At 35.9% G+C, this 288,358-nt stretch overlaps 2 protein-coding genes and 1 pseudogene across 5 annotated transcripts; 1 reads left to right on the top strand and 2 right to left on the bottom strand.

Annotated features, from left to right (window-relative positions):
• Positions 1–67,655: 67,655 nt before the first annotated feature.
• Positions 67,656–199,506, bottom strand: LOC116742775 (annotated as a pseudogene).
• Positions 150,791–205,526, top strand: IL7 (interleukin 7). 3 transcript variants are annotated; one of them, XM_032609925.1, is made up of 6 exons: positions 150,791–151,420; positions 159,844–159,977; positions 198,661–198,741; positions 199,798–199,929; positions 202,408–202,461; positions 204,492–205,526. In XM_032609925.1, the coding sequence occupies exons 1-6, from the start codon at positions 151,411–151,413 to the stop codon at positions 204,609–204,611; spliced, it is 531 nt and encodes a 176-aa protein (XP_032465816.1). In that variant the 5' UTR covers positions 150,791–151,410; the 3' UTR covers positions 204,612–205,526. The 3 variants fall into 3 exon arrangements, with proteins under 3 accessions (XP_032465816.1, XP_032465818.1, XP_032465817.1); XM_032609927.1 differs by lacking the exon at positions 198,661–198,741 and having other exon boundaries at positions 204,492–205,496; XM_032609926.1 differs by lacking the exon at positions 202,408–202,461 and having other exon boundaries at positions 204,492–205,496.
• Positions 205,527–220,897: 15,371 nt separating this feature from the next.
• ZC2HC1A (zinc finger C2HC-type containing 1A) lies at positions 220,898–283,317 on the bottom strand. 2 transcript variants are annotated; one of them, XM_032610396.1, is made up of 10 exons: positions 283,204–283,317; positions 264,938–265,011; positions 262,498–262,614; positions 258,767–258,908; positions 256,294–256,442; positions 243,692–243,791; positions 242,957–243,056; positions 233,650–233,766; positions 229,943–230,050; positions 220,898–223,492 (listed from the first exon to the last, which is right to left on the bottom strand). In XM_032610396.1, the coding sequence occupies exons 1-10, from the start codon at positions 283,217–283,219 to the stop codon at positions 223,327–223,329; spliced, it is 1,089 nt and encodes a 362-aa protein (XP_032466287.1). In that variant the 5' UTR covers positions 283,220–283,317; the 3' UTR covers positions 220,898–223,326. The 2 variants fall into 2 exon arrangements, with proteins under 2 accessions (XP_032466287.1, XP_032466289.1); XM_032610398.1 differs by lacking the exon at positions 233,650–233,766.
• Between the last annotated feature and the right edge of the window lie 5,041 nt (positions 283,318–288,358).

Genomic DNA, 288,358 nt, shown 5'->3' with positions numbered 1-288,358 from the left:
AAAAATCTTGCGCAGATTAGGAGGCAAGGATAATCCTGGGTAGACTCCAGTATTGGAGAACAAATTTAGAAACCACAATCCCTGGGAATGGTACTTCAAGCAAAGTGGGTAAGCTCCCATTTGAGAACAGAGACTATAGCTGTATATAGGACTGCAGCATAATAGCATATAGAATGGAATTTTCCCCACTGCACCCAGTTGAAGAAAATGATATGTTAAGCATTCTATATTATAAAAATAACTAAGAGTTGCTCTTTCGTTAGGAATTCCGAACAGACAACACAAATAGCACTGACATCACCAACCAGAATCCCAATCTCTCTTTCCTACCCCTGCCCTGAAAACCACCATCACAATCCTATAAAAGACGGAGCAAAGGAGAGAAGGAGAAAGTAAGAGTCATATGATGAAAAACAACTCTCTTCTCTTCCTGAAGTCACATGTATGTTGGGAGGAAAGGTAATGAGGGTGATGGACCTGAGAGAAAGAACCTTGACAAATACAGGTGGGGGAAACTCAGTTTATATTTAGATTACATTCCATTAAATTAATTTCACCATTCAAGAAACATTTACTGAGCTCTTAATCAGGCACTGTGCTAATTTCTGAGAATGACAATGAAAAACATAAAAATTTAGACAATGGGAGAGATGGACCAGTGAATAAAACAATTACAACACAGTGTGATAAAAGCATGCACAAAAAGATGGAAAGCACAGAGGAAAAGGACTCACCATCTGTCCTACCGGGTCAGGGCAGAGGAGGCTTCCTGGGGAGGTGTTACTCAAATATACCTTGAAGAGCAAAAGTTGAATTATGAGACAGAAAAGATCGAAATAACGATTCTCAGGAGAGAAAATAGAAGTAGAAGGAAATTTATGTGTTGAGGAGCCTTTCTTTTAATTTACATAGTTTGAATTTTGTTCTGAAGGAAAACCTCTGAGATGATTTAAGCAGAGGAAGGACGTGGTGCTTTATGCATTTCACGTGGATCACTCTAGCAACACTTTTAAACATGAATAAAGGGGGTGGCCATTTTAAGGAGGGAAATCAATCAGAAAGATAAATCAATAATCAAGGCAGAAAGGGACCAAGAACTGGACTAATGAAGTGGCTGACCTTGAGGCTGAAGTGGAGGAAGGGGCAGGTGTGCTGAGAATTAAGGAAGCATCCTTGAAACGTTTTGGGTTGGAGAAAAGGGCAGTGGTTCTATGGTAGTCCTAATTTTCCTTTGATCAGAATTTTCTATACCATATTTAACTGCTGTTAAAAGGAATGGACTTCCTATCATTTCTTGTTCAGAAGCATAGACATTAATTTTATTGTGGAGTTATTGTAGTGCGTCTGGGAAGACACAGGTTCCAGAGTGACACTTATGTATTGTCATGGCTCCCAAACAGGCTGATGACACCGAGCACATTTCTCAACCTCCCCAGGCTCTAGCTGTCTCATGCACAAAATGGGAATAATAATATTTGCCTTATTATTATGAGGTCACTGAAAAGAAAAATATGATAAATATGATACTAGTCCATAAAATAACTAGTACACAGTCTGGTTGGCACATAATAGATCTTCACAAAATGTTGGGTTTCTCCCTCTCATTTTTTCTTGTTATTAATAATTATGTGTAGGACAATAATATGGTCATTATGCTAGCTAAATGTGTTATTTAAAATATTAGAAAGATATTTATATATTTATATAAATATAATATGTATATAATATATATTATATACATATTATATATTATATATTTTATATATAATATATTTATCTTCTATTTTTTCCAAAGCTCCATTAAAGAGACATTTGTAAACTATGTCATAGTTTTCAATTAGCACACAGAATCATAACTTTTTGTGTACGTCTGTCTCTCCCTAGCTAGAGTATAAACTCCTGAGGGATTTCAAATATATAACTTTCCCATTATAGGGTTTTTGTCATATATTTTGAGTCTTGTGCTCTACCAACTGAGCTAGCCAAGCCCTTCATATATTTTAAATTATATAAAGCTGATAAATGCACAGAATTAGAAAGATACTGATATGATCCTCTTTCTTGTTATGTAGCACAATCTCATATTTTTTTGCTTTGTAGTCATGTTGTTTGTGTCCCCAATCCCCAGTCCAATCCAGCCCCTGTTCCTGTAAGCAGCCATTTTCCTGCATCAAATTATTCCAAACTATATTCTATATAAGTATGTGTGTATGTGTGTGTGTGTGTCTCCTTAAACAACCCACAACATTGTTTGGCATATGCATTTTAAAATTGTATCCTGCTTTTAATTCTTCCTCCTAAGTCTTTCATATGATTTCATGTTTCTGCACATACCGTTGGATCCTAATTCATTTATGGAAATTGAATTGATTGCTTTTGACTTATGTATGATAACGCAACGCGTGTAGATACTGCATTTTACATATCTTTCTCTGATTGGTAGATATTTATGTTTCTCCTTTGCCTTTTCATGCAACACCACCATGAATATATTTGTATGCATTTAATAAATTTCATACTAAAGTAGTAAGAGAAGTAACTATTCCTTAAAGTATCTGTCAAAGACAGAATGGAAAGGGTTTTTCTGTTTTTCCTTATTTAATAATTTTCACGAAGCTCACCAAACTGAAAATGTTTCCATCAGCAGGCAAGAAAAACAAGAGAATTTATGAACTTTATCCATAAGAAACAGTACCTCGGTGGAGGAAGGTGGCACAAGGAATTATGTCTCCCTTCATATTCAGTACATTCCTGAAATTACAGAGAATCCAGTCGATTTTTTTTAAAAAACATTCCGGAAGAGCTTCACAGAGGTAAAAGGAGAGGTAGCAGAAATTTTAGAACTACACTGTCCAATAGAGTAGTTGGAAGCTCCATAAGGACACTGAGTAGTTGAAATGTGGCTAATGTAACTGAGGAAATGGGTTTTTAATTTAAGTTGTAATGGAATTGAATTGAATTGAAAATTTAAAACTGACAGTTGCTTTAGTTATTAGAAAAAATTAAGTATGTTTGGAACAACTTCAACATATGAATCTACTTTTTCAGCTATACTTCTGTTTTATCTAAATACAGATCAAGTTTTTCCAATGAAATTTAGCTTCCAAAATTAGTTGCACTGTAAGTGTAATATACACACCAGATTGCAGAGCAAAAAATGTGAAATATACTATCACTAATTTTGTGTGTTGATTATATGTTGAAATGATGTTATTTTGGATATATACGGTTAAATAAAATATATTATTAATTTAGTTCATCTTTTTACGTTTTTAAATGTAACTACTAGAAAATTTAAAATAACATATGTGTCTCACATATCTCCATTGGACATACTTCTTTAGAAGATATATTATCAAAATAGCTAATTTTGCTAGTGAGAAAACCAATCTTCAGAGAGGTTAAGAGACTTATCCAAGATCACACAACTGGTCAGAGTCAGGACTAAGTTCCAAAACCTCTGACTTCCAGTCTAGGTCTCCTAGAAAATATCTCAAAGATCAGCTCGCTAATGTTGATCTACTCACCTAGATCTGAGGGGATTTGAAAAAATTCAGCAAAAACCCTCCATTTATGTTGCCTTATCTTTAGTATGTTTATATATCAAAAGAGTAATTCTCAGGGGAAACATCCAAGTTATGTTGTAATTATGTTTAATTTTAATTTCAATTGGATAAGGTCCTATACTAATTTGTTGTTACACAAATTTGGGCTAGCTCAACAGATTTGTGAAAGTTTTCTTTGCCTTGATGATAGTCTTTTTTCATTTTTATTTTTTAATAAAAAGAGAACTTTAATTCTTTCTTCCTTTCATCTGGAAGGTGAATAACTGCAATTCCTTTGTGTTGACTGCCTGTTATTGCTATTGCATAACAGTCGTAAATGGAAGAATCATGCATTGGCAAATATATTGCAGTCTTCATAATGTCCAGAATGACTCATACCATCATTATAAAATGGCTAACCTTTACATTTCTAAGATGCAGTAAAAATATACTTTCCCTAAATGTTCATAGTTCCACTCCACATAACATCAAATGTGCCACAAGATTTTGTACAGAAATGCTCTATTAGTTTTCTAATTTGCAAGATTTCTGTATTCTTCCATTTTATAATTTCTCTTGCCTGCTCTCTACCCACCAAAGAAAATATAGTTGGAACTAGAATCCAAAGGCTGCTGAATGTTGCAATTAGTAAAGCTCAGGGCTGGAAACTGCTTTAATAATACTTAGACCTAAGGGGAAAAAAAAGAGAGAGAGAGAGAATAATGGCTTATGTTGACTATGTTCATTTAACTAAGCTGAAACTATGTTTTGAAGAATTCCCATCCCTGTATGATTCTGAGTTAGAGTTGGCCCAAAGAGAAATTCACACAAAGGTTTAGAAGCCAGAAGTGAATTGCCATTTAAGGGTCTTTGTGATTAAGTGGTAAAGAAGAAGGGCCAGTAGCTTCCAGCTTGCCCTTACTCTTCACCCATCATGTCCATCTCTTCTTCCTGACTGCTAAGAGCGATGGAAAACCCAGGTCCACCACCAGGTACAGAGGCAGCAGGATCCTGCATGCTTCTCCACCAGCAACTCTTTGCAGCCATACTCTGGAAACTAGATACCCCTGGCTTGCAACATTCAGTTGAAAGCTCCAACTTGTCCACACATGCCAATGCATAACGTGGACTATTTGGGGTTTTTTTTTCCCTCTGATTTTCCAAGTCAATTTTTCAGACACTTACTTCTCCAGCTCCTTCCATATCTTTCCATAAATATGTAAGGACTCATTCCTTTGAAAGTTCCCTATTCCACAAACCTCAAACAATGAATCCCTAATACAGTAATTCTTCAACTCTACTCCTCCCTTGCCTCAGTCATTGTGGAGGCTTTATGTTGAGATGATACAGTAACAAGATCACAGCAGTCTAGACTGCTGAATAACCACATGGAGGGTAGTGTATCTTGAGTGTTGATGATGCCAACCAACATTTTCCTGAACAACAAATAACCTTTTTGTTCAGAAAAGCCATTACAATTTTGGAGTTTGCTACCATAATATTGCCTAGACTGACTTAAGGAATACAGCCCACTGTATTACTGGATTAGAAAACAACTCACATATAATCCAGTGTCCTATCCAGTAGCTTAGTAGGTTTTCATTTCTCATTAACTTAAGTTGTCAACTTAAGTTGAGAAAAATGAAAAGATCTGGACATTAAAGCAAACTGACATATTTCAAAGGTACTGTGGTCTTTGTGAAATATCTACTCACAGATTTAACCCACAAACTAGTTTTTCTAGGATATTTGCTAGAGGACAAGCTACTTGAAGGAAAAGACCATGGCTCACTCATCTTCACATCTAAAGCAACCAGCACCTTGCACAGGGAGCACAGCAGGCACAGTGAACAATGAAATAAGTGAACATATGAGTAATACGCCCTGGGCCAAGAGACATATCTAATGTAATACCCTTGAGGCTGAGTTGTTTAAGATAATCACTCTGAGAAATGGGGGTATCTCAAGAATGAGAGAAGCATTTTACTAACCAGCTGCATGCTTGATGAAAGCTCATGTGAGTACTCCACTGAGCAGAGTAGAGCATGATGGGAGAGTTCTTGGAGGAGTTTTACATGTCTCCTGTAATTTTAGGACATACTTCTTGCCTGGAGATGCTTGAAGTCATAAGTTTTGCTACAACAGCCAATAAAAATAGATTGATAATGAAAACAGTAGAGTAAAAAATGGAAAGCTCCACTTCAGAAGAGGTCCTCAGTGACCCCTAAACTCCGTGAAAAGGCTCCCATAGGTAAAGGGAGTCCAAAGGTAAAAGGAGAAAGCAGAAATTATAACATCACCAAGGCAATCTCTGGACAAGCAGACCTCACTGGGAGAAGGCCTAGACTGCTGGACAGGACCAAAGGAGAATAGAGCGCCCCCTTCCTGAGTTGGAGGGGGATGAAATTAAGTTGGATATTAGATAGAGGTTTTAAACCATACTGGGCTAGACATTTAATAAATGCATCTAACTGAGTATATTCTATATAGAATTTGGATGTTGTTAAGGAGCAGGGAAAAAAGTATCAACAGAGCTTGATTAAAAATAATATTGGGGAAAAACCTTTCATGGTAATACCCTATGGCTCAAAAAACTGGTTATATTCATTAAGACTATCCAGTATTTTATCCAGCATCAATATGGAGCACTGTAGCCAAACACTTGTAAGCAACTTACAGCTAGATTTTCTTTAAGAGGCACTCTCTCTCTAGATATATAGAAGAGTATAATTTGTTTGACTTCATTGTGAATATATTTAGACTTACTTTTTAACATGTAGTGTTTTCAATTAAGCATTTTTTTACCTTTTATTTTGCATACCTTCCTTCCATTGGTTTAATTCAGTTTTCTTTCTTCCATTCTGGTTTTTTTTTTTTTTTTTTTGGATGCTAGTGGCTTTATTTCCATTCTTCTAGTGGTTAGTTTTAAAACTTTATAATACCTCCTTGACAAATCTAAACTTGATATCTTTCTACTGCTCAAATAATTAAAATAAATGTAGAACACTAACCCATATTATCTTATTATTTTTGTTCAACCGATAACTAAACCCTTCCAAGTAAATCATCATTGCTTTTATCTTTATTCAGTCAAGGATGACTGAATATGTTTAACATTTTCCCCCCCACCATTATTTCATGGAATTTAATTTCCTTCTTCCTGAAGTATATCTAGTAGTCATTCTTTTGGCAAAGGTCTGTGAATGGTAAACAGCTTCAGCATTTGTTTGCCTTAAACTATCTTTCTTCTTATTTCTCTATAGATGAAAGTTTAGCCCAGATAGAATTCAGATCAAGAAAGGTTTTCCTTCAACTCTTTGAGGACACCCTCCCTTTGTCTCCTGCCATTTATAGTTGCAGATAAGAAGTATCATTGTTATCTTATAAATAGCTGTCTTTTGACTCTGATTAATTTTAATATTTTCTCTTTTTCTTTGATATTCAGAAGTTTCAGTTACAATTATGACTAGGAGTAAATGTTTTATTTATCCTACTTAGGGCTTATTGTTAATCTTCAATCTGAGACTTATAGAGATTTTCATTTCTGGTAAACATCCTGGAAAAATAAATTGTGATATATTTATATGATAGAATTCTATTGCAATAAGAGTGAATAAATCATTGATATATGGAACACACAAATGAATCTCACAAACATGATGTTTGGTGAAAGAAATTTCAAAAGAAAGAGTACATGCTGTGTGTTTCCTTTTATAGAAATTTCAAAAACAAATAAAACTAAGCTATGTGATTTCTTTTACCTGACAAGGTAGAATAAACCCACTTCAGCTTATCTTTACCACTGCTTATGACTAAAATATATGGATAGAATACAAACAGCAACTACCTGAGGGCTCTAAAAATTAAATAATAACAGAATAAATAAAAACACATCTGGGGAGGGAAGTAAAAAAATGAAGAACAGTCAGTGCAAGGAAGAGTTTCCTGATATTTTTTCCCAGTTTTGGCCTGAGGATGACCCAATATTTTAAAATATAGGTTTTATAATTATTCAGCTCTAGTGAGGCCAACAGAACAGAAGGCAGCTGCCATTGAAAGGATAGTTTGTTACTCACAGTTCCAAAAAGGAGGAAGCATGTGGCACCATTCAGAGGCCACATGGTGAAGCACCAGGATTGGTCAGAAAGCAGCGATAGACAGGGAGAAACATGGGCAAGAGCATTTGTGGTGGTTTCTGTGAGAAGAAACAGGTAAGACAAACTAACCAGGCCTAGGATGGACTAGGTTGAATAATTCCAGCAGGTTCTGGGGTGGAAGAGCTGTCTTTAGTTGTCTAGTAACTGGTTCAGGAATGATTAAAGCAGGAGAATAGTGGCCCAGAGTATAAGAGCCTAATAGGAGAGGTGGGAGGAGAGAGGGTGTGGGCTCCAGCAGGAGAATTGTCTATTATCTCTAAAAGTTGACTAGAAGCCTCTCCATGGCCAGCAAGGCCCCAGATGTCAAAACATCAGAAATACATTATTATTTCTCTATCCAAGTAGAGAAACTGTGCAGCTAGCACAGTCAATATAAAACAGGAGAGAAAACCCTCTTTCTGTCCAGAGTACAGGACACATGGAACCAAGGCAAACCATATTCTGGGCCATAAAAAAATTTTAATACTTTAAATAATTGAAATCATACAAAATGTGTCTTAAGTGATAATGTCATTGAAGTGGAAATAAGTAGCAGAAAGGCCTCTGGAAAATCCACATATATTTGGAAACTAAACACCACACTTCTAAATAAATTATTCAGAGGAAGTCTTAAGGGAAATTAGAAAATATTTTAAACTGAAGAAAAGTAAGAGTACAACATATAAAAATTGGGAGATGCAACTAAAGCAATTTTTAAAGGAAATGTATAGGAATAAATGCTTACTTTACAAATTCTCAAGTAAATAAATCTCTTTCTATCTTAATGAACTAGAAAGAGGAGAGCAAAATAAATCTAAGCAAGCAAAAGGAGGAAATAATAAAGATAAGAAAAAATGTAAGTAAAATTAAAAACACAAAAGTGATAGAGGAAACCAATGCAATCAAAAGGTGTTTATTGAAAAGATCAACAGAATTGATAAATCTTTTACCAAACTGACCAAAAGAAATAGAATATGCAAATTATCGATATTAAGAATGAAAGAAGCGATATCACTACAGTCACTACAGATATTAGCAGGATAGTAAGCGAACACTAACGAACAATTTATGCTCATAAAGGCAACAACTTAGGAGAAATGGATCAATTTGTTGAAAGACACAAACTTCCAAAATAGATTTTGAAAACAAACTCATATCTAATAATTGCCCAACAATGTAACTCCCAGGCTCAGATGGTTTCACTGGTGACTTCTACCAAATATTTAGGGAAGAGTTAATGTCAATTATACCCAATATCTTCTAGAAAATAATAAAACGGAAGAGAAACTTCTCAGTTCCTTTAATGAGAGCAACATCTTCCTGATACCAAAACCAAAAAGACACTGAAATTAAATGACAATGAAGATATATATCCTTCATGAATACACATGAAAAAATCCAAATAAAATACTAAAAAATCATATCCAGAAAAAATACACAATGCAATATCACAAACAAGTAGAATTAATGCCAATATGTGAAATTATTTCAACATTCAAAAATCAAGCAATGATCAGAGAAGAAAAAGAAATTAAAGGAATCCAAATCAGAAAAGAAGAAGTAAAGCTGTCACTGTTTGCAGAGACATGAAACTATACATTGAGAATCCCAAAGATGCCACCAGAAAACTACTAGAGCTAATCAATGAATTTGGTAAAGTAGCAGGATACAAAATAATGCACAGAACTCTCTTACATTCCTATACACTAATGAAGAAAAATCTGAAAGTGAAATTAAGAAAACACTACCATTTACCAATGCAACAAAAAGAAAAAAATATCTAGGAATAAACCTTCCTAAGGAGACAAAATATCTGTATGCAGAAAATTATAAGACACTGATGAAAGAAATTAAAGATGATACAAATAGATGCAGAGATATATCATGTTCTTGGATTGGAAGAATCAACATTTTGAAAATTACTCTACTACCCAAAGCAACCTACAGATTCAATGCAATCCCTATCAAACTACCACTGATATTTTTCACAGAATGAGAGCAAAAAAATTCACAATTTGTGTGGAAACACAAGAGACCTCGAGTAGCCAAAGCGATCTTGAGAAAGATAAATGGAGCTGGAGGACTCAGGCTCCCTGACTTCAGACTATACTATAAATCTACAGTAATCAAGACAGTATGGTACTGGCACAAAAACAGAAATATAGATCAATGGAACGGGATAGAAAGCTGAGAGATAAACCCACACACATATAATCACCTTATATTTGATAAAGGAGGCAAGAATATACATTGGAGAAAAGACAGCCTCTTCAATAAGTGGTGCTGGGAAAACTGGACAGGTACATGTAAAAGTATGAGACTAGATCACTCCCTAACACCATACACAAAAATAAGCTCAAAATGGATTAAAGACCTAAATGTAAGGCAAGAAACTATCAAACTCTTAGAGGAAAACATAGGCAGAACACTCTATGACATAAATTACAGCAAGATCCTTTTGGACCCACCTCCTAGAGAAATGGAAATAAAACAAAAATAAACAAATGGGACCTAATGAAACTTAAAAGCTTTTGCACAGCAAAGGAAACCATAAACAAGATGAAAGGACAACCCTCAGAATGGGAGAAAATATTTGCAAATGAAGCAACTGACAAAGGATTAATCTCCAAAATTTATAAGCAGCTCATGTAGCTCAATATCAAATAAACAAACAACCCAATCCAAAAATGGGCAGAAGACCTAAATAGACATTTCTCCAAAGAAGATATACAGATTGCCAACAACCACATGAAAGAAGGCTCAACATCATTAATCATTAGAGAAATGCAAATCAAAACTACAATGAGATATCATCTCACACCAGTCAGAATGGCCATTATCAAAAAATCTAGAAACAATAAATGCTGGAGAGGGTGTGGAGAAAAGGGAACCCTCTTGCACTGTTGGTAGGGATGTAAGTTGATACAGCCACTATGGAGAATAGTATGGAAGTTCCTTAAACAACTAAAAATAGAACTACCATATGACCCAGCAATCCCACTACTGGGCATATACCCTGAGAAAACCATAATTCAAATAGAGTCATGTCCCACAATGTTCATTGCAGCTCTATTTACAATAGCCAGGACATGGAAGCAACCTCAGTGTCCATCAACAGATGAATGGATAAAGATGATGTGGCACACATATACAGTGGAATATTACTCAGCCATATAAAGAAATGAAACTGAGTTATTTGTAGTGAGGTGGATGGACCTAGAGTCTGTCATACAGAGTAAAGTAAGTCAGAAAGAGAAAAACAAATACTGTATGCTAACACAGGTATATGGAATTTTTAAAAAAAAAGGTCATGAAGAACCTAGGGGAAAAACGGGAATAAAGACACAGACCTACTATAGAATGGACTTCAGGATATGGGGAGGGGGAATGGTAAGCTGGGATAAAGTGAGAGAGTGGCATGGACATATATACACTACCAAATGTAAAATTGATACCTAGTGTGAAGCAGCTGCATAGCACAGGGAGATCAGCTCCGTGGTTTGTGACTACCTAAAGGGGTGGGAGAGGGAGGGTGGGAGGGAGGGAGACACAAGAGGGAAGAGATTTAGAGACATATGTATATGTATAACTGATTCACTTTGTTATAAAGCAGAAACCAACACACCACTGTAAAGCAATTATCCTCCAATAAGGATGTTTTTTAAAAAAATCAAGCAATGTAATTCACTATGTGAATGTACTAAAACCGAAAAAAAACACATAATCATCTCAACAGATTCAGAGAAAGCATGTGAAAAAATATAGCATACATTCATGAGAAGAAAAAATTATACTCATCAAACTTAGAGTAAAATAATACTTTATCAGCATATTAAGCACATGACAAGATGCTCAACATCATTGGCTATTAATTAAAAGCAAATTGAAAACAAAAGATACCATTGAACATCTATTAAAATATCTAAAATTGAAAACAAATAATAATGTGTTGGCAAGGATGCCGAGCAACTAAACTCTTATGCTTGGCTGTGGGAATGCAAAATGGTACAGTCTCTTTAGAAAACATTTCAGCAGTTTTTAAAATAACATTAAGTATATGTTTATCATTTAACCCAGTGATCCGTGCTCAAGAGTAATGAAAACTTATATTTGCACATATTTTATATGAATATTAATAGGAACTTTACTCATAATCTCCAAAATCTAGAAAAAACTTAAATGTCCTACAGTTGGTGAATGGGTAAACAAGCTGTTTTACATCTATACAGTGAAATGCTATTCATCAATAAAAATCAGCTACTAATACATGCTTCCACATGGATGTATTATGCAAATGGAAAAAGCCTGGTTTAAAAGGGTACATGCTGTGAAATTTTATTGATTTAACATTTTAGAAAAGGCAAATTCTAAGGAAGCAGGATAGATCAGTTGTTTTTAGGGGTTAGGCTTGAGAGAAAGTGTTGTGTACAAAAGGAGAGCAAACTGAGGAAATTTTGGGGGTGATGGAAATGTTCTGTATCTTCACTATGGATAAGGTTCTATGAATATATTGAAACTCATAGAACTAGATAGCAAAAAGTGAGTTACTATATAAAAATTGAAAAGATAAACTTTAAAATATTTTAAAGTATTTCAGTAAGGAAAAATATCGATATTTGACAAATCTGGGATAATAGTTAACTAGAACTTAATTATATTCCTCTCTGTATTCTCCAAATATAAAACTAAGTTTTGCTGTTAGAGTCAGAATAGTTGTCACTGACTGGGTAGCAAATGAATCTTTGGGGTTACTGACTTTGTGGGCATGCTTTATGAAAATTAATTGAGTAATACAGTTGTGATTTATACTGATGACAAATTAAAATTATGATAGAGTAATCACACTTCAGGCATACCAAATGGAGTTGGGTGGCCATTGAGGTTCTGGTCTTAGAAACAAATGTCTCTGCTCTACTGAGAGCCTGAACTTTATTTGAACTATACCAGACCCAAGTACACCATTAGCTGTATTCAGAACAAGTTCTGCCAGCTGCAACAATATGATCGCAAGGCCCTGCCTTGTAACTATGCAACCATTTGGACCCCAACCAATCCTTAGTTAACAAGCACTCTTACTTCTTGCCAGCTCCAATTATAATTCTTGATAAACAACTCATATAACTAACTGTAACCTTGTGGTATTTTGCCTTTATAAGCCTCCCACATTTTGTCGTCTGGTGAAATGCAATTCAAGTGATTCTTGAATCTGTGCCTCCTGGATTGCAGTCCTAAAAAAACCCAAAAAAACACCTTCTTATTTCAATCAGATCTCCATTTCTAAAATTTTGGTTAACAGTACATTTTTCTCTATATTTGCTATATTTCAATAAAAACTTTATGCAACATAAAAATGACAGTAACAGTATTTTGTGTTCTTTTCAACTAAATGATTTTTTATTTGTATGAAGTATGAATATCATATCATCAAATTTAACCACATTACGAACACCACATAATATATGTGACCTTTGACAAATAACTTAATTGTCCTAGTAAAAGCAGTAATTGGAGTAATTCATACTTATATTCCTTCCCATTCTAAATATCAATGATTACAAACTCATTTGTAAAAACACATTTACTAGATGCTTAGTAGCTAGTTCTTTAGTTTTCCAAATTTCACCAACAAGGATTGGGAAACAAAGACATGTTTTAATTTCCTATTAAAAAGTATTTTCAACTGATTAAAACATATTTTTTAATTTTTACGTTTTTTATTTAACTTGGAACATTTGCTTATTTTTAATCCTGCAGTTTTTCAGAGTAGGCATTGTGAAACGTCATTAACAAATACGTTAGGGACAATGTTTCTTGTTGTTTATTTTTATAAATGCACACATGATTCTGGAGGGTTTTAGAAATATCCTGTTGTTGGCTCTGGATGTCAATGGTGGCTGAGATGATAAAACTTTCTCTTAGGTATCTACTTTTTAAGGATAGACTGGAGCAGAAGGGAAAGGGGTATGGAGGAAGAAGCAAATGATAAAAAGATTTTGAGGAATGTTTTATGAACTAGTTCAAATCTAACAAGAGAGATTCTATAAATATTTGAACAGGTGACATCCTTCAATGCTTGTGGGTTCATGAGAACTGGCAGGATCATACTGAATAGCTGATGGCCTGGTTTAATTCTTCAGATTGTACTGAGGTCTATAGCATCATGGTTTCCTTACTCATAAACTGTAGAGACAATGTATAGAGGCAGTATGGTGTGAGAAGTAACTTGGGCTCCAGAGTCAAAACGACTTGAGGTTTGAATCAAGCTCAGCTACTTTGTAGCAAAGCAACCACTTTGCAGAGTCAGATGCCTTATGAGAGATAGAAATACCTACATAATGACTTAAATGCCATGAGAATTAAACAGAATTTACATACAAGGTGCCTAGAGCACATCTGACCCACAGTAGATGCTCAGTAAATACTAATTCATTACTTCTGCTTCTTTCTGGAAATAAGCAGATTGGGAATTCTACATAAAATATTGGTTAATATTGATACTTTTCTAATTTGCTTTGAAAAATAAATGAAGATAAATCGATTGAAATAGATATCACCCACTATTGATGTTTTAAATTTTCATGGAAAAACTGAGAATCTTTAGTCCAAAAGTGTTCCACCATGAACAAAATTCCACATGAAAAAAGGCTAAAGGAAGACCCTATGAGGTTACAAATTCATCAATCTTATATCTCACACCTACCAAACAGAATTAGACAAGCACTTTTAAAAAGTATTTGCTATAATCTCAAGTATGTAAAATAAATTGTTGACAAACACAAGTTCGTGTGCCTGATGTACAGTAAGGCCAAACAAACTGAAAAGTTGGAATTTGGAGCAGAGAAAGGTTTATTGCAAGGACCAAGCAAGGAGAATGGGCAGCTCATGTTCTAAAAAGCCTGAACCCCCAATGGTTTGGGGGAAAGAGTTTTTATAGGCAAAATTTGGGGGAAGTGTTGCAGGTTGTATAACCCTCCTCTGGTGGGGAAGTAACAGGCTGTTCCAGGAATCTCAATCATCAGCCTTCTAGTTCCAACCAGTCTGGGGTCCATGTGCTTGTGCTCTGCCTGAAGTTGCCATCCTCCACCTGAGTGGGGGCCTTAGTTCCTGTAGAAGAGATCTGTATTAGATTGTTATATAAGTATATCTCCTGAGGAGGAATCAGGAGTCTGCCCCATCCCAGCACTATTGTTTCTTGACTGCCTTTCCTTTTTTTCTGCATTCCCTCACTCCTCTAATAAGGAACTGAACCTGCCCTTTGGAACTCAGTGAAGGTCTAGAAGGCTGAAAGCCTTTTTCCTACAAACAAGAAATAGGGGACAAAGAAAGGCTTTTGTACCTGGGAGGGAACCACAAGAGTCCTGATCGGTTTCAAAATTTCATTCTCACATGTATATATACACATATTCATGTAAAAGATCTGAAAAGACATACATGAAATATCAATTATAGTTATCTCTAGGAAGTAGAATATTAAAGTGCTTTTTTCTTTTCTAATAATTAACCTTATTTAATAAATTTCATACACAGATAACTTTAATAATCAGAAAAGATAGTAAATATATTAGAAATAGGTTTCCAACTTTAGCTTATCTTTGCTGGTTTTAAATCTTGATAGACTGTTATGATGAAGCCTATAAAAATGGTCATGGAAGAGAACACAGAGAAAAGAGCTGTTGTTTACAAAGAGATATACACCTAATGTCACTTTTTCCTTAAAGTGAATCTTTCCTGCTTTAAATCATGTGACAAGATAAAGATTCCTTTTCAGTGCACTAGGATAGCAAATCTCCAGTTCCGTTATAATACAAAAAGCACATTAATATTAGAATAGAATGAGAACAGACCCTGGAGCCCATCAGGTAAAAATAGTATGAAGACACAAGAGGTCAATGTGGGAAATACAGCTGGCTTAGTGTTCAAAACACCACATCAGCAAAACTCATAAAGACAGGGAGGTTCTTAAGATAGAAAATGAGACCAACCAGTGACCATTCAGCTTACTGACCATAAGCCCTACGTTTCCTGAGACTATGAAGCACTCATACACTAAAAGAAAGTACAGCTGTGAATGCAAATGCAGAGTACAGCACAATGGAGAAAATAAAAGCTCGGAATCAGGCAAAGCGACAGAGAAATTTTTGGAAGCCAAGAAAATATTCAACAGCAGAATCCACAGAAGTCATGAAAACAATACTAGATTATAAAGCAAGTATTTATGAATTCTGTATTGACTTGGTATTTACATTATACAACTACAAAGGAAAAAAAATAATTCCATTCCACCCCTCTGAAGTACAGTAATTGATTTCTTCCTTTCACTCTTCGTGTGTGTGTGTGTGTGTGTGTGTGTGTGTGAAAGAGAAAGAGAGAGAGAGAGAGAGAGAAAGAGAGAGAAGAATTTTTTTTTTTGCGGTACGCGGGCCTCTCACTGTTGTAGCCTTTCTTGTTGCGGAGCACAGGCTATGGACGCGCAGGCTCAGCGGCCATGGCTCACGGGCCCAGCCGCTTCACGGCATGTGGGATCTTCCCGGACCGGGGCACGAACCCGTGTCCCCTGCATCGGCAGGTGGACTTTCAACCACTGCGCCACCAGTGAAGTCCCACAATTTTTTTTTAGTTTTACTTTTTCATTGCCTAGGATTTTAAAGGTCAGTGACTAAATGTGAGGGTTTCTAGTTTGTTTTCCATTTAAGATTGTTTGCTTATTCCTGGGGGCTGAGTTTCACAAGGAGTGGAGTCACTTTGTAATTTCCTGTGTGTTTGGTTTGTTGTTTGCTGAAACCAAGAGGTACTTGCCCTCCCAGAGACTGTGCTCCAGGCTGGATTTATTTATTTACTTAATTAATTTATTTATTTTTGGCTGCATCGGGTCTTAGTTGTGACATGTGGGATTTTCGTTGAGGCATGTGGGATCCAGGCTTTTCTCTAGCTGTGGTGTGAGGGTTTTTTCTCTTCTCTGGTGTGGCATGCGGGCTTCAGGGTGCATGGGCTCTGTAGTTTGCAGCACATGGGCTCTCTAGTTGAGGCGTGCAATCTCAATAGTTGTGCTGTGTGGGCTTAGTTGCTCTGCAGCATGTGGGATCTCAGTTCCCTGACCAGGGATCGAACCCACATCCCCTTCATTGTAAGGCAGATTCTTTACCACTGGACCACCAGGGAAGTCCCCAGGCTGGATTTTTTACAGGTGGCTTTGCAGAGCTTAGGTGGGATGCTAGGTGGGGATGGTCCTTTTATATTTATGTCTAAATACTAAACTCCTGATAACTCCCAGCAGCCCAGCAAATTGTCTGTGACTCTCAGAATGCATACGTACAAGCCTGACATGCTGTTGAAGAAGCTTGATCCTTCTAATGGCCAGACCAAGGACATCTGGCCAAACCACATAGTAGCTGAGTATAGAGTGGGGGGTCAATAAGCCTGCATTCTAATCTGACTTTTTGGGAGTTTCTTTTTCCCATGTTTGAGGTTGGACTAGAGGAAATGAAAGCTCATGCCAACCCAAGTGCTAGAATTTCCCTGGATCTCTAGATCTAGACATGAATAAGATCTATACACTTTGTTTGCATTTTACTGTTATACCAAGAACCACTTTTAATCTGCTGAGTTGAAATCAAATGAGCATGGGGAAACAGGGAATCAGGTGCCAATCTGTACTGACTCCAGGACAATGATGACAGTAAAAATATTATAGAGTGCCAACATCTTAGGTTTTTGTGGGGTTTTGTTGTTGCTGTTGTTTAGAACTAGGCGATATAAGACTGACATGCCACCATGACACACTTTGGCCACATATTGCTATAATAATGATAAACCACAAAAGGTAATCTAATAAAATTAAACCATCTATAAAAATAACAATCCAGTAAGAAAGATAGACGGTATATATTCCAACAGAAAATCCACAGTGTAATATGACTAATTTAGTCTTTAAAATGGAAACAGCTACAAGATACTTACTTGTACATAGGAAATTAACTTGGACTTTATAAACTGTGCTGAATTTAAGATAAATCAATAGCTATTTTTTATTGAGGTATAACTGACACCTAACATCACACTAGTTTCAGGTATACAACATAATGATTTGATATTTGCATATATTCTGAAATGATCGCCACAATAAGTCTAGTTAACATCCATCACCACACAGTTAACAAACACTTGTTTTTTTTCTTGTGATGAGAACTTTCAAGATTTACTCTCTTAGAAATTTTCAGATAGGCAACACAGTATTATTAATACAGTTACCATGCCGTACATTATATCCCTCTGACTTGCTCATTTTATAGCTAAAAATTTGTACCTTTTTACCCCCTTCCCTCATTTTGGCTATCCCCCTTCCTCAGGCAACTACCAGTCTGTTTTCAATATTCATGAGCTCATTTTTGTTTGATTTTTGTTTTGGGGATTTTTAATTTAAGATTCCATATATTATACAGTATTTTTCTTTTTCTTTCTGACTTGTTTCACTCAGCATAATACCCTCAAGTTCCATCCCTGTTGTTGCAAACAAGATTTCATTTTTTATAGCTGAATAATATACCACATTTTCTTTTTCCATTCATCTGTTGGTGGACACTTAGGTTGTTTCCATGCCCTGGCTTTTGCAAATAAAGCTGTACTGAATGTGGAGATGCATTTATCTTTTTAAATTAGTGTTTTCATTTTCTTTGGATAAATATCCAGAAGTAAAAAAAAAGCTGGATCACATGGTAGTTTTGTTTTTAATTTTTTGAGGAACCTCCCTACTATTTTCCATAGCGAATGCACCAGTTGACTTCCCCACCAACAATGCACAAGTGTTTCTTTTTCTCCACATCCTTGCCAAACTTGTTATTTCTTGCCTTTTTGATAATAGCCATTCTAACAGGTATGAGGTAATATCTCATTGTGGTTCTGAATTGTATTTCCCAGGTGATTAGTGATGTTGAGTATAATGTATAATTGTGTACTGATCCACAAGTCTTATCCATAAAGAAGAAATTAAATAATTAATGTTAGTTAAATTGTATCCCATAAGCAAGGCAAAGAAATTGCACTGATAGGGCTTCCCCGGTGGCGCAGTGGTTAAGAATCCGCCTGCCAGTGCAAGGGACGCGGGTTCGGGCCCTGGTCCGGGAGGATCCCGCATACCGCGGAGCAACTGGGCCCGTGCGCCACAACTACTGAGCCTGCATTCTGGAGCCTGCAGGCCACAGCTGCTGAAGCCCACGTGCCTAGAGCCCATGCTCCGCAACAAGAGAAGCTACCGCAATGAGAAGCCCGCATACCGAAACGAGGAATAGCCCCTGCTCGCCGCAACTAGAGGAAGCCCGCTCGCAGCAATGAAGACCCAATGCAGCCAAAAGTAAAACAATAAATTAATTAAAAAAAAAAAGAAGTTACACGGATAAATACTTTTACTTCCCAGAGTAGGTCTTAGAGGCAGTCCAGTGGTTGAGACTCTGCGCTTCCTTTGCAGTGGGCATGGTTTGATCCCTCGTCAGGGAGCTAAGATCCTGCATGCTGCACGGCGTGGTCACAAAATAAAATAAAGGTGCATTTTTTTTAAAATGAAAAATACACCTGTATTTCTGTGTTGAGGTATGTAGAAGTAAAAGCAGCCAACACCTGAAAGTGCTACAGGGGAAACTGTCCTCAGGGAAGAACTACATTTCAATTAATGTTATAAGGTGAAAGAAACATTAATAGAAGGAGTTAAGGACATAAGGAGTTTTGGTGGAACCTTGACTTCCAGGTAACATTGTGCAAGGACTCCAGACAATGTACAATTTACATACATATTTATGGAGCTTTTCTTTTAAGCAATTTGGGGATTGAAGTCTCGGGAATGAGAATTGACCTGGGAGTCCCAAGTGTCTTGTGGAAACAGACAAGAACAAGAATAAAGGGACTCATGAGATCAGCAAAAATGATCCCAAATCAGATAAGAAGTGTGAGGTTGTGAACGTTGCAGAGGGCAGTGGAGAGGTCTCCCAATGAACGCACACACATTTCTAGGGGTCCCACCTGACTGCTACTGATCATTATCATTCCACTTGAGACTGTGAACACAGTTTTTGGGTCTGCAGTTAAGTGGTCTTACTCCAAGTACAGGGACTCCCTTTGATTTAGAGAAATGTTTGAGTATATAATCTAATATTTCTGTATCATATATACAACTTCATAAGGCTGACTTTAACTGATATTGTCTGCTAATACAACCACAACTCTGCTCAACAATTCTGACCTTTGATACATTTTCCCACTTGGAAAAGCATGCCTCCCTAAGTCAAGTTTTCTGCTTGACTATACGGAACTTGGTCCATTTTCAACTGTAGCAATTATTATTTTTATGGTCTAATTAAGAATAATCTGACCTACATGAATTTATCTAAGATTCCTGAGCTGATATAAGGGAAGAGGTAGCTTAACTAACTCAGCAAAACTGATTTCAGATTACGGGGAACTACGTGTCACCAAATAATGACTGAGAACCAGCAACAGTGGTGATCAAGGGCTATTCCAGGAATACAAGACTGTAATTATTCCATTGTTACTGAAAAACGTGTTGTTTATCACTACTCCATACAACTGTCAATGATGAGTGAGTAACAGCATGCTATATAAATATTCATGGAGACTTTTTCTAAGCATCTCAACTAAGGGAAGCATTATTTTCATCACACATCAAAACAAATAATAAAAAAAGGCAACAACTGTAAGAACAAAAAAAATAAATAATCAAACAATGGTGTTCTAAAATTTCTTTGTTAGTGATAGGCCTAAAACATATTCAAGATTCTTGGTTTTGTTCATCTAACAAATATTTATTGAGTGCTTATTGTGTACTGCGCACTATGCCAGCCTTGGTTAGTGAACAATGAGTGCTCTCTTCTCAGAACTGACAACTTGGAGCCTATGAAAACATTCAGCCTGAAGGTATCTCAAAAGCCTCCTGCCAGCTTGCCAATCTTGGGCTTACCATTTAGGCTGTTTAGCTTAGTTCAGCCTCAGATTTTCTGGCCACATCTGTACAGATGTAGTAATTAGTTCAGATCTGTAGGCCACATGAGAAAGGGACATGAATATTAATAGACCCTTGATCAATAATTTCAGAAGGTTGCATTTTGGGATTTCTGAGCCTAGGGAAGCCATACGTGAAAAGAGAAAACACAAGGTCAGAGGCACAACACACTGGGCTAGAAAATCCATCGATAAAAGAATGAGGGGACTCATGTATTTTGGAGGCAATCTTCTAATGCTGCTCAGAAAAGCATCCTCAGGACACTACTCTGTTTAAAACACTGTATTGATTTCCTCCTTGCCTTTGGTTTAATTCCAGATTCCTTTATGTAACTCTGAAGCCTCTGCTTATCTCATAGGCAGCATTGATTTTGCCTCTGAGCCAGTTTTACAGCGTTCACTCTCCCTGAAATATTCTTCCTTATCTCCTCACTTGGATAATTGCTTCTCAGCTCCAGGTATTAATGGAGTCATTTCCTCTAGAAAACATGTCATGTTCCCCTCCCCACCAGAGAATGGGTTAGATACCTTTCCTTCTGTGTTGCTAAAGAATTCTATATTCCTCCCACCCTAGTATCACACGGCAATAATTGCCTTCTGATTTGTCTGTAATTTGGAGGTCAACATAATTTATTGTCCAAACCAGAACACTTTTGAAAGAAAAAGAGGGATAAAAATAACTAAAATTTTATGTATTTCAAAATTAAGTATTTACTAGCTGGCAAATGGATATAAATTATGTATGTATGTATATATATATATATACATATATATATATATAATTTTATTTTTTTCTTTTTTCTGGCTGTGCTGCATGGCATGCGATATCTTAGCTCCTCCACCAGGGATTGAACTCATGCCCCCTGCAGTGGAAGTGCAGAGTCCTAACCACTGGACTGTCAAGGAAGTCCCCTAAAAATATTTTTTAAATAAAATTATTTCTTTAAAAAAGCAACATATTTGTACTTATTAAAGCAAAAACAACCTTTGTGTTAATTATCTAAACATTAAAATAGTATAAGCAGAATGATTATTCTTGTTATATATTCACATATTTTAAACAGCTTCTTAGTTGTATGTATAATACTGTGGCATGTTCTTTCACTTGTGGAGAATGTAGCTTTGAAATATAGTTGTATTGTTTTCATTTTTTTCATAAAGTTGCCTGCAATCTTCAAAGTTGTGTTTTATGTTAATAAATTTGAAATTATTGAAGTCTTTAATTGGCCTGTCTCCATAAAACATGGTACTTTTAGTTGAGAAAATACTCTCCTTACAGGTACCAAAGTACCTCATAACCTCAAGAAATGTTCGCCAAATACAGCATATTCTCAATTTAAATGTTTCCTTTGATATTGAAATGTGTAAATATTTTAGTCCAAATGTTTTTAAAGGTTCTATCTTTTTGCTTCCATTCAGAGTACTTTTCTTCAATAGAAGTTTTTATTAGACAAAATCATCACAGAAGTTTTCTCAATTTATGATTATTCAGATTATGTAAAATCCATTCTCAATTTCATGTACATATTATAAGTTTATCCAATTCAAAATAGGAGTTTTATTAAGGTACTTCCTGCAAGTTGAAATATTCAGAAGTGCAATAATACAATTTCAAAATTAAATATTTTCCATTGAGCTGTCATTGTTTAATTGGTTCATTTCCTACTTCTATAGGGATCAATTTCAAAGCCATTTTTTTTGCAAGCTTTGATTTCAAGAATTGCAAACTGGAAAAACTTCACTAGCTAAAGATTTTGGCATCACAATCGTTAAATACTTTTAGGCTAAGTTACATAATCATTCTTCTAATGTTCAAACAGGTCTAAATCTGATTGATAGTGGCCAACAATGAGATCAACTATGTAGCCTCCATGCTTAAAAATGCAGTTGTTTTTCGTGAACTTCCCTGGTGGTCCAGTGGCAAAGAATCTGCCTTCCAATGAAGGGGAAGCAGGTTTGATCCCTGGTCGGGGAGCTAAGATCCCACATGTTGGGAGGCAGCTAAGCCCACGCCACAACTACTGAGCCTGCGTACCCCAACTAGAGAGCCTGCATGCCACAAACTAAAGATCCCATGTTCTCTGGAGCCCACACAGCACAACTAGACAGAAGCTCACGCACCGCAATGAAGAACCCGTGAGCTGCAATTAAAGATCTCACACATTGCAACTAACACCTGATGCAGCCAAAAATAAAATAAATAAATGTAATATATATATATATATTTGTTTTGGAAAACCAGCCTCATTTTAAAAAATGACATAGTTTACTTGCTCTGACAACTATAGTTTCTATTTTAATTGGTAGGATATTAATTATGAATAATATATGTGGTGCAACCAATTCCAAGTACATTTCTGCTTAAAAAGTTTCTTAACTTAGTAAGATCATTCTTTTTGTCATTGAGGCTTTGTTTCACCAAACTTTGTATGCATACTGCCACTGCAAAACTTTTTTTCAGTGTTGAGCTTTTAAACTAATTTACATTGTCATTCGCAATAATGACAGATGTTCAACAAAATAAATTTTGAAAAACTAAAAATAGAATTACCATATGCCTCAGCAGTTATACTCCTTGGTACATATCCAAAAAAACCCCAAAAACACTAATTTGAAAAGATACATGCACCCCAATGTTCGTAGCAGCATTAATTGCAATTGCCAAAATATGGAAGCAACCTTAAGTGTCCATCAACAGATGAATGGATAAAGAAGATGTGGCACATATATACAATGGAATATTACTCAACCATAAAAAGAAGCCATAAAAAAGAATGAAAATTTTGCCATTTGCAGCAATATGGATGGATGTGGAGGACATTATGCTAAGTGAAATAAGTCAGACAGTGAAAGACAGACATGTATGATAATATTTATATGTGGAATCCAAAAAATACAACAAACTAGTGAATACAACAAAAAAGAAGCAGACTCACAGATATAGAGAACAAACTAGTGGTTACGAATGGGAGCGGGGAGAGGAGCATTATATGGGTGGGGGAGTGAGAGATACAAGTTATTGGGTGTAAGATAGGTTCAAGGATGTATTGTACAATATGGGGAATATAGCCAATATGTTGTAATAACTGTAAATAGAAAGTAAACTTTAAAAATTGTATAAAATTTTTTAAATAAAAAAATAAAAATATTTCAATAAATTTTACCTGACAAATAATGTAATTAAACTGAGAAAGGGATGATCTATTTGATATGTATGTGGCAAGTATAATTTCTGTGTTTCATAGAAAGTAAAATATTACATCTGAATATAAATACATTCCAACATTAAAATATGATATGCTTTAAAATGTTATAAAAAAAGATTTACTCTGAGTCCATGACTTAGGTGAAAACTCAACCTATAAACATCCAATGATACTGGTATTATTTAACTGCTAGTTCATCTGCTAATGGAACTTACATATAAATAGCTACTGTTGGGCTTCCCTGGTGGCGCAGTGGTTGAGAGTCCGCCTGCCGATGCAGAGGACACGGGTTCGTGCCCCGGTCCAGGAAGATCCCACATGCCGCGGAGCGGCGGGGCCCGTGAGCCATGGCCGCTGAGCCTGCGCGTCCGAAACCTGTGCTCCGCAACGGCAGAGACCACAACAGTGAGAGGCCCGCGTACCGCAAAAAAAAAAAAAGCTACTGTTTCATGTCTTATACATGCACAAGATTCTTGAACTCAATAAAGACTGAAATTACTTTAGAAGAACAATCATTTGAGCTAAATGAAAAGTTAGGCTTCAAACAGAGATATGTAAACACACGTTTTGAAGTTGCATACATTAAATCATCATATTTGGATAGCCTTTAAAACATAACTGCCAATATTTGAAATAGATGGTAGTGATATTTCAGCTGATATACATCATCTAGTTTTCATGTGGTCAATTATATCACTATAGATACCATTGTAGTAGTAAATGTCAACAAATGTTTTGTGCAATTTATGCATTCATCACAACTTTCTTGAGAAATAGAAATATAGTTCTTACATTTTCATAAATGTGCACTTCCTTTAAAAAAAATTCTGCTGAAAGAGTAAATAGTTGTTGAATTAAATGATATAGTAAATATTTAAAACATTTTTAAGGCTGTTTTCTATATATTACACCGTAGGACTCAGTTACACACATCTTAGTTATAATTTTGCATTTTCCCCACTGACCTCATCAAGTTGTAGCCACACAGTCATGGCACACTAACTAGTTCACCAAATGACCCAGGAGCAACAGCCCCCAATATTTCTCCCACCCAGCACCAGGATCCACAAGAAGTTGGCTGCCTCTAAACCACTCATGTTAAAGAATCAGTTTTCGTAACAGTTTTATTGAAATGTAGTTTGTGTATCATAAAATTAATACATTTAATGTATATAATTCAATTATTTGTAGTATATTCATAGAGTCATGCAACCATCACCACAATCTAATTTTAAAACATTATCACCAACAAAGAAACCCATACCTCTTAGAAGTCAGTCTCCATTTCTTTCCCCAATCTGGCCCTAGAAAAACCACTAGTCTATTTCTGTTTCTATAGAGGTGCCTGTTCTGGACATCACATTTAAATTTAATCATATCACATTTGGTCTTTTCTGAATGGCTTCTTTTAGTTAGCATAGGTTTTTCATGTTTCAAGTTTTATCCATGTTGTAGGATGAATCAGTGCTTTGTTCCTTTTTATAATTGAATAATATTTTATTGTATGGATATACCACATTAAATTGTTTAAACAGAAAACATGATGAATACTATTCTTGAAAGGGAAAGATTAGTTACAGTGCATAAGAAAAGAATGGGGGAAGAGAGAGAGTCTATTGCTGATTATTTTTGTGATTTAACCACATGTTAATTTGAAAAGTGTTCACTTTATGTGTCTCGCATGCTACTGATACCACACTGAAAATAAAAAGTGGAACTCTAACAAGACTATCCCAGTTTACATTATGGAAACTTTTAGTAAAAATAGTTCCTTAAAATATGAAAAATCAATAAAAATGCTAAACCGTAAGGATGCCAAAATAACAAATATAAACCAGGCATGTAGCAGAATTATGGTTTCCCTATCTAAATCCCATGGTAGAATATATATTTTCATGAGGACAGTAGGCTAACATAATGCCTGGCTCTCAATACAGAACTTTTGAATGAGTGATTTTAATGTTTTCCCAGTAAGTATGATTAAAATAACCTTTACGTGAAAAGGTAATGGAGCATTATCTTGAGGCACTAACACAAACAAATAACTCTTTCTATTGTTTACCACCATAATTTATACATTATGCAAATGTCATTTAACTACATATTGATTGCCTTAAACTGTAATTTATAATAACATATTATATAACATACATAAATAAATATCTTATATTTTTCTTGAAAGTAAAGTGGTTTAAAATGCGTTATGTCATTTAATTCTCACATTTCTAATTTTACAGAGATGTGGTTATATCCACACCTTGTCACAGTTTAGGTTCCCTGAAAAGATGACTCTGAAATAGAGACTAGTGTGTGGAAAAGTTTATTAGGGAAGGTTCTTGGTATCAACACGTGGAAAGGATTTGGACAGAGAGAAAAGTTGGGTTTTCTGCAGTTTAATGAAGGATACAGCTCCTCCTGTGGGGAGATCTAAAGCTGATACGGCACTTCAGAATTGTCCTAAGTTGCTGAAGGAAGCCAGAATTCACATCCCTTCCTTGACCAGTCTTTGAATGTGAGCTGCCCCAGGAAGGGGGCATGACATTGAGCAAAGTGACTTTCTCCAGCTTAGGCATTTTCTAGAGCTGATAGCTAATCACTGTCTGCTGGAAGCACATCAGTAGCTGGAGAAATAAACACTTCATTCCTACAAAGCGTTCTAGGCAGCACGTCACATCCACTACAATCATTGTCTATGTTCTTATTAATTCCTTAATTTTTTATAAAGTTCACAAATCTTTTTAAAATATGTGTATTTCTTTTAGTTAAAAGAGAGCCAAACTTGTAACAAATACTCTGGCTTCAAGTCCTATCTAGGTCATAGATTAGATGCGTGATTTGGGACAAATTTGTTAATCATTTTGATCCCCTTTTTTCCTTATATAAAGTGAAGGATGCTGTATTTGTTAATCTCTAAGAAACTTTCAAATACTAAAAACTATAAATAAAAGCCATATATATAATTATATATATATATATATATATATATATATATATATATACGATAATCAGCCTTTTTAAGTTTAAGTGAAGAAGTCATATCAACTCACAACAGATTGCTGAATGGTGGTCCTATCACATTGTTCACAAAGTTAGGGCAGTTTGTCAGAGGCACTGCAATAGTTTTCTACTGCTACATAAAAAAACACCACAAATTTAGTGTTGCAAAACAACCTCCATTTATCATCTCTCAGTTCCATAATCAGAAGTCCAAGCATGGCTCACCTGGGTTCTCTGGACAAAGTCTTGCATGGCTGAAATCAAGGTGTCGTGGGGTAGAACCCGAGGTTTTCTTTTAAGCACATTCCAATTGTTGGCCGAATTCACTTCCTTGCAGTTATAGGACTAAGGCCCTGAGACCCTAAAAGTCACTGCTCTCTATAGCAATTCACAAAATGGCTGTTTGCTATCTTCCTCAAAGCTATCAAGAGAGCATATCCCTGACTGTTTACATTGGCAAACTCTAGACCCCTTCTTAAGAGCTTACATGAGTAGATCAGAATCCCCTTAGATTATCTCCCTTCTGATTAATTCAATTGGGTACTTCAATTACATTTACAAAAATCCCTTTTGCTTATTATAAAACATAATAATGAAAGTGATATCACGTCTTGTCCACATGCTTCACCCACACTCAAGATGAAGGGATTATACATAATGTATACAATATGCAGGGAGTCATAGACTGATTATTTGTACCCCTCCAAAATTCATATGTTGAGCCCAAACTCCCAATGTAATAGAATTTGGAAGTGAGTCTTTTGGGTTTATCAGTAGGGCCTGCATGATGGGATTAGTGCCTTTATAAGGAGAGGCCTCAGAGAGCTTTCTCTCTCTCTCTCCAAGTGCTCATGCTTGTAGAAAGATGCAAATGTGTGTTGTTTAAGCCCAGTCTATGGTATTTGTTATGCAACCCAAGCAGACAAATACAGGTGGGAATCTTGGGGGCCATCTTAGAATTCTGCCTACTGCAGGCATATAGAAGAACTTGTATGACTGTGCATCTTTGGGTTTTGGAGGTAAAGAGGTCAGTCTACTGTGTGCTCTCATGTACTGGCTCTTAGATACAGGAGTAATCTAGTAATTAAATGTGTTCCATAAGAGATTAACACAGAAATCACTGACCAACAGTTCAACTTGACAATAGCAAGCTGTGGTAATTCTCTGTGCTGAATATGGTTGTAGAGTTGTAAGATGGCAGACAAGGGAGATTTAAGGAAATTTAAAGATTAAAGTTCTCAGCCTTGTCATATCTGCCACAATATTTTCATCCTGTTTCTTGGAATCCAGTTCCTTCCCCAGCAGTGCCTTTCTCATCCCTTGAGACCTAATGAATTGAGCATCTCATTGGCACTACAACTGCAACTTTCAAAAGCCAGTTCCAGACTTCCCTGCTGGTCCTGTGGCTAAGACTCCATGCTCCCAATGCAGGCAGCAAGGATTTGATCCATGGTCAGGGAAGATCCTGTGTGTCTTGGCCAAAAAAAAAAGAATCCAGTCCCAATATTGGTCCTCAGCTTATCTGTTCTGGCCCTTTAGGAGATGAAAGATTTGTTCTAAGTTGCCATCAAAGCTTTATCATTTTCGACTATATTCTGAGTGAGACTTTTACAACCTTCATTTCCTCTTTTGTTGGTGTAAACTTTGCAGAGCATTTATAAGATGCCACATATATACACTATTAATAATCATTATTGTTTCTTTAACAACTAAATTATTCAGCTATTTGATCTCTCAATGGCTTATCTTCCATACTCATCATCACCTGTGGCCACCAGGAATGATTTGAATATCTATGATGGTAGCACATGACATATGTTACCATTCTCCCCTCTACTAGCAAGAAGGTGATCCACACACACCTCAAACATGTGAGCAACCAACCCAGAATCTTACTTTGAGGGTGTGCTTCCTAGAGCTATACCTGCTACCAATTACTTTATTAGTCAGAGATCTCAAAATATATGGTTCCTTCGGTTTTGAGCATCATTTCATAAATTATCTTTTGTACAGAATTATGGGCAGGATTTAGTGAATATACCAAAGAAGTGTGCAGAACTCCAGGGCGATTAAAATTTGACATCAGTTACTAACAATAAACTCGATGTCCAAGGGAAATGAACAGTTATTAGAACCCAAAGAGAGAGATGTATAAAACAAATTGCCTGATGTGAATATGAACAAAGCCAGAATAAAATATAACCCAATATCACTTTCCTTCCACTATTCTAACTCCTGCCAGAACCTCTCATTGGCCAAAACAATCTAAAAGCCATAAGATAAAGATGGTCTAAAAGTTCAAGTATACAGGCCAACTGGGGCAGCCTCCGAAAGCACACAACAGGATGAGCAAAGATACGAGTTGTATCTTGAGGGTAACATGGAAGAAATCCAACTCACTACCCAATGATTCAAAGCATTTGCTTGTAAAAGTATAGAGATGTGTAAAGTTAGGGATATTTCATACTAATACTTCCTAAGGAGGAAAAAACTGTGTCACTTTAACCAAATCTCCAGAAAATTCTTAACATTTAATTTTAGTATATGCTATAGGCAAAGTCTAAAGGAAAATTCGAAATAATCTAAGTACGTGTCAAAATGCAATAATTTACTACAAAAATTTAAGCATATCTAAACCATGCATATGACATAATAATTGAAAAGTAAAATATGTTTCAAATTTCTATCAGTTTCTTCATTATAAAACTAATATTAAATGTAATATTAAACTAATAAAGAAAATTTAATAAAAAGTTGAAACTAGGACAAAAGGAGAAAAATATGTACTCTAATACAAACATAATTAAATCTTGGTATATACTCCTTTTTCTTGAAAATTTGAATTTTATTTTATTTTTTTAAAGAGCAGGTTTTTTTAGTTATCCATTTTATACATATTATTGTATATATGTCAATCACAATCTCCCAATTCATCACACCACCACTCCCACCTGGCCACTTTCTCCCCTTGGTGTCCATATGTTTGTTCTCAACATCTGTGTCTCAATTTCTACCCTGCAAACAGGTTCATCTGTACCATTTTTCTAGGTTCCACATATCTGCGTTAATATACGATATTTGTTTTGCTCTTTCTGACTTCACTCTGTATGACAGTCTCTAGATCCATCTACGTCTCTACAAATGACCCAATTTTGTTCCTTTTTATGGCTGAGTAATATTCCATCATATATATGTACCACATCTTCTTTATCCATTCGCCTGTCTAGGGGCATTTAGGTTGCTTCCATGTTCTGTCTATTGTAAACAGTGCTGCAATGAACATTGGGGTGCATACGTCTTTTTGAATTATGGTTTTCTCTGGGAATATGCCCAGTAGTGGGATTGCTGGGTCATATGGTATTTCTATTTTTGGTTTTTTAAGGAACCTTCATACTGTTCTCCAGAGTGGCTGTATCAATTTACATTCCCACCAGCAGTGCAAGAGGGTTCCCTTTTCTCCACACCCTCTCCAGCATTTCTTGTTTGTAGATTTTCTGATGATGCCCATTCTAACTGGTATGAGGTGATACCTCATTGTAGTTTTGCTTTGCATTTCTCTAATAATTAGTGATGTTGAGCAGCTTTTCATATGCTTCTTGGCCATCTGTATGTCTTCCTTGGAGAAATGTCTATTTATGTCTTCTGCCCATTTTTGCACTAAGTTGTTTGTTTTTTTAATATTGAGCTGCATGAGCTGTTTATATATTTTGGAGATTAATCGTTTGTCTGTTGATTCATTTGCAAATATTTTCTCCCATTCTGACGGTTGTCTTTCATCTTGTTTGAAGTTTCCTTTGCTGTGCAAAAGCTTTTAAGTTTCATTAGGTCCCATTTGTTTATTTTTGTTTTTATTCCCATTACTGTAGGAGGTGGATCAAAAAGATCTTGCTGTGATTTATGTCAAAGAGTGTTCTTCCTATGTTTTCCTCTAAGAGTTTTATAGTGTACAGTCTTACATTTAGATCTCCAATCCATTTTGAGTTTATTTTTGTGTTAGGGAGTGTTCTAATTTCATTCTTTAACATGTAGCTGTCCAGTTTTCCCAGCACCACTTATTGAAGAGGCTGTCTTTTCTCCATTGTATATCCTTGCCTCCTTTGTCATGGATTAGTTGGCCATATGTGCATGGGTTTATCTCTGGGATTTTTATCCTGTTCCATTGATCTATATTTCTGTTTTTGTGCCAGTACCATATTGGCTTGATTACTGTAGCTTTGTAGTACAGTCTGAAGTCAGGGAGCCTGATTCCTCCAGCTCACTCTTTCGTTCTCAAGATTGCTTTGGCTATTCTGGATCTTTTCTGTCTCTATACAAATTTTAGGATTTTTTGGTCTCATTCTGTAAAAAAAATGTCATTGGTAATTTGATAGGTATTGCATTGAATCTTAGATTGCTTTGGGTAGTATAGTCATTGTCACATTATTGATTCTTCCAATCCAAGAACATGGTATATCTCTCCATCTGTTTGTATCATCTTTAATTTCTTTCATCAGTGTCTTATAGTTTTCTGCATACAGGTCTTTTGTCTCCCTAGGTAGGTTTATTCCTAAGTATTTTATTCTTTTTGTTGCAATGGCAAATGGGAGTGTTTCCTTAATTTCTCTTTCAGATTTTTCATCATTATTGTACAGGAATGAAAGAGATTTCTGTACATTAATTTTGTATCCTGCAACTTTACCAAATTCATTGATTAGCTCTAGTAATTTTCTGGTGGCATCTTTAGGATTCTCTAAGTATAGTATCATGTCATCTGCAAACAGTGACAGTTTTACTTCTTTTTTCCAATCTGTATTTTTTTTTATTTCTTTTTCTTCTCTGATTGCCGTGGCTAGGACTTCCAAAACTATGTTGAAAATAATGGTTAGAGTGGACATCGTTGTTTTGTCCCTGACCTTAGAGGATATGCTTTCAGTTTTTTGCCATTGAGAATGATGTTTGCTGTTGCTTTCTCATGTATGGCCTTTATTATGTTGAGGTAGGTTCCCTCTATACTCACTTTCTGAAGAATTTTTACCATAAATGTGTGTTGAATTTTGTCAAAAGTTTTTCTCCATCTATTGAGATGATCATATGTTTTTTCTTCTTAAATTTGTTAATATGGTGTATCACACTGATTGATATGTGTATATTGAAGAATCCTTGCATCCCTAGGGTAAATCCCACTTGATCATGGTGTATGGTCCTTTTAATGGGTTGTTGGATTCTGTTTGCTAGAATTTTTGAGGTTTTTTGCACCTCTATTCATCAGTGATATTGGTCTGTAATTTTCTTTGTTTTGTAGTATCTTTGTTTGGTTTTGGTATCAAGGTGATGGTGGCCTCGTAGAATGAGTTTGGGAGTGTTCCTTCCTCTGCAATATTTTGGAAGAGTTTGAGAAAGTTGGGTGTTAGCTCTTCTCTAAATGTTTGACAGAATTCACCTGTGGAGCCATCTGGTCCTGGACTTTTGTTTGTTGGAAGATTTTTAATCACAGTTTCAATTTCATTACTTGTGATTAGTCTGTTCATATTTTCTATTTCTTCCTGCTTTGGTCTTGGAAGGTTATACCTTTCTAAGAATTTGTCCATTTCTTCCAGGTTGTCCATTTTATTGGCACAGAGTTGCTTGTAGTAGTCTCTTAGGATGCTTTGTATTTTTGCAGTGTCTGTTGTAACTTCTCCTTTTCATTTCTAATTTTATTGATTTGAATCCTCTCCCTCTTTTTCTTGATGAGTCTGGCTAATGGTTTATCAATTTTGTTTATCATCTCAGAGAACCAGCTTTTAGTTTTATTGATCTTTGCTATTGTTTTCTTTGTTTCTATTTCATTTATTTCTGCTCTGATCTTTATGATTTCTTTCCTTCTGCTAACTTTGGGTTTTGTTTGTTCTTCCTTCTCTAGTTCCATTAGGTGTAATGTTAGATTGTCTATTTGAGATGATTCTTGTTTCTTGAGCTAGGATTGTATTGCTATAAACTTCCCTCTTAGAACTGCTTTTGCTGCATCCCATATGTTTTAGATCATCGTGTTTTCATTGTCATTTTCCTCTATGTATTTTTTTATTTCCTCTTTGATTTCTTCAGTGATCTGTTGGTTATTTAGTAACGTATTGTTTAGCCTTCATATGTTTGTGTTTTTTTACATTTCTTTCCCTGTAATTGATTTCTAATCTCATAGTGCTGTGGTCAGAAAAGATGCTTGACATGATTTCAATTTTCTTAAATTTACTGAGGCTTCATTTGTGACCCAAGATGTGATCTATCTTGGAGAATGTTCCGTGTGCACTTGAGAAGAAAGTGTAATCTGGTGTTTTTGGATGGAATGTCCTATAAATATCAATTAAATTTATCAGGTCTATTGTGTCATTTAAAGCTTGTATTTCCTTATTCATTTTCTGTTTGGATGATCTGTCCATTGGTGTAAGTGAGGTGTTAAAGTCCCCCGCTATTACTGTGTTACTGTCGATTTCCTCTTTTATAGCTGTTAGCAGTTGCCTCATGTATTGAGGTGCTCCTATGTTGGGTGCATATATATTTATAATTGTTATATCTTCTTCTGGGATTTATCCCTTGATCATTATGTAGTGTCCTTCCTTGTCTCTTGTAACATTCTTTATTTTAAAGTCTGTTTTATCTGATATGAGTGTTGGTACTCCAGCTTTCTTTCAATTTCCATTTGCATGGAATATCTTTTTCCATCCCCTCACTTTCAGCCTGTATGTGTCCCTAGGTCTGAAGTGGGTCTCCTGTAGAGAGCATATATATGGGTCTTGTTTTTTTGTTGTTGTTTATTTGTTTTCTTATATATATATATGATTATTGAAGTAGATTTGCTTGGCTCTGAGTGTTTTAGTAACTTATTTATTTATTTTTGCTGTATTGGGTCTTCATTTCTGTGCGAGGGCTTTCTCTAGTTGTGGCAAGTGTGGGCCACTATTCATCACGGTGCATGGGCCTCTCACTATTGCGGCCTCTCTTGTTGTGGAGCTCAGGCTCCAGATGCGCAAGCTCAGTAGTTGTGGCTCACGGGCCTAGTTGCTCTGTGGCATGTTGGATCCTCCCAGACCAGGGCTCGAACCCATGTCCCCTACATTAGCAGGCAGATTCTCAACCACTGTGCCACCAGGGAAGCCCCAGGTCTTGCTTCTGTATCCATTCAGTGAGCCTGTGTCTTTTGGTTGGAGCATTTAATCCATTCATGTTTAAGGTAATTATCAATATGGATTACCATTTTCTTAACTGTTATGGGTTTGTTTTTGTAGGTCCTTTTCTTCTCTTATATTTCCCACTTAGAGAAGTTCCTTTAGCATTTGTTGTAGAGCTGGTTGGGTGGTGCTGAATTCTCTTAGCTTTTGCTTGTCTGTAAAGCTTTTGATTTTTCCATCGAATCTGAATGAGATCCTTGCCAGGTAGAGTAATTGTGGTTGTAGGTTCTTCCTTTCATCACTTTAAATATGTCCTGCCTCTCCCTTGTGGCTTGTAGAGTTTCTGCCAAGAAATCTGCTCTTATCCTTATGGGAGTTCCCTTGTATGTTATTTGTCATTTTTCCCTTGTTGCTTTCAATAATTTTTCTTTGTCTTTAATTTTTGTCAGTTTGATTACTATATGTCTCAGAATGTTTCTCCTTGGGTTTAAACTGTATGGGACTCTCTGCACTTCCTCGACTTGGGTGCCTATTTCGTTTCCCATGTTAGGAAAGTTTTCGACTATAATCTCTTCAAATATTTTCTCAGGTCCTTTCTCTCTCTCTTCTCCTTCTGGGACCCCTAAAATGTGAATGTTGTTGCGTTTTATGTTGTCCCAGAGGTCTCATAAGCTGTCTTCATTTCTTTTCATTCTTTTTTCTTTATTCTGTTCTGCAGCAATGAATTCCACCATTCTGTCTTCCAGGTCACTTATCCGTTCTTCTGCCTCAGTTATTCTGCTACTGATTCCTTCTAGTGTATTTTTCATTTCAGTTATTGTATTGTTCATCTCTGTTTGTTTGTTCTTTAATTTTTCTAGGTCTTTGTTAAACATTTCTTGCATCTTCTCAATCTCTGTCTCCATTCTTTTTCCAAGCTCCTGGATCATCATCACTATCATTATTCTGAATTCTTTTTCTGGAAGGTTGCCTATCTCCACTTCATTTAGTTGTTTTTCTGGGGTCTTATCTTGTTCCTTCATCTGATACATAGCCCTCTGCCTTTTCATCTTGTCTATCTTTCTGTGAATGTGGTGTTTGTTCCACAGACTGCAGGATTGTAGTTCTTCTTGCTTCTGCTGTCCGTCCTCTGGTGGATGAGGCTATCAAGAGGCTTGTGCAAGTTTCCTGATAGGAGGGGCTTGTTGTGGGTAGAGCTGGTTGTTGCTCTAGTTAGCAGAGCTCAGTAAAACCTTAATCAGCTTGTCTGCTGATGGGTGGGGCTGCGTTTCCTCCCTGTTGGTTTTTGGCCCCAGGCGACCCAACACTGGATCCTACCCAATCTCTTTGGTGCAGTTAATAGTGGACTCAGGGAGGGCTCATGCCAAGGAGTTCTTCCCAGAACTTCTGCTGCCAGTGTCCTTGTCCTCACGGTGAGACACAGTCAACCCCCGCCTCTGCAGGAGACCCTCCAAAACAAGCAGGTAGGCCTGGTTCAGTCTCCTGTGGGGTCACTGCTCCTTCCCCTGGATCCTGATGCACACACTACTTTGTGTGTGCCCTCCAAGAGTGGAGTCTCTGTTACCCTTAATCCTGTCGAAGTCCTGCAATCAAATCCCGCTAGCCTTCAAAGTCTGATTCTGTAGGAATTCCTCCTCCCGTTACCTTACCCCCAGGTTGGGAAACTTGATGTGGGTCTCAGAACCTTCACTCCAGTGTGTGGACTTTTGTGGTCTAAGTGTTCTCCAGTTTGTGAGTCACCCATCCAGCAGTTATGGGATTAGATTTTATTGTGATCATGTCCTTCCTACTGTCTCATTGTGGGTTCTCCTTTGTCTTTGGATGTGGGGTATCTCTTTTGGTGAGTTCCAGTGTCTTCCTGTTGATGATTGTTCAGCAGTTAGTTGCGATTCTGGTGCTCTTGCAAGCGAGGGTGAGAGCACATCCTTCTATTCTGCTGTCTTGAACAAAATCCCCTGGTATATACTGTTATAGCCCTTTCCTTTTCTTCTATGCATAAATTTATTTTTTAGTGTAACCAGTATTATATGCTTCTGTAACTTTGGATGACTGTGAGGAAAACTTGAGTGGGCATGGAAAGTTAATTTCAAAGTTAATTTCAAATGCCTAGAGGGCTACTTGTACATGAAATTCACATGACTACTTATGTGTCTATGGTTATGTGCCTATGGTTATATGTGCTTCATGTTATGTTATACTTGTGAGAATTATCACAGTTAAAATGATAAGTATTACCTATAACAAGAAAGTGCTTTTAGCACAAGGGCATAGCCTCAGATTATTTTTTATAGGATACACTGTTGCCAAACCCTGAGGCTCTGAAACTACAGCTGCTCCAATAAATATTTCCCAGGTCTGCCAGGGAGGTCCAATGACCTTGCTTTCTAGTCCCTCTTTCATGTTGCGTCAGAACCAGGCACTGTCTAAAATTACATCAGTCCTTGTGTTAAGCTCCAGTCACTAGCCCAGATGAGCCCTTCTCTTTGCTGTAGGTGAATTTCTCTTTGGAGTCTTTGACTCCTTTCTTTCAAGGGACCTGATCCAGACCATCTTAATCTATCAGAAATATTTTTCTAGAAGAAAAGGTCAGGTTTGTATTTCTTTTCTCCCAAGCGGTACCTGTGTAAATTGGTTTGCTTCTTCCCACAAGGACTGCTCCTGGTACCAGGTGGTACTGCCATCTTTTGAGGCCACAGAATGTCCTGTTTCAACCTGCTCTGGAGCAATGGGTGCCAGGGTGGCTTACAATTTCATGAATAAAGAAAACTGTTCAAGTGATTAAATTAAAATCATCAAAAATCAGCCCTCAGATTATTCACAGCTCTCTCTCCACACACAGAAGATATGGACAGAATGTCTTAAATTCTGCCTATTAATTCACCTACCTCATACACAAATATAATTGTATTTAGTCTATTTTGTATCCTTCTTTGTTTCATTTAACATTATATTCTAACCTTTACAATGTTTTTTACAAATTAAAGTAATAAATTTAGATGAGTACATAATATGTAAAATACTTTTAACTTACATCTAACATAATATCTAACAGATGTAAAAATGTTGGTATAGTAATTCTACTATTGATATTCAAAGTGACCATGCTATGTTCTCTTGAATTAAATACATTAATATGTGGAGATATAGGTTAATTTCTTTAAGAAATAAAAGGAAATTATTTTAAATGTTTTATCCAAGTACAGTTGATGTACAACATCGTATAAGTTATAGGTGTACAATGTGGTGATTCACAATTTTTAAAGGTTATACTCCATTTATAGTTATTTTAAAATACTGGCTATATTCCCCGTGTTGTACAATATATCCTTGTAGCTTATTTTGTACATAAAAGTTTGTGCTATTAAGAAGTTAAAGGAACATTTTTATAACAGAAGAGACGGTGATGACTTACGGGACATTAGCCCATTTTTCAATAATGTTGATGTTTTCTGATGTGATAAGTGATGGAATTTTTAAGGTGTTGGTTAGGCTATAGTTCCTGCTTAGTCAACTAAATACTAATTTAGGTGTTACCATGAAGGTATTTTGTAGATATAAGTAAACCCCATAGTCAGTTGATTTTAATAAGGGAGATTATTAATAAGTAATTTCGCTGGGCCTGATTCAACCAATTGAAAGGCCTTAAGAGCAAGTCTGAGGCTTCTCTGAGGCAGAAGAAAATTTAACCTGTGGCCAGAAACTGTCACCCATACTCGAGAGTTCCAGCCTGCCCTTCCTGATGACCTGCTCTAATGGTTTTAGACTAAGCTAGCCAGTCTCCCTGATCATGTAAATCAATTCCTTGCAAAAAATATCATATGTATCTCCTACTGGTTCTGTTTCTTTGGATTAACCTGATAATCTAAATTGAAACATATTTTGGTATCAGAAGTTGTTCTAGAGGAACACAATCATTAAGATAATTTTTCTGAACAGTTTCTGGGGTTTCTGGAATTGGTTCTGTCATCTGATTCGATTTAAAGATTTTTTTTTATCAGTGATAAAAAAGACATGACAAATCCATTGCATGATATGGAAAAGAGATATGGAAAATATCACCATTAGATAGTTCTAATCAAATATATATAAAGTGAGAGGTTATGAGCCATTCATATGTATTTGTCACCTTAGAACATTTCAGTCAAACTGAGGAGTATTTGCTCCTAACTGTGTTGGAGAAAGTAGGGAAAAAAAGAGAATTAGCTCAGGCCTTCAAATTCCCAGCTCAGGTTCTGTATAAGTGACTCAAAATCCTCTTTATATGAAAATAGACCTCTATCTTCTATAGTTACAGAGCTGAGATGTCTGAAAATTAAACCCAGAGTCTCAACCCGTAAGTGGCTGAATTACAACACAGCTGGAATTTCCAACCTCACAGTGTGTCTACTGTTAAGGGCAAACACTGGAAAGAAATATGATTTTGAAAATTGGAATAAGGATAGACAGATGGATTCCAGTGAAGCTGGGGACACTGAACCCTTGAATTTTGTCATGTTTTCTTTGCTAGTAGAAACTGCCGTCCCACCCCTGCCTAAGGGAGTTAGCCCTGTTTTATCTGAAGAACTTTGTACTTGTCTTGCAAGGTACTGCTCATTCTCCTTAGTACCTAGCTCCATCACCCTTTTCTACTTCCAGATCTACCTCTCTGCTTCTAGACCTATTAACTAGAAGTCCCAGCAGACCCCAAAGAGTAAAGTACAAAAGTGTGACCCACAGCAGAACTGCATAATTTTTATAACTTGTATATTCAGAAATCTGGGGGTATATTTATAGAAATGAATCTTTAGAGTGTGGGTCATGGCAGAAAGAATATAAGGTTGGATCAGACTGAATTTGATATGTGATCACTAAGCTTGATGGGCTAGAATGGGATCTAATAGCTTGTTTGTTTGGTTCATTGTTTGAAACATGGGTCCAAAAGAGTCCTATACTACATTAAGTTGAAATGTCAGGACTGACTTAGTATACTGTAGATGAAAGTATCCAGAGTCTTAGGGAAGTTGGAATACTCAAATAACTTTATCATGTAAGACCTGATCACCCAATTAGAAGGGTCCAGAGGAAATCTTTTACAACCATTGTAAGAAATAAATTTGTGAGGGGAACTCCAACATCCTTGAGAGCTCTTTATTTGTTCCTCTTTGTAAGTAGGAATTACAAAGGAAACTGCTAACCATTGATACTGTAATAGACAGCAGATTCTAAGCAGTAAGCAGAATAAGCTAACTCACAGAGATGTATGGCATTAGTTAGTAAGTCATGGTGTCCACAGGGGGGAAAAAAAATAGAAGGGCTATTGACCTTTAGTGAACAGAAGTTTAACTTGAATCACCAAATCAGGTTATTGAGGTATGACACCTCAATCAATTCCCAGACTGAGTTAGTTTACTGTCCCAGAACCATTTTTTGTTTTTTGCTTTTTTTTACATCCTTACTGGATTATAATTGCCTAACAATGTTGTGTTAGCTTCTGCTGTACAACAAAGTGAATCAGCTATATGTATACATATATCTCCATATCCCTTCCCTTTTGCGCCTCCCTCCCACGCTCCCTATCCCACCCCTCTAGGTCATCATAAAGCATCAAGTTTATCTCCCTGTGCTACACAGCAGCTTCCCACTAGCCATCCATTTGCTAGTGTATATGCGTCAATGCTACTTTCTCACTTCATCCCAGCTTCCCCTTCTCCTGCTGCATCCTCAAGTCTGATCTCTACCTCTAAATCTTTATTCCTGCCCTGCCACTAGGTTCATCAGTACTGTTTTTTTTTTTTTTTTTTTGGATTCCATATACATGTGTCAGCATACAGTATATGTTTTTCTCTTTCTGACATACTTCACTCTGTATGACAGACTCTAGCTCCATCCACCTCACTACAAATAACTCAATTTCATTTCTTTTTATGGCTGAGTAATATTCCATTGTATATATGTGCCACATCTTCTTTATCCATTCATCTATCGATAGACACTTAGGTTGCTTCCATATCCTGGCTAATGTATATAGTGCTGCAATGAACATTGTGGTACATGCTTATTTTTGAATTATGGTTTTCTCAGAGTATATGACTAGTAGTGGGACTGCTGGGTCATATGGTAGTTCTATTCTTAGGCTTTTTTTTTTTTGTTTTCTTTGTTTGTTTTTAATTTTTTTAAACATCTTTATTGGAGTATAATTGCTTTACAATGATGTGTTAGTTTCTGCTTTATAACAAAATGAATCAGTTATACATATATATAAGTTCCCATATCTCTTCCCTCTTGTGTCTCCCTCCCTCCCACCCTCCCTATGCCACGTCTCTAGATGGTCACAAAGCACCAAGCTGATCTCCCTGTGCTATGCAGCTGCTTCCCACTAGCTATCTATTTTATGTTTGGTAGTGTATATATGTCCATGACACTCTCTCACTGAGTCACAGCTTACACTTACCCCTCCCCATATCCTCAAGTCCATTCTCTAATAGGTCTGTGTCTTTATTCCTGTCGTACCCCTAGGTTCTTCATGACTTTTTTTTTTTTAGATTCCATATATATATGTGTTAGCATACGGTATTTGTTTTTCTCTCTCTGACTTACTTCACTCTGTATGACAGACTCTAAGTCCATCCACTTCACTACAAATAACTCAAAAGTAATAAACCAAATATTACTTTTATGGCTGAGTAATATTCCATTGTATATATGTGCCACATCTTCTTTATCCATTCATCTGTCGATGGACACTTAGGTTGCTTCCATCTCCTGGCTATTGTAAATAGAGTTGCAATGGACATTTTGGTACATGACTCTTGTTGAATTATGGTTTACTCAGGGTATATGCCCAGTAGTGGGAGTGCTGGGTCATATCGTAGTTCTATTTGTAGTTTGTTAAGGAATCTCCAAACTGTTCTCTATAGTGGCTGTATCAATTTACATTCCCACCAACAGTGCAAGAGGGTTCCCTTTTCTCCACACCTTCTCCAGCATTTATTGTTTCTAGATTTTTTTTATGATTGCCATTCTGACCAGTGTGAAATGATATCTCATTGTAGTTTTGATTTACATTTCTCTAATGATTAATGATGTTGAGCATTCTTTCATGTGTTTGTTGGCAATCTGTATATCTTCTTTGGAGAAATGTCTATTTAGGTCTTCTGCCCATTTTTGGATTGGGTTGTTTATTTTTTGTTATTGAGCTGCATGAGCTGCTTGTAAATCTTGGAGTTAATCTTTTTTCAGTTGCTTCATTTGCAAATATTTTCTCCCATTCTGAGGGTTGTCTTTTGGTCTTGTTTATTTTTTCCTTTGCTGTGCAAAAGCTTTTAAGTTTCATTAGGTCCCATTTGTTTATTTTTGTTTTTCCATTTCTCTAGGAAGTGGGTCCAAAAGGATCTTGCTGTGATTTATGTCAGAGAATGTTCTGCCTTATGTTTTCCTCTCAGAGTTTGATAGTGTCTGACCTTACATTTAGGTCTTTAATCCATTTTGAGTTTATTTTTGTGTACGGTGTTAGGAAGTGTTCTAAGTTCATTCTCTTACATGTATCTGTCCAGTTTTCCCAGCACCACTTATTGAACAGGCTGTCTTTTCTCCATTGTATATCCTTGCCTCCTTTGTCAAAGATAAGGTGACGATATATGTGTGGATTTATCTCTGGGTTTTCTATCCTGTTTTATTGATCTATATTTCTGTTTTTGTGCCATACTGTCTTGATTACTGTAGCTTTATAGTATAGCCTGAAGTCTGGGAGCCTGATTCCTCCAGCTCCGTTTTTCTTTCTCAAGATTGCTTTGGCTATTTGTGGTCTTTTGTGTTTCCATGCAAATTATAATATTTCTTGTTCTAGTTCTCCCAGAACCCTTTAATGAAGGTGAGGATAGATTCCCTTGAAGAAGAACCCCACTATCTGCCAAAAATTAGTATTTTTCATCTTTCTCCTAGCCTTCTCCAAAGGGACCTAGGGCTATGTACCAAGGTGACTGTACTGGGGAAAGGGAAATCATCACACTTTGCGGGGTATTACTGAACTCTGGCTCTAAACTGACATTAATTTTTGGACATTCCAAAGAGGTCACTCTGTTCTACCAGTCACAATAGAGATTAATGGAGGTCAGATGTTCAATGGGATTGTAGCTCAAGTCCACCTCACAGTGGGCTCAGTGTGTGTCATTACCCATCTGTAATTATTTCTCTATTCCAGAATTAATAATTGGAATAGTCATGTTTAGAAATTGGCAGACCCTTCATTGTTTCTCTGACCTCTGAGTAAGGGATATTAGGGAAGGAAAGACCAAGTGGAAGTCACTACAACTTCCTCTACCTAGGAAAATGGTAAACCAAAGCAGTACCACAATCCTAGAAGACATGAAAGTTGTAAGCATGTTAACTTCACACCACATCCCCATTCAACTCAGCTATTTGGCCTGTGCACAAAACAGATGGATCTTGGAGAATGACAGTGGATTATTATAAATTTAATGAGATAAGGACTCCAATTGCAGCTGCAGTTCCAGATGTTGTTTAATTGCTTGAGTAAATTAACACATCACTGGTATTTGGTATGCAGCTATTCACCTAGAAAATCATTTTTTTCACTATATATGCCAGTAAACATTAGTAGTAGTAGTTTTCCTTCAGTTGGAAAGGTCAGCAATACACCTCACTGCTTTACCTAGGAGTATATCCGTTCTTCAACACTGTATCATAATTTACGTCACAGGGATTTTAATCACTTTTTCTTTCCATACAATATCACCTTGGTCTTTTATGTTAATGATATTATGCTGATTGGATCTAGTGAACAGAAAGTAGCAACTACTCTAGATGTTTGTGTCTCAGAAGGTAGGAAATATATCCCACAAAAATTCAGAAGTCTTGCATCTCAGCTGTTTCTAAGGATAAAATAATGAGAGGCAGGTCAAGACATCCCTTCTAAGGTGAAGAATAAGTTGTTCTGTCTGGCCCACCTAGAACCAGAAAAGAGACATAATGCCTAGTGGACCTCTTTGGATTTGGGGAACAACACATTTCTCTTTCGGGTATGCTATTCTGCCCCATTTACCAAATGACCTGAAGAGCTGCTAATTTTGAGGAGGTCTAAAGAGAAGGCTCTGCAACAGGCCTAGACTGCTGTGCAAGCTGATTTGCCATTTGAACCATATGATCCGGCGTTTCTGATGATGCTTAAAACTGTCAGTGACAAATAAGGATGCAGTTTAGAGTCTTGGCAGCCTCCTATAAGTGAATCACAACACAGAGTGTTAAGATGTTGGAGTAAAGCTCTATTCTCTTCTGCAAATAACTACTCTACTTTTGAGAAATAGCTTTTGGTTTGCTACTGGGCCTTAGAAAAGACTGAATATTTGACCATGGGGCACCAAGTTACCAGGCAGTTTGAGCTGCCCATCATGAGCTGGTTGTTATCTGACCTTCCAAGCCATAGAGTTGGGCATGCACAGTAGCACTCCAGCACCAAATAGAAGTGGTATGTATAATTTTGGGCGGGAGCAGGTCCTGACGGCACAAGTAAGTTACATGAGGTGGTGACCCACTTGCCTATGGCCCTACTCCTATTACATTATCTTCTATCTCTCTGCATACACCTGCCACCTCATGAGGAGTTTCCTAATATCAACTGAATGAGGAAGAGAAAACTTGGATCTGGATTACAGGTGGCTCTGCACAATATGAAGACACCACTGGAAAATGTTTAGTTTCAGCACTGTAGTTCTTTTCTGGTACATTCCTGAAAGACACTGGTGAAGGGAAATCCTCCCAGTAAGCAGAACTTAGAGCAGTTCATCTGGGTGTTCAATTTCCTTGGAATGGGAAATGGTTAGATGTATGAGTCAATATAGTTTAATGGTCTGAGGCCAGTGAGACATGGAAGGAACATATTGGAAAAAGTGGTAACAAGGAGGATGGGAAAGAGGGATGTGGGTGGACTTCTATGAATGAGCAAAGTAGGTGAGGATACTTGTGTCCCATGTGAATCCTTACAAAAGGATGACCTTGTCAGAAGAAGATTTTAATAACCAGTTATATAGGATGAACTGTGTGGATATCAATTATCCGTTTCTCAAGCCAATCCTATCACTGCCAAGTGGTCTCATGAGCAAAGTACCTATGGAGGCAGGAATGGAGATTATGCACAGGCTCATCAACATGTAATTCCACTCACCAGGGCCAGCCTGGCTACATCCATGGCTGAGTGCCTATCCTGCTGGCAGCAGAGGCCAATATTGCCTCCCCAATATGGAATCATTCCCTGAGATGATCAATCAGCTACCTAATGAGAGGTTGATTACAGTGGATGTTTCCATCAAGGAAGGTGCTTTGTTCTTAGTAGAATAGACACTTACTCTGGATGTGGATTTGCCTTCTCTGCATGAAATACTTCTGCAAAAGCTATTATCTGTGGACTTATAGGATATCTTATGCACCATATTGACGTTCAATGAAGCATTGCTTCTGGTGAAGAAATTTACAGATAAATGTGGCAATGAGCGCACGCTCATTGAATTCACTAGGCTTACCACATTCCCCATCATCTTGAAGCAGCTGGCTTGATAGAATGGTGGAATAGTCTTTTGAAGACTCAGTTACCATGCCAGCTAGATTGCAATATCTTACAGAGGTGGAGAAATGTTCTCCAGGTGGATGTATATGCCCTGAGTCAGTGCCCAATACATGGTGCTGTTTCTCCCATAACCAGAGTCATGGGTCCAGGAATTAAAGGATAGAAATGGGAGTAACACCCCTTATTTTGTCACTAGTGATCCACCAGCAAAATTTTTGCTCAAATGTAGGCTCTCATGGTCTAGAGATATTAGTTCCAAAGAGAGAAATATTTCAGTCAGGAGACACAATGTTGATGACATTGTACTGAATGGTGAGACTGCTACCCCATCCACTTAGGGCTCCTCATGCTTCTCAATCAACAGGCAAGTAAAGAGAATATTCTACTGGCTGGGGTTATTGACCCTGATTATCAAGGAGAAATTGAGTTGCTACTACACAGTGGAGGCAAGAAAGAGGATGTCTTGAATCCAGGAGATCCCTTAGGGTATCTCTTAGTACTCCCATAACCTGTGATTAAAATCAGTGAAAAACTACAATCTATTTCATGCAGGACTACTTATGGTCCAACACTTTAGGCATGAAGATTTGGTCCACATCACAAGGCAAAGAACCATGACCAGCTGTGATGGTTGCTAAGGGCAAAGGGAATATGGAATGGATAGTGGAAGAAAGTAGTTATAAATAATAGCTACTATATTAAAATATTTTTGTTCTCTTCTCTCCCTTATTACCTTATCATCCAACATAAGATGTATTAATGTATCAGTTTCATATCACAATAAGTTATCGCATATTGGAGAAGAGTGAACATCATCCAAGAACTTTGTACACTCTGGGGAAAAAAAGGAAAGTATCTTCATTTTTAAACAGAATAGTTATATCCTGTTAGGTAGAAATATGACTTTGTTACTGGATTTATTTGGATTTTAAGTATGGGTTAAGGAGATGTGTCTAGATGTCCAACTGTGATGGTGTTTTTGATGTGAAACTTGGCCAGCCTTCAGGCCCCAGTTATTGAAATGCTAATCTAGGTGTTGTTGTGAAGGTATTTTGTAGAAGTGATTAAAGTCTGTAATCAATTGGGAGGAAGGTATCCTCGATAATCTGGCTGGACCTGATCCAATCAGGGCTGAGGGTTTCCTGAGAGAAGAAATTCCACCTGTCTAACAATAGCTTCCACCTATGCCCAAGACTTCTAGCCTGCTCTCTTGATGGATTACCCAGTGGATTTCGGAGTTGCTTAAACATCCCCCATAAGATAATTTATTGAATAAATTTCTCTGTATGTATCTCCTAACGGCCCTGCTTTTCTGATTGAACCTTACCTGATGTAGACAGGAAGCACCTGTTTGCTGTTATTACAATTTAGTAGACTACATACCAAGAGGCCAGAGAAAACCGTAGGATTAGACTGAATCTGAAATGTTGACAATAGAGAAAACTCAAAATTGAAAATATTTATTAACAATATATTCTTCAGTAAATTTGACAAAATATCTCTTTTAGTCTAAGAACAAGTCTCTGAAAACTTCAACTGTAGTAAATTAAGCAAATCCCTGCCAAAGATGTGGCATATTGATTGCCTTATACATTTTCAAATACATCAATTATTGAATTTGTTTTCTATGAAATCATTTTTGAGATAACTAAGCTTGTCTAGCAAAAATCTGAGCTTAGATTCTTTTCCTATCTGGCAAATTTCAGAAAGCATTTTATCTGGTAAATGATGGAGAATAACCAAGACCACTGCTTGGCTTTATCAGGATCTCATTAAATCCCTCTGTTGCTCTTGAGATTATTACATTTATAAATGAAATTTTTAGGTGTTTCTGGAATAGCTTCCATTATTTCTTGAGGTTTTTCAAAATGATTTTATGTTTAAATAAATGTGGTTTAGCTGTTGATCTTATTTATGATGACCATAATACAATTTTCTGTATTTCCTTTAAAATAATAATAATTATGCCAACATGTGTTGAGGGCTTACAATATGCAAGGCATTCTGCTAAACCTATTACAATGATTATCACATTTAATCCTCACAATAGTCCTTAGAGGTAGGTACTGTCATTATTCCCAGTTTACAGATGAAAAAATGTGGGCACAGGGAAGGGAAATAACTGGCTATAGGTCACCAAGGTAATAGATTCAGCTCTGTAAAACTAGAACTCATATTCTTAACCACTGTGCATCACTGTGGTTAGTTTAAAAGCAAAAGGAAATTGTCTTTATTTTATTTATAATAATGGCTACTGTTTTGTTTGCCCAGGTGAAACTCTGTAGCCTACTGCTTAGCTTGTTGGGAACCAAGGCAGGCCCCAGAGGCCCCAGAGGGTCAGATCCTGGCTGGCTTGCCAAAATTTGTTACAGAACCCAGGTTCCACTACTTGCTGCACAACAGGCCAATAAGTTGGGTGACAAGGTGCTGAGGCAAGGAAAGCCACTTTATTTGAGAAAGCCAGCTAAATAAGAAGATGGTGGACTAGTTAAAACCATCTTAAAAACCATCTCCTTAAAAACCATCTTAACATCTTGCAGCCAAAGGGCTTTTAAAGAGAAAGGCAGAACAAAGAAGCAAAAATGGGGCAAGTGGTGTTGGTGGTTAATCTTCGGCTCCAGATGTCTTGTGAAAGTCTGGACACCACCTGTGTGACACCAGAGATTTAGTCAGCAACCTTGAGTTCTTGTATGCATCAGCCATTCTGGCATATTTTCTCCCCCCAAAATCTAAGATTAGGTGAGTTAATACCAAAGACAGCAACTATGGGCTAAGATGAGGGAGGAGGGGCTTCCAGAATTTGGACAAGGAGCCTGCCCCTCCTGCCCATAGACTTTAGTTACAGGTTTTTATCTTTGTCCCTTAAATGCTGAACAGTTTGGGGCAGCTCCTGCAAAATTTATTAGCTTAAATCTGGTCATACTGACCCTACAAAGGCTCAAGCAGAAAGGAAAAGAAAGATATATAGAAATCTAGAAAGGCTTTTGTACTTGGGAAGGCCCCACAAGGTCCTGCTTGGTTTTGATACCACCATGGAGATAGGAGGGGTAGGGTGCCTTGTTACTGCTCACTGTGTGGCCTCCACTGATGTTGTGTCATGTGGCTTTGTTATCATTGGACATTGGTGAAAACCCTGACTAGTCACTAAGAATCCTCTGATACTCTCTCAACAGGGAGAGTGAGGGATATCTCATTATTACCAAATAGGAATGGAATTCCAGGCTCCCCATGTCTTCTCCACTGAAACAGGGATGGGAGAGCTCACTACTGCATGGTGGGGATGAATGTACAGCTCCCCATTTAGTCTTTTCTGGCACCAACCTGGCAAGAAGAGTGCCTTGTTACACAGGGCAAGCCAGTCAGCCTTTGCTGGTGTGTGTTGGGTGTGAGACCATAAATTTTTCCATGGTGTTTGGCTGGAATAATGCAGTATGTTCTAAAATTTTCTTGTCTTTCCCCTTGCCTGGCCCTTTGGCCAGAGAGAGAAAGTTTTTATTCTTGCTGGGCTTTCTTGTTTGTTTGTGTTTTTTTTGTTTGTTTTGTTTTCTGTTTGTTCCTGTTAGTGTTTATGGGTTGCTAGCTTTTCTATCACCCAGTCCAGGATATATGTGGGAAAAAGAAAATCCAGGAAGCTCACCACCATGCTGTTCCCCAGGTACTGTCATTTCTAGTTGGTCTGCCTTTCTCTCCCCATCTTTAATAATTTTTTGTTTGTTTTACATATATCTTCCAGGACTTGTAGCTGAACTTAATGGGAGGTATAGGGGGAAATGTGTCTATTACATGCTTCTGCCATTGTAGTTCATATCATTATTATTTAAAGTCCTTTTTACCATCTGTCCCTATGGAAAGAAAGAAAAGTAGAGTTTAGAAAAGGAAGATGCAGAGAAAAATGTAAAACTCTGGCCTTGACAGCCCACAACAATACAGATGGACCAGCTTGGATCTCTCGTTTCAAAACCTCCTGTAAGGCCTGGAAATTTTCTTCTTATTCACTATCACAAACTTCCTCAGCTGTCCAAGGACTAAACACAGGATGGATGGGGTATGGAGAAGAAGAGAGAAAGGATATAGATTGGGATGACTCACCATTGAGAAGGAAAGTGAATCCACTATGTCACTTAGTATGGGTAAAATAATGATCTTTATTGGAAAAACTTGTAAGTCTAGAGTCTGTATATGAAGGCCCCAGCCTCCTATTTCTTCAATCAACCCACAGAGAGGGAATTTGTACCCAGGCACTGAGGGACACGTGGTGTGTTTTTGAGTAGAAAAATCTCATCCACTTTGGTATTTTTCCTTCTTACATGGTAAATGGCGGATAAACAGAAAATTGACCTCCAGTCAGTCTGGGATTCAAGCCAACTTGGCATCCATGGAAAGTAGAGCCTTTTCTCCAATCCTGTGGGAAATTCAGCCTCTCCAGCCAAGAGAATGAAGGACCATCCCCGACCCCCACCTGCCTGTATGTAGCATATTGTTCAGGCAAATCAGAGCAAGATATATAGGTGGCTTCCAGATGTGTCTACTCATTGTATCACATTCACTCCAATATATATTTCAAAACTAGTTCTTGGGCTTTCCTGGTGGCGCAGTGGTTGAGAGTCCGCCTGCTGATGCAGGGGACACGGGTTCGTGCCCCAGTCCGGGAAGATCCCACATGCCGCAGAATGGCTAGGACCGTGAGCCATGGCCACTGAGCCTGCGCGTCGGGAGCCTGTGCTCCACAACGGGAGAGGCCACAACAGTGAGAAGTCTGCGTACCGCAAAAAAAAAAAAAAACTAGTTCTTTTTCTTCTTAGACACAAAAACCTTTTAATTTTAAAGTGTTAGTAATAAGAGACAGACTCAGATTAATATGTATAAAAGGAACCTGTTGAAATGTATTTTCTTTTATTTAAAAAATAATTTCTTATATGTATTTTCAAAAAATTCATAATAGTTATTTCAGTCAAATAGACATTATGGTATTAACATAATTTTTTAACATCTTTATTGGAGCATAATTGCTTTACAATGGTGTGTTAGTTTCTGCTTTATAACAAAGTGAATCAGCTATACATATACATCTATCCCGATATCTCTTCCCTCTTGAGTCTCTCTCCCTCCCACCCTCTCTATCCCATCCCCCTAGGTGGTCACAGAGCACCGAGCTGATCTCCCTGTGCTATGTGGCTGCTTCCCACTAGATATCTATTTTACATTTGGTAGTGTATACATGTCCATGCCACTCTCTCACTTTTTCCCAGCTTACCCTTCCCCTCCCCGTGTCCTCAAGTCCGTTCTCTAGTAGATCAGCTTCTTATTCCCATCCTGCCCCTAGGTTCTTCATGACCATTTTTTTTTTAGATTCCATATATATATATATATATATATATATATATATATGTGTGTGTGTGTGTGTGTGTGTGTGTGTGTGTGTGTGTGTTAGCATATGGTATTTGTTTTTCTCTTTCTAACTTACTTCACTCTGTATGACAGACTCTAGGTCCATCCACCTCATTACAAGTAACTCAATTTCATTTCTTTTAATGGCTGAGTAATATTCCATTGTATATATGTGCCACATCTTCTTTATCCATTCATCTGTTGATGGACACTTAGGTTGCTTCTATGTCCTGGCTATTGCAAATAGAGTTGCAATGAACATTGTGGTACATGATTCTTTTTGAATTATGGTGTTCTCAGGGTATATGCCCAGTAGTGGGATTGATGGGTTGTATGGTAGTTCTATTTTTAATTTTTTAAGGAACCTCCTAACTGTTCCCCATAGTAGATGTATCAATTTACATTCCCACCAACAGTGCAAGAGGATTCCCTTTTCTCCACACCCTTTCCAGCACTTATTGTTTGTAGATTTTTTAATGATGGCCATTCTGACTGGTGTGAGATTATATCTCACTGTAGTTTTGATTTCCATTTCTCTAATGATTAACGATGTTGAACCTTCTTTCATGTGTTTGTTGGCAATCTGTATATCTTCTTTAGAGAAATGTCTATTTAGTTCTTCTGCCCATTTTTGGATTGGGCTGTTTGTTTTTTTGATATTGAGCTGCATGAGCTGCTTGTAAATTTTGGAGATTAAGCCTTTGTCAGTTGCTTCATTTGCAAATATTTTCTCCCATTCTGAGGGTTGTCTTTTCACCTTGTTTGTGTTTTCCTTTGCTGTGCAAAAGCTTTTAAGTTTCATTAGGTCCCATTTGTTTATTTTTGTTTTTATTTCCATTTCTCTAGGATGTGGGTCCAAAAGGATCTTGTTGTGATTTATGTCATAGAGTGTTCTTCCTATGTTTTCCTCTAACAGTTTTATAATATCTGGCCTTACATTTGGTCTTTAATCCATTTTGAGTTTATTTTTGTGTATGGTGTTAAGCAGTGTTCTAATTTCATTCTTTTACACAAGTGAAAAATAATACAGCTTATTTGAAAATCAGCAAAGTCACACAGCCTCATGACAGAACAGGGAGTGAATTACAGGTTTGAGCTGCAATGTCAGGCCTTCCACTGCAGTGCCAGACATCCTAAGCTGACTCTACTGAAAGAAACAGGATACATTTTTTGTGAGTTTCAAGAAATTGCCATTTTTTTTCCTTTCAGTCATTATAGCAAAACAGATCTATATATTTATTTTTTAAATGTTTTATTTTTAACCATAATAGTTAACTTCATTGTTTACTGCTACTGCTCCCACATTAAATTCTTGCTAAAATTTACATCACTTAACTGTGACAAAACAGTTAAACTAGTATTTTAGTCCTATGTAAACAAAGTAATTAACAGACGGAAAGAACTCACTTTTCAACTGATTGCTATAAGGCTGTGCTGACAGTCAAAGGAAGAGATAAATGAAATTATAAACCATGAGGCTGTCAGCATTGATTTCAATGTAAATCAGGCCTGATTAGAATTAACATACAACACTTACTCATTTACGAAGAAATATTTATCATATGTCATATTTTATTAGAAGGGCTTAAGAAGGCTCTTTACACATGATCGTTGATCAACTGGTAGTGTATATGGGCTGAACTGAATCCCAAGGTAAAGGAGTTAGTGATATAGTCACATAAAAGAAAATAACAGAGGAATATTCTATTAAACACCAAATCTCTCTTTGTTTCCAGCATAGCTGAGCAGCCAACCTATGGAAAAATTGGCAGTGAACACGCTCTATTTAGAAACATAAATGAAGCCCTGCTGAGAAATATCTTGATCCAATTACTTGGGCTTCTATCAGAATAAAGTTGTCAGGCAACAGATGAAGATCTAATTTCTCAGCAATACGAGTGTATGTGTGGTGGTGTGTGTGAGTGATGGTAGACAGAATACCCAAAGCACCTTGATTCTAAATGGTTGGTTGCAATAGGTTGACTCGTGCCGGTGAGTATAATAATGGGAAGGTGCTAATGGCAATAATTTTTTAAAAATCTTGATTCTCACAAAGCAAACAGTTTTTTTTTTCTTTTTTCAAAAGACAGCAATGCAATGCAGAGATGAGAAAACCAACCTGTGATAACTGCAGATGTCAGAGGCCAGATATGTGTGTGCCACCGCATACCATTAGAAGGACCAAGCCGAGAAAGGCATATTTCTTGACGGTATTGCTGAGCAGAAAATATATAACGTGGCTCGAACTACAAACAGTTGCAGGCTTTACAGGCTTTACCCACAGAATAGAAAAGCCAAGGGCCAGCAAATGAAGGTCTCAGACCCCCAGTGGAAAGGCAGCAAGGCAGAGATGAGCAAAGAGCAATGTATCGTTTTCATTTTTTGTGTATGAAAAATCAAAATATTTGCTTGTAATGGTCAGTAATGGCTAAAGTATACTGTTTTCTAAATCTCTAGCAAAATACTCAGCAAGGGTCCAATCTTTGTATCTCACTCATTCCTAAACACACACACACCCCTCCCCTTTAGGTGCATGGCTGTCACCTGCTGTAATCTCTGTCAATATCTTTGCCAGACTGAGGTGTTCTAATTGGATACAAAAGCAATCAATGTAATGGGACATAGTTAACCTCCCAGAAGCATCTTAGTCTACTCAGCTGTGACATCTTGTAGGAAATTTAAGTAGTTCCAATAAATCACTCAAAGGTAGGTAGTAACTGCTAATAGAGAATTTCAGGAAAAAAATATCGGGTAGGAAACATTCTAGCATTATATGCATCAATCTATGATTCTTTAAGCTTTGCCCTAATTTCTGTCCCTCTTTAGTATTCTCCGTACAGTAGTGTTTTTCTAAAGGACCAAGCTTGAATTGTATTTTCCTAAATTTGAGTTTTTATCCTGAAGTGTTTTTATAATGTTTTCTTGGCTCAATATTGACCTTCTGGTAATTTTTATTAATAAGGTCCAATGCTTAGCATCACATTCTCACATGGTCTATATTATGCATGTTTCTGCACACACATGCCACACACATGTTGACAATTCAAAATGAGACCAGCGTTATGACATGGACACATGGTATTCACAGATTTAGCATCCCAGGTTTTCGCTATTCACAAAACAAAACTTCAAAGGACCATGAGATCTTGTGATTTTTAATTTAGCCGAGGCAAAAAAAAAATTTCTGAGGCTGTTTTGCAAGAGTATGTTATGTAGGTCATGGGTCAGCTCAACTAATCCTTGAAATTCTGCTCATATTTTGTATATTTTAGATGAGAAATGCTAAGTTATGTTGAGGTTAAATGACTTATTCAGGGTCAACAAATGGTGAATAGATGTACTGCATCCAATCTAGATCTCTTGAACTGTGCCTAGCAAATCATTAAAATTATAAATTTCCTAAATAATCACTTCAAGATCAATTCTTAATCCTTCTTTTTAAGAATTTTCCTGACTTATTCTGCACATCAGGAAACAGATATTTTTACAAGTTGAGGGTTAAATTGTTTAAAGCATAGTAAATTGATACTTTTATGTGTTTCATAAATTTTGAAACCTATATAACTTGGAGCTATAGACAACTTTCATAGCTAACTATTCTTACTGAATTGCAAGTTATCTGTTTTCCAGACAGAATCCACATCTCAAAACATTTCTTTAACTGGCTTCTTTTTCTCTCTCTGTTTTCTCTCTAGAATTCTACAGTGACATCCTGACAGAATTCTACAGGACCTCAGGGACATTTCCAACCAATTGCTGCCTGTGTGTCTTTGAGTACCGCCAACCCTTAGAAAGCAGTGAACTGGTGGAACTACACGCTAGTGGGTGGAAGAGCCCCAGTCTGGCAATCGGGAAAGAAATGACTGTAGCAAGCACACCCTAAGAGGCTCATGCAGATGCCTTCTAGCTGTCAGCAGAGGGGTACCATTTATACCCCTTGCAGTCAGTCACAAGAAAAGAAGCAGCCCCATTTCCCCAACCTATATAAAAGCAACAGCCTGATTCACGACACAAAGGGGAAAGACATCTATGGATAAACAACAACAATAAGAAATAGAAGTTATTTAAGGCAGAAAAACAGAATGTTTACTTAAGAAGAAAAATCAATTTGGAAAAACAAAAACTGGTAGCTTCCACTGAAATAGAGCCAATAGAAAAGATGAACAAAATCTTTGGGCCAAAAGTAATTAGGGACCTCAAGGAGATAAAATTAGAGCCCCAAAAAGACTTTTTTGAATAAATGAATATGGTTTCTGCTTTTTAAAAAAGTTGAATTTAAAAAATGAAAAATAAGAGAATGATAAATGCCAGTTGGCTATTTAGGGTTCTCAAGGATTAAGAGAAAGTGATATGCCATAACAAAAACTTAACTCCCACAGGGCTGGAATTTATGAATGAGAGAACATGAGACATGCAGAACAGATTCAGGAGATCTAATGAGAGTATTATGAGAGTGCCCAGAAAGGCAGTGGAGGACAGATAGAAAATGGATCATTAGACAAAAAATTTGTTTTAACAGAAGCTACCAAAAAAGAAAAAAGAAGCTACCCTGAATTGTACAGTATTCAGATCAAAAGAATTCACCATTCCATAGGCAGTATTGATGAATACACACACACACACACTCACACACACACACATCTAGACATATCATAGCAACATTTCTGAAATGCAAGGAGAAAAAGAAAATTTTACAGCTCTCAGAGAAAGTTACAAAAGAAAGAGAGAAGACACACTTTTCAAATCATCGTTCACTAGAGTTAAGTCTATGTTGACAATGGCAGAATGATTGGAATTTTGTAAAACGTATTTTAAAAGAATTGTTGAAATAAAAAGACAATTTAAGAGACAGTCTCATAATAGCATGATACTAAAAATTCTAAATTGTTTTAACTAAGGATTTGGAGCAAGGGTGGAAGGAAGTGGGAAACTAAATATTTTCTAACGGTTTAATTTCTACATGAAGTGTGAAGACACAGCAAGTGAAACATCTTGGGAAGAGAATATTCAACACTCCTAAAATATTCTAAAACGCTAATTTTGATTGGTAAAGACTGGAAGGGAATCAAATCAGAATCTAATTCTAAATTAATAAGGGTAAAGGGGAACAGAGAAACTTCCCCAAGACAACAAAAGTGAAGTAAGATAAAGAGAAGAAAAAAGTAATGGAAAAGAAGATAAAGTAAAATTTAAGGAATGAAACCACTGTTATGTTACCAGAATAAATGTGCAGAAACACTGAAAATAAACAAACTGTTTAACTTAAGAAAATAAAAGGAAGAAATAAATCAAAATGTAATTAATCATAATAAATAGTATATGTAGTGAAAATAATTAAAATAGAATACAAGGGAAATATTGAAAGAATAATAACAACAAAATCTAGGTTTTTTAATGACTACTTAAACAGATAAGCAAACTGAATAAGGAAATAAGAAATCTTAGGAGAGTAATATTAAGGAATATACATGTGGATAAAGTATTACAATTGCTTAGATAAGCAATTAAAAGTATTAAAGATAATACAACACACAACTTCCTAGCAACGTATTTAGACAGCTAGAACAGTGCTGCCTAATAGAATTTCTGCAATAATGGAAACATTCTCTCTTTGCATGATCCCCATGGTAGCCTTTACCCTTATGTGGTTGTGGAGCACTTGAAATGTGGCTAATAAGACTGGAGAACTAAACTTTTAAAATGTATTCAATTTCTATTAATTTACATTTCAATAGTCACATACAATTAGTGGCTACCACATGGGGCAGCACAGAGGAAATGATGTTCACCTCCTGAATTTGACACAAGGAGAAAATCTGAGTAGATCAATATCATACAAAAGATCAAACAATTGAATATCTGCTAATTTAAAAGGCAACAAGCCTGGACTGAACAGCTGAGTTCTTTCTAACCTTTAAAGATCAGATAATTCCTATGTTATTTAAACCATTTCAGGTAGTTTAAAAATAAATGGAAATTTCTCTAATTCATTTTATAAAGTTGGAAAACCTTGATCCCAAATTCGACAAAAATAATGCAAAAAACAAAACCATAGGCCAATTTCACTAAAGAATAACAAAACAAAATTCTAAATATTAGCAAATCAAAGATAGTAGCATATTTAATGTTTCATAACTAAGTTTTCTACTAAAATTATTGGTGTAGTTCAACAAGTGAAAATCTGTCAACATAATTGCACCATTAAGTTAAAAAGAAAAAAACATTCTTATAACAACAGCTGCTGTAAAAGAATATGATAAAATGCAAACTCATTCCTAAAAATACCTTAATTTAAAAAACTTACTTAAACATGTTAAAGGTTACCCAAAATCAATAGCAAATTCTATAAATGGTGAAGTACTGTAACCGTTTCCAGTAAATCATAAAAAAGAAAAATATTATCTTTACTGTTAGTTCAAAATTATTTTAGACTTCCTAGACAAAGCTTCCAAACAATAAACTTAAATACTATAAATTTTCAAGAATACGCTGATTTATCTTTATTTGTAAACGAGTGAATGCCTTAAATAGTTTTCTGAATTTAAATATTACAATAAATTTCAGGAAAAAATTTATGTAAACTTAGCATGTGAGAGATCTCTCAAGAAGTCAGGGACTCTGGAATACTCAAAATAATGAAAGAATAAATCTGACCACCAAAATCAAAATATTTCACATGTCAGAAAATAACATAAAGTTAAATACTAATGACTTAGAAAAAAATTTGTGAGTATGAGAAAGAATATTTATTTAATTTCTTACCAGTGTTATAAAAGAAAAAGAGAAATAATTCAATAATTTAAATAATTTACCAAACTATTTATGAGAGAGGAATTAAAATGGAAAATGAGCAAATAAAAGATGGTTAATCGTATAAGTGGTCAGAAATATGTAAATTATGACTATAGTGAGATACCATTTTATTCACATTAAATTGACCTACAGTTTCAAGAAATGGTATCATCCAATGTTGGTAGAATGTTGATTGCTACAGTCTTTGGGAATTAATCTGGCAAAATTTATTAAAATTAAACGTACTATGACTTATGTTCCACGAAGGTCACTTTGGAATTTATTCCACAGAAGTAAATGTATATGTATAGGAGCTGCATTACAGCACTGGTTTTAGTAATATAGAGCTAGTATGACGCCCATGGATGGAAGAACTGTGAAATATGGTGTGACTATTTAAAAGGTGCAGATGTAAGCTATCATTATATATAGAATAGATAAACAAGGTCCCACCATATAGCACCCAGAACCATATTCAATATCCTATGATAAACCATAGTGGAAAAGAATATTTTTTGAAAGATGTATATATATGTATAACTGAATCACTTTGCTGTACAGCAGAAATTAACACAACATTGTAAATCAACTATACTTTGATAAAATAATAAATGAATAAATAAATAAATAAAGGGATGAGTTTGAGGTGTCTCTGTTGTCCTGATGGGATGTGTATGTTGTACTGTTCAATACAAAAATCAAATTATAAATTAAAGTGTGTAATATGATTCAGTTTTTATATAAAATAAATCCTACATATGTGTTTATATGTTTCTGGGAACATGAATAAAATTGTGGGAAGGCACACCTATTAGGCAGTGTGTTTGTTGCTGTTTGATATTTTCCCCTTTTTAAACTTTCTTTTACATTATATTTTTTAATTTTAAAGAGTAAAACAATCTTGCTGTAGCAAATGAAGCTGTGTAGTACAAAGATATACAAAGGAAAGCTAATTATTGCCTGCATCCCACCTCTCTGTTCCCCTTCTCCAATGCCACTCTTTGTGATAACAAATGCCAACAAGCCTAAGGTGCATCCTACCTCCCCTTTATCTTTGCTTAAACAAATATGGATATATACAAGCATATGCACATACATAATGGTTTGCTTCTGTGTAAGGAAATAGAATCATACTGCACACATTACTTGGTGACTTGCTATTTTTACTAGGCAATCTATCGGGAATATTCCTGATATACAAGTGAAATATAAGTGTGGGTGTGTGCATGTGTGGGGTGTATGTCTTTATTCCCTCTCTGAGCACTTTCACACGCACAATTTTAGTTGAGTGGATACGTCACAAATGTTGGGAGAATTTTTTTTTCTTTTTTGGTATCAGTTTAGATTGATTTTGTGTTTTGTTTTTGTTTTTTCACTGGCCTCTCTTCTTTCCCTGTCTTTCATAGGCCAGGCTGTTAATACGAGATAACTCAGATGAGTAGAAATTGAAGAAAAAAGAGAAAAAATGTTTACTTTTTAATATATCTTGCTTTAGCTTCCTCTTTAAAATGAGCAGTCATTATAGATAACTAATAAGAACCTGCTGTATAGCACAGGGAACTCTACTCAGTACTCTGTAATGGCCTATATGGGAAAAGAATCTAAAAAAAAAAAGAATGTGTATATGTATAACTGATTCACTTTGCTGTACACCTGAAACTAATACAGCATTGTAAATCAACTGTACGCCAATAAAAATTAAATAAATAAATAAGTAAGTAAATAAAATGAACAATTATTGGTTTTGTAGTTTAGATAATCTAGCAGGGAAAAACTAAAGGGACACTGAATTTATGCTGTCTACTAATATGTTCCGATTTGCATTCCTTTTATTTCTATCGTATTTTTATCATATGGTACTCCATATATATAAAGAGTAATTTAGTATTTATAATGTATGTGGAAATCCACCTAAAGAAATATAACATGTTAATCAGAAATTGGGGAGCAGAGGGTGCTCAATAAAATATTTATTAACCCTGAAAATTATGAGGAGTCATTTGGCGAGAATAACACATAGCACTAGCATGTAGATGTATAGTCTATTTACTGAGACAGATTAATTCATTGAATTAATATATCCACCTGTAAAGTCAGTTCTGTGAGAAAAACCCATAGTGTAAACTGTTTTCACCATAAGCGAAAGGATGGTTTAGAACACAAAATACCAGCCTTGACATAGTATCTTTAGCTTTAGCTGTCTACACTTTGCAAACTTTGAATACTTTGAGACTAATATAATCTTATTCCCTTTGGAAAAGCTCTTTACCAGCTGTCATCACTAAGAAGCTGTAGTGCATAGTGCGTAGTGTGTAGTGGGTAAGAGCATGGGCTTTGGACCCAGACTTTCTGAATTTGCATCCTGGATCCACCTCTCCTTATCTGTGTGATCTCTGTGCCCTATTCCTTATCTGTACAGCAGGCTTAAGGATAGCATTTACCTCTGAAGGTAATGGGGAGGATCCAATAAATTAATGATATGTAAAGCTTTAGAACAGTGCTTGGCACCTACTTAGTGATAAATGTTTGCATTATTTTTGTTGTGTTGTTGTTAAGATGTGGTTGGCCATTATGCAATGGGCCAGTACCTAAGAAACAGTCAACCCAGCACTCTTCCCAGGAGACCCCTTGCCAGCTCAAGTCAGGACATTCACAATGTGAACTCTCCTGGCTGAAGCATCAATCTAAGGCCAAGGTGAATGGTAAAAGATTCTGAGAAAGGCAAGAGGGTGACATTGAAACATGAAGTTAGGTGAAATTTTAAAAATCTGAAATCTAAAACATTTAGAAAGTTAAACTCTCAGCCATGACTCTTACAGCTCCCAGTATGTCTGCCTCCAGAAATGATTTCCCCGACCTTGTTCCTCATCCTAATTCCCCGCTTCTCATCTTCCATGCATTAAAATTTTAATTAAGTTAAAATTGTTTCTAAAATAAGAGTTAATATCATCTTAGCCAGAAACAAAAATAACCTACTATGGATAGAATGTAAGAGCTTAATTTAAGATACCTTTGTCATACCTATTTTGGAGCTACTCAACTGTTTGCTGTATGATTTTTATTTGTTTATTTATTATCATGGTTTGTTTTTTGGGAGGTGGTTATATTTCAGATAGTTGAGTAGTTTTATGGATCTCCTGGTAAGTGAAACACAGCTAAAAACCCATTTTTCCTGGCAGCCAACACCCCCTTCCAACTTGCTTCACTCTGAACATAAAATGGTCTTTCTCCCAAACCTTTTAGTCACCAAGTCTCAATCTTTAAATTATCTCTTTCATTGCATCTTCTCCATTTCTATCACCACTGTTGTTACTTCAAAACAGGATTGCCATCAATGTCTCCTATCTTGATTATCTGATTCCTCACCAATGCATCCTATATCAACATGAACAAGGGACTTCCTTCTCTCAATATAATCTGTCTTCTCTTTTAAATTCTGAAATGCTCAAAGTCTGGGACCATGTTACATCCATGTCTGTATTTCCAGTTTTTAACCATGTGCCCAAAACAAAGCAACTGAGGGGGTAGAAGGAGATCTTGAATTTAAATTTTACTTACAGGGCTAAGAGTGCTGCCATTAAATTAAACACTTTTACTTTACAAAGACTAGCTTACAAGCTCTTTTGGGTATGATGAGCTTGTTTAGGAATCAGGCTTTTTTGTTCTTTGTCTATTCAACCTTCTCAAATGTCTACTGTGTATGCCAAGAGGAAAATCTAAGTCTCTGCATGGTCATGACTGAGTACTTGAAAACCTGCTTCCCCAACTGTTAGAGATGAAAATATTTCCTGTAGAAAAAAGTATCAAGAAGAGAATCTCATCTTAATATTGGAAATAATGATTTTGATGAGTAATTTAGGTTATAAAAAAAGTATTACCAGTGAGTCATTTCCTTGGTAGAACAACAGGTGGCAGCAAAGGGGGCTAATCTTGGCATTTGAATTTTTTACAATAATTAAAACTGAAAAATGTTTTTTATAGACCATTCTGAATCCCCTCTAAAAATTAACAGAAATTCCAAAGGACAAATGAACAGAGATGTGGACCTTTAAGAGCTCTCTTGGAACTTCACTTGAAAAAGTTACTTTTTGGTAGATCTAAAAAGAAGAAAAATAAACCAACTGAACAGATGCTTTGCTTCCAAAAAGATGCTCATGGGACCTCTCTCTTGCGTTGGCAAAATCTTATCTTCCTGTTAAACAATCTGTCCATCACAGCAACATTTCAGTTTTTAAATCACCAAATTTAATTTATCATATGGTTTGGTGTATGACTTTTTTAATCCATAACTAAAATCTTTTGACAGGAAATGTTAAATTTGAAAAAAGAGCATTAGAGTTTTATAACAGGCACCACAATTTATCTATTCTTGGAAAATGAAAAGAACCATGGCCATTAACCTAATAATTTCGAAGACTAAAGTGCTCCTTCACATGAATTATCTGGATAATTGACTGAATTTTTAATTTAACTATTTATGTGATTTTAGCAGTGATGGCAACTCTTTCTTTTACAGAAATTCTTTTTTTTTTTTTTCACATGTAGTCTTATTTGCAGAGGAGACTAAGATCAAAGACAGGGAAAAAGCTAAGATCCTCTTTGTACCCAAAAGGGAACAGAGAGAAAATAATGAATAATCATAGCAAATCACTGAAGCAGCTCCAGATGTACCCAAACTGATAATAGTCAACAGTCCACATATTTGAAGTCTAGACCCAGGTTTAGTTACTGGTACAATTTTGAATACATTGAAGACTTTCAGGCCACTTACAAGTGTAATGGTCTTTTTTTTTTTTTTCCCCCTTTAAAGGCAATAATCTGTGCTTTCAGAAACAGATCTTGTTGGGATGGCTTACAGATACTTTTTTTTTTTTAGCTGAAAGTGGGAGAAAAATAAAGCTTGCCAGATAATAAAGGTAATTTCAGAAGTGTAGACTGACATCATGTTTTAAAATAAGCAGTCAGGTATTTACGTACCCAACTTTCCTTCCATCACCTCCTCCCTCACTCTTGGCAATGCCATCTCTACCAACTCAGGCCCCCATGTCTTCTTACTTCCTCTTTCCTCTACTTTTTAAAGCTTACTTTCAGATTCACATTCACTCTAAATAATACATAACTTATAACAGGTGTCAAAGCCCTAGGTTAAAGTTCTACTGAGTAAAATGTCAGGCTCCCAACTATCGAATAGAGGAGGGGCTTAAGAGGCATAGAGAAGGAGGAGTTATGGTCATTGGACTAAAAGCAATCCATGTAGTTGCTCCTTCCTCTGTTTCCATGTACAATTTACTAAAACCATTGTGGCTTCACATTGCAGACATGGACATGCGATTGGTCTTCCAGGTGAATAACTTCTCTATTACTGTAATACACATGTATAGCCAATACAATAAAAAATTGTATAATTCATTTAAAACTGTCTGAAGGGCACAGTTTATCAATTAGAAAATTAGACCTTCTGTAATTAACCAGTCTTTAAGAAATAAGGTCAACACCCACCCTTATTTTCCAGAGAACGTCTTCTCTCAAAAGAAAATATTGAAGGGGGCTCACTCCCGAATGGAGGGAGCCCTAAAGTCAAAATGTGACTTAATAACAAGGGAAAGATAGCAAACCAGAGAAAATAGTGAAAAGGCAATCAGCACAAAGGAAGAAAGAAAAGAGAGTCATAATAAAGGAATTTTGTTTTCAGAGCAGGAAGAATCATGCACACCAGGACTGCCACGTTCAGTCAAAAACATGTGGAAAATCTGTCCACTAGTCAGGCCACTCTTGGCAACTGGATGATAAGTGTGGGTCAATATCAAGTCCCCCTGACCACCAGGGCTTCCAAACAGGAAGCAAAGGAAGCATCTGAGTCAGGCTCCAAAAACCGACAACAATGTGTATGTCCTCACTGTGTTTGGTTATCTCTAAATGAAAATAAATCTGGTGCCACCTGGACCACCACCAAAACAAGGTGATGATCTCGAGATGGATTCATTCTGCTTTCTATTCACTTATAACTCTTGTGGGAAAGAAGAGCTGTTAGGACACAATTATATCACTAAAAACAAGAGCAGAGAGACCATGATGACATGTGTTTTACCTCACAGATTTAGGATTAGGACATGTGAAAGCACATTAAAATCTGTGAAGAAAGCATAATTTGTGAGCTGGAAATTAAGCCACAGTGTTGGGACATCTTTCAGCTCAGCACAGTGCAACTAATCGATCGCATTATTACACAGATCTGATCAATGGCAAGGAGGCTTAAATTTCATGGACACAAGCCAATATCTGTCTGATGTCCACATAATGAAGGTATATATAATTGTGGGAATGGGTCCTCATTGGCAAAGTATGTTTCTTGGTTTTAGGTACCAGATCTCCTCCAACGTTTCCAAAGAGCTGAGACCACCTAGGATTTCAGGCTACAGAGAAGAAATTTTGTTTAATTCACGGAATGTTAGAAAATGCAACTATGATAACAATTGTAAATTATTACTGGATGTATATTATGTGGCAGGTACTGGATTAAGTTTGTCATGTGAATTATCTTGTATGATTCTCACATAATGTAATGGAATAGACCCTGAAAATTCATAATTACTGACCAAAACCCTCGGGGAGAAATAAGTTCTGGAAGTCCAAGTATTTTGGATTATAGAAAGGCAATAGGATACATATGCCATATATTTTGTAACCCCTCTGGAAGGGCTTAGAGCAGGACACTGCAATCAGACAATAATATTTCCAAATTAAAATATATAAGTATTTACACTAAAGTGGGATAAATGAAGATGGTAAACAGGTAATGTTTTTCCACCAAATGAAATTAGTCTAAATCTTAAAAACATTTTTTTAAGAAATTTTGGATTTTAAAATTGTGTAGAAAGATTTTGGACTCAGTTTCTTCTATATTTATATCCAACATTAGTATGGTACATTTGTCGTAATTAATGAACTAATGTTGATGTATTATTATTAACTAACATTTACAATTTATTCAGATTTTCTTAGTTTTTACCTAATATCCTTTTTTCCTTTTTCTAGGATATAACAATCCATTTAGTTGTCATGTCTTCTTAGTCTCCTCTTGGATGTTACAGTTCCTCATACTTTTCTTGTCCTTGATGACCTTGAGTTTTGAGGAATACTGGTCAGGTAGCTTGTTGAATGTCCTTCAGTTGGGATTTGTCTGATGTATTTCTCAGAATTAGACTGGGGCAATGGGCTTAGGGAGAGAACACAGATGTAAAGTATTATTATTATCACATCATCTATTGGGTACATACTATCAACATGACCCATCACTGTGGATGTTAACCTTGATCATCTGGCTGAAGTGGTGTTTCTAACTCTATTTGGAGAGTAATCAGTATGCCAAGTCCACACTGAAGAAGTGGAGGATTGTATTCCCGTTCATCATCAGTGGTATATCTACATAAATTATTTGAAATATATCTGAACAGATTTGTCTATTCTCTCCCAAGTATTTATTTTTTCAATCACTTATAGACTCATAAAAATTTATTTTATACTTTGGATTATAATCTATTACTTTATTTATTTGTTCAAATAATTTCCACTTGAGTCATTGAGAGCTCTGTCAGTTAACTCACCTTGTATATTCCCTGCCCCAGCCCTAGAATCAGTCATTTCTCCAAAGAGCTCTGGTTCCTTTTACTGAAGAATAGTATTAGAAACCAAGATCTGGGTGTTAGATGTGCTTGTTGCTACTGAAGGGTTTTTTTAGGCCCTGAGAGATGAAAGAGTATGGAAATATATGTGTATATACTTGTCCAGGTATATATACACATCTATAATTATCTCTGTATGTAACTATCTTTATCTATGTTAATCTAAACATGAATTCATACTGATGTCTCCAACTCTAATCCATTACCAAATGGATCATTCTAGTCTTTTCCCTTGCACGTCTATAAACTCCCACTTCAAAGTGAGAAACACCATCCATTTACCTATTTGTTCAATTCCAGTATACATATATAGTGCTTTCAGAATTGTTAATCTGCACCCTCATGGAAAACAACTTTATTAACTAGAACACAGTGCTTCTGTGTAGTTCCTTTGTCTTTACTCACAGCTTCCCTTCATTTCCCAAGTTACTTAGGGCAACACCCTTCCCCTCACTCCATTCAGTGAGGGTATGTCATACATTTTTAATACAGTTAGAGTCTTGTGTCACATTTTTCATTCTATCTCAGGAAACCCTCAACCTCCTGAATGATTTTTTTTTTGCATACATTAAGGTCCACACTTTGTGCCAAACTGCTCTGTGGGTTTTGACAAATGTAGAGTGCCAGGCATCCACCATTACAGTGTTACAAAAATAGTTTCACTACTCTAAATAATCCTGTGGGCTTCAATTATTCAGCCCCTCTTCCCCAAACTCCTGCAGCAGCTGATCTATTTACTGCCTCTACAATTTTGCCTATTCTAAAATGTCATATAAATGAGTCATCAATGATGAAACCTTTTCTATATAAACTTCCTTCTTTAATTTTGTCAACAGTTCATAAATAACAGAAGTAAAACCAATGAATCACAGAAGTAGTAATTAGTAAGTTTATTTTGCACACACAAAAAAACAATTTATGAACCAAGAGCGTGCAAACCAATACATGGAGTGAGGCTCAGTATATATTGTTACAAAGCAGTTTACACAGTGGGAAGCAGTGACTGTTTATTCGTCACAGTGATTGATTATAATATTAGAATTTTCTTAAATGATAGGGAATTGGTTAGTGATTACCTCATATCCATTTTGGGAAGCAGCTTAAATTTTTCTTTCTTTTCTATTGAAGTATAGTTGATTTACAACATTGTGTTAGTTTCAGGTGCACAGCAAAGAGATTCAGTTACACATACATATATATCTATTTATTTCAGATATCTAAATTTTTCTTATGATTTCCAGAGGCATAATGAGAAATGACCCAAGTCAAGTTAGTCTTGCAAACGAAGCTAAATTAAGCTTGGTTTGTATGACTAAACTGTTTTTTTCTGAGCAGGGAATTTTCAAGACTGGTTTCCATTCATTTAACAACTTGTTATTTAAAAGTCATCTGTGTTTTCACATGGTTTGATAGCTCATTCATTTTTATCACTGAATATACATTCCATTGGATGAATGTACCATAGTTTATTTATCATTTTACCTACTGAAGTAATCCTTGGTTACTTTCAGGTTTTGGTAATTATAAATAAAACTGCTGAAAACATTGGTGTGCAGAATTCTGTGTAGATAAAAGTTTTCAAATCAGTTGAAGTGTGATTGCTGAAATGTATGGTAAGACTAGGTTCAGCGTTGAAAGAAACTGGTATACTGTCTTCCAGCATGGCTGTATTATTTTGCCTTTCCACCAGCAGTTCTTTTGGATTTTAGCTACTTTAATAGGGTATGTTGGTATATCATTATGGTTTCATTTGCAATTCCCTGATGACATATGATGTTGACCATCTTTTTATATGCTTCCTTGTTATATGCATATCTTCTTTGGTGAGGTGTCTATTCAGATATTTTAAACATCTTTTAATTGGGTTGTTTTCTTATTGAGTTCTAAATTTTTTTCCCTATATTTTGGACACAAGTACATTATCAGATATACTTTTTACAAATATTCTCTCCAAGGCTGTAGTTTGTCTTTTCATTCTCTTACCAAAGCATGTCACAATGCAGAAGTTTCTAAATTTTATAAAGCCCAACTTAATCAAAATTTTTCTTTCACGGACTATAATTTTGGTGTTATATCTAAAAACTTATTAAATTCAAGGCCACATATACTTTGTTTTGTTTTCTTCTAGAAAATTCATAGTTTGCATTTTATATTTAGATCAGCAGTCCATATTGAGTTAATTTTTTGTGTGACATAAGATCTAGGTTAATTTTCAGCATATAGTTGTCCAATTGCTCCAGCACCGTTTATTGAAAATACTTTCCTTCTCCAATGAGTTATCGTTGCATTCTTATCAAAAACTAATTTACTACAGTTGTGTGATCTATTTCTGGCCTCTCTATTCTGTTCCATTGATGTATATGGCCATTCTTTCACCAATTACTATGGCTTTATAGTAGTCTTAAAATTGGTAATCAGACTTCAAGGGTGGGGGAGTTCTGGTTAAAGTGACTTAGCAGGGTTCTTGCTAAAACTGGATTTTATAGAGAAGTGTACAAATAGGCTTAGGAGAAGGTTCAGGAGCCTGACTTAAGTTTGCTCAAGCAAAGAATCTTCATCAAAGGCAATGTCTTGCCTCATAGATTGAGCTAGGAAGTGTTCCTTCTGCTTTTGTTTTCAGGAAGAGATTGTGAAGTATGGTATTATTTGATATAATTTCTTTTTTTTTTCTGCATACTGTATACTTTATTGATGGTACATGACAAGACAAGGTAGGGCTCCCTAAGCCCCTCCCCTTCTTCAGGGGGTCTGGGATGGAAACTGTGCGGAGGTTGGGAAATTCTCAATGTGTTGGTGGATGGAGCTGGGGCAAGGACTGCCCAGCAGCTGAGAACCTCTCTTCTTCTCATGCTCTTGCTGGGACTGGTGGCCCAGGGACTCTTAATCCTTGGAGGCCATGTGGACCCTGAGGTCCACCACCCTGTTGCTGTAGCCAAATTCATTTTCCTACCAGGAAATGAGTTTGACAAATGATCGTTGAGGACAATGCCAGCCCCAGCATCGAAGGTAGAAGAGTGAGTGTCACTGTTGAAGTCACAGGAGAAAATCTGGTCCTCAGTGTAGCCCAGGATGTAGCCCATCCCTCTACGATGCTGAAGTGGTCATGGATGATATTGGCTGGGGGGCCAATCAGTTGGCGATGCAGGAGGCATTGCTGACAATCTTGAGGTGGTTGTCATACTTCTCATGGTTCATGCCCATCACAAACCCGGGGGCATCAGCAGAAGGGGCAGAAATGATGACCCTCTAGGCTCCACCCTTCAAGTGGGCCCCAGCCTCCTCCATGGTAGTGAAGACACCAGTGGACTCCACCACATACTCAGCACCAACATCACCCCATTTGATGTTGGCGGGATCTCGCTCCTGGAAGATGGTGATGGCCTTTCCATTGATGAAAGCTTCCCGTTCTCGGCCTTGACTGCCATGGAAATTGCCATGGAATCATACTGGAACATGAAGACCATGTAATGAAGGTCAACGAAGGGGTCGTTGATGGAGACAATGTTCACTTTGCCAGAGTTAAAAGCAGCCCTGGTGACCAGGCTCCTGATATGGCCAAATCCGTTCACTCCCACCTTCACCATCTTGTCTCAGGGACGCAGCTGGCACTGCAAGAAAGATACGTCTGTCGAACTGAGAGGAGCAGAGAGCTAATTTCTTTTTTAAATATTTAGTAGAATTCACCAGTGAAATCCTCTGAACCTGGTGTTTTGCATTTTGGAAGGTTTTAAATTATCAATTAAATTTTCTTAATAAATATAAGGCTATTAAAGTTATTTATATCTTCTTTTGTAAGTTTTTATAGATTTGGCTTTCAAGAAATTGGTCCATATATTTAAGTTTTCAAATGTATGAACATAACAGATCGTTCATATTATTCCATTATTCCTTGAATTTCCATGGACTCAGTAATGATAACCCCGCTTTCATTTCTGATATTAGCAATTTATGTCTTCTCTCTTTTTTTTTTCTTGATTAGGCTGGCTGGAGTCATAAGTTTTATTGATATTTTCAGATAACCAGCTTTTGGGTTCATTAATTTTCTCCATTATTTTCTCCTATATTTTTTATATTATTTCCTTTGCTTATTTTAGGCTAAATTTGCCCTTTTTTGTGTAGTTTCCTAAGGTGGGAACTTAAATTATTGATGTTTGATTTTCTTTTTTTTTTAATGCATGCATTTAATACTATAAATTTCCCTAATTGGTGGGATGCAGCATTGCTTTTGCTGCATCTCACCAATTTTAATAGTTGTATTTCTATTTTCATTTACTTCAATTTTGAAAATTTTCTTTTGAGACTTATTCTTTGATGAATGTGTTATTTAAAGTGTGTTGCTTAATTTCCAAATATTTGGGAATTTTCCAGTTATCTTTATGTTATTGATTTCTAATTTAATTCTATAGTGGTCTAAAATATATATTTTCTGTAATGTCTATTTTTTACAGTTGTTAAGGTCTATATTACCATAATATACATTCAGAATGCAATTTATCTTGGGGAATGCACCACACGAGCTTGAAAAGAATGTGTATTCTGCTGTTGTTGAATGGAATATTCTATTAATGCCAATTAGGTAAAGTTAAAAATAGTGATGTTTAGGTTGTTAATATCCTGATTCTCTGCCTCCTTTATCTGTCATTTACTTACAGAGAGATATTGAAATTTCCAGTTGCAATAGTGCATTTGTCTAGTTCTCCTTTTAGTTTCACCCAGTTCTGCCTCATGTAGTTTCACACACTCTTGTTAGTGTTGTTATGTCTTCAGGAGAATTGACCACATTATCATTATTTAATGCCTTTCTTTATCCCTTCTTTGTTGTGAAGTCTATTTTGTCTGAAATGAATAGAGCTACTTTAGCATTTCTCAAACATTAAGGTTAACATGGCATATATATTCCACCTATATATTTTTAACACAAGCCTTTATGGTTAAATAGTGCTTCTTTTAGGTGACACATAACTGGGTGTTGTTTTTTATCCACACTAACAGTCTCTGTCATTTAAGTCTTAAAGTAATTATGTGTATTTGAATTTATATCTACTATGTTTGCAACTTTTTTCTATCCATTGCTTCTTTTTCTTGTTTGTTTTTTTAACCTCTCTTTTCCTACCTTCTATGGTTTTAATTAAGAATTTTATATGACTTCATTATATTTTCTTAGTATCAGTTAAACTTTTTGTTTTTAACTTAGTGGTTGCTCTAGAGCTTACAGTATCCATTTTAAATTAATCTAAGTCAAACTTTAAATGACCTGTTCCACTTTATTATCTAGTGCAGGTATCATAATTAATTATTTCCAATTCCTTCCTCCTGTCTCTTCTAACATTGTTGTAATTTATTTCATTTATTCATATGTAATAGTCACCCAATATATTTTTATTATTACTGTAAAAACTATTTACTATTGCATTGTAAAAACAAGCAGGTTTTTTTTTGATCATTTAATAAAAGATTTTATTTTACCTTCATTTTTTTTTTCCTTCTCCAATGGTCTTTCTTTCTTTATGTAGATCATAGTTTTTGATCTATATTATTTTTCTTCTTCCTAAAGAATTTCTTTTAGGACTTCCCTGGTGGTGCAGTGGTTAAGACTCTGCCTGCCAATGCAGGGGACATTAGTTCGAGCCTGGTCTGGGAAGATTCCACATGTCACAGAGCAACTAAACCTGTGAGCCACAACTACTGAGTCCATGTGCCACAACTACTGAAGCCTATGCTCTACAACAAGGGAAGCCACCATGATGAGAAGCCCACACACTAGAATGTAGAGTAGCCCCTGCTTGCCACAACTAGAGAAAGCCCAAATGCAGCAACAAAGACCCAATGCAGCCAAAAATAAATAAATTAATTAATTAAATTTTTTTTAAAAATTAATTTTAATATTTCCTGCAGAGAGGTCTGCTGAAAATTCCCTCAGTTTTTGTTTCACTGAGAAATTTTTTTTCTCCTTCCCTGTTGAGTGAATTTTTTGGATATAGAATACTCAATTTTTTTCCTTCTTTCAATAATTAAATATCACTTCTTGCTTGCATAGTTTCAGATGAGAAGTCCATTGTAATTCTTAGCTTTGTTTCTCTATATGGAGATGTTCTTTTCCTCTGGTTTCTTTCAAGATTTTTCTTTGTCATAATTTTCTAAAAAAGTGTGAATAGAATATACCTAGATAATTTTGTTTTTGTTTGTTTGTATTTACCTCCTGTTGTCCTCTAAGCTTCCTGTTTTGGTGTCTGCCATCAATTTCAGAAAATTCACCATCATTACCTTAATATTACCATTATTATTATAACAGTTCTTCAGTTCCATTCTCTCTTTCTTCTCTTTCTGGTATTCTCTTTATACTTGTGTTATACCTTTTGAAGTTGTCTCAGTGTTATTGGATGTTCTGTTCTGGGTTTTTTCCCCATTCTTTTTTCTCTTTGCATTTCAAAATGAGGACTTTCTGTTGATCTACACTTGAGCTCTCTTATTTTTTCATCAGCCATGTTGAATCTACTGATGAGTCCATCTTAGGCATTCTTCATTTCTGTTATAATGCTTTTGCTTTCTAGCATTTCCTTTTGATTCTTAGAGTTCTCATGTCTCTGTTTACATTATACATCCATTCTTGCATGTTCTCTACTTTTTCCATTAGAGACCTTACCATATTACTCATGGTTATTTAAAATTCTATCTGATAATTCCATTATCTGTGCCATATCTGAGTCTGGTTTTGATTATCACTCTGTCTCTTCAAGTTGTATGTTTCTTATTTTTTGCCATGCCTTTAAGTCTTTTTGTTGTTGTTGTTGAAAGTTGGACATATTGTAATTGGGTAATAGGAACTGAGGTAAATAAAATTTAATGTGAGAATTTATGTTAACTGTGCTGGAAGTTCAGCTGTGCTTAATGTTTGCTGTAGTTATGTGTCAGAGACCTCAAATTCCCTTAATGTCTTTGATTTTTGTCTCCCCTCTTTATCTGAGATTCCCTAAATTCACCTCAGGGAGAATGGCTTGCAGCTCTTTCAGCTGTAATCCACCCTGTTATACCAGAGTGCTGTTGGAATGGTGGTAAGACATGGAGGAGAGGGAGCATTCTATAATCTTCTAATTAAGTCTCAGGCTATTAAGGTCCTATGTCTCAGAGCTGTGACTTTCAGTCATAGTTTTCCCACTAGTTTAAGTTTTCTCTCCCTTACTAGGTTCACAGGTGAAAAAAAAAAATGAAAGCAAAGCAGTTTGAATAACTTTGCCTAAAACCAAGAAGAGCCAGAATTTGAATAGAATCTGTTATATTCCAGTTCTGCTCTCATAACTTCAATGCTCTACTGGTTTCCTGAAGCTCAAACCAGTAGAGTATCCCCAGCTCATATTAAAAGCATGTGTTTTGGTAAAGGTGTATGTATACTCAAGGAACATCTGAAAGGAATGCTCTGATGCTTTTCCCTTTTCAGCCCTTATCTTCCCCACTGATGTTAAGTGAAGTATATTGTCCTTTAAAGATCATTTTACAGGTTATGTACTCTGATATCCAGTATTCAGATGTAAACACTAAACACTTGCCAGCTGTGTGAATTTAAGCAATTTACCCCACATTTGTAACCTTAGTTTACTCAACTGTAAGATGAATAAAATAATGGCATGAAATTTAAAGTTTTCTGAGAGAAATAAATGAAATAATGTAGGTGTTGGGCTTAGCACAATGGTGGCATAGAATAGGTGCTCAATAAGTATTAACTATCACCATATTGAGCAACCTTTAAACACCATAGATTTACACATTGTCTCTTAAGAGAGCTGGATATGTAGAATAAAGGAGAAATAAAAGTTTCTTCAAGGAGGCATTTGGGAATCTGTGAGGAGATATTTCGATTGTTACAATGACTAGGGATTTCTCCTCGTGTTTAGCATTTTGGGGCCACCTTTTTCCTCCTACACTATTTTTGTCAGAGTTTAAGGGCAACACCAAACTGCTTCATGAAAACTGCCTCCTGGAAGCCCATGTCACCACTACTTGATCACGCATGTCCAAACCTGTCTCAGTACCAGTATATGTTCAGACTGCCAGGCCCTTTGGTTACCTGTATGTTTCAATCAGTTTTAACTGTAATTATCTAGGACATTACAAGACAAAATATTTGTATGTATAAGGAACAGCACATGCTAACTAACCTGGTTTGCAAGATATGCCATGCACATTGTATTGTTTCCCTGATTTTCCCACTCTACACATGGCATGTTGACTATGTATATCAGTTGGTTCCACAAAATTCAAAGACCTCTTTTTAATAATATCTGTCAGTCTTCTAATATAAGACTTTAAAAATAAAATTTTAGATGATAGGTAGATATATAGATAGATAGGTAGATAGATAGATAGACAGATAAAGGCACTGAAACCAAAAACCATGGAATGAGAAACTTGGACAAATTTCTCCCCACCCCATCTATTTATGTTCTAATCTTCAGTGGGTGGGTTTACAAACAAGTCTGGTCAGCCCTTATTGATGTACCTTATTTCTTTTCTCTTCTCCCACTCAAACTCATCATTTTACTTGTCTCATCAACGGGAAGACACTATTTCAGCTGGAATTCCCCACCTCAGTCAAGAGTACCATTAATCTGAGCACTTCTCTCCTTTCTCTTGAACATTGCTGGACCCACAGGATATCTCTGCCTGTAGTAGTCACCCCTACTGTGTACCCAGCCTTCAAGGTGTCAAAGTTTTACAGTATTCTGTGGCGGAAAGATAAGGAGAATGCTTTCCTGCACATCTTTTCAAAGAGGAGCAAAGTGTTGTGTTTATTTCACAATGTCTTGTGTTTACTAAACAGGACTTTTAACTTTTACTTATAATCTTCTTTCTAGGACTCAAACAATCACCCAGACATAAGCAACAGGCATAACTGTTCTCAGCTTTGTTAGTTCTACCTATCTGAGATTTGGTTGCTGGATCAGGCTTGTGTTGGTATAGTTACTCTCCCAAGGATATATTTTTCCTCATGCATAAATTTCTAATGAAAATACCCTGCCATATCTAGTCATGAGCATGAGCATGAATGAGACACAAGTTGAGAACCCCCAGAAATACATGAGAAGAGATTCTGGGGAAGCTAGGAGTTGTTCTGAATTAAAGTAATGTGTCAATTGCCAATAAAACATGTACATTTTGGGAGACCAAAGTAAGATGATAGTAGGAAGATGTAGATATATTTCTAGATATAACTACATAACCACACTGAGTATTAATCCTGACTCAATCATCTCATTAGGGTACTAGTGAACTCTTCTGTCTCAGGTGCCTATCAATGTCTATTATAGTTTTGGTTCCAGTTCTTTAACTTTTTTAATCCTATGGTTCTTCAACTTTCTCTCTTCCTCTCTTTACTTGTTATTCCTCTCCTCCTTATCCCTTTCCCTCTTTCTTTCACATTTGTTAAATATTTAGAAGTGTGTTTAAGGCTCAGTGTTAAATTTTGTCCTCTCACTACAGTACTAATGGAATGGTGGTCTGCCAGTCCATGAACAGCCAGTTTCTGGTGGACAGTGAGAAAAGCACAGAAATTGAGAGTAACCAGTTAGAAATGAAGACAGGAATAAAGACACAGACCTACTAGAGAATGGACTCGAGGATATGGGGAGGGGGAAGGGTAAGCTGTGACAAAGCAAGAGAGAGGCATGGACATATACACACTACCAAACGTAAGGTAGATAGCTAGTGGGAAGCAGCCACATAGCACAGGGAGATCAGCTCGGTGCTTTGTGACCACCTAGAGGGGTGGGATAGGGAGGGCGGGAGGGAGGGAGATGCAAGAGAGAGGAGATATGGGAACATATGTATGTGTATAACTGATTCACTTTGTTATAAAGCAGAAACCAACACACCATTGTAAAGCAATTATACTCCAATAAAGATGTAAAAATAAAAAGCAATGTTTACAGCCATTGAACATTACTGCAACATTGAATTTTAGGTCTAATGAATCTAGTAATAAAAAATGGGGCTCAGGATTTTCTATGTATTTTTTTCTTAATTCCATTTTCCTGGTAATATAGTTCTCGCCCTTTTAATTCAGCATAGGATCAATCTGTGACAGATTTGGAATTAAAAAGTCCAGATTTAAAAAATCTGGTTCTTCACTGCAGATTGTTTGAGTAGACCTGCTCCGACGTGTTGCAATATTCCTTTAGCAGAAATGAATGTTACAAGTGTATTGGCTGGTTTCCAGAATCCATGAGATGGGTGAAGTTTTAAGCTAAGTCTAAGGAACTAAAGGAAAACTGAGTGGCCAGAAACACTACCAAATTCAGGCCTCAGAACAATCTGGTGAGAATGACACTAACATTGTCACTTCCACCACTGTCACAATGTAACCTGACACTGGACAGCAGGGGGTTGCTGCCACTGCTGCCACTGAACAAAGATGCTGCTGCCACCTCCACTGCCCCTGGAATGGTGTAGTCTCTGACCCTGACTCTTTGCATCACTCACTGTAGATTCAAACTATCGGGATAGAATATCTGCTTGCCAAGCCAAGATCCTTCATCAGATGGCTTCTTAAAATACCTATATTGTCTATGAATGCCATCTGCAACGGATGGCTGTCCCATTTGTGGTGGTTCACTTTTTCCTAGGAGCCAGACTTTGATTATAGGCGATGGGCTAGCAGACGGTCCCTCGGTAGTCACTGAAGATACTGAAGAGATTCAAACCAGGAATTGAGAAGCAATGTCATGGTAACATTCCTAAAACATATGCCACCTATTGCTTTGTAAATAAAACCACTTGTGCATAATTGCCTGTAAGTCAGGAGTATCTGTTCCCCTAATGGCAATGTTTAATTAAGGGCATAAAGCCTTAAAATTCTCAGAAATACAAACTCAGGATCAATATTGCTCCTTATTTAATCTTCATCCCCAGGAAGAAAGAGGAGGTACCTAATCTTTAAACCAGTGTTCTCTAGAAGTCATAAGAAGAAAAATATCAAAACTACATGGAAACTGATTACTTATACATAAGATTCTGGACATTATCCACATGTAAAGCTGGCATAGTCTCTCCTTAATACTTTGTTTTTCTTTGCAAAATAAATATTAATACAGAAATTTCATGCTTTTTCAGGAGAGAGACAGTTACGTTTCTAATAAGAAGCTGCTATTAAGGAACAAGGCAAAAGAAGCCTCTAAAAATGGGAATAAAATCACACAAAATAATGTATCATGGGAGACTTAAAATACTCAAAACATTTTTTGTGTGATATAAAATAGTGTATTTTGATTGTGGGACATGGGAAGGAAAATAGAAGAGGCTTGGGGAGAGCTTCCTGTTTTCTTTATTGCAGAATTGAGTAGAAAATAGTTCCAAAGACTTAGCACGTGACAAGCTCTTAGTTATTATGAAAATTAAAGTGAGTTTCTGAAGCATGGTGTGTCTGTAAGCCTGACATTTGTAGAAATGACAGTTTGAGAAAAAGCTTTTAGCATATTCTCAGCGGTAGCTAAATGTGAAATGCAAGACCTCTCCCTGTTCTGTAGAAAGAATTTTTATAGAGCCCTCATGTGTGATTATATCATTTTGTGGGTGAAGGAGAATTTTGGATGTCCTTAGTGTATTTTGCATCAACATTCCCTATGCCCTAACTCTACAAAGTAACCAAGTTTAAAATTCACAGAATGCACAAAAATTATGATACTATATAAAATTCCAACACCATAGAGGAAGTCCTGAAACAATACAATTCTGGTGATGCAGAGAGGAGAAAACAACATTTTGACAAAAGCAAATCTAACACACAATATCTTAAGTATAATGTGGACAAGCTATGATGAGCTGTGAAAAATACGTCCCTGGCCAGCGTTACATAAGTTCCTAGTTCCTGGTTCATGCAATAAAATGTCCTCAAGATCTGGCCTGTCATAGAAGAACACAGCACACCGTTGAAACCCTCTGACTTGGACTTGAGGCACCAAATTCTACTGAGGCACCAAATTCTACTTCTGTGTTTTCAGGTAAGAGAAAGCCACCCTTTTGACAGAGTCCAAGAGCTGCTACCCAAAAGCCCAACGTGACTCACACATCAAACTTTCCAAGTTTAAATTGCAAGATTGGTGGCATTACATAGAATATAGGTTCTGCTTCCCAACCTGCATTGCTGAAAGTTTGAAGAGACAACTAACTTTTGCTCTGAAATGACAAAATTCCTGATTTCAGTATAAGACAATTACATAGGTTCTTTGAGAGTCATTATTCAGAGACCTGGCTAAGTGCCCCCTCATTCTGGAGATATGAATGAAATAAGGAACAATGCTGATAGCAGGTAGGAAGTACATGTTCTTCCCATTTCACTGACTGCTATGAATAAGAGAGAAAAGAGATTAGAGTACTATCAAAATTAATGGAATGCTATTTTCATGTCAGCAGATAGAATTTCATGGAGGTTTTATAAACAGTTCCGAACCGTTCTGAGTGCCGATGTTACTACAGATTGTTGAGTCTGTATGGCTTGTCATTTGAGGACAAGGCCCACTTTGCATTCATTTCTGCATGCCCACTACCTTTCACGGTGCCTCACTTGTAAAATTATCTCACTTGTTAATGCATAAACAAATCTGAGTAGGTAAAAGCAGACACTGAGATTTGGATTGTTATGAGAATTACATTTTTTTTCTCTCTTGATTTTCCCCCCTTCAAAAACAATAATAACCAAATTTATTGACTGATTTCATATGACAGACACTACTCTAAGTGCTTTGCCTTCTAATTCATTGAATCCTCACAACAACCTTTAGAGGTTATACTATTACCTTTACACGAATGAGTAAACTGAGGCCCGGGGAGGTTAAGTGACTTGTTGGAAATACTACAGCCATTGAGTGACTGAGCTGTGATTTAAACTAATGCAGCTCTGGGTCTGGAGCTGTGATCATAATCATTCTACTATGCTATTGAAGGCACAAATGTGTTTAAAGAAGAATAACAAAACTGGCACCTCTCAAAAGCTTTTTGGCAGTTTCAGTATCTAAGGAGCTTATTTTTATCTCTTGATTAATATAGCTTTTCACTGGGATCCACTTTATTGATAAGCAACTAGGATTTCCATGCTTTTTAAAATAAATTTAAAGTAAATCTCTTTTTTATAGCACTCAACTCTGAAAACTTCAAATACCTCTAAATATGTGAAATAGGTTCTTCCTTTTAAAGATAATCTTTTTTATGCAATGTTTCTACTAGTTTGCTTGGAAATCCTAGTATTTGAGGAGTATAAAACAGTAAAATATTTGAAGGCATAATTAGATATATCTTTTATGTATTTATTGTATACGGCTAAAATGCAATTAAACATTTTTTACTGCAGTGGAAAGAACAATGCCTATTTTTATCATAAAGCCCAGCCTTTACTTGACACACAGATCCTTACTTGATACATAGAATGCTATGAATTACAAAGCACCTTCCCTTGGTGTAGCAGTGGTGTCTGAAATCCTACTCACTCATTGCTCTAATTTTGAATTTTGATGGGCATTAATTAAATTCACTTGAAAATCCCTGCAGCTATTACATCTCACTTCTTTGTTTTTCTAAACTGAGGTATAGTTGATTTACAAGGTTGAGTTAGTTTCAGGTGTACAGCAAAGTAATTCAGATATATATATGTATATATATAATATATGTATGTATATATATATATATATATTCTTTTTCAGATTATTTTCCAATATGGGTTATTATAAGATATTGAATATAGTTCCCTGTGCTCTATATAGTACATCCTTGCTGTTTAGTTTATATATAGTTGTGTGTATCTGTTAATACCAAATTCATAATTTATCCTTCCCCCCACCTTTCCCCTTTGGTAACCATAAGTTTTTTTCTGTCTGTGAGTCTATTTCTGTTTTGTAAATAAGTTCATTTGTATTGATATCATTTTTTAGATTCCACATACAAATGATATTATATGATATTTGTTCTCTGTCTGACTTACTTCACTTAGTATGATAATCTCTAGGTCCATCCATATTGCTGCAAAGGACATTATTTCATTCTTTTTATGGCTGAGTAATATTCCATCTTCTTCTTTCTACATCTTCCACATCTTCTTTATCCTGATTAGAGTGTTGGTGGCTGTGTTGTGGTATCTTTTATTGTTGTTTGTTTTGCTTTGTGTAGGTACTGGTATCTGTGCTGCCTCCTTTCCAAATGCTGCTCCTAAAATAATTGCTGTTTCCCAGCCCAGGTGGATAGAGCACTATTGTTTTAAAGTTTAAAAAGCTATTCTACTCTGGTTACTTATTCAAAGAATAAAAAACAGTATTTTTAAAGATACATTGAACCCTATGTTCATTGCAGCTTTATTTACAATAGCCAAGATATGGAAGCAACCTAACTGTCCATCAACAGATATTCAACTGTTGAATAAAGGAGATGTGAGATATATATAAATGTCCATATATATATATATATATATATATATATATATAGACATTTACACACAATGGAATACTATTCAGCCATAAAAATGGTGAAATCTTGGCATTTGCAACAACATAGATAGAGGGTATTATGCTAAGTGAAATAAGTCAGAAGGAGAAAAAAAATACTGTATAATTTTAATCATACATGAAATATAAAAAAATAAAAAATAAATGAACAAACCAAACCAAACAAAGCAAACATGTAGATACAAAGAACAGATTAGTGGTTACCAAGGAGAAGTGGGGTAGAGGGAGGGTGAAATGGGTAAAGAGGCTCAACTGTACAGTGATGGATAGAAACTGCACTTTTGTTGGTGAGCACACAGTAGTGTATACAGAAGTCAAAATATAATGTGTACACATGAAACTTATATAATGTTATAATCTAATGTTACCTCAATTTTTTAAAAATGTTTTGACTGTGGTATTAGCAGACATGCTTTCAACTACAATATATTTTATGTGTAACAATCAAATCACTTAACTTTACTTGCTTCATGTCCCTTATTTGCCCTATGGGAATTATGATAGTCCATTCCTTGCAGAGCTGTTTTGTTCATTCATTACTTCATTCCGTCAGTCAACAAAGAATTCTTGAGCATCTGCAGATGCCAGGCACTGTTCCAAATGCTGGGGTACCTATAATGAATAAACCAAGTCTCTTCCTTCTGGAAATTAACAGTGGAGTATTGCTGGGATTAAAAAAAGAAAAACTTAGGTAAAGCCCTCAGTGTTTGGTTCATAGTAAACCCTAAAAATACATCAGCTATTTTAATAACTAACTCAGAGCATTTCCTTTGCCATAAGGGTTTAAAAGGATGATAAACAAACTTATTTTCAGTCTGCAGGCTCTGATGATCTCTAGGGAAACACAGAGATCACCAACTAAAGAGAAATGGGGATTTGGAAGGTGTATTGAAACACAGCTGTAAGTGATTAATTTTGCTTAAAGCTATATGAAAAGCTTGGTAAAGGAAGGTATTGGATATTTTATATTTGATCAGAATATGAGGAAGGGGAATTTAACAACTGGATAAGAAAAGAATGGGCAACTGGGACCTGGGTGGAAGGAACAGCATGAGGAAAAACCAACAGATGTGAAGGTATGTAGCATATCATGGGAAAAGAAGCAAAACGATCTGACAAGAAGCTAGAGAATGACAAGAAACGAAGTTGGTAAGGCAAATAGTAGTCATATTGTAAACAGCCTCAAATGTCGACAATGCATGCTAAGAAGCTGGAAACCATCCTAAATATAATGTGGAAAAATACGAAGTTTTTAAACCAGGCTATGACAGGACTAGTAGTGCATTTTAGAAATATCACATCAGTACATATTGGAGTATGAAAACTGAGAGATAAGAAAGTCTATTATCATCTGTGGTAATAACTTAGGTAAGATACAAAAGTATCATAGTGAGGTGAGAAGATGGACAAATAGATTACAAAATCACTTTGAAGGAGAATCAGGACAATTTGGTGAAAAAAAGTAGGCAAGGAAGAGATTGAGGGGGGTGAATCTTTCCAAATGACATTCTCAATCCTTTAGGAGGTAACGTTGAATATTGAAGGAGTCAAGAGTGAGGAGGGACAGAGAGAAAGAGACAGAGAGAAGGGAGGAAGAGAGCAAAGTAGGAGAGGGTGGGGGTCGGAGGAGGGAAGAAATGGATGCCAGGTGTTTAGAGATTAATCAGAGGTTAATCAGTATATATATAAAATTGTTGCCCTTGGTAAATGGCTAAGTTGCTGTAGTTTTTAAAATTTAGGACAAAACTCAACAAAATCCAAGATGACACATGCAGAATGCAGAAACAAGACACAATGAAGGAATATGGTCCAATTTTCCACAAAAAAACAAATATAGTAGTTTCATGGATGAAGAGCACATATACAGGGACTAGAAGGTGAGAGTAATGGATGAGATATAATAACTACACTGAATACTTTTACAGTCTAAAATGGCATCATAGACAGGATTTTTTCCCAACAGATTTCAGTACATTAAAAATAAAACAATCTAAAACTAGAAATTAGAAAAGCTCAGTGAAACAGGGAAATGATGATTTTGTTTTATATATGAGGAAATTAAGGCTCAGAGAGGCATCATAGCTAATGATGAAATCTGATATTCAAACTCAAATCTCTTCTTTTATAAATTGAGAGATCTTTTCATTATACCACTCTTTTTGCCTTTCAGATGTAAAATAAGATACTTACTGATGTTATAAAAGAATACCGATTTATTGGATGAGGTAGACTTGGTAGGATATTAACAGAAAACAATTCTATTTTCTCTTACCTTTCCCTTTAACACTAGTTGTTGAATAATATGTAATTAATAACATGACCAACAAAATCCAATATTAATATTCTCAACTTTTTGCCAATTAAAGACATCTTTACCTCTCATCTTGGTTCTATCTTAGGTGAAATATGCTGGCTTATTTTTCTCTCCTACTGGCTCTAGTTTCAGGCCTCTTCAGAATGTGTAAATGGGGTTCAACAGAGACGTTAGGGGTCAGTAAAGGTCCCAAGAGACTGGTCCTAAGGATTTTAATCTGTTCTTCTGGGTTTTCTCTCATAGGATGCTTTTATGGATTTCTCAGAAATATCTGCCTTAATGGAAACTTTTGATGACAGTTTCCAACACGAGTTGGAAATGCCTTCTTCCAACTGACTGACAGCTTACAAAGTAAAGCCCTTCATCTTCAGCATTTGCACTTGGAAATCCATCCCCAAACTCTTTCTGAAGTGTTCCCCTCATTCCTGGCTGAAAGTCCTCTTGAATGGGGTCATCTCAAGATATCTTTCCCTTCCATCATTCATTCTGCCTTTGCTGAAGTTGAGACTGGCTCCCAACATGGCCTCTTAGTTATCAATAAACCAACCAACCCAGAAGTCAGGTACCTGTCATTGTGTCCCCCAAATCACAGTGGTGCATGTCATGCTCTGTGAGAGGGTCTCATGAAGCTAGGAGTACACCCTGAAGCACTTTTCTTCCCATCGTCAAATGGGAGTTGTAGTAAGCAGCTTCTAAGATGACCCCATTAAAGAACATGTCAGTTTCCCTTCTCCTCCACATTTCTCAGGGATCCTTCTCATGTCTAAACCATACAAATGCATACACATTTTGCATTAGATGCTGAAAATCCTGTATTAGTTTTCTGTCATTTTGTGCTGATTGTCCTAGAGCAAATGATGAATCCCCCTGTTGTCTGTCTTTAGGGGCAAGGGGTTTCACAGGAAAATGAAACAATACATGCTGTACAGTGTCTCAAGTTTTAATCTACAACAAATGAACACTTCACATACCACCTGCCACAATAGGAAAACCAGAAACAAAATAAGCGCTTCATGTTTTTTCAAATATGTAGTCATATTGAAGCCAACTATATGGAGCCAACATATGAAGCCAACTATAACAAAGAGGTTCTCATCCTGCACTTCCTCTTCCAGGACTTCCTATTGACCCCTCTCCCTTTTCCTCCTTCCCTAGCCTTTCTCTGACTTCCATTCATTCTACTTTTCCTTTTTATGACATTTTTTTCCTTTATTTTTTTCAACTCTTCTTCCTGAAAAATGATTGCTCTAGAGAGTTCATAGAGCTGCATTCACTGCAGTGTAGGCTGTTTCCCCAGTACATGGCAGTACATTTGTTTCACAGGCAGTTACATCACCTGAACTGGCTCAAGATCCAATGAGAAGTCTGCTATTCCTTGAACGATCTCAACCAGCAGCTTTGCATGGGAAACAGTGCTATCTTCATACACAGTGGACAACTGTTCCCAATAAGAAAGATTAAAAGATAAAATATTGAAATATTAACTTGAGGACACTAAAACTTGAAAATAAAATTACTTTTGTATGGAATATGCATCTCACATTCATAAATATGATGTTATGCAGATTTTCAGAGAGAGAAAGATAACGTGATAACGTGTTTGTATTGCTAGTACTTATCCTAAGACATAGTAATGTGGATATAGAGTTTTTAATTTTTAAAAAATAAAGTCTGATCCAAGCTAACCACCATCATCATGTCTTGATTTGGACTTTCCTTCTTCTGCCAATAATAATGCTGTGTCCCATGAATCATTATGTACTCTAGCCCCACTGGACTTGACACAGTTGAGTGAAAGAGCAATGTTCTTTTGCTCTCTCTGGCTTTATAATATTGTGATCAATGTTATATGCCAGGCAGGCTTCCCATGTCAACCTTCCCTCCTAACACTCATTTCCTCCTCCAACCCTTTGAACACATACCACACTTGCACATGCCTAGCACTCAGCAGGTGCTTAATAGCATTTTTGAATAAATGAGAATGAAGGAGTTAATGAATGAATGTGTATTGTGGATATGTTGCTAAGTGGCTTTCTGATGGAACTGAAGTATAAGAAACAGACACTGGGATTGACTACCCCCAATCCTCAGGCTAACTTGTTCCTTTGTAAGAATGGAAGCTGCAATAATCTCTTGCATTCCCTCCCTCTCAAAAACTATTCCCCAAGTTCTGTCTGATGATCTGGCATTAACAAACTATAACATTCTTCTATAAATTACCTTCTTCAAACAGAAATTATTAATCACTCTTTGCATGACCTTCTGTTCTCAACCTTTTATAGTATGGCTATCTTCACTGTCAGACAAAAATTTTTCTCACCCAAATCAATAATAACCTTCCAGTTGCTAAATTCAACCACCTATTTTCAGTCCTACATAACTTCCCTGTAGCACTTGGCATGGTTCACCCTCACTGCTTCTTTCTAGAAGTTCTATCCTGATATCTGCATTCAACTCTCTCTGTTGTCTAGTAATCCTGTGGCCATTCCTGCTCTTTCTTTTGTTGGCTTAACCTTTGTCCATTCACTCTGTGTTAGGCTCCCAGACTAGGGCCTTCTAAACATGGACCAAGTACTCTCCCCTGAAAATACGCTCACATTGCTTTAATTATATGCAAATTTCAATTATGTCTTTAGTTTTCATCTATTTTCAGCCTCTAAATCCAAATATCCAATTGTCTCCAGCGAAAAATAAACTTTGATATTTTACAGCTCCAACTTAACATCCAAAATAAAATTCTTAACACACCTTCCTTCACACACAGAATATCCTGCATATGCCTCCATCAGAGAGGAAGTGTGTTTAGTGTTCAATAGCATGGACTCAGGGGCCACACTTCTTGAGGTTAAATATTGACTCCAGCACTACCAGTTCTATGACTTTGGACAAGCGGCTTAATCTTCCTGTGCTTCACCTTGTTACATGTAAAGTGGGAATAATAATAGCACCTCCTTTTTAAGATTGTTATAAAGAGGTGGTTCATGTAAAATATTTAGAAGAGTGTGTGTCCCCCCAAAGTCATATGTTGAAATCCTAATCCCGCAATGTGAGTGTATTAGGAGATGGGCCTTTGGGAAGTAATTAGGTCAGGAGAATGGAGCTGTCACGAATGAGATTACTGTCCCTTAAAAAAAAAAAATCCAGTTTACTTTCTCTCTCTCTTCTCTCTACCATGTAAGGATACAATGAGAAGACAGCCATCGGCAAACCAGAAAGTCCGTACCCTCGTCAGATATGGGATCTGCCAAGACCTTGATCTTGGACTTCCCAGCCTCCAGAACTGTGTGAAATAAACTTCTGTTGTTTGATCTATCCAGTCTATATTATAGCAGCCTGAAGGCACTAAGTCAGGTGGCTAACATGGATGACCCTTAGAGAGTCCTATTTATCCTTTAAGATTAAAAGTTTGCATTATTAATCATTACTGCATTTACCACAATGTAATTAACTTTTTTTGTTTTTCTTTCTTTGCGGTACGCGGGCCTCTCACTGTTGTGGTCTCTCCCGTTGTGGAGCACAGGCTCCGGACGCGCAGGCTCAGCGGCCGTGGCTCACGGACCCAGCCGCTCTGCGGCATTTGGGATCCTCCCGGACCGGGGCACGAACCCGTGTTCCCTGCATCGGCAGGCGGACTCTCAACCACTGCGCCACCAGGGAAACCCGATGTAATTAACTTTTAATCCCATATCCGCCCTGCCCAACGCTGAGATTCTTGATGGTAGGAACTACTTCTCAGTCATCTTATGCCAGGTTCCTAAGCAACTCTTGGTGCACGGAAGAATCAGTGAAAGGTGTGTTGAATAAATGAAAACCTTACCTGCATCTGTGTTCTCAAATTAATTTAGTGACATGCCACTGTTGGGATTCAGGGCAGGCTGCCCCCAAAATGTGCCTCAATAGCATATGGATTATTTTGAATTAAAGTTTTGAAAGAAACAGCCAGTCTGGGGAAATGCTTAAAACAACAACAACACTCTGACACCGACCTTTCTCCTTGAAAGCAGGAAATATATCTCCCATGTGAACGTATCTTCCTTATGCCAGGGCGATAGAAAGCATCCTCAGCACCACGATCGGGGGATTCAAGGCTAAGAAAGCTGCATAAACCAGCTTTGTTAATTCTTCATTGGTCTGCTACCCCTAGCACAAGCTCCTTTGTTTTGTTAAATCTTCACAAATAAATGTTTCTTTGTCTAAAAATGATATATAAACAGCCTTCTTTGGTCACTTTGGGGGACCCGTTTCTATGAGACCTCAATGTGTACACATTAAAATGTTTTTTCTCCTGTTAATCTGTCTTGGGCCCCCTATCTCCACTCCCACTGAGAATCCTCTTCACGTCACTGGGGCTATTGACATAGCTCTCCAACTAGTTTCTCTGTCAAGACCATCATACATATCATCTCTAGATTTCCTTTCTTCAAAAGAAAAACAATTGATCCCACTACTTCTCAGGTTGAAAGCTTCTGCTGCCCACAGAATAAAATCCAAGCTCGCCAGTATGATGTACAAGACTTTTCAAACTCTGGCTCCACCCTATACCATCTCCTGCCACTTCCCTCAATACTCCTGCCACACTGAACTTCTAAATGTGCAGCAAATATGCCAAGTTCCTGTAATGTCCAAGTCTTTACACAGCCTGAAAGCTTTTTTTCATATATGATCCTGTGTCCTAGTTATCCTTTAAAATTCAGTTCTAGCATTAATACTTCTTCAAGCCTTTCCTGACTCCCCTGGGGAATTTGTCATTTTCCCTTTAATGATTCCACTGAGATTTGTTCCTGTCTCTTAATGACATTTATCAGGTGGCACTGTTTTTACCTGTATTTCTCTTCCATTAAGTACAGTAAGTTCTTTAATCACAAGGACTCTCTCCCCTTCCACAAAGCCTGACCAGTGGTAGGTACTCAAAAATGACTACTAAACTCATCACCAAATCCAATCAATCTACCTAACAAATATTTTCGGCATCTAATCTTTATTATATACTGTATTAGAGCTTTAGCTACAAAATTATAATTTTCCCCTATGTAAAGTAAATACAAACTGCTCGTCTATAAAACAAAGAGATTCCTTATCCTTTTCTTTCAATTACAGGAAATAGATTGGTGAAGGAAAACAAGATTCCTGGGAAGGTGGATAGGAGTGTAGAAAGGAGGTGATGATGGGGACAAATTTTTTGTTCCAGTGAGGAGGTGAGATTACCAAAAATTAACATGCAGGTGCTGTGAGTCAGACAATGAATTTATTTCTAGACCGAGATACCAACAGCATTTCTATACATTAAAGTCATTTGCTGGGGTCTCTTTTCCCTTCCTCCTGGGCACTTCCTGTATCTCCCCTCTTCCTTTTCCCCCAATTCTCAGTGCTGGACACTTTCTGTAGTAAGAATAAGAAAGACAAAAAGGAACCTGAAGGGTGGTGGTAGGGAAATGCCTAATGGATTGGAATGAAGGAATAATTGCACTTGCAGATTTTGCATCAATCATGAGTTTTTATCCCCAGGCATATGTATGGCTGTGTAATAGTCGCTGGCTTCAATGCAACACAAAGGCTTAGTTTTGCTATTCCAACACACAGGACAACAGCCAGGGCTACTGGGTGCCTTCTACCTTCCTTTTCCTTAGTGACAGAGAATTTCCTCTCTCCTTTTTGTATTGTCCTTTTAGAAAAAAGATTATGAGAAACTCAAGGTAAAATAAATTAAAAGGCTTGTCTATCCAAATTTATAGTCAATGAAATGGAAGAATGTTGCAGTGAGGGTGGCCCTAGATTAAATTCCAAGCACCCGCTAACTGTGGGAACTTGGTTGAAGCACTTGTTTTCTCTAGGTCTCAGTTTTCTTCTCTAAAAACAAGATTATGATCACATGAACACTTCTTTCTGCTTAGGGTCTAGTCAGGAACAAGACTGAACAAAGTGTAGAATTCTACTAATTAAAAAAAAATGTAGAGCATGTTGAAAAAAATCTGAACATAATAAAGCCCAAGCTTAGGCAAATGATAATTAAACATATAATGGCCACATTAAAACCTCAGGTCAAATTCTCTTCCTTCCATTCTTCAATGACAGTTCCAGCTGGTGATATTGAGGAAACTGCATTATTTCCCATTAGAAAGACGTTTAAAAATGGCAAAATTAAAATAAATCATGCCAGGGTTCTTGTTTGTACTTGAATATGTACATAACCTTATGTGCCTTTACAATACCCTTCTGTCCTTTATATCATTTTCTTTTTCACAATTAACACAATTAACCCTCCTTCATAAAAAAGGGGGGAAATGTCTGCCCTCTTGGAAAAGCAAATCATCTGAATTGAGCCCATTGTTATTTCCATAAAAAAGTAGAGAAATTATTGCTACATTTTTATCTTTAACTATTATAGACTGCCGAGACTGAATGTTTCAGACCTTTCACCTTAATTTATCTCTTTCTCACTCCTTGGAAGAACCAAGCATTAGAAAGAGCACCTAATGGGTGACAGTTCTCACATTTGCCCCTAAGACCATCTGTGACCTTGCTTATAGGTTTAGACCTCAGGATTCTGATCTTCAAAAAGTTACAGTTAAACTAAATAACTGGCTGAATCTAAAACTCAATAAATATTCTTGTTCTTATTTTTAGATTTTATTTCTCTAAATGAGAGTAATATTAGTTACCTCAATGGCACTACTAAAGCATTCATTGAGCTTCCATAATAAGAGTAACAATAACAATAAAATTTTATGACTTTTTCTCAAAGGAAACTGGAACACTTTATCAACATTATAGTCTCATTAATCTCATGTCTTTGAAAAATGGTGCAGGTTGTATGGATAGAAGGGTATGAGCCAGGGAGTCAGACAGACCTGTTTTCCATTTACCTGCAGATTGTTTGAGTAATGAGTAAATGAGATAATGGACATCTAGTATGTGCCTGTATGGTAAGCACTCAACACGTAATTCTCTCTCCCTCCTTCTCTGTCTCTCCAGACCCACCAGCCATTTCTCCCCAATCCTCTCTCCCTCCCCCTGCTCCAGCAACCTTTTTTCCGTCCCTTCTTTCCTTTTACTGTAGTGCAATCTGAGACAAGTTTGTTGGGGGGTTTGTTTTATGTTGTGTTGTTGACCCAAAAGCATTCTGATCGCCTCTGAGAGAAGTTGTAAAAGTATTCTCACTATTCCACTGTCCTGCCTGGGCAATAGATTCCAACTCCTACCTTCAGTCAAGTTTCCAGAGGGTAGGATAAGTAACCGCTCTCTCAGCATCACTCTTCTTAGGTTCAGAAGACTCTTAAGTTTGAAGCATCATAGTGTCTACATTTTGACACCTGGGTGAAACAGAAAATATCCAACTGGAGCTAAGCCAAAAATTAATGGGGAATGAGACCTATAATTCCAAGAACTCAAGTTATAATCTGCATGCAAGATTCTCTGTCTGTATGTCTCTATGTTGCCCAAAACCCTTCACCACAATATTGTTTAAATATTGTCTGCTTGCCCTTGTGCACTATGGGAAAGCCTGCATGTCCTCTCTTGGGTCAGGATGGTAAGCAGTAAGGAGTGCACAACTTGAAGCCAGCATGGTGGTGGTGGTGGAACCAGTGTGGAAGAAACAGAAATAACCACAAGAGTCTCTCCACCTTCCACAGAAATCTTGGAATGAAAGTTGTATCTTTAAGATTCAACTGAGGGTTTGCCTACCCTGACACCTTGAGTGGAGATTTTTATCTCTCCATTTCCAAGCTAGCAGAAGTGGGAGTTTTGTAACTGCAAAGTGTGGCGTTTTCTCTTATAGAAGATGGTGTAACACATGGCATTTTTAAAAACATTTAGATGGAATAACTTATTCAAGAAAGAGTCAGTCGTGCAGCTATCCTCAAGTTTTGCCCAGAGCAAGATGTATTAAATAACAGTATATTTATTCAGATGATATATTTGGACAGCCTGATACTCCAGGAAGAATTTAGAATTGTGGGATACTAAACTTAATGATATCTTGGAGAAAAATAAATCATGGCTTTAGGAGCTGACGGCAAATTTCTCTGAATCTTGGCAGAACTGTGAAGTCCAGTCACTGGCTTGAGCACCATATTCATTTTCTATAAGAACTGAGTAAACTCCTTGATTCTATAAATACACACACACACACACAAAATAAAATTATATGAAACATAGTTCCTGAATTAGAGCAAGTGGGAGTGTAGTGAATAACTCTTTAGAAAAGCAGTGGATTTAGATGAATTTAGCAATGAGGACTGATGTCCAAAGTAGTATTTTAAGAGGCAAAGCTGTATAGCTTGGCTCAAATAATTACAAAGGAAGACAATAACAATTTTGTCATATTACAAGGTTGTAGGTTTTAAAGGTGGGGGAACAAAGGAAAGTGTGGTTGCATTTTTAAAGGATATAGCAGAGCAGAACAATGTGAAATTAGGCAAAAGAAAAGCTGGACTGCTCTCAGCTATATTTTCTCAACAGGAAGACATATTATCAGAGAGTAGAGTCTCCCCACGGCTGCTACAGATGCTTCACTGTTCATGTCATTTCACATGAAATGCATAAACATGCTATAGGAGGTGGACAGGGTGACCTGACGGGTCTCCTGTCTCTAATTCCTGTGATTTAAAGGTTCTGTGCTATTACCAAGCAAGAAGCACTGCTTTTTAGTATCTCATCTGTAAAATGACCCTGCAGGTGTTTTCTCTTAGCTTCCACCTTTGCAGAACTCTTTTTTTTTTTCCCACCTATGTAGTGAGACTCAAGATTATAGTATTCAGCATCACAGAAGTGGAGAGGGTATGGAGCGAGGGATAAACAGGAGTAAATGGTTGCTTAATTAAGAGGGAGGGAAACTGGAGGAGCGGTGAAAAGATCATCACACACTAGCGAATTTCTTTGCATCTAAATGGAATTTTGACTTAGACACCACATTCCTGTAAGAAAAGCTGTATTGAGTGCAAAAAAAACCCCAAAACTGCACATTAATCTTCCTTTTGACAAGACTAAGGAAAAGCAAACAAAGGAACTAATTTAACACTGACTTATTGAAGTTCTTAGATTGTAATTTAATTCTCAAGGAAGCCACAGGGTAGTGACAACCTTTGGATGACACTGAATGTCTCTGACCTGTTAAAAGCCTTTTAATGACAATTCTAGAATGTAATCTGTATGTGCCATTTACATGATCTATATAAAGCTTTATCTTTTAGTCCAGATGGACTTGGAAGCACAAGATGAAAAAAAAACCTTCAGATGGCAACCCCTGCTGGGTTTTAATTTTAAGTACAAGGTTTAGCCTGAATTTTTTTTTTCAATTTTTATCGGGGTATAGTTGATTTACAATGTTCTGTTAGTTTCAGGTATACAGTAAAGTGAATCAGTTATATATATATATCCACTCTTCTTTAGATTCTTTTCCCATATAGGCCATTACAGAGTATTGAGTAGAGTTCCCTGTGCTACCCAGTAAGTCCTTATTCGTTATCTATTTTATATATAGTAGTGGGTATATGTCAATCCCAATCTTATCTCCCTTTTTGTGGTCAATTGTGAATGGGACACATTGTGAATCCTGTGTGTATTATAAGAGACTGGGTCACTGGTGGCTGCAATAGACTTCAGCAGAATTCAAAGCTGATTTTTGGTTGTCAGAATAAAAGAATTTTAAACTGGGCTTAATGTTTTAGGCTACAGTAGAATAGTAAAGGAACTTCTTACCAGTTACCTAGCAAGACACACTACCACTGAAGCATGATGAGTTAGTAAGGAAATTCATTAAGTTTTCTTGTAAAAAAACCATACAATTATTAGTATCAATATTAATCAGTAGTAAATGCTTAGAAAATCCAGCTGACCTACCCATTTACAAGAGCTACAAACTATTAACATAACTAGTATTTTGCCTACAAAGTAAGCATGAATTCCCACCTTCCTTGCTAAAAGAACTCTGATGGTGTTCAAATTCTTATCTCTCAAAGAAGGGGACACCATTCCCAGCTCAGAAGTAAATTCTTGAAGACTTTATCAATTACTGATTTTTACCGTTCTCTTTGCTTATGATTGGTTTTGGGATATCCTTTGAACCAATGAATAGTACATTGGAAATGTGATGGGTGTGCCTCAGAAAAGATGAGTGCTTGCTCTTAAAACTTTAAACCAGCAACTTTTCTAGTAATTTTTTCCATGTTTGGGTGTGACGCCTCAGTGACAAGACAGGAACAAGCCAAAGGGCAAAACAGAGACCTTAAGCATGATGGAGCTGAAAGATGGAAAGAATCTATATCCTTGATGACTGCTGAAGTCACCAAATTGACCAATCTTAAGACAACTACTCTGGAATTTGTGCTGCATAAGAACATTAAGTTTCCTTACTGTTTAAAACTCTCAACAAGTAAGACAGACAATCAACTCAGGGATATTATTAACAATACACCTGGGCTTCCCTGGTGGCGGAGTGGTTGAGAGTTCGCCTGCCGATGCAGGGGACACGGGTTCGTGCCCCGGTCTGGGAAGATCTCACATGCCGCGGAGCGGCTGGGCCCGTGCACCATGGCCGCTGAGCCTGCGCGTCCGGAGCCTGTGCTCCGCAACGGGAGAGGCCACAACAGTGAGAGGCCCGCGTACCGCAAAAACAAACAAACAATACACCTAACCAATCAAGAATTAACATCCAGAAAGAAAAGAGAAAGAAAGTGAGAGAGACAACAAGGGCTCTTGTAAATTAATAATAAAACTATAAATAATCAAATGGAAAAATCAGCAAAGGATGTGAACAGGGAATTTACAGAAAAAGAACAACAGAATATTCATGAACATATCAAAGAATGCCCAACTCATCAGTAGAAAGCAGAGAAATGCAGAGTAAAACACAATGAGTATAATTTCCAACTCATTAGACTGGAAAAGGAAAAAAATGTCTGACAAAATTAAAATCACGTTGATGATGGTATGGAAAATTATGAACACTCATGGAGGCTAATAGAAGAATGAATTGATAAAACACAGCAATTCAACTATATGTGCAGTTGTCTGTATCCTTTGATCCAGTAGATTACCTTCTAGATACAATTCCTGGAGAAACTCTAGCACATGTGCACAAGAATACATGTACAAGAATATCTAAAAGAATTTTTATGATAGATAAAGGAAACTACTTTAATATCTATTCAATGGCATAGAATAACATAGTTTAGATGAATGAAATAGATAGATATATAGCCTGGATAAATCTTATGCAATCCAATATGGAAAGAAAAAAGTGGCCATACTTTCTATCTAGTATGATATCCATTATATAGAATTTAAAAACATGGAAGATGTATATTATTTTTTATCATAATCACATAGTAGTAATAAAAGCAGACACACGAGGATAATAAACACTAAATTAAGGATAACAGTTTCCTCTGGATCATAAAAGGAAGCTTCAATTTTTTTAAAATCTTCCACTTTTGAACTCTTTTGAAATTCAACTTTTTGAAAGTTAACATTTTAAAAACTGACCACATGATTTTAAGAACCCCACATGCACCAAAAATTTTTGAACAAACAAAAGAATTCCTCCTTTCCAGCATTTCCCATGATTCTTTATTTAATGACAGATCCATTTATCCAGGCGCTCAGATGAAAATCCTTTGAGACACTCCTGACTCTTCTTTATCTCTTACACCTTACATCCAATCCATAAGCCAATTTTGGTGGTTCAAATATCAAAATATGTTCAGTGTATATGGAACTGAATCACTACTTACCAATTTCACCACCACGCTAGTTAAGTTTACCACTATCTCTTGCCTGGACCACTGTGGTAGTTTTCTTACTCATCTTCCTGCCTCCAAACTAACCCCTTGGAGTCTGTTCTCTAAACAGCAGCCAGACCTCTTTCCTTTAAAAGGTTAGTTCAATCATGTCAGGACTCTGCTCAAAGCACTCCATGAGCTTCCTATGATGTGCAGAATGAAATCCAGCGGCTCTGACTTCCTTAATGCTCCTTCAACACTGTAAACACGTTTCCACTTCTGCAGGCATGGGGCTGACCCTTCCATCTTCCAAGAACACCCTTCCTTCCACATGGGCTTGTGCTCTCACCTCACTTAAGATTCTGCTTCAATGCCACCAGATCAGAATGGATTTCCCTGACCACCCTTATCCAAAGTAGCACCCCCATCACTCTCATCCCCTTCTCTGCATAAATTTCTCCACAGCATTTCTCAACCCCTGACATCCTATGTATTTTGTATACAATATGTTTATTTTGTACTGATGTTTTGGTTTATTGCATGTTCTCCCCATTAGAATGTAAACTCCTGGGTGCAAGGATATTGCTTCATTGTTATATTGTACCTCTTGTAACTAGTACAGCACCTGTCATACAGTAGAAGCTCAAAAAAATATTGAATGGCTGAATTTACTGAATTGGTATTTTTTGTAATCTAAAACAAATATGACAACATATTAGATTTGATAAATCTAACTGTTGTCATCATGGAATTTTGCTATATTTTACAATTGTAAAAACTGAAGGCCCCTTATTCTAGAAAACACCTATTATAAGAAATAAGTTTGGGACATGGGAAGGGCCAGATAATAAGAGAAATGCAGGAGGAGACCAGATACAGACAGATATTTCCCTTACTTTCATCTGACAGGATAGATCATCAGTTCTTTTTTAGGATGTGATTAGAAATTAATGCTAAAAAATTATCACATATTATCTAATATCATTGTAAATAGTGTGTCTATGTATGCATTTGCATACCAAAATTAATTGTATAAAGTAAATAAAACTTTATTCCAAAATTATGGATTTAATCATCCTCGATTCCTTTCCAGTTTTTATGATGTCCTAAGTTAAAGACATAGATTGCATTGGTATCTACTGACAATTCTTTAAAGATAAATACTTTTTTTAGAAAAAAACTCTTTACAAGCTTCACTTATGTCTCTGTATGCGATGTTTTATACACTCATAAGGCCTCAGTTTGACAACATGCATTTTTCTTCTTTCCTTCTTCTTATTCAACACAATTTATTAAGCCCTTGCTATTTAGTAAGTGCTCTAGGAATAGAGCAGAAAAGAATAATGATGGCAATAATAATGTTATTTTGTTATTATATTATATTATATTGATAATATATATTTATTATAACAAGCGCTAACACTTCTACAGTACTCATTATGTAAAGACAGTGTTCTAAGAGTTTTACATACATTCATTCACTTAATTGTAGTAACATCCTAATAAGGAAATAGAATAGATATGAGTAAAAAGGTACAGAAGGTTAAGCATCTTGCCCAAGGTTACTCAGGGTCAGTTTCATGAGCATGAATTCTGTGTAGTTGCATTGAAGGACCCCCATATTTAGAAGGGGCCGTGCTTGATTTAATGCTCTACTGTCACTATCTCAAAATTCTAATAAATTTTTCATAAGTTGTTCTGCAGTTTAATTTTGTATTGGGCCCTGTAAATTATGTAACTAATCCTGCTTGGATTTGAAACTGGGTTGTTGGTTTCTGGTGAACTTGTCATTATCCACTACACTCCACTACTTCTCTCTTGAGACATACAGGAGGCTGTTCTCATTCATTTATTCAACAAATATCAACTGCCTATCTGCTATGTACCAGGAACTATTCGAAATATTGAGGATACAGTGATGAACAAGATAGGCAATGTCCCCATAATCACGAAGCTTATTTTGGTGGAGCTACAGATAATAAATAAATGAATAACCAAAAAACATGGAATTATGATAAATTCTATAAGGAGAATTAAACTAGAGCCATAAGATTAGAAGTAACTGGTGGCTGCTGCAGATTGGTCCAGGAATGATGGCTTTTAAAAAACAAAATCAAACTAACAAGAAGACACCCCCCGCCGTGAGAAACTCTAAAGGAAGAATTTTTCACTTAGTTCTACATTTGCTCTTTATTGTTCACCTTCAGAAAAAGACTTAACCAGAAAAAAAAAAATGGGAGCAAACATTTCCTAGTCTAGAAAATAGATTACTGTTATAAACATTCTCTCCCTAATTTCAAATGCTTTTCTTTATTTTAGTTTTGATTCCTGGCTAACTCTTTTTTTCAAAATGGAAGTGATGTCCAAAGATTCGTTGAGATATCTTAGTATCTCTTATATTGAAATGCCAAAGGAATTTGTCAGTGATTTATGTGTCTGTAAATTAAACTCGGTATGCTTAGTAAAATCTGGCCATGATACTAATTAATTGCAATGAGAACAAGATACAATTAATTAAAATATTGACTCAGCAGATCTGGGCTGTCGCGCGCTCTACATGAGGAGTACCACCTGGAACTGTGCAGTGTTACATCACTGATCAGAAATTGACTTACAGAGTATGATTTCCAAAATCAGTAGAAATATAAACTATTACAGTTTAGACCTTTATTTTACAGACTAGGAATCTAAAGCCCAGCAAGTACATCTAGATCGTCAAAGGTAGTTCAGGCAGCCTTCTTAATTCATTCCCAGTGATTTTTTTTTTAATTCAGAAAGGAATAACCCATTAAAGACAAAACATAATGACATATTCCTACTGAAAATAAGGACCCTGGAGCAAGCGAGGATCCTCTGCAGGATGATTACCTCTTCTGAAATGTTGATTACATCCCATCTGCTTTATCCTTCTCTATAGCACATCCAGACACTAATCTCACCTCTACAGACAGCCCCACATGCACATTTCATTCAGGAGGAGGAAGATCCTTATTGAATACAAACGTTCAAAATTTTAGAATTAAAACAAGACCCCATTACTGAGATCAGTTTGTTCTTTACATCCCCTGCCTGTCCTAAGTGTTTCAGTATAGGCTTCAGTAAATTGTTTCTCACAAAAATAAAGATATTAACAGTTATTAACATACCTTGCTCAATTAATAACAATTCCTTTCACATGTTTAAAAAACCTGTTCTCATAATAGTGATCAATTATTTGTAATTAGATTCTACTTTCCTTCATTTATCAAATTCCACAGCACTGAAAATGACAAATAGCCCCTAGAAATTTGAAAAAACAAGGAGTACAGTCAGAAATATGAAAACCCTTGTCTCTTAAGGACGTTAGGGGAAATCGTGCTCTTGGATTTCTAAGTACAGCTCACCTCAAAGCATGTTCTCATCTATTTGGAAACTCATAGGCTCTCCCTGACTTCTTTTTAGGGCTATATGTACATATATATATATATATATATATATATATATATTGTGGTACGCGAGCCTCTCACTGTTGTGGCCTCTCCCGTTGCGGAGCACAGGCTCCGGACACGCAGGCTCAGCGGCCATGGCTCACGGGCCCAGCCGCTCCGCGGCATGTGGGATCTTCCCGGACCGGGGCACGAACCTGTGTCCCCTGCATCGGCAGGTGGACTCTCAACCACTGCGTCACCAGGGAAGCCCAGGGCCATATTTTTGATAATGGTTATTCACAGATTAGAAAATAATTTTCTCAAACTAATTTACTTTCTAATGAAATCAATGAATTGTTCGCTACAGAGAGAAGAATACCAAAAAAAGTATTCCTAGGAATGAGGGAGGAATGAAGCTACTGTCATGGTTTTCAAGCCATCGTTTATAAAGACTCAGAGTTCCAGAGGGATCCTTCGATGGCAGGATGACTGTGGCGGTGGAAGAGAGGGAAGTAAGGAGTAAGACAAAAGTCAGAGGGGGTGTGCCAGGGGAGACACCCAGATCCTTCTTCTTCATAGTGGACTCTGATTATTTGTTCTGTGTATTAGGGTTCAGAGGAAAGCCTTTAATTAAAAACAATATTTGACAACACAAGTCTAGTAAGCTGCCTCTTTCTTAACCAAGTATTGTTGTTGCTGCTGCTATTGTTGAAAGAGAGAGAAATGAACTTTAAAAATGTTCAAGACACACACACAAATAACCAAAAAGGGAGGGAGGGAAGGAGGGCAGAAGGAAGGAAAAAGGAAGGAAAGAAGGAAGGAAGGAAGGAAGGAAGGGAAGGGAAGGAAAGAGGGAGGGGCAGGAGAGAACGAGAAGAATTTATTGAAAATGTAACAGAGTTTTCATAGAATCCTAAGGAGAACAATGAACTGGGCAGGGCAAAGACCAGAAACTGAAGAGCTGCCTCAGAATTCCTGAACTTATGTGCCTTCAATTCAGTAATCCAGCCCAGATAGACCTGACGTTCTTGGTCAATTCAATATTCCCAGGATAATCTGATTACCTCAGCTAAATCACATATCCATGGAGGAACATTCAACTCTGGTCAAGGGGGCAGGTTCACATGGCACCAAAGTGACTGCTGAGGCTTGACCTTTATAGAAGAGCAGGTCTCCTAGAAGAAAGGTGGGCTTTGCAGACATCCCCCCTTCAATTCCCAGCACATAAGTTTGCTAATAATTAGGAGACCAACCATATCACGTTAAAGGTCTAAAGGTCATTGCTATGGTTGTATTTTGTCCCAATAAAATTTGTCTCTTGAAGTTCTAACCCCCAGTACCTCAGAAGGTGATCCTATTTGGAAATAGGGTCTTTACAGAAGTAATAAAGTTAAAATGAGGTCATTAGGATAAGTCCTAATTCAATATGACTGGTGCTTTTATTAAAAGGAGAAACTTGGACACATATATGCACAGAGAGATGTGAAGTTATAGGGAGAGCACCATGTGAACATGAAGATAGCCATCTACAAACCAAGGAGGGAGTCCTAGAACAGATCCGTTCTTCACAGCTTTCAGAGGAATCAACCCTACCAACACCTTGATTTTAGACTTTTTGCCTTTGGAACAGTGAAACAATTCACTTCTATCATTTAAGCCACCTGGTTTGTAGTACTTTGTTATGGAAGCCCTAGCAAACTAACAAAGTCATTTTAAGAGATAGTCTTTCTTTCTGCAGGTTTCTGCATAAATTCATCCCAAAGAAAGGAACAGTTTGAAGAGTCAGGCCACTTAGATTACTATATGACTTCAGGAAAGCCACTTCAATTTTTGGAGCACCAATTTCTTCATCCTCAGAGGAGCCATGATGCCTCAACTACCTACAATTTGTTGTGAAGTTCTGAGGATGAATGAAGACATTGTATTCAAAAGTTCTCTAAAGAATGTGAAGCAATCTGACAAGAATACATTTTTCTGCTATAAAAAAAAATAGACAAAGTTGCATCTATTTTACTTCTAGCAGTTTAATACAAGCATATTAATCAGATAATGGGAAAATTTAGAATAGAGTCATTTTAAGCGTTATTACTTTCATGATTGTACATTTAAAAAGTGGAAGGGAATGTAGGAAGTCTTCAATTCACAATGGCAAGAAAACCTAAGCTTATAATACCACTTGCTTTAATGTTTAGTCGTTTTCTTCTGATCTGTTATGATTACTGTCCCCCCTATTTCTTAAAACTTTTCCATTTTACCTAGTAAGAGTTGAATAATCCAGTGATTAATAAGAATTAACATTTAAAGAACCTGAAAGTACCCTGTTACATTAACTTATATCAAAATACATTATAACACTTTCAAGATAGAAATATCCCTCCACATTACCTCTAGCTTGGAGCTTTTTATTGTAAATTTCAATAACTATGAACACCATAGACTGGATTTCAGCTTCATAAAACTGATGCATGTACACACGCTTTCTCTCTTTTGGGTCATGTTCTTGATCTAGTTTAACTGTTCTTACTGACCAGTGACATGGTTTTACTGCTATAATACTAGATCAGAAGGCATCTCATCTTCATGCTGGATAAAGATTCAATTCCTGAGTCTGTTACACTTGACTTTGTGGAACTTGCCTGAGAGATTTTTGTGGGATATTGCTTTGTGGAAACTCCCTAAAAATCCACAGTGAAACTTGAGCTTGGAAAGGAGCTTTCTGCTACATCTTTGCAAAGCCTCAGATAAATAAAATGCAGTTTCACTGTTCAATAAGTTAAACTTAACAGGATTCCAAGTATTGTTCAAATATGGCCTTTTTTGAGGAGGTTTTTATTATAACTATGTTCACTGTGCTTTTTAAGTTAAAGAAATAAGTTCAATTTCATTTTTTAATTAATTTAAAAACAAACCTAACATACATCCTTAGAATGATCAAACTATTTCCAGTTCTTTCTAAATAATAAATCCATTTGGTATTAAGTTCACTAGTAGCATTTAGAAAATAATCTATATCCAGCATTATAAAAATAGCTCTTCTTGTATTTTCTCCTTATTATTTCTCTGTTAGATAATTGAACCAAATATCTAATAGCATTGTTGACAGACTTGTCATAACAGTTGATTTGTTATAACTTTCCTCATACTCATAGAGCCTCCACACAGCTGCTATGCAATGTGCTGAAAAGTTAACCCTTCATGTTTCCTTATATAAACAGGTAATTTGACTTCCCTTATACATATTCTTAAGTTTACTAATATATTCCTCTAAATTGGGAATTTATAGGAATACATGTTAAAAACATGTTTGATGAATAAACAAAAGTTTGCTTCAGGTACACATTCCTAAACTCTAAATTCTAAATGTGACACCAAACATTAGAATCATCATCCCATTGACATTTTGTTCCTTCACATGGAAAAACTAATTGGCCAACATAATTTTATAGAGTCACTTTGCTGTATCATCTATTTTAGTGGTTTGTTGGTATTGATACAGTATGCATCATATGACCCTGCATATGCATACAACTGATGAAAATGACAACAACTTCATAATCAACAGAGAAAATACAATTCTGTATCCAGGGATCATTTTCCCAGAATGATTCAATATTCAGAGCTTCTAAACTCCGCTTCCTGTTGCTCCCAAACATTCTCTACTACTCAGGTCAAAGAGGTTGCTTCTGAATGTGAGTCTACGCACTGTGTCATCCATAGAGAAATGTTGGCTAACCGAAAAATGTCACCTGAACTTAACAACGTTTTGCAGGATGTGATCAAAATTATCAACCACGTTAAAGTACATGCTCTTAACTCACATCTGTTTGTATACAGAAAAACCCTTCCTGTAAAAAGAGAGATTAGCTGTTTTAGACAACCAACACCCAAATGCATTTTCTCTTTGCTAATGAAAAGAACTCAAATTGTACTGCAAAAAAAAGGACTCAATAGAAAGTAGCAACATATAGAAAGCATTTTCCTTAGGGTTAGATGCTAACACAATTTGTGTAGTCTAGAAACCTCGGGGGTCCTATTTCCTAGGAAGGACAAACATTACCCACATATTATATTTTTTTAATCATGTATCTCTGGTCTTTTTCTTTTAATAATCATTTTATATTGTTTGTGGATTCTGTATATCAGAAATTGGGAAAGGGCTCAGTGGGGATGCCTTAACTCTGTTCCATGATGTCTGGAGCATCAACTGGGGAGACTCAAAGCCTGGGGGTGACTATATGTGGCTGGAATCATTTGAAGGCTCATTCATTCTTATGTCTTGTGGTTAATGCTAGCTGTCAGCTGAGACCTCAGCTGGGGCTCTAGATTACCGGAGGTCCCTCTAAGTAACTGTGTGGGTTTATTTATAGCATAGTGACAGCATGAGTTACAAGAGCAGGTATCCTCAAAGCACAAGGCAGAAAGCATAGCACTTTTATAATCTAGCTTCAAAAGTCATAGAGTCACTTCTACTATACTCTGCTGGTTGAGATAGTCACACAGGTCCACCTGGGTTCGTGGTAAGTGAGCATAAACCTAATGCTAAATGAAAGAAATGACAAGGTTATATTATAAGAAGAACGTTTGGGATGGGAATATTTCTGTGGTCATTACTGGAAAATACAATCTGTCACAGTATCACTACTCTGACTTTGGTATTTACCATTTTCATATATTTTCAAAATTTTAGTATATATGCATGCAGAAATGAAAATATTATATTTCAAGCTATCTGTGGGTTTTTTTCCTCAATTTTGTCTTTAAAATTGATCCAGATTAGTATATGTAACTCTCGTTCTCTTAACTTCAGTACAATAACCTTTTGTATAAGAACATGACAATTTGTTTGCTCCTAATCCTGCTTCTCTGGTCTTTTAAAGGCCCAGCAAAAGTGAATTTTCAGCACTCTGCTGGCAATGATGTCATGGTTCTCAATACGTTCATTATAAGTTGGTATAACATATTAAAAGAAGGAAACAAAATAAAAATTGAAACAAGTTTATTTTCAAAATTCCAAGTGAATGTTTAATTTATGTGTTCAATCTAAAAGATTTTTTTTTTTTTAGGTTTTAAATGTAATGTTTGTAATGTCATTTTAAAATGACAATATGCTAACTGAATGAGTGAATGAATCAATAGGCCAATAAATGTCCTGATGATTAGCCAAGCAGTCAATGAATTCAAGACCCTCCATTATCTGGGGACAAACTTACTGACTTGACTTATCACGTTTCTTCCTCCCTCTGCTGACATGGGTGCCTCCTTTGGGATGCCTTCCATCCCAATTTCTGCCATTTGCAAACCTTTCCATTCTTCAAGCTGCCTCAGAAAGTCAGTCTAGCAAAGTGACAAAGGCTCAGGCTCCAGATTCAGACAAATCAAGTTTTAAATATATACCTGCTCAGCCACTTTTAGACACTATGAGCTTGATCAAGTTTTCTAAAGGTCATTTTTTTATCTATGAAATACAGATAATAATCGTATTAACCTGATAGGTTTATTTTAAAAATTAAAAGACCTAATATATGAAAAATGCCTATCATGTGGTAGTTTTTCGCTAGATATTAATTTAAGAAGTTCTTCTTTGGCATTTCCTCCACGATACTTTCCTTGAGCACCATGTCCCTATAGTATAGTGAAGTAGTTCCCATGATTTTTTGTTCCGTAGAATCATCTGGAGGATTTTTAAAAATCCAAATCGCTGGCTGTGCCTCAGAACAATTAGTCAAAGGACAGTCCCTTGGGGTGGGAAAGAAGAATTTTTAGTTTTTGAAGTTCACTAGGTGATTCCAATGTGCAGACAAACTTGGGAAATATGGCAATAGTGTCTACCCAATCTGCCTGATCATAAGAATCATCTGGAATATTAATTTAAAAAGTAAAAGAGCCTCCATTCCAGATCTAAGAATCTGAATCTCCAAGGCAGAGACACAGGACTCTTTCTTTTTAATGTGTCGTAGGTAAATCTCATTATCAGGCAGGTATGGAAACAAGCTATTGGTATGTTAGATGTACTTCTATATTAGAGTCTCTTAATAATTTATATTATTAATCTCTTTTTCAATGCAAGGACAGTGCCTCTTTTAACTTTGTTTCTTTTTTTTTTTTTTTTTTGCGGTACTCGGGCCTCTCACTGTCGTGGCCTCTCCCGTTGTGGAGCACAAGCTCCGGACGCGCAGGCTCAGCGGCCATGGCTCACGGACCCAGCCGCTCCGCGGCATGTGGGATCTTCCCGGACCAGGGCACGAACCCGTGTCCCCTGCATCGGCAGGTGGACTCTCAACCACTGCGCCACCAGGGAAGCCCTTAACTTTGTTTCTTAACGTAGAGCTTACATATATTGGGTGTGCGATAAATGTTCTGAGTTGAACTGAATTAAGAATCATCATAGTCGAGTAATTATTATAAGCCCATCTCTGAACTGAAACATTTCCAATTTGTATTAAAAATTGAAGGTGTACTTAGTGTCCAAAGTACAAACAGTTGTATATAATCTGACATCTGAAAAGTGTTAGCATTAGTCTCAGCTTTGCCACTATCCAGCTTCAGGAACTTGGAAAGTTACATAACTTCTCTGGGCCTCAGTTTCCTTCTATGCATAATGCTATATATATGCATATGGATGATAAGTTCTCAAAGTTCATTCCTACTGAATACCAAACTGAGTCCAAACTTTATTCAGGATGCATGAGGAGAAACTGAAGCTACTATTTCCCTATTTTAAGCTGCCTCTCTTAATTATCCTTCCTGGAAGAATAATTCTTCCAGCACTTTTCTATGACCAAACATTCTTTCACATTTTAGTTTGCTTTTTAGTATCTACAAATGAAATGTGCTTAGAGCCTCGATGCCACTGCCCTTCCCACAGGGACGACAGCCTCCATCGTTCCATTCTGCCATTGACACATATGTCTACACTTATTTTTATTCTGAGGCTTCTCTCTCACTGTCTGGTTTGTGAATTATGTGTCTGCTTTCTGTTTCCTGCCAGAGTGTTCACTCCACACCAGTCAGCCACTTTTCATCAGTAGAGACGCATAGTCATCACCCTCATTGGTAATCCTCTCACTATACCAAATGAAAAACGTATTTATTTTTGTTCCTGTATTTAACCCCATCTCTTTTCACTTTTCTGTGAATCTGGCTTTAAGATTAAGATGACCAGATTAAGAGAACAGTTATGGAATGTTTATTCTCTGGTTTTCCTATTCACAGATTATAACAGAATCACCTTCAGAAAGGAGAATAATTAGCTATTAACTGCCAATTTATTTTTCATGAATTATATGGAATAAAAATAGTTTGATATTGAAATACACTTGATCTCAATAAACTTAAACGACTGTAATACTTCTCATAAGTATAATAAGTATAATATTTATAGTTAACTGGTAGAACTAAAATTGTTAGTGTTTCTATTATTTTTAAAAAATTATGCGCTTAGGGCTTCCCTGGTGGCGCAGTGGTTGAAAGTCCGCCTGCCAATGCAGGGGACACGGGTTCGTGCCCCAGTCTGGGAAGATCCCACATGCCGCGGAACAACTAGGCCCGTGAGCCGTGGCCGCTGCCTGCACATCCGGAGCCTGTGCTCCGCCACGGGAGAGGCCACAACAGTGAGAGGCCCGCATACCGCAAAAAAATAAAAAATAAAAAAAAAAATGATGCGCTTAAAGATGATTAATTTTTAACATTTAGGACAAAATGGATATTAAAGGAAATAATAATAACCAAAATATAAATAATATCTGATATCAAAATATATTTTAAAGAAAAATAATATAGGACTACAATCATAGTGCATGTCTCTTGAATAAGAGCATGCTTATTTTCAGTACTGCCTTTTAGGAGATGTGATTGAAAAAGCTATCAAAAAAGGAGTTAAATTTTTATTACTAAATCTAATCTCACATTGGGACCAAGACCTGTTTCATTTTGTCAATTGATGATCTAAATGTTAGGTACAGGTCAAATGTCCCTGATCATTCTGTAGGTCATTCAACTACCCACAGTCACAATGTCATACAGCTTACAGAACAGATGGAGGTATTTTATGGTGATTCTGCTTCTGTATCTGGATGAGACTAGCAGTGAGATTTTTCAGGAAGATATCTGTAATCATTGCCCTAAGTTTGAACAAATCAATAAATCTCTGTTCAATGCTAGTAAATAGTACAGATAAAAAAGTAGAAGATGAAGAAGAGCAAAGAATAACTGTCGTTTCAATTTTTAAATGCATTTTGAGGACTGATCATACAGGAATGGCTGTTGAAGATACACAGATAACTGGTTCATGAGACAGATGGTTTTCGTAAACTTTAGGACTATAATCCAACTGAGTCCTGTTCCCATATCCATTGACTGCTTGTCCTCAGGATAATCACTTTGAACAGATCCACAATATTCTCCAGAATTGCCATTGTTCAAAACAGTTTTGAAATACCTCTTTTGGCAGAGATATGTATCTTCCATATGACAGAATGACTTGCTTGTGATGGGCCCTAATTTTTTCACTGTCTTTGGTATATAGATTGTTAGCATATATACATGCATAGCAAAATGGTTACAAACATGGAATCTGAATTAAAAACACCTGGGTTTAAATCCCAACCCTACCAATTCTTACCTGTAAGACTTTGAACAAGTTACTTAACCCATCTCTACACAGATTTCCTTTTCTCTAACTCTACACATAATTTATTGAGAGATTGTGAGGATTAAACGATTATACATATACATGTGAATATGTGTGTATATCATAGACATGCATATATGACAGGCTAAATAAGTATTTGCTACTACCACTATTATTATTATTATTAAATAATTAAAGAACATCCTTCTCTTGATATTGTATTTTTTTGGTAAGAAGTTTTCTCTGAAGTTATTTTACTTTCCACTTTGTAAATAACACCTATAACCATGTCAAGTATATTTTCAAAATACTGCAAGATTTACTAGAAATACATTTAATATAACCATTTCAATAAAAATTTTGACATGGTAATCTCAGTATGGTGAATAGTATTATGTATCAATTCTTCCATTTGTTTTAGAATAACTTTGTAATGGCTTTAATTTTTATATAAATTTAGGATAAAATATTTATATGATATTTAATCTTCCTACATAAGTCCATAACCTGTCTATTTTCAAGCTTTCTTTTAAATATTACTCACTAACATTTTTATAGTTTAATTCATATTGTTATTTATAAGCATTTTACATTTTTGCTGTGATTTATTATGAATGGACTTATAGTTTTCCATCATATTTTCCAGCAGGTAATCGCTGATGTCTTAGGTTGGCTCCCCCAAAAGCAGATGCTGAAACAAGGGTTAATAGGCAAGTAATTTATTAAGAAAGTGTTCCCATGGAAAACTAGCCAGGGAGTGGGGGTAAGGAGATAGGGAAGGGGTAAAAGTCCAGCAAGGATACAACCTCAGATTAAGTCCTGAATAAAGTACCTTCAAGTTGATCCCACAGGGAACTGTGATGTGTAAGCGAGGACCCATGGCAAGGAAGCTATGGTTTTCATATGCCCAGACATGTCAGTGTATGGTAATTGGACACACGCAGGAAATATACATTCCCTTCGTGTTCCCTGAGTGAACACTTCTTCGTGTTCACTCAGGCAATGTAAGGCACAAGTAGCCTTAAGGCAATTATAAAAATACTATATAATGTTCACCAGTGCTGGCTGTTGGAAACAAAATCACACTAAGGCCATGGCACCTAAAAACAGTAAAAAGAGGATCCAAGAAGATATTGGCAAAGTACCAAAATTGTCCACTTTGGTCCCAGCCTTGCCCTTCTCAGGTCTACTCCCATCACACAGTTAAGTTCACTCCATCCTGTAACAGATTCTTCAAAATGATGGCTGGTCAAAATATCTGAGGAAAAAAAAAAAACTTAGAAAAAAACCTCCATATCTGGAAGCGTAGCTGCAATTGCAGTTATACCTGATGAAGTTTAAATAATGCAATTATTTCCAAAGACCCATCACCTTCTGTACAAGCTAGCAGGAAGAGATAAACGGGAATGTGAACAGCATCACCACCCTGCATCTTTCAAGCCTTTCACCTTGGCACTCCCTTCTGCAATTCCCTGCAGGGATGCAGTGCTGCTTTCAGTTAAATATCCTGGCAGGGAGGGAAAGTTCAGAGGCTTCCACTTACCCTTTCTGCCATAATAACCTTCACTTCCTGGATCAGAGGACCACTGCAGAGATTCTGCCAGATGCCAAGTGTGTCTGACAGAGGTCAATTACGCATTTAGGAATGGGAGAAATAACCACCGGGTGAGTCTGTGGACTTTACTGGGCACTTGGTGATTCAAACTTGGAACATCATTTATCATCTGATTATTTATAAAGCTCACTTTGGTATTCTACGTCCCCAAGGATTAGTGTCAATCCCCAAGAGTTTAGATATTTCACTTTCTCTAATGTACAATTACTGTAGTAATTGGTCTCAAATCTCTTTTGACAAGGTTGAATGAAAGATAAGTGGTAGATTTCTACTGATAGTGTTTCAGGGGACCCAAAACTCTCCTTCAATCAAGAAGCGCTTGGTCTGTGAACTGCCTTCAGTCTGGAATTAAGGGAGAACACATGATTTTCCACTGTAGTGAGTCAAATCATAAATTTGGCACACTACTTGGAATTTTTCTTGTTCTACATCAAGTAATGTTTTGTTGGTCTGCATTTACATTGTTTTTAGGGACATGAAATTAATTATCCCCTGCAAAAGATTTCTGTGGATTAAAACTTCAGAGCATATGTATATCACACTAATATGCCCACTTAGTCTCTGTCAGTTAAATGTTGCATTATTCTCATGAGGAACCCAACTCAATGATGCCATCTTCCAACATTATACCTCATCTATCAAAGACATTCCCATATTTTAAGGATATGGATGTTCCACTCACCTATGTAATTTCTCAGTGACTTAGTGAAGGGAGTGCCTTTTGGGCCCTTTCAGAAAAAGCAATGTGGGAAGGACTGGTTGCACATGATAAATCCATTCCAACTTGCCTATTTCCCTAAGCCCTTGGATTTTTTCTCTATATTACACCAAGGTAGTGCATATATTTCAACCTCACTGAGTAACCTCTGAGTCAAAGTTTTACTCAACCAACCAGCGTAAAATGTTAGAGCCCCTTCCACCTGCCACAACCAACACATTACATTAAAACTCACTTGTAGGTGCACCATAATTTGACTTTATCCATTCATAAACATTTTGCAATTCATTTTGGAGTACAAAATATTTCCTCCCATGTCACTTTGAGCATAACCCCTTGGACCATAATGAGAATTGACCCTAGTTACAAGATGGTTGAGGTAAATCTTGAGAAAAAAAGAGGTGTTCCGCATAAGATAACTGTACCAGGAAAATTTATTAAAGAATCTTTAATAAGAGAAGGCTAATTTCCTCAAACACAGAAGGGAAGGCTGCTTCCACTAGCAAAGAAAGTTCAGAGTGTTCAGATGTTCAACATTCTTAACATTAACCAAGTCTTCCCAAATGTTCTATTCCAAGTTTTAGGGTCTATTCCTTCCCGATTGATGCCCTGACTTTCATATGAGAGACTTGATGAGGCTGTGAATTTACCTTCTGTAACCCATACAATTAAATTTTCTTTCTGATTTTGCAAAGGGATTATCATAGAATTTTAGGAAGGAAGATATAATGATTAGGTTCACTATAGAAATTCTTTGGCTCTCCAAATGTGACTTGGCTGAAAGTCACATGTCTTGAGATTTTAAAGATCTGAGAGACATCATTTTTTTTCTGAAAGCGCCTCATTGCACCGAGGAGCAGCCATCTCACTCCAAGCATTTTTGGTTATCACAGGAGCCATAACAGGTAGAAACAGCAGCCACTTCAGTTCTCCAAACATGTGCTTCCCTGGATACTTTATCACAAATCAACTGTAAATGATAAGTTTGTTAGTCATGATGTCTCTAGATGCCATGAATGATTTGGATCCCATTTCCTTTTGGCAAGGATCTCAGCACTAAATTCAAAGTTAGTTCAAAGAGAAAACTGAACCAAGCCCTAAAGCAGGGGTCCCTAACACCTGAGCCATGGACCGCTACCGTTCCTGTTAGGAACCAGCCTGCATAGCAGGAGGTGAGCAGAGGGCAAGTAAGTGAAGTTTCATCTGTATTTACAGCCTCTCCCCATCGCTTACATTACCGTCTGAGCTCTGCCTCCTGTCAGATCAGCAGTGGCATTAGATTCTCATAGGAGCACGAACCCTACTGTGAACTGCGCATGCAAGGGATCTAGGTTGCGTACTCCGCATGAGAATCTAATGCCTGATGATCTGAGTTGGAGCTGAGGCAGTGATGCTAGCACTGGGGAGTGGCTGCAAATATAGATTATCATTAGCAGAGAGGTTTGACTGCACAGAGACCATAATAAATCAATTGCTTGCAGACTCATATCAAGACCCTATCAGTGAGTGGCAAGTGACAATTACGTTGCATCTGGTGGCAGGCGTTATAGTGGCAAGTGAGTTGATGTACTTCAATTGTACAGCTGCATCTGGTGGCAGGCTTTAAGTCAGAATCCGACACTTATTTTAGTCCGTGCGTGGCCCACCCATTATTTTATTTACCATTTCCATCCACGCCTCTTTCCCACATACTTGTCTCAGTCCCAGTTTTGGTAAGCCCACAAGCTAACCCTAGCCAAAATGAGTAAAAAAGCAATCATCGCTGGAGAGCTTCTTTGAAAATGGGGAAAGACCAAGTGATGAGACAGCAGAAGACTCAGACTGCCAACAAAAAGAAAGCTGCATTTAAAAGAAAATACCAAGAGTCCTACTTAAATTATGGGTTCATTGCAACAGGTGATTCACATTCCCCAATCCTGCTTTGTATAATATGTGGCGATCTGCTATCCAGTGAAGCCATGAAACCTTCAAAACTGCTTCACCACATGGAGACCAAACACCCTACATTAAAAGACAGCCTTTGGAATTTTTCAAAAGAAAAAAATGTGAACATGAAGAACAGAAGCAATTATTGAAGGCCACCACATCATCAAATGTGTCTGCACTGAGAGCATCATTCTTAGTGGCTACCTGCATTGCTAAAGCTAAGAAGCTCTTTCCTATTGGGGAAGAGTTGATACTGCCTGCTTCTAAGGACATTTGTCATGAACTTTTAGGAGAGGCTGCAGTTCAAAAGGGGGCACATGTTTCTCTTTCAGCTAGCACCATAACTAGATGAATTGATGAAACAGCAGAGGATATTGAGGCACAATTCTTAGAGAGGATTAATGAGTCACCATGGTATGCAATCCAGGTTGACGAGTCTACCAATGTGGACAACAAAGCAACAATGCTTGTTTTTGTGTGATATATTTTTCAGGAGGATGTGCATGAGGATATGTTATGTGCACTTTTGTTGTCAACCAACACCACAGCTGCAGAACTATTCAAGTCTTTGAATGGTTACATATCAGGAAATCTGAATTGGTCATTTTGCATCGGCATATGCATGGATGGAGTGGCTGCCATGACTGGACAGCTTTCTGGTTTCACTACTCAGGTCAGAGAGGTCGCTTCTGAATATGATTCTACGCACTGTGTCATCCATAGAGAAATGCTGGCTAATCGAAAAATGTCACCTGAACTTAACAACGTTTTGCAGGATGTGATCAAAACTATCAACCGGGGCTTCCCTGGTGGCGCAGTGGTTGAGAGTCCGCCTGCCGATGCAGGGGACACGGGTTCGTGCCCCAGTCTGGGAAGATCCCACATGCCGCAGAGTGGCTGGGCCCGTGAGCCATGGCTGCTGAGCCTGTGCGTCCGGAGCCTGTGCTCTGCAACAGGAGAGGCCACAACAGTGAGAGGCCCGCGTACCGCAAAAAAAAAAAAAAAAAAAAAAAAGAAAAACTATCAACCGCATTAAAGTACGTGCTCTTAACTCACATCTGCTCACGCAGCTCTGTGAGGAGATGGACGCAGAGCACACACCTCTTCTCTGATACACAGAAATGAGATGGCTTTCTAAAGGTAGATCACTGGCCAGAGTTTTTGAGTTACGAGAGTGGCGCCAGAGATTTCTTTTAGAAAAACAGTCACCACTGGCAGCACATTGGTGCGTGATCACCTATCTCAGCTTTCAAAAGAGATTGAGCGTTACTTCCCGTCCACAAAAGACCCCTGAACTGGGAAGGAATGGATCCACGACCCATTTGTGAATAAGCCAGGTGAATCGACTTTGTCCATGCTAGAAGAGGATCAACTGCTTGAGATCGCAAATGACGGTGGCCTTAAAAGTATGTCTGAGACACCTTCAGATCTCCATACCTTCTGGATTAAAGCCAAGGTGGAATATCCTGAGATTGCCACAAAAGTACTGAAAAGCCTGTTTCCATTTCCAACATCCTATCTTTGTGAAGCAGGGTTTTCTGCAGTGACAGCAACCAAAACGAGATCAGGGAGGAGACTCGACATAAGCAACACACTTCGGGTGTCACTGTCTCCCATCACCCCTAGATGGAACCATCTAGTTGCAGGAAAACAAGCTCAGGGCTCTCACTGATTCTGCATGATGGTGAGTTGTATAATTATTTCATTATGTATTACAGTGTAATAATAATAGAAATAAAGTGCACAGCAAATGTAGTGTGCTTGAATCATCCCGAAACCATCCTCCCTGCCCCAGTCTGTGGAAGAATCATCTTCCACGAAACCAGTCCCTAGTTCCAAAAAGGTTGGGGACCACTGTCATACAGTATTTGTCTTTCTTTGTCTGACTTATTTGACTTAGCATAATAATACTCTCCAAATCCATCCATGTTGTTGCAAATGGCAAAATTTCATTCTTTTTTATGCTGAGTAGTATTCCATTATGTGTGTGTGTGTGTATAGCACATCCTTTTTATCCATTCATCTGTTGATGGACAGTTAGTTTGCTTCCATATCTTGGCAATTGTAAATTATGAACACTGGGATGCATGTATTTTTTTTCAAATTAGTGTTTTTGGTTTTTTTGGATCTATACCCAGAAATCGAATTACTGGGTCATATGGTAGTTGTATTTTTAGTTTTTTGAGAAACCTCCTTACTATTTTCCCCAGTGGCTGCACAAATTTACATTCCCACCAACAGTGTAAAATGGTTCCCTTTTCTCCACATCCTCTCCAGAATTTCTTATTTGTGTTCTTTTTGATGATAGCCATTCTGACAGGCGTGAGGTGCTAGCTTATTGCAGTTTTGATTTGCATTTGCCTGATGATTGGCAATGTTGAGCATCTTTTCACGTGCCTGTTGGCCACTGTATTTCCTCTTTGGAAAAATGTCTATTTGGTTCTTCTTTTTTTTAAAAAAAAACATCTTTATTGGAGTATAATTGTTTTACAATGGTGTGTTAGTTTCTGCTTTATAACAAAGTGAATCAGTTATACATATACATTTATCCCCATATCTCCTCCCTCTTGCGTCTCTCTCCCTCCCACCCTCTCTTTGTGACCACTCACCTCTAGGTGGTCACAAAGCAGTGAGATGATCTCCCTGTGCCACGTGGCTGCTTCTCACTAGCTAACTATTTTAAGTTTGGTAGCATATATATGTCCTTGCCACTCTCTCACTTTGTCCCAGCTTACCCTTCCCCCTCCCCGTGTCCTCAAGTTCGTTCTCTAGTCGGTCTGCTCTCTATTCCCGTCCTGCCCCTAGGTTCTTCATGACCATCTTTTTTTAAATCTTTTTTTTTTTGATGTTGAGTTCTATAACCTGTTTAAATATGCGACTATTAACCCCTTATCGGTCATATAATTTGCAACTATTTTCTTCCATTCAGTGGGTTGCCCTTTCATTTGTAAAGATCCCTTTACCTTTGGTGATCTCTGAGGAAACTCTGATGCATATAGGTATTGATACCATCTTCCTTTTACCTGCTTAAGGTTCATTTATGCTTCTTGAATACAAAGATTCATGTCTTTAATCAATTATAGAAAATCTTAAGCTTTATCTCTTTAAATAGATCCTTTCCTTCATTGGTTCAATTCTCTTCGAAAATTCCTATTGGTTTGAGTAAATGTTTCATGACAAATATGTTTGATTAGCTTTTTCATTACAAGTTTTATATTTTTTTGTTTCCTTCTAAAATATGTTTGTTCTTTTTATTATTTGTGCTTCTTTCTCACACTTTCTATGTTGCAGTTTTTCTCATTCACCATGGCTAATTTCCTTGTGTTTTAATTTTAATTGTAAATTTATATTCGGTGGACTTTTCCTGTGGAATTTTCACCTGGCCTGGGATAAACCATCCTTCTTCAGAGGACAAACGTTTTTTCTTACAACATATGTGCAACATCTTATTTCATGCTGTTTATTTTGTCCATTTTTCTGTTTTATTTTACTTGTCTTTTGCTATGTATGTTATGTTTTGTTTGCTTTTGAATCAACTTAAATTCAGTTCTCAGCTTGTGGTTCCCTAAAACACAGGAGTTGTGTAAATTTGAACTCCAAACCAATGTGGTCACGCATTCTCAGTGGAGACATTTTTGCTCATTTTTTGCCCACTGAAAGTAATCGCCAAAACAAATAATCTTGTCTTCTGCCTTTGTTCGCAAGAAACATTTCTTTTTTGTTGTTTTTAGTTTGTTTTGTTTTATTTTTTTCCATCTAATCTTTTACCAATAATACTTTAACCCTTTCTTTGCATTTTTATTTATTTAATTTTTTATTTTATATTGGAGTATAGTTGATTAACAATGTAGTGTTAGTTTCAGTTGTACATCAAAGTGATTCTGTTTTACATATACATGTATCTACTCTTTTTCAAATTCTTTTCCCATTTAGGTTATTACAGAATATTGAGCAGAGTTCCTTGTGCTATACATTAGGTCCTTGCTGGATATCTGCTTTAAATATAGCAGTGTGTACATGTCAATCCCAAACTCTTTTCTAAGTTTAGGTTCAAGGCTTTGTCTCCTGAGACAGCTTCTTGGTTTTCTGGAACTCTTCTGCAGGAAAGTTATGGATTTCAGTTTTATTTCCTAATCACTCTTTATTTTTTACCTCTAGGGATTTCCTTCCATTATAGTGAACACATTAAAAATGATTTGTTACATTTCATCCATATAAAATGTACACTGTAGTGAAGCTTTTCAGGGTATGTATTTTGCATTATTGACAAAAATACAAGTCCTGAAATTTTCTTTTTAACTTCCTCTTTAATAAAGAGCTCCTTAAAGGATAATTTTTAATTTCTACATAGTAGTGAATATTGTTGTTTAATTTTGAGATTTATTGAAGGATTATTCTTAAACAGTGGTCCCCAACCCCCAGGTTGTGGACTGGTACTGGTCTGCGGCCTGTTAGGAACCCGGCCGCAGAGCAGGAGGTGAGCAGAGGGCGAGCAGGCAAAGCTTCATCTGTCGCTCCCCATTGCTCCCCATCGCTCGCATTACCGCCTGGACCATCCCCCTCCCCCTGCCCCCGGTCCATGGAAAAATTGTCTTCCACGAAACTGATCCCTGGTGCCAAAAATGTTGGGGGCCACTGATCTAAAATATTACCCAACTGGGGAATTTATTGGGATTTTTTTGTGTGGTTTAGTGTATCATCATTTTGATAAATGCTGTAAGGAAAATGAAAAGGATGAAATATCTTTAAAGGAAGAAATGTCGGTTATCAGTCTAATAATTAAATCTACTAATTAGACAGTTCTATGTCTTTATTTTATGTCTTATCACTTGTCAAAAATTGAAAGTGGCCATAACGTGTCCCAAAGCCATTGCACTGTCTTATTTTCTTCCCATTTCCTCTAGCAGTTTTTGCTTTGTATATGTTAATACCATGTTATTTGCTGCTTAGATTTTGATTCTAACCTATCTTCACTGTGAATAGTAGCTTTTATCTTTCTTCCATTTACTGTTTTGGTTTTGGAATTATGTCTCAGTGGCTATTCATAGTCTCACTCATAATAAATAACAGATTTTGTTTGCTGAATATACCTTTGCCCATCCTTTTATTGTTTACTTTTTCTACTATTTTGTTTTGGGTTCTCTTTTCTGCATATTTATATATTTTGGAGTGGCCAAATTTTAATCTTTGTGTTTTAATAGTGAGTTTAACCTTTTTTTCATTTATGGTTGTATAGGAAATATTGTCATATGCGCATCACTGTGTTTCATGCTCTGTTTATTTTGTGCTTTCTTGTTGTTTCCTTTTCACTTGTCTTTCTCTATACAGATATTTTATTTGCTTAGTTTCTGTAGTGATTTAGAAACCACCCTATTTTTATGTTTCTACTAATTACTGAAAAATTAGCATTTAAAAAAATGTACTGTAATATATATATATATATTTTAATTTTTCTATATTATTGTAGAAGTGCCATCCACTGACTTCCTCCTAAGAAAGATGAGAAACCTAGCAGGCTTTACTTCCCTTCCTCCTGCCATCAACCCCACCCCACTGCCTAGCTTTAGTAAAAGATAATCTGGATTCTGAGGTTCAATTTGGTATTAATGTATCTTCCCTTAATTTTTTTTATATTTACATGAATTTTTACAGCTGTTGATTTAAAAAAAAAAGCAATGTTTGAATAGTTTCAAAGCTTACTGGCTGACAGTTTATACCACAACTTCCTCATTTTTGTGATCTCTATTTTAATTAATCTCTTGTTTGACTGGTGAATTTCTTTTTTTTCAGAAGTGAATGTTGGCAGCCTATTTTCTGAGAGTTTGCATACGAGAAAAGAACTTTCTGTTGCCAAAGCACATGACCAATAATCTGGCTGAGTACAGGATTTTTCAGTGGCAACATTGTCCCTCAAAAAAACTATTCCTCCTTTTTTTTCCGCAGGCATTTAGCAATGGAAGGTTAATTCTTATGTCCTGATGGGTTTTTATTTTGATCTTTTAAAATTATATATTAGGTCACAGATCCAGTTGTCCTTAGAGAAAAAGCAAGATAATCAGCTCCCTGCATAATTCAAGCAGGGCCTTTGCCTCTCTACCATTCTTCCCTGCTGTCTTTGCCTGCAAAAGAAACAAGCCCTGACAGGATACGGCTTACCATTTGCCTAGCTGCTCACATAAGAGAGGCCTGGCCACACTGGGGTCTATCTATGTCAGGAGCCAACCTCCATGCTGTCAACTCTTTGCTTGGTTTGAGCTGTCCATTCCAGGAGCAAATTCTGCAGCTCTCTAATTCTACTGGTGGAAACCAAAACCATATGTTTGAAAAAGAGAAAAGTAATTCAAGTGTAACGCTACAAGTCTACTTTGCCTCCATCATTCACCTCCTGATTTAGATAATAAAAATTATTTTACTTCCTATCCCCATCTTTCCATATTCATGTATTTCTGTTCAACAATTGCTTTTCATAAGAAGAGATGTATGGGCCAACCTCTTAATTCTTGATATCACCAACACAAAACAAAAACTCCTTGGCATAAAAGTAGATCATATATATCCATGGAATACATGCTGAATGGCCCTGCTTTGACTTTCACGGAACTGCACTTAATTTCGTATGCCATCTGCCTTTGTAAAGGATATTAAAGGAAATCAACTTGTGAAACTTGTAAGTGTACTCACTGTAAGATATTGGTGAAATAGTGTTCATCACATTGCACGGTAAGGCTGTCATCTGTAAATTCAGCCTTAACCTAGGTTTTAAAACATACCCTTTCCTTAAGCAGAGACATTTCTAATCTTGCTCTCATGGTATATCTTCACCTCTAAACTTAAGCTTTTGTCTTGTAGCTCAGTTTCAGTAACTTTATTCTGCCCTAGTAAGGCTGTATTTTTTCTACCAGGTCTTTGTGCTGCCTTCTCCTTATCAGTCTGCCTAAGATTAGAGCGCTGCCCTGAAACTCCACTCCCTGTGATAGGATGAAGTCTATCTGGTGCTAGATGGACTGCCCTGACATAAACTCTTCCAACACATAGTTCTCAGCCGACTATTCTCCATGCAACTCTTGGCCATTGATCACACATTTCCTCAGAGCCTTCTCATTGCCTTCCAATTGCCTACTTTAGAGGCTTTCCAAAAAACTCTGCCACACCTCAGTGGGCCTATGTGGTCCTAAGAACCTACATTCCTAAATTCAATCTGTCCTACCATCCACCAAGCCCCCAGTTTTAGCATAATAATTCTTTTTCACCAGAACTAAGTCAGTTCTCAAGGCTTTATCTGGAATTGCCTATAGATGTCAAAGTCTTCTGTGAAGGCAATAAATATTTGCACTGTGACTTACTGAACATGCCATAATGTATGAGTGGAGGTTTGTAGGACACATTCCTAGTCATCTGATACTGAAATTCAGTTCTTTCAGAGTAAGATGGAGTCTCCTTCACACCACATAGTTTTACCCCTTTTTTGCATGTAAATAATTCATGTGTCCTTGGCATGGTTTTCATTTTTTCTCTAATCATCCTCACAAAGGAAACCATGAGTAGTTATTCCTCCACCACTGAGTAGCACAAAGAAGAGAGAAACACACAAGTATCTCCTTTTGTTTTGCATGCATCTAAGTAAAGCTTAAAAGTATTTCTAAAAGGCTTTCCAATAAGTAGAAATTCATTATCAATATATTGGTAATTTTTATTGTTTAAGTCAAGAAATGGCTACAAAAGCCAGAGGAAGAGGTTTTATAATATGTGCATTCAACTTTTTTCCTGGAAAAGGTTTTGATACTAAAATATTAAGACTAATAATAAGAAGAAAAGAAATCTAGAGGAAGAAATTTTTCAGAAATTGTCTCAATAATCTCTTTGGAAAGTATGGATTGAAAAGTTCTAATTTGAATCTGATAAGTCAAACAACAAAACTAACTGAACCTTTTAACAGACAAGTGTTTCGTTTCTGTGATACTCATTTTATCTCCTTGAATCTTTATGTGGGTTGTCTGAGCTTTTCTGATGACTTTGCACATAGTTATTTCTATTTATCAGTGAGAATTTATTACGTGCCTATTATAGCCTAACTTTTCTCAAGCATTTCACATGTGCTGTCTCACTACATCTCATATCAAACCTCCAAGACAAGATCATCATCACCATTTCATAGATAAGAAAACTGAGACCAGACAGCTTCAGAATGTATTTCATGTCCAGTGAACTTCTAATACAAGCATTCTGGGTGGACAGGGAAAAAGAGACCCAATCGTTTATATGAAAATGTTGACCTAGCACATAGTGATGCTATGAAAAAACACATATGTGTTTTATTTAAACAAATTCCACTGCCAGGCGCTGTTCTATTTTAAAATAAATATCCATAATGGACAAATATCAACTCATTTAATCCTCAGAACAGAATGATAAGTACTGTTATTATCTCCATTTTACAGATGAGAAAACTGAGGCACAGAAAAATTATTACATGTTTAAGATAACTCAGTAAGTGGTGATGCAAAATTTCAGATCCTAGCAGTCAGGCTTCAGTGTCCATGCTCATCACCGTCATGCTAAAAAGTAAAGTTAAGACAGCATAGGCAAGTCTGTATAGAGCAATAACCAGTAATGCTATACTTTTTCATAATGCTTTCCGCAGATTTGAGATTTATTTTTACTTTTGCATATAGTTTATTTCATTGCAAATAATAATGCTTTATGCCCTTTGCTCAGGTTTTTAGAAAGTATAGTAAAGGATAAAAATCAATGACTGGCAAGGGAAGTTAAAATGTTCATGGCCTTTCTCCCTTGGGAAGAATATTTTCTAAGAATGTATTATTTGGGGGATTAGAACATCTGAGTAAACATATTCATAGAATTATTAAATTTCAAATGCAAAGTGTAAAAAAGGGAACACTATCTAGAAGTATTTTTCTGCAGAAAAATTTTATCACCCTAGCTTCAAACCTTAAGTTCATACATCTTTAGCATTAATGAAGAGTTGTTTATTTTTAAATAAGTAAAATAAATGCCATCTCATGTAATGTACTATTAAAAGTGGCACCAGAAAACACATTTGAAAATTTATTCTTTTCATTTTTCTACATTTTTGTAGCTCCCTGCTTGTCCTTGGGAATTTGTTTCTTTAAACACTTGATCTGTCGGCGTCTGCCCCCTGCGGTAAGTCGAGGAGACAGCAGCCTTAAGTTTATTTCAGTTTAGGTTACAGAATGTGTGTCATTGAGGACCCCAGTACTTCAGCACAAAATCAGCCCTGTGGCTTGTTAAGCTGTGGCAGAGCCAGTGGAGGGCAAGGGGAGGCGAACACAGCACTCAGCTCAAGATGCCTCATGCTTCTGAGGGAGCTAGAATATTGCAGGGCCTGACTGGGGCATATTTCCTGGGCACCTGTGACTACAGCTGTGAAAACACTGGCCCAGGGAATAATCATTGTGGGTGAAAGAGCTTATTACTTTCTCGGGAGTCCAGGAGAGTCCTGGACTCGGGAGTCCAGTCCTTATGCATTTAATACTTTATTCACAAATACTTTATTCACAAATAGTGTTTTAATTACCTAGTTCAAAGGCAGAGTTATGCTAACATCAAGTAGAATATCTTTTTTGTCCGAAATGTTAATATTGAGACAGTGTCTTTGTTAACACTTGTTGATACATTGAATGTATTTGTAAGCAGCCTGGAGAGAATAAGAGGTTAAAGGACATGAGGAAGGAAGAATATATCAATGCTGACTCTGAATGAATATATTTCACTGCTATTCAGTGTTTGTAACTTATTTTTTTTACTGAGACAACATTCTAGTTATGGTGATGAAATATCTTTGACTTCAACTCAGAAATGGGAATTAAAATACCTGATTCTAATTGAGCACGATGGGACAAAGCAGGCCAGCCTGCAGCTTTGTGAAGCAATGGAAGGCAATATACCAACCAACGCAGCTAAGAGTACTGGATGCAACCCCAAGTCTCTCACTCATCTGCTCCATGGCCTCAGGTAATTTGCTTAACCTCTGTGCACAACAATTGCTGTGGCCATGAAGTAGGGCTGATGGAGTTAATATGTGAGAAAACTCTGAGATGCTTTAAAGCCAGGTACAGAGGCAGTAGAGAAATGCCACGGTGCTCCCAGGAAGTGCCCCTCCCAAGAGCTGTCCTACTACAAGATACCTGGCAAGCGGCAGGAAATGTGACTCAGAGTCTTGCTTAGAAGATGATTGACATTTCAAAGAGAGGTTTTCTGGGAGATCCAAGACCCTTCATTCCTGGAGAGAACCAGTGTGGTAGCCCTGCTCTGCCTGCAGGAAACATTTGCATAATTTCCTCTTCCAATCCACACCTGCATAATATCTGTGGAAACATTTGATTCTCCTAGGGAAAAAAATCCATAGCCTATTATTTAATAACTGTTAATTAAAACGATGTGGTATCTCTAGTAGAACAAGGTTTTAGGCTCTTGATGTACCAAAGATCCAATAAGTGAGCCCACATGCCATAACACACAGCTGTTTGAATTGTTTATTTTCAACCATAAAAGATATAAAATTTACTGCTTATTTATTTTAAGTAGATTTGGGGACTCCCTCTGGTGGTTAAATAAAATATTATTTTTATGCTAGTAAAGCTAAACAAATTTTAAAAAAAAAAAAGGTAGCATCTACATAAAATACCTTCCTGTAGAATATGAAAGTTCTTTGATTTTTAAGATATGACACCCATTAAGGTATGGTGATGATCATAAAGAGGAGAAATTTATTCAACTCTGATTTGGGTTGATTGCCACAATCACAGATAAAAACAACGTGGCAGGGCTTCCCTGGTGGTGCAGTAGTTGAGAGTCCGCCTGCCGATGCAGGGGACACGGGTTCGTGCCCCGGTCCGGGAAGATCCCACATGCCGCAGAGCGGCTGGGCCCGTGAGCCATGGCCGCTGAGCCTGTGCATCCGGAGCCTGTGCTCCGCAACGGGAGAGGCCACAGCAGTGAGAGGCCTGCGTACCACAATAAAACAAAAAAAACCGGGCAAAAACCAGCAGAAAAGGCAAAGCAAATTATAAATTTTTAAAGATGCGTAAAATTCAGAAATGAACAAAATTCTAGAAAGCAATATGGAAATTGAAAAAAACATTAAAACATTCTGGGGTTCACAAACAGTACCAAAAATTCCAAAGTGCTTAAATGTCAACAAATGCAGCATCAACAACAATAAAAATACTAATAACATTTTCATTGTTATAGCCAAAAGGTTGTCTCTACAACTTTATTATTTTGTCCCATTTTTTCTGTCCCCAATTTTGTTTTGTCCCAGAGTAAAACAAATAATTGCTTTACTAATGAAGTCACCATTTGAAAGTCTGTTTGACAGATGGATTTATTTCTCTCTCATTCTTTACTAGTCCTCATAAAAGAACAGGATTCAGGGGCTTCCCTGGTGGCGCAGTGGTTGAGAATCTGCCTGCTAATGCAGGGGACACGGGTTCGAGCCCTGGTCTGGGAGGATCCCACATGCCGCGGAGCAGCTAGGCCCATGAGCCACAACTACGGAGCCTGCGCGTCTGGAGCCTGTGCTCCGCAACAAGAGAGGCCGCGACAGTGAGAGGCCCGTGCACCGCGATGAAGAGTGGCCCCCACTTGCCACAACTAGAGAAAGCCCTCGCACAGAAATGAAGACCCAACACAGCAAAAATACATTAATTAATTAATAAACTCTTACCCCCAACATCTAAAAAAAAAAAAAGAGAGAGATTAAAAGAACAGGATTTGGTTTTCAGCTTTTCCTTAGCTCCTCTCTCATTTCCTCTGATCAAGGATGGAATATTATGACTTTTGTCAGTGTCCTTTAGAAAGTGGAGTGAGCTCCCTAACTGCTTGCAGGATCATGGGGCGGTAAAGTTAAAAATTCCCTTCTGCTGAAGTTATAGGGAGCATCAATTTCCTACCATTGTCAAGGTTCTTTATCAAATACATTTTCTTGGCTGATGGCATAAATAGCACTTAATATGGTGGCATGTGGGTGTTCTGGAAGTAGAGATGGAAATGAGACAGTGGGTCTTATTTCTGGAAAATTTTCCAAGAATGTAAAGAACACCTCCTCTTCCCAATTATCACAATCTTCACCAAATTCTTCATGCTTATTTTTTCAAATGGCCTGCTAAGGGACACCATAAAAAGAACAAGTTCCATTAATCTCCTCCTCCTTTGTACCTGATTGAAATGAATTTTTATTATTGTACTTTAAGAACTAAAAGCAATTTTTTCAGAGAGAAGTGGTCTCAAATATAGAAAAAGAAATTCATTTTTTCAGGTTTATAAGATCAGTTTTAGGGCTTCCCTGGTGGAGCAGTGGTTGAGAATCCGTCTGCCAATGCAGGGGAAACGGGTTCGAGCCCTGGTCTGGGAGGATCCCACATGCCGCGGAGCAACTAGGCCCGTGAGCCACAATTACTGAGCCTGCGCGTCTGGAGCCTGTGCTCCGCCATAAGAGAGGCCGCGATAGTGAGAGGCCCGTGCACCGCGATGAAGAGTGGTCCCCACTTGCCGCAACTAGAGAAAGCCCTCGCACAGAAATGAAGACCCAACATGGCAAAAATAAATAAATAAATAATTAAACTCCTACCCCCAACATCTTCTTAAAAAAAAAAAGAAAAGATCAGCTTAAAATTTTTGAGCATTCTCAGAAATCATCAAACACTCCCATGGGAGCAAAACATATTTGCCCCTCATTTCTGAGTTCGTATATATTTACATAAGTATATCTGTACATCCATCTTTATGTAGCCTAGATCACTTCTAGGGCAAACACAACAAACAGGGAAGAAGGAATATCTGTCTGACCAGTTCACATTACCCCGGATCCCTCCTGCCCTGGAGAAATCTACTGAGCTCTAAACGAGCAATATGAGAAGAATCTTAAGAGCTATTCATGAATTTAAGAGCTAAACTGAGGCTGAACTACTCCTGAGATGGAAAACTGGCAAACATTTAAGGAGGCAGCCACAGGCAGCAAAGACCACCCTCCAAATGGATATTTTCATCCCTTCTCTCAGCCTCTAACTGTAGTGTTACATTCCCAAGTATGATGCCCCAGGACACTTGTAGAGCAATGTTCTGAGGGAGAAAAAAATACACTCAAAATCAATTGAGTTGGGGAATGTTTCATATCATATGATTGGAATGAATAATAATAAGAAGAAGATTAAGCAGAGGAAGGAAAGGGGGGAAAGAAGTGTTCAGGAAGTAAAATACATATAATATATAAAAAATTTTTTTTACTGAATCTAAAAAAGAGAGAGAGAGAATGAAAGGGAGAAAAAGAGGCTTGGGGCTAGGAGGATTCCTTTACATTCCACTTTCCTACAAATGTATGTGGATGAAATGGGTAGACACAGGAAGTACCATGACCACAGTATGAAAGCATGGCATTCCCTACTGTCAACACCAGCCTATAAACATTGCATGGAACTAGTATTCTACAGAGCATACTTTGGGGAAAACTTCATAACAGAATCATAAAAATGTCATAGATAAGTGAAAAACTAATAAGAGGATTATGTATATATTATATATATTAGATAGATAGATAGATAGATTTCCCTAAAGTTTTACTATCCAGGTTCTTGTACCCAATTTATAATTCTTATGTCTTTCAAATTGCCTATTCATAGAGGTCACTAGATCTTAACCCTGGCTGCATATCATGATCACCTGGGGAGCTTTTAAAAAACCACTAGGTAATTAAAAACAGAAATTACCTAGTGACTCTGGTAATAATGTTCCAGGATGACTAATATATTTAGAAGTACCCAGATAGTCAAGTTGCAAACCCAACATAAACAGTCAAAATACACCTCCTTTCCTTTTGGTTACAGCTCCTTGATTTTCTTCCCATCCTCCTTCCTCTTCTTGACCAATGCTGTTTTCGAGGAAACATCACCATTTCCCTCCCTTACTAAGAGCTGGTTCAAAGGGGCAAGAGTAGTGGTGACAAAAGAAGTAAAAACAAAGAGAGGCAGGAGGGACCCACCTGCTCTTCTGGACTAACCTCCTTCCCACATTGCCATGGTTCTAAGCCCTCAGGTGAGTCCTCCCATAATTCTTATATGCAACTTCAGTTTCTTGTTCAGTCCTTAGAGTAAGCAGAATAAGGTTCCCCAGTGATGTGTTTCTTAACCCTGAAATCCCCTGGGAAGAGCCTAATGTACATAGGTACATTAGAAAACCTAACAGCCTCTGTCCTTCAATTTGACCAGGTCTTGTCTTCAAGACACATTTCTATAGGGGCTCCACCATGACTTCTGGACTTAGGGATTGTGGGTTCCAAACAGTGATGCCTGGAAGCATTTGTAGCCTTGGTCTTTGATCTCCCCAAGCATAGGACCCAATTGTCTCCTGAAATGCTTATTCCCTAGTCTGGCCTGTTCTTCTACCTAATTTTCTTGCTTTCCCTCTGGGACTTGAAGACTTCTGGACTCCTGGTCATGTTGCTGAGTCCTGCGACCTCTGTAATTCTTCTCAGACCCTTCCTTTGTGTGCCCAAACCAAGGCTTCGTTCTCTAGGAAAGGCACATACCATGAGGTCTCCACCTTTCCATAGGACTGTAGAGCTTGGTATACATACCTCCAGGGTTAGAACTGAGATAGATTCATCACCATCTCACTGCCCTCCACTGAGCCAATCCTAATAGCAAGGTGGGTGTCCCTGAACCCAGCTCTGGCTCACTTTGCAGCTCTCAACAAAACCTCAACAGGCCTAACACCTTTTAGGATATACCTGCATCCAGACGTATGAGTTTAACCTCTCTACTGCAAAAACATTGAGAGCAAGTGTAAGAAAAACATTCTGTAAACTGCAAAACCCCATGCACATTATGTATTAACACCAATTAGCTTTGCATTTCCGTTAATAGAGTAGTAATGTCAGAGACACTTTGTATTAAACAGGATCTGGGAGTCTTTCGAGATGCTGAATGCCATGATGAGGGTTGTTTCTATGAACAACATGCATTGAATTCAAAAGCATCCATTGGCATATGTGTCTCCCCAAAATCAGGAGCCCTTGGTAGACATAGGTAAAATGTGCTTTGTTGGCAGTTTCCAAAAGGAATCTTGAATAATAAGACACATATTTTTACTGTATCTAAAAGAATACGTACCAGTCAAGATAATAAAGGGTAATTCAGTGTGGAGAACTGGCACATAAAAGTCTATCTGGCTTTGTATTTCTGGAACTGTCTGCAGGACGGTGTGCCCTAATGAAATCTGCCCAAAAGGCGTTGTGCTGTGTCACAATTTTATATACTGCAGCACCAATATGCAGGCACAACGCACTTATTCTTGATGTTAGATTCCCTTAGGTTAGTAGACGGGCAGAATCAGTCTGCCCTTAATCATAAAACCTGCTGCATTGCAACCAAGTAGAAAAGTCACTGTGCCCTTTCCCTCTAAGTGCTGAGGATGGCTTCTCCTCACTGGATATGTGTGCTCAGCATCTATTTTCCAATAAATTTTGATTTCATCTGCTCTGACCATTAGTTCCAGTCAGTTTGTAACTCTTCTCCTATATAAAATTCTTTAACCCAAAAAGAAAAATCTAGGATGGCAAAGTGCTGTCATGGTTTCTGTTACCATCACCTTATGCACATAAAAATTCTCCTTAAAATATTCATACTTCACTCACAGCAAAATTGTGGTAGCCAAGCAGGTTCCTTCATCCCATGCTGCTCACAGAAATATTTGAATAAATTTTGGACTTTCTCTCAAATCATGTTTCTTTCAAGAGCTCTTAAACTCAGTCAGTACCAAGTGATTCATTCTCTACTATCCAGCTTCATGTGATTAAATCCAGGTCTCAACATTTCATGTCACCACATCATGCACTTTGGAAACTGTTCTTAATTTACCAAAATGATGAATGTCCACTATGCCAAGGCCCAGGGTCTTCTGTTTCAGTTCACAATCTTTATGTGCTATCTCCACATGCTACATAACAACGGCAGAGACAATCCATCTCCAGGGCAATTCCCAAAAGATTGGCTAGAACACTTTCCCTTTTTCTCCCACTTGATAAGTCATGTCAGAAATCAAATGAATGACAATGATGTTATTTTAAGTATAACCTGGAGAACAGTATATTTTGTCTTTAAAAAGAAAACTGTAGGCTTCCCTGGTGGCGCAGTGGTTGAGAGTCCGCCTGCCGATGCAGGGGACACGGGTTGGTGCCCCGGTCCGGGAAGATCCCACATGCCGCAGAGCGCCTGGGCCTGTGAGCCATGGCCGCTGAGCCTGCGCGTCCGGAGCCTGTGCTCCGCGACGGGAGAGGCCACAACAGTGAGAGGCCCGCATACCGCAAAAAAAAAAAAAAAAAAAAAAAAACCCGTATAATATCACACACTTGGATATATTAAGAACTTGCAACATATTTCACAATGAAGCTCAACACGTCTGTGTATTACAACAGCATGTTTGAAAAGTGCTGGTCTGTAGATTTCATTGTCGAGCAATTGGATTTTTATAGCACTTTACATGCATTGCTTCATTCAGTTTTCACAATATTACTGTAAAATGGGAGATGAACGTATTATTTCCTTCATATTAAAAGTTCCTTTTATATATATACTAGAGAGCATGAGTCAAGTATGCAGTTCTGTGGTGCGTATCAGGGGCATTTAAGCATTTGCTGCATTAACAGAGGGAGGGAGGGAGCAGAGAAGGAGGGGGAATGAAGGGTGTTTTATGATGAAGTTGGCAAGGCTTGCATATGAAAGACTTTTCCTTTATTCTTAACTTCTTCACGTGTAATTAGGAAAAGATGCTGTTATACCAGTGTTTTACATAATCTGTTCTTCAAATTTATTTTTCCTCTGTGATGATTTATAGAAAAAAAGGTACTGAATTCAAATAAGTTCTGGGAAACACTGTGTATTATGTCTGTCTTATACACTCACAATGCCCTTTTGCATGTTAAAGGTGTTAAAAGTCCTTCAGTAAAAAATTTTTAATTGTTTAATTTTGTTTCACTTGTGTTATTAACATTTATTCGATCATGAAAAACTTTTCTCCTGTAACTCCTATTAACATGACGTAGAACGGGGTTCCAAAGAACACACTTTGAGAACTGCTGCATAAGGAGTTAATTGTCTCATGGTTCAAATAACCAAGTGCCTTATACATGTTTTACTCACTCATTTTTATTTGAAAGAAAAAATGGACAATTCCTTAGAACCTCTTATAAAGGCCTCCTCTTGGGAACCGACAGATATAACCAAAAAGAAATAAAAATGAGAAAGAAAATGTTTATCAGCTCTGAAAACAGTAAATACTGCCAATGATATAGTTTCACAAATCTTTGGCAGGAATTACTACCAAGTACAGTAAATTTTAATCAGTGTGAAGAAAAGCATCAAAGGTTGATGAGCAACTTCTCTTCCTGAAAATGTGCAGTTTTCAGAGAAGTAACTAAAGCAAATTCTGCCAGTTCTCACTAATAGAGAGTAAATGGAGAACAGGACTGGAAACAAAGGAGACCTTGCAAAAAACATATTTCTGCCCTAGAATGTCCCTGCCCCAAGACTAAGCAAATGCAGAAAAATGAACAGCCACTCCTTAGCATATTGTTATGGTTTATTTAATGATAACACTCTTTTTAAAAGTAACATATTTCTCCAACATGGCAATGGGGAAGGGATTCTCATCATCTACAGACTCTAGAAGCAAGGGTGAGTAATTTTTACAGATGCAAATGTGGTTATGCAAGAAAGAGGAAAAAAAAAAAAAAACGGCCTCACCAAACTAAAAGTCCTTAGGCCCTGTAACTTTTCTCCATCCTGACTTCTTACATTTTCTTGGGCTCCTGGAACAAAATACTACAGACTGAGTGACTTAAACAACAGACATTTATTTTCTCAGAGTCTGGAACCTGGAAATCTAAGATCAGGGTGCTGGCATAGTGGGTATCACAAATGTTCTCTTCCTGCCTCACTGATGGTCACCTTCTCACTGTGTGTTCACATGGCCTTTCCTTGGTGTGTATGCCTTATCCTCCTCTTCTCATAGGGGCACTAATTTCATCATGAGGGTCCCACCCTCATGACCACATCGAAACCTAATCACCTCCCCAAAACCCACCTCCAAATACGACCCACATTAGGAGTTCAACATATGAATTTTGAGGTAATACAAGCATTCAGTCCGTAACACTTGCCCAGCTACCATAGGGGAACAATCCAAAGTCAAAGAAGTACTCCTTCATACCCTTAATGTAAAACACACACAAAATCCACCCCCAACCCCCCACCACCAATCCATACACACTGGAACTCACACAACGCACTAGAAGTGAAGTTTGTTGCATTTTTCCCCATCACATATAAAGAGCAAAACATTCAGAAATAAAGATTTCTAACAAAAGAACACATCACAACAATGGTCTTGTCATGGAAATCAAAACAGTGTTATCAAGCATGTGAATCCAGTTGTCAACTTATAGGAAATTCAGAAGATAAAGAAATATGGTGATCTGTGAAAAACTTTATACATCCAATTCCTCAGGTTCTTCAAGATATTTATTATGATGGAACAAAAGGGAAAGAGAGAGAATGTGTAGATTAAAAAAACACTTTAAAAGTAACATAAAGTTTTAAAAAGTGGGTCTACACTCTTGGATGATAAAATCATAAAGAAAAGCAAGGAAGTACTTCTTTTAAAAGTCAGGATAGTGGGTACTTTTGCAAGGAGAAGAGCCATGATTAAGATGCGACAATAAGATAAATAAGTCCTGGGATGTAATGTACAGGATGGTGACTACAAGTAATAATACTGTATTGTATATTTGAAAGTTGCTAAGAGGGTAGATCTTAAAAGTTCTCATCACAAGAATAAAAAAAAAAATTGTAACTATACGAGGTGATGGATGTTACCTAAACTTATCATCGTAATTATTTTACAATATATACATATATCAAATCAACTTGTTGTACACCTAAAACTAATACAATGTATATGTCAGTTATATCTTAATAAAAAATAAGATTCAAAATCAACAAAAAGAAAATAGGAAAATGAAGGGGCTTCTGGGATGGCTACTAAAATTCTATTTCTTGACCTAAGTAATTGTTATAATTCATTTTATTTCAGTTATGTAAGATAGGTAAGTTCTTGAGATCTTTACTGCATAGTGCCTATAGCTAATTTCATATTCATATTAGTTTTGTATACATAAACCTTGCTAAGAGGGTAGATCTTATGTTAAGTGCTCTTATCACAGATAAATAAATAAATAAACTTATAATAATAAAAGAGGTAGGAGGAAACTTTGATAGGTAATGGATATGTTTATGGCCTTGAAGGTGGTGATAGTTTCACGAGTGTCTACCTATCCCCAAACTCATTAAATTGTATGCATTAATTATGTACAGATTTTTTATATGTCAACAATACTTTAATAAAGTGGCTTTAAAAATTATTCTGTTTACAATAATTCATTAATCTCTGCATTCCTTTTTTGCTTTCTTTGTGGTTTATTTTACAATAAAATAGTTTAAAAATGTGACAGAGGGCTTCCCTGGTGGCGCAGTGGTTGAGAGTCCGCCTGCCGATGCAGAGGACACGGGTTCGTGCCCCGGTCCGGGAAGATCCCACATGCTGCGCAGCGGCTGGGCCCGTGAGCCATGGCCGCTGAGTCTGCACGTCCGGAGCCTGTGCTCCGCAACGGGAGAGGCCACAACAGTGAGAGGCCCGCATACCGCAAAAATTAATTAATTAATTAATTAATTAAAATGTGAAGAAAACACAGCATGCAAAACATAGACTAGACTAACATATTCTTTGCAAACAGATTCACTCCAGAAACGAGATGAGTTTTTAAAGAGGAACTATAGTCTTAAGAGAATTATAAATATACGAAATAACATAAACTATTGTCTACAGGTAATTCCCCACCTTTTCAAGTTCCCAGAGAAGTTATTAAATTTATATAGGCATAGGTATTCAACCCTATGATTATAAGTTTGAAAATCTATTTGAAAGAAATTCTTCACAGAAAAAGTGAAGTAAATTGTCTCAAAACAAATCAAGAACAAAATAAAGCACCGATGAAGCTATTATACAACAACAAAAAACGTACAACAAGAGAATTCTTTCAGATTTCACGGAAAAGTTTACTTCTATGAGCACCAAGAAAGAAGGAAAGCTCTACTTTATGTAAAGTTAATTTAACCCTGAAACAAAACCTGGCCAAAACAGCGATAATAAAATCACAGTCGCATGTCAATAAAAATTCAACAGCAAAAATTGTTAATAAAGTGTTGATATTTGTAATCCATTGCTGATTGAAATTCTACTATTATATGACCAGAATGAGAATTCTACTCTTCTCATTCTCAGAATATAAGAATGATTTAATACTAGAAGTCTTGTTAATATAATTTCTCTCTAAAAATAACAAATGATGAAGGGAAAAACACTCTGTAATCATAATAGGTGCCAAAAAGTCATCAAACTCTTATTTTACATTTTTTTAAATTCTTAATAAAGATCTTTAACATGATTAAAAAAAAACTCACTAAGAACTTTTTACTCTCAACACTGCTATTAATACTGTTCTAGAAATGACATAGTGTTCTAGAAATAGCAAAGGAATTGTTAAAAATGTTTTCTAAGAATATGAAATATAATGTCATAATAATTGAAAGGACTCCTTACATAGTAGAGGCTCAAAATTTGTTAAATAGTTTTATTTGCAGATAAAAACTTGACATATGTGCACTGCCATGTGTAAAACAGATACCTAGTGGGAAACTGCTAGATAACGCAGGGAGATCACTCAGCTCGGTGTTCTGTGATGACCTAGAAGGATGGGATTGCGGGGGAGAGCTGTCCAAGAGAGAGGGAATATATGTATACATATAGCTGATTCACTTCGTTGTACAGCAGAAACTAACACAACGTTGTAAATCAACTATACCCCAATTTAAAAAAAAAAAAGTTTCTACATGAAGAAAACAAAATATTGACTAAAATGACTTAAGAGAGTTTCACAAAGGCATCCAGTTACAAAATTAATATTTTTAAATGCAGCTTTCCTATATCAGTAAATAAATACTTTAAAGAAAATAAATATATTCCAATCAAAATAGCTATTGTTATTCAATAGCCTTATAGACATCAAATGTTAATAGTGAGAGATGGGATTGATAACGTGCTTTTTTTCCACTCTTTTGTTAGTTTTCTATGCTGCTTTTAAAAAAGACATGTATTAATTTTATCATCAAAAAACTAAAGATCTATTTTCTTTAAAAATTGAAAAAACACATCAACAAATTTTACCTTTGTATTTTAATAGATGATACTTTTAAAAGGAGTCTTTAATGAAGATTCACTTTGTAGAATTATTTTTTAGAACTAGAAGAGTTTTTAGAAGGTGTCTAACTCAAGCTCTCATTTTCAAACTGGAAATTTAGGTACTCACAGTTTACGAGGTTTGTTTCAGGTTTCTAGTCAATGACAAAGGCAGGATTAAAACCCAAGACTTCTGGTTTCGAGTCCATATTTCTTTTACTTTTACCTAATTTCTCTTATCCATTTCACTCACATTATATTAAGAATAATGCCTTGGTTATTAATGGTCTTTGTTGAATTTGATTTAGATTTTAGAGTATTAATAAAACACTTCTTTCAACTCACACTGATACTTTGAGCTTGGAGCCAAAATTTATCAGTGGAAATTTAGAGATTCAGTCTAGCCTGTTATCAAAAATTCTTGCAGGTGTATTTTCTCATTTGACACTGACCATTCTGCCACAGCCATGAGATATTTATTTTCTGCTTTCCATAAAAACTAAAAATGGGAAAATGTTCACCTTTCCAGTGGCTTCTCTGCTCCCTGCTCTCCTTTCTACCCATCTAAGAACAGAAACAGATAAAGGTGACATATCTATTCACAAAAATACATGTCCTCCTTGCCCATTTGTGAAAACACTTTAAACAGAATTAAAGGTTTTGTGGCCAGATGCTAGATATTGCTTTATTAACAAAGTGGTTGTACTAATTTATAATCATGTTTTCATGATTCCAATCCACAGACTTGATTCAGAAACATATCCTTCTTGTAAATCTAGTCTTAAATCCTAGCATAGCTAAACATAGCCACCATGGTCAACATTAATTATTAATAAAATCGGGTAATAAGTTACAAGTTGCAAATCATTAGTACCTAGGACCATAAGTTAACCACAAGAGTGCAGGCAGTATGGGTTAGACTAGGAAAGGATGAGTAATTACAGGTCTAATAATCAGGAAGCAGAGGCAGATGAGGAGAGAGGCGAGGGATCCAGCATTTTCTGACTAACTTTACAGTATGTACCAAATTGCTCTGTGCTTATATGATGAGAAAGACACCTCCCACCTACCTGTACTTCTGCATTATGATTACCTAATACACTCTTCTGTTTGACTTTATTCATAAATATCTCCCTACATATGTACCCAAAACACTTCTCCTGTCATCACTCTCAACTGATGGCTGTGCTTCCTCCTTTGCTGAAAAGACTGAAACAATCAGAAGGCACCCTCACAGGCTCCCACCATCATATTTGCCATAGTAACTACCCTCCTATACTCTGTTTTCCTATTTTTATAGATGAACTGCCTGCATCCTTATCTAAGACAACCTCCTAGTTAGCCACTAGGTCACATCCAGCGCAGCTATTCAAGGATACAGCACCTCAAATCTCTCTTCTACTTGCATCATCAATTTCCCGCTCTATACCAAATCATTTCCATCAGCGTTCAAGCACTTTGTTATTTCTTCCATACTAAACTTGACCACATCTCTCCATTCAGATTCTACCCCACCACTCTGCTCCTTGTGTATGCTATCCAGCCCCTGTTCCTTTCCTTCTCTGGTCTTTTCCACTCCATGGAACGACATTCAGATCAGGGTTTCCACTGACCCCCATGTTACTAAATCCCCTGATCAACTCTCAATTTTCATCTTATTTGATCAATTAGAAGCATTTAAAGTGGTTCTTTACTTGGCTTTCAAGACATGCTCTTGAGAAAAGGGTACCCTCCTACACTGTTGGTGGGAATGTAAATTTGTTCCACCACTACATAGAACAGTGTGGAGATTCCTCAAAAAACTAAAAATAGAGTTGCCATATGATCCAGACAACTCCCACTCCTGGGCATGTATCCGGACAAAACTATAATTTGAAAAGATGTATGCACCTCTATGTTTACAGCAGCACTATTTACAATAGCCAAGACATGGAAGTGACCAAAATGTCTATCAACAGATGAACAGTTAAAGAAGATTTGATATATTACTCAGCCATAAAAAAGAATGAAATAATGCCATTTGCAGCTACATGGATGGACCTAGAGATTATCGTACTAAGCAAAGTCAGAAAGAGAAAGACAAATACCATACGATATCACTTATATGTAGAGTCTAAAATATGACTCCAATGAACTTATCTAAGAAACAGAAACAGACTCACAGACATAGAGAACAGACTTGTGGTTGCCAAGGGGGAGAGGGGATTGGTGGAGAGTTAGATTGGGAGTTTGGGACAAGGAGATGCAAACTATTATATATAGAATGGATAAACAAGGTCCTACTGTACAGCACAGGGAACTATATTCAATATCCTGTAATAAACCTTAATGGAAAAGAATATGAAAAATTATATATATATATATATATATATATATATATATATATAACAGAATCACTTTGCTGTACACCAGAAACTAACATAACATAGTAAATCACCTATACTTCAAAAAAAAAAGAAGACATGCTCCTGATTTTCTTCCACCCTCAATGGTTATTCCTACTCTGTTTCTTTTACAGCCCTTCCTCTTCTCTCAGACATTTTAATTCTTAAGAGCCTCACACTCAGTCCTTTAACGTCACTGCCTTGGTGATTTTATCCTCATTCATGGCTTTCAGTAACACCCTGTCATGGGCAACACTCAAATCTGTATCTGCAGCTCACAATTTTCCCCCGAACTACATATTCATATATCTAAGGTTCTAAAGTGACATTCAGAATTGAGATTAGCATATCCACACAGAGCCTTTCTTCTCTCCCAAATGATGCTCCCACTTTCCAACCCAGTTAATGGAATTGCCACTTATTCAGGTGCTCAGATCAAAATCTTTAGGCTTATCTTGATTCATCTCTTTGCTTCACACCCTACATCCAATCCGTTAACAAATTCTGATGACTCAACCTTCAAATTATATATAGGACCTAACCTCTCCCTAAAACTCTCACTATTGTCAGCCTGGACTGTCACTAACTTCTTGCACCTGACTGTTACAACATCTTCCAAACCGGTTTTCCTGCTTTCATGCTTAACCCAGTCCAGTCTGTTTCTCAATAAGGCAGCCAGAGTATCATTTTAAAATGTAAGTCTTATCATATCATTCTTCTTCTTAAAACCCTGCATATAAAATAAATATCTCCCCACTTAAGAGCAAAAGCTAAATTCTTAATATTGCCTACAATGCCCCACACATCTGGTCCCACCATTGCCTCTCTGTCCTCCTCATTGCTTCCCCTTGGTCCTTCTGCTTCATCTACAATAGATTCCCTGGTGTTCCTGGAAGAATTGAGGAGCCCTTTTACCTCAGGGCCTTTGCACCTGCTGTTCTCACAGCCTACATATACAATCTGTTAACAAATCCTTATAACTCTACATTCAAATTAACTCTAGAAGCTGATCTCTTCTTAACACAAAAGTGTTCTCACATATTCCCCCCAGATATCTATAGGGCTCACTCTGCTCAAAATTAGGCCTACCCTCATTGCAACCCCTAACCCTTCGGATTTTCCCAAACCCTCTTATTTTCTTTATATTTTTCATTGTACGTAGAATCATCTTACATAGAATGCAACTTATTATATTTTATTTTCTCTCCCCACTTACCAGAATGAAAGCTCTGTAAGGGCAGGATATTTGTTGTTTTGTTCACTGCTCTATTTATTTATTTTTTAACTTTTTATTTTATATTGAAGTATAACTGGTTAACAATGTTGTGATAGTTTCAGGCATACAGCAAAGTGATTCAGTTATGCATTTTCCCGCTCTATTCATACTATACTATATACCTGGTACATAGTAAGCAAATAGACAATTAAATGAGTGAATGAATGAATCTAATTGAGTAGCTCATTACCATGATGGGAATTACAAGAAGGATTTGTGCTGTCAGAATACCCTGTTACTAATATCAAAAATAATATCTTACATTTGTTTAGTATTTTATTTATTGTTTGTATAAAGTTTTTGTACCATAGGTCTTTATACTCTTACAGTTAGCAAAATGGTTTTCTAGAGAAATCAGTACTGAATTTAAGGCTGACACAATCATCAAGATATTTCCAAATAGCTGAATCATTGTTGAAACCCGAGCTTGGTTTGTGATACCCCAGGATTCGGGAGCTATGATATTTCCACCCGACTTTCCTCAGATCCTCAGATTGTCAACTGATCCCATTCTTTCCTTTTGATTGTAACAGTATATTTTAAATTTATTTAATAAAACATGTAGCTCAAGGTATCGTAATTTAATGTTAGCCCACCTGCTCTGTGACCTCTGGTACAGATAACTCGCCTGGAGATGTACTTGGAGGCTACAAGTATAAATTGCCCCAAGGTAATTTCCCACAGAACACTGGAAGTATTTAGACCATCTGCTGACTTTGGGTAGACATATTGCAACTAAATTTTTATGTTAAAACAAGTATCAATTTGTGCTAAAAGATGATAATCATTTCTGATTTGTGGAATATACAAACCTGCCTTCAAAGATTTCAAATTGGAGAAATGAGACCAGATTATTAAAAGAACTGATCTGTGTCTTGAGAAGCTTAGAAGTTTGACCCTGTCAATATTTGGAAGACCTGTTTTTAATGCACAAAAACATCACTGATGCATGTGTTTAGTTTTGGTTTGTTTTCCCCTCTTCCAGATGTTAAAATACAAGGGATTTCAAAAGAACAATAACTATAAAACTAATGCCAATATTTTTCAGTTCTTTCTAATATTAAACCAAAAGACCAGTTCTATGGAGAGTTCGAATTGCAATTTCCTGGGGAATTATAATGGACAGGAGTATTTTAACCTGGCACTGTAGGACCTGATGTTTCTACAAATGCAGAAAACTGGTAACATGACTGCTATTATCAGCTCTCTGTGTTGGTGGTACTAAAAAGATTTGTCTTCTTTTTCTCTTAGAACCACTGTAAACCAGAGCCACCAAAAATTCTTTGCAAGGTGTCAGATTAAGACAGGGTAGGGGATCCATCTTATGAAAGGTAAGACCCACTACTAAAGCAAAAGACTGTAGACGAACCTTGTAAATAACCTGACTCTGGCCTGGCTGCATCTGGTTAGGTACTTTCTCTCTCTCTTTCACACACACACACACACACACACACACACACACACACACACACACACACCTTTATCCCACCACCATCACTCAGACACATTTCTGATTGCAATTTGTAAAATCTCGGTCTTGTAGGCTCTTATAGATCTCATGGTTCTGATCAGAACTTTGTGTTAAGGGAGGAGCATCTACAGGTTCTTGGTTAGAGAACTGAGTATTACTCCAGCCTAGTATAAATCTTAGAACACATGACATGCAACTGCAAAAAAAACAGTGAGATAATTTTTCACTCTTTATACTGTGATTATCTCCAGGTATAGTGAAAGTCCCCACAATTGTAAATTACTAGACTGTTTCACCTACACAACTGAGAAAAAAAAACAAGGGTGTTTCCCATTAGCCTGGCAAAATGCTTCTCAGCCCTCAATCTATATTTTACTATCGCATAGAAGACTGAATTACCAAGTGAAAAAGTAAAGTGCAAACTACAAAGGTACCGAGGAAGAGAGTTGCTTCCTGTCTAGTTCCAGACTGCTTGCATCACTGAATCAGGCATTTCCCCTCATGACGGGAAACATCTCTGTTTCCTGCCTGTCCTCCTTTGATGTGCTCTGCATCCCTGGAGTAGACAGACCTTCAGCGAAGTACTAAATGACCAAGTCGCCCTGAATGTACTGAACGGATATTTAATGTCATGAGGATGTTAAGAAATAATTCAAAAGCACACCCTCAAACTGTCTTTTTAATTTAGAAAGGAGAGCAAAGTGTTTTAAGATGCATGTATTTATTACAAAGCTATATCCCTACCCAATACCATGCATAAACAAAAATTACAGTAGGGGCTTCCCTGGTGGTGCAGTGGTTGAGAGTCTGCCTGCCGATGCAGGGGACACGGGTTCGTGCCACAGTCCGGGAAGATCCCACATGCCGCAGAGCGGCTGGGCCCGTGAGCCATGGCCGCTGAGCCTGTGCGTCCGGAGCCTGTGCTCCGCAACGGGAGAGGCCACAACAGTGAGAGGCCCGCGTACCACAAAAAAAAAAAAGTACAGTAAATTACATTTCATGTTTTAAATATAGGAATTAATTAAACTAGAGAAATGGGTGAAGGTGGTTAGAAGGTACAAACTTCCAGTTATAAAATAAATAATTCCTGGGGATGTAATGTACAGCTTGGTGACTCTAGCTAACAATACTGTTTTGTATGTTTGCAAGTTACTAAGAGAGTAGATTTAAAAGTTCTCATCAAAAGATGAAAACTCTAATTCAAAAATATACATGCACCCCAATGTTTATAGCAGCACTATTTACAATAGCCAAGACATGGAAGCAACCTAAGTGTGCATCAACAGATGAATGGATAAAGAACATATAGTTTATATATATATATATACACAATGGAATAGTACTCATCCATAAAAGAGAATGAAATAATGCCATTTGCAGCAACGTGGATGGACGTAGAGATTGTCATACTAAATGTAGTAAGTCAGAAAGAGAAAGACAAATATCACATGATATCACTTATATGTGGAATCTAAAATATGACACAAATGAACTTATGTACGAAACAGAAACAGACTCACGGACATAGAGAAGAGACTTGTGGTTGCCAAAGGGGAGAGGTGGGGGGAGGGATTAATTAGGAGTTTGGGATTAACAGTTACACACTATTGCATATAAACTAGATAAAGAATAAGGAACTACTGTATAGTATGGGGAACTATATTTGATATCTTGTAATAACCTATGACGGAAAGGAATCTGAAAAAGAATATAGATATTTTATATATATAAAACTCAATCACTTTGCTGTACACCTAAAACTAACAAATATTGTAAATCAGCCATACTTCAATTAAAAGAAAGTTCTCATCACAAGAAAAATATTTGTAACAATGTGCAGTAATGGGCTAAATTTATTGTGGTAATTATTTTTCAATATGTACATGTATCAGATCAGTATACCTAAAACTAATATACTGTTATATGTCAATTATATCTCAATTAAAAATAAATAAAACTGAAGAAAAATCAATCTATCAAATTTCAGATAGCCTTTCTCATCTTAAAATGAGGAAAAGAAATTTTCAGATTTATAGATTACTCTATAAATATTTTAACACTTTTGAAGATGAAAATACATCATAAAGTCAAAAGGCAATTAATAAACTGGCAAAATTATTTCAGTATAAATGACATAAAAAGGTTGATGTCTATGTTAATGTATAACATATAAAGATGTCTTATAAATCAAAGTGAATAGCCTAGTAGAAAAATAGGCAAAGGACATGAAGAGGAACTTTACCAAAGAACTAAATAAATACTAGGTTATAATGTGGCACTTTATTAATCTCCAAATCTCAGGAATTTAGCACAAGAAAATTGATTTCTCATTCGTGTGACAAGTTTATCACAGATTGTGGGGGGGTTCTGTTTCACATAGTCACTTAGGGATCTAGCCTAAAGAAGGTCCCACCAATTTACAGCTGTTCCATTTGAAACCTGTGCCCTTCTTAGCCAACAAAGAAGTATGAGAAGAGGGAAGAGAATCACCTGTAATCTTTTCTCTGCCTTGGTCCAGAAATAACACAGGTCACTTTTGCTCCCAACTTCCTTAGCTAGTACTAATAATGTGCCTTTCCAATTCCAGCATTGTTCTCTCTGCCAACCTCTCAAATTGACAAAGATTAAGAAAAAAGAAGAGGGAAGAAAGGAAGGAAGGAAGGCAAGAAAAAGAAAGACAGGAAAAAAGAAAGAAGGAATTTGTGTTGATCAAGGTATTTCTTGCCAAAAGAGCAGTGTGAGCAAAGGGAACGAGACATGAAAGTGTATGACATATTTGGAATTCTGCAAGGTCTTTAGCTGGGAGAGAAAGGACAGCAAGAAATAGGTTGGGCGGTAAAGAAAGGCCACCTGATAAAGCACCTTACAAAATTTAGGCTTCACTCTGAAGGGATTATTGATGATTTTTAAGCAGAAAGTGCTATGATCAAATATGCATTTTGAAAAATTGCTCTGGTTGCTGTAAAAAAAAATGGAGGTGGAAAAACTAGAGACTGAGATCACATTGTGAAAATGACTCAACTACCCAAAGCAATCTATAGATTCAATGCAATCCCTATCAAACTACCACTGGCATTTTTCACATAACTAGAACAAAAAATTTCGCAATTTGTATGGAAACACAAAAGACCCCGAATAGCAAAGGCAATCTTGAGAACGAAAAAAGGAGCTGGAGGAATCAGGCTCCCTGACTTCAGACTATACTACAAAGCAACAGTAATCAAGACAGTATGGTACTGGCACAAAAACAGAAAGATAGATCAGTGGAACAGGATAGAAAGCCCAGAGATAAACCCACGCACATATGGACACCTTATCTTTGATAAAGGAGGCAGGAATGTACAGTGGAGAAAGGACAGCCTCTTCAATAAATGGTGCTGGGAAAACTGGACAGGTACATGTAAAAGTATGAGATTAGATCACTCCCTAACACCATATACAAAAATAAGCTCAAAATGGATTAAAGACCTAAATGTAAGGCCAGAAACTATCAAACTCTTAGAGGAAAACGTAGGAAGAACACTCTATGACATAAATCACAGCAAGATCCTTTCTGACCCACCTCCTAGAGTAATGGAAATAAAAACAAAAATAAACAAATGGGACCTAATGAAACTTCAAAGCTTTTGCACAGCAAAAGAAACCATAATCAAGACCAAAAGACAACCCTCAGAATGGGAGAAAACATTTGCAAATGAAGCAACTGACAAAGGATTAATCTCCAAAATTTACAAGCAGATCATGCAGCTCAATAACAAAAAAACAAACAACCCCATCCAAAAATGGGCAGAAGACCTAGATAGACATTTCTCCAAAGAAGATATACAGAATGCCAACAAATACATGAAAGAATGCTCAACATCATTAATCATTAGAGAAATGCAAATCAAAACTACAATGAGATATCATCTCACACCAGTCAGAATGGCCATCATCAAAAAATCTAGAAACAATAAATGCTGGAGAGGGTGTGGAGAAAAGGGGACACTCTTGCACTGCTGGTGGGAATGTGAATTGGTTCAGCCACTATGGAGAACAGTATGGAGGTTCCTTAAAAAACTACAAATAGAATTACCATATGACCCAGCAATCCCACTACTGGGCATATGCCCTGAGAAAACCAAAATTCAAAAAGAGTCATGTACCAAAATGTTCATTGCAGCTCTATTTACAATAGCCCGGAGATGGAAACAACCTAAGCGCCCATCATCAGATGAATGGATAAAGAAGATGTGGCACATATATACAATGGACTATTACTCAGCCTTAAAAAGAAATGAAATTGAACTATTTGTAATGAGATGGATAGACCTAGAGTCTGTCATACAGAGTGAAGTAAGTCAGAAAGAAAAAGACAAATACCGTATGCTAACACATATATATGGAATTTAAGGGGAAAAAATGTCATGAAGAACCTAGGGGTAAGACAGGAATGAAGACGCAGACCTACTGGAGAACGGACTTGAGGATATGGGGAGGGGGAAGGGTGAGTTTTGACAGGGCGAGAGAGAGTCATGGACATATACACACTAACAAACGTAGTAAGGTAGATAGCTAGGGGGAAGCAGCCGCAAGGCACAGGGATATTAGCTCGGTGCTTTGTGACAGCCTGGAGGGGTGGGATGGGGAGAGTGGGAGGGAGGGAGACGCAAGAGGGAAGACATATGGGAACATATGTATATGTATAGCTGATTCACTTTGTTATAAAGCAGAAACTAACACACCATTGTAAAGCAATTATACCTCAATAAAGATGTTTAAAAAAAATTTTTTTTTAAATTAAAAAAAAAAAACTAGAGACTGAGATCAAGGAAGACACTGTGGCAGGGACTAATAAGTATAAATTAAAGATTAAGAATATCCACTATATAACACATTTGAGGATACCTATGCATTATAAACCAACTTAATTAACCAAGCTACAAGATTTACAGTTAATATTGCAGCTGGTACAAGAAGTTGCAAAATCCTTTCCCCAACTATTCATACCACCAAGATCTTATCATTGTGAATTATTTTGGATACTGTGCCCTCCTTCTGGTTACTGTAATGAAATGGGTTCTAATAAGCTCCAGACTCCAGAAAGCCAGCTACCTTTAACAGTATGCCTTCTCTCCTTCCAAAATCCAGAGGCTACATGCCTTTCTCTAATTTAACAAAGGGGTTCTTAGTGTCATCTTCTTGCAGTAACCTTCTTTCTTCTATGGGGCATGCTCATTTTTTCTCTCTATAGAATTACTCCAAAGGCCCTTTGCTATCTTTTGCCTTTCTTTCTCTTTCATCTCTTCAACTGATTCAATATGCCACTTGCGAGAGAGTAAATCGTAGGAATTAAGGACACAGACTAAAGTCAGACGGTCTGAATTCAAATACTAGGGCCACCATCTAATTCCTCCATGACCTTGAGCTGGCTACTTAGCCTCTCCATATAGCCTCAGTTCCTTCTAAAATGAGGATAATAATAATGCCTATTTGTGGATCCATACACTTAACACTTTTGTTTTTTCACTTAGCACTTTGCCTTGTAGTTTTTCTCAGTAAGAAGCAGAGTTTATTCCCCACCTTTTGAACTTGGACTAGTGTTTTGATTTACTTTGTCTAATAGAATATTAGAAAGTGATTGTGTGCAGTGTTAACTTAGGTTACAAGAAGCATTGCATGCATCCACTCTTTCTCTTGGAATCTTGGTGTGGCCATGGTAATACTCCTAGGTTAGCCTTTTGAAAAATCAGAGACCACATACAAAAGAGCCAGATTGTCCTATCTAAGGCCATCCTAGACCCATCCCATAACAACTTGACAGCTGACTGCAGACAAATGAGCAAACAAAGTCAAGGTCTTTTGAGCTCAGCCCAGATCAGCAGAAACAGTGACTTGTAAAAAAACAGTGTGTTGCTATTGTTGTAAATTGTTTTACATTTTTAAGTTTTTGAGTGGTTTGTCATACAATGTTATTGTTGCACTAGATAACTGATACGCTATCTCATAGTGTTGAGGTTTAAATGAGTTGATACATGTCAAATATTTAAAACAATGGTTGACATTTAGTAAGTCTTATATAAATGTTGATTTTATTATTATTTGTAGTAGTAGTAGAGAAATGGGACTTGGATTGGAAAGACAGATCTAAGAACAAGAATAAAGGTGGCTACAGAAAACATGACAATAGATGGGGCTCATAGAAAGCATTTAAAAACCTAATTTCATTTGCTTTTTAAAACTTGGTAGATTGAAACGTGCATTTATTTTTGCCAAGTCTAGAAACATTCCCCAAATTAAAGGAATAAAAACTTGTAAAATTCCATAAAGACAATGAGAACAAGAGGTTAGCAGATGAAAAAAGTTATATCAATTAGAAGAGAACAGGTTCTCCTTAGCAAAAATTCTTTCATCAGATTCTATGCATGGAAGGCAGCAGTAAGTGTTGCTAACAAAGAAGCATTGGAGACAAGTGTCTAGGCAACTTAGTTTGATTCCAGTCCCACAACCTTACCAAGAAAAGGAAGACTATTACTATTTCCACTCATCTCCCCAGCCCCTCATAGGAGTTTGAAGATAATTTTCTTGAGGAACAGAACCTAAGGGACTGAACTTTGAACAATAAGCAAAGTAGAAGGAGGTACTATGGTAAAGAGAAGAGATAAAGAAGGTTAAGAAGAAATCTGCATGCTTAAAAGAGTAGATCTCCAGAGCCCTCCTTTCCACCTTAGCATTTGTAGATAGCTTTATACTAACTACCCTCTTCTAAGAGATAAGAAGACTTTTCTCAGCTTTTAGCAAGAGACACCATGAACAAAACAAAACAAAACAAAAAAAGAGGGGAAAAACCCCTCAAGTGTAAATAATGCAGGTAAAAAACGGACATTTAAATCTCTCTCTCTGTCTCATAACATAAAAGAAAATATTGCAACCACAAATCAAGACTAGGCTACTATACAAAAAAAAAAAAAAAAAAAAAAAGGAGAATCAGAGAATAAGAGCTCAAAATGGAGGCTCTAATTAGCCACTCACTACTTTAAACTAAGACACCAAAAAAGTGTACCCTTATTGTAAACAGGCACTGTAAGTAACACAACCTTTGATAGACTTATATAGCCAAGCTTTTCGTCATCTGGATGGTCCAAGAAATCTCATACCTGGAACTCAGATTAAGAAGATCCCAGACTGGAAGTGCCTTCAGTTACCTGACAAAAGAAAACAAAAGTCCCTTCTAGGGGATGATACTCATCATTCTGGACTTCAAAGTATTCTTACAAATGAGGTTTCTAAACAATGTCTAGCACACAATGTGATGTGCCATAGCCAGACACACAAAGAAATAAGACCCCATGAGTGAAAATAAGCAGAAAAACAGGAGATAGAAACATACCCACAAATACTTGATACTCTACCCTTATCATAAACAAGTAGTAGAGGTATAAGAAGACTACAAAGCATACGTGCTTACTTTATTCAATAAAAAAATAAAGGACCGGGCTTCCCTGGTGGCGCAGTGGTTGAGAGTCCGCCTGCCGATGCAGAAGACGTTGGTTTGTGCCCCGGTCCGGGAGGATCCCACATGCCGCGGAGCGGCTAGGCCCGTGAGCCATGGCCACTGAGCCTGTGCGTCCGGAGCCTGTGCTCCACAACGGGAGAGGCCACAGCAGTGAGAGGCCCACGTACCGCAAAAAAAAAAATAAATAAATAAAGGACCAAGCTTAAATATTTCAGCAGGCACTATAAGCTATGAAAAGTGGCACAGCACATTAAAAAAGACCCAAATATAAAATCAAGAACAGAAGAACATAATAAATTTGGAAAAAAATTTTCTATGGGATTTATCATTTGATTAGACAATATTAAAGAAAAAAATAGTAAACTAGAAGAAATATTTGAAGAAATTAAACAGTGTGAAGCACTGAAAGACAAAGGGATGAAAAATATGGAGGAAATGGTAAGAGATTTTGAGAGCAAAATGATAAAGTATAACATCTCAGAAGTAGAATATAGAGAACATGGCAGAGAAAATATTTGAAGAAATAAGATCTAAGATTTTCTAGAACTGATAAAAGATAGCAGCCCACAATCAAGAAGCTTCAAATATCTAAAACAGGGTAAATAAAAAGAAATCCATATCTGGAGACACTGTAGTAAAACTTTATAAAAATTAACACCAGTAGGCAAAATTTTTAGAGTCATAGGGAAAGGGACAGATTATTTTCAGAATAGCAACGTATCCTATGACCAGCAACTCTACACGCGTGAATAAGTTTTCCAATGTATATCCTCAATAAGCAGATCTCTAAAATAGACCTAAATACCACCTGTGAGGCCATTCCATTGTTGGATAGCTCTAAATGTTAAAAAGTGCTTTCTTTCGCTAAGCCAGTATCTGACAACTTGTGCCCAATGGTGTACTGGTAAATGATACGTTTTTAGTATTTGCTGGTTTCTGTGGCAGAAGTACTCTCACCATGGCTTGCTTCAAGCAACCAATGGGACGTCACTGAATGCAGAGCTGAGAAGAGATGCTTGTCATCAGCTCTCCCAGGCCAGTAGGAGCCAGTACTGGCACATTCTTGATTGTACTCCTGATTGTACTCCTGATTATGTCTTTTCTTGTCAAGGTTAAATATGCCTAATTCTTTAGTTATTTCCCTGATGTAGTCAATTATCTGTAGAATATTCATTCATTCACTGGATATTTATTAAGAACTTACTATTTGCTGGGAAAGGTTCTAGGAACTAAGTATACATCAGTGAACCAAAAAAATGTCTTCATGTAGCTTATGTTATAGTGAGGAGAAAAAGACAAACAAACAAGTAAACATGAAATCTGTCAAATGTTGATAAATGACATGGAGAAAAATATATGGGAATATGGTAAGGGGAATTGCTATTTTATAAGGGGGAAGACCTCACGGATAAAAGACCATCATATATTTCTTCTCTACTCTCACTCTTTGCCATAATACTACTGATTAATTAGAGAGGAAAACAGTTGGCATGAAGAAAGTTGAATTCATGGAAACTTTAAGACGAGATTACATAGAGTATGCTGAGACTGCAAATCAAATGTTCAAAAGAACTGATCCTTCTTACAGACATCCATGTGACTCACTCAATCACCTTTCAGTCTTTGTTTAAATGTCACTTTCCCACTGAAGCCCATTTAGAATCACAACACTCTTCCCCACGCACACTCCCCTCCACAACACACATTCTCTATCTTGATCCTAACCTTGGTTTCCATAGACCTTAATAAATTTCTAACATTAAATATAATTTTTACTTTTTTATTGTCTATTGTTTACCTCCTCCACTAGAATGTAATCTCAACTTAACAGGAATTATTTTTGTCTGTTTTGTGCACTGAAATATCCCACACAACTAGAACAGTGATTGGCACATAGTATTACTTGATAACTATGTGCTGAATTTTTTTTAAAGTATTATTTAGGGTTGGGAGAGACTTGAGCACATTGATGTGCTGACCTTGACTATTTCTAGGAAGATACAATGATTTCTTCAAACAATGCAGGAGAGTATTATATATTTCTTGAGTAACATGTCCTATGAAATGGCGGCTCTATGTTTTGATTTGCTTGTTTGTTTTACTATGTTAGCAATCCTCCCTAATGTTTAACAGGTTTTCTAACAATGTCTTCCTCATTAGATTCTTTTTTTTTTTTGGCTGATCTGTCTTAACTAAGACATTGTTTTTGCCAGTGAAATGTAATATTTTCTAATTCTTGTTTTTTCCCTCCTTTCAAAATGATATTCTGTGTCATTTTCATTCTCTGAGATTTCTAAACTTCTATTCAGATTAGAAAAGGAAGGCTCCTTTGATTCTAACTCCAAACTAACCCATACTATAACTTTTCTTTATCCTAAAGTAAGCTTTTGAAATTAGCTTATTTTAATTTAAATTAGCAAATTTTAAAATTTGCTGTTTACCAAATACAAATATGTCCTTAATGTATTAAGCTATTTCAATTTATTTTTTAAGTTTTCAGTATATATATTTTCATTTTGTAATACATGCTCTAAGTGGCCTGCAATGAGATCTAATAAAAAAAATAGGACAAAAAAAATGGCTGTTGTGTGTACTGGTACATTGGTCATTTAAGAATGATCCTCTGAAACTAGCAGTTTTTGCAGGCATTCTCCAATAACCGCCAGATTTAAATCAGTGACTTTAAAGTAAAATCTAAAAACAATCAAAACAAAACAAAACAAAATTGAGGATTTTCAATAGCCACAAAGATCACTATCAGAAAGAAAAAAAAAAAAGATTAGAGGCCCAAAGAAATTTTGGGGAGTTGAATCTAGAAAAGTGATGGACTTGATCAAATTCATACTTTGTTGGTGTTGTTATTGTTATAGTTGGTTTGTGTTAATCCTGATTGAGACTATGATCTTTATGACTTTAGTTTTATCTAGGTCTTTTGAGGCCCTTGAGAAATATTTGTTTTGGTGACGTAAATTTGACTTAATACAATTCCTTCTTTTCTTTCTCCTGATAAATCTTTATCAAATATTAAACTGTAAAAGGAAATTAACCTAAAGGCAAACCTGTTTTTGCAAGTAAATCTCCTTGGCAGTTCTCTTTCGGTACTTTTCCTATTGTGTAGGTGCAGCTAATTCAATATACTATTTCAGTGAATGGAATTAACTGGACCTCCGATTGCCAACAACACATCCATTAGTGTACAAACAGAGTGGATAATGCAAACTACATAAGATACAGCTGCTCCTTCTGAAAGGCAATTTGGGCAGTATTTTTCTCTTAGACTAGCCAATACTCAATCCAGAAGTAGACAAGTGAGTGCCCTAGAGAACGTTTCAATAAGGAACATAAAATTAGGCATAGTGGATTTATAGTGGATTCTGATTATTTAGAATTACAGAATTTAAGGAGTGAAATGAAAGCGAAGGAGACACAAGGGAGAAAACATAAATCTGCTGTCTTGGGTTTCTCGGTTCCAACCTTTCCTACTTCTTCAGAAAAACCCAATTTTAGCCATTAATATATAAATATGTTCTAGTACCTCTCATACATGAAAACAGAAACTTCCATTACGCTTTACATGCCTTTCAAACCATTATCTGATTCCTTTTATCTTCACCAGACATCTTAAAGAGTTGTCTCCTCTCACTTTCTTTGCATCTTCCCTTAACATCTCAGAAACTGGAATATTGCGCTTAACTACACTGCTCTTCTCAAACTGTTGTCATGAGGACCATAGACAATCTCTACTATGCCAAACTCAGTGGGCACACTTTTCAAACTTCATTTTGTTCAATCTCTTTGTGACATTTGGAAATACTGACTACTTAATCTGTTTTGAAATTCTATCTCCCTCTGCTTTCTGGGATGCTAATGTCTCTCCTACTTCACCACCTATTATTTGTCAGTTTGTTGGCAACTAATTCTCCATCTACCCTTAATGCCCATGTCTCAAGCTTCCTCCTTGCACTGACTGTCTCTCTCTTCTCTCTTTGAAATTGCAGGTTGAATGATTTCATTCATTTCCATGGCTCAAGCAATCATTGATAATGCTGACATACACATTTCCAGCAGTTCCTGATATTTTGATGGGGCCATTTTGATTCAGCCTTCAGAAGAAACCTTTTTATTTTCACTCTTGAAATGTTTGAAACTGGTAGTCACATCCTATCCCTGGGCTTCATCCCATGAAATTAAATATGTTTCATTGTTGAACTCAAATCAGTCATATAATGAATGCTTAAACATTACAGTTTCTAGAAAACAATAGAATGCCCAAATCCTTTTATGAAGCTAAGAAAATTGGACAAAAATGGCCCTGGCTCAGTCGAATATAATATGAAGAACAAACACTCCAATTATGAATATAATTGCAAACTTCTAAGTAAAATATTAACAACTTGAATTTAGCATTATGGTAAATTTGTGGTTTATTCAGGAATGCAACAGCAAAAAAACATTACCATGTAAATAGATGCTAGGTAGTCATTTGACAAAACTTAAAATTCATCCTCAAGCTCATGCTTGAAAATCAAACATATCTGATTTAGAATTATAGGTTATTCACTTATAGCTATCTTTCCATTGGATGTAAATTAACCTATTCTGGAGGCTAGTTCCACTAATTTTTAAAATTAGTCTAGACTGCCTTAATCCTCTGGTTTGAAATACATCTCAAACTTTCCTTTACATAATATTCTTTATCCTTGAAATTACATGTTTAACATGTTTTCTCCACCAGACTGAAACCACCTGAAGACATGCCTTGCTATTCACCATGTGTAGCTTAATATGTGTGAGTATGCATGACCAATTATAGAATTTGTGGGGTCCAATGCAAAGTGAAAATGAGAGTCTCCTTGTCCAAAAATAATTAAGAATTTCAAGACAGCGACTGCAGAGCATTAAATCAAACCCAGAGCCCTTTCTAAGCACAGGCCCCATGTGTTCTACACAGAACACGGCATGACCATGAAGAAGTCCTTCGTGTGTATGTGTTTGAAATATGTTGAATATTATGCCTGGAAAATTAAGTTACAGGAACTTCAGAAAATATCTATAGACAGAATGATATCTAGCATTCAGATCTCAGACTACAAAGAATGGTCGTATTAAGTTGGGTAAAAATACTACAGATAATTATCAAGAAAAGATTTTCAGGTTACCCATAATGAACTATTTAGATTGAAGATTGTAGAACATTTAAAAAGACATTAGTTAATCTTTAACAATTCTCTCTTTGAGTTGATATTCATATTGCTTTGTTTCCATTTTTTTCAGTACACTGTACTAATCATTCTGAAAATGTCTTCCTTCTTAATGTTTATTGATTATAATTCATAAACTATATACTACTTTGTTTACATATTGGCTTTTCTGCACAATTCTTGTGTCTATGAGTGAACATAAAGGTAACCACTCCATTTCTCTATTACAAAACATTGGCATATAAAAATTCATAAAACATTTATTTTTTCCTTATCTATCTGTCTTATGAAAAATAATGTTCAGTTTATCAAAATATCAAACACGCATTTAAGACTACATTTGGATTTTTTTTTCAAATGGTATTAATTCTGTCATAGACGAAAATAACTTGATGTAGTTGGAATGTGCCAATTTTCATATAACAATAAAAATGCCAAATGCTTTACGAATTTTGTCTTCAGAGTGATTCTTCACGTTTGGGGTCAGAGTCCAGTGTGGAGTTTACATCTCCTCTCCTGGAGCTCTGAATAATTTCCGATCATGCTCCCCAAAAGTTCAGTTATGCACAAGCCCTTGTTCAACCAGGTTTTATGATGATTGCATGAAAAAGGAAGATGGATTTCCTGTTGAGCAAGTTATTGTTGGATGCTCTTTTATCTGTCCCTGAAGTGTTAAAAAAAATTTTAAAAACCTGCAGGCTGTGTGCAATTACATACCTCAATGCTGCTGTCAGGGATTTTAAATAAATCAATAGCCAAGCTAGTTGTGTTTAGTTACAGCATTCATTTTTACCAGTTATTCTGGCCTTCTGTTTCTCTACTCCCCACCTCCAGGCTAGGTTCCAGTCAGATGGAAATACTTGGCTTTCCCCACCGCATTCTGTCTCCTGTTCTCATTTGTTTCCCTTGTTCTCTTCCCCTTTCCTCCTATTCCCCTCCTGCCTTCACATACTTTCCCTTCCACACATGTTCTCACTCATACATGTCACTTAGTTGTCCCCTCTCATTCCGTTACTTTCTGCATGGCTGTGTACTAGAAAATGTTCTAAGTGGAAGTCAGCTTGGCTGAACGCAGGGAGGACAAAGGCCATGGGTCCCAGAGGGAGTCACAGAGGACAGCAGGGCCCAGATCACACAGGGCCTTGAAAGCCCAGTGTGCAGTGGGAAGTGGCCAGAGAGTGGTCACAGAGGGTGGCAAATGTAAATAAATATGCTGCTGCTATGAAGAGAATGAAAGGGTTGTGGGCAAGAGTGAAAGCTGGAAGATCCCCTAGACAGCAGGGTTTTCATGGTTTACCCTTAGGCAATTCACAGAATAGATTCGGGATTTATTTTAGAGGTACAGTTGACAAGACTTGCCTATGGGTTGGATGTGAGAAGTGAGACTAAAAGAGAAATAGAAATCCAAGTTTCAGCCTTAAGCAACACCACCTCACTCTCTATTTCATTATTTTTCTCCTTTCTTTTCCTCTTTTCTTCATTCACACTATGGCAGAATCTGGAATGTTCACATGGCCAAGTTAATTGACCTGCTCGGGTCTCAATTCAGAATTCACAAACTCCAGAAATTTTCCGAGGTCCCCATACTGGGGCAAAGGCACATTCACTTGATATGTGACCCTGTCTCTCTCCTGGCATCAATGTCTACATTGTTCACAGGACATCTAACACAGGGGTCCAAGTGTGGACTCTAGAGCTGGTTTACAGTAGGTTTGTATCCCAACCCTGTTACTAACCAGCAGAGTGAATCTGGCAGATACTTAAGGAAGTCTCAGTTCCTACGTCTGTGAAGCGCAGATAACAAAACTCTCTACCACACAGAAAATTTTGCTTGAGATGACATACGTAAAAGACTTAGCACAATACTAGTACAGAGCAAATGCTAGATAAATGATAGCCATAACACTATTATCACTGCGATTACTTTGTGTTACCCACCTTCATTTAAGCAGGATTTCTGCAGAATATCAGAAATCAAATGAAAACAGAAAATACCTAAATAATTCAGACCTAGAAAAAAAAATTAACCTTTCTGTAACAGACAGTCAAGATGGATAAGTTGATTTATTAGCCAATTCAGATAAATGCACACGAGGCAGTCATTGTTACCATCTATTGTCAGTCTCCACTTTCTCCACCTAATTTGGGCTTTGATTATCAAGTCCAAAGATAGCACTTACCAGATTAGGTGGACACACCGGGTTATTTTTCTTTGAGGTCTCACCTGGGCAGGTGCATGTACAAAAGACAGAGAGGAAGGAGACTAGAGAGGTTAGAGAGGCTGAGGGCGTGGCCCGTGGCCCTCTTAATCATTCTTTACTTCCTTTTTTTTTTTTTTTTGTAAACAAGACGACTGACTTGGCGTCGTCCACCACCACATCCGCGGCAAGAGCTGCGACGGCTCCTCCCTGGCGTCCGCTTGCAATAGCCCAGTTTTCGCCCTACACATCTGTGGCTTCTGTGGACACATTAGCAACCGATGCTTTTAGATCCTAGTCTCCCGCCTTTGCCAAAGCGGTTTAGAGGTCATCTGGAAAGTCTTTGCCTCGAATCACCCCGATTGAGAAGGCTAACTCATTCCTTCTGTGGTGCTTTGGGACTCCGCGCCCTCCTCTGGTCCTGGTCCAGGTGCACAGGAAGCGCTAGGGGAGGACGCAGATGACCAGGAGAAGGAGGTGTGCGGGGAGATGAAGGTGCCCCAGTGATTAACTCAGAGATCGAACCTGCAGACCAAGCGCAAAGTAGAAACTGAAAGTACACTGTCGGCTGATCCTACGGAAGTTATGGGAAAGGCAAAGCGCAGAGCCGGGCCGTGGTGTGTGACGCCCCCCTTGGGATGGATGAAACAGCAGGCGCGGCGTGGGTAGGAGGAACCAGCTGCAGAGACTGCCCTAGCCGGCACGGACTCCCGGCAACTCCGCGGAAGACCAGGGTCCTGGGAGTGACTATGGGCGGTGAGAGCTTGCTCCTGCTGCAGTTGCGGTCATAATGACCACGCCCGCCTCCCGCAGACCATGTTCCATGGTAAGCGCTCCTCTCCCGGGCGCATAAATTCGCTCGCGCGGCACGCCAGGGTACTCTGGGACATGCTGCGGGGCCCCGCGCCCAGGCGCGTCCGGGAAGAGCCCGGCCTTGCACTTTGGATCTGTGGAGAGCCCTGGCTGCTCTGCCCTTGGGCAGCCGGCAGCCTCACCCGAGTACTCTGGCCCATCACCACTTGCACCTGGGGCTGCTGAGCCTGGCGGGCTGCGTGGGTCTGTCCCGAGACCGGGCGCTGCAGCCTCCGAGCCGCTCAGCGGTGGCAGCCCGCGCCCAGATCCCAATGCTCTCCGTCAGTCTCCCCTCGCCAGCGCTGCCCGCTGTCAACCCGGCGCCCAACCCACCCTCCCCGGGCTCCTGGTCGCGCCACGGTACTCACAGGTGCCCCGGGATCGGCGAGGATCTGGGATCTTGCAGCTCCAACCCCTTAGAGAAGCGAAAGCGAAGCTCCCACGGGACACGCTTTTAAACCTCAAGGGGACAGGTCTCTGGAAAACCCCGTTTTTCCTCATTGAGGCTGGGAGTTTCCAACTGGGGCTGTACCTTGTGTCTTTTGCTGGGAACCCAAGTGCTCAGGCTGGCACAAGGCCACTTTCGGGTTTTGGTTTCTTTCCTATATGGATACTCATGGACGGAGGCAGGATTAACAGGCATAATTCTAAATTCTAGACCCTTGCCGAGATTTAGTCTATTTTATCTGTGCGAAATACGACTTAAAATGGACAAGAGCAGAGTTGAGGCGAGCTAGATTCCCGTTGGCAGCCATATGGCCAAGGTAACGGGTCCAAAAGCTGACGGGAAGAAAAAAGGGGGAAAAGAGATGTGAGTGGAGAGGATTTGCTGAGGGAAATTCTACTCTTTTATAGTAAATACTTCCTTAAGCAAAAGGAGACGGGTGCGGGAGGGTGCCAGAATGGGGAGCAGATTGTTCTTGTGTTTGATGCCTGGTCTGTGCCCTTTCCTGGCGGCATCGTTAGATCAAGAGACCTATCCCTACTCACAGGTATTAAAGCATCAAAAATTGACATAGTCAAGAAGTACCTGATCAGTAGCAAAGTAAAGGGGGGTGGGGAGCGGGTTTAGCGTATAGAAGATTTGTAATGGGCGTCCTCCAGAACTTTAATATAGAATTAGAAATTAGGTATATTCCTGTTTTCCTTACAATGCCCATGGGTCTCCTGCAATTGCTTTTTTCTGGACCACTCCCAGATCTAATCCTTCCATCACCTCTGATCTGGAGTGGAGAGGTAAAACAAGAAAAGGAAGCTAAGGTGCCCATTACTAACAAGGAACCTCTTTTTCCTGAAGTATATCTATGCTAATCGTGCATCATAAGTTATCAGCAACCAAAATATTAGAATTCTAAACTCCTAATAATAATAATTATGAGTGATTTTGATAATGATTTTTTTCCAGTAGAGTTCACTAGAAGCTTAAGGATAGTGTTACTTTTTTTTTTTTTTAACATCTTTAATGGGGTATAATTGCTTTACAATGGTGTCTTAGTTTCTGCTTTATAACAAAGTGAATCAGTTACACATATACATATGTTCCCATCTCTTCCTTTTTGCGTCTCCCTCGCCCCCACCCTCCCTATCCCACCTCTCCAGGCAGTCACAAAGCACCGAGCCAATATCCCTGTGCCATGCGGCTGCTTCCCACTAGCTATCTACCTTACTATGTTTGTTAGTGTGTATATGTCCATGACTCTCTCCCGCCCTGTCACAGCTCACCCTTCCCCCTCCCCATATCAAGTCCGTTCTCCAGTAGGTCTGTGTCTTTATTCCTGTCTTACCCCTAGGTTCTTCATGACATTTTTTTTCTTAAATTCCATATATATGTGTTAGCATATGGTATTTGTCTTTCTCTTTCTGACTTACCTCACTCTGTATGACAGACTCTAGGTCTATCCACCTCATTACAAATAGCTCAATTTCGTTTCTTTTTATGGCTGGGTAATATTCCATTGTATATATGTGCCACATCTTCTTTATCCATTCATCTGATGATGGGCACTTAGGTTGTTTCCATCTCTGGGCTATTGTAAATAGAGCTGTAATGAACATTTTGGTACATGACTCTTTTTGAATTTTGGTTTTCTCAGGGTATATGCCCAGTAGTGGGGTTGCTGGGTCATATGGTAGTTCTATTTGTAGTTTTTTAAGTAACCTCCATACTGTTCTGCATAGTGGCCGAACCAATTCACATTGCCACCAGCAGTGCAAGAGTGTTCCCTTTTTTCCACACCCTCTTCAGCATTTATTGTTTCTAGATTTTTTGACGATGGCCATTCTGACCGGTGTGAGATGATATCTCATTGTAGTTTTGATTTGCATTTCTCTAATGATTAGTGATATTGAGCATTCTTTCATGTGTTTGTTCGCAGACTGTATATCTTCTTTAGAGAAATGTCTATTTAGGTCTTCTGCCCATTTTTGTATTGGGTTGTTTGTTTTTTTGTTATTGAGCTGCACGAGATGTTTGTAAATTTTGGAGATTAATCCTTTGTCAGTTGCTTCATTTGCAAATATTTTCTCCCATTCTGAGGATTGTCTTTTAGTCTTGTTTATGGTTTCCTTTGCTGTGCAAAAGCTTTGAAGTTTCATTAGGTCCCATTTGTTTATTTTTGTTTGTATTTTGATTTCTCTAGGAGGTGGGTCAACAAGGATCTTGCTGTGATTTATGTCATAGAGTGTTCTGCCTATGTTTTCCTCTAAGAGTTTGATAGTTTCTGTCCTTACATTTAGGTCTTTAATCCATTTTGAGCTTATTTTTGTATATGGTGTTAGGGAGTGATCTAATCTCATAGTTTTACATGTACCTGTCCAGTTTTCCCAGCACCACTTATTGAAGAGGCTGTCCTTTCTCCACTGTACATTCCTGCCTCCTTTATCAAAGATAAGGTAACCATATGTGTGTGGGTTTATCTCTGGGCTTTCTATCGTGTTCCATTGATCTATATTTCTGTTTTTGTGCCAGTACCATACTGTCTTGATTACTGTAGCTTTGTAGTATAGTCTGAAGTCAGGGAGCCTGATTCCTCCAGCTCTGTTTTTCATTCTCAAGATTGCTTTGGCTATTTGGGGTCTTTTGTGTTTCCATACAAATTGTGAATTTTTTTGTTCTAGTTCTGTGAAAAATGCCAGTGGTAGTTTGATAGGGATTGCATTGAATCTATAGATTGCTTTGGGCAGTAGAGTCATTTTCACAATGTTGATTCTTCCAATCCAAGAACATGGTATATCTCTCCATCTATTTGTATCATCTTTAAGTTCTTTCATCAGTGTCTTATAATTTTCTGCATACAGGTCTTTTGTCTCCTTAGGTAGGTTTATTCCTAGATATTTTTTTCTTTTTGTTGCAATGGTAAATGAGAGTGTTTTCTTGATTTCACTTTCAGATATTTCATCATTAGTGTATAGGAATGCCAGAGATTTCTGTGCATTAATTTTGTATCCTGCTACTTTACTAAATTCATTAATTAGCTCTAGTAGTTTTCTGGTAGCATCTTTAGGATTCTCTATGTATAGTATCATGTCATCTGCAAACAGTGACAGCCTTACTTCTTCTTTTCCAATTTGGATTCCTGTTATTTCCTTTTCTTCTCTGATTGCTGTGGCTAAAACTTCCAAAGTTATGTTGAATAGGGTGGGCAACCTTGTCTTGTTCCTGATCTTAGTGGAAATGCTTTCAGTTTTTCACCATTGAGGATGATGTTGGCTGTGGGCTTGTCATATATGGCCTTTATTATGTTGAGGGAAGTTCCCTCTATGTCTACTTTCTGAAGAGTTTTTATCATAAATGGGTGTTGAATTCTGTCAAAAGCTTTCTCTGCATCTATTGAGATGATCATATGGTTTTTCTCCTTCAATTTGTTAATATGGTTTATCACATTAATAGATTTGCATATATTGAAGAATCCTTGCATTCCTGGAATAAACCCCACTTGATCATGGTGTATGATCCTTTTAATGTGCTGTTGGATTCTGTTTGCTAGTATTTTGTTGAGGATTTTTGCATCTATGTTCATCAGTGATATTGGCCTGTAGTTTTCTTTCTTTGTGACATCTTGTCTGGTTTTGGTATCAAGGTGATGGTGGCCTTGTAGAAGGAATTTGGGAGTGTTCCTCCCTCTGTTATGTTTTGGAAGAGTTTGAGAAGGATAGGTGTTAGCTCTTCTCTAAATGTTTGATAGAATTCTCCTGTGAGGCCATCTGGTCCTGGGCTTTTGACTGTTGGAAGATTTTTAATCACAGTTTCAATTTCAGTGCTTGTGATTGGTCTGTTCATATTTTCTATTTCTTCCTAATTCAGTCTTGGCAATTTGTGCATTTCTAAGAATTTGTCCATTTCTTCCAGGTTGTCCATTTTATTGGCATAGAATTGCTTGTAGTAATCTCTCATGATCTTTTGTATTTCTGCAGTGTCAGTTGTTACTTCTCCTTTTTCATTTCTAATTCTATTGTGGGTTACTTTTTCTCCTTTTACTTTGCCTCTTCTTTTGGGAGTTGAAGTAGTTGAGGACGTACTATGTGGTCCTCAATTGTGCTATCTAGTTTAGATAATTTAATCATATTTGAGGACCCAAAAATGGAATAGCAATAAAAACAGAGAACTGAGAAAGATTAAAAAGCCTGAACAAGTATAAAGGAGGGTTACACAGGGTACCACATCAGTGTTGCAATACCTTAAACAAAAATGGAAAATGTTATTTTGTAGGACCAGCTTACATGTTGATGTCACACACATGATGTGAGATTGCTTTTCTGGCCTCATCTCTGACACATAACCTAATGCAATAAAGCAAATAATCAGTGTCTTTTTTCCTGAAATAGGAGTACGTGATGCCGTGTTTCAGGAATTGGTCAAGGAAGCACTGTAGTGAGATTCATCTGGAGGAAGATGGACTTTTGTACATTTCCCTTGACTACACACATGCAGTTATTTTTATAGGAAGCAGTGCAGCTCAGTGGCTAACAGCTTAGTTTCTAGACTTTTGGATTTGAGTCATGCCTCTTACAAGACATATTTTATATGGGGAAAAATGTTTGGGTCCCAGATTCTCCACCAGCAAAAATGTTAGTGATTGGTAGTACTTACCTCAAGAAATGGTTATGGGATTAAATGAAATATTGTATGCAGTATTCTAGGATGGCTTCAGAAATATCTTTAACTGTTGTTTATCATGGGACTTGTGGATAGAATTTATAATCCAATCTTAATATGTTTGTGGAATGTATTAGAATTCTTTATGTGAGCATAATCACATTCATTTTTGTAACCTTAAAAAGCTGATTTTCATATAACATATGGTTATTGCCTACTGTTTATTCACTTTTTCTTTTTTACTCACTTGTGCCAATTGTTCATATTAAAGCCAAGTCTTATATATTCAGATAATGTCTTTAATTCCATCTTAAATGTCTTTTGACCATTTCTTTAAAATCCCAGTGAAAATAGGTCTATATAATGTCTATAATAGACAATCAATAAACACTGATTGGTCTTAAACACTAAGGAAAGATTGGATTTGAAGGACTGTTGAAACTAATTTGTTCATGTTCACTTTGACCCCATAACTTAAGCATCTGAAGATTAAATGTATTATTTGGCTTAATTTAAAAACCAACAAGATTTTTTTTTTTAGACAGCCATCATTCTGGTTTAACCAAATTCCCTACTGAAAACAAATTCTCCAGTTTCAATCCCTTCCGGAAATCTGAAGAAAATTCCACAAGCCCAAGCTTGCCTTGCATTATTCTTTATGGTTTGTCTTTTTTGTAACCTAAGGGAAAGTTCAAGGTGGGGGGAAGGAATGGGTATCTATGTATAATCTAAAACAAAAATAAAAGCAGAGTCCTTTTCTATTGTGACAACAATGTCAAAAGCGGCCCAAACTAGGCAATATTAATATGTTACTGTCTATGTGGTGTGGAGAAAAGACTTCAATTGCAGACCAAACTGTAAGTCATTAATGAGAAAGCTGGGAACCTCTGAGATGTGGATTTGAAGCTCTGGGTGTGTTTGCAACATTGTTGGTCAGGCAATTTCAAATCTAAAGAGTTATTGTATTTGGATGGCTAGGTAGGTTCTTAGAATTAAGGTGCTTGAGAGTTGAAAGCCACATTAAGAGATCATTTAGTCTAAAGTGAAGCTTTTATGAGGCTCTGTCCTTCAGTCAGTCACACAACTCATTGGCATACCAACACAAAACCCTGCATCTCCCTCTGTACTTTGCATTGCCCTAGTCTATCTGGGGCTAGCCTATTTAACAACAAAGACAGCAACCAAAGACATGCTTTCCAGATAAGGCAAATATTGTTTTAGAATTGAGAAACTAGTTACTCAAAAAAGACTGAATTTTCCACTAAGCCATCATTTGAAAGCATTGACAAAATGCCATCCAATGAGTAAATGGGTCGATGTGAATTTTGGGAGCACTAATTACTGAAATTTGGAGTGAAGAGGGCACAACAACTAGTGCTCATAGAAAATAAAACTCCTCCTTTATTAAAACATAAAATGTGGACCTTTGAAATGACGTTTATGTATAATAGTAAAAATGTCTCTTTTGCATTCTAGTATTTAATTATTTTGTTATATTTCTTTTAAAGCTCATTTCAAGTTATATGCTGTATAAATTTTCCTTACCATCTACTCCTCGTAAAGTATCCCTGCTGGACATCTCTAAGATGACAGAGAAAGTAAAAAGTTTGGCTCTGTGCAATCTATACAAAGCTAGGACTCAGTAAATAATTAGCAATTGATCATTGTTTGAGAATCTTCAGGATGAAGGGACTGTGGTAGAAGAAAGAGAGGCTGTATAATAGTACATGGAAGTGGTTTTCATTCAGAAGACCAAAGTGATGACATGTTATCAGAAGATAATGGGCATTTCTGATCAAATCCTGGTGAAGTAACCAGCTCAGGTTAGAATCCAGACCTGGCACCTTACTATTTATGTTTTATAAAAAGATTAACTAGCAGGTAGGACCCTTTTGCTCCTTAGATAGTAAGTATAAGGCACTGAACAGTGCTTGGTACATGACAGGTACTCAATTAAAGGTAACTAGCTTCATCATCATTATTAATCTCCAAAGCGAATTCTTGCTCATCATGCATATAGAAATTTAGTGGCAGAGTTTGAATAGACTCCACATCTCATCTTGTTTCTCTTACCTTGTTAGGTGTCAGTGACATATTAAGATTAGATGTAGGATTCATGTTTGTTCCCCTATCTGCTGCCCAGCCTACATTCTCTATTGTAAAAATATAGGTCACTAATGGAACACAACTTACTGGGGAGAGCTACTAATTTTTATATGACAGGTAATGATGTAATAGATGAGAATGTTATGGGAAATTTATGATATATTTGACAGTCTTTAGGTTGTTTTCACAATATTAGTTCCTTGGATTCCAAGGAGTATTGTTTGTAATCTTAATCAGGAGAAGGCATACATGTGAAATATCTTGCACTCAACAAGAACAGTTAAAGTTCACTGGGGAAAATCACAGGACATATATTGTCAACAATACTTGAGGTTTACAGAAAGATGCAAACAAGACACTCCAGCAGGCTTATGAAGAAATAAAATCAGTCCCTATAAAACCAGATTTTAATGCCTCAGGGAATCACTGGCTTTCTAGCAGTGTATTACTACTGCCCAAAATGATACCATTTATAATTTCATTCCTTTTGATTAACAGTTGCCCCTAAATGAGAAGACTTATTTAAAAACAGATATAAATCATTAGTTAACAGGGTACGAATTTATTTATTGGGTTTTCCTAACATGTCAAGAAGCTAAACAGGGCTGTGTTTGAAGAGAATGTCAGTCTCTGGGCATTTAGAAAAAGAAGATACTGAAAAGATAAGGAGTCTCATAATATAAATATCAACTTTGTCACAGTTCTGAGGAGGGTAAGCCTTCTAGGATCCATCATTAAAAAGAAAGAATATAATCACCGTGCAGTACCATGCAGATAAACTTCCTGCGATGTTGTTTCCAGGAAGCAGCTGGACACTTGAACAACCATCAAGTTTTACATAAATATACAATCCCGTGCCTTAGATCAAAAAATTTCAAAAATGTATAATTATTAACCTGTAGTTTACCTGTTTTTCTGTTGATGAGGCAAAGAGATTTTGCTGTCATCACACTTGTTCTGCATATTCCCAAAGAGTTTTATTTGAATAAAAACTGAAAGAAACCTAGACTCTAAAATATTGTCTTTCTTTGGTAGTTACATAATATTGAACTTTAGAGTTCTTCCTACACTATGTAAAACCAAGATACATTTTAAAACTTATTAGAAAAAGTGGTCAGGCCAATTGAAATACCACCATCAAATGATATAATATGACTTATGACGTTTAGCTTATTCTTACTTATTGTTGAATTTAGTTTCTTTTAGGTATATCTTTGGAATTCCTCCCCTGATCCTTGTTCTGTTGCCAGTAGCATCATCTGATTGTGATATTGAAGGTAAAGACGGCGGAGCCTATCAGAATGTTCTAATGGTCAACATCAATGATTTGGTATGTGTTTGTTTTCCTCACGTTTTAACTCACTGGGAAAAATTGAAATATACTGTTGGTATGCAGTTTTATGTTCTAATATTTATTTATATTCCTTGAAATAGGCTGCTAACAATATTTCTTTTTAAGTTGGCATTATTATATCCTGTAAAAAGAATTCTTTCCTAGACCTCAGACTCCCACAGCTGTCCTTCACTACCAAAATTTTTCTGAACATAACTTAGCATAATTATCTGCATTTCCTCACCTCCCATTGATGGTCCCTGTAAAAACATATTATATTAGGAGAAGGAAAATAACAGAATATAATGTTTAAAAATTATTGTGAAAAAGTTGTATAGTTATTTTATTTTATCTGAAAGTGTGTACATGAATATCCTTAGGTATTTTTATACATGTGTATATATATAAAATTTGCTGTTTTTTTTTAACTTACTATGGACTTTTAAAATAATAGCTATTATTCTTTAGAGTAGTTTTAGGTTTACAGAAAAGTTGAGGAGAAAGTAAAGAATTCCCATATACCCACTTTCCCTCTACACAATTTCCCCTATTATTAACACCTGGCATTTGTGTGCTACATTAGTTACAATTGATGAACCACTATTGATACAATTGTTATTAACTAAATTCTGTAGTTGACATTAGGGTTTACTTTTTGTGCTGCACAGTTCTATGGGTTTTGACAAATGCATCAGGTTGTGGATCCATCATTACAGTATAATACAGGATAGTTTCATTGCCCTTAAAACTTACCTGTGCTCCACTGATTCCTCCTTCCCTCCCTGCCTCTGAACCCATGGCAACCACTGATCTGTTATGGTCTCTGTGGTTAACCTTTCTACAGTGTCATATAGTTGGAGACATGCAGTACGTAGCTTTTTTAGACTGGATTCTTTCACTTAGCAACGTGTATTTAAAGTTCTTCCATGACTTTTTGTGGCTCGATGGCTCATTCCTTTTTATTTTTAAATAAAATTCAATTGAATGGATGTACTACAGTTTGTTTATCCATTCACTGATTAAAGGATATGTCTTGGTGGCTTCTAATTTTTGGCAGTCACGAATAAAACTTCTATAAACATTCGTGTGCAGGGTTTTGTGTGGACATACGTTTTCAACTCATTTGGATAAATTCCTAGGAGAATGATTGCTGGATCATATGGTAAGACTATGTTTAGCTTTGTATTAAACTGCCATACTGTCTTCCAAAGTGTACCATTCTGCATTCTCACCAGCAATGAATGAGAACTCCTGACATTTGGTGTTGTTAGTGTTTTAAGTTCTAGCCATTCTAATAGGTGTGTCTTGGTACCTAATTGTAGTCTTAATTAGCAATTCCCTAATGTCATATGATGTTGAACATCTTTTCATATACTATTGCCATCTATATATCTTCTTTGGTGAGGTATCTGAACTCACATCTTATCTGTCTTAACAATATTGAATCTTACTATCCATGATCATGGAATATCTTTCTATTTATTTAATTTTTTAATTTCTTTCATCAGAATTTTGCACTTTTCCTTGTGTTGATCTTGTTAGTATTTTGTTAGAGTTATATTTAAGTATTTTGTATTTTTGGTACTTTTGTAAACGGTGTTCTGTTTTGAATTTCAAATTCCAATTATTTATTGCAGGTATATAGGACAACAATTGACTTTTGTATATTAACCTTGTATCCTGAACCCTTTCTATAATTGCTTTTTAGTTCCAGGAGGTGTTGTTGTTGTTGCTATTGGTTCTTTGGGGTTTTCAACATAGACAAATAAGTCATCTACCAAAATTAATTTTTTTACAGTTTAAGAGCTGTATTAAAATAATGGGATGTGTTGTTTTAACAGTGACCAGTACTTGAAACCCCAAATGACAAAGGAAAACCATCTCAGATGTTCATAAGATGGGAGGAAATTGTCTAACCTTTCCCCTCCTTCCACTCTACTGTCTTTTCTGCATACTCATAGAGAAGTGGCATGGCACCTTGGGAAATTCAGTGTTACACCTCTTGGAGGGATATGGGAAACTCAAGATGATATGTATTGAACACTGTATCACAGAGAAATGCTGATTTTGTCCACTGACAAAAAAAAAAAAAGTGCTCACTACACGGTAATTGCCCCATTTTATATTTCATTAATTGGGGCATTTTTTGCATTAAATTATGCTACTAAATTAATCATTATGAGTTAAAATAATGTTTTTTACTTGTTACTTACTCTTATTACCTTCATTTCACAGAGGAAAAATCTGAGACCCAGGGCCACCCAGTTAAGTGGCAGAGCCAGGATCTGAGCCTCTGCTGTTAACCAGCACACTCTCCTGCCTTCCAATAGCAATCTCTCTGCCAGTTTATTCATTCAGCAAACATTTATGTGGAGCCTATTATGTGCCAGTTATTATGGAAACCCCTTTTTTATGGTGGGGTGGTGGAGGTGTGGCAGTAGACACAAAGGTGGACCAGATACAGACCCTTCTTTTAAGAAGCTTTCGTTTGGTGATGGTTAAGTCTTGGTGTGAAGAAGGCAAGTTGCAGCTTGAAAAGGAGTGGCTGCCATACTCTCATTTCAGAAAGACTGGTTGTGAGTCAGATTTGGAAACAAAGAGATATAAACTGTGTTCTAGGAGGAGTTGAATAGATCAGCTTGATCCTAGGAGAGAAACCATATTGTGGGATAGTGTGCTGATCTCCAGACTTTTTAGACGGTACACCCTTTAGTAAAACTATCTTGAGCCTGCACTTCCAATATACATTAACATTTATTTATATGTCATAGCATTTTCATAGTAATTTTGCACACATTAGTAATGATAAATACCAAATAATGAAAATTTACAAAAGATGAGGAAAAAATGTAGATAGAGTTCCTAAAAATATTCCTCCCATACTTGCAGTGGATTGTTCATTGTGGACTCCACTTTGAAAAGACTGCTGACATAGTGGAAGACACAAGTGGATATATGTTATAACAAGATTGTCAGTGGTCTTGATGTGATGGTATTTAGACAACCAAAAGTCAATAGTGATTTGATCATAAAAGTAACATTGAATTACAATGCAAATTTTGAGCATTTACTATGTGCAATGTGAGCCATTAAAAATAAGATAGTCCTTGCTCTTCTATAATTTATGAGGATAAGTTATACACATGTCACTATAATACAAAATGATAATAGCAGTGCATTAAAAAACAGTTTCATACACATTATTTTATTTGAGCTTCATAATATCTCTATGAGGTGATAATAATAATAACAACTAACACAAATTCAGGGTTTACTATGTGCCAGAACTGCTCTGACTACTTTCCATGTAATAATTATATAATTCTTACGATAATTCCATGTAATGAGAAAACTGAGACCTGGACCACATAGCTGGCAAGTGGCAAGGCTGGAATTCAAACCCAAGCAATCAGGTTCCAGAAAAAGCCCTCATTATTATGAGGCAAAGCAGATAATAGCCCTGTTTTTTTTGTTTGTTTGTTTTTTGAGGGAAAACACAAGGTAGTTATGATGAGAACATAATGAAAGAAGAGTATCAGGGACACTAGATGGTGACTGAACTGGTTGAATTGTGGGGAAAGGTGACAGGGAGCTGCACAGATATTCTGAATACTGTTAAAATCATCCAGTGCAGGTCAATAAGGTAGAATTGAGTTGTAGAAGTAAGAAAATAGGAATGATGGGAACTATTACATAGAGTCCAAATAGGGCCCAGGGTAAGAGTGAGACTCATTTTTCCACCTAGCTCAGAGGGAATGAGAGGTGCATAATAAATAACAAAAGTCCTTTTTCTATATGGTCTACTAAATAAGGAATTCAGATTCCTAGAACTGGGATGACTAGGTTAAATAGAATCAGCACTTTAAGCTTCTTAATACATGTTACCAAATTATTTTCCAGAAAGGACCCATCAGTTTACAGTTCTTACAACAATATATGAGATCATCATTTTTGTCAGCATTTTTATTTTTGATAATATCTGCCAGGGTAGTGGAAAAATAACCTTCTGTTTTGATTTACATTTCTTTGACTGCTAGTGACATTGATTGTTTTTTTTTTCAACATGTATCCATCGTTTATGTTTTCTGTGTTTATTTTGCATTGAGATAAAATTCAATGTACTCTCTAAAGTGTACAATTTAGTGGCTTTTAGTATATTCACAAGCTGTGCAATCATCATCATTATCTACCTCCAGAACATTTGCATCACCTCAAAGAGTGATAAAACCATTTACTCTATCTTTCCATTCCTCATTAGCAGACCCTGGTAGCCACTAATCTACTTTCTGTTTCTATGGATCTGCTTTTTCTAGGTAATTCATACAAATGGAATCATACCATACACAGCCTTTTGTACTGGACTTCTTTCACTGAGCGTAATGTTTTCAAGATTCACCCATATTATAGCATGAATCAGTACCTCATTTATTCTTATAGATCAATAATCTGTTGAATGTATATACCACATTTCTGTTTATACATTCATCTGTTGAATGGATAAGTTGTTTCCACTCTTTAGTTATTACAAGTAATGCTTCTTCAAATGTTAGTTGTACAAGTTTTTGTGGAATACTCTTTGATATACACCTACAAGTGGAATTGCTGGGTCATATGGTAACTCTATTTTTAACTTTTGAGGAAATGCCAAACTATTTCCAAAATGACTGTACCATTTTACACTCATAACATCAGTGTATGAGGAGGGTTCCAATTCCCCCGTATCCTCACCAAAACTTGTTGTCTGACTTTTTTACTCTAGTCATCCTAGTGGGTGTGAAGTGGTATCTCACTTTTCCTTTGATTTACATTTCCCTGATGACTGATGATGTCAAGCATCTTTTCAATATTGACCATTCTTACTGGCCATTTGTGTATCTTCTTTGAAGAATTTTTTTTTTTCAAATACATTGCTCACTTTTAAATTGGGTCGTCTTTTTATTGTTTGGTTATGAGAGTTTTTTATATATTCTGGATACTAGACCTTTATCAGATGTACAATTTGCAAATATTTTTTCCCATTCTCTGTGTTTCTTTTCATTTTCTTTATGGTGTCCTCTAAAGCACAAAAGTTGATTTTGATAAAGTCCAATTTATTTATTCTTCCTTCTTTTGGTAATGCTTTTGGTGTCATATTTAAGAAACTATTGCCTATTCCAAGGTCACAAAGATTTACACTTACATTTTTTCTAAGAGTTTTATAGCTTTAGTTCATATTTAGGTCTTTGATCTATTTTTAGTTAATCTTTGTACGTGATACGAGATAGGGGTCCAAGTTCATTCTTTTCCAGTTGTTCCTGCACCTTTTGTTGAACAGACTATTTCCCCACATTGAATTGTCTTGGCATCTTTATTGAAAATCAATTGTACCAAAATGCATGAGTATATTTTTAGATTTCCAGTTCCATTCCATTGTCTATATACCCATCCTTTTGTCAGTACCACACAGTCTTGATCACTGTAGCTCAGTAGTTAGTTTTAAAATTGGAAGTGTGAGTCTTCCAACTATGTTCTTTTTAAAGATTGTTTTGGCTCTTATGGTTCCTCATCACTTATATTAAATCAATTGTTGATATTTATTCTACTTAGGGATTCTGTTGTTTAAAAGCTTTAGAATTTAAATGCAGTACAAAACTCTGGTGATGCCATTCCTCTGTGCAATAATTACACCACATAACTCCACACACCTGTAATCATGGCCGAGTCAGTGGCATGGACAGAGGCAATAACAGTGGACAAGGCGGAGACCAGCTTAAGGATATCTTCTCCCTTATAGCCCTCAAGATCCTTTGCCATTCTCCTATTGGCTTTTATTGATATTCCCATCACTTGGTCAGAGCTCATTATATATTAAGTATGATAACTTTATGACTGTCATATTTGATGAAAACATTTTCCAGTTTATCATTTACTTTTTATCTTGTTTTTTTGATATACAGATTTTATTTTATGTAGTCACATCTATAAAATAGAATTACATATAAAATAGGGCACAATGTAGGCATCAAAATGGGAGCTGCCATTTCCCTCTTTAGGGAGGAGGTCAGTCAAGACTTCATAGAACACATGAATGTTTTTGTCTTGACTTATTTTCAAAGACAACTTTTTAGAGCAGTTTTAGGTTTACAACAAAATTGAGAGAAAGGTACATATTTCTTATGTACCCATGCTCTCACGCATGCATAGCCACCCCTATTATCAACATTACTCGCTTTTTTATGAAGTACATTTTTTATGAAGGATGCACCTACATTGACTTATCATAATCACCCAAAGTCCACAGTTTTCCCTTAGGGTTCACTCTTGTATTGTACATTCTATGGATTTGGAGAAAGTATAATGGCATATATCTGTCATTGTGTTGTAATATCATACAGAGTATTTTCACTTCTCTAAAAGTCCTTTTATGCTCTGCCTATTTATCTTTCCATTCCCCCCAACCTCTGGCAACCACTGATATTTATATTGTCTCATTGTTTTGCCTTTTCCAGCTTTATGCTTCATTTTCCAATCTGTATACCTTTTATTTCCTTGACTTATCGCATTAACAAGGACTTATTGCATTAGCAAGTACTTCCAGTACAGTTTTGAAAAGGAGTGGTGTGAGGGGATATCCTCGCTTTCTACCTGATCTTAGTGGGAAAACTTTGAGTTCCTCACCATTAAGTAAGACATTAGCTGTAGTTTTTTTGCATAGTCTTTATCAAGGTGAGGAAGTTCCCTATTTTCCTAGTTTGTTGAGAGTTTTTTTCATGAATTGGTGTTAGATTTTGTCAAATGCTTTTTCTGCATCAAACGATAAGATCATGTGATTTTAAAAAATATATATGTTGATGTGGTGGATTAAATTAATTGATTTTCCAATGTTGAATCAGCCTTGCATGCTGGGAATAAATCCCCCTTGGTTTTGGTGTATAATTATTTTTTGTATTTTACTGAATTGGATATGCTAATATTTTATTGAGGATTTTTACATCTATGTTGATGAGAGATATTGGCCTGTAGTTTTCTTTTCTTGTCATGTCTTCATCTCATTTTGCTATTAAAGTAATGGTAGCCTCATAGAGTGAGTTAGAAAGTGCTCCCTCTAATTCTATGCTCTGAAAGAGATTGTAGAAATTTGGTCTAATTCCTTTCTTAAATACTTGTTAGAATTCACCAGTGAACCCATCTGGACCTGGTGCTTTCTGTTTTGGAAGGTTATTAATTACTGATTCAATTTCTTCCATAGATATAGGCCTATTCAGATCATCTATTTCTTCTTGTGAATTTTGGTCACAAATAATTCTTGAATCTTAAAATGCATGTAGGTTTTGCAAAATGGAGCAGAACAGGGTTGGGGGTCTCCCCCGGGAAGGGGATAGATCACCTTGCAAATGAATGTAGGTAAGAAAGCAACTGCATGGTGTGGTTGGGTTACAGGATACAAGAAGAGAACCAAATCCTCAGAGGAAGCCTAGACCACTGAGTGCTGGGCCTATTATAAAAAGGAGTTTGAATTTTTTATCTAAGCACTAGGAAGTCACTGAGGAATTTGGAGGGGAATAAAAGGCATTGAATATAACCACCACAAGAATAGAAATCTTTGTTCTTTGTGTTCACTGCTGTACCCTGAAGGGTTAGAAGTCTCAATAAATATTTGATGAATGAATGAAGAATGAAATAACATCATCAGATTTTTATCTTATAACTGTTTTCTGGCAACCATGTAGATAATTTGTGTGTTAGAATGGAAAGCAAGGAGACAGTAGGAAACAACTTCAGTGATTTAGGTGTAAATCATTGATGGTTGTAGACTAAGGCAGTGATTCATAACTTTAGCATCTTTCAGATGAACTGAAAGCCTTGTTAAAACACAAATTTCTGGGCCCTACTCCCAGAGGCTCCTATTTTTGAGGAATTTTGGCGATCTGGGAATTCCACTGGATAACTTCACGTATGTTCTTGACGCGTATGGAAAGAATTCATAAAGTTAAAGGAAAAATTAGAATAGTACCCTGATTTTAATCTGATACCTAAATTCTATTGCATAAAATCTGCAAAGCCATATATTACACTCTGCAGGTATCAGCTTCTATGAGCCTTCTTTGTTTTTTTCAGTATTTAGCTCAACCACAGTAAGAAAAGCTACACAATAAATACAATTAGCCATTATTTTAAAGTTATCCATTTTATTTTAGAATCCATGATTAAACATCTATTTTAAGGAGAAATAAAGCAATCTTTTGCAGCATGGAAAAATATATTTTCATTGATAGCCTTGATTAAATTTCTTTTCAGTGAAATAGCATTGCAGTGCAGTGTAAAGGACACTGAGTGAAGGATCAGAAGACCTACTTTGTTACTAGCTTTGTTATTAGCAAGCACTGTGATCTTGGATAGCTCATTTAACCTCGTTAGTACTTTTAAATTCCCTATGAAATGTGAAAATTTAATTATCTCTGGGGTCTATCGTAGTGCGCAAATTTTTTGAGACAGGGAAAAGAAATCATGTTATATTTTCTTCTTCCTCTTCCTCCCTTCCTTCATTACTGGCCTTAAATTGATTATTTTCCTCCTTTTATAAATATTTATCAATCTTCTATCATGTGGAATGCTCTGTGTCAAACATTATGCCTCTAAGTTAATAATAATAATAATTAATAATAAGCTATCTGTTGCCAAAAGATATATAATCAAGGACTGGAGTGAAATTTATTCAAAAATAATTATCTTATAAAACAACAAATAAACCATATTTGTAGAAGAAAAGACTATTCTTTTCCCCATTGATTAGTCCTAGCACCTTGTCAAAAATCAATCAGTTAACTGTAGATGTATAGGTTTATTTCTAGACTCTTCAATTCTATTCCATTTATATACATATTTATCCTGTGCCACTACCAGAATTTTATTACCATTGCTTTGGATTAAATTTTGAAAGCAGAAAGTGTGAATCCTTCTGGTTTGTTCTTTTCAAGATTGTTTTTGCTGTTTCAGTCCCTTGCAATTCCATAAGACTTTTAGAATCATCTCTTTAATTTCTCAGAAGTAGTCAGCTGGGATTCTGCTAAGGATTTTGTTGTCCCTATAGATCAATTTGATGGGTATTGCCTTTTTAACAATGCATAACAATGCTTCTTATCCTTGAATATAGGATGTTTTCCCATTTATTTAGATTTTCTTTAATTTCTTTCAACAATGTTTTGTAGTTTCCAGACTGTAAGCTTTGAACTTATTTTGTTAAATTTATTCCTAAATATTTTATGTGGCTCTGATGCTATTGCAAATAGGATTGTTCTCTTAATTTCATTTTAAAATTGTCTGTGATTCTTAACTCTGTACTCCTTGTATACTTACCTAAGTCTGTGTCTTAGTTCCCCATACAAGTCTATAAGTATCTTAAGGACAGTTTACATCTGATTCATCTTTGTATCCCACAGAATGCTCAGCACAATACGAAGCACGTTGTAGTTTTTCATGTAAATAATAATATGAATTGTGATAATGTATAATAAATAACTTATGAATTGTAAATTGACACCATAATTTGATGGAAATCCAGAACTTGTTTCAAATAGGCTAAGAAGTCTCTTTTTGTTGAACATCTATTTGTTTAGAAATTTGTTATGAATCAAATGTCAAGTACTTTTCTGATATCCAATATGAGCTAGTTTTAGATGTTATACAACATTATTTTATCCATAAAAATCGTTTTGCCTAAATATGACTCATATGATTGAATGATGTAATTCTTAGCCACCAAAACAGAGTCTGGTAAAAATAATAAAGGCTGATAAATATGGCCAAATACTTTCTAGGAATGACTCATTCTAATTGTAGGCATATAAAGGGCTGCCCTTTAAATTATAAAATCTAATGATTAATAGTTTATAATTTTTTTTATCATTTCTAATATCTTTAATTCTGTCTCTGTCTCTATTCCAGGGGCCCTCACAGATTTAAATTCCATAGATAGCTCTCAAATACCCTCAAGTCTATACCTCTTTTGTGAACTTTAAAACCATTCAAGTCAAATACCAATTAGAAATCTCTACCCAGATGTATGTGGCACAATGGAAGACTGATTATCATCACTTTTAGCCTGTTCCTCCTTCTACATTCTCTGTCTTAGGGAGCAACATTTGCCCAATCATTTAGTCATCAAAACCTGGACTCCCTCTTAATACATTTGCTCCTTCATCTCATCCATCACCAAATCCTACAGAATAGTATATTTCCTTAACATCTGTATAAGTCATTCACTCTGTTGACTTCCACTAGCTTAGTCTTAGTTCAGGCAATCATAAAATTTCACTGGAACCACTTCTATAGCCTTCAGTAAGCCCCAGCTGATCTCCCTGTCACCTGAGTGCATCTGTCCTCTTTACTGGCACTTGAGTTATCTTTCCAAAATCAAATCTAATACTCTTTCTCTCTCCTTTTCAGAAACTTTTTAATTCTTTAAAGTCTCTCTCCCCTAATATCTGTTGATCTTGCATTTGATCGGTATGTTAACAGAGGCAGCTAAGAAAATAAATGATCAAATTCTAGTTGCATATTACTTTAGAAATATGTCTAAGTATATTATGTTTAAATAACTGTAATTAACTGAGAAAAGATTTAAATTGACTAAATAAAGACTAAATTAGTTCTCTATTAATCAAGTTATGCTAGAAGATAAACCAAATTTCCTGTGTATATAATTTAGCAGCATGACTGAATCAGTTACAATCTAACAGGAAAAGTAACCTTTTAAGAGGTAAGTCTTTTCATTCTATTAATGACTTTTTTCTTTTTATGATATTGGAAATTCTTGGAACTATTCTATTTATTTATTTATTTAACATCTTTATTGAAGTATAATTGCTTTACAATGGTGTGTTAGTTTCTTCTGTATAACAAAGTGAATCAACTACATGTATACATATATCCCCATATCCCCTCCCTCTCGCGTCTCCCTACCATCCTCCCTATCCCACCCTTCTAGGCGGTCACAAAGCACTGAGCTGATGTCCCTGTGCTATGCAGCTGCTTCCCATTAGCTATCTATTTTAAATTTGGTAGTGTATATATGTCAGTGCTACTCTCTCAATTTGTCCCAGCTTACCCTTCCCCCTCCCCATGTTCTCAAGTCCATTCTCTATGTCTGCATCTTTATTCCTGTCCTGCCCCTAGGTTCTTCAAAACCTTTTCTTTTTTTTTTTTAGATTCCATATATATGTGTTAGCATATGGTGTTTGTTTTACTCTTTCTGACTTACTTCATTCTGTATGACAGACGACAGGTCCATCCACCTCACGACAAATAACTCAAATTCGTTTCCTTTTATGGCTAATATTTCATTGTATATATGTGCCACATCTTCTTTATCCATTCATCTGTCAATGGACACTTAGGTTGCTTCCATGTCCTGGCTATTGTAAATAGAGCTGCAATGAACATTGTGGGACATGACTCTTTTTGAATTATGGTTTTCTCAGGGTATATGTCCAGTAGTGGGATTCCTGGGTCATATGGTAGTTCTATCTTTGATAAAGGAGGCAAGAATATACAATGGAGAAAAGACAGCATCTTCAATAAGTGGTACTGGGAAAACTGGACAGCTACATGTAAAAGAATGAAATTAGAATACTTCCTAACACCATACAAAAAAATAAACTCAAAATGGATTAAAGACCTAAATGTAAGACAAGACACTATAAAAACTCTTAAAGGAAAATATAGGCAGAATACTCTATGACATAAATCACAGCAAGATCCTTTTTGACCCACCCCTAGAGAAATGGAAATAAAAACAAACAAATGGGACCTAATGTAACTTAAAAGCTTTTGCACAGCAAAGGAAACCATAAACAAGAAGAAAAGAGAACCCTCAGAATGGGAGAAAATAACGGCAAATGAAGCAACTGACAAAGGATTAATCTCCAAAATATACAAGCAGCTCATGCAGCTCAATACCAAAAAAAACAAACAACCCAATCCAAAAATGGGCAGAAGACCTAAATAGACATTTCTCCAAAGAAGATGTAAAGATTGCCAACAAACACATGAAAGGATGCTCAACATCACTAATCATTAGAGAAATACAAATGAAAACTACAATGAGGTATCACCTCACACTGGTCAGAATGGCCATCATCAAAAAACTAGAGGATATGGGGAGTGGGAAGGGTAAGCTGGGAAAAAGTGAGAGAGAGGCATAGACATATATACACTACCAAACGTAAGGTAGATAGCTAGTGGGAAGCAGCCGTATAGCACAGGGAGATCAGCTGGGTGCTTTGTGACCTCCTGGAGGGGTGGGATAGGGAGGGTGGGAGGGAGCGAGATGCAAGAGGGAAGAGATATGGGAACATATGTATATGTATAACTGATTCACTTTGTTATAAAGCAGAAACTAACACACCATTGTAAAGCAATTATACTCCAATAAAGATGTAAAAAAAAAATCTACAAACAATAAATGTTGAAGAGGGTGTGGAGAAAAGGGAACCCTCTTGCACTGTTGGTGAGAGTGTAAATTGATACAGCCACTATGGAGAACAGTATGGAGGTTCTTTAAAAAACTAAAAATAGAACTACCATATGACCCAGCAATCCCACTACTGGGCCTATACCCTGAGGAAACCATAATTCAGATAGAATCACATACTACAATGTTCATGGCAGCAATATTTACAATAGCCAGGACATGGAAGCAACCTAAGTGTCCACCAACAGATGAATGGATAAAGAAGATGTGGTACATATATACAATGGAATATTACTCAGCCATAAAAAGAAACGAAATTGAGTTGTTTGTAGAGACGTGGATGGACCTAGAGTCTGTCAGACAGAGTGAAGTAAGTCAGAAAGAGAAGAACAAATACTGTATCATAATGCATATATATGTGATTTTAAAAAGCGGTACTGATGAATCTAGTGGCAGGGCAGGAATAAAGAAGCAGACGTAGAAAGCAGACTTGAGAGCATGGGGCATGGGAAGGGGAAGGTAGGATGAAGTGAGAGAGTAGCATTGACATTTTATGGGGAAGGATGCACACTTCTGTGACTGTATTAAAAGTCATTAAAATGTACACTTTTACATGGCTGATTTGTATGGTATGTGAATTATATCTTAATCAACTTGTCAGAAAAAAAAACTGCATGAAATAAATAAATAAAAATGATCCTTTTATCTAAAAGAGAAAAGAAAAAGAAATCTACAAACAGTGAATGCTGGAGAGGGTGTGGAGAAAAGGGAACCCTCTTGCACTGTTGGTGGGAATGTAAATTGATACAGCCACTATGGAGAACAGTATGGCGGTTCCTTAAAAAACTAAAAATTAATGACTTTGTAAAGTTGTAAAAATGAAATAAAAATACACCAGTTAAAAGACAGAGACTCTCTGAGTGGATGAAAAAAAATGAGACCCAATTTTATGTTGTCTACACAAAACCCAATTTAAATATAAAGACACATAAAGGTTAAAAGTGAAAAGATGGAGAATGATATGTCATGTTAACCTTAATCAAAAGAAAGCTGAAGTAACTATATTCATTTCAGACAAAGCTGACTTCAGAGCAAGGAAATCTCTCAGGAATAAACAGGGGAATTACATAATAATAAAGGGGTCAATTCTCTAAGAAAACATAACAATTCTTTTTTTTTTTTTGCGGTACACGGGCCTCTCACTGTTGTGGCCTCTCCAGTGGCGGAGCACAAGCTCCGGACGCGCAGGCTCAGTGGCCATGGCTCACGGGCCCAGCCGCTCCGCGGCATGTGGGATCTTCCCAAACCAGGGCATGAACCCGTGTCCCCTGCATTGGCAGGCGGACTCTCAACCACTGCACCACCAGGGAAGCTCACATAACAATTCTTAATGTGATTGTGCCTAACAACTGCATTGAAACCTTGGGAGCAAAAACTGATAAAATGCAAGAAGAAATAGATAAAACCACTGTTATAACTGGAGATTTCAACACTCCTCTAGCAGTAATTGACAGATTCAGCAGACAGAAAATCAGTAAGGATGTAATTGAACTAAAAAGCACTGTAAATTAACCAGACCTATTGACATTTGTAAAATAATTAATCCAACAACTACACGATACACACTTTGTGCAAGTTGACATGGAATTTTCAATAGGGTTGAACATATTCTGAGTCACAAAATATACCTTAACAAGTTTTTAGAAAATAGAAGTCATGCAAACTATGCTCTCAAACCAAAATGTAATTAAACTAGAAATCAACAACAGAAAAACAGATGGAAAATACCTAAATATTCGGAGATTAAAAAACACACTTTTAGATAACATATGGATCAAAGAAGAAGTCTCAAGAGAAATTGTAAAATATTTTGAACTAAATAACAATAAAATACATATTAACAAAATGTGTGTAACACAGTAAAAGCAGTACCTAGAACATTGAATGCATATATTAAAAAAGAAGAAAGAGGTAAGTTAATTCTCTAAGATTCCATATTAGGAAAATAGAAAAAAGAGAACAAATTAAAACTAAATTAATCATGCAGATGACATGATACTATACATAAAGAATCCTAAAGATGCTACCAGAAAACTACTAGAGCTAATCAATGAGTTTGGTAAAGTAGCAGGATACAAAATTAATGCACAGAAATCACATGCTTTCCTATACACTAATGATGAAAAATCTGAAACAGAAATTAAGGAAACACTCCCATTTACCACTGCAACAAAAAGAATAAAATACCTAGGAATAAACCTACCAAGGGAGACAAAAGACCTGTATGCAGAAAACTATAAGACACTGATGAAAGTAATTAAAGATGATACAAACAGATGGAGAGATATACCATGTTCTCAGATCAGAAGAATCAACCATTGTGAAAATGACTCTACTACCCAAAGCAATCTACAGATTCAATGCAATCCCTATCAAACTACCAATGACAATTTTTACAGAACTAGAACAAAAACCTTCACAATTTGTATGGAAACACAAAAGACCCCGAATAGCCAAAGCAATCTTGAGAAAGAAAAACGGAGCTGGAGGAATCAGGCTCCCTGACTTCAGACAATACTACAAAGCTACAGTAATCAAGAGAGTATGGTACTGGCACAAAAACAGAAAGATAGATCAATGGAACAGGATAGAAAGTCCAGAGATAAACCCACGCACATATGATCACCTTACTTTTGATAAAGGAGGCAAGAATATACAATGAAGAAAAGACAGTCGCTTCAATAAGTGGTGCTGGGAAAACTGTACAGCTACATGTAAAAGAATGAAATTAGAACACTCCCTAACACCATACACAAAAATAAGCTCAAAATGGATTAAAGACGTAAATGTAATGGCAGATACTATAAAATTCTTAGAGGAAAACATAGGAAGAACACTCTATGACATAAATCACAGCAAGATCCTTTTGGACCCACCTCCTAGAGAAATGGAAATAAAAATAAACAACTGGGATCTAATGAAACTTAAAAGCTTTTGCACAGCCAAGGAAACCATAAACAAGACGAAAAGGCAACCCTCAAAATGGGAGAAAATATTTGCAAATGAAGCAACTGACAAAGGATTAATCTCCAAAATTTACAAGCAGCTCATGCAGCTCAATATCAAAAAAAGCAAACAATGCAATCCAAAAATGGGCAGAAGACCTAAATAGCTATTTCTCCAAAGAAGATATACAGAATTCCAACAAACACATGAAAGGATGCTCAACATCACTAATCATTAGAGAAATGCAAATCAAAACTACTATGAGGTATCACCTCACACCAGTCAGAATGGGCATCATCAAAAAATCTAGAAACAATAAATGCTGAGAAAACCATAATTCAAAAAGAGTCATGTACCACAATGCTCATTGCAGCTCTATTTACAATAGCCAGGACATGGAAGTGACCTAAGTGTCCACTGACAGATGAATGGATAAAGAAAATGTGGCACATATATACAATAGAATATTACCCAGCCATAAAAGAAAATGAAATTGAGTTATTTATAATGAGGTAGATGGACCTAGAGTCTGTCATACAGAGTGAAGTAAGTCAGAAAGAGTAAAACAAACACCATACGCTAACATATATATATGGAATCTAAAAAAAAAAAAAAAAGTGGTTCTGAAGAACCTAGGAACAGGACAGGAATAAAGACACAGATATAGAGAATGGACTTGAGGATATGGGGAGGGGTAAGGGTAAGCTGGGACAAAGGGAGAGAGTGGCGTGAACATATATACACTACCAAATGTAAAATAGATAGCTAGTGGGAAGCAGCTGCATAGCACTGGGACATCAGCTCAGTGCTTTTTGACCACCTAGAGGGGTGGGGTAGGGAGGGTGGGAGGGAGGGAGATGTAAGAGGGAAGAGATATGGGGATATATGTATAAGTATACCTCATTCACTTTGTTATAAAGCAGAAACTAACACACCATTGTAAGGCAATTATACTCCAATAAAGATGTTTAAAAAAAGCTAAATTAATCAGAAGAAAAGAATTAACAATATTTAGAGAACAAATTGAAAACAAAAAATTAATAGAGAAACTCATTGAAACTGATATCTGGTTCTTTGAAAGATGAATAAAATTGGTAAACCGCTCTCCAGCCAGGCTCACCAAGAAAATAAGAAAGAAGACAAATTACTAACGTTAGAAATAAGACGGGTCATTACTACTAGTTCCATAGATATTAAAATAATAATAAAGGAATATTACTGTGATGTTTAATTTTATGGGTCAACTTGGCTTGGCTATGGTAATCAGTTGCTTGGTCAAACACCAGTCCATATGTTGCTGTGAAGGTATATTTTAGATGATATTAACATTTAAATCTATAGACTATGAAGAAAACAGGTTAAGTTACCTTCATGATGTGGATGATCCTTGTTTGTTATGGACTAAATGCCTGTATTATTCCCAAAATTCATATACTGAAGCTCTAAATTCAACTGTGATGGTATTAGGTTGGGACTTCAGGAGGTAATTTTTGATGAAGTCATGAAAGTAGGGTACTCATGATGGGATTAGTGCCCTTATAAGAAGTGGAAGAGACACCAGAGCTTCCTCTCTCCATCATGTGAGGACATAGTGAGAAGATGGTCCTCTGAAAGCCAGGAAGATTCTCACCAGGAACCAACTTGACTGGCACCTTGATCTTGCACTCTCCAGCCTCCAAAACTGTGAGAAATAAATATCTATTGTTTAAGCCACCTAGTCTGTGGTATTTTGTTATAGCAACCTGAGCAGACTAAGACATCGTTCAGTCTCTTGAAGACTGTAAGAGTAAAGACTGTGTTCTCCCAAGGAAGAAGGAATTCTGCCTCCAGATTGCCTTCAGATACAAGATTCCAACATCAACTTCCCTGAACCGCCAGCCTACTGAGCTATCCTGCGAATTTTGAACTTCCCAGTCCCCCAAATCACATGAGCTAATTACTTATATATATATATGTATGTATGTATGTATGTATATACCCCCTATTGGTTCTGTTTTTCTGGAGAACCTTGCCTAATGAATTATGAACAATTCTATGCCCACAAATTTGATAATTTAGATAAATGAACAAATTCCTTAAAAGACACAGTGACCAAAACTCACACATGAAGAAATAGATGATCTGGATAGGTCTATTTTCTTTACTAAAGAAATTGAATCAACAATTAATAACTTTCCAAAACACAAAATTCCAGGTTCAGATGGTTTCACCGGTGAATTCTACCAAACATTTAGGGAAGAAAGTATACCAACTCTCTACAAACTCTTGTAGAAGTAAAAACAGAGAGAATATTTACTAACTCATTCTATAAGGCCAGCATCACCCTAATACCAAAACCTGATGATGGCATTACATGATAGGAAACCTCCAGATGAATATTTCCATGAACGTAGGTGGGAAAAAAAACTCAACAAAATATTAGCAAATTAATTCCAATAGTGTATTAATTATGCATCACGACTAACTGGAATTTACTCCAGGTATGCAAGGTTGGTTCCATAACTGATAATTTAATTTATTTATAATTTAATCAATTTAATATAATTTAATCAATTAATCAAAAATATCAACAGGCTAAAAAGAAAAATCATGTCAATAAATGCAGAAAAGGATTTTACAAAATCCAACAGGGATTCATTATAAACACTTGCAGCAAACTAGGAATAGAGAGTAATTTACGCAATCTGGTAAAATTTATTTACAAAACACCTACAGCCAACACCCATACTTAATTGTAAGAAACTAGATGCTTTCCTTTAAGACTAAGAACAAGTTAATGATGTAATCCTCTCACCACTCGTATCAACATCATTTGAGAAATATAGCTAATCTAATTAAATGAGAAAAAGAAGTAAAATACATACAGAAGAAATAAAAATGTGTTCTGTTTCTAGATGACATGATTGTCTTGACAAAAAAAAAAAACCAAAAGAATCAACAAAAGAACTCCTGGAACTAATAGGTAATTATAGAAAGGTACAGTTATAAGATACAAGGTTAATTACAAAAGACTATTGATTTCTATATACCAGTAATGAACAATTGTCATTTGAAATTAAAAACACAACACCATTTACATTAGCATGATAATGAAGTAATCAGGTAAAAATAAGTACAATAACAAAGTAAGTACTATATATATATATGAGTAAAACAATAAAACTGATGAAAGAACTAAGTAAATAGATATTCCATGTTTATCAATAGGAAGACTCACTATTGTTAAGATGTTCTTCCCAACTGTCATGCCAATGTTCATAGAGGTTTTATTTACTTATAATTGTCGAAAATGGAAACAACCAAGATGTCCTTCAACAGGTAAATGGATAAACAAATGTGGTATATCCATTCAGTGGAATATAATCAATGATAAAAAGAAATGAACTATCAAGCCACAGAAGGACATGGAGGTATCTCAAATGCATATTGTGCAAAAGAAGCCAGTGTTAAAGGGCTACCTGTTGTGTGATTCCAACTATATGAAATTCTAGAAATGACAAAAATATGGAGACAGTAAAAAGATTAACGGTTCCAGAGATTGAGAAGGGTGGGAGGGAGGAAAGAATAGGTGCTGCACAGGAGAATTTTAGAGCAGTGAAACTATTCAATATGACACTTTCATGGTGGACACATGGCATACATTTGTCAACACCCACAGAACTTTACAGCACAAAGAGTGAACCCAAATGTAAACAATGAACTTAATAATAATGTAACAATATTGATTCATGAATTGTAACAAAGCCGCCACTAATGCAAGACATCAATAATAGAGGAAACTGTGGATGGAGGGGAGGGGATATATGTGAACTTTGTCCTTTTTTTAGGTAAACAAGGTCCTTTGCATAGCACAGGGAACTATATTCAATATACTGTAATAAACCATAATGGAAAAGAGTATGAAAATGTATAAGGTATATATATATATATATATATATGAATCACTTTACTGTACACCAGAAACTAACACAGCATTAAAAATCAACTATACTTCAATTTAAAAAGAAAGTACAGTTTATTCTTTTTACCAAAAGATGCAAAATAAAATAATTAATTAAAAATAAATGAAGACTAGTAATACTTATTTTATGGTGACGTAAATTCTACAGGTCCAATATGCTTTTTTATGCACAACTGGTTGCTAAGAAGGAAATAATTACATTTCCATAGGTAGTTTCCTGGGCAGAATGAGATTAAGAACCCAACCTCTTATTTTTTTGAGGTCCCATGACAGTCTTTACGAAAGAGTGAATTGTTCCTGACTGATATTCACTGACAGGGTGAATTCATCATGAGAGAAAAGAATACTGACTGGTCACCTGAACTCAACGCCAGGTTCAAGATATCTGTTGAGAAAAGTTTACTCTGGAAAAGAGTGTAAGGATTGGCATCACTTTCAGATCCGAGAACCCTGACATTGCAGATCTCTTTGGAGACAATGCTGGGCATATAAGTATGAATTAGATAATTATAAATTTGGGACTCAGACCTGTGCACCGTTGGAGCTTGTACAGGTATCTGGACCAGCAAGAACATCAAACTATGTTACACTGGTTTTCTGTGTTGATACCTTTTAGCTGCAACAAAAATTTGAAAAAAAAAAAAAAAAAAACAGGAAAAGCATAAACCAAAAGCTGTGAATGGATCAGATAATCTTGTTTTCTCTAGATGGCATTTGGAAAGAAACCTAGTTTGTTCTCACTGGACAAACTCTGTATTCTTGGACAATTCAGGAGAACAAAAAGAAATCTCAAAAATTTGAGATTTCTACAAATTTAGCAAGTGGAGATAGAACTAGTTTAATTGGAAAAATTGAAAAGATATGACATCATGAGTACTCTCAATCTGCTGAAGTATGTCATACCTATTTTGATGGCATATCATACTCTTTTTAAAACTACTCATTACAGCAAAGAAATGATATAACATAGATTCTGACCTTCATAATGGACTTAACATATTAATCTAATGATTACACAATAGAGTCTAAAGGTATATGTATCCCTGTCATTCATAAAGTAAAATGTACTGGTGGGGTAAGATGACAGACGGAAGCACATTATAATGAGCTAAAATTGGGTACCTAAAACCTTACGAAAGTATAAAATAGAGAATCAAACTAAGTAAAAGACACTTTATGCAAAAAAGTCACTGAAAGCTGGCAGCCCGAGAATGAGAAAAATCTTTCAAGAACCCACATGACTAACAGCATCTCCTAAAATGACACCCCTCCAAAAATAATAATATAGATGGTGTAGTGAATTGAGTGGTGGCACCCCAAATGATATGTACACCTAGAACCTGTGAATGTGACCTGATGTGGAAAAAGGGTCTGTTCCAATATAATTAATTTAAGAATATCCAGATGAGATAGTCCTGGATTAGGTGGGTCCTAAATCCAATGACAAGCGTCCTTGGAAATGAAGAAAAGAGGGGGAAAGAGACAAAAGGAAAAGGCCATGTGAAGACAGAGGCAGAAATCGGAGTTAGGCAGTTACAAGCTAAGGAACACCAGCAGCCTCCTAAAGCTAGGAGAGCGGCATGGAATTCTGTCAACACTTTGATTTCAAACTTTGGCTTCCAGAACTGTGAGAGAATAAATTTCTATTGTTTTAAGCCACCCAGATTGCGGACATTTGTTATGGCAGTCATAGAAAACTCATATAGATGGTAACAAAAGTGGGTAAAATTCTGAAACAGATCTCAGTAGTACTCCACCTTGGAGAGAGGCAGTGGACATGTCTGCTGGAGAAAGCCAAGTGAAGTGGGCAAATGACCCCTGAATATCATAGTCTCTGTCAAAAGCAAAACGCTTCACTCTTAATTGGAAGGAAATCTTGAAGACCAAGTGACCACTCTCTCACCAAGAAAGGCAGCTCATCAAACCCCACAATGAACTTAAAAAGATAAATTGTTAAAAAAGGAGCACATCCTTGCTCACCAATACAACTGACCATAACTTTGCCTTCTTGCATTCCCCTGCTTTACTACCACCCTCACACACCCCTATCCATCCACCCTGTGTTCCCAGGCTTCATAAGAGCAGATAGAAGAGACAATACCATGTCCTCATTTAGAAGTGCTGAGAAAAGACAATGTTGTCTGGTAGGTGAGAAAAGTGTCATAGGATAAGGAGTAGAGAATAAATATTAGAACAGAGTTGGCCACAGTAAATTTCAGATGAAAATAACAGGGCAACTATATAGAAATACCAGGGACAGTAATAAGGCAATTTATAGATAAATGTTCCTACAAAAGATAACCCTCAAATGGAAAAGTAAAATAATTTGTGACAGGGGAAAATTTTCCTCCAAATGACTGAAACAATGGAATTAACAAAGGGGAATATCATATACTATTTAAAAATTAATATAAAATGATTGCCAGTACATTATATCATGGTAGCATGACTGAACTTCAAGATAAAAGAAGAATAATTTAAGCGTTCGGGTAGAAACGGCACATCATCCTGGGGGGGGAGGGGGCGGTGATCAAAATGGCTTCAGTTTTTCCACACCTAAATACAAAAGATAATGGAATAATAGCCACAAAATTCCGAGGGAAATAAAATGTGACTTGAAGAATTTTATACCTAGCCAAGTTATTGTTTAAGTATAAAGTGCATGGGTAGAAAATTATGCATCCATGTCAAAATGTAGGGGACAGAGCACTCATGAGCCTTTTCTTAAAGAAGAAGAAAAAATCTGCTACAGTAGCCACAAAATCCAACCAACTAAAAGAAAAATGCAGACTCTGCGGTGAAAAGTGAATTGATGAGCATAAAATTCACTTCCTTCTAGAGTTAGAGTGGCCTCTCCTCTCCCTGCAATGTCTTATATTCTTTCATTTTCCTCATACCTCTTGCTACTATCTGAAATTTTCTTATTTGTGAGGGCAGAGACTCTCTTGTTAATCACTATCCTCCAGCATCTAGAATATTACCTAGCACAGAGTAGACCCCTCAAAAACAGTTATTGACTGAATGAATGAATGCACATACTTTACTATATTTATATAAAAAACTTGAAATGTCATTTTTAAATTATAGTGTAAAGATGTTAATGTACATGTGTGACATTGTAAAATTTATTACATGACTTACAGGTTTTACCATACTAGTTATACTCATGACTTCTTACCACGCTTGGTTTATGTGCTACCAATACATGCACATGTAACTTACCTAATGTCTTGCTTATTGTTGCTGGACCAGGCATTGTTTACAGTTTTGCTTTCAGAATAAAGCACTCCCTTGAGACTCTGCATGATAGTTTGGTCTACCATGCTTGGTTATATTGCTTTCCTTGACATTTTTCTTCAGTAAATCTCTATCTTTGTTCTACCCGTGACCATCGCACCTCAGCTCAGCAGAATCTTTAAATAGATTCAGTCTAGTACTTGGCTGCTCATTTTCTCTCATTCATAAAATCCTATGAGTCCTATAGTTGGACAGTGATATATAAAGTTCAGGCAAGTAGTAAGGCAGTTAGAGAATACAGTATACAAGCACCGGTGATTAGAATTTTATATTTGGCACATTTGTTAATTGCTGATTGCCATGCTTATGACATAATATGTAACCATTACTGCATATTAACCTTAAGATGGATGAGTGATTAAAATCTCCTAAAATGATCATTGTGCATACGTTGGCAGATTTGCAATGAGTTTTTCTAGATCTCTGTAAAATCTTAACTTCTGTTCCTTAATAGTTCAGTTTAGCATTTATTAAGCATCTGCCGATTATAATCTGCCATCTCAAAGATGTATGATATGCACTATAAGAACTCTAGTGACTGGAGAATTACAATTTTAATAGGACTTTGAAAAATGGGTAGGTCTTAAGGAAGTAAGATTGGAGTCCAGGTTTTAATGCAATTTTGTATGCATCTACAAAATGTCTGCTAGTCATTACCTGCAAGTTGTTAATTTTTTTCAGTTATACATATATAGATAGAGATATAGATATATATCTCTATATGCATTCTTTTTCAGATTCTTTTCCATTATAGGTTATTACAAGATATTGAGTATAGTTCCCGGTGCTATATAGTAGGTCCTTGTTGGTTATTTATTTTATATATAGTAGTGTGTATATGTTAATACCAAACTCCTAATTTATCTCTCCTCCCCTCCCCCCATCCCCTTTGGTAACCATGTTTGTTTTCTATATCTGTGAGTATACTTCTGTTTTGTAAATAAGTTCATTTGTATCATTTTTAAAGATTCCACGTATAAGTGATATCATGTGATATTTGTCTTGTCTGAAGTCACTTAATATGGTAATCTCTAGGTCCATCCCTGTTGCTGCAGATGGAATTATTTCATTCTCTTTTATGGCTGAATGATATTCCATTTTATATATATATATATATATATATATATATATATACAGCTTCTTTATCCATTCATCTGTTGATGGGCATTTAGGTTGCTTCCATGTCTTGGCTATTGTAAATAGTGCTACAATGAACACTGGGGTGCATGTAACTTTTCGAATTAAGAGTTTTCTCCGGATACATGCCCAGGAGTGGCTGGATCATATGGTAGTTCTATTTTTAATTTTTTCAGAAGCCTCCATACTGTTCTCCTTAGTGGCTACACCAATTTACATTCCCACCAACAGTATAGGAGGGTTGCCTTTTCTCCATACTCTCTTCAGCATTTATTATTTGTGGACTTTTTAATGGTGGCCATTCTGACTGGTGTGAGGTGATACCTCATTGTGGTTTTGATTTGCATTTCTCTAATAATTACTGAAATTGAGCATCTTTTCATGTGCCTGTTGGCCACCTGTATGTCATCTTTAGAGAAATGTCTTTTTAGATCTTCTGCCCATTTTTTGATTGGGTTGTTTGTTTTTTGATGTTAAGCTATATGAGCTGTTTGTATATTTTGGAAATTAATCCCTTGTTCGTAAGCTGTTAGATATTGAATATGAGTATAAAAAAGACCAGTCTACGAGACAAAGTCCCAGTCCTGTAAGATCACAGTTTTGAAGGAAAGACAAACTTTTAAATAAAGAATTATAACACAATGGGATAATGCTGATATTAAAGATAAAAATATTTAGAGACAGAAACTTATTAGGTATGGGAGTTGGGGAGTTGCCTTTAATGGTCAATGACCTATGTGGCTTGAGTTTTGGTTGAGATGTGAGTGTATAAAGTTTGGAAGTTAGGCTGTGATCAGATCTTGGAAGACCTTGTGTGGCAACCTGAGGAATGTGAACTTGATTTTCTAGGACTAGGTAATAGGGAGCCATTGATGGTTTTTTAAACTTCATAAACTTCATAGAATTAGATCTGGGATTTAGAAAGATAATTCATATGGCTCATATAAAATAAATTAGAGATGAGAAACATTCAGAAAGATGGTTATTTCAGTATTCAGAGTTTACATATGACAGTGGATGTCCTCTGAAAGTTTGGGAATGTGTGACTATTGATACTGTCAATCAAGCAGTAACTCTTTGATTTTATGAAGATACAATGGAAAACTTAAAAACTGATGAAATGTAGTTCTTGCACCAGAAACAAGTAAATAAAAAGTAGTAAATACTAAGTGAGTAGATGGAGTTCTTAGAGCAAAGTTCCCAAAAGGAGTAGTGGGACTGAAATATCCCCCAGCAGCTGGAGAGAAAAAGAGGAGACTATAAATTGCTTGATTTATCAGGGTGAAATTCTATTGAACTTCAAACTTATACATGACGATTTCGCATCTATAGAACTTGGAAGTAAATCATTAATAAATGTGATTTCAAATTTTTATTAATCCATGAAATTTTTTTTTTCAAATGACCCCTACATAGAACTCCAGTGAGGCCCTGAACCTTGACTATCATGCATCATCTCATGCCTATTTATAAGGGCCCCCCAAGTCATCCTGTGGAACCCCAGGATTACCTGGGGTAATCCTGTATGAAAACTACTTCTCAAGTTCAACGAACTCAGTTTTACAGATGAGTAAATTCAAGGAGAGACTACCATATGTCAGCATGGTGTTATAGGTCTACTGTTCTGGAATGAGAATGTTTGGGTCAGAGTCCCAGCTTTGCCACTTTGTCTTTGAGACTTTGAACAAGTCAGTTAACTGCTGTTGTGCCTTACTTTTCTAATTCATAAGATTAGAAATTTGGCTTGCATAATCTCTGAAGTCCATTACTGCTGAAAAATTATTTAATGCAAATAGTGGAAATGTTAAGATGTAGTTATCCACACCTCAGTTTCAGTGTTCTTCCCTTTGCACTGATGTAGGACTACAGTCTATTTAGAAGAAACAGAGAATGGATGCCCTGTATGAAACTTTTATATATGTCTCATAATAACATTCCTACACATCCAGAGTAGATATGCACAACTTCTTGATCTGTGGCACTACACCAGCTATAGATGAATATGCTGCCAGGTTTCAGTAATTATTCAGTGTTTCTATTTGACATGAACATTGATATCTAGGGAAATCTGCCAATTGCTGAATAATACCAGTCCTGGAACACTGTTTCTTATCCCCAAGCTTACCTAGCCACACCTTGATTAACACAAATGAATAAAATATCAAGTTATGTATCTAAGGGGTGTTGCTAACACTGGAAAGGCATCCCATAAATATAGCAAATATATTCACTTCCAGAAAAGACATGCAAGGCATATACAATTTTACACAAGATAAAAAATAGGTTTAAGACTAAGATTTAGGGCTTCCCTGGTGGCACAGTGGTTGAGAGTCCGCCTGCCGATGCAGGGGACACGGGTTCGTGCCCCGGTCCGGGAAGATCCCACATGCCGCGGAGCGGCTGGGCTCGTGAGCCATGGCCGCTGAGCCTGCGCGTCCGGGGCCTGTGCTCCGCAACGGGAGAGGCTACAACAGTGAGAGGCCCGTGTACCGCAAATAAATAAATAAATAAATAAATAATAAAACTAAGATTTATTCATTACCCTTTCGTGGTATCCCCCTTTGTTTCGTATTCATAACACTATAAGAGTTTCTAATGAATTTTGCTGGCTGATTGACTTTTAATTTTTTTTATTGAAGTACAGTTGATTTACAGTGTTGTGTTAGTTTCTGGTGTACAGCAAAGTGATTCCATTATACATATATATATATTTTCATATTCTTTTTCACTACAGGTTATTACATGATATTGAATATATTCTCTGTACTATATAGTAGGATCTTGTTATCTATTTTATATATAGTATTTTGTATGATTGACTTTTTTATAATTGTGCCTCATCAAAGAAATTCTATAGAGGTATTTTCACAAGTTGAAATTCACATTAACAAATTTTCTTTTCTAACTTTTCTTCATAAAAAGCATATTGAAGGTACTTTTATTATATTATTTTGATACACTATATTTGATAATATAGTCATTTTCAATGTTATTTTTGGACTGGTGTTTTTTGCTTTTATTCCTGGCCTGTTCTCTACAGAATGACCATCAATATTAATTGTTAAAGCACTTAACTTTCTATTTCCGCTATTGTTTATGTACTATGGAGACACGCAATATAAAACATACTATTTTATGAATGTAAGTTAAATGAGAAGCAAAATGACAATAAATTTCATTAGAATTGCTTTACTTTGGCTACTCTTGGTCACAGGAAGGACTGGAAATAACATAACCACACTTTGGTAGCCTCAGAGTTTTGATTAATTAACTTATAGTTGTTAATTAATAGTACTGTATATTCACCTTAGAATTTTAGCATAAAATTTAGTAGGAAACGTTTTAGCTATTAAATATCTCCCCCATTTCTTGAATATCAGAGCATAGTTATTCATAACAAATAATAACTGCTAAAGCCAACGATATACCAAAATTAAAAAACAAATGAAAAGGAACATAAAGAAATAGTAAAGAATATCTGATAATAAATATGAATTATTTTAATCTCTGAACTTAAAACCAATTGTAAAAAAAATATGCATTATGTAAGAAATACACCTGAAACAAAACATAGAAAATTTTTAAAAAGTCCTTATATAAAATGTAGAAACTGATCAGTAAAAGACAACCTAAGAAAATTGTTAAGAACAGGCTATTCATAGAAAAGGAAATGCAAACTGTCAATTAACATGAAATGATGCTCATTCTCTAGTAGTCATGGAAGTGAAAATTTAAGCTATAATGAGGCATAAATTTACACATATCAGGATTGGTAAAATTGTGAAAGGCTTATGACATCTAGTGCTGACAAGGATGTGACAAAACAGGCTCTCTTATTTGCTGGTAGAAGCATGAATCATTTTTACTGAACATAATGATTTTTAAATGAATATACCATTTCCTTCAGCAAGTCTTAATTATGGGAACCAATTCTACAAAAATGCAAACATTAATATAAAAGGAGATAATATACACATACAAATATATAAACACACATACACATACAAAGATGTCTATTGTAGTATTGTTTGTTGGAGCAAATATTGACTTTTTTCATCAATAAGAGAAGGGTTGAATAAACCTTGGAATACACTTAATGTAGAATATTATATAGCTATTTTTAAAAAGCTGTTCTAGATATGTTTGACTTAGAGTGATGCTCATAATATAAAGTGAAAATAATACAAAACAAGCTGAAGAGTAATGTATATATTATGATCCTATATTTTTAAATGGTAAAGGAAAGTGCCTTCATAATCCCTATATATGCATGTATATGTGTGAGTTTTGTATGCATGAATGTACATTACACATATGCATAGGTTTTTTTGAGCAAGAAGGGTATTCTTATCAAACTGCTAATATGAATCACCTCAGGTAGGTGATTCTAGTGGGGGCAGTGGAGAAAAATTTTAAGGTTTTCATTATATATCTCAGTATTGTTTGAATAATGATAAGCAAGTAATATATATGACATTAAAATATTTTTACGTGCAAAATAATTTAAAAAGTTAAAAGATAGGAAAACCATATCATGCAAACCAAAATCAAAACACCATAGTAAAAATAGGGTGAGAAAATACGTTATTGTCCAAACTGAAACACTTTTAAGAATGCAAGGGGGAGCTAACCAAACACGTTGTAATTCTGGTATAATCCAGAATGATCCCAGAAAACTGGGAATTATGTCTTGGGGATGTAATGTACAGCACAGTGACTACAGTTAATAATACTGTATTGTATATTTTGAAAATTGCTAATAGGGTGAACCTCAAAAATTCTCATCACAAGATAAAAATTGTAACTATGTGTAGTGATGGATGTTAACTAAACTTATCGAACTAGACTGATTGTGGTGATCATTTTGCAATTTATAAAAATATCAAATTATTGTTGAACACCTGAAACAAACGTTATATGTCAATTATGTCTCAATTTTAAAAATGTCTGAGGTTTGATATAGCTAAGGCAGGAATCTATGGTTTCAATATATGCTGGGTCACTTTTATGGGACCCTAGGTGGCAAGAGAACATTAAACTCCTATCTCGGTATTCACCTTGTCTAGGTAAAATCACCTCTGGCTAGAATGCTGATATTAAATGATATATAAAAACATTTAAGTTCTTAAGAAATCAGTCACTGTGGATGTAAGCCTAATCACAAATGCAGTCATTAAATGACAGAATGTTAATCTGTTGATTCCCCACCTGTCTGTATGAACAACCTTAGTAAACAAGTCCTCTCCTTGCCTCTCCATATAAGTTTTAGAATCAGGTTGTTTGATATCACAAAATAACTTGCTGAGATTTTTGAGATTATGATAAATCTATAGGTCAAGCTGGGATAACAAACATCTTAACAACGTTGAGTCTTCCAATCCATCAATCCATGAACATGGACTATCTTCCCATTTATTTAGGTCTCCTTTGATCTTTCACCAGAGTTGTGTAGTTTTCCTCATAAAGATCGTGTACATATTTTGTTACATTTATACCTAAGTACTCTAAACGTGTTGTGTTTTTAATTTCAAATTCCATTTGTTCATTGCTAGTATAGAAGAAAACTATTAACTTTTGTCTAACTCTGTATGCTGCAACCTTGCATAATCATTTATTAGTTCCAGGAGGTTTGTGTGTTTTTTTTTTTCTGTTGATTCTTTAGGATTGTCTGCATAAATTACAATGTCATCTAGTAAAAAAAACAGCTATATTTCAGCCTTCCTAATTTTTATATCTTTTTTTCCCCTTTTCTTGTCATATTGAATCACCTAGGTTTTTTCAAAATACAATGTTGATAAGCAATGGTGAGAGGGACATCTTTGCCTTGTTCTGATCATAGGAAAGTTCTGAGTTTCTCACCATTAAGTATGCTATTAGCTATAGGATTTTGAAGATGCTCTCTATCAAGCTGGAGAAGTTCCCCTCTAGTCCTTGTTTACAGAGAGGTTTTTTTTTGGGGGGGGGGGCTTGTTTGTTTTGTTTTTAATGAATGGATGTTGGATTTTGTCAACTCCTTTTTCTGCATCTATTAATTTGATCATGTGATTTTTCTTCTTTACCCTCTTAAAGTGATAGATTACATTCTTTGATTTTTTTGAATGTTGAACCAGTCTTACATATATGGGTAAATATCACTTGGTTATGGTGTATAATTATTTTATACATTGTTGGATTCAATTTCTTATATTTTGTTGAGGATTTTTGCATCTATTTTCACAAGACATATTGATCTGTGGTTTTCTTTTCTTGTACTGTCTTCATTTGGTTTTGGTATTAGTGTAAGCCTGGCCTCATATAACAAGATAGGAAGTATTCCCTCTGCTTCTTTCTTCTGGAAGATATTATAGACAATAACTATGATTTTTTCCTCAAGAGTTTGATAGAAATAATCAGTGAACCCATCTGGTCCTGGTGCTTCTGTTTTGTAAGCTTATTGACAATTGATTGAACTGCTTTTATAGATATAGGCTTATTCAGATTGCCTATTTCTTGGTAAATTTTGGCAGATTGTGTCTTTTAAGGAATTGGTCAATTTCATCTAGATTATCAATTATCATCTAGAATATCTATTATCCTTGTTAATGTTCATGGGATCTGTAATGATGTCCCCTCTTTCATTTTTGATATTAGGAAATTTGTGTCTTTTTTTTTTCTTAGTTAATCTGGCTAAGGCTTATCAATTTTATTTATATTTCCAAAGGAGAAGTTTTTTGTTTTGTTGAGTTTATTGATTTCCTGTTTTCAATTTAATTGATCTCTGCTTTAACTTTTATTATTACTTTTTTTTTTTTTTTGTCTTTTGCTTACTTTGGATTTAATTTTCTCTCCTTTTGTAGTTCCCTAAGGTGGAAGCTTAGATTATTGATTTTAGATACTTTCCTTATTTAACACATGCAGTCAATACTATAAATTTCCCTCTAAGCACTGCTTTCACTGCATCCTATAGATTTCAATGTTATATTTTTATTTATTTCAAATATTTTAAAATTTCTCTTGAAATTTCTTCTTCAATCCACATATAACTTCAAAGTATATTGTTTAATCTCCAAATACTTTGGGATGTCCCAGCTGTCTTTCTGTTATTGATTTCTAGTTTGATTCTATTGTGATCTAATAGCAGACATTATATGATTTCTATTCTTTTAAATTTGTTAAGATTCAATTTATGGCCCATAATTTGCTCTCTTTGGAGAATATTCAATGTGTTCTTGAGAAAACTATGTAATCTGCTGCTGTTGGATGAAGTATGAAGTTGCCTATGCATGCCAACTATATAGAGTTAATTGATTGTGCTGTCAAGTTCAACTATGTCCTTACTGATTTTCTGCCTGCTGAATCTGTCCATTTATGATAGAAAGATATTAAAGTTTTCAACTATAATAGTGGATTCATCTACTTCTCTTAGTATTCTATCAGTTTTCCCTCATATATTTAGACTCTTTGTTGTTAGCTGCATACACATTAAGAATTATCATATCTTCTTGGACAATTGTCTCCATTATCATTATGTAATGTCCATTTCATCCTGATAACTTTCCTTGCTCTGAAGTTGGCTTTGTTTAAAATGAACATAGCTACCCTGCTTTCATTTCATTAATGTTAGCATAGTATATATTTCTTCATTTTACTTTTAATCTATATGTGTCTTTATATTAAAAGTAGGTTTTTTATAGAGAGTATGTAATTAGGTTGTGTTTTTTTGACCCACTCTGACAATCTCTGTCTTTTAATTGGTGTATTTAGACTGTTGACATTTTAAAGTGATTATTGATATAGTTGGACCAATATCTACCGTATGTTTTTTACTGTTTTCTATTTTTCGCTCTTATTCTTTGTTCCTATTTTTGTCTTCACACTTTATCTTTTATGATTGTGACATTTTATGATTCCATTTCTGTCCTTTCTTAGCATAACAATTATACTTCTTTTTAAACTTTCATTACTGGTTGCCCTAGAGTTTGGTATATATATTTGCAACTAATCCAAGTCCACTTTGAAATAACTCTGTGCCACTTCACAAGTAGTACAAGTACCTTAAAATAACAAAATATCCCCAATAATTCTTTTCTTTCCTCCTGTCCCTCATATCACTGCTTCATTGATTTCACTTATATATAAGCATGTATTTTATATATATGTATATATATGTATATATGTAATCAAATTATATATAGTTAAATGCATTGTTGCCATTATTATTTTAATCAAAGTGTTAGAGCAATTCAGAATAAGAAGATAAAAGTTTTTACTTTTTTCTTCATTTATTCATTCTCTGATGCTCTTTCTTTTTCTATGTAGCTCTGAGTTTCTGATCTGTATCATTTTTCTTCTCTCTAAAGAACTTTTAACATTCTGTTCAAGGCAGTTCTACTGGCAACAAATTACCTCAATTTTTGTTTGAGAAAGTCTTTATTTCTTTTTTCCCTTTGAAGGCTAATTTCTCAGAGTACAGAACTCTAGGTTGGTGGGTTTTTCTCTCAATATTTTAAATATTTCACTTCACTTTTTTCTTGTTTGAATGATTTCAGAAGATAAATTGGACGCAATTTTTATCTTTGCTTTTTTGTAAGTAATTTTCCCCCGCCGACCCCCATGGCTTCTTTCAAGATGTTTTCTTTATCTTTGATTTTCTAAAGTTTGAATATGATATGCCTAGGTATATGACTTGGGGCATTTATCCTACTTGGTGTTCTGTGAGCTTTCTGGATGTGTGGTTTGATGTCTGGCATTGACTTGGGAAAAATTCTCAGCCATTATTGCTTCAAATATTGCTTCTGTTCCTTTCTCTCTTTCTTCTGATATTCTTGCTATGCATATGTTACACATTTTGTAGTTGTCCACAGTCTTAGATATTCTGTTCCATTTTTTCCCCTGGTATTTTTTTATTTTTTTCTTTTCAGTTTTGGAAGTTCTATTGTCATATGCTCAAGCTCAGAGATTCTTTCCTCAGCCATGTCTAATTTAATAAAGAGCCCATAATTCCATTACAGTGCTTTTTATCTCTAGCATTTCTTTTTGATTCTTTCTTAGAATTTCTGTCTTTCTGTTTACATTATCCATTTTTTCTGCATATTTTCCCATTAAAGGTCATAGCATAATAATAATTTTTTTAAAAAATTCCCAGTCAGGGGCTTCCCTGGTGGTGCAGTGGTTGGGAGTCCGCCTGCCGATGCAGGGGACGCGGGTTCGTGCCCTGGTCCGGGAGGATTCCACGTGCCACGGAGTGGCTGGGCTTGTGGGCCGTGGCTGCTAGGCCTGCGCGTCTGGAGCCTGTGCTCCGCAACAGGAGGGGCCGTGGCAGTGAGAGGCCTGCGTACCGCAAAAAAAAAAAAAAAAAAAAAAAAAAAAAAAAAAATTCCCAGTCAGATAATTTCAACATCACTGCCATATCTCTCTCTGGTTCTGATGCTTGTTCTGTCTCTTCAAATTGTGTTTTTTGCCTTTTAGTATGCTTTGTAATTTTTTGTTGGAAGGTGGACATGATGTTCTGCATAAATAAACCTGTGGTAAATGAGCTTTTAGTAATATAGTGATAAGGTGTGGGGAGATGGGAAGCTTTCTATAGTCCTTTGATTAGGTCTCAGTCTTTTGATGAGTCTGTGCCCCTGGATTGTAAACTTTACCAGTGCTTCTCAATACCTACCCACTTAGGTGAGAAAGGATATCTAGCAAGGACTGGAGCTGGGTATTTCCCTTACCCCAGATAGGTTAGGCTCTGATAAAATTCCAGCAGGTTAGGTTCTCATAAGGGGAGGCCTTGTTAAGAATACCATAACACTCTGGCATATTTCAAAATCAATGCTTTTTTCCTCTCTCTGCCAGAAGCACATGGGGATTTTTCTCATATTCACTGTGAGGATCTCATAGAACTCCTGTAAGTAAAGCTCAGAAAAAGTGTGAGCAAAGGGGGCACCTCCAGTGTTAGGTCCCCTTGGAATTTTATCTCTAAGACTTGTCCATTCTGAGCTTCCAGTAATTCATCAATTACAGTTCAGGTTTTTCTATCCCAGCATTGGTTCACATGGAGGTTTCCGCTCCTGGGTTTCTGGTTCTCTAAATTGTAATTATTGCATCAGCTGTCTGTTTCTCCAATATTTGGGGAGGCAGTTTACCCTGTGACCTCACTTCTCTAACAGATATAAGAAGAGTTGCTGATTCTTCAGTTTGTTCAGCATTTTACTTGTTATGATGGAATGGTGACTTCTAAGCTCCTTACCTCCCAGACTGGAAACTGGAAGTCCTACACACAACTGTATTTTCATTCTAATATTCTTTGACTTATATAGAATTAAATTAAGTGATCTAATTAAATAATAAGTATAACTTAGTGTTAAGGAATTGACTTAGTAAATATGCAACTCCAATTGTGAATGCAAAAACACGAGTATATCAGAAACTGGAGTTGGGAGTCTTTGGTATACTGTGAGCATTAGTCAATATATTTTACAGAAGGAGTAGAATATTGATTATCCCAGCAAGTTAAATGAAGATTAATTAGTCAATTCTTATACATATGTTCATGTTTGTGCATATGCATATACATTTGAATATATGCTTATATATAACACCTTTTTCTTTTGAAAGATTTTTATTATAAGCATGTTTTATTATAAGCATATGTTCTTGCTTATAAATATTATCTCAAAACAAATATCATATCTGCTTAATACTTCATTTTACCATCTATTATCAGCTGTTTTTCTAATTTAGACTTGCTTTCTTTATGTGAATAGATTTTGTACAAGACAACTTGACCTTTCGGTTGGCATTGTATATTATGGATCACCACCTTCTTAAAACAGTCTATTCCCCAGGTTTTCTAACTTTCTGGCTTCTTTATGTATGTTCTTGGATCTCTGAATGTAAACTCAAGCTTCATCTATTTAAAACCAAACATATTTTATTCACACTATCTCTACTACTATTCCCTATCTCAGTGAATGGCAACACAGTATATCCTGCTGCACACACCAGAAACCCAGGAATCATCCCTGGTCTGTCAATCTTCCTTAACTTTAATTCTCAAATAGTGTTATATTTGCTTTCTAAATATTTCTCAAGTCTTTTCACCTATCTCTACATTCTTTCCCACCACCAAGTCCAATAAACCATTATTTCAAGCACTATGTAATTGTCTCCTAAAGATTCACACACATACTTTCTTGAACCTTTCCAAACCATTTACCATGCTGCTATTAATATGAACTTTGAAAACGGTATTTAGTCATTAATTATTGATTTTAGGATCAAGACAAAGCTCCTTAACATGTCCTTAAGCCCCAGCATAATTTAGTTTCCTCCAGATCTCTTTCGTATGAAACCGGTGATTTCTCTTGCTTTCTCAGCTATATACCGGGTTTCCCTTGCTCTCTTTCATCCAGCAGCCTATCTGGCATTATTCCCTCCCACTTAACTGAAGCCATACATGCTGTTTTCTACATCTTTACGCTTCCTCTATTTTCTTTTTCTCTAGTTTACTCATGCTTCAGATTTCAGTTGAAGTGTTCCTTTCTTAGGGAAGGCTTTACTGAGGTTCCTAAGTAAAATCCTTCTTTATAGGCTTTATGGTAGCATATACTTTTTACTCATAACAATTATTAATTTGAGATTTGACTGTGATTATTGGATTGATGTCTGTCTTTACCACCAGACAGTAAATTTCTTGAAGGAAGGAACCCTCTGTGATTTTGATCACAATTCTCTCTTCACTACTATATGGCACATGGTAGATGTTTGACAAGTATTTGATTGAAGAATAAATGAATGACTTTTAATTTAAGCAAGGAATTAACTACCAATTCTTACAATAATCTGGTAAGCTACCTAATGGTAAAATTTGTAACATTTGAAATAGGATTCCAAGAACAATACAGACTTTTTCAATTTTCATACAGGCTACAGATTTCATTAAAAATAAGTTTCACTTTTCAAAAGGTCCTCCAAATGAGTCTTTATATGCCATAAGACTTTGGGCCGTGAGTGTGCTGTGATAGTGATAATCAGAAATGAAAAAGATTTCTGTAGGGACCAAGATCATTTTCAAAGAATAGTAAGACACGAGACCGAATCTTTCTTCTTCATATCAAAACCCCAATCCTCAGGCCCAGACCTACAAAATAGAAGGAGAATAGAAAGGAGACAGCTATCAGTTATGTAGCTGCCAATGAGAATCATTTATGGGCAGTAAATAGACATTAGTTCACTTAGAACACATGTAACCATGAGTTCCCCATTAGAACAGGCATATGGAAGACATGTTGGAGAAAACCACACAAAATTGAATCTTAAAAAAATCAAAGATAAATATATAAAAGAAAAAAGTGAAATAGAAAATCAGCTGTGTATATAATTAGTGTTTCTGGGGAAGGGGCTACTGTGCATGCATTAGAAAAAAATTCAAAGATAGAAGAAAACTACGCTAAAATGAAAGAAAATGCAATTCTACAAATCGAAAAAACGTTAGATATTTTAGGAACAACTTATGTAACATAATGTTTTACACTGGAAAATACTGAGTTCACAGTCAATGTGATCTTGGCTTGTTTCTTTCATATTCATAATAAAGATGAAGAAATATTCAAATATGTCAAGATGCCTGTAAGAAACTATTACTGATAAAGTACTTCTACTATTTGTTAAATCAAAAGATAGATATATAAGGTTCTTTCCAACTCCATGATTCTACATATCTTAGTCTGAGCCACCCTTCTCACAGGGCTTAAATGGAAACAATTTCAGAAAGCAACTGTAGTTGGCACTCATGTATGCTTATGTTAAATCTATTCATAAAATGCACTAAAGTCAACTAGTCAACTATAATTGTGACTTTTATAGGAGTCAACATTTTGAGTCAAACTTTTAAGTGAGAGTTTTATCTACTGCTGTACACATCTGGCAAACAAATTACCTGGTATAAAAACACCCTTTCTGTATCTGCCAAAAATGAGTTTTGTTAAATACCTGGAGCAATGAAGTGGCTTAACCAATATGGCTTTTCAAATACTCGTGTGTCATGCAATTGATTAAAATGCTCCAAGAAATAGGTACTAGTTCATATAATATTTTTGGTAAATTGGAAAACATCATACAGATTAGCTGCACATTTGTTTATCTTCTTTATTTGATGGATGGCATGGCAAAAATGAAAAGCATGTTTTATCAGAGAGAAATGTATACATGATTTATTATCCTTCTTAGGGTTAAATGCAAGTCAATAGGAAAATGATTTAACAGGCAAACATTAATTTTCCACTATCTTTTCAGGAATATGTATAATGGCAACATGAGGATAGTTATAGAAAAATATATCTATTTGCACTTGAGATATTTGCAGTATGACTGGGATGTTTGGCACTAACAAATCTTCTGTTTACATAAGCATACTTTTACAAATATAAGAAGTGATGTACAAGTGTCCAAGGATGCAGCATCTGCCCTTTACATCAAATGGCATAAGAAAATGGGACTATGTTTTCTTGTCTTTGTTGCCCTATCAAGCTTGGCAGAGGACTTTGCCCATTGGCCTGTAGTAAGTGTTGAATGGTTAAATAAATGATTACGTGTTCAGGCTGTAATTCCTATAGATAAAACAGATACATTTAAAGTCAAGATGAATCCAGAGACCATTTATGCTTTTCAGTGGTGAGAAGAGTAATGCATATTTTTCTGAGAGGTAGATGAAGATTAGAAGCTCATGATTACATCCTGCCATTACTCCACTTTTTATCTGTTCCTTAGATGACAACACATAGGCTAAAATTGCTTGAAGTCCTTCTAGAAGCTCTGATATCATGGAATGCTTAGTTTGCTGGACAGAGCTAGTCCAATCCTGTGCATAAAGAATCTGAATCCTTAGGAAATTCTTCCTAATATGTCAAGTACATTCTTTTTTTTTTTTTTTTTTTGTGGTACGTGGGCCTCTCACTGTTGTGGCCTATCCCATTGCGGAGCACAGGCTCCGGACGTGCAGGCTCAGCAGCCATGGCTCACGGGCCCAGCCGCTCCACGGCATGTGGAATCTTCGCGGACCGGGGCACGAACCCGTGTCCCCTGCAACGGCAGGCGGACTCTCAACCACTGCGCCACCAGGGAAGCCCTCAAGTACATTCTTGATTCAGCTAATCCCCACCTTCTAATACTACATTCCTTAGAAAAGAAAAATGAGAATGTGCCAGTCTGCCTTCCCCGCCTCTTACATGACAATGACAATGCACATATTCAATCTCACTTTCTTCTCAGCTAAATTCTACCTCAAACATCCCCAACTGGATTATTTAAAATACTGCAGAATGAATTTCAACTTTACTCACTGTCAAGAGGCTTTGCCTTCATTCTAAAGTAAATTCCCTTTGTTGCTGTTTGATAGTGACAGGAAATTGGACCAAATAACCTCTTAAATGGATCTCAACTTCATGATTTATATTTATATAAATATATATTATATATATATAAAATATAAATATATATATTATATATATATAAAATATAAATATATATATTATATTTATATTTATAGTATGTCTATATAGTATAACTTCTAAAATAGGTACTTTTATTTCCCCCAAAAAGCCAGTTTCTCTCAATGATTTCTGAGATTAACCTATGGAGTCTGGGGGAAGCTCTAAATACGTGAGGGTTTGTGTATATACTTGTTTATTCTTCAACTATAGATAACTATTCTTCCTGCCTAGTCAGCTAAGTCAGACTAAAGTTATTTTCCTTAAAATGCACATATAAATACCAAGTATTATAACATTGTTATTTTTATAATTACTACATGATAGAAAGGTCCCCAGTTTAACCATATTATTTTATATTATTTATTACAGGACAGCATGATAGACTTTGATAGCAATTGCCTGAATAACGAACCTAACTTTTTTAAAAAACATTCATGTGATGATAATAAGGTAATGACAATTATTTGGAGTTTATATGTCATTCAAGCTTGATTTCATAGAAGCTTATATTTTTTATATCTGTTAATTATATTTATTATATTAATAACACAGTCTTTTGGCTCTAACCCGACAATTCCCATTGATATGTTAAGTTATACTATGGTCTTTTATACTTTTCTTTTACAAATAGCCCTATGCTTATTTGATAAATATTCCTTTTAATTTTAGCATTTCATTTTCACCTTGAAAATACTAGAAGAACTGCTGAATTCAAAGACACATCTCTTATTTCTAAAATTTTTATGCAGGAAAATCCTTGTCACACATACACACACACACACAAGTAATGGGTGTAATTTAGTTGTAGGCATTTTGAAAATTTTTCTTTCAATATTTGCTTATCTTCAAACCACTACCACTTCTATTTGGTATAATATTACAATCTACAGAACTTCCAACAAAAATTTGTGTCATCTCTTTCTGCAGAAACTAGTGTGCTATTCAATAGACTTTTTTAAAACTCACAATAGCTGAGTTAACTTCATGGCATTTAAGAGTATATCCATAAATTCTGCTTTTTTTAAAATTTCTTACATTAAATATTTGAAAAACTTGTTTTAGGTGAATAGGCCCTTTATTTTCTTATTGCCAGCTATTTGTCCATAGCTCAAAAAGGGCAAAAATAATAACAATAAGAAAAGTCACACATACCTTTCACTATTATTGCTTCCAGAAGACCTCTCCTTTAGTTATATTGTTTAAAATTGAATAAACTTGTTATATGTTCACTCATAAGCGATAAGATCACACATAGCAAAGAAAAGAGACTTTAAAAAGTCAGATAATCACTAAACTGGGTTCTAGACACTTTAGGCTGTCACCTGGGAGCTAAACAGTTTCAGTCTAGTTGCTCTTCAGTCATGCGATTAACTGGAATAGAAGAAAACTGGGGTGGAGGTGGGGTGTTACTTAGCAATACAGTTCTGGCCTTAGGCTCCTTAGGAAAGCTTATCACTTCTTAATATTTTATTTGAAACAGCCTTTCTGATGTTTTTTCTGTAATAGGAAGCTTCGTTTTTATATCGTGCTGCTCGAAAGTTGAAGCAATTCCTTAAAATGAATATCAGTGACGATTTCAATCTTCACCTATCAACAGTTTCACAGGGCACATTAACACTGTTGAACTGCACCAACAAGGTAAGCTGAGGACTGTTTGAACAAAAATGTAAACAACTCCAGTGATAAGATACTGTCATTCTCTGATGATCAAATCCGTTAGCATAGAAATCTAAGTGCTTATAAGAAAACTGAAATACATTTACTCAATTCTAGAAGACGAAAGCCTCAACCTGTAAAATACCTATTCATCTCTTGGCTAGGGCAAAGAAATTGTTTTTAAAAAGGTACTAAAAATAAATGAAAGCAACATTGTAAGTCAACTATACTTCAGTTAAAAAAGAAAAATAGGGCTTCTCTGGTGGCGCAGCGGTTGAGAGTCCGCCTGCCGATGCAGGGGACGCGGGTTCATGCCCCGGTCCGGGAAGATCCCACATGCTGCGGAGCGGCTAGGCCCATGAGCCATGGCCGCTGAGCCTGTGCGTCCAGAGCCTGTGCTCTGCAACGGGAGAGGCCACAGCAGTGAGAGGCCTGCATACCGCAAAAAAAGGAAAAAAAAGAAAAAAGAAAAGAAAAAAGGAAAGTAAATAAATAAAAGAAAATAATAAATTTTATTGTCATAATAACTTTCAAGGAGGCTAGTGTGATAAGTTGGGTGAGGAATGGTAAATTTTTATTTCTAAAATGTCTTAATTTTAATCCATATATGTACACACTTATAAGAACTCATAGCCAATAAAATGGGTAATCAAATGTATTTAACAAATATATTTGTATATAAAAATTGGGCATATTTATGTCCAACAACTTTCAAGTTTTTTGCCTCAATAATTTTGATAAATATAGGGCTAAGTTTTTCCTACTTCACTGCTAGTGGTCATGAAATATAAACAATAAAACAAAATTTGGAAGACATTATCTTGAGACTAGACAACAGTTTCTTCATCTGCAAAGTGGAGAAAAATATAGTACCTACATTATAGGATGTGAAAATGATATAATATAGAGTGCTTAGTACTAAAAAGTTTCAATAAATGTTTTATAATTACTATTATTATTATTATTTTTACTCCCGTAGTTGCCCATAGAAGGTAAAATGGTAAGATTGTCCTTGAGCCCTACTGACAGTGATGAAAATATATATTGGACCGTATAAGTTGGACCACTTCATTTATCATTACATTATCTACTTGATGCAAGCCAGTCTCCTCTTGGTGTTGTGGATTTGCCAAGCTTATTTCCAATCTTGTCCCCTTACTAATGTTAGTCCCTTATATGGAATTTCTACTGTTCTCTTTTCTGTAAATCTGATCTCTCTTGTTCTATGCATCCTTTAAGGCCAAGCTTAAGATTCATGAAGACTTTACATTCTAGCCTACCATCTCTTAATCCTTATTTATAGTGATTTAAAGTACAGTCAGCCTTTCATATCCATGGGTTTCGCATCCTCAGATTCAACCGTGGATCAAAAATATTCAGAAAAAAATCTCTAGAAATTTCCAAAAAGCAAAACTCGAATTTGTCAAGACACATCAACAACTATTTACACAGCATTTATTTTGTGTTTACAACTATTTACATAGCATTTACATTATACTGAGTATTGTAAGTAATCTAGAGATGATTTAAAGTATACAGGAGCATGTGCCTGGTTATATGCAAATTCAGTGCTATTTTATATAAGAGACCTGAGCATTCATCCTTGGATTTTGGTACCCACTGGGGTCCTGTAACCAATCTCCCACAAATACAGAGAGACTACTGTACTATCTAATGCAGGAATAGCAAGTTCGTTTCATGTTGCTTACACATCCAGTTACTTAGTAATGGCTTATGTTGTGCATAAGCTTCAAGTCAGGGCTTAACTGAAAAGAATGCAGAGCAAACTAGCGATATCACCTCTTGGCCTAGAAAGGGTTAAAGGTTATAGGTATGCTGTATATTTGCAATTCTTTCTCTCATGTGTTGAGCTTTGCATTGATTACCATATTCCAAAATCAACTAATCTTGAAATTAAATAAAATTATGTTACAAAATTAACCTGCTACAATCCAAATTTTTCTTGAAATGAGAAGGCAAGATGTTAAAGATGGTCAGCTATATTGAATTTTCTTCGTGAGTTAGGCATGCTACAAGCTTTTTATAGTTATCTCATTTTGCTTCTGATGGGTAAAGCTTAATAAAATTTATGCTAAGGATTTAACAACTTAATGCTAATGTTATTTTCATGTTGATTAAAATTCTAATTTTTTGTCTCTGTTAGTATACCCTTCTATATTAGCTTTTCATAACTCACAGCAATTAACACAGTGCTGGGCATATTTGCAAAATTATGCATCCAGGTTATTCGGAAGACTAACCTCTCTTGTTTCTCCCTTCTCCCTTTTATTCAAGTTCTAAATGAAATTAGTATTCTGCCACACTAACAATAAATAATTTAGAGTAGATATTCAAACAGATTAGATGGGCTGAGAGTAATATGAAAATTAGCAATTATATTAATGGAAGGAGTAATAAAGGATTAATAATCAATATTGTAAATATGACTTGGTTTTTAAGGGTAAAGGAAGAAAATCAACTTCCCTGGGTGAAGCCCAACCCACTAAGAATTTGGTAAGAGTGATTGTATAGTTTTCTTATCAGCTTTTTACTCAACTTAATTCCTTAATATTTCTCTTTGAATTGTTTCCTTTTATATGCTCGATTTTGAAAATATTCATTATAATGTTGGTAAAAGGAGAAGGGAGTTACCCCTTAGAAATTGGATCCCTTTAAACTGAATTTTTAAAAACCACTATTTTAAAATTAAAGAAGCTAGGGAAAAAGTCAGAGTATTGATTTTTTAAAAAGAAACAAAATTAAAACCTCAGTAGGTAATAGCAAAGGACATGAACAATATAGGAGAAAATAAACTAGACAACAAGATACAATGAAAAAATGTTACTATAGTAAAGAAATACATACTAAAAATGAGAACCCATTTTATACCTATTTTATTAGTATAGACTGTACAGTATATACTGTATATGTATAATAGTATTTGAATATTCTATATTTATATATACTTGCACACATTCTATTAGATTATTACACAAAATTATATTACAATGTAGAAAATATGAATGAAAAAGTCAGAATATTTAATTAAATCTGATTATACATTACAATCATATAAATATTAACTAGGATGAGACATAGAAAAATGAACACACCTGGTTCATGAGAGTGATAGATTCCTTTTTCACACTTCCGTTATTATGTTATTTGACCACTATATATATATATATGGAAATTCCTTATTCCTCTTAGAGAAGCAGTGTGAGTCTGCACACCCTGGGACTCAGGAAACTCTAGGAATTCCACCTGAAGTGGAATAGTTGAAATGAATAACTGAGCAATATAAATAAATACATTGAGGGCCTCTGGCTAAGGGAATTTAGAAAGAAAGTTTAGAAAAAGGAGATAACATCTGTGCTCCCAGGATTACAGAGGCAAAATCACGGTTCTTTGTTTTTTTGTCTTTTTAATGAATGTTCAATCTTGATCTTTGAGAAAAGTCATGAAATATTCACATCTATGTATTTCAAACCTGCTTAGTCACATAAACTTCAATTTGTACTTTTTAAAGATGTCCTAGGACCCTCATTAAAGAGAAGAATATGAGAAATTCTCCTTCATATTTATCTTTGAAATCTGTCCTCTAATCTTTTAACTGGTATGTGTTACTGTTACTAAATATATAGCTAAAAGAGATCTGAATGTGATTAAACTAAAAATAGGACAAACAAGCTTAAGACCCAGTCATTATATTTACTTGATGTGTGACCATGGCGGCTTATTTATCCTGTTTACATCTCGGTTTCCCCAAATGTGAAAGGTGAAATCATCAATTTCATAATTATTAAGTAGATAAAATGAAATAATGTATGTATAGCACTGAGCACAATACCTGACCTAGCAAACACCCAATAATTGGTTGTTATCTAAATGAAGAAATTACTCAACCCTGTACTAATCCACTTCCCAGAGACTCACGGAAATACAACTGAGTATATGTACAGCTACTCTCTTATATGTCTTTTCCGTGTGAGGTATCTCTTTCTCCACTTTCTGTAGGTTGTACAGGTAGCCCTTATTAAGATTTTTGTCAGGGAGTGAAAACTAGCTTATGAGGCAGGCATCTTCCATACTCTAGGGAAGACTAGGGAACAAGCTTTATCAGGTATGTCCTTATTAATCATCTTTGACAAAATAAACGGAATATTTTCAGTATTAATTATTCCTTCCATAAAAACATTTTTTCCATTGTAAAAAACTCAACTGAATAATGTACAAATCTTTCTCACAAAAGTTTAAATAGCACTCTTTATGTCCACTGCTGCAGTGGTGAAAATGACATCCACCTAACATAGCTCTTTAATTAATCCTAAATCTTAAACCGCAACAACCTTGACTTTCCTACACATCAATGATCACAATTATAGTTAGAAACCATAGTTTTAAAAAATATCATTCAAGATTCTTTTTAATTAAACCAAATTTTTAGTATAACTAGCATAATGGATATTAAAGATTAAATATTTTAAAATGTGTATTTTTATAAAAATGTGAACTTAAAAACTTTTTTTATATTATTTCTCTAGGAAGAGAATAAATCTTTAAAGGAACAGAAAAAACAGAATGACCTGTGTTTCCTAAAGATACTACTACAAAAGATAAAAACTTGTTGGAATAAAATTTTGAGGGGCGCTAAAGAACATTGAAAAATACGGAGTGGCAATATAAAAACTTAAGAGCTTTATTTGTATCCTCCAAGAATCTATCTGCTTATGCAATTTTCCAGGGTAAAATGCCTTCTGGAAGTGACTGAATGCATCCTGGTAAAAACGGATTACGGCAATTGAGAAATCCTTACTGTAGTGCTAGAAGATGGACATAAGCAGTGGAAACCAAACGCTGCAATCAACAAACTATTTCACATGCATGAGGACATATATGAATCGGTATTAATTCTGAACTGATTTTTGTAAGACAATCTATGTAAGATATTAGTTGCAATAATACTTTTTAAACCTGTTTAAAATTTTCAGAAGACATATAAATTCTGTGAAATGTATAAAGTTTACAAGGATTAAAAATTAACATTTCATTATTACCAAAATAATTTTATGGCCCACTATGCATCAGCATACTGCAATGAGAGTGGAAATTGTCATCTGTGCTGGAAATGTTTCAGAGTTACAGTGAGATATGCATAAGGCCCATGAGAACAAGAGTCACACAGCTTAAAGAAGCAGTAGCATAAAGGAATCCAAGATAATTGAGAGATGTAATTAAACACGAATGTATAACACAGTGCCTTTAATAAATGATATAACAGATGTTTTAAAATGAAGATAAAGAATAATTTCACAAAATAGAAAGTCATCTGTTCTAAGGATGCTAAACCATAGTACTTAGTTACTTTTGTCATTTATGTGTAATAAAATTTGTCTAAATGAGTTTGCAATTTGGGAACTATATTTTTAAGAGAATAATATATGTTGGGCTTTTAATTAATGGAATGTATATATTTAATTTTGACACTCTATTTGTATATAAAAATATTTTCATACAGTATTACAATTGCTTACTTTGGATAACATTTCTCCTTTGATAATAAATGACCTATGTATTAACACTGTCAGATTCACTTAATGAATCCCAATAGGAGTTTTGTTTGTTTGGTTTTTGGCTGTACCATGCGCTTGCAGGATCTTAGGTCCCCAAGTAGGGATCGAACCTGGGCCCCCTGCAGTGGAAGTGCAGAGTCCTAACCACTGGACCGCCCAGGAATTCCCCCAACAGAATTTTTTAAGATCAAGATTTTTAATACTGCACCACTATTTGATTTCTTTCACTGAAATATAACCTTTATTCTCTTATTATTGAGAATGTACATGAGACCTGGACCGCCAAACTATACAAGAACAGGAACACTGCTTTACTTCCCATGTTAAATTTTAGTCTTTTTAAAGAAACTTTTGTATATACCAGATGCAGCTTAGAAAGGTTTGCCAACAGTCTTCACTTACTTATAAAGGGAACTGAAAACACTATTCTAGGCAAGCCAAAAGTTCTAAAATAGCCACCACAGCCTCATCACCACCTGGTTAAGAGCTGACTGGCTTTATTTGATCTACTGACGATGCTCAGGTGCCATCCTCAATGTGTGGAGGTAAGACCTTCCTCTCAGTTCGTGTCTGTCTCTCTGCATCTCTTTCTCACTCTCCCCAACCTATACGGAGTTTCTTCCTCACTGGTGCAGGTAGCTGTATAGAATTGTACAGACTGTTGTATAGAATTCACTGATTACCCCATTAATGAGGTGTTGACTCAGCTATGTCTTCTATTTAGTTTTCATTATTAACTCCAGAAAAGGGAGTTTACTAACACTTTGTAGGAGCAAATGATTCTTAGCAAGCTTTTTCTTCAGATGGACTTTTCAAAATAGGCTATTCTTCCTTACACCACTAAACAGGTCAACTATGTGGTACATTTCCACCCTGATGAACTGGTGCTATTGGTAAACCATCAGCTATGAAATGGTGAAATTTTAAATTTCTAAAGGGAAACTTAAAACTGTTCTTTAAGATGTTTCCTTGAAGGCTGTCTGTAACGTTCCCAACAGTGTTGAAAAAATTCTGTGATTGTGGCAAAATAAGGAACAATATTTTTAAATGCTTTATTACAAGTTATTAAAATTTTCTTCCATTTTATTTTAACCTTTGACCTTGATTTTTATCATTTCTTTATGATAGAATTGAATTTTACAGAAAATTCGTACTCAAAAATTTTTATTCAGCATGGTGTGTCAAATGCTTGGAAAAAAATACCCAGGCTTTTATGGTTATATTTCCCTTCTGTGTTTCCTAGCTACTAGCAAGGTAAGTAAAGACAAGGCAGGCTGGTTAATAATGACCTTGGATACTATATTATTTTATTATTTCTATCCCCCTGTTAGACTTGTTTTATCTCAATGAACATTTTCTTTCAAATATGTATGTGGATGCTTTCAATCAGCGTTTTCTAAACTTTGTCTCAAGAAACACTAAAACTTACTGATTATTAAAAATAATGATAATAATAATAAAAACCCCAGAGAGTTCTGAGGTCAGATAATTTTCTCTTGGAGACTCATAATTCATGTAAGTAATTTAAAACTCTGTAAACTCATAAAGCTTTTTTTAAAAAAGTTTAACACTAACATAGCATTTCCACAATTTGACTACAGAACACTTTTATGTAAAAACCATTAACCTATCACACTTTGAGGAATATTGCTTTATACAAAGGAACTCCATTAGAAGTCTTTTAAAATAAGCTTTAAAGGGATCTGCTGAAGGAAGTACTCCTTTCAGGATTAAGATAGTTCTATTACAATTAGAAGCATTTCTTTTCTTTAAGCCATTCTTTCATTGACAGCCAGTTTAAGAAGGACATCTCATCAAATCTACTGTAAATATTTCTCCAGAAACACACATTTCTACTCTACGGTTTGTATAGTACTCTGTCAATGCAATCTTCATACCTTTAGTCATTATGTTCTTACTGCTTAGAAAGTTCTTCCAAATTCTATTCAGATCCTCCTCAAACTTCTAGGGGCATCTTAATTCCTTTCTTCTCAATTGCTGTGACTTCCATGATAGTTGTAGATAAGGGATGAACTTGTTTTATTGTGCTTCGCTTTATTGCACTTCACAGATACTGGGTTTTTTACAAATTGAAAATTTGTGGCAACCCTGTGTCAAACAAGTTTATCTGTACCATTTTTTGCAACAGCATTTGCTCATGTCTCTGGTTACATTTTGGTGAATCTCGCAATATTTCAAACTTTTTTATTATTATTATATGTTATGGTAATCTGTGATTTTTGATGCTACTATTGCAAAAAGATTATGACTCACTGAAAGCTCAGGTGATGCTTAGCATTTTTTAACAATAAAGTATTTAATTAAGGTATGTACATTGCTTTTTCTTTTAGACACAATGCTACTGCACACTTTTTAGACTACAGGATAGTGTCAACATAATTTTTACATGCACCGGGAAACCAAAAACATTCACGTGACTCACTTTATTGCGGTGGTCTGGAACTGAACACGCAGTATCTCAAAAGTCTGCCTCTAACGCTAATGTTTCCTCCTTTAGTTGCCCATAGAACTTAATTGCCTGGATTGTGCATTATTATTTGATCATGTTCCTCTTACTACTTTATCTTAAATACAATTATTATTAATTTTTCTATTCACAGTTGTTTAAAATGTTTTCTCTCCCCTGAAAGAATGTATGACCTTTTGTTTCCTTCAGCACCTAATGGATAAAGCCATGCATATGGTAGTTAATAAAGATGAATTGTAAATTAATTAATAAAACCTATTTAAATAATCCAGAAAATACATTTTTATAATACAGATTACTTAAAGATAGATAAGGCCCTAAAACATAACTAATTTAAATGAACATGACCCCTCAACGTCATCTTCTCACAATCTCAATGGAACTTTCTTTGATTTCTAAACGCTATTAGTTGTGAAACATCTTTCAGTCTTGATTCTGACCTAATAGGAAATCTTACAGAATAAGAGAAACAAACTAGGTAGATACATTGATAATTGCCAATCCCAACAGTTTTTAATGTCTAGATATCAAAATATATGTATTCATCTAGATCCACAAAACTAGTATTTGAGAAAGATGCAAAAATGGTTATTCTCATTTAGGAATAAACTGGGAGTTTGTTTTTCTACCTCTCCTTACAAAATGGTAAGAAAGAAGTACATTTTCCTGTATAAGAAATTTTCTAAGTGGGGGATTGGTTAGTGTTCTTTAAGATACCATCCTAAAGGTGAATTAATTTTCTATCACATTTAAAATGAAGAAAATGTAGACAAGTGGCAATATTCACAATTTAAGTTTAGCTACTGTTGCATGCTGATTTATTCCTTTTCTTTCAAGGCTCATTCTAAGGGTCCCATCCTTTCTGAAGTCTTTTCACACGTTCCCAGGTGGGGTTGACAATTCCTTTGTTTGTGTCTCCACTGCTAAGCTCAGCAAATAACTCAATCACCAGATGCTACCATGTGGAAAGTGGACATGTGTTTGCCAATTTCCATCTTTGATGCTTATCACAAACTTTCTTATGTCTGAAATAATCTGGTTCTAACAGGAGCATTTTACTTAAAAAAAATAATTAAACAGAAGAAAATCTAATAAATTGTCCTGGCAGTGGTCCAAATACTATCACAAATAAAAGGAGCTTAGTTTGCAGGGCATCCAATATGGTGAGATAAAAGCCTTCTAGTAGAACCAGAAAGATCTGACAGAAAAGTACAAAACAACAGTTATTTACTCTGTCATCTCCTTGCCTCCTTCCCAACAGAAAGGAGGAAAGGGATTTGTCTTTTGCTGTGAAAAATCTTAAGTGTGTAGACCAATACATCTTTCTGCTTAGAAAAGAGTTTCACTCAGGGGAAATTACTAGGGTTGGGACTAATATATTCAGAGCCAGTGGGTTTAAAGAAGAAGCTCCAACTTTTAAATACTGACCACTTAACAGGAAGATGCAACACAAATAGATAATTCATTCACTCAACAACTACTTATAAGCACCCATCTCTAATGTGATGGTCCTGATCCTATTGGTACAATAAAGTCTGTGCTTTCATGAAGCATATATTCTAGGAGAGGAAACAGTAAACAATAAATAAACAAAATTACTACAGAAAACAAGTTCTAATGGAAAAGAAAAAAAAACAGACTGGTGAAAAGAGGTAGTATTTTAGGTTAGATAATCAAAGAAGACCCCCTTTTAAGAGAAGACTTTTGAAAATATTTTCTTAGTCTCAAAAATTTTAGCATTTAATACATACTGGCAATGTTTACACATTTAATAAATTTCATTGAAGGATTCAAGTCATTTTGCAACAGAAATCAAAACAGAATGCTTCAACTATAGTACATGATGCTGTCATAGAAATAAATTATGAAATTACCAAATGTTTGACTTTGAAGTAGTCTGCTACCCTAAAGTAGTGATACACAAGCTTTACTTTTTAGTTTGAAATAATTTCAGATGCACAGAAGAGTTACAAAAAGAGTACAGCATGTTCCCATATACCCTTTACCAAGTTTCCTCTAATGCTAATATCTTACAAAACCATAGTACATTTATCCAAACTAAAAAATTAGCATTATTTGTTGTGGGTATGGTTATGCTGTACATTGTAGGATGTTTAGCAGCATCCCTGGCCTCTACTCACTCGACACCAAGAGCATCCTTCTCCAAGTAGTGACAATCAAAAATGTCTCCAGCCATTGCTGAACTGTCCCAGAGAGAGAGTTGAAACTACGGTCCTAAAAGTTTTTAGAGACATATGTTTTACAGTTAGGTCTATAACTAATTTTGAGTTATTTTTTTTATTGGAGTGTAGTTGCTTTACAATATTGTGTTAGTTTCTACTGTACAGCAAAGTGAATCAGCTATATGTAGACATATATCCCCTCTTTTGGATTTCCTTATCATTTAAGTCACCGCAGAGCACTGAGTAGAGTTCCCTGTGCTATATAGTAGGTTCTCATTAGTTATCTATTTTATACATAGTATCTATAGTATATATATGCCAATCCCAATCTCCCAGTTCATCCCACACCCCCTTCCCCCTTGGTATCCATACATTTGTTCTCTACATCTGTGTCTCTATTTCTGCTTTGTAAATAAAATCATCTATACCAAACTTTTCAGATTCCACATATATGCATTAATATACGATATTTGTTTTTCTCTTTCTGACTTACTTCACTCTGTATGAATATAAGGTGTGTATTAAGGTTCATTTTTTTGCATATGGACAATCATTTGCCATTTGTTGAAAAGACTATACATTATCAACTGAATTACTTTTGTGCTTTTGTAAATTTCAGTTGACTGTTTTTGTGTGGATTGAGTTATGGATGCTCTATTCTGTTCCAATGATCTAAATGTCTATCTTTTCTACAAAATCACACTGACTTGATTACTATGGCCTTATAATATCTAGAAATTGGGTTGAATGAGTCCTCCAAGTTTTACTTTTTCAGAATTGTTTTGGCTATTCTAGTTATTTTGCCTCTCCATATACATTTTAGGATCAGGCCGTCAAACCACAAACTCCATTCCCCCCCAAAAAACCCAAAAACTTGCTGGAATTTTGATTGAGATTGCATTGATTCAACTGGGGAGAACTGACATCTATGCTATGTTTATTCTTTGAATTAATAAACACGGTATATATATCCTTAATTTTTGTGTTCTTTCATCAGTGCTTTATAGTTTTCAGCATACACATATACTGTTACATTTATGCATAACTATTTGTGTGTGTATGTGCCTGCATGCTATCGTATTTAAAATTCAAATCCCTATTGTTTATTGCTGCCATATAGGATTAACTGAGTTTTGTATATTGTCCTTGGATCCTATGACCTTGTTAGAACTAAACTTATAAGTTCTAGGTTTTTTGGTAGATTCCTTGAGATTTTCTACATAGAAAATCATGTCATCTGTAAATAGAAGTCATGTGCTCCATGAATGTAGAAACTTCTAAAATCACTTTTTAAATTCTTAATTTACCTTCAACATAACCCCAACCAGCCAAGATTTTGTCAAGCTTTACTTTTTGAGGTATTATGAAAGTAAGAGATACAATGAATTTGCTTTTTTAAACTATACATTACTCCACTATATCATCAGAAAATTTGGATACGCATTTCCCAGAGGTTTGTCTCCCTACTGCCATTGAGAATCTTTGCACCAGATTAATACTAATAAAGAGTTACTAACAAATTTTCTACATAAAACATTTCACTTCAGTTTTCAAATTTGCTAGTTTGAAGACTATTACAAATATAAACAAATACTTGTTTTCTAAACATGTCAGTCATTCCCTGACATATCCACGCCTCCTGTAATGGAGTCTGCACCACCCATGACTTCTGCTAAGTGACTCTGTTCTTAACCACGTGAACTCATGCCTCTATCCCAACTAATGGGAAGAGGGTATAGGGCATCTACTCAAAGTACAACTAATTGATAGACTGGGTAATGATCTGTGATTTATGTCACATAGCTTGAGAAGAGGAACTAGTTCAGGTGCTCTGTTCCAGAAATTTGAGCCACAATCCTAAATAAATTTACCCAAAGTTAAGTCTGAAATAGAATGTTTTAAGGTTTTATTAAGTTGGGCATTGGCAAGCTAAGGAATGGGAGAACAAGAAAAGTACACAGGAGTGAGTGAAGAAGATCGGCAATTAGAGAATGGACAGATGAGCTAAGAGAAGCATAGAGGCTGGCAGATGGACCAATACTTAGAGCTTCCTCAGGACCTAATGACCTTCCAGTTTTAGTCCACATGCATCTTTTAGTAACCCTCACTCCTGCTTTTCAAGGTATCTTAGAAGGATCTCTGTTCCTCACATTTGAAGGTTATGTTGAGATTATTTTACATTGATGAATGAGGAAGAATGAAATATAAGTTTATGAATATTAGGTACTATATTAAGAAGGTAAAATTAATGACTAAACTTTGCCTCCCTAAGTAAGACAAAATAGCTGCGTCAATAACAAATAGGGCTTCATTTCTACTGAATGGAAACCTGTGAAATGATGAAGTAGCTCATTTTCTGTTATACTCAGGTGTGGTTGGAAAGTTTCAGTTTGTTTCAACTCTAAATTGCATCATGTAATTCTTTCACGAAGCTGAGTGTTAAGAGAACTTAATTTGATCGATACACACGGACATTTTAGGATAGAATGGGTGACGACTATTTTCTTTTGCCTTTTATTTCTCATTCATTTAGGGGCCAAAGAACACATATTCAGAGTATATGCTTAAGGCAGATCATGTCACTCCCTATTCCTATCTTATTCTGAGTAAGCCAAAATCATTTTGGTGGCTTCTACAGCATGAACAATCTGGCTACCTTAAATTTCTAATCTTCTGTTCCTTGCTCACACCATTCCATATTTCCAGGGGTCCTACCTCAGAGCCTTTGTTCTTTTTTATCTTCCGCATGAAATACTCTTTTCTCTCTTGTCCACCTGCATGCTTCAAGATATTAAATACTCTTAACAGAAAGCACTTAAAATTAGGGGAAACGATCCAACAAACAATTCAACACAGTAAACAAAAAGGACAAACAGTAAGGGTTCATCCCTCTTGAAGTTGTGCGCTCAAATGTCACTTTGTCATCATCCTTCAACACCCTACTTAAAACTGCCACTCATGTCCACTCTCCCTCCTATCTCATTCTAACCGTTTCTTCCCTGCTTCATTTTTCTCCATAGCACTCATCACATTCTAATACAACATATACTTATTGATTTATCTTCTTTATTTTCAATCTTCCTCCACTAGAATGGAGGAAGGTCAGGGACTTTTGACTGTTTTGTTCACTGCCCCTAGAATAGTGCCTGGCACATAATAGGAATTAAATAATTATTTGAGGAACATATAACATGTACATATATCCAAAATTATATAATAAGTAATTTATATCATTTATTGAAAACCAGTTAAGTGTCAGACCTTGTGGCAAAGATTTTATACACATTACTGCTAATCCTAAAATTAGCCCTGCCAGATGGATATAATTACATTAACTTAAATACATTTCTCAAAATCCAGTTTGTGCGCACGGCGCGCTGCAGGCTGCTGCAACATCCTGCTGGCCTCTGCCGCCGCAGGCTCGCCCCGTATCTGCACCCCTCCCTCCCCCCGGCCTGAGTGAGCGAGAGCCCCCGCATCAGCTGCTCCTTTAACGCCGTCCGTCTGAGTGAAGAACAGACGCCCTCGGCGACCTACACGCAGAGGCAGGGCCAAATACAAAGCTGAGTCCCAGGAGCTGTGCGAACAAAGAAGAGAAAGGGAAATCTCTCCCAGCAGCCTCAGGAAAAGCGAATTAAATCTCCACAATCAACTTGATGTACCCTGCATCTGTGGAATACATGAATAGACAAAGAATCACCCCAAATTAAGGAGGTGGACTTTGAGAGCAAGATTTATTATTTTCTACCCTTTTCCTCTTTTTGTGAGTGTGCATGTGTATGCTTCTGTGTGAGATTTTGTCTGTATAGCTTGCAGCCAGGAGTCAGTGCTGTGCCTCTGACGTGGGAGAGCCAACTTCAGGACACTGGTCCACAAGAGACCTCCCAGCTCCACATAATATCAAATGGCAAAAATCTCTCAGAGATCTCCATCTCAACACCACCACCCAGCTTCTCTCAATGACCAGCAAGTTACAGTGATGGACACCCTATGCCAAACAACTAGCAAGACAGGAACACAACTAGACCCATTAGCAGAGAGGCTGCCTAAAATCATAATAAGTCCATAGACACCCCCAAACACACCACCAGATGTGGACCTGCCCACCAGAAAGACAAGATCCAGCCTCATCCACCAGAACACAGGCACTAGTCCCCACCACCAGGAAGCCTACACAACCCACTGAAACAACTTTTGCCACTGGGGACAGACACCAAAAACAACGGGAACTATGAACCTTCAGCCTGCAAAAAGGAGACCCCAAACACAGTAAGATAAGCAAAACAAGAAGACAGAAAAACACACCGCAGCTGAAGGAGCAAGATAAAAACCCACCAGACCTAACAAATGAAGAGGAAATAGGCAGTCTACTGAAAAAGAATTCAGAATAATGATAGTAAAGATGATCCAAAATCTTGGAAATAGAGAAAATGCAAGAAACATTTAACAAGGACCTAGAAGAACTAAAGATGAAACAAGCAACGATGAACAATACAATAAATGAAATTAAAAATACTCTAGATGGGATCAATAGCAGAATAACCAAGGCAGAAGAACGGATAAGTGACCTGGAAGATAAAATAGTGGAAATAACTACTGCAGAGCAGAATAAAGAAAAAAGAATGAAAAGAACTGAGGACAGTCTCAGAGACCTCTGGGACAACATTAAATGCACCAACATTCAAATTATAGGGGTTCCAGAAGAAGAAGAGAAAAAGAAAGGGACTGAGAAAATATTTGAAGAGATTATAGCTGAAAAGTTCCCTAATATGTGAAAGGAAATAGTTAACCAAGTCCAGGAAGCACAGAGAGTCCCATACAGGATAAATCCAAGGAGAAACAGGCCAAGATACATATTAATCAAACTGTCAAAAATTAAATACAAAGAAAACATATTAAAAGCAGCAAGGGAAAAACAACAAATAACACACAAGGGAATCCCCATAAGGTTAACAGGTAATCTTGCAGCAGAAACTCTGCAAGCCAGAAGGGACTGGCAGGACATATTTAAAGTGATGAAGGAGAAAAAAGAAGATTACTCTACCCAGCAAGGATCTCATTCAGATTTGATGGAGAAATTAAAATCTTTACAGACAAGCAAAAGCTGAGAGAGTTCAGCACCACCAAACCAGCTTTACAACAAATGCTAAAGGAACTTCTCTAGGCAAGAAACACAAGAGAAGGAAAAGACCTACAATAACAAACCCAAAACAATTAAGAAAATGGGAATAGGAACATACGTATCAAAATTACCTTAAATGTAAATGGATTAAATGCTCCCACCAAAAGACAAAGACTGGCTGAATGGATACAAAAAAAAAGACCCATATATATGCTGTCTACAAGAGACCCACTTCAGACCTAAAGACACATACACCCTGAAAGTAAGGGGATGGAAAAACATATTCCATGCAAATGGAAACCAAAAGAAAGCTGGAGTAGCAATTCTCATATCACACAAAATAGACTTTAAAATAAAGACTATTAGAAGAGACAAAGAAGGACACTACATAATGATCAAGGGATCAATCCAAGAAGAAGATATAACAATTACAAATATTTATGCACCCAACACAGGAGCACCTCAATACATAAGGCAAATACTAATAGCCATAAAAGGGGAAATTGACAGTAACACATTCATTGTAGGGGACTTTAACACCCCACTTTCACCAATGGACAGATCATCCAAAATGAAAATAAAAAAGGAAACACAAGCTTTAAATGATACATTAAACAAGATGGACTTAATTGATATTAATAGGACATTCCATCCAAAAACAACAGAATACACATTTTTCTCAAGAGCTCATGGAACATTCTCCAGGATAGATCATATCTTGGGTCACAAATCAAGCCTTGGTAAATTTAAGAAAATTGAAATTGTTTCAAGTATCTTTTCCGACCACAGTGCTATGAGACTAGGTATCAATTACCGGAAAAGATCTGTAAAAAATACAAACACATGGAGGCTAAACAATACACTACTTAATAACAAAGTGATCACTGAAGAAATCAAAGAGAAAATCAAAAAATACCTAGAAACAAATGACAATGGAGACACGACGACCAAAAACCTATGGGGTGCAGCAAAAGCAGTTCTAAGAGGGAAGTTTACAGCAATACAATCCTACCTTAAGAAACAGGAAACATCTCGAATAAACAACCTAACCTTGCACCTAAAGCAATTAGAGAAAGAAAAACAAACAAAAAAAAACAAACCCAAAGTTAGCAGAAGGAAAGAAATCATAAAGATCAGATCAGAAATAAATGAAAAAGAAATGAAGGAAATGATAGCAAAGATCAATAAAACTAAAAGCTGGTTCTTTGAGAAGATAAACAAAAATTGATAAACCATTAGCCAGACCCATCAAGAAAAAAAGGGAGAAGACTCAAATCAATAGAATTAGAAATGAAAAAGGAGAAGTAACAACTGACACTGCAGAAATACAAAAGATCATGAGAGATTACTACAAGCAACTCTATGCCAATAAAATGGACAATGTGGAAGAAATGGACAAATTCTTAGAAAAGCACAACCTGCCAAGACTGAATCAGGAAGAAATAGAAAATATGAACAGACCAATCACAAGCACTGAAATTGAAACTGTGATTAAAAATCTTCCAACAAAGTCCAGGACCAAATGGCTTCACAGCCGAATTCTATCAAACATTTAGAGAAGAGCTAACACCTATCCTTCTCAAACTCTTCCAAAACATAGCAGAGGGAGGAACACTCCCAAATTCCTTCTACGAGGCCACCATCACCCTGATACCAAAACCAGACAAGGATGTCACAAAGAAAGAAAACTACAGGCCAATATCACTGATGAACATAGATGCAAAAATCCTCAACAAAATACTAGCAAACAGAATCCAACAGCACATTAAAAGGATCATACACCATGATCAAGTGAGGTTTATTCCAGGAATGCAAGGATTATTTAATATACAAATATCAATCAATGTGATATACCATATTAACAAATTGAAGGAGAAAAACCATATGATCATCTCAATAGATGCAGAGAAAGCTTTCAACAAAATTCAACACCCATTTATGATAAAAATCCTGCAGAAAGTAGGCATAGAGGGAACTTTCCTCAACATAATAAAGGCCATATATGACAAACCCACAGCCAACATAGTCCTCAATGGTGAAAAACTGAAAGCATTACCACTAAGATCAGGAACAAGACAAGGTTGCCCACTCTCACCACTCTTATTCAACATAGTTTTGGAAGTTTTAGCCACAGCAATCAGAGAAGAAAAGGAAATAAAAGGAATCCAAATCAGAAAAGAAGAAGTAAAGCTGTCACTGTCTGCAGATGACATGATACTATACATAGAGAATCCTAAAGATGCTACCAGAAAACTACTAGAGCTAATCAATGAATTTGGTAAAGTAGCAGGATACAAAATTAATGCACAGAAATCTCTGGCATTCCTATACACTAATGATGAAAAATCTGAAAGTGAAATCAAGAAAACACTCCCATTTACCATTGCAACAAAAAGAATAAAATATTCAGGAATAAATCTACCTAAGGAGACGAAACACCTGTATGCAGAAATAAGACACTGATGAAAGAAATTAAAGATGATACAAACAGATGGAGAGATATACCATGTTCTGGGATTGGAAGAATCAACATTGTGAAAATGACTCTACTACCCAAAGCAATCTACAGATTCAATGCAATCCCTATCAAACTACCACTGGCATTTTTCACAGAACTAGAACTAAAAATTTTACAATTTGTATGGAAACACAAAAGACCCCAAATAGCCAAAGCAATCTTGAGAACGAAAAATGGAGCTGGAGGAATCAGGCTCCCTGACTTCAGACTATACTACAAAGCTACAGTAATCAAGACAGTATGGTACTGGCACAAAAACAGAAAGATAGATCAATGGAACAGGATAGAAAACCCAGAGATAAACCCATGCACATATGGTCACCTTATCTTTGATAAAGGAGGCAGGAATGTACAATGGAGAAAGGACAGCCTCTTCAATAATTGGTGCTGGGAAAACTGGACAGGTACATGTAAAACTATGAGATTAGATCACTCCCTAACACCATACACAAAAATAAGCTCAAAATGGATTAAAGACCTAAATGTAAGGACAGAAACTATCAAACTCTTAGAGGAAAACATAGGCAGAACACTCTATGAATATGTAACATCACAAATACCTAGTAGAAACAAGGAAAATATGATAAGGAATATATTTCAAGCCTATTTGTGCAATCTTTTATATAGCTGGAATCATATTTTACACACATTCCCTATTTTAGGCTATTTGTCCTAATAAAACATAACCTCATCATGCCATTAAAAATTATTTGAAAGTGCTTTATTAACTAATTTTTATTGCTACAAATAGTAGTACTATTAAATGTCTTCTGCATATTTTTCTTTAGATTACTCCTTCAAGAAGAAATACATCTTAAAAATAAAATTACTGGGTTATGAGGCATGTGTATTTTTAAGGCTTTTAAAGTAAATTTAGTCCACTTCTTCAAAAAGTATCATCAACTTATGTCTCCGCCATCAGTAGATAAGGACATTTATCTTAATGCCCCAGACGGTTTTCAGTTTTATTATAATTTAAAATCGCTGATTTGATGAGTAAAAATCAGCATTTCATTGACAAGTATAATCTACTCACCAACACTGGCAGCCTCCTATCCCTGGCCTTATTGTTGCAGATTCAAAACAGGCATAGAAATGGAGCAAAGAGAGGAGAAAAGAAAAAAAAAGGACAGGGGAAAAAAAGGACAGTGAAAGTTAAAGTGAAGAGTTATGTGAGATAAGATTGAACAGCTGGAATTTTCAGTAACTTTTACTCAGTACTGATTTTCCTCAGTCCTCAGGACAGTCCACATAGTTCACATTTTACAGCTCTGACAGACCCCACCACACACATATCCTTCTCCACTGCCACTTGCCTTTTCCCCACTAAAAGGTGGTGCAGCTCTCACTTATATTCTACCAAGTTTTCTCCTAAGCATTGGGACAAGGAAGGAAAAAAAAAGAAAATAGGAAATGGTCAACTGTATGACTTGTGATAAGAAGCTTCAAAACTTAATAAAGCATTTTGTTGGTACTTCTATAAGGAAAAGTTCCATTAAGATGAATCCTTTCACAACACTGTAAATCAACTATACTTCAATTTTTAAAAATCCTTCTTTTTGTCCTAAGTTGTAATTGTCTGTTTATATAACAGCTTTTCCAAATAAATTATCAACTTCAAGACAGGGACTAAATCACATTTTACTTATATCTCTTGATTCCTCGCATTTCATAGATTTAAGAACATGTAAAGCATTTTTTTAACTGTTTGGAAAGTTTTAGCTTTGTGCATCTTACATTAGTTGGTCTAACCACTTATTTAGCTCCTATCTAAATCGATGTCACTTGCGCATGTTAGATATAATGTTAAGACTAGCTGATTGAAGGAAATTAAAAAATCCCCATCTTAAAAGGAGACTGTAACTGTTATACAATTAAGATGAAATGTTAAAGTAATAGTACAAGAATTATTTGGTAATGTGCATAAGTAATATGTTTGAGATACATAATTTTGCTAACAAAATTATGTGAGGTGTTAATATGAAATATTTCTATCAAAAACTGCCAGGCTGGTACCCAAAATGAGCTACACTAGGTTTCTTAAAAACAAACAAACAAAAAACATATGGGATATTAAAATCACGACGAAATAAACAGCAAAAAACTACATCTTATAAATCTCTGTAATTTCACGTTATCAAAAAAATATCATACTTATTGCTGAGCGGCCTTCAAGTAATAACTGGAGGCTGGCAATATAAATTATCCAAAAGCACCCTCTAGTGGCAAAAAAGCAATTCACATATAAAAGCAAAATTGTATAAAAATAATGAATATCATGACAATAATATTTAACTAAAAATTTTCTAAATGAAAATAAAAATGAGTGTGGCTACCATAAACTTTGTTTCAATGATTCTCCACCGCTCTATGCAATAACATAGTCAGTTGAAAAAAATCAACCTATCTTAGTACTAAAATTACACTTACCATTAAAAAACTGAAAATATACTTAGCATATAAAAATACATATATCTGCAATGCTAATAAAGACATAAGAGTTCTGCTGACTTTCTGTAGCTATGTACCTATTCTATTTTTTCATTCCCTAAGCTTCTACTCATGGTAGGAAGTGTCCACCTCTAGACTAAGGAAAATTGAGTGCAAATTAAACATGTCTAATCTGATATTTTCACTAGAGACAGCTCCTGTTTAAAATTTTAAATATGATGATCTAAATCACTAAGTATTCATCACAAATACTTTCTGCCATTCAACTGTATATTACCTAATTAGAAATATCCATAATGTTTCCTATCAACCTTGATTTCCCTAATGTTTTCAACTGCTAAATTTTATTGGCTATGAAGAGAATGTTTCTATGCCTTAAAAATCTTGTGAAGAAACATATTTATAATGCTTTGAAGTTATAAAACATTTCAATTCAATAAAATAGTAATAATTTCTTTAAAAGCTGACAGCACAAAAATACTGCCAAAGAAAACTCTTCTCATTAAAAAGTCTATATTCTGACTTCAAATATTTTCTTTATATTTCAGTACATTCCTATCTTTCTACCTGTTTCTGGATAAAAGATAATAAGACATCAGTGAAAACCAACTAGCATTTTTTTGCTTCATGTCTTTATTGAATAGGTTCAAAAATGAAGACATTATTTGTAATTAAAAAACAGTGAACAAGAGACAACAACAGCCACAATAATCTTACTTTTCCAAGCTAATAACTTTCAGAATATTACATAAGCAATTTTTACATTTTTAATTTATGCTTACAGTCATATTTTTATCCTACCACAATGGAAAATACTTGTGAAAATAAATAAAAATAAAATAAGTGATGCATAGATCAAGGAAAATTTCTTAAAAACTGAACTATTGCACAACAAATCAACATGAGAATAATATATGCAAGTAATATAAAAATGCATTTAAATACATTGCATCATGGTTCATAATTCATAAATATATTTCACCTACTTACTGTTTATAATAATCTCTGGGTTCTGGAATTAGATGATTTCTTACCAACCCATTTCCATGTAGCACATTATAACATTTACTTGCCACAGTAAAATTCAGTGAGAAACAAACATGTGCCACTTTAAGCTCATTCATCTATCCCTTCCTTGGGCAGACAAAAAATGTGATCTTTAAAAATATATTTGAAAGAAGACAGTGCTCAATTCTAGATCAAGACAAGAGTTTGAAGTTCTTCTTCATATGATTTATGATAATTAGAACAGAAGAACAAACTATTGAAATGGAATCCTAATATGTACATTATTCTCCTAAATTTATTACAGCTTATTCTAGTTGATGGAATAAGCTGTAATATTTTTTTTGACTTTTGACCCTTCCTTTTGACCGATATGACTGAGTAAAGGCAACAAGAAAAAAAATTAATAGAAAGGAAAGAAACTATAAGGTAAATAATTCCCATTCCTACTAAGTTATTCCCTGCCCAAATGGAAAAAAAACAAAAACCCAAAACAAAAAAACTAATGAATAAAATTATAAAGTATATGTATAAATAAATTTCAGAGAAAGTTATAAGCCACAAATTTCTACAATGATCCTTACAATTGATCAGAATCATAAATAAGAAGTTAGAAACTACCTATAATAGATATGCTTGTACCTTTATAATAAGATCAAGGCTCTGTTAGGTTTGATTCGACAGAAACTACTACTGAATTACTGAATATGGCTGCACAAGCAATCAAAGATGTCTACTACTAAATACTAAATACACTGAAAGTGACAATGACTAAACGCGGTATTTTAGTCAAAGTTAAAGAGGAATATAATTACATTTTTGTGAATGTTTAATTACATAATAAATCAGCTATCCATTAAAGCAATGCATTTTCAGTGGCTTTTTATTGTGATGTGAATGGTGATTCAGTGCTTAACACTAGAAAGGAAATATGAGTAGGAAAAATTAGATGTTCTCTTAACCTACCCATGACTACATATAACTATACTTCAAGTGACTAAAATTCAAATCCTTTTAAACCTGCATGCCCTGCACTAATGATTAATTATTGAAGTTACTGTCTATTAGGTGAGATGGTTTGTTTTAAAATCCATTAATATGATTTCTTCTAAATCAAGTACATAGATATAAATGCAAGATTTTGCAAGGAGTTTTTTGCATCTATTAAATAATATGCAAACTTTGCAAAAATGAAGTAGCAAATTAAAATTACTGTTCAGACATGAGTTTATGGAAATGAAAGGAAAAAAGTGAAATTTGAAGACAATTAGCAGTAGAAAGAATATATGTTCAACTAATACACAGAGTTAAAAAATCATTCAGCTATAACTAGAATAAGATACATCTGTATTTTCAGCCTTGTATCTCTGAAAAAAAAATTGCATAATTGCATTTTAAAGAATTGAGCAAAGATCTCTAAATTATATAATCAATAATACACCGAGTAAAGGGCAACAGAGACCATAGGGGGTTTTTTCCCCTCTCCTTCTAAAAAATATTTATAAAATTAATAATTAAAGAGCTCTACAGAAAAATGACCTCACATAACTAAGTGTAACTAAAAATGTTCTCTTCAGTTCCAAAATTCCAAGCATCCCATCCTAAATGATACTATCTGAAAATAGGCACCAATAATAAAAATGTTTATTCTGATTTTCTGCTCAAAGTAATGATCATCCTAAAACTTAAAGGGCTAAGCACTAGTGTTTGAGAGTTGGTGGAGGTATGCTTAATGTGCTTTAAGAACAACAGAAAAGTAATACCTAAGTTAATGATTCCACTTGAAATTTTCTGACTGATAAGTGAACATCTCCTTGTATGGCACAGTTCAGGTTGTCAGGTATTTATTATATACAGTATATGTACACACACATATATACACACACACATTACACAGCCAAAGGATTATGCTCCAAAAACTGTTGAAAAAAGTATTATGAATGATTTTAGCACAAGATCACTAGAGGAAGTGCTCTAGATGTCCAAGCAGCAACAGTCATAAAATTCTGGACTTAGCTCTTTTCCTGTTTGGATTCTGTTCACAGAACCATTCTTCGAACGCCACATTCGCAGCAGAACTTTGCCCACTCTACAGGGTATTTAGTCCCACACTCATGGCAGAATTTTGGTAAGTGTCCCACTGAGTTTCCTTCAATGCCTTTAACGTTTCCACCATTAAGTGAAGAGACATAGTCTCCATCTGGCCTGGGGAGGTACAGAAAGAAAGTAGAAACACAAAGTTCATGTCAGTGGTTTTCAATCTGTAAGCCTTGGGAAACAGAACATAATATTAAGTGTAACTAAAAGCTTGCTTAATCTCATTGTTAATATTCTTCTAGTTCAGATTAAACAAAATCCATCGGGTCTTTTTCTAACCACTCCATCATGATCCATTGTTCTATTTGTCTACGCTTGAATCAGTATCACACTAATTACTATAGCTTCATAAATCATTCATGTATTATTCTTTAACTTGTCCTGGCTAATGTTAGGCTTTTGTTCTTTCATATGAAAAGAACTTGTCAGGATTCATAAACTTTGTTTGAAAATGGCACAGAATTTATACACTGATTTAGGAGAGAATAGATAGCTTTATAATATTGAATTTTATATTTTATAAAGAAGGTATATTTCTACTTAGGTTTGAACATCTTTGAAGTTTTGTAATTTTCTCCATCAAAGTTAAACTTCTTGCTTGGTTTTTAAATTGATTCCTAAATACCTTGAGTGAGTGAGAGAGAGAGAGAGAGAGAGAGAAAAAGAGAGAGGGAGAGAGAGAGAGTGTGTGTGTGTGTGTGTGTGTGTGTGTGTGTGTGTGTGTGTGTGTGTTTCTGAAGACTGCATTTTCTGTTTGTTGCCGATAAACAGACTGCAATAACTTTCAATATAATGATAAGAAAACCAGCAAATTTATTAAAAGACTTCATTATTATTTATTAATTTGTCTTTTTTTGGATATTCTATATATAATCATAATATATATATGTAAATATAACAGTTTTGTGTCCTTATTTCCATGTCTTGTAATTTTATTTTTTTTTACTACACTAGCTAGATTAAAATAGAAATTATAGCCGACATTCTTGTGTTTTTTCTGCTTTTACAGAAAATGCTTCTTACATGCCACCACTAAATATGAAGAGTGATGTAGGGTTCTAGTAAATCTAGCGTTCTTGTCAATTTAACGACATTCCCTTCTATTCCCAATTTTCTAAGAGCTTTTTTAAAAAAATCAAAAATAGGTGGTAAATCATATATTATTATTTGACGAATATTTTTTAACCCTTCCATCTATTGATGTGAAAAATTATATTAATAGACTTTCTAATGTTAAATTAATCATTTTCTGTGATGAATCTACAGTGTCATGAATTTCACATCTGTGGCCTGGGTTTGATAAATTTCTTGGAGATTTTTATATGTATTTTCAAGTTTGTAAGTAAGCCTGATCATAATCTTGCATCCTCTCATTAGTCTGGATATCACGGTTTCACTAACCTTTGAAAATAAGTTGAAGAATGTTGTTTTTCACCTCACTCCCCTGGAAAAGTTTGGTAGAACTTACTATATAAAACTATCATGAGCCCATTTTGTGTGTGTGTGTGTGTGTGTGTGTGTGTGTGTGTGTACACCGTATGTGTGTGTACGTGCACTCGTGTAGTGAGGAAGCAAGCATAGTTTAATTACTGATCCAATTTCTTTAATGATTATAGTTTCTAGTTCATTTGAAATAAGTTTTCAAAAGTTATATTTTTCTAGGAAATTGTGCATTTTATCTGTTTCAAGTTACTGGCAAAAAGTTGTTCTTATAATTTTAAATCTCTGCTGCATCTGTGGTTGCATTCCTCTTTTCATTCTGCATATTATTTGTACCGTCTCTCCTTTTTTGTTGATCCATCTTGAGAAGTTTATCATTTTAAATCAACCAACCTTCTCGTTTTGTGAGTCTTCATCATGTGTTATTCATTGACTTATTCATTTAAAAATATTTACTGGGAGCCTAGTTTATGTAAAGTACTCCTCTTGATCCTAGAGTTAAGAGCAGTAACAAAACAGATAAGAATCCCTGTGCCTAGGGAGCTTAGTTTTATGGAGAAGAAACAACATAAATAACATATATAGCATGTCAGCTAGAAAACAATAAAGCAAAGAGGACATGGTACAGGGTGGCAGAGACTGGTCAGAGCCGTTAGGATTGCAGTAGAGGGGATGAAGAATGAAAGAGTTTGGAGCATGTTGTGACAACGAAGTAAATTAGAACAAAGGGCCTGACAAAATTCAACCTGATGACAGCAGGCTGATGAGAATTTGAATTAATTAAAGGTGAAGTACCACACAGAATCCTGAAGCTCCCTCTCTACCTCCTGCCAACAAAGATACAGAAGCCAAGATTCGGATCTACTGGTCTCATCAGGATCTCTTGCAGTTGCTGAGCACCATCTGGGAGGAAGCTCCTATTTGACCACCAGGTTTTTTCCTTAATGCTCTCCATTATAATCTTTTTATTTCATTAATTTCTGTTTTATCTTTATTATTTCATGTACTATTAGTTTAGATTTACTTAGTTACTGATTTCTACACCAGTCTTCCTTGCAAAATTCCTCCTCTTCTGGACACTTTACTCTTTCCCAAGATACTCCCTTTGAATGTTCTTTTAGTCACGGTCTACAGCTGGTAAATTTTCTCAATATTTTTTGTCTGAAAACAGCTTTATTTCATTTTCATTCTTAGACTGACAGTATAGTTCAGTGGTTCACAAAGTGATTTCCTAATCTGGCAGCATCAGCATCAAGTGAGAATTTACTATAAATGCAAACCTGTGCCCCACTCCAGACCCACTGACTCTGAAATCCTCAGGTGGGGACAACGAGCTGTGTTGAAATTAGTGCTCCAGGGGATTCTGATGCACATTAAAGCTCGAGAACCACTGGTTCAGCTGGTGAACAATCAAAGGTCCACAGTTATTTTCCGTCGGCACCCTGAACGTGTGGATCGATTCCATTGTCTATTGGCTCCAAGTGTTGCAAGCGAGCTCTGTACTAGCTAGGTGATCCTCACGTTGTCTAAGTAACGTCTTTCTGCTGTGGCTGCTTTTAAGACCTTCTCATGGTCTGTCTCCCCAAGTTTCATTACAATTCATCTACATGTTGTTTTCATTTTATTTGTCCTGCTTGGGATTGCTGTTGTTTGATTATGAGAACTCATGCTTTTCATTAATCCTGGATTATTTTCAGGTATAAATTATTCAAATGTTGCCTCTCACTCACTCTAGTTTCTTTCGACCTCTGACTCAACAAATCTTAGACCTTATTTTACCACCTATGATTTTTAATCTCTCTCACGCTTTCCTTCTCTCTTAGGACTACACTCTAGATAATGTCTTCGAATCTTTCCTCTAGTTCACTCCTCTCTTCTTCAGCCGAGTCTAATCTACAATTTAAACACCATCTTTTGAGGTTTTTCTTCCCTTATATTGAGTTGTTTGGTTCTTTTGTAAAGATGCTCTAATCTTTTTTTGATAGTATATTATCACTGTTAATGACTTCAATTCCCTGTCTTATTTCCTTATATACTTCAAACTGACTTATTTTACAAGTCATAATTATGATGATTTTGGTATCATAAGTCATGGGCACATGTGTTTGTTTTTTTTTTTGCCTTCATGACTGATTCCTTGTTTCCTTGTACAGTGTGAAATTTCCATGTGTGTTCTGTAATTCAGAATTGCAAGCTCATGTTTATTTACCTGTGAGAATCAGGAGGCCTGGGTTAACAGCATTTCACACCAGAGATGATTCTTTTTGCTTTTGCTTTTACAAGCTCCAAGGAAGCTCTTAAACCAAGAGTATCTAAGCTATTTTTTCAGTTAAGAATTTCTTAGAATATGCAGATGTTGTGCTTTCAAACCTTAAACTCATGGGAAGGTGCGCCTAGAGTTATGAATTATTGGTGGGAATTCTCACATCCCTCTGAGCCATGGCTGAGACAGACAAGTTTCCTTGGAGTCTCTTATTCCTGGGTGGTAAAAAAATTTTTTTTCCCTAGTCCATCCTTTCACTGAGAGATAACCCTTTGAATACTGTGAGAGAAAGGTTAACACACTCTTTCTCCTTTTCTGTGTACATATTTGACCTTGGGATAACTTCCTAGCTCTGTTTAATGAAAACCCAATATAGGTGAAATGCCAGCTGTGTTTCTAGGCAACGGTGTTTATAAGCAGGCCACTGAAACTGGATATCTCCCTCAGGATAACCTGGAAGCTATGCCTATGAAACTGTTATATGAGATACTGGTCCCCTTTGGGGACAAAGGATTTCTCATTAAACTGTCCCTACACCCACCCACCTATGAGAACTTATTCTCTCACACCTAAGCTGTCATCTAGACAGCCAAGGAAGACGAGCTCCAGGACCACTGCAAGGGGTCCCATGAAAGAGAAACACCTGACACTGCCCTGTTATTATCCTATATTTCTGTAAACAATTCCAGTGACAAATGTAATATACTGTCATATAAGTATCTCTGGCTGAGTCTAAGAAGACTCCTTACTGAATCTTTCAAGAGTCTTGGCTTAGAGCAAGAGGCATGGTGGGAAGGGTAACGAAAAGTTGTTTTTAACACTCCATTTTGTACAAGTCCAAGAAGTCAACTCCTCTCTCCCACAATGACCTTAAAACCCAAGTCTCTACATAGTGAAGATCACTGAAAACCTCAAATGTAGCTGCAGTGTGACAGTTAATTTACAATTTGACCTCTAGCTTCCTTTATATTTTCGTCTGTAGAAGTTCCCGTTACTTTTCTGAGAGCTAAGCTATACATTCAGAAAGATATTTTTTCTTTTTTATCCAGCATTTCTAGGTGTTTTGGGTGGGAGGGGTTGTCCTGGAAATGTAGTCTATCACACTGCTAGAAAAGTAAATCTCTGAGAATTCTCTATCTGTTATGGTTATAATTATTTCTGTCTGGGATGGGGGCAGAGTATAAATCAAGTGAGTAAGGCTCAAGCCTTCCTATCACATATAAAGCTCTAAAAAGTAAAAAAAAAGAATAAACCAAACATTTTTTAATGTGAATTTTACTCATGCCTGTTGACACTTCTTTTGTCCACCTCTTTGGAAAGATAAAATGATCTTTTTATTCAATCATATGTATTTATTAAGTTTTCCATTTTATAAGAATGTTAATCTTATACTCAGCATTGATTCAAAACACATGGTTCCACACATATACAACAACATAGTACAACCACACTCCAGGACTCTAAGAAACATAAGTTAACTTCTTTGATATTTAACATGTATTAAAACCTCAGGTGAGACAAACAATATTTATTACAGAATCTAGCTGAAAAGACAGCAATTCACCAATCCCTCTACGGTCCTCATCTTATGCATAGGCATCACTCTTAAAACTTTCCAAATGACAGATGCCCAGATCCCACTCTCCAAATTAAAGAAACCAAAATCTCAGGGAGGGACCCTGACGTGTTCATTTTCAGAAAGCTCCACAGATGCTTCTTTTTAATGGGCAACCAGAATGGAGAGCTAGCATCTTAGATACTTGAAAATCTATCCCCGGATTAAATCTGAATAATGACTATGTACATGTTACATACTTACAACAAAAGCAGACAATATATACAGTTACACATAACACACCCACATCACAACTGGTTTTGGTGAATCATAGGATGTCACATTATAGGCCTGCATTGAGGGCATTTTAAAAAAAACACCCTATGAAATCCACTGCCATATTTAGTATGGATTCAGTAGGGATGTTAATTAAGAAGTTAACAATTAAGTTATCCAGTGTCTCCTTATGAGAAATCAAAGGAGAATTTTTGAAGCCTCAGAACTAGTTGTACTTTCACAGAGAAAGTGATTTATTTTTCTGTTTTAGACATCATGAATCATGTAACTACTCCTATCCTCTCCTGTACTTTGGCTCCTAAAACAAAGTTCAAACTCCACTTTGTGGCCCAGGGCTAGTCCATCTCCAGGGTCTCGTGACACACATTTTGTGGACTAACCCCATTCCTTTTTCCATTTCTCATCTTTCCTTTTCCTATTCTTCCTTCATTTAAAAAAAAATGCTGTATCTCACTATACATCATGGCCTTCTGTACCTTTCCTTAAAACTTTCTGGAATAAATTGGGACACATATAAAAAAATAAATATAACTTAAATGATTTCATTATATGCTTAAAAACAGAGTGAATGTTGAAGCTGTACAAATACTGTGACAGATCAGAAAGGGAAGTACATAGATAATCACAATCTCAGCAGGGGAATTTAAATGTATTAAAACGCTGCTGAAAATTATAATAGCAGTGGTGTAAAGGGTCAATTCAATTTCTAGAGGTAAAAATAAGCATGTTGCAGTTAAAATTAAGACATAAAAAACAAATGCGTCCACTGTAAATGAACAAACATCCTTGAGTATTTACCATAAAGATTATAAGGTATAAGCAAACATTATTTATGCGCAAACTATTTCTTTAGTGTATAACATAAAAGCCAAATTAAATCATATAGCAAAGGAAAAATTAGATTTTCTATAAATAGCCTGATAGAAATTTTTGTATATGGTCCTTGAAAAGCAGCATATACTCATTTTTATTTTAGTTATTAGAATATCAGCGCTAAACATACCTGGCCATGTAGCTCTCAGTATATGTTTTTCTTTTGCTTGCAAGCATACTTGAGGCAGGATTTCTAGCCAAACTAGGTGGTGTGGAATTTCGAGGTTTGATGTTAGCTCTAGAAGAGAGAAAGAGATGGCATAATGAAAAACCTACTGAATAGTAAGCATTTCTTTCTCGAATTGCTTATTTACATGATTAGAAAAATAATTAGGTACATATATACAATGGAATATTACTCAACCATAAAAAGGAATGTAATTGGGTCATGTGAAGGATGTGGATGGGCCTAGAGTCTGTCATACAGAGTGAAGTAAGCCAGAAAGAGAAATACTGTACATTAACACATACATGTAGAATCCAGAAAAATGGTACAGATGAACTTATACGTAGGGCAGGAATGGAGACGCAGACATAGAGAATGGACATGTGGACACAGGGGGCAGGGGAGGGTGGGACGAACTGGGAGATTAGGTTTGACATAAATATACTACCATGTGTAAAACAGAGAGCTAGTGGGAACCTGCTGCACAGGGAGTTCAGCTTGGTGCTCTGTGATGACCTAGATGGGGGAGGCTGGAGGGGGTGGTAGGAGGGAGGTCCAAGAGGGAGGGGATATAGGTATACATATAGCTGATTCACTTCATTGTACAGCAGAAACTAACACAACATTGTAAAGCAATTATACTCCAATATAAAATAATAATAATTAGAAGCTGTAGAGAGGTAAATTCAAAAGATTAAAATCCAAATGATTATTTCAAAACTGAAATCCTTAATACTAAGGATAAACCAAAGCATTCTGCATTTACTAACATTATCTTGATGGTACATAAAATCATTTGACATATGTATATATTCTTTAGATGAAATTTATAAGTTAATCATTCTAAAAGGTTTCAAATTTTTAAAAGTTGAAATCTACAGTTCCCTCAAAATAGAGATGTGTTTCGTTAAGCGCCTATGAATAACTGTTAAATAATAATGTTAAAAGCGTATGAGGTGTGGTTAAAAAAATCAGCTAACCATTTTAAAAGGATAATATTCTATTTATTAAAGTCTGTTGTTGGAAAGAGCAACTAAAATAAGTGGGTTAATATAAAGATTTAATTTCACCAACTATACAGCCTGGGCTACCTGTTACCAGTAAAGAAGAAGTTGTGGTTGGATCATAACTGAATTCCCTTTCTGAAACTGTCAGAATCAAAGAAAGCTTGTAAACTATATGAGGTAATAATGGTAAAAGTATAAGCTTTGGAATTCAGATGAATCTGGATTCAAATTCCAACTGTTTCTGAACAACTCTCTGGTAGTGGCAACCTCTCTGAGTCCAAGTTCCCTCATTTATAAAATATGACCATCATCGCTTATCTTACAGAAAGTTAGATATATAAATTGTAATTTTTATAAACATTTAGCATAGTTGATGGTGGTAATACTACTGTTACTACTATGGCTATTGCCACTACAAATTAACATTTATATAACAGTGCTTACTACGTTTGGTATAGCTACTTTTCTAATTGCCTTCATATAAAACTCACTTAATCTTCAAAATAATCCTATGAGTCGGAAGGATTAATAATTCCATTTTACAAAGGAGGCAACTGAGGCAAAGAGTAATTTACCCAAGGTGACAGACACAGTCAGTATGTTGCAGAACCAGGGGTAAGATGTTCAATACAGTGTTAATTCCCTCCCACTCTTTAGAAATTTAGTCAAATCTTTTCATTTCAGAGATAAGCAATGTTGTGTTATATGATCAAGTAGGATACTTTAAAAAATGCCTTTATATTGGAAGTTCTCAAACTGGCTGAAATTCTTCCTTTTCTACTTATACAGCAAAGTTGGAGAGAGCCTCCCAAAATTTTAAAGGGCTATCTCCAAAATACATGCAGGAAATAACAACATCTACTATTTTTCAAATGCCCATTACATGCCAAATATGATAGCAGGTACTATACATACTTTGCTTCTTTAATCTTCACAAAAATCTCAGAAGATATTATTCCCATTTTAAAGTTGAAGAAACTCATATTCAGAGATTAAGTGAAGTGCAAAGCTATTACACGGCCAGAGTGTTTGAACTTGAATTTAGGTGGGTCTTATTACAAATCTTATATTCAATATGCAAGCCCATCCATGAGGTGTATTCTACTCTACTTTTATACAGCCTCTCTAGGGATGTTGTAGAACTATCACATGCCTTTTTAGGAACTCAATCTCTGAAAATTCATTGCCAAAGGATGGCAATTCCTCCAAGTAATAAGAGTTATAAGAGAATCAGGAAGGACACATTTCTTTTTTGGGGGGGCTCTAGAATAAAGTCTTGTTAGAAATCCTATCACCTTCATATAATATGTATATGAGATATATAGATAATGCAAACAAACCCATGCATACACACACAACTTCATTATCAATAGTTATTCAAATAATTAGAAAATTTTAAAAATTAAAGAAAAATATAAGGTTATCAACTACAGCTGCCATTATTCAATGCCAATCGTGTACTTTTAGTAACACCTATGAAGTAGAATCGGAATGTTGAAAACCATTCTTAAGAGACTGGAGAACTAGAACCATTTTGAGCAGTACTTAAAACACATTGCCCCAGTCTCACATGGTCAACACATTTTTCTTCCTGGCCAGAGTGTGAAAAGTGCTACCCATATTATGTATCTATAGTCTGCCTGCTGCCTGCTGTAGTTCAAGCAATAACAAAGAAGGTTTAATTTTGGAACTGCATTTAATCTACCTCACTGCTAATCACTGTCTCTTTGAGATCTGCTTCAGAGGGTACAGAGAGCTGGAGTACAAAGAAAAAGGCTCAGGGCACAAATTTTTCCTTCTAGGATTTATCACTAACTACTTAAAAATAACACATGACGGCCGCTAATGCATCAAAGACTTTTCCCATCTTTATTTTATTGTATATCTAGTTAAATTTATTATAATCTAGTGTTAAGAGAATGTTGTAGCGGGCCTTGGTTTAAAATTTAACTAAGCAAACTCTATTTAACAACATATTTTTCAATGTTAATAAGTTTAACTTATGAGACCCTAAGTTCATCATTTTAAGTTGAGAGGGCTAGACTTGGTTTGGGGGCCCAAATTAGTAAACCTTGAAGGCCTGTGCAGGAGAGCTCCAAGACTGCCACTGCCACTCTTGCCTCACTCAGTCTGCTAGGCCAGTACACAGAGGGGAGTATGCTTGGCAGTGTCATAACCATTTCCCTGTTTTATGTGGAATTTGTAACCATCTAACAAAAAGACTGAGGATCCTGGATTGAATGTTTTCTTTCTTTTTTCTCCAGCTTTTTTATAATAATTTATCATCTGCTTAACTAAAAGATAATCTAACAGTGCTATATATGATGTAATATTCCCCGTATTCTTCTTTAAAAAATGTTACTCCTAAAAAAGAGCTTCATAAAAATAACAATTATTGAAGGTGACTCCTATTTCAACCCTCTAAAAATTAAAATTTAATGGAATAAAATGAAAGCTCTAAAAACAGATTTAGGACAATAGAAATGTTCATCAAAAATCAAAGTGTGATAAATCCTAGAAGAGTATTTAGTACTTCTTGGCTTAAAAATGATTAAAATAAAAAAATTTAAGTATAGGAATGTACAAATTTACAGTATTCCATTATATAAAGCCTTTAAGGAAACATCTGAAAAAGATTAATCAAACTGAGTTACAAATACTTACTTGTAAATGGGTAATAACTCATGTCTTTTGATGGCACTGTCTGATTTTGTATCACTGTCATGCAACCTTTGCACATGTCTTCCAGTTCGAAGTGGAGGGCCTAACTTGTCCATCTTACTATTAAAATATATAAAGGTGTACCCATAAGGAGAATGCTACTGTTTGTTTCTTTATATTAAAAAAAAAAATTTTTAAGACATTATTCTGGTTCATCAGTAATCCAACCCCCAAGCTCTTAATTATCTGCCAGGGTAAGGACTAACGTCAAAAAAGAATCCTCAGATAGTTCATACAATGTCCATTATTAGATATGAATATTCTGACCATGCAGGCCACCCTGCCAGTTTTGATAAATATCCTAACAAATCCCACACTTATACACAGCAGGGCAATGGAATCAATAAAAAAAACTTTAGAAGGATTTGTTTCAAAGAAAATTCGTGAAGCCAGAGATGAACTGAAAGTTGTTAGTCTGGTAAATAAAGACAGATTTGACGTTTGTTCTTGTGGAGCTCACAAATAATATAATTTTCCCCTTCCTTGAATCATAGAACCTTTCTCTGTTTTCTTCTTTATTATTTTATTTTATGATTTCCACTACCTTTAAAAATTCCAAATATAAAATAATGAATCAAATAATGTATTTTTATCTTTATCCCTATCTGACTTTCTAACAAAGAATGACTATTTCTAAAATTTATCCAGAGAAATGTAAAACATGATCCTATGAAAATGGGGATGGCAATTCTAAAAATCACATGTAAAAATGTTAAGTGGCCATGCCATCTGAAGCTTACTAATTTTTTTTTTAACCAGAAGTATAAAGGATTTCCAGCTAGTGAATAACAGAAAAACTACAGGTTTGCAAAGAACTCATTGTTTTACAACAACCAAATTATATTATCACCAACCAATATCCATTCATAGTAGGGAGCAGGGAAAATTAAATTAGGAAACTAGAACTGTCTTAAATGACTACTGAATGACACATCACTGCTTGATAACTTAAAAAGTATCGGGCTTCCCTGGTGGCGCAGTGGTTGAGAGTCCGCCTGCCAATGCAGGGCACATGGGTTCGTGTCCCGGTCCAGGAAGATCCCTCATGCCACGGAGTGGCTAGGCCTGTGAGCCATGGCCGCTGGGCCTGCACGTCTGGAGCCTGTGCTCCGCAACGGGAGAGGCCACAACAGTGAGAGGCCCGTGTACCGCAAAAAAAAAAAAAAAAAAAAAAAAGTATAGTTTTTTTAAAGGGATTTTTTTTTTAAACTCATTTAAACCCTGAGCACCTACTATGTATCAGGCACTGTGCTAAATTCTGGGGATATTGTGGCAAATAAGACAGACCTGATGCTTTGTTCTTACTAAGGAGTTTAGTGTCTAAAAAGAATTTGTTCATTCCTCTAGATAATAAGGGTCTCTAAGGAAGGACACATTTTATCCACTTTCTGTTCCTTCAGTATCCTATACATAGAAGGCATTTTGATGTAAAAGGTGATATTAATATTTTGCTGGTGGTGATACTTAAATTAGGTGTTTACATCATACTCCCAAAAACATTTTAAAGGATTTTTTAGATGCCTCCATTAAATATATGTATATATATCAAATTTCCTGAAATTTCCAAGACATTAGTCTCAGAACATTAATTCTGAGACTCATGTCTCAGAATATTAATTTTATGGGCTTTATTTGTGAGAGATTACTGGAAAATTCACCTATTTCGAATTTTAATTAAGAAATCAGATTTCTCTTTAAATTACTTAATAACAATCAAAACATTATTGTTCCAAACAGTGTTTATCTCACAAAAGGCATCTGTGGATTTGGAAAAAGAAATAAAAGATCTTACTTTCTACCTCAGAAAAAAGTTATTGCAATTAAAATTTAAAAATTTAGAAACATTTTAAAAATGGATTCCTCTAACATGATAAGAGCTATTAAAATCTTATGTACGATAAAACAAAGGAGATGAGTAAAATCTAATAAAAATCTAAAGGTAATTATCTAGTGGGAATATTACATATTTTCCATATATGCAAAAACTGCTAGTATTTTTCAGATTTTAAAAACATAATTAAAAGGCAGTTCCAATGATGATTTTACCGTACCACATACCTGTGTTATGAAATTCAACTCAATTGATATATCTACCTATGTATATGTATGTGTGTGTTCAAATGTTACTTAGGCTAAATGTTAGCATATGTTGTATTAAGCTCAAATCACTTGAACTTATGTTCCAGTAAAATCTGCTACTGTTATGTTATTATCAAGGTCTAACCGTACAAAAATAAAATTTAAAAATTTCATAATGTAATCAAGATTATATAATACATAAATCTATACATAATGTACTTTCTATAATTTTTAATAAATATAATTTTATATAAATGAATTTATATATTTAAGTGTTTTTACATATAAATTTTGCTTACATATATATTTTAAATACCGTGAAATAATAGTCAATGTTGGGGTAATTAAATACATTTTAAAATTATCCTGGGACCTAATTAAACTTAAAGGCTTTTGCACAGCAAAAGAAACCATTAACAAAACAAAAAGACAACCAACTGAATGGCAGAAAATATTTGCAAGTAATATGACCCTTAAGGGGTTAATATCCAAAATATAAACAGCTCATACAACTCAACATTAAAAAAAACAAACAAAAGACCTGAATAGACATTTTTCCAAAGACACCTACAGATGGCCAACAGGCACATGAAAAGATGCTCATCATTGTTAATCATCAGAGAAATGCAAATCAAAACCACAATGAGCTATCAAAACTTACACCTGTCAGAAAGGCTACCATCAAAACGACCGCAAACAACAAACATTGGTGAAGATGTGGAGAAAAGGGAGCCCTTGTACACTATTGGTGAAAATGTCAACTGGTGCAGCTATTGTGGAAAACGGTAAGGAGGTTTCTCAAAAAACTAAAAATAGAACTACCATATGGCCCAGTAATTCCACTCCTGGGTACAGATCCAAAAAAACACTACTTCAAAAGGATACATGCACCCAATGTTCATAGTGCCATTACTTACAATTGCCAAGATATGGAAGCAACCTAAGTGTCCATCAAGAGATGAATGGATAAAGAAGATGTGATATATACATATATATGCACATACACACACACACACACATATGTAATGAATACACACACACACACACACACACACACACACACACACCGGAATACTATACAGCCTTAAAAAGAAATGAAATTTTGCCATTTGCAACAATATGGATGGACTTGGAGGGTATTATTATGCTAAGTGAACATAAGTCAGAGAGAGAAAGACAAATACTGTATGGTATCACTTATATGTGGAATCTAAAAAATAAAATAAAATAGTGAATATAACATAAAAGAAACAGACTCACAGATATAGAGAACAAGCTAGTGGTTACCAGTGCGGAGACGGAAGGAGGGAGGGAGAGTTTGGGGCAAGAGACTAAGAGGTTCCAACTACCATGTATAAAATAAACTGGCTACAAGGATATACTGAACAACACAAGGAATATAGCCAATATTTTATAAGAACTATAAATGGATTATAACCTTAAAAACTGTGAATCACTATGTTGTACACCTGAAACATATAATATTGTACATCAACTATACTTCAATAAAAAATTTAAAAGGTAAAATTATCAGTTTATGAAAGACCTTTCAAATACTTAAATGGTTCCCTAAACTGACTCGGATCCAGACCATTTACCATCTTCATATTTATTTTAGTGAACAAGAACACTTCTTTGCTCATGTCTCCTTTTCTATTAAACCCCTTCTTTTCTGTCCCTATACCTTCAGTAGCACTAAAGATAAGTCAAAGCAGGAACAAGATAAAGGGATATTTGAAAAGAACTGAAATCTTTGCAAAAGTAGTGACATATTTTCAAAAGCAATTTAAAGTTTTAAACCCAACTGATTGCTCTTTGGTCAAAGTTCCTTCCTTTTCTATGTCTTTCTTGGTCTTGCACACCATCAGTAACTGACTTAAGGAAGTGAATAAAACAAGTAAAGGAACCAGGAGTTCTCTATTACATGTTTGGCCTGCCCTCAGGGGCCTTAGATGTTTCAAGTTATGAAAAAAAATCACCTTTGTTGATTTTAATATTGAACTTATACATCTATCTACATCGGGGGTTACTGTGTTAATAAATTTTGAAAAAGTACAATGAGAAATCTACTTTATAATGTATTTTTACATTATTTACAAAGTTTGAGAAATTTCAATTTGATAGTAATAATTATGGACTATCAATATCAATGTTTTTAGAGTGCCTCTATGCTATTTTTCTTTTAAAGGGTCCAACTCAGTAATGACAGTGATACACCCAAGGTCTGAAAGAAATTAAGGCAGGAATAAACAAATCCATTCAGCAGTAAAAGAAGTCTTTCTACTGCTAAGGGAAAAAAAAGGAAGGTATTTTGAAGCCAAGCAAGCACACCTACATAGGGTAAATTTGGTGCAGAATAAGCAATTCTACACATAACATAGAATCCCATACGAAATTCAAGGATATGTCCTGAAATTGGCACCTAGATTTGGTCAGAATCAACATGAAAGTATTTTTAATCCCTTATTGTTCTTTCAATTCAACCACAGAAATGTGTTTGAATGGATTAATAAAAGTTTTTTTTTAAAAAAAACCCTTTGGTTCACGGGAACACTAATCTTTGGCCTAACTTCCTAGATATTCCACATGACTTAAAAACAGTTCCATCCTTGGGAATAAATGAAGAATCCTTAAAACCCATACCTTCAAATTATAAATATCTAATTCCTATGATAACTCACTCATTCAGAAAAAAAGGGAGTGGCAAACTTTTCCTGTAAAAAGCCAGACAGTAAATATTTTAGGCTCTGTGAGCCACACCATCTCTGTCACACTCAACTTTGTCACTGTAGCACGAATGCAGCCACAGACAATATATAAACAATTAGTTGTGGCAATGTTCCAATAAAAACAATTGTTGGGGGCTTCCCTGGTGGAGTAGTGGTTGAGAGTCCGCCTGCCGATGCAGGGGAGACGGTTCGTGCCCCGGTCCGGGAAGATCCCACATGCCGCGGAGCCGCTAGGCCCGTGAGCCATGGCCGCTGAGCCTGCACGTCTGGAGCCTTTGCTCCGCAACGGGAGAGGCCACAACAGTGAGAGGCCCGCGTACCGCAAAAAAATAAAAATAAAAAACAAGTACAAAAAGATCACCTGTTCTAAAATATCAAAATTCCATACCTGAAAGCATGCCAGTATTTTAAGATTTTGAAAATCTAAATGAAAGGCAGATTTCAATGATGATCTTTAAAATTTTACTATAAAGAGTTATGATAAATATCACTAGATTATCCTGTATTCCTAGACAAAAACACAACTTTTTGTCAAGCTAATACATTTCTATAGATGATAAACTCTTCAATTTGACCTAGACTTTTTAAAAGGACTATCTCTAGCTGCATGTAACTGCTATGATATCATTAGTATATCTAGAAAGGAACAATACTTTGGCAGGCTTTCCAAATACTCATAGCTGAATGAGCATTTTAAAAAATATTTGGCAACAGTATCAATCTATTTCTAATCTGAGACAAACTTTAACCTAGGGAAGGTCCTTGTTTATTGTTGATACCATTAGAATGAACCCTTAGAAAATAAGCCACTCAGTCCTATATGACTGTAACAAAGCAGAAGAGATAAAATTAAAAAAATAATGTCTGAAATAATTTGGGGAAAAAATTTATCAAGTGGTATTTTGTATCTTTGTAGACATCTATAGCTCTGATACTTTGAGGCACTCAAAGTTTTGAAAACTGTCATAAAATTAATGACAAATTAATTTTAATCCTAAACTCATCAATCCTATACAGATAATGTAGTATCTCAATTCCATGGCAAAGTGAGCTTCCCTAGTCCAACAGCCTAAATCATTGTTATCCACAAAAGAAGCCAAACTCTGAAATTCTAGGTTGTGGCATTTCTAGATCAATAATAAAAGACAGAGAAATTCAGAAAAATCTAAATAATGGTCCACATAAACCACACACATCAAAAGATTGGCTTATAAGAAAAGCCTGCTTCCACTCATACAAAAATATACTTAAAAACTAGACATTTGGGCTTCCCTCGTGGCGCAGTGGTTGAGAGTCCGCCTGCCGATGCAGGGGACACGGGTTCGTGCCCTGGTCTGGGAAGATCCCACATGCCGCGGAGCCGCTAGGCCCGTGAGCCATGGCCGCTGAGCCTGTGTTCCGCAACGGGAGAGGCCACAACAGTGAGAGGCCCGCGTACCACAAAAAACAAACAAACAAAAAAACTAGACATTTATTTCTCACTTTTGTTAATATAAAGTATGAGAAACTAATTTCTTTTTTTTTTATTAAAAAGTGCTCATTACATGCATTCTGTTTCTCTAGTTTTACCACATCTATTACATTATATCTCAAAGTAAACTCCTATTTTTCAGAGTAACTGAACAGAAGTAAATATCTGAAATTTGATACTTTAGCTATTGAAAATTATCAGCTGAAGTATTCATTTAAGCTAGTAATTAACCATTAACAAAACACAATTCTCAAGGCATGACTATGTAAAATCTGATACAATTCAAGCATGGCAATATTTATTTAAAAGCTCTGTGTTTCATCATACATCTAAAATCTCTAGGAGTAAAGAAAATCATCTTTTAGCTAAGAAAAAAATTTTCTATCAGGGGTATGTTTTGCTTAAATAAAAATTCTGTTTAAATCAGTCAACCCACAGGTTGTCTAGAATTATCAAACATGAGAATTTTTCCAAGTAAAAAGATAATTTTTTCTGTGGTATTACTCCAATATATGCTAAACATTACAGACTACTGATATGTATGATTAAAGCTGACCACAATAAAGATTATATATACCAGGCTCTAAATAATCAAGCCACTAAAACGACTCATTTTACTAATCTCAGAAGGGTGCTCAACTGCTTGAACATCACAGCTAGTCAGATGTCTTAATTCTATCTTTACTCAATCCTGAATTATCTGTGTCAATAAAAATGATTATTATCATATAAACCTCTAGTAATTTTCTTACCACTACCAGACCATGATTCTGTGATGGGTCAAAAAATTGACAAATGAGGAATTTACTGATTCACTATTTTTTTCATATATTCACCAAAAATTTGTGTGCCTATATGCCAAGCATTATACTATTTACATTTTGTAGTTATATCTGTAAGCAAAGCAGACACAGGGCTTTGCTATCACAGAGCTTATAATCTAGTAAGGGCAAGAGACAAATCATTACCTCAGTAATCTAAAAAACATAACCAGCTGTGCCACTAAATAGTCATGAAGGATTCTATTCAATATAGTAATACAGTAATGTTCCAGTTAATACAGTAATATATTGATCAGAAGCACACATCACCACTCTCCTTCCAGTAGTTGGAAACAACGTCTTTAACACATAAGGATCATATATAAAATTGGGATTTAAACGTTTGACAGTTTAATATAATATGGGACCACCAAAAACTTTAAATCTTTATAGCACTGTAGCAGTGCATAACTTATAAAATTCTTGTGCCTAAAGCCTTTGCTAGTTAGTAAAAAATTTTCTCCTAAAGATAAATAAACGTTGGTCAGATTTTCTTAGATCATCTGTCAAGGTGTAAGCAGTCACAGAAAGTTGTCAGAGCGAGACAGAGAAGAGATATGCACAAAGTTATATAGGTATTTAGGGGCAAAGTAGGATCTAGAAGCCTAGCTTTCTAATCCAAAGTCAGTAACCCTTTTCATCTTACCAGCCAGCTTCACATGTCCTCTTTTAAAAACAGTGTCAGTACAACTTAATAGTGTCAACTGATAAAACTACCAGTATGATAGGAAAGGTACTAAAAAACTACCAGCCTTTAATTCATAATCAACTAAATGAAACTACTGTTTGTAAAGTTAAAACATATTGCTATGTCTATACTTCAGTTAAATATCTAGTGGGCCAACTCAGCAGAGAAGCAAAACAACAAAAAAAATCGATGTTTTTTTTTAGCACTGGAAGATGAGAACTTTTTAACTTTTCAACCACCTGTTCTACTGATAACCTGTCTCTTTCTTAAGGATAGCCTATCTCTTCTTTTTGCAAGCACAGCAAAGAGGAAAGACATTTAACTAATCAGATCTCGTTCTTTTTCTACAATAATTACATTAAACTCTTTTTAAGGTCTTACACTTTCTATGTAGTCCAAATTAGGAAACAAAAGGAAGTTAGTCTCTATGGATAGATACCATCATATATATTCCCTACATAAAAACCAAAGAGAGAAACTAGATCTGAAAATAAGGTATGCTATGTTTCCTAAATCAACTTTATCAGTATGTGTAAAGATAAAGAATAAGGCCACATTCTAATAATCATATGGCAATGCCTTAATTTTCTAGTTTATCAAAATGGAAAGTGAGTTTCTACTGGAATAGAAAGACTTCTATTAAAAACTCTAGTGTTATCAACAAATTTTCCCAGATTAAAATAATTGTTGAAAGCTTAATTATGCTACTTTATTAAAAGCCATGTATATAAAACCATAGAAAGACAAAAAGTATTTTAAAATTATTAAATTTTTATAGCTTCTATCAAAGTATACATGGAGTTTGTATCCCACATACTTCTCCTATAATAGCAGGATCATCTTTTTAAAATTTATATATATTTTATGATTGTATAATATCCTTTTGTAGGTTTTCACAATTTACTATTCAAACAAAGCTAGACATTTAGGTGATTTTATTTTTTTTACTTTATAGTAAAAACATGAAAAGAGACCAATGTTTACTGCCAAAGAGACTCCAATTTGTATCCTGCTTCCAACTCTTAACAGCTGTGTAGCTTTGAGCGAATCACTCTGCTTCTCTGATCCTCTCATCCTATGGCAGTGGGTAGTTTTAATAAAAATAATGTAAAATGTCTAGCACAGTGCCTGATACGTGCTTAAAAAATAATGATTATAAAAATCTACCATATTTTAAGTGATTTCCTTAGACTAGATTCCCAGAAATAAATTTATTCAATCGAAGATATGAATGTTTTTAAGACTCCTAATAAATGCCAGCAGATTTTCTTCCTAACTGGTTATACTAATTTAGATTCTCAATAGCAGTGTGTCAGCTCCTGATGAGCAATATGTTAAAAGACAAACTTAGAAATTAAGATTAATGAAAAAGCCAATTACCTAAACAAAATAAAACCTTAGTTTCGTGTGTGTATATATATATGTATGTATCACTAATAAATTAAATTCAATGTAGACTTACCCTACATGAGGGACTGCTATCCCTTTATGGGAGGGAGACAAGGTCTGAAGTTTGCTTCCCAAAGAGCTGCTAACTGAAGACACTTTACCTGAAGGAACACCTTATAATAAAAAAGGTATTAGTTTTAACGACAGTCTGAAAAACAAAAATCACATAAAACAGAGCATCTGACAAGGAAAACGGTGCTTTAGTGGCAATAAATCTTTGTGGCAAAAGAACAAAATGAGTTATCAAATAAGAAAAAAAAAATTGAATAAAATTTCCAGGGAACAACATACACATCCTTCATTTATAATTTCTGTATTTCTTTCTTACAATTTATATACAAATAAAGATACACTTCAGTAATCAATATTTTCTTCAAATCATTAAATATTTGTCTATTAAGGATAACTGTCAAGTTCAGAGAGGAAAAGGTAGAAATGAGGGGAAAAATACTGTGGTCAAAGAATCAAGAAAAGAACTTGATTGACTATTCTCAAGAGATGATATATCACTACAACACGGAGGGTAGACATATAGCTAAAAAAAAAAAAAAAGGACTATAAAATATCTAATGTAGAAGCTACTGAAAGTTACTTTATTTTTAAACCAAAATAATTACTTATCCTCCACATCTCATCCTAATTATAAATCTATTTTGAATAATCCAGAACAGAATACTATATTCATTTCCTTTTGTACCAACACTGTTAAAAAAAAAAAAAAATCAAGTTATTTCATGGATCTCATTACCTACAACAGTTTTGCTAGTGCCACTTGGCTGTGGTAATCGTGAAGATCCTGATGAGGTGGCTCCAGGAGAATTGGACTTTTTAAGTGCTGGAGGCTTATACTAAAATAATGAAAATAAAATATTTGATCATCATCACTCTTTGATTATGGATTGTAAACCAGTATTTCAAAAGCATACATTACCTTAAATGAGCAATCTTTTTATTAGTTCCTGAATTATCCAAATGTAGAAAGTGTAGGTTAAAATATATCACCTCACAGAGAGGTTTCCCAAAATATGTTTCTTCTCAAAACTGGAGTACTAAAAGTTTGGCTCAGATGTTGTACTGCTAAAATAAACTAAGAGCAACTTTTCCCCATTCAAAGAAAACAAAATGGATGAAATGGAAAAAAAATTTCCTCAATGTTAAGATTTTTTTTTTTTTTTTTTTGGTGATACACGGGCCTCTCACTGCTGTGGCCTCTCCAGTTGCAGAGCACAGGCTCCAGACGCGCAGGCTCTGCGGCCATGGCTCACGGGCCCAGCCGCTCCGCGGCATGTGGGATCTTCCCAGACTGGGGCACGAACCCGCGTCCCCTGCATCAGCAGGCAGACTCCCAACTACTGCGCCACCAGGGAAGCCCTCAATGTTAAGATTTTAAATGCCAACCAATGCCAACCATAATAACGACCAATGATGCTCACTCAGTGGTGTAGCTTTAAAGGTCAAGATTCTTACATGTTCCTGGGTACGGTTTTATATTTCATATATATAATCCAGTCATATTTCTTACTGATAAAAAGTCATAAGAGTACCTATCAGTCTGAACAAGTTTTACAATAGCTGATTAATGGATTATTGCCCCAATGTGGAGAGAAAGAGCTAATTCTGGCTTTATTAACCTCACCAGACCATGTGAGATGAACGGAATGTGGGCTGAGAAAGATAGGGTATTTTAGCTCATCTCGTTTATTCTCATTTTTTCTCTCTTCTCTAGAGATATCACCATTAATTTTATTTTACTGTCTCTTACTTGAGCCAAATTTTGCTCTGTTACTGAATTTAAAAGAATCTTATTGAACACCCACTCCAAGATAAAGAAGTGAATTTGCCCAGGGTTACACCCCAACTTAACAACAAAATAGGAATTAAGACTCACGCCACCTTAGTTCTAGCCCTATACTCCAACTATAAGGTGATTACTGTGGTTGCATGTATGTGTACTTGAGCCCAATGCATTATTTAGATTGCTCTGGACTTAATGAGAAAAATTGTTTTTAAATCTAATTTTCAAAAATCAAATCATATTTATAACCTATAATCAGTATAAAATTTAAGATATGCTACTAATGAAAACTGCTAAGCACAAATTTTGAACTCAAATATTATCTCTCTTCAAAATTCAGTATCTGACCTTTTGCAAAAACAAATCTTGGTAAAATGGTCCCTCTCTCTCTCTCTCTCTCACACACACACACACACACACACACACACACACACACACACACACACACACAAGTAACATGGACATTTGGCAGTATAATGCCAGAAACTGCAATTTCTTAAGCACTTGGCAACTAGAAAGCCTTTGATAACTGTCTGTCAAATGAACAAATGACTAGGAGACTCTGGAGATGAGCCATATAAATATACTGTTTCTTTGAAAACCTAAGGGGTATTTCTAGTTAGTGTCAGTCTCTCCTACTAAAATACCAATGCTAATGAAGACATTAGGCAAGATTTTAAAACTAACAATATGGAAAAAAAGACCTAACAAAGATTTGTCAAAATATTAGAGGCATGTCTACTAAAAATAGGGTCAATAAAATTGGATTAAGAAACAGGATTGGTGACCCACTCATACTGTGCTAATTACCAAAAACAGAGGAAAATGATTAGCATTAATAAAAGATACTGGTATAGCATATTACACATTGAGAGGTCAAATTTTAGGCAGGAAGGGCCCTGGCAGCATTATATACTGGTACTAGAAATTTTTAATCACATATTAGGAATTACTATTATTAATTAATGGCTTACAAACAGAAAAAGGCAGAATATTCCTTTCAAAAGGTGCTTTGTTTTTCCCCTCCGTAGAGACCTCCTACTATTTTACTCAATTTTTTGGTCACATCTGAGATGACCAGAACCTAGCCCAACTTTATCTATCTCCTATAATATTTCCTATTACTTTCAACCAAAACTAGTCACGTTAGTTTCCTTACTGAATCCTCATACTACTCTGAATGCCTCTTGTTTAAAACATATTCATCTGTCTCTCAGTAACTTGCTGTTCCCCTGACCTAGATAATATGACTCCTTCCTTACTGACCTGTATTTTATCTATTCTACAACATCAAGCTGAAATTCTACTGGTAGGCTTTCAGGATGACTCTAGCTAGCAACCATTTTGTATAAATTTACTTTAATGATCAAAAGAACAAACTCTGACTTTATAGTTATACTCAATACATATTTCATTCGTCATATAAGTATTTGTTAGGTGATTATTTCATGTGTTTTTATACAGATCACAAATCTAATAAATTGTGTTAGTAACATATTTATATTTACGAAGACTTTTTATTGAAACTGGAAAAAACTTAAAGAACGTGGAGGACGTTCATTTCTGATAAAATGGTAAAAGGTACTATTTGTACCAACCCTTCAACTAAAAAATTTTTAATGCTCAAGAAAGTATAAAAAATCATTTTAAAAGCACTGAATGTCAGATGAGAGGAAAAAGAACTGCCAGGCCAACACCATGTGAGATTGTAACAGGGTCTGGCCATCACATGGATTTGCTTTATGATTATGCATTACTAGATGGTACAGCAAACTAAAGCCAGTAATTTAATTTAATGTGTCTCCAGACTGGTAGATACCTGGAATAAACAAGTACAAATTTTCTCTGAAAAAGGCACTTCACAAGATTAATCCTCGAGAATAACATTTTAAAGGCAACAGCAGAAAATGGTCGATAATAATTACAAACATAATGACATAAGGAACCACAAATGAAAAAAGAAAGCAAGAACATATCCATAAAGGTCACATGATGTAACAATTATCAGACACATAACATAAAAAAATTATGCTTACTACATTCAAAGATATAAAAGACAACTTTGAAAATATCAACAGGGAATTAGAAACTATAGAAAGTAACATAGAAAATTAGAAGAAGAAATTAAAAATAACAGATTACAAATTCAATGGTGGAGAAATGAAGCAGCTGTATAATCCTCCTATAGATAATCTATAATCCTCCTTATAGATACAGATATAATCCTCCTATAGATTTAAAAAAAGGATTTTAAGAGATTGGAAATCATCCAAAAGCAGTCCTTCTGGAAACTGTGTATCTCTGGGCTTAATTTCAGGAAACAAGAAAGGGAAGCGGAAGGGAAGGGGAAAGGGGAGACAAGAAAAGGAAAATGAATACAGGAAAGCATGACCCATATTCAGCAAAAAAAGTCAACAGAAACTGAATTCAAGTGGGCACAGGTGTGTAAGACTTTGTAATTAAGAATTTCAAAACAGTTATTATAAATATGTTCAAAAAGTAAAGGAACATATACACAAGAATTAAAGGGAAATATGGTAACAGTGAATGAACAATATAGGGAATCTCAACAGAGAAATGAAGGTAAAATATACACATTTTTTCAGATAACCAAAAACAGAGAATTCATTGCCAGCAGATCTGTACTATTAGAAGGCTAAAGAAACTTATTCGGGCTGAAGGAAAATGACTAAATATGGCAACAAAGATTTATAAAAAGAAATGAGGAGGTCTGGAAATTATAATATGTGAGTAAATATAAAATACAGAGTATATACATGTATGCATAAATATATACACAGTGTGTGTGCCTATATACGTATAAATATATGTTCACATATTATTTTCTCCTAATTTCTTTAAAAGACAGATTTTAAAGCAGTAAATATAACACTTATAACAATACGCATCAAGAGTATTGATGGCTTTATAATGCCTACAGAGTTTTACATATATACAACCACAGCACTAAGATTGGTGAGAGGTATATAAACATATCAATAGACAGGGTTAAGTTAAAGATGCATTCTGTTATTCCTAGAGTAACAATTTTAAAAAACACAGAGACTTATGGCTAGAAAGCCAATAGAGAAAATAAAATGTCTTCTACTAAAACAAGAGAGGCAAGGAAGAAGTAACAGAGGAATAAAAACAAAAATAAAGAAAGACAAAATAGAAAATAGCAACATAGCAGACCTAAACACAAACATATCAATGATTACATTAAGTGTAAATGCCAAAACACTTCAACAAACAGGTTGAGGTTGTCAGATGGATTAAAGAAAACTATAGGCTGTCTACAGAAGATGCAAATCTACAAATTTAAGTTAAAGAATAGAAGGAAAATTAGGATAATTAAGCTGAAACAGCTATGTTATCGATGAAACAAATTTCAACACAAGGAATGTCATTAAAGACAAAAAAGGACACTCTATATGATAAAAGAATCAATAAATACAGAAGATATAACATTTGTAAATATAAAACACATTTAATAAGAGAAATTCAAAATACTTGAAGCAAAAACTGGCAAAATTAATGAGAGATAGAAAAGCTCACAATCATAAAGATTTTAACACATTTCTCTTAGTAACTGATGGAATAAAAAGAACATGGAAGATCTGAATGAAGCTACCAGCCACCTTACCTGACTGACATTTATAAAACTTTATACCCAACAACTGCAGAATACACTCTGCTTTTCATATGCCACAGAACATTCATTAAGAGACCACATGCTAGGCAATTAAACAAATCCCAATAAGATAAAAATCTTACCAAGTATATTCTCAGACCAGAACAGAATTAAAACAACAACAACAAAACATCTAGAACAGCTCCAAACACAGTTGGCCCTCTGTATCCACGGGTTCTATATCCACTGGTTCCACATTTACAGGTTCTGAATCCATGGATTCAACTAACCACAGGTCAAAAAAAATTCCAACAAGTTCCAAAAAGCAAAACTTGAATTTGCCACATGCACACAACTATTTACATATCATTTATACTGTATTTACAACTATTTACATAGCATTTACATTGTATTAGATATTATAGGTAATCTAGAGATGATCTGATTAAAATATGTGGGAAGGATATAGGTTATATGCAAACACTATGCAATTTTACATTAGGGACTTATCCTTGGTGGGGCAGGGAGCGTGGGGTGGGGTGCCTGGAACCAGTCCTCCAAAGATACCAAGGGATGACTGTATCTGGAAGTAAATGACTCATATTTGACTAGACTTTGAGTAAAAGAAGTCACAAATTTAAAAATGTTTTGAACTGGGCTTCCCTGGTGGCGCAGTGGTTGTCTGCCTGCCAATGCAGGGGACATGGGTTTGAGCCCTGGTCTGGGAAGATCCCACATGCCGCGGAGGAACTAGGCTTGTGAGCCACAACTACTGAGCCTGCGCATCTGGAGCCTGTGCTCCACAACAAGAGAGGCCGTGATAGTGAGAGGCCCGTGCAACGCGATGAAGAGTGGCCCCCGCTTGCCGCAACTAGAGAAAGCCCTTGCACAGAAACGAAGACCCAACACAGCCAAAAATAAATAAATAAATATTTTTTAAAAAAAAATGTTTTGAACTGAATAAGAAAAAAAACACATTCAGATTTTTGAGATGTAACTAAAGCAATGCTAGAGCAATAAAACCAAAAGCTGTTTCTCTGAAAAGATATAATGAAATCAAAAAATCTCTAAACAGAATAATCAAGGGAAAGAAACTAACCAGAGGGGAAAAAAAGAGAATACAAAATACCTGTATTAGGAATGAAAAAGAGGATATAACAACATATTTCTAGATTAAGAAGTTAACACCTTAGGTCAATAAATCCAATTACACAAATTACTTAAGAGATACAAATTGCCCAAACTAACACCAAGAAGAAATGAAAATCTGAACAGCTTTGTATCTACCCAAGAAAATGATGTAGATGAAAAGCTCTGAGAAAAAGAAAAACCCATACCTAGATGGCTTCACTGGTGAATTTTAGCAAACATACACAATAGGAATAATACCATTACTGTAAAAGTCTACAAAAAAAGAATTTACAAGCTCTTTCAGGAAATGGAGGAGGAAATAACTGTAAATCTATATGAGGCTAGCATTACCCTGATACCAAGACCAGCTAAAAACATCAAACAAAGAGAACTACACACCAATATTTCTCACAAGTATAGAGGCAATAATTCTAAATTTTAGCGTATCAAATCCAATAATTTATACAAAGAGCAATAATTCATAACAAAATAGAATTTATTCATGGAATGCAAAGTTGGTTTATCTGAAAATAAATAAGTGCAATTCATCACATTAACAGAGTAACAGAAAAACTATGGTATTTCAATAGATAAAGAGCGTTTGACAGAATGCAAAATGCATTCTTGGTTTAAAAAAGAACTCTCAGCAATTAGAAGAGAACTTTCTCAGCCTGACAAAGGGCATCAACAAAAATCCACAGCAATATCGTACTCAATGGTGAAAAACTGAATGGTTTTCACCTAAGAACAGGAAGAAAGCAACTCTCTTTCACAACTTTTACTCAACACTGGACTGAAAATTCTAGCTAGTGTAATAAATTATTACAGGGAGAAAAAGGCATAGAGATTGAAGAGGAGGTAGTAAAACTGTCCTTATTTACAGATGACATGATTGTGTACATAGAAAAACCCTATGATATCTACAGTAAGCTATTATAATTAATAAGTGAATTTAACAAAATAGTAGGGTGCAAGATTAGAAACAACGTCAAGATCAAACAAGATAAGGAAAACACTCTTGAAATAAATTTTGGTTTTCATCATAAGAAAAAAAATTAGGTAATCATGTATGATGATGGATGTTAACTAGACTTATTGTGGTGATCACTTTGTAATATAAACAAATATTGAGTCATTAGGTTGTACACCTGAAACTAATATAATGTTCTACATCAATTATATTCAATTAAAAAAAGAACACCTAAATAAGCAAGAAATATAACAAATTCATGGACTGGACAATTCAATATTAAGATGTTAATTTTCCCCAAATGATTTATATATTTAATGCAATTCCAATCAAGCACTAGTAGACTTTTGTAGAAATTAGCAAAACAAAAAAATTTATATAAAATGTAAACAACCTAGAATAACCAAAGTAATTTTAAAAAGAAAAAACAAGTTGAAGAATTTAGACTACATGATTTTACGGCTTATATGGTATAATATTTAGTATGGCAATAGTGTGGTATTGATAAAAGAACAGACATACAGATGAATGGAACAGAACAGTATGTCCTGAAATAGAACTAAAAATATACATTCAACTAATGATCAAACAAGGTGCTTAGGCCAATTCATTGGGTAAAGAAGTCTTTTCAACAAATGGTGCCGAAACAACAGATTATCCATATAGAAAAAAATTAACAATTGCCCTTTACTGCACATCATACAAATATTAGCTTGAAATAATCCACAGATCTAAATGTAAGAGCTAAAACTATAAAATTTCTAGAAGATAAAGGAGAAAAATCTTTGCAAGCTTGGTAAGGGTAAAGATTCCTTAGAACCAAGAAGAAAAAAATATCATAAAAGAAATAATTTATAAATTAGACTTTATCAAAGTTTTAAGCTTTTGCTTTTCAAAAGCCATCCTTAAAAAAAAAAAAGCCAAGACACAGAAGGGAAAAAAATATTGTTAATACACATTTGAGAAAAGACTGAGAATATTTAACACATGCTTTTATTCAATAAGAGAACCTAAAAAAGGACCAGAAAAACCTTCCAGATACTTCACAGAAAACACAAATGACCAATAAGAACACAAAATGAGGGCTTCCCTGGTGGCGCAGTGGTTGAGAGTCCGCCTGCCGATGCAGGGACACGGGTTTGTGCCCCGGTCTGGGAAGATCCCACGTGCTGTGGAGCGGCTGGGCCCATGAGCCATGGCCCCTGAGCCTGCGCGGCCGGAGCCTCTGCTCCACAGCAGGAGAGGCCACAGCAGTGAGAGGCCCGTGTACCGCAAAAAAAAAAAAGAACACAAAATGATACTAAAACTATTGGTTTTCAAAGAAATGTAAATTAAAATCACAACAATACACCACCATACACTCACTACAACAGCTAAAATGAAAAAGACTGATAATATTGAGTCTGGGAAAACCCAAGACAGTGAAGATATAAACTCAATCCCAGCTGATTCAATGCAATCCTAATCAAAAATCGAATACAGGTGAGTATGTATGTGCACATGTGTGCAATGACGTTAAAAAGATAATTTCAAATTTATGTGAAAATGCAAAGGACAAAAATTAGCTAAAACTACCTTAAAAAACAGAAGGTAGGAGAAAAAGTTCTACCAGATACCAAGATTTATAAAGCTAAGAACAAAGCCAGAGGTATCATGCTCCCCGCCTTCAGACTATAATATAAAGCTACAATAATCAAAATAGTATGGTACTGGCACAAAAATAAGACACCTAGCTCAATGGAACAGAATAGAGAGCCCAGAAATAAACCCATGCACCTATGGTCAATTAATCTACAACAGGGAAGCAAGAATATACAAGGGAGGGCTTCCCTGGTGGTGCAGTGGTTGAGAGTCCGCCTGCCGACGCGGGGGACGCGGGTTCGTGCCCTGGTCCGGGAAGATCCCACATGCCGCAGAGCGGCTAGGTCCATGAGCCATGGCCACTGAGCCTGCGCATCCGGACCCTGTGCTCCGCAACGGGAGAGGCCACAACAGTGAGAGGCCTGCATACCGCAACAACAACAAAAATAAGAATATACAAGGGAGAAAAGACAGTCTGTTTAATTAAGTGGTGCTGAGAAAACTGGATGGCTACATATAAAAGAATGATTATAACATTTCCTCAAACCATATACAAAGATAAACTCAGAATGGATTAAGGACCTAAATGTAAGACCAGAAAACATAAAATTCCTAGAAAACAGGCAGAACACTCTGACATAAGGCATAGGAATATTTTTTTTAGATATGCCTACTAAGGCAAAGGAAATAAATGAAAAAATAAGTGAATGGGACCTAATTAAACCTAAGAGCTTTTGCACCGCCAAGGGAAACCACTGACAAAACAAAAAGACTACCTACTGAGTGGGAGAAAATCATTTGCAAATGATGTGACTGATAAGGGATTAATATCCAAAATTTATAAACAGCTCATACAACTCAACATGAAGAAAACAAACAACCCAACTAAAAAATGGGCAGAAGAGCGCTTCCCTGGTGGCACAGTGGTTGAGAGCCTGCCTGCTGATGCAGGGGACACGGATTCGTGCCCTGGTCTGGGAAGATCCCACATGCCATGGAGTAGCTAGGCCCGTGAGCCATGGACACTGAGCCTGCGCGTCCAGAGCCTGTGCTCTGCAATGGGAGAGGCCACAACAGTGAGAGGCCCACGTACCGCAAAAAATAAATAAATAAATAAATAAATAAATGGGCAGAAGACCTAAATAGACATTTTTCCAAAGAAGACAGAGATGGCCAACAGACACATGAAAAAATGCTCAACACAGCTAATTATCAGAGAACTGCAAACCAAAACTACAGTGAGGTATCACCTCACTCCAGTCAGAATGGCTAAAAGTCAAAAATAATAAATGCTGGAGAGAGTGGAGAAAAAGGAAACCTCCTACGCTGTTGGTGGGAATGTAAATTGGTAGAGCCACTATGGAGAACAGTATGGAGGTTCCTTAAAAAACTAAAAATAGAGTTACCATGTGATCCTGCAATTCCACTCCTGGGCATATATCTGGAAAAGACGAAAACTAATTCTAAAAGCTATATGCACCCCAATGTTCACTAAAGCACTATTTACAATAGCCAAGACATGGAAGCAAACTAAATGTCCACTGACAGATGAATGGATGAAGAAGATGTGGTATATACATATATACACAATGAAATATTACTCATCCATTAAAAAGGAATTAAATATTGCCACTTGCAGCAACATAAATGGACCTAGAGAATATCATAGTAAGTGAAGTCAGAGAAAGACAAATACTGTATGATATCACTTACATGTGGAATCTAAAAAAAACAAACTAGTGAGTATAACAAAAAAACAGACTCACACATACAGAGAACAAACTAGTGGTTACCAGTGGAGTGAGAGAAGGTGGGAGGGGCAAAATACGCATAAGGGATTAAGAGATACAAACTACTATGTATAAAATAAATAAGCAACAAGGATATATTGTACAGCACAGGGAAATATAGCCATTATTATGTAATAAATTTAAATGAAGTATAATCTGTAAAAATACTGAATCACTATGCTATATACCTGAAACTAATATAATATTGTAAACCCACTATACTTCAATTAAAAAAAATTCATAAAGCTATAGTAAATAAAAATATTAATGTGGTCTGCAGACTATATAAAAAGGCAAAAATTGATTATATGTAAAGTCAAAATAGTGACTACTTCATGGGTGTTGGGGCCTAGGAGTGAGAGAACATTACATTCTGGGAGTGAAACACTAGTGGAGGCTTTTGTAAGACTAACAATATTGTATTTCTCAACTTTCTTGTGGTTATGTATGTATTTATGTTTTATGCTTTGTTTTCTATGTGTATAATTTACAAAGAAAATAACGGGAAAATTCTAAGAAAAATCTGAATAAAAATGTTGTAAAAAATAACAGCTTAGAGATATTTAAAATGTTAACTATGTTGATAACTTTTAAAATATATATAGTTCTCAAATTTTCCATAAAGAATAGGAATCCTTTTAATAATCAGAAAAATATTTATTAAAAATTGCATATCATCTTTCCAGACTTAAAACTTCATTACTTTAGAATAAGTAGGTTAAGAATCAATCAGAATACTGATTTGGAAATCAGAATATGATTTCCTATCAGAATATGATTAGGAAAATTCCTAAATCATAAAATACTTATCGTATTGCTTTAAACTCATAAGGTAACTCAGCCTAGCCTAATCTGATGAAAGACTACTGCAGGATCTAAATTATGCATGAGTTATTTCAAAATAATTTGTTCTTTTAAAATAACAAGACATGTAATTTAGCATACATTAGATGATATTTTTGGTTTCCTATGTCTTCATGGGTCTACTTTAATACAACCATGCCTAAATTTGATAAAATTCCTAGTGAAGAATTATGACAGCTTAACTGAACGGTAGAACTTCTTGTTTTTACCTATAAAAACCTGATCTTCACTGTGTTTGTATCATTATTTTGATTAGAGCAGGGTCAAAAAGTGGGCTGTAATCAGGCCAGATTACAGCTGCTAAATATGACAAGGAAGCATTTAAGCGTGTTTAGGAAAAGTACTCTACTTAGTTTACTAATGTAGATCCAGTACCGGGTACAGTGTCTGGTTCAAAGAAAGTACTCAAAAACTTCCTGAATGAATACAGATGAGAAAATATGGGGTCAGACTGAAATAAATATATATGACTAGGCATGGTATCAGAACTGATAAAATTTAAGGTGGGAACTTAAAAACTACTTGGATTTTACATTTACAAATCATTTGGCACCAAGCTGTTGGAATACACACATTCTATTGTATTTCCTTTGCTCTACTATTTTATTCTTAAAACAAAACAAAATCCTATTGATGTTCTTAACTGTTCAAAAGATATACATTGCTTTCCATCTGTTTTGGAAATTCTTCTAAATGAGTTTTCTTCGCTATTCTTTCCCCACAATGATGATGGTAATAATGATATGCTCCATTTCCAATAATATTAACAAAAATTCAATAAGAGGATTCTCTCAAGGAGGTCTCAATTGCAATGTGGTCTTTTAATCCAATATTTTATTCATAAGTAACAAAAAAATAGATTTGATTATTTACTGTTTGCTAAGTTTACAGTACTAAAAAAAAGTTTACAAATGAAAGCTTTGTGAAAAATAAAATGTGCTTAAAAGTATGATATTGTCAAAGTTTTTATGTGACAATATGCTTAAAGAAAAACAACAGTAGTGTAAAAATAAATTTAATATAACAAAATCCTTATATGGTTTATGGTTCTCTAAGTGCTTTCACATACATCATTTCATTTGCTTCTCACTATAGTTATGTAGATTACCACTTCACAGATGAAGAAATGAAGGCTTACATACATTAATGTCATTTGTCTAAAAGTTCAAAAGTAGCAGTCTGGATGTAACCCCATGTTTTCATTTCCTCAAATGTGTTACTCATATATAACATGGAAACATTCACAACTTACATGATTTTCAAATGTGGATTTTTATTGCAATTTTCTCATTCATCTAACCCCTCTAGTTTCCTCTGAATCTGCTGCATCTATTTTAAACTAATTTTCTCCCTTTTTTCCTAATACCTCTTTAAATCTGTATATTTTTAAGTCTTTACTAACTCAAGTCCACTTCAAATTTTGTTCTCAACTAGCCATTCAAATTTCTTACTAAATCCCTGAACAGTAATATATAAATTTTAGCAGGTGAGAAACTGTAGTTAAATGTGCTATAAAGAATAAACACAAAACTGTGAACTTAAAGTCATTTTCTCATTTATTTGTAGAAATGACCACAATGATTACCTGTGTCCGAGAAGTCGATTTTCCTTTGGTATCAGTAGAAAATTTGCCTTTATTACTAATACGTGCTGCCTGTTCTTTACAGAAATTTATATGTCTATCAGCTGCATTTTCATTAAATCTCCTCTGGCAATATGGACACTGAATATAGTCTAAAACAGAAAAAAGAAACAGATTAGTAACATAATACTTGAAATGGGACATAAAGAGCTATAAGTTAGTAACTCAAGACATATAACATAAATAACAACTGCTAAGCAAAAACTCTCACTTTCTTATAACCACCCAACCTGACTTATCTAAACTTAGTAAAGACATTTAAGAAAAGAAGTATGCTAGTATACGATAAACTACAATTTTCTCCCAGCTTAGAATCAAATTTGAGGGAAAAAAAAGATAAATCGTCCCTACATAAAAATGAATAAGTAAAGGAAAAATGTTAATTATTTTTTGCTTCTATATTACCATATGTTTTCATCACAAATATATATTTTCATAAGGTAGACTAGGTTAAGTAGTTAATAACACATTACATTAAATAAAAATTTACATAAAATAAAAATTTTTAATTTGGGCTCCTCTGTTAAAATCTTTAATTTCAATTAGAGGAAAGCTGTCAAGAAATAATTTAATAGACTTTATACAGTTTTATTTTCTCTTAGAGATCCCAACAGATGGAATAATAAAAATATATCTCCTAACATAATTAATTCAAATTTAAGAAACAGCAAATGTTGCAGATTATATATTCTCCCCAAATGCAATATATAGTACAAACAAAACTTCTCACAAAATAAATCTTAAAGTTATCCCAGAAAGAACCAAATTTTATAGCACTGTGAAAGATTTCAACTCTATAAGATACAGAGAAGAAATAAATATAACAACTTAGCAGTGTCAAAAAAATCTCAATTTATTTCAATAGGTTTACTTTTTGAGATGGAGTTTTTTGCCCTTTAGAATTTACACTCATCTGAATCTCAGAAATTTGTCCGGCTAACTAGTGAAATAGGTCTAAAATCTCTAATAACAAAGAAGTTGTTCTGTCAGGACTAAGAGATCAAAAAATTTCTGAAGTCCAAATTATCCTGAAGAACTGCCCCCCGCCCCCGCTCTGACTTAACATAAACATGGGAAATATAACTGTGTTGAATAAGATGCAATATACCAATACCTTTAAAACAAAGAGAGAATTCAACTTCATGGGGGAAATTAAGGTAGAAATAGAAGAGATGCAAACCCAAATGGAACATTCCAGAAATACAGCATTAAAGTTAATTACTAAGACTCAAACAGGAGTTGGCAAACAAGGGCCCATGGGCCAAATCCAGCCTGCCTGGTGCATGTTTCTGGAACACTGCCACATTCATTCATTTACATATTTTCTGTGGCTGATTTCTTGCAACAGTGGCAGAGTTGAGGAGTTGAAACAGACCTTATGGACTGCATAACCTAAGATATTAACTATTGGTCCTTTATAGAAATTGTTTATCAACCTCTCCTTATAAAGATCATACCTAACTTTCTCTTTACTAAGAAATTAATCCCAACTTAGAATACTAACACAATTTTAATGCAGCTAACTTGTTATATTAAAATAACTACCTCTTGAGGCTACTCCATTAACCATTGTCAAAATGTCAATGGTCCTATTTTAAATCTTTCATCATCTCAATTATCTCATATGTTGCTGCCAGCATCTTGCCTTGCTTTTGGGAACAATAAACAAGAAACTTTTAACCACCCAATGAAGAAAACATAAAAATACATGAATTTAGGGCATAATCTAGGTATATCCATCTATATGGTGGTTACCCCACTAGAATAATACATTTTTAGAAACAAAATTATGATTTTTTTTCGCTTCCCAGATTAGAAGATACCAAAGAACCAGGCAACACAATTATTTGAATCTTACTGAATGACTACATTTCAATAGACATTATGCATGATTAAAATATTTCCTGGAGGGGCTTCCCTGGTGGCGCAGTGGTTGAGAGTCCACCTGCCTATGCAGGGGACACGGGTTCGTGCCCCGGTCCGGGAAGATCCCACATGCCACGGAGCGCCTGGGCCCGTGAGCCATGGCCGCTGAGCCTGCGCCTCCGGAGCCTGTGCTCCACAACGGGAGAGGCCACAACAGTGAGAGGCCCGCGTATCGAAAAAAAAAAAAAAAAAAAAAAAAATTTCCTGCAATAAACATTTAATAGTTACTACCATAATTTTTAAATGATATTAAATGCTTTATAAAGTATTGAGATAAAAAGATAATGCGTTTCTATGTCCAACACTGATGTGTCTTTATAAGCCTAAATGCCTGGATTGTCACCATTATTTTGTAGGAAAACTTTAAAGATCATGCTTCATTAGGTTCAATTATTACAAGTTTAATATCTTAAAATTTATAAGAAATCTATCAATACTATCGATATTTCTTTCCCACATGAACAATTTCTGTCAACAATATGACATATACCAGGATCATAAGAAGGTGGAGGAGGGGGAGGAAGTTTGCCACCCTCTTTAAGGGCCTGACCAAGGCCTTTAGCTGCTCTTATGGTGGCTATGAACTCTTCATGCTTCCTCCTCCAATTAGATGGCTTCTTTGGTGGTTCGGGCTGCAAACAAATTAAAAAAACAAACAAAAAACAGTTTCAAAACAATTTTCAATAAATTAAAATAAAACTCAAGAAAACACCATATTATTTTAAATGTTCCCTCATCAGGAGTCCTTAAATGATCTCCCTCCCAAATTTATAATTTTGAAAAGAAATTTTAGGCAACTAAATTATATGCAATTTTTAAAATACAATTTTAATTGTGACAGACACTGCTAAATTGCCTCCTATAGGTGTTACAAACACTTAAGCCACCACTAAGAGTGTATTTCCTTATTTTCCCATAGTTTCTCCAACGTAGTATGATACTAAACTTCTGGTTTTTTAACTGATTAGAGAGGTGAAAAATAGTTCTCTCTGTGGTTTTAACTGCTTTTTTTCCTATAATGAGAGCAAACATCTTTTCATATCATAAAGAATCACTTGTATTGTCTTTTCTGTGAACTGTTTATAAGCCTGGTCAACGTATGTATTGGGTTATTGGCTTTTTTTTTTTTTTAACAATTTCTAGTAATTCTTTATAGGAGACTAGCCCCACCCCTCCCCCCACAATACATCTCTTTTAACCTTGTTTAAGGGTCTTCCGATATGCAGAATTATTTTTAAATGTAGTTTAACTTACTTTTCCTTTTATAGTCTCCAGATTTGCATTCAGTTAGCAAGGCCCAACCTCACACCAAGGTAAAATAAAAATTTTCCATGTTTCTACCTAGAACCATTCTTAAATTGTTTATTCATTTGGAATTTATCCTGATTTATGACATATGGACTCTACTTTGTTTTTTTAACATGGCTATGTGGTTATCTCACCATCCTTTATTAACTTTTCTCCCCAGTGAATTGAGAGAACACCTTTCTCATATTCTCTTTGGCATTTGGGTCTATTTCTGAATTCTCTGTTGTACTGTTCTGACTATGTGTGTCAGTACCTGTGTTTTAAATATTGAGATTTTATAATAATATTTTAATATCCACTAAGGTAAACCTACTTTATTCTGCTTTTCTTTCAATCTTTTCTGGTTATTCTTATACGTGTATTTTTCCATATGAACTTTAGATTCAGCTTGTCTATTTTTTTAAACTACATTTTAACCAGAAAAATTAAACATTACATTCATAAACAACTTAAGGAACTTAAGGACTCTATTTTGCTAAGTCTACCTATCCAAGAATGAGATATATTTCCATTTGAAGAAGTGTTCGTTTGTGTCTTTCAGTGGTTTTTTAAAGTAGTCTTTGTGGAAGTCTTGCACCTTCATTATTATAAGGTTTATTCCTAAATATCTTATATTTTGTGTTGTTCTTTTATAAGTGTCTTTTAATCATTTTTATATTTCAAGGAGTTGTTTGTTGAAGTATGAAACCTGATAATTTCTGTATATTAACATTACATCTCATTACTTCACTGATTTCTCTTATTGTTTGTAGTAATTTTTCAGTTGATCTCTTGGGTTTTCCAGGTATATCATCACCTAATAATGATAGTTTTACCCCCTCTTTTCCAATTCCTATGCAACTAATTTCTTGTTATTATTTAACTCTACTGACTAGCACTTACTGTATTGGTTGGAGCTTAATCTTGTTCCTGACTTTAATGGAACTACCTCTAAGTATCTTTCCATTAAACATAATGCTGGCTTGTGTGCTGCAAAGAAATTCATTTTGTCATAATATTGAAATATCTGATTATTCCTATTATGTCTTTGTTTTTCAAATCAAGAATATGTTGAGCCAACAAAGTCAAAAGACTGTTCTTTAAAAACACTTATAAGGCAAGACTAATCTAGAAAAAAAGAGAAAACAAAAATTACCAAGGAATGGAAAACAGTTCTTACAAACATGAGAAGGAAAAGAAGATATTATAAAAAAAACCTTATGGTAAATACATGGGACATTTAAGATGAAATGGATAATATCCTTGACAAACACCACAAAACAGATACCAGAAACAGAAAAATTATAATAGTCTTATATTTATTTATTTTTAATGAATCTATTATTTAAAAGACCCACAAAGAAAACTCCTGGCCCAGATGCCTTTACTGTTGAATACTTGCAGACATGTAAGGAAGAAACAGCACCAATCTTTTAAAAACTCTTTCAAAAACAGAAAACAAGAGAACAACCTCCCAACTAGTCCTATGACAGCAACAGAACTGATGAAAAGAAAAATCACAGGCCACTTTTCTCATGAATATAGATGCAAAAATCTTAACTAAATAAAAGCAGATTTAGATGTTTGAGATGACTGATTCTTTAGAGTTTCTTACTTTATAGTGAGATTTCTGATCACAACATTCATCTGCTCCACAGTGAATATTACTAATTTTTGCTGCTCTCATCCACCTTTTCTTCTCAAAGTATTATTATATATATTATTATATTAATGCTTAGCTAATGTTTTTTATTACCCATCATTGAATGAGTTAGGTTTTCCTGGTACAGCTATTTACAAGAGTTTCTGGGAGAAAAGAACAGCCCAGGGTAGCTTTCTAGGCTATACAAAACAGTTCTCTTCTCTGATGTACCAGATACAGATACAAATAAGGCCTCTGTGTGTGAACTCACCCAACACAACAAAGTAGCAGAGCCAGGGTTAAATCCAGGCGGTCTGAACCTTGAGCCAGCTTTCAAACCCACTATGCTATACCAAGATTTAATTAATTTATCTAAGCTAATTAAAGCTAATACAATCATACATCTGGCAGGTTACCAAGAGAAACTTTAAAAAATAATTTATGTACCTTATTCAAGCTTCTCCATCCTTCCCTTAAATATTCATAAACTGAAAAACAAAGATGAACTGACTTTTCTGTTATCAAAGGATTTTATTAGTAAGATTAATTGCCCCATAGGGAAATGTTTTCCTGTAACACTGGGAAAAGTTATTATCACTGAAAGTAGTTTGTTTCAAAAACCTATTTAAGTCAGGTACTCAAATTTTGACTATTACACTGAAATAATTCTTTAAAACTATGTCGGACAAAGCATTTATGTGATTTATTCTTAGCAAATAACATATCATGAAAGGTGGTATTAAGGAGAGATTAGCATAGGAGATTCATTGCTTTTAGTTAGAAAGAAGAAAATAAGCTGACAATGATCATATATGAACAACTGAGCAACGTATAAAACTTTTCCCCAGAAAGCATAATAAGATGATAAATGCTGACAAATCAATCAGTCAAGATAATATTTATTATGCTAAGATGTTTGTAACTAATAGCTTTCCTTTTGTATACCACAGGGATTACACTACTGGTAATAGTGTAACATATTGAGACATAAACCTAATTATAGCTGAAGTAATTAACGACTCACAATGAATGTATGAGGACTTCTCAGCTATTTCCAGCCTATAGCTAAGCAATTGGCTCTCCAATGCTACAAAAACCTCCCTGTAATAGTTGGACAGTACTTTGGCCTCCCTTTTGTCGAAATTCAAAATAAACAAGTTTCTGATCACTTCTAAACTGAGAACATGACACAGAATTCTGCTTATTCTTCAATCTTAGTATAAGAGACTATTATAATTTTTTCATTACACATAGCAGCAAGGTTCATACTGTTCACAAGGTCATATAATTACCCTAGGTTTAAGAGGTTTTACTGTTGGAATATCAGTTCCTTCAGCTCTTTGTCTGCTTGAATCAAACGTCTTCCGTTTTTTAGTGGCAGTTTTCTGGCAAATAGGTCCATGTTTTTTCTGTCAAGATGAGGAAATACAACATGTCATTTTCTTTTCTACAAAAAGACTATAAAACTTTAAATTGTCATTTGAGACCAGTTTAAAAACCTGAAAGATGAAATAAATAATAATCCATAAATAAGAAATGTTTTAGCTAAAATTGTTAAAAAAATATATGCAACGCATGTTACAAGTTATCTTTCTCACAACAAGAAAGTATTGATAAATACTCTCCCAAATTTTTTTTTAGTTATTTAATAGTCTCCTGGTTTTTACACTGCTAAGAATAAGGAAACTAATGTAAGGAAGTCAAAGCTATTGAAGTGGGAAAAAAGTTACCTTTATTACTAAATACTTGAAAATAGATACTAGAAAAAGGAATGTAAATGGAAAACACATTAGCATTAGGATTACAAAAGCTAACATAATAATAATAGTTGGGATTACTCAAGTTAACAAAATAGTAGTTTGTTAACACAGAATATAGGACAAGGTGGTCAGGTTTGTGTCCTTACTCCACTATCATCCCTTCCCCCTCTCTGGAACTCAAATTTTCCACCTTTTTTTTACCAAGGATTTTTCTTGTGCTACCTAGTGTCCCACTCCTACAATTTTTGGGTGGGGGGGATGGGGGTTTGTTGTTGCTGTTTTAATATGGCTGCCAGCTCATTCAGTCATTCATATATTCATTTTAAAGACATTATAATGGAAGCTCTCTTAACTGACCTCAAATTAACCTACTGGATAAATAGTAATTCTCCTTCCCCTAAATAAAACATGTTGACTAATAACATAGAGGATGCTAAATGCCCTTTTTTTCTTTTGTATTTTGATAAACAATGAACAAGTCAGAGCTGCTAAACTTTATCTGGGAAAATAGGAACCTCAGAACTGGCTGATTCAATGTTATGGAGCCTCTAATATTTTCAATACACACTGTTTTACATACTTGTTTTTGGAGATCATTCTGACAAACACAGTAACTGTAACTATTAGAATAAAATCTCTTAAATATTAAAAAAAAAAAAAAGGATGGCTAATGGGCGACTTTCTAGAGAATGTCTGTTCTCACATTGAGCTGTATATGTCAAAAGTATGTAGTGCCTGTTCCCAAAACTGATGTATACAAATTGTAGTTGTTATCGTGATTATATCATTTAATTAAATATTAAACAAATACATAAATGAGGACCAAAAAAAGGCATAATTTTCCCAGTGAAAACTCAGCTTAATGCTTTGAAAATTAGCTAATTAATAACAAAAAAATGGATGAATTAAGCGTGGGCAAGAAAGGTTTAAGAAAGAAAGCTTTAAAGAAAGCTTAAGAGGAGTCTGCAGTCAGGTGGACATTTTGGGTCATTAATTCCTCACTGCTTTAAAGAAAAACTGGAAACAATGAGAGGATGCAAAATAAAATGTAGCAAAACTCTAATCAGCAGACCCATACTCAAAGAAAAATCTTTATTCCACATCAAAATATTAATAAATACATATTTATATTTGAAGTTAAATAAGGCATATTGACTTTCTTATTCTCTACTTAGCTAGAGATTTTATATTAAAATCAGTTAAATGTGCTTCTATTTGTATATACTAAGCATCTAAAGAATGCATAATATATTTTAGGTGCACTTTTAACGAAAATATTTTTTCCTTTGGAATATTTCAAACATACATAAGAATTGACAGAATAGTGTAATTAGCTCCATTTACTCATCCCTGCCTCAACAATTACCAACATTTTAGCAATCTTGTTTCATCTATTCCAGCCCCAGCACTTTTTCCTGAAGTTTAAAGAAAATCCCAGACATCATAGCCTTCTGCTTCTTTAAATACATTATTTCTAACAGTATTTCTAAGAGTTTATTTTGGTTTTATTTTTGTTAATAGTCCCACAAAGGGAGAAAACACTTTAATAGTTTAACAGAGAGGAGTTTTGAAGACCAGTCAAACTCTGAAGGAAAGAGAGCACTCTGGAAGAATGACAAAGATGGAACTGAGGGCTTCCCTGGTGGCGCAGTGGATGGGAGTCCGCCTGCCGATGCGGAGGGACGCGGGTTCGTGCCACGGTCCGGGAGGGTCCCGCGTGCCGCGGAGCGGCTGGGCCCGTGAGCCATGGCCGCTGGGCCTGGGTGTCCGGAGCCTGTGCTCCGCAGCGGGAGGGGCCACGGCAGTGAGAGGCCCGCGTATCGCAAAAAAAAAAAAAAAAAAAAAAAAAGATGGAACTGATACTCCTGAGCAATGAATACTAGCCAGTATCTCTTTAAATTATTCCAAAGGTTCTTTCCATTGTCCTGAAGTATTAAAGATCTACCAAACTCCAAAAAAAAAAGGTACTCACTAATGCCACTGGAAAGAATGTTCTTCCACAAATCCTGCAAGGTAACAATTCTCCAACTTGGACACTTCCATTTTCTAAAATCGAAAAGAATGTAGTCAATATACTCAGTGGCTCAAACTGTGAAACTTCCAAATTTTAATGTCTTCACTTAGTTTCATATGTAAGTTGTCAGTTCTCGTGAAAAATGTCATGTCATTTTGAAATAAGTAACATCATCAATTAAAATGGGCAGAAGACTTAAAGTTATCAGTGGTCAAAAAGGCAAATGCCAAATACAGAATTCATACTTTAAGGAGAACCAAACTGATAATGTTGGAAATATCTGGTTTTCTTCTATTTTAACCAAATCAATTTGTCAGTCTCTTAATTTATAGGTTGTCTCTTTGTAAATTACTAAAGTTTAAAAACCAAATTTAGCGCCCATCATCGGATGAATGGATAAAGAAGATGTGGCACATATACACAATGGAATATTACTCAGCCTTAAAAAGAAATGAAATTGAGCTATTTGTAATGAGATGGATAGACCTAGAGTCTGTCATACAGAGTGAAGTAAGTCAGAAAGAAAAAGACAAATACCATATGCTAACACATATATATGGAATTTAAGGGAAAAAAATGTCATGAAGAACCTAGGGGTAAGATAGGAATAAAGACGCAGACCTACTGGAGAACGGACTTGAGGGTATGGGGAGGGGGAGGGGTGAGTTTTGATAGGGCGAGAGAGAGTCATGGACATATACACACTAACAAACGTAGTAAGGTAGATAGCTGGGGGGAAGCAGCCGCAAGGCACAGGGATATTAGCTCGGTGCTTTGTGACAGCCTGGAAGGGTGGGATGGGGAGAGCAGGAGGGAGGGAGACGCAAGAGGGAAGACATATGGGAACATATGTATATGTATAGCTGATTCACTTTGTTATAAAGCAGAAACTAACACACCATTGTAAAGCAATTATACCCCAATAAAGATGTTTAAAAAAAAAAAAAAAAAAGACAACCCTCAGAATGGGAGAAAACATTTGCAAATGAAGCAACTGACAAAGGATTAATCTCCAAAATTTACAAGCAGCTCATGCAGCTCAATAACAAAAAAACAAACAACCCCATCCAAAAAAAAAAAAAAAAAAATTCACATTCAAACTTTTCTGAATGTGTTCAAAGCATTGTTTTAGAGTTGGATCATTCTAATCAGGATTCAAACCAGGTAGGCAGGAATAAAGAGGTAGACATAGAGAATGGACTTGACATGGGGTGGGAGGGCGAAGCTGGGGCGAAGTGAGAGTAGCACTGACATATGTACACTACTGAATGTAAAATAGTTGGCTGGTGGGAAGCAGCAGCATAGCACAGGGAGATCAGCTCTGTGCTTTGAGATAACCTAGAGGGGTTGGGATAGGATGGGAGGGAGGCTCAAAAGGGAGGGGACATGGGCACATGTGTATGCATACGGCTGATTCTCTTTGTTGTGCAACAGAAACTAACACAGTACTGTGAAGCAATTGTACTCCAATAAAGATCTATTTAAAAAAAAAAAAAAATAAAATAAAAACCAAATTTATCTGAAGGTTAAATACATTATTTATCTTCAAAGCATTAAAGAATAACATTGGTGGCTAGTGGAATGGAGAAGATGAGTAGGAAAACCCTGAGCTCATCTCCTTCCATGGGCACAACAAAGTTACAACTATTTACAGAGCAACTATCATGATGAGAACAACCTAAAGACTAGCAGAAAAGATCTTCCACAACTAAAGATATAAAGAAGGATCCACAATGAGACAAGTAAGAGAGGCAGAGACATGGTACAGTCAAGACCCACACCCACAGGTAGGCTACCCACAAACACGAGGATAATCACAATTGCAGAGGTTTTCCCCAAGGAGCAAGGGGTCCAAGCCCCACTTTGTACTCCCCAACACGGGGGGTCCTGCAATGAAAAGATGAGACCCAGGGGGCTTACTTTCGGGAGACCCAGAGGGCTGTGGGAAATAAAGACTCCACTGTTAGAGGGCACACAGAAAATTTACATGCTCCAAGACCCAGGGCAGAAGCAGTCATTTTAAACTGGCCTGGGGTCAGACACACATGCTGATCTCGGAGAGCCTCCCAGAGAGGAGGAGGCATGTGGGACTCACCCTGGGGACACAGACACTGATGGCAGCCATTTTCTGGAGCTCATTCTACCATGAGGAATGCTCGTACTGGCAAGAAACATTAGGGAGTCCTCCTTCTAGCTTCGTAGTGCAAGGACCCAGCCCTACCCACCAGCCAGTCTGCAACAGTCCTTGGGACCCACAGGCCAAGCAGCTAACTGTGGGGGCACAGCTTCACCCAACAGCAGGCTGGCAATGACTATAGGCACCTTGGTTCCCCCCGTCACTGAGGGACCCAGCCCTGCCACCAGAGAACCCAGGACCCAGCTCCACCCACCAGAGGGCTGGCACTAACTCCAGAACCTGGCCTCACCCACCAATGGGAAGGCACCAATCACTGGACTCCCTTGGCCCCAGTGCTGCTGATCAGCATGCAGACCATCTGTGAGACACCTTCAGCCAGCCACACCAGGGTCCAGCTCTGCCCACCAGTGGACCAGCACTAGCCTAGGGACCCCTAAGCCTTCACAATCAGCCACGTTGTGACCTGGCCCTACCTACCAGCAGCTGTCAGCATCCACAAAGGCAGAGCCTGCCAATCAATCAGACCAGGGGCCATCCATGCCTACTAGACCACCAATAGAAATCAGCCCACCACAAAAGAAGGGCCCATGAAACCCACATAGGGCACATTCCTGGAACATAAAGCTCTGGTGCCCTAAGGGAAGTGAGCTGCTGGGATGCACAGGACCTCTCCTATAAAAGACCACTTCAACAAGATCAAGAAATGTATCCAACCTACCAAATACACAGAAATAAAAACAGCAAGTTAGGCAAATGAGGTGACAGAAGAATTTGTTCCAAACAAAGGAATAAGATAAAACACCAGAATTGAAGTGGAACTAAGGAACTTACCCAATAAAGAGTTCAAGGTAATGATCATAAAAATGCTCAAAGAACTTCGGAGAACAATGGAAAAACACAGTGTGATGCTTAACAAAGAGTTGTAAAATATAAAGAAGAACAAAACAGAGCTGAAGACAACAATAAGTGAAATAAAAACATACTAGAAGGAATCAACAGTAGATTAGATGATATGGAGGAATGGATCAGAAAGCTGAAAGACAGTAGTAGAAATCACTCAAGCTGAAGAGAAAAAAAAGTTTAAAAAATGAGGACAGGGCTTCCCTGGTGGCACAGTGGTTGAGAGTCCACCTGCTGATGTAGGGGACACGGATTCATGGCCCAGTCTGAGAAGATCCCACATGCTGCGGAGCGGCTGGGCCCGTGAGCCATGGCCACTGAGCCTGCACATCTGGAGCCTGTGCTCCGCAACGGGAAAAGCCACAGCAGTGAGAGGCCCGCGTACCGAAAAAAAAAAAAATGAGGACAGTTCAAGGGACCTTTGAGACAACACTAAGCATGCTAACATTTGCATTATAGGGGTTCCAAAAGGAAAAGGGGAGGCAGAAAACATATTTGAAGACATAATGGCTGAAAACTTCCCTAACCTAGGAAAGGAAACAGATATACAAGCCCAAGAAGCACAGACAGTTACAAACAGGATCTACCCAAAACCGACCACACCAAAAAACATCATAATTAAAATGGCTAAAATTAAAGACAGTATTAAAAGCAGCAAGGGAAAAGCAACTAGTTACATACAAGGGAACTTCCATAAGTCTATTAGCTGACTTTTCAGTAGAAACCCTGCAGACCAGAAGGGAATATCATGATACATTTAAAGTGATGAAAGGAAAAAAACCTACAACCAAGAATACTCTACCCAGCAAAGCTATCATTCAGAAAGATAAGATAAAGAGTCTTGCAGACAAGCAAAAGCTAAAAAGGGGCTTCCCTGGTGGCACAATGGTTAAGAATCCACCTGCCAATGCAGGGGACATGGGTTTGAGCCCTTGGCCAGTAAGATCTCACATGCCACGGAGCAACTAAGCCCGTGTGCCACAACTGCTTAGTCTGTGCTCTAGAGCCCGCAAGCCACAACTACTGAAGCCCATGCACCTAGAGCCCATGCTCCACAACAAGAGAAGGCACTGCAATGAGAAGCCTACGCACCACAAATAAGAGTAGCCCCTGCTTACAGTGACTAGAGAAAAGCCCGTGCACAGCAAGACCCAACACAGCCAAAAATAAAATTAAATAAATAAATTTTAAATATTAAAAGCTAAAAAAGTTCAGTACCACAAAACCAGCTTTACAAGAAATGAAAAGGCACTTCTCTAAGTGAAAAAGAAAAAGCCACAACTAGAAATATGAAAGTTACCAAAGGAAAAAATCTCATTAGTAAAAGCAAATACACTGTAAAGGTAGTAGACCAACCACTTATAAAGCTAGTAGAAAGGTTAAAAGACAAAACTAGTAAAATCTTCTATACACAAAATAAGTAGTTAAGAAATACCCAAAAGATGTAGACTATGATGTCAAAAACATTAAACATAGAAGGGGAGTAAAAACTCAGGGTTGTTAAAATACATTCAAACTTAAGAGGACATCACATCAACTTAAAATAATCACATATATATTGATTGCTATATATAAACCTCTGGTAACCAAACTAAAAATCTGTAACAGATACAAACACAAAAAACTGAAAGAAATCTAAACATAATATTAAAGACAGTCATCAAATCACAAGGAATGAGAGCAAAAGAAGAAGGAATAACAACAAAACTACAAACCAAACCTGAAAACAATTAACAAAATGGCAATAAGTACATACCTATCAACAATTACACTTAAAATGTATATGGACACAGAGTGCTCCAATCAAAAGACATAGGGTGGCTCAATGGATACAAAAACAGGACTTGTATATATGCTAATCAAGAGATTCAGTCCAGATCTAAAGGAACACACAGACTGAAAGTGAGGGAATGGACAAAGGTATTCCATGCAAACGGAAATTTAAAAGAAACCAACATAGCAATACTTATATCGGACAAAGTAGACTTTAAAACAATGACTGTAACAAGAGACAAAGTAGGACTTTACCTAATAATAAAGGGATCAATCCAAGAAAAAGCTATAACAATTGTAAATATATATGCACTCAACATAGATGCATCTAAAGACATAAAGCAAATATTAACAAACAAAAAGGGAGAAATGGACAGCAACACAATAACAGTAGGGGGCTTTAACACCCCACTTACATCAATGAACAGATCATCCAGAGAGAAAATCAATATGGAAACACCAGCCTTAAACAACACATTAGACCAGATGGTCTTAATAAATATAGAATATTCCATCCAAAAGCATCAGAATACACATTCTTTTCAAGTGCACATAGAACATTCTCCAGTATAGATCACATGGTAGACCAAAAAACAAGTCTCAGTGAATTTGAGAAGACTGAAATCATATCAAGAAACTTTTCAGGCACATGCTATGAGACCAGAAATCAACTACAAGGAAAAAAAAACTGCAAAAAACCCCATAAACATGTGGAACTAAACAACCAATGGGTCACTGAAGAAATCAAAGAAGAAATCAAAAAAATAACTGGAGACAAATGAAAATGAAAAACTCAATGATCCAAAATCTATAGGTTTCAGCAAAAGCAGTTCTAAGAGGGAAGTTTATAGCAATACAAACCTACCTCAGGAAACAGGAAAAATCTCAAATAAACAACTTATACTTATACCTAAAGGAACTAGAGAAAGAAGAACAAACAAAACCCAAACTTAGTAGAAGAAATCATAAAGAATACAGCAGAAATAAATAAAATAGAGACTAAAAATAATAGAAAATGTCAATTAAAGTAAGAGCTGTTTCCTTGAAAAGCTAAACAAAATTGATAAAACTTCAGCTAATCTCATCAAGAAAAAAAGAGAGAGGGCTCAAATTAAAAAAAAATCAGAAATGGAAGTGAAGTTACACTTAATACCATGCAAATGCAAAGGATCATAAGAGATTACCATGAACAATTATACGCCAATAAAATGGACAAGTTAGAAGATATGGACAAATTCCTAGAAAAATATATGAGCATTGACTGAATCAGTGCTCATCCAGAGAGGAATGGATAAAGAAAATGACACACGTGCGCGCGCGCACACACACACACGCACACACACACGAGTACTACTCAGCCCTAAAAAATGAAATCTTATCATTTGTGACAAAATGGATGGAACTAGAGGGTATTATGCTACGTGAAGTAAGACAGAGAAAGACAAATACTGTATAATTTTACTTATATGTGGAATTTAAAAAACAAATGAACAAACTTAAAACAGAAACACAGTCACAGACAGAAAGAACAAACAGGTAGTTTGTCAAGGGAGAGGGGTTGGTGGGGGGGGAGGAAATAGGTGAGGGAGATTAAGACAAACAAACTTCCAGTTACAAAATAAATGAGTCACAGGTATGAAATGTACAGTGTGGAAAATATAGTCAATAATAATGTAATATCTTTGCATGGTGACAGATGATAACTAGACTTATCATGGTGATCATTTTGAAATGTAGAGAAGCATCGAATTACTAAATTGTGTACCAGGAACAAAAATAGTTTTGTAGTCAAATATACTTCCTAAACAAACTCATAGAAAAAGAGATCAGATTTGTGGCTACACGGGGTGGGCGGGGGGGAGGATGTGAAACTGGACGAACATCATCAAAAGGTACAAATTTCCAGTAATGAGATAAACAAGCACTACAGATGTAATGTACAATATGATAAAGATAATTAACACTGTTCTATGTTGTATATAAAGTTAAGAGATTGGATCCTAGGAGCTTCTCATCACAAGGAAAAAAATGTTTTTTTCCTTTTATTTTGTATCTGTATAAGATGATGGATATTCACTAAATTTATTGTGGTAATCATTTCATGATGTATATAAATCAAATCAGTATGCTGTAAACCTTAAACAGTGCTCTATGTCAATTATATATATAAAACTGGAAGAAAAAATAAGATAAAAACAGGTGCTACTGTTTGCAGATGACATGATACTATACATAGAGAATCCTAAAGAGCTACCAGAAAACTACTAGAGCTAATCAATGAATTTGGTAAAGTAGCAGGATACAAAATTAATGCACAGAAATCTCTGGCATTCCTATACACTAATGATGAAAAATCTGAAAGTGAAATCAAGAAAACACTCCCATTTACCATTGCAACAAAAAGAATAAAATATCTAGGAATAAACCTACCTAAGGAGACAAAAGACCTGTATGCAGAAAATTATAAGACACTGATGAAAGAAATTAAAGATGATACAAATAGATGGAGAGATATACCATGTTCTTGGATTGGAAGAATCAACATTGTGAAAATGACTCTACTACCCAAAGCAATCTACAGATTCAATGCAATCCCTATCAAACTACCACTGGTATTTTTCACAGAACTAGAACAAAAAAATTCACAATTTGTATGGAAGCACAAAGACCCCAAATAGCCAAAGCAATCTTGAGAACGAAAAACGGACCTGGAGGAATCAGGCTCCCTGACTTCAGATGATACTACAAAGCTACAGTAATCAAGACAGTATGGTACTGGCACAAAAACAGACAGATAGATCAATGGAACAGGATAGAAAGCCCAGAGATAAACCTACACACATATGGTCACCTTATCTTTGATAAAGGAGGCAGGAATGTACAGTGGAGAAAGGACAGCCTCTTCAATAAGTGGTACTGGGAAAACTGGACAGGTACATGTAAAAGTATAAGATTAGATCACTCCCTAACACCATACACAAAAATAAGCTCAAAATGGATTAAAGACCTAAATGTAAGGCCAGAAACTATCAAACTCTTAGAGGAAAACATAGGCAGAACACTCTATGACATAAATCACAGCAAGATCCTTTTGACCCACCTCTTAGAGAAATGGAAATAAAAACAAAAATAAACAAATGGGACCTAATGAAACTTCAAAGCTTTTGCACAGCAAAGGAAACCATAAACAAGACCAAAAGACAACCCTCAGAATGGGAGAAAATATTTGCAAATGAAGCAACTGACAAAGGATTAATTTCCAAAATTTACAGCTCATGCAGCTCAATATCAAAAAAACAAACAACCGAATCCAAAAATGGGCAGAAGACCTAAATAGACATTTCTCCAAAACAGATATACAGACTGCCAACAAACACATGAAAGAATGTTCAACATCATTAATCATTAGAGAAATGCAAATCAAAACTACAATGAGATATCATCTCACACCAGTCAGAATGGCCATCATCAAAAAATCTAGAAACAATAAATGCTGGAGAGGGTGTGGAGAAAAGGGAACCCTCTTGCACTGCTGGTGGGAATGTGAATTGGTACAGCCACTATGGAGAACAGTATGGAGGTTCCTTAAAAAACTACAAATAGAACTACCATATGACCCAGCAATCCCACTACTGGACATATACCCTGAGAAAACTATAATTCAAAAAGAGTCATGTACCAAAATGTTCATTGCAGCTCTATTTACAATAGCCCGGAGATGGAAACAACCTAAGTGCTCATCATCGGATGAATGGATAAAGAAGATGTGGCACATATATACAATGGAATATTACTCAGCCATAAAAAGAAACGAAATTGAGCTATTTGTAATGAGGTGGATTGACCTGGAGTCTGTCATACAGAGTGAAGTAAGTCAGAAAGAGAAAGACAAATACCATATGCTAACACATATATATGGAATTTAAGAAAAAAAAATGTCATGAAGAACCTAGGGGTAAGACAGGAATAAAGACACAGACCTACTAGAGAATGGACTTGAGGATATGGGGAGGGGGAAGGGTAAGCTGTGACAAAGCGAGAGAGAGGCATGGACATATATACACTACTAAACGTAAGGTAGATAGCTAGTGGGAAGCAGCCGCATAGCACAGGGAGATCAGCTCGGTGCTTTGTGACCACCTAGAGGGGTGGGATAGGGAGGGTGGGAGGGAGATGCAAGAGGGAAGAGATATGGGAACATATGTATATGTATAACTGATTCACTTTGTTATAAAGCAGAAACTAACACAGCATTGTAAAGCAATTATACTCCAATAAAGATGTTTAAAAAAAAAAGCAAACAAAAAAACCAGGTGCTACAATTTGGGATGATGAAAACGTTCTGGGGGTGGATAGTGATGATATTTGCACAACAATGTGAATGTACTAAATACCACTGAATTGTACACTTAAAAATGGTTAAAATGGTAAATTTTATGTCTAGTTTTCCACAATACTTTTTTTTAAACTAAAAAAAGAAAAAAAGTAAGAAATAACCCTGGAGATCAGTGAGGTGGCTTCCTGATATGAATAGGGAGTCTAGAATAAAAAGAATATTGTCTTCCCCGACAACAGAAGTATTAGGTTTTAAGTAAAAGATCACCTAGTTACTACGCATTATGTGAATTGTTCATTAATTTATACATATAATATTATGTTAAGATTCACTGGACCAACATATTGAGATAATCTGACCTTATGGGCACAACTGATTAAATAAGGAAGAAGTAGCTGCAACTTTTACAAAATCAGAAGTTAATGCATCTATCATGTACTTGCACCTAACAAATTTCATCACATGTACACACACACAAACTACATTCTTTGGGATCCTACATAACTAAGTCAATTTGTCATTTTATTATCTAGCCAAACATCACACCTAAATTTATTTCCATACCTGTAATTTTCATAAAAATGACAAAAATGATATCCTTATATCTTCTGCTGAATTTCTATTAAAATTCTTTTTATCATATGAAAGACAAGTAAAAAAACATTTTCTTTTAGAAGTAACAAAGTCATGAAAAAAGTACGATTATGGACTTCATGTAATGTGTTGTTCCAAGGCAGTTAGTGAGGCCACAGAAAACTTATCAGGAGAATCAAAAAAGACATTGGTGGAACGCAATCAAACAGTAACAGAAGAATTGTTTTGTTCTCTCATTCTCCAAGTACTCTACTGCACTATTTCATTGGTAGATAGATGGAGGCCAAAGTCTGTATGGTGGCGGGTAAGCTGTGAACACTACAAAAGCAAAACTAAGATTTGCCTGATTTGTCCTTTCCAATAGCGAAGAAGAGGTTATTTAGGGAGAGAGAGCAAAGCAACTTCATTTATCTGGATCACTTAATTCCATTAACTATCCAAAAAGTTGAAGCAGTTGCTGGATGGAATCCATTAGGTATATGACGATTAGAATGTCTTCATAACGACTGTCAAAGTGATACCACATACTGCATAATCTATTAGGCTTGCCTATTTATGGTTTTCATGTCTTCCTTTAAATTCCAAACAATATTTTAAAAATGTATCCATATAAAATGTTGAAAAGTACCACTATGTTACTTGCTTAAAAGTATATTTCAGTATTTCCTTGTTAAATAGATAACAAAGCAAAATCTTATAAAAAATTATTGAGAAAAATCAATTCAACACATGGAAATAATGTGTCTACTTGAATACCTACTAGCAATACTTGCCAAGCCTGTACCAAGTAACAGTGACACAAGGGTGGAGTCACACAATCTTTGCTTCATAAAGCCAACAGTCTACATGACTTACTTCTTCACTATATCTAAGAGCCAAATCAACTTCCTTTTTTTTTAATACAAAAGCTTAAAACTTAATATAACAGCAACTAGAATACTAACATAAAATAAAATCCAACTCCTGGGATTAATTCCTACAGGTCATCAAACATGTTCAGATTGTCTTTAAAGGAAAAGAAAATTATCGCTACAAGGCATAAAAAAGAGAAAATGGCATAAAAAAGAGAAAACAGCATTAAAGAGAAAACATTTAAAAACAATTATCACCAAAAAATGTTTAAGTTATTACTTTATTCAAAATAAAATAAATAAATAAATTTACAGTTTCCTCTTATAGAGTATAGCCCTATAATCCACAAAATATGTCATGTGTGTTGGTATCAACATCCCCTGAAAAGAACTTCTACCCACAGGTAATGATAAGCAGCTTAGGGTTTACAGTCACACCACCACATTTTGTTCTAATGGCATTCATGAAAAGACACGAGAGTGTATTAGAAAAGGCACCGGAATTTGTCTCATACTATCTAAGTTCACGTCCCAGCTCTGTCGCTTAGAGCTATGACTTGCTGGGCAAGATATTTAACCTAAGGTTCACATTCCTCTTGCATAAAATAAGAAAGTTAGATTAAATGAACTATGTGGCCCGCTTCTACCTCTATTATGCCATAATAAATATAGCATATTTATTTAATTAAAATCTACCTTAAGACCACATTAATAAGAAAAGTAAATGATGATAAGACACCTCCCTTACTGATGTTATATTTTAAAAAAAAAAGTCGGTCACATACAAGAATGATTAAACCAATTGACCAATTGTGGACAGTAGAATGAATGTTTCAGGTAGTGTGCAGGATGCTGAGGAAATCACTTCCACTTGTCTATATATAGAACTGAGAATCTGTGAGGACCTATAGCAAAGAACATGATGTCTCTCTCCTTGTTGGAAAAGTTTTCACTATATGAACTACAAGAAAATGTATGACTAATCATATAGGTAGCCTGAAGTTTAACATCTGTTAAATGAAGATAACGTCCGCTCAATCTACCTTAAAATTTAAGAGGATCAACTGAGATCTTATATATAAAAATGTTTCACAACCAATGAAATAAAAAATACTACTCTCCAGGGCATGCAGGCAAACTCCACTACTTTCTCCTGAGTGGCGAATGCTAGAGAATTGTGCGGCTTATATAAATACAGTAGAGAGAGATGATATTCACTGTTGAAAGAAGCACTCAAACTGATGGACAGAACCAAGTGAATAAGTATTTAATATTCTAAAATTTTAAAGAAGCCAACCTCTCCTTACAAAATTTACCCTGTACATACTGTTGTTTCTGTTATGAGTTACTGTATTGAGTAATTTCAAACTCTGCACGATAATAAGACTTAAAATGGTATCTTTATATAATACTATTATACAGGTGATGTGAAATAATTTGCTCTTATCTAAAATAGTTATGACATTCTAAAAATGTATATACTTAAGAAATAGTAGAGAACATTTCCAAAAGAAAAATCTTGGAAATCAAGAACAATTCTGGGCTCTGTGTTTCATGTCTATTCCTGCACCACTGGTCACTGCTTATCTGAAACCAACCTTTAAAACTCAACAAACCTCTCTTTTGAAGTACATGGCACCTGTTTTACTACTTTCTTCCTACAATCCTTTTTTAAAACCGAATTACTTCCAGGTCAACAATCTCTAATATCTCACAAGATATTCCTTTTCAGCTCATTCTAGATTTCAACGTTTCAACATTCATGCTTAACCTACTCAGCACGCATCCTTCACCCTCCACTCCACTTTAGTGGCCTGCACTCCAGTTCAGCATAAAACAACCACTGCTGAAACAACTTAGAATGATCCACCTCTGGACTCTTAAAATACACAAGCTCCCTCCGGAAGCACAGGCTTCTACCATCTACCTCTAAATCACTTTCTTGACCTCAGAGTGACTTGCATTTTCTTGATAACCCATTCCTGACTGCACTTCCCTTCCTATCCAGTCTGAACTTGACTAGTCATTTCCACTACTTCTACCAAGCACCCTCAAATCCTTTGCTCATGGTCAAATGTTTGGAAAATGCTAAATTAAACAAACAGGTTTTCTTAGAACAGAACTTCCTCAGTCTTAAAAAAAAAAAAAGACAGAGAAAGATTTAGTATGCTGTTATTTCCCCAACAGAAATCCTTTCTGCCCCTAAAAGGTATTTAGGACTGATGCCCCAAGTATCATATTTTTTGAAACACTGGCTTACATTTACTGACTAGCTCCTCTCTAGCTCTCATTCTCCCCCTATCTGAACTGCAGGCAAGCTTTATCAGGATTATACACTATATTAAAATAGACCCATCTGTTGATTCAACAAGTATTTATTGAGCACCTAGCATGAGACAGGAACTGTTCTAGGAGTTAGGCAAACAGTGATAAAAAAAACAAAGACCCTGATCTTATGGAGTTTCTATTCTTTGGGGAAAAAAAAAAAATCACTTTTTTTCTCTACCTGACATTTTATATATTTTGTTATGTGTGTGTTTGAGAAGTGGGTAAGATCAGTGAAAGCTTCTTTAATAAGGAGGCATTATGTGCTCTAGAGCCCGCGAGTTACAACTACTGAAGCCCGTGTGCCTAGAGCCCGTGCTCCGCAACAAGAGAAGCCACCGCAATGAGAAGCCAGCGCACCACAACGAAGAGTAGCCCCCACTCACCGCAACTAGAGAAAGCCCGCGAGCAGCAAGGAAAACCCAAAGCAGCCAAAAATAAAATAAATAAGTTTATTTTAAAAAATTATATGTACTTTGTTTCCTACCAATTCAGAGTGTGCATTTTTGTATGACTATAAAACATGGAGAAATTGATGGTGTATTTGACCACAAAGAAAACTTTTTAAAACTTTTTGAAAAGTAGACTACTCATAGAACACACAAAATTAAAAGTAAATAAAAACTAATGATTAAAAACATCTTAACCAAAAAAAAAAATCTTAACATTTTGGAAGTTAAGGAACACTCTCATAAATAACCTCTGAATCAGAGAGAAATTTTAAACTGAAATTACATACTATCGAGAAAGCATGGAAACGAGAATACTTCACATTTAACACTTTATATTAAACCAACTGAGTTTATATTCAGGGAACAATGCATAGACTCAAATTCCTTCATGTTTGAAGAAATTTGAAAATAAAGTAATTTAGACTCACTGTTAAAAAAAAATGAGGCATTAGAGTAAAGACCTTAAGAAACAGAGGCAACTGATCACTGTTAATCTATTAATTGTCAAACTGAAAGCGCTATTCTGAATCATCACCTTACTGGACCTTTCTACATCATGAGACTCTGCTGATCAATCCCTTCTGCCTTTAAAGTCCTTTCTCTCTTGGCTTCAATGGTATTTCTCTCTCCTAAGCCCAAGTTTTTCATATTTCACAACTAAGCAGAGTTTGACCTAGTTAGTACTTAGATCTCCAGGAATACCAGGTGCTATAGGCTTTTTCTAGCATATCATTACTCAGTAAATATTTGTTCTCCCCCAATTCCCTTTCTTGACAATTTTAAACCTTTTTAAAGACTGTTCTCCACTCCAACTTCCTTTCTTGCTCAACCCTAAAGCATCAGTCCCTCACAAGTTTTTTTCTTTGTTTTGTTAATTATATCTTTCCTGGGCAAACACATCCACTTGCTGTCACTTATATGCTGATGACTACTAAACTAAAAACTCCAGATAGATATTTACAAGTAGCTATAAAACTTTTCCACCAGATATGCCCCAAGTACCATACAAACACAACACTTCTAAAGCCAAAATCATTACCTCATCTTCCAAACTTGTCTTTCTCTTGGTTAAAGATCTTAATGTTAACTCTAAGTCCAAGCTAGAAAGCTGCTTTATCTTTGATTCCTTTTCCCTCTCACTTCGAGCAGTTCTATTTCATCTTTCCATCTCAGAAATATCTTCAAAATCTATACCCCTTTCAATTTCTGCTCCTTTTGCCTTATTTCAAATCCTTATCACATATATGTATTTCCAGCCTCTCCCTTCCCCAATCTATCCTGCTGCCATAATTATCTAGTGAGATTGCCCACAGTCCCTTCCAAGCCTGCTACGTTTTACCTATACTGAACCACTCTCAAGGTCCAAACACATGTCCTGTGATTTTATCCATCCAACAAACAAGTACAGGAGGGGGCCTCCTATGTACTAGGCGGCTTGCCAAATGCTTTATACATGTTTTCATCATTAAATTCTTAATATAGTTCAGGTAGATTGGTATTTAGTAGCTCCATTTTTTATAGCTGAGGACACTGAGGTTCAGATTAACCAAATCACAGAGCTAAAAACAAAACAAAACAAAGAATCCAAACACAGACCTGTCCAATATGTTGACTATTAAAATCACCTAGCGTCAGATTCAGCACACACACAAAAAATGAATCTGGATAAATTAATAAAGATGAAGAATTATTCAGTTAAACCATTGCTTAGATTAGGGAAAAACAAAACAAAAAACCCTAATGGGACAGCATGGCTGTCTTCAACTACATCAAGAGCTACATTAGAAAAGAGCAATCAGACTTCTAATCAAGTTTTAGAGAGCAGTACACTAAGATCTACTAATTTTAGCAGTCCAAAAGAGGAATAGGCAGCTTGATCTCTGTCATATTTGTTAATAACTGCTTATCAAGATATTATGAAAGGAATGAAAATAATATGGATAAAATCTGCTTAGGGTTTTTCATCTCTCCATTTTACAGATGAAAAGCTTATGAGAGACTGAACTCTCCCAAATCTAGAAATACTTCTATTGCCTTTAGACATACCTATAGGGCACGAGCTTTAGGTGAAAAGGAATTAAAGGCTTTACTCTAATTGCACACAATGCAGAAGTGCTCAGATACAGAGTATACAAAATCATGAGCAACAATTTAATATTTGATTTTGAAATACAGTGTTCAACCTAACAGCTCAACTCCTGACAATCCAGGAAATATAAAAGTCCCAGAAAGACCAAAAATGATGTAAGCGATATATGATCTACATGCAAGTTATTTTAAAAATAAAGAGTATGATAATCTTCAATAAAATTTTTCAGGGGTCCGTATATTTTCTGGTTTTACAATCAAGATTAGTCTGCTAACTGGCTTCAACTAAACACATGGGTCTAATGCCAAGCAGTATAATATTTGCTCAATTACTATGATATATATTAAGCAAGCTCTTAAAGATTTTCTACTGTAATATAATGTTCATTAGACACCTTCAGAGTGCTAGGTTTTAATTTCCAATAGGGAAGAACTATCTTAACTATCACTGTACCAATGTATCACTGTTTATTAAACGAAGGCATAGATGAATGAATGAATGAATGGTAACCTTGAGACTCAAAGTTCATCTTTATAAAGTATGACCTAACAAGGACTAATTTTAAAAAAGGAGTAAAAGAAAGGCACTAACTTCAACAAAAGACTCTTAGAGCTTTTATTTTATTAAAATAAAAAATTTTATTTCATTACTATTTGGAGTTACCAATATTCAACTGTTTTGGCCTACAAGAATAATTTCATATATATATATATTTTTTTAACATCTTTATTGGGGTATAATTGCTTTACAATAGTGTGTTAGTTTCTGATTTATAACAAAGTGAATCAGCTATACATATACATGTGCTCCCATGTGTCAATTTCATATATTTTAACCTAATTCATTACAATTAAACACATCATAGTTAATGACAGCAACTTATTTTGTTTAAAAAAAAATGAGTAAAGAACAAGTACCGTTTAACATGAAACATCACAAGCTGGCCCCCTAAAACACGCCCACGATAACATACCATATTACACCAGAATTCATGTTTTCCTCCACCCATGTAATTGAGTATTATAATAGGTTTTCATTATATTTTAAAAGCCTTGGTAAGATTTCAATAGTAATGTCTTAGCACTGCCAAAATATGAGATTCCCTAAAACATAGACTCCATGAGAACAGGGCTTTGAATTTTTATTTTTTTCTGCATCCCCAGAGCCTCTCATAGATAAAGTCATTTATCTAACAAGAAATATTTACTGAATACCTACTTTGTGTCAGACACTGTTTTAGATGCTTAGAATACATAAATGAAAAATCAGATGAAGATCTTTGCCTCAATTATAAATGTTGAATAAAATAATAGAAATCTGCAGAAAAACAACTATTCTAAAGCACTTTATGTATATTATGATAATTTCATGAGAATTCCAGGACCCATGATCCTACCCACTATGCTATAATACCACGTTTGAAAATTTATTTTAAAAAAATAAAATAAAAGCTGCCTCCAGGAGTTCTCTAAACAAAAGTATCTTGAGTAAGGAATACTTTCATTACAATTCCTATTTCATGGAAACTTGAGTGATCTGCCTAAAATTAAACAAGCAAAGAACAAGAACTTCATTTGTCGTAGTATACTGCAGAAGCTCACAAGTGGAAAACTCATCAGAATCCTTGATTATCTATCATCCTCAAGGTGTTTACTATGAGAGCTTCGCCTAGGAGCAAAAGCATGAAATACTATCACACTCATTACTACATTTGTTTTTCGGTGACCCTAGGTCACTGTAGACAGTCATCAGTTATTACTTTTCCTTTCATAACACAACCTGAAACAATTTACTCTCTAGCGTGCAACAATACACAGGACTCAGTGCCTCTGTTTATTAATTCCACCTGAATCTATGTAAATTAAGAGGGGAAAAAAAATCAAGGCTAAATCAAGACAATAGGATCTGGCAATTCTGCAGGCTTATTCTTCATCAGAAGGATTGACCACAATTTGAAAAGGAATTTTGACACTGTTGTTGCTAATGCTAGCTGGGTTTTCTTCCCCCCTTTGTTGTTTTTAAGCGAATGCTGTATTACACAAGATAAAATGGGTAAAGAGAGTAGAGAAGTGAAAGAAGTGGGAACAAAGCAAAATGTGGAGTCGTGGTTACAGCACAAAGATAAACCTAAAGATAACGAATCAATGCTGGCTCTTCCTTACAGAGTCCTCGTGAATAAACCCTTAAATCCTGCGGTTAATCTATTGTCCCGGCTCTAAAGCTGATCAGTGACACTTCCTTGGGAGATGCTCTTGGCATCGCTCCCACAGAAGATGCTGTAGAAATGGAAAAACGGTTACCTAGGGAAACCAAGGGAAGTGGCCAAGAAAAGTATCAGAAGCTCGAGGTTGGAGACACACCACGGGCCTCCAGCAAAGGCTGGCGGTGGGGAGGCGGTAGACATTAACGGAGAGTCCACTTTGCAAAGAAAATAAAATCTGGCCGGAGGCTGTGATTACCAACAGGACCCTCAGTGAGTCAGGCAAGACCAGAAAATGGTAGGAAGGGATTTGCAGGCGTTTACCAGCATCAGGCCCGGGGTGGGGAAGCGTCAGGTGAAGACTGTTTGAGGAGGGGCAGCCTGAGGATCATTAACTCGACCGCGCTGGGGCTGCAGGGCGCCCGCCTGTTCCCCGGGCCTCCGAGGAGCGGCGGGGTCCATCTCTCCGGACCTGCCCTGGCCTCCCCGGTACCGAGGTCCAGGGCAGCCCCTCCTGCCAGCCACCCCACCCCCAGACGCCCGGCCCGCATCCCTTCACCTCCTCACCTTCCAGTGACTCCATGGCGCCACCGCCTCGAGTTCCGCCAGACTCCTCCAACAGCACCACGCAGCCGCCGCCGCCGCCGCCGCCGCCGCCGCCGCCGCCGCCGCCGCCGCCGCCGCCGCCGCCGCCGCCGCCGCCGCCGCCGCCGCCGCGCAGCTCGGGCTGTAGCAACCCGGCCGCGCCTCCCACCCGCTAATATTCCGAGCGCCTATTGGTCCGGAGCTGAAGGGGCGGAGCTTCTGAGGGGCGGAGCCTCGGGGTGGAGTTTCTCCCGCTGCCGCTGCACAGCTGACTCTCGGCGGTAGGCTTTCGCTGTAGTCCTCCGAGTAATCCTAGAGCGGTTCGGTTTGCCTCCTGCCGTCCCACGGCGCCTTTGTTCGATTCCAGCCTTGTTTTCTTCACGCCTTATCCTCCTGTTTAGAATATCTCAGCACCTTAGGGTTCCCGTCCGCAGTCCCTCAGTCAGTGCAGTTCTGAATTCCCGTCTGTCCCTCTCTGAGGACTTGAAGCAAACAAGCAGAGCCCACGTCCTACACACTACTGAGCAGCACCCTCTCTGTTACCCGCTATTGTCACACTTTATCTGAGTGTATTCCCTAGACTTTATCTTTACACACAGATTTATGAGTTAAGGGACCTTTTTCCTGCAGAAACCATACTTTCTAACTGGGATTGTAGAACTGAGATTCCTCTCATTACTTAGAAACAATTTCCTCAGCATGAAAGCTTGGGCCAAAAAGAGGTGAAACCCAGCCCTCCCTTCATCTTCAGCTACTCTTGGCCTCCCCTGGCCCCAGATTTGATCATTCTTGAACTAAAGTAGAATGCAGGTCTCCCAGCTGATGAGGTAACATCAAAACTATGCTTGATCAGGAAGTTTAAGGCGGGAACGAACCTATACATGACAGAACGAGGCCTGTTTCTGTGAAAACCTCTTGGGAATGAAGGTAACTTCAAAACTAGCTAAAACCTCTGCTTAACAGTCTAACACATTTCACCAGAACTAAATGTCTTTGGAAATTTGATTTAGCAGTGATAAGCAAGCCATATCGTCAGGTAACTCCAGTATACCTCTCGGCAAGTTATCAGTATTAATGTAATTTCCATAACAAATCTTATATTAATTTTCTTATTAATCTGTTCAGTTACAAAGTTTTGGCATCATATCTAACTTTGTCTACCGTTAGAAGTATGTATCTTACGAACCAGTAGCCTTTATGAAGCGAGAGTTCTGCTCTCCACTCCAATGATGGCATTATCAACAAGTAAACAAGTACTTGAGGGCAGCACCATCTCTTATTGGGAAGATGATCTAAGTATATTTGAATGTGGTGCAGTCCATCTCTTATATGGAATCATGAGACAGCCCTGTCTCAACTCCTTCCCTACCCCTGGTTCTGCCCTGGCTCTTTTGTTCCTCTGAGATCTGAGATCCTAGACCTAATGGGCCAGCCCACAGCCTTTCCTGCCACTTAGTCATCCTGGACTGAGTATGGAAAGGTCCTTTCTCCTTGGTGCTGCTAAGGCTGAAGTGAGAATCATGGGGGCATTGAAGTGCTTTAAAAGAGCACTGAGAAGTAAAACAGTACACTTGGAAGAAAAACCAAAATTAAACAATTTACTTTACAAATCACAAATTCTTGAAGTCAAGCCAAAAAATGGAGTTGGCTGATACACACCCTATTGGGCATAAATGCTCTAGTAACAGCAAAAACAATAATAAGGATAATAGTAACAATTAAAAAAAATCATATTAAGCATGTTTTAGGTCCTTTTCATATATTCACTTATTTATTCTTCAAAACAGCTCTACCAAGTAGATACTATAATTTTCTTTTTTTTTTTTTTTTTTTTTGCGGTATGCAGGCCTCTCACTGCTGTGGCCTCTCCTGTTACAGAGCACAGGCTCTGGACGCGCAGGCTCAGCGGCCATGGCTCACGGTCCTAGCCGCTCTGCGGCATGTGGGATCTTTCCGGAGCGGGGCACGAACCTGTGTCCCCTGCATCGGCAGGCGGACTCTCAACCACTGTGCCACCAGGGAAGCCCTATAACTTTCATTTTTGAGAATTAAAGTCTTCGATTTCTAGATGTCTCAGACAGATTAATTTTTTTGCTAATATTTTATACTCTTAGTGAATGGTAGCTTGGATTTAAACTCTAGTCTGTCTGAATACCTATGACGATTTCATGGGACTCCTCACTTCCCTTCCTCCTCACATTGCTTTCTAATTATCTTAAATGTAAATCCAAATATTCAGATTCATTGTTTAAGGTGTATTTGTGTAGGCATTATTACTGTGAACCTTAATTCTTTAAAATGTGCCTGTCAATCTCTACAGGTAATGGTCTCTCAACACTTTTATGCTCCAGCTACCCTGGCTTCTTCAGCTTTTCCTGGTCCTGATACCTGGGTGAAGAGGACAATTTCTTACTGCCTTCCTAAGTTCCTTCCTCTATCTCTTACATGCCTGGCCTGAGAGTCTCTTTGGTCTTGATGCTTTCCTCTGGCTTTTCTTCCTCTTGATCTATTCCATTTTTCTGATGCATTCATTCAACAAATATTTGTTGAGTATCTACTATGTTTCAGGCCCATTTCATTACTATCCAGTTACTAACATGAATGAAGCTCAGTTTCTTCTCTATGTTCCTAAGCTTTTATCTGTTCATAATTTTCTTTTGCTCTCCAGTGATCTTTTAAGCTAATGGTAACATTCATAGAGGAATATGAATTAGAGATCTTCCCACCTCCCTATCATACAAAAAAGAAAGGAAAGGTTCAGAGATGTTTGCTGACTCGATCCAGATTACAAAACTACTAAGTAGCTGAAACAGATATTGCATGCTTGTCTGATTACATCATATCCCTGATTCTTTACACTTTGCAATACTTTCCCTTCAACCACCATTCCCTGGAGCCCATCCACATCTCACTTGCACCTTCCAAAGGGCTGAGCAAGCTGCTTATATCTTCTTGTTTCAAACCTCCAACCTTCTGTTGGATCTTACACAAAGATCAATTTCCCTTTCAGAGACATCTTTTGGCCCTCATTCAAATCATTTTCAGAACACAGCTAAATGAGATTCTGAATCTCAGTGAAAAACCAACTCATTTTCTAAACCCACTCTGTAAGGTTTTTTTTCCCTCCACAGTCTCCAGGGGACTGACCCACCACAATTTAATATATAAAAATTTATTTATACATTTGGCAATCATAACAAAAATTATAGTTTTTATCAAAATCAAAAGAGACATATTTTCCTTAAAAATGGGGAGAAGGGGCCGAACAAGTGTTCTAGACTGAGGAACCATATTCTGAGTTAGGTCTTATTAGTTTTATTTTGTAGATTGAAGCAAAACAAAATCTTTAAGTGTTCAAGGACAAAATAATGATAGTCCTGAACAAGGAAACACTAAGAAAAGGAAAAAGAGAGGATCCTAAAGCAAGCTTTATTGCCTTCATTGATTGGAGGATTACTCCGTTCACAGTGTGATAGTGATTATTCTACCTCTTTCTCCTCTAGTTCCAGAAAGAACTCCAATTCCTTAAGGAGCCTCTATTCTCCTCCACTTTCAAAACTAATTCCCAGCTGCAAAAGGATGAATTTTTTAAACCTTCAGTTATGATCCCATCTATCTGTCTCTTGCCACCACAATTCCAAATCTCAGATGAAAATCTATTAGTTCAAATACTTATTGAGATACTCCTACATATGTAACACTGTTCTAGGCACAACAAGGAGCTCCAAGTAGTCTCTTTGGTCTCTAGGAAGTTAACATCTAGTAAAGGAAGCCTGGGCAAGACATAATACAGAACAATAGAGGACAATATATGCAATGGATTAGTAAGTCTTAGATGTTGTGGTACAGCTTATAAGAGTAATTGGTTTTAAATAAATATTCATTTAGAGATTCACCTATGCTGCTGTATATAACACTAGTTTATTGCTTCCGAATGCTGAAAAGTATTTTACCATATGCATACACCACAGTTTATTTTCTCATTCCTGCAGTGAAGGGCACCCAGCTGCCTCTAACCGGTTGCTACAATGAACATCTTTGTGACTGTCCCCTTATGAACCTGGGCTCAAGTTCCTCTGGGATGCATCCCTGGAATGGATTACTGGGCCATATTCATTTCCAGTAAGTATGCCCAGACTGTTCTCTGCAATGTCTGTACCAGCGTACACTGCCATCAGCAGCGTGTAAGACTGCCCATCTTCCTATATCTCATTAATACCTGGCTTAGCTCTAATTTTTGCCAATCTGCTGGGAATCACGAGTTGGGAATCTCTTCATAAACTTGCTGATTCAGATTTGCCTTTCAATGAATTGCCTAGTTTTATCCATATTTTATATTGTGATCTCATCTTTTTGTTATGTATTTTTAAATTCCTTGTATATTCTAGATATTAACTTCTTGCTGATTTTGATTAGTTTAAAACTCTTTTTCTAGTTTGTCAAATATCTGATAACTTTGTCTATGATCCCTGTCATTGAATAGAAATCCTTAACTTTAATTTTGTCAAGTCCATCAATATATTTTCTTTATGATTTTTTATTAAAGTTCTCTTCACCTCTAGATTATGAGGGTATTTGTTTACATGTTTTTCTGTTAGTGAAGCCAAACCAAATCCTAAGAAAATGGAGATAATTTAGATTCAAACTGGAGAGGACAACAAAAACATTTTTTTCTAGTGTCTTTTATGTTATGGGGTAACTCTAAAAATTCAAATAAGAACCAATGCCCAGAATGTTTTGAGACATTGTGAATTTCAGCTTTATCCAATTTTGTCTATTGTCGCCAGGAAAGCAAAATGTTTTTAGGTGCTCCTTTTCGTACCTGGAGGAAGAAAAACAGAAAAAAAAAAGTGAAAAATATTGAGTCCTTCCCCCTTGCTTTATTATTAATCATAGCAGCTTCTCACAGGCTTTAAAAGAGTTTCCTTTAAAATGCTGTATAGTATTGCAATTAGATATTATATAAATATTATATAACGTTGATGATGTCATCACCACTATAAATCCACTAAATGAATACCTTGGCACTTCTTTATGATTTTAAAAGCCTTATGGCTCTGTTTCTTTTTTTTTTTTTTTTTTTGGCTCTGTTTCTTCAAACAAGTATTAGGTACTATAGTTTTTGCAGCTACCTTTT

This window comes from Phocoena sinus, chromosome 17 (genome assembly GCF_008692025.1).
Source record: "Phocoena sinus isolate mPhoSin1 chromosome 17, mPhoSin1.pri, whole genome shotgun sequence".
In the NCBI taxonomy this organism is placed as follows: domain Eukaryota; kingdom Metazoa; phylum Chordata; class Mammalia; order Artiodactyla; family Phocoenidae; genus Phocoena; species Phocoena sinus.
This window is presented reverse-complemented; position numbering and strand designations above follow the sequence as displayed.

Bases quoted from the DNA above. Each gene is read 5' to 3' on its own strand.
- ZC2HC1A (XM_032610396.1), bottom strand. The intron at 262,615-264,937 runs GTGAGTACCTTT...TCATCTTGACAG, and splicing joins CATTCTTTCCAGTGGCATTA to AAAAAACATGGACCTATTTG. The intron at 243,057-243,691 runs GTAATGAGATCC...TTTTATTATAAG, and splicing joins CACTAGCAAAACTGTTGTAG to GTGTTCCTTCAGGTAAAGTG.
- IL7 (XM_032609925.1), top strand. The intron at 198,742-199,797 runs GTAATGACAATT...TTTCTGTAATAG, and splicing joins ATTCATGTGATGATAATAAG to GAAGCTTCGTTTTTATATCG. The intron at 202,462-204,491 runs GTAAGAGTGATT...TTATTTCTCTAG, and splicing joins CCCAACCCACTAAGAATTTG to GAAGAGAATAAATCTTTAAA.